The sequence below is a fragment of the Cygnus olor genome, chromosome 1, assembly GCF_009769625.2.
Source record: "Cygnus olor isolate bCygOlo1 chromosome 1, bCygOlo1.pri.v2, whole genome shotgun sequence".
NCBI lineage: Eukaryota > Metazoa > Chordata > Aves > Anseriformes > Anatidae > Cygnus > Cygnus olor.
This window is the reverse complement of record NC_049169.1, coordinates 181,450,555-181,700,749: the sequence shown is the minus strand read 5'-3', so window position 1 is coordinate 181,700,749 and position 250,195 is coordinate 181,450,555. Positions and strand designations below refer to the sequence as shown.

The window sequence follows — 250,195 nt, the reverse complement described above, 5'->3', positions numbered from 1 at the left end:
AATATAACATACTATGAGTCACTGTCTCTTGCATGCAAATAAAGCTAGAGTTTTTAGCAGGCCTCAGAACAGGAATACCCTTTACATTGTATCTCCACAATTATTTGAATATTCAATCCACCTAAATAGGAAGAGGAAAATCCTTTTTATTTTAGTCACTATCAATGACGTCAGGGTTATCTTTATACCTTTAGATTTAAGACTTCACACTGTTGTATCTCTATTCCTGAAGTACAAGATAGCTCCAAACCTGTACAGCTTAGTCCTCTAATGCACGTGTGAAATTTATAATGGAATTTGTATTTTAGGACAGAGGTAATAGTCTTTTTTTTTTTTTTTTGACATAACTGTTATTCAGGAATATAGAATAAAGAATGGCCACAAATTAATTTCTCTTCTCCTGCATTGCTTGAATGATATTGAAAAGTGCATCAAAATCTGCAAACAAGCAGGAAGCAGAAGAAAAAATGCTCTGGTCAGGTTCTTGCTGCTGGATGAGTGCCTGTCTTAGCAATTACAGCAGTTTTGTGATTCCCAGAAAAATAACCGTTATTCTTTCAGAGTACTTAATTCCTAGCTTAACACTTCTTAAAAAAAAAAAAAAGAAATAAAAAATAAAAAGGGGTGAGGGGGAGGTAAAAAAAAAAACACAAGCAAACAAAACCCAAAACACCATCTTACTGACATTTTAGACAATCTATATTTGTATTTTCTATTGTGCTCTGTAAGCTCATAGAGAACCCACCAATCACTTTTTTTTTTTTGGGGGGGGGGGGGAGGAAGGAGTTTACAAAGGAATTCGGTGCTATTTGAGCCGAACAGCAGAATCCTGACCATGCTTCCAGTGCGTACAAGCACCCAGGCACGCTCCACGCCATGCAAGAGCCGGTGGCCGAGGACACGGACCACAAGGCCGCTAGTGTCACGGGCTTGACCACCCTGTGGAGGCACACAACGCCTGAAGAACTACAGTGGAAGCTGAGTTTCTTTTGGAGGCGAGCAGCAGGAAGGAGCAGCGTGGGGACGATGCTCCGGCCGCTACAGCCTCCCCCTTGGGCACAGCGGGATGCACACACACCGCCTCCTGCTACCTGCTCTTCCCAAGGGACCCCAAAACCCCATCCCCAAGCGGTGCACGAGGCAGAACCGCAGGGAGGCGGCGGGGAAAGCCGCACGCCGCCTCCCCTCCGCCAGGGGCACCCCAGGCCGCCGCCGCCGCCGCCTCCCGAGCCCGGCCCGGCCCGGCCCGGCCCCGCAGCCCGCCCACCGCTTCCCCGGGGCCGCGGGGGCCCGCGCCGCCTTCCCCCGGCCGCCTTTATAGGGCCAGGGGCAGCGGGGGGCCGCCGGGGCGTGCTGCGGTGAGTGGCGGCCGCTGGGAGCTGGGTTCGCCTCGGAGCGGGGGGAGCACGGTGGTGGCGGCGGCGGCGGCGGCCTGGGAGGGAGAAGAAGGCACGGAGCGGGCCGCGGAGGGGTCCCCGGGTGGGAACCGGTTGGGTACCGGGTCGGCACCGGGTCTACACGGCTTTCGAAGGCCCCGGGCTTGGCCCGGTTCGGGCGCTGCGGCTCCGTCGGAAGGGGACGGGCGGCGGAGCGGCGGCGGGCGCGGGGCTCGCATCCCCCGGCGGGACCTGGCGGTGCGCCCCGCTGCAGGCGCGCCTGGCCTTTCCTCGTCAGAGCGAGCGGGAGCCGCGGGGAAACGGGGCTACCTCAATCGCCGCCTGATTCCTACGTGCCTAAAGCTGCAGGGCTGCTCCGCCTGCTTCGGAGCTGGCGGTCTGGCTACTGAAAAGTGCGTTTCTCTGTGGAGTAGCCAGTCTAGCTACTAAAAAGTGCGTTTCTGTGGTGGCGAGGAGCGCACACCACAGCCTGTCACGGCCCAGACCTGGTGTAACTCTGCCGCACGTGGTGCTGGCCTGCGGTGACCTTGAGGGAGTAGAATTACGGCCTGCCTTCACTGAAAGGAGCGGTGCTGCCTCGTGGTCTTATTTGCTTAGCGTGTGGAGAAGTCATCTGTGCGGAATGCATCCGGGGCTGTGGGTGGAAGACTCTGCAGGACCAGTTAAGCTTACTGATACTTCTGTGTTTCCAGGTTTGAGGTTTGGTTTTGCTTTAGAAGTAACAGAGCAGTTGTTACCTCACAATACCTACACACAATTTTGAATCCGATAGTGTTGTTACAAAGAGGACTTCCCTGGAGAGGAGGTATGTACATGTCTAATGACAGTAGTTTTGACTAAGTTGCAAGTCTTCCGAAAGTGCCAGTGTGCTCTTAAGGATCAGGAGAGTAAAATTACTTGACTCTTGAAACTTCTACACTTTTATATGCATCTTTGTTTTTCCTCTTGCTGAGAAGCTTTTGGTGGGTATCTGTGGGTGATTTGGCATGTGCTCACTTTGGGGGCTGGCACAAGCTGATAAGCACTCGGTATGATGCAAGCGGTATGCATGTTACTGAAGGCAGGCAATTGTTGCTCTCTGTGAAGTCCATTCATTCAGAGGCCGTCTTGAAGATTGTTCTTTCTTCTGTTCCTTCTAAATGAGAAGCAAAACTGCAGAGTGCTACATGAACACTAATGAGGTGTATAGGATAGTGAGGGGTAACATGGTCCAGGTGCCTCTTCTGATTCTGTAATAACATCAAGCTTACTGTGTTGTTAGCAGTGAAACGGTTCAAACCTGTAATGGCAATTCAGAAATAGCAAGCATTAGTGTAATTTATTAAAAGACTACTGTTGTTTTTTTAACCTATTTCATTGATTCATGCAACATACCTAAACAGGTCAGGCGTGAAATTGACTGACAGTATTTGGCCTACTGTTTTCTTGAAGCTCGTGAATAATAACCTTGTTCAGAGATGGGCTTTCTTAAAGCTTTGCTTGTATGCAGGCCTGTTCCTGCTTGTAAGCAAGTGCCTGTGCTTGTAACATAAAAGTTGTAAAAAGAATGTGGTTCATAGACTCTCTTCTTAGTATTCTTCCAATGTGACCTACTGGAAGTTATGTTTCCAGTTCATATTACTCAAAAATATGTTTTGGGAGGCAGCAGGCTTCAAAAGAAGGATTGCAGTGGGTATAAGAATAGAAAATACTGTTCCCTGATTTACTCTGCTTGAAAACGAGCTTCAGAGCCAAAGAGGCACTGATTCGTGTGTGAGGTTTTTTAAGACCCGTGCAGCTTTTTTGACAGCACTGCCAGCCAAGTGTCTAGCTCAGCAACATGGTTCTGAGACAGTGGGAGCTCTTTGGCTCAGTGTTCTTACTCCAAATTACTCCAAATGAGCAAGCTTGTCTTAACAGCTCACCCCATGAAATTACCTCGCTGCAAACTTGAAAACAGAATTCTTTTGAATGTTTTATTTGAAACCGTTGCCTTTGTATTTCTGCTTTCCTGCTGCCTTCCTAAAAGATGAGGTATATTTCTTATTTTACTTTATAATATGCTGCTGCATAGGGACTTGCACTAGGAACATGACAGCCAGACACAATTCTAAGTGTTCGTACTCATTTTTTTTCTATTCATATCTTCTCAGAGCCACATAGAAATACTTAACATGCCTGTATCCTGCGTGATGACGAATATAATTTTCTGGGCTTGTGTTCACCATGAGGAGACAGTTCTTTATTTTGTTTTATAGGTGGGAAGCTGAGACAGAGGGGGAAATATTCCTGCCAGCTAGCCTTGCACACCTGTTGGAGACGCTGTTTCTGTAATCAATAGGAAGGTAATATTCAACAGTGTTCCCTGGAGGTACTCTTTAGTCTTTCTGGATCTCTCACATGAAATCAGAGACTGGAAAGCTCAGATAAACTGAAGCTATGCAGTAATACTTCAGAGGGTTTGCCTAATGTGTCAGAACTAGTCAAAACACAGGTATGTTACATCTCAGTTTAGTTCTGGGGGCAAGTATTTTCTGTTACTAGCTGCTTTGAAACAAGTTGAATGGAAGTGAAAGCATACACGTGATGTTTTTGCCTGTCAGTTATTGTTGTAAATTGTGTATGCTTTGTCCTCTTTTTCCCTCAGGAGGAAAATACATTGACATCTTCCAGGAAACAAGAGACTTTTCATTCTGTAGTAACCAATAAACAAGTGTGAAGCATGAGGATCAACTCTGCTCTTCAGGCTGCTATTGACCTCACAGCAGGAGCTGCAGGTAATGCTTAATTGTACTAAACTTCCGAGGGACAATTTTAATACCTTGAATTGTTTAAAAGCAAATTCCCATGGCTTAGAGAACTGGGGAAAATATCACTTTCTGTATCTTAAGGATATGGGGGTGAAGCAGGTGACCGCAGCCAGTGGAAGTAGTTGCAATGTCTCACTGATACTGCCATACTGGTAATTTATACGGCCAAGGGATGAACGAGTTCGTAATTGCCAGGGCAAAGGGGTCTTCCTGAGATTCTAAGCTTCATTTCAGGGGGAAGGAGGAGGGTTGAAAAAGCTATGTGGAAGCACTAGCAAAGCTTTTGTCTTGAGGGCAGGCTTAGTTATGGAGGTACTACTTACAGTTTATTGTAGAAGCTTACGTGATGTCCAGAAGAGATTAAACGTTTGGGATGGAACAGTTAATTTGCCAACGTTTGTCCTGAAAAGGTTGCAGGAGGGGTTCATCTAATGTACTGTTGTAACAGGTTTAAACAAATTGATTTTTTTTTCTTGCCCTTAAAATAGCTGTTACAGTCAGTCCTTTTATGACAGCGTTCATGGTGTTAAGTGCATTCAAGGCTAGTTATCGGAGGTCATTTGTCAGAGTGGAATTAACCTTAGTGCAGTGAGAAAGCGAAGGGTGGCAGGCAATCCAAATCCAGTGTGGCACCTTCATAAAGCATTTGGTCTTCCAGCATATTTTGCCCAATGAATGCTTGCTTTGTTAGCTGTGGCGTAATGCCATTGACTAGACAACACCCTGCATCCCTGCGAGGAAAGAAGTGCTTCTGCTGTTATTTCTTCATTCCCTCAAGAAAATCTATTTCTGTTAATCTGTTCATCCCCATTTTTTGGGGGGTGAGGAAAGGTCTTTTTTAAAAAAAAAAAAATAAGTAGCTAATATCTGCTCTGTTTTGCAAAATAACAGCTTAACGCTTGAGCAGTTCCTGACCGTTTTGCTGGTGTTCCTTGGTTCTTAAATGGGAGATGTGATTACTTTCCCTCTCAGTACATCAGTTTAGGAATGCTGTTCTTAGCATCCAGGGCAGTGGAGAAGTCTGACTTTCTGAGTTGAAGCCTTAGTGTCCTTTCTTGGCTACTGCAAGAGCTGAAAACTAGCTTAGAAATCCATTGCTTGGTGATACTCATTCAGGTAAACTGCATGCAGATTTGCCTGTTTTTTTTTTTGGCAGTAGAGATCAGAGAATCTTAAAACTTACTGTGCCATTTTCTGTTCTGATATAGTTCCCCTTACTTCAAATAGGGTGGTGGAATTCAGACCTTTTTAGGTGTGACTTCATTGTTCCCAAACCATTGTTCTTGTTCTTTGGTTTTCTTTGCTACTTCTGTTGTAATCAGTGGTTTTACTGTTCCTGTAGTATTTATTTTCCATGTTCTCTCCACATACTTGTTCCGTATTGGTTATGTTTATTGGTAGTGCCTGGTGCTGTGTTATTCTTGTGTCTCCGTGCCCTTTAGGAAGTGTATACAACTACGCAAACAGCTTGTTCCTCAGCACATGCATAACCTGGTTTTACCTTCCTCTCCAGATACAGTCTCGATGAGCAGATAAGTAATGCCATATTGGGACAAGTAAATTCTGACCAAGAATAAATAAGTCATTTAACTGCCTGTGGGTCGTAGTCCTTTGCCTAGGATCTTAGCAACCTCTGATCGCTTCCTTAAACAGGACTCTTTCCCACCACGCTAGCGTTACTGTTAGAACTACACTTGTCCAAACTTTCAAGCAGGGTTGTTTTTGGCTTGTTTAGTGTCATAAAATTTCTACTTCTGTCTGGAAGAATTTTTCCCCTTAATGTTTGAGATACTAACCAGGACTTTTAGTTTTTACCTTGAGGCTTACAAAGTTGGTTGCTGTACTTTACTAAGCTTCCTGTGCCCCCTCTAGAGGTGCTGTAAGAAGAGCACTTGTTCTATTTAGAACAGTTCTTCAATCAACTCCCAATTTTCTTGAGCTTTGGATGCCCAAGGCCATTACTGCTTGTCTTGCACTTCTTCCAACAGCCATTATTTTACTACATGAGATATTTTAGGTCTGCCTTTACACAGGAACCTAACACTTGTTCTGAAGGTTCCTATCTACCTGACTTCCCTGGAAGTAGCATTTGCTGTGTCTTTACAGAGCTCTGCTCTGTTTTTCATCTGAGGCTTACGTGACCATTACTGCCCTGAGCCAGCTACATCTCTCCTCATTATTCCTTCCAGAGCAAGTAGCTCTTCATGCCTTCTTGTATGACTCGCTTTTAAACTTTTAATGATCCATCTCGTTGAGAATCAAGTTTTATGGGAGCTAGGTTCCTGAATTCTTTTTGAAGACCTGAAGTATCTCTTTGCAGAGTACCAACAAATGCGTTTGCTACAAGTAAAATCAAATAAGAATCACTGTGGTTAAACAAGCATTTGCTTAACTCTTCATCTTAGAAGAAAGTTAACTAATCCTAATTGGATACATACATTTCTTTGTATTTCTTTTTTTTTACATTATCTGGATTTACAGATGGTTATTTCTGTTACATAAATGAAAAAACAGCATCCTGTTATCTTGTCCTCTTCAAGGCATTTGCATGCCTACAGTGTGTTGTTGAAAGATCAGTTTTAGGATGGTTCTTCTCTTTTTAAAAACAAAACCATACAACACTCGCCTGTCGTATGCTTCTTCTTAGGTGTTAGTTCCCAACAGATTGCTGTCAGTGTACGCTGATATTTCTTACAGAAATAGTGTATCTAACTCTTTCTGCAAACCACTGAATTGAGTTAGATTTCATGGAAGAGTATTACACTGTGGGCAAAGAGGTTATTGACAACACCAATAGAAGTATCTCACAGGTTTTTAGGGTATTGACCTTGCAATTCAGTTTGGAAAAGATAACGGGTTACGAAATTGTCCTCTTGCCCTTTTAAACTTCTCCTATGCTGTTCCAGTATGTGGGAATAAGTGTAAATAAGAGTCATCCAGACTATTGAAGTGAAGGATTTGTATCTGTGGTTATCAATTTATAATGTGTTATCAGTTTTAGCACTCTCTCAGCGGTTTTCCTCTTGTCCTGGATGTGTCTCTCACCTGATTACAAATCATTCAGTTTTGTTATTGCTGGATCGTAGAATTGAAGGGTATCACCACTGCTTTAATGAGCAAGTGAAAACATGATTTAACTCATTGCAAATGACATGATTGCCAAGGAATACCTCTAATTGAGTACTCATATAAGTGAACTGATTAATTTGAATTCTCACTTTTATTAAGGTGAAGAAATGCTTAATGAAAATTTAGCTCTTACTGCTTTTAAGCACGATTTTTTTCCTTTGGGCAACCGAAGTCACCACTGACAATAGATGCTATTGTGCTGAATTTAGTGCAGTTGTCTCTTCCTGCAGAGAGTTGATTCGTCTTTGCTTTCCGCATGGCTTTCCTAATATTAATGTTTGTGTATAGACCCTTCAGTTGTGATAACTTTCAGTCATCCTCTTAACTCCCGCTGCCTGCACAGGTGGAACAGCATGTGTGGTGACTGGCCAGCCCTTCGACACAGCGAAGGTGAAGATGCAGACGTTCCCTGACATGTACAAAGGGATTGTCGACTGCTTTGTGAAAACCTACAAACAAGTGGGGTTTCGAGGCTTCTACAAGGGGACCTCGCCAGCACTGGTAGCCAACATCGCAGAGAACTCCGTCCTGTTCATGTGCTACGGGTTCTGCCAACAAATTGTGAGAAAAATTGTTGGAGTAGACAGGAAAACAAAGCTCAGGTTAGTAACCAAAATCTCTTTTGTGTTTAAAACAAATGGGGGTTGGGGGGGGGAAATTGTGCAACTGCTACTAGTAAATACTCCTCAGGTGCAGTCGGTGTCCCAGGCCCCTCTCCACCAATATGCAGTGTGGTATGTTTTGGAGTATGGATCTTCATGCTAGGATGTGGCCAGCTAGCTGTCACTGCGGTTGGCTAGTTTAAATGGTCACAACTTAATTGAAATGCTGAAGACCTGCAGCACTTTACCAGAGGGACTGAGTTGCCTAGGTTGTCCTGCCTTTGTAGGGTAGGGAATGGTCCCTCTTACAGGGATGTGTGCTAGGAGGAAAGGAGGCTGCTTTTTGTATTGTTTGTTTTCTTTGAGTTTCAAAGGCTCAAACATAATGATCTTTAGACCAGAGGATCCCTTCAGCACAGCGTGTTGTCCACAGCACTGGCAATAAGTGGTTACCTAAAGGCCGAGACAAGAGGGGAAGTATTAAATCCTGAGTCCTCTGCCAGCTCGTGTTCTTAGTTCAGAGGATTTCTTGATCTTGGTGTGATTTTCTTATTTTATTTTTTTTTATCAGTGACTTTGGATCTCTTGAAGCACTTGTCCACTCTCCCCTTGAATCCTTGTAAGGTCCTGCAGTTTGGCAGGGAGTTCTGCAGGTGATAGTTATTAATTCTGTAACTGGAAGAGACAGGGAATAGCTGGTCCTTAGCCACTGTCTCCGTATCACTTGGAATCTTGTAGATCTCTGTTCTGTGCCTCTCCTCCCCACCCAAGTCTTTTCCTAGGTGGAAGGATCCCAGCCCTCCTAGCGAGACAACAGCTCAGGGCTGTTCCTCTACTTGTCCTACCTGCCTTTCTCTGGAGCTCCTGTAATACTAACGCGTCTGGGTTTTGCACAGCTCAGGTCTCCTGAGCTCAGAGTGTTCAAGGTGTGACCAAGCCGTGGGTTTATGCACCGACATGATGATCCTAGTCTCCTTCTAGCTAGGATGGCTTTTCTCCAGGTGCTTCACTCTCACCTGGCAATGATCCAGCAGTTAGCGTGCCTTACTGCTGTGCATGTCTCAAGGTGTGTCTTTTGGGGCAGGCTGAACCTCATTCAGCTTTTTGTTAATGGCTTTGTTCTGTCTTTTGTTGCGTCCACCTTCAAATGGAAATGGCTGGGGAGGACGTGATTTCTGTTTAGATCTCTGATACGATATGGATAGCTACCTGAGTGTGAGGCAGGTATCTAAAAGTGGCATTGCACACAGTGTTCTCTGCTGTCATATGTTAAGATGTGCTGTATCTTAATATTGACACCTGGCATGAGAAAATAGGAGGTGATGAAGAAACATTAATTTCTAGTTGTATTCTCGTTCACTGTTTTCTGTCACTTGAAACCTCCCAGCTGAGACAGAATTGTTACTACATTTTTGATTGGTTTCTTAAGTTAGGGATTTTCTGCTTCCTTAGGTTACAGACCCATTATCTCTTCCTACCCACTGAGATGTAGGAGGTGGGCATACAGACAGCTGCTTTTCTTAACCATCCCTTGTGGGCCCTGTGGGAAGTAGCCCACAGACTTGGAATGCTCCTAGGATCTTCTCTTGAGACGCTCTAATGGAGAGACAGCATTAGGGTGGAAGTAGTGCAGAAAACCTTCAAGTAACATATTTCAGTGTGCTGTTCCACATCTTCAGAGTAGGTACAGAATTAAAGTGTAACTTGAAATTGTGGCAATTGCAGGTGTCTCTGACATTCTGACATACACCCCTTGTTACCTTGGCCAGGTGCTGGCGTTTGTCACATCCAGGGTGGCTGTGTGGTGTGTTGTTGACTGGAGAACAAATAGTATGATTGCAACTCTGCCTAGGGCTGTTTTAGGACAAAACACTAAAGGATTTAAGTTTGTTTGAAAGATGTTTCCCTTGGTGCTGCTGTCTTCATCTGGACTGTTTTGGGGGCACCTTATGAGGCACATCTATAAGAGAATTGAGTTGACATGGCTTGCAGTCATGACCTGAGTACGTGTGGTCTGTCCAAGACATCACCACCCGTTCTCATTTTGGAAGAGCCAAAAACACTTGTAGTATGCTGTAGAGAGGGGAAAAAAATGAGGTGGCTATCCTCCAGATGTGGCAAGAACTATCACTACCTTCATTGCCTCTGCTGTTTTAAAAACCATTGTGCTGTTTGACCCCAAAGCAGAAAGGTGTGAAGCCGCAAACTGAGGTGAACCTGACCATTTTCATTATCATTATCTAAGCAATTGCTACATTAGCCTGGTTTTGCTTTTGGTTACATTTCCAGTAATGTGTTCAAATGAATTTGGCTTGGAAATAGGTCTGTCTCCTTGTGTTTAGGGTCAGCGTGTGAAGCCTTACAAAACAGTTCCAAGGACAGTTGCAAAACAACAGTTTTTCCAGTTGAAGGAATAAATGCCACTGGTGCGCAAGTCAAAAAGAAAACAAATAGGAAGAAAAGTGCTAAATTCCACTTCTTTTGATGTCCATTTAATCCGATCAAACTGATTTCATTCCATGCCAAAGTCTAACCTGAGACCACCCAAAGGACAGGGAAGTGCTAAATTCCTTTTCTTTTAATGCCCATTTAGCCCAACCAAACTGATCTCATCCCATGCCAAAGTCTAAACTGAGCGGACTATTATCCTTGTTCACCTCAATTTGACTTCTTCAGTACGTGACTGGTCATCTTAAGCAGATTACTTTCTTTGAAAAACAGGATAAATGCCTTTATAGATGAAGCAGCGGTGCTAAGAGTGGACGATTCTTGCTCCCATGCTGCGTGGTCAAAACTTTCCCACCCAGAAAAATACTGAATTACTCACTCGAGTTGAGAGGGAACTTGAACAGGATTCAAGGCTCATCACTTGTGCAATGAGGTTTGATACATTAAAGACCAAAGCCTAAACGGCAGGCCTAGTTAAACTGTTGGATGTAGAATTAAATATCAAGACAGGCAAAAGTAGAAGAGATTTGTATTATGGTGAAGTCTAGTTCTAGGTCTCTACCTCTGTCAGAACTCTCTGTTAAGTCTGATAGCATCTGTTTTTTTTTTCTCCTTGAAGGAGAAAAGATTCTGTGTACCCTCCAGCACATAGCTGGAAGGCACCTTTCCCATACTTTGTTACCCCAATTCCTCAGTGTGTAACCTTATTACCTTGCTCGTCACTTAACGACTGCAGGTCTCAGCCATATACTGTATTTTTAACTCTGCCTTACTCTGTCTTGAGTTTTAGTGCATCTCAGATCCCGGTTACACCAAGCTGTGTGTGCTGCAGGAGGATTGTGTAATCGGTGTTGCCATTTCATATTTACTCAGTTGCTGCTCTACAGACGGTTATTGATTTTCTTCCAGCTTGACAGTTCTTTCACTGCAGTATCTGAACATGTCACAAGGCTTGTTTCATGTCACCACTTAAGTTTCATGGTGCTACTGCGAGGTGAAAAGTTGTAGGTTTAATCTCTGCTGTAGGTGTGTGTTTGCAATATGTGTAAGGTCACCACAGAAAGCCCCAGTTTGTAATGCTGAGGATTAACGCAGATCACACTGCTGTCTTGTTCAGGGATGTCATCTGTGTCTGCACTATCCCTAGTTCACGTGGGTTGCATTCATGGCACACGTCTAATAGTGGTGAATTACAGTGGTCCAGTGTGCCTTAGTCTCAGACTCCTACCACCTCCCACTGAAAACCTTTGTTATTACTCCTAAGGTGTGCTTGAGAAGAGCGTGAACTACATCAGGCAATTATTGCTCTTTGCAGTAGTAATCGGTCCCCCAAAGCAAAAGTGTATGGAAGCTTTTATAAAGCTACGAAGGGGAAGGTTTGTTTGTGTTTATTCTGCTGCAATCGGTAACACAGCAAAAAAAAAAAAAAAGGTAAAGGTTGCAATACATATATTTTCGGGTGTCAAAAGGATGCGTATGAGTTGAACGTGAAATGGGATGAGCTATGTCCTTCATCTCCCTGGTTCAAGAAGCTGCCCTTCCTCTTGAGAGCCTTTCCCCTAGGACTGTCCTTCGGTTTGATAATTCTTGTGGTACAGGTTCAAGAAGCTGATCGCTGGTGCAGCGGCCCTGCTGCGCCGAAGGCCAGTGCCCAAATACCCTCTGCAGTTTCTCTCTTGCAGTGATCTGCAGAACGCCGCTGCAGGCTCCTTCGCCTCCGCCTTCGCCACCCTGGTCCTCTGCCCCACGGAGCTGGTGAAGTGCCGGCTGCAGGCCATGCATGAAATGCAGCTGTCAGGAAAGATAGTGCAGGGGCACAAGTAAGTATAGTTCCTGTCCCTTACCTCTGAATCCCTTGCATGTGTTTCTATTATTTTTAATTCTGTGCTGGCTCAGCAGTGCCACACTTGTTGTTAGCCAGAGAAGAGCTGTGATGGGGCACATGCCTGGAGAGCCCTCAGGCACTAATAAAAGTGGATGCCAGTGACAGACAGGCTCAGGCAGGATCTTGTTCAGATTTTCGCTTGAGTCCTGCTCTCTACACACTGGTCTAACTGAATTGTAACCCAGTAGCTCGTTGTTCTGTAACCTTCCCTGTTGAGCATCACTAACTGGGTCAACCTCTCTACCAGCACAGTTTGGTCAGTAGTGAAGAGTGTTATCCAAAAGGATGGTCCCCTTGGATTTTACCGTGGCCTGTCAAGCACTTTGCTGCGGGAAGTCCCGGGATATTTCTTCTTCTTTGGAGGGTATGAACTGAGCCGGACGTTCTTTGCCTCTGGGAGATCAAAAGATGAATTAGGTACGGTGCCCTTCTTCCAGGTGGATTCTAGCGGACTGTAATGGTGTACATGAGGGAGGGGGGCACATTCCCTTGAAGCTATGCTGATGATGCACAGCAGATGTAAAACACATTTAAAACAAAAGGAACTGGGCGTACAGAATACAAAGATCTGCACTTTGTATATACACAGTAATTAATTAGAGGTCATCGCTTTCTAATGGAGCAGGATATATTGTAAACAGAAAACAAATACAGTGAGCTAGCAGTAGCATTACAAAACTCATTAAATATCTGACGTTGCAGTAACATCTCTGAACTATTTCAGCAGCTGTTTGGAGCGATATTTGAGTCTTTATCACCTTGAATGGTGTACGAATGCATGCTGACCGTTAGATGTCATTATAATGATAAGAGAACACTGAGGCTGAACATTAGACCTTTAAAAAGGAGGAGATGCCAGAATAAAGATCGCTTGTCCCCTTCTGAAAGACTGAACAATGCTACTTTGTCTTGCTGGGAGCTAGTATGTCAGCTGCATGTATTCTAAACTCTTGTTTTTGCAAAACATCTATAACAATCTGAACTGAAACACAAAATGAAAAACACATCATGAAAAATGAACGATTGCAAATTTCACTGTAACAAAAAAAATCACTCTGATCACTGTAGCATTGATCAGCATCACTGTAACATTACTCTAAACTGTTTCATAATTAGCACTGGGAAGTGGTTATAAGTGTGAAAGGGGTAAAGTTAATTTAGTTAACGCAGTCAAAATATAGCTCTGAGTTGTGCTTTCTTAGCATGGCCAATAAACTACAGGGCACTCCTTATAACCTTTGAGCTTTTGGCTAGACCTGCAACTTAGCAGTGGCTTAAAATTAACTTAAAGTTTGTGGGGAAGCAGAAATTGCTCTTTTGTCATAAGCAAGTCCCTCTGCCTTCTCTTTGACTTCTGCAGGAATAACTTGATATTTATGTTGGTGAATGGTTTGTGGTGTGCCTAAAATCTTGTTTCTTAATCTTAGGTCCCATTCCCTTGCTGCTAAGTGGAGGTTTTGGAGGCAGCTGTCTGTGGATCGCTGTGTATCCCGTGGACTGTGTTAAATCTAGAATTCAGGTTCTCTCCATGGCTGGGAAGCAGACGGGCTTTATGGGAACATTTGTAACTGTTGTGAGAACTGAAGGTGAGGATGCAGGATAGCAAGTGAATCTGATGGGCTCCAGTTCCAAACCCATTTCCTCTGGTACCAAGAACTCCTTAAGAAATCTTGTCCATTGATGGTGTGTTAGAGACTGACAGTTTCTAATAGAAATAGTGATGACGCTTGTAGTTTGGAAGTCTTGGAATCCAGAAACTGAGACATGCTGCATTGTGCCATATCTTTTGGTTCAGGAGACATCACTTAAGGCTAACAAAAGCTTAGTAAGCATTAAAAGCAGACAAACGAATGGATTCCATTACCTGTGACCAAACCTATACACAAACATTGAAGGAACCAGTAAAGTTTTCTAGAGAATTTCTCTTTACCTCTAGAAGCTGGTATATGGCTGACAGCAATGAGTCAAATTAGTAAATGAGTCTTACCTAGACTGGCAACTTGGAGCTTCTACCTAAGCATCTCCTCTGGAAAAGGCCTGTACCAGGCACTTCAGGAGATGGTGTAAGAACACAAATGGCAGCAGGTACAACTCCTGGCCCTGTTATGGGGGAAGCTAATTGTCAGAGAAGGAGTTCGACTTGGACACAACTATTTTGGAGCTCTGTCCCTTCGTTCTGCCAGTTGTAGTACAGCTGCTGTGAGCTGTATCCTCTGGTGAGCAAGGTAGCCTTCTGAAGACCCTGTCATGCCTGAGATAACTTCAGGTGCTTATTAGAAGCTTAAAAGACTAAACTCAGCTTGCAACTCTAGATACTCCTCTATCTATATCCAGTAGCACTCTGGTTAGCTGCTCCAGCAGAGGGTTCAGCTGTGTGCGTGCATCTGCCCCTCTCAGCAGCAGCACTGCCTCATCAATAGCCTTCAAAGATGAAAGAAGAGCGTTTGGTGCTGATGGGCATTTTAATAAATTGCTAACCAGGTCTGATTTAATTTCCAGGTGTGCTTGCCTTGTATTCTGGACTGAAGCCAACTATGATCCGTGCATTCCTGGCCAACGGGGCGCTGTTCCTGGCCTATGAGTACAGCCGGAAACTTATGATGAAACAAGTAGATTCCTACTGACACCTTTTAGCAAAGGGAGAACCACCTTTTAAATGATCAAAAACCTCTAGATCACATCGTGGTCTGAGCAGTGCCAGATCAGTGACCTAATTTTAAGAACTCATTTCCAGTTTAGGATTTGTAATCTTCTAAATTCAAGTGATTTTTATAGAGATGTGTACATGCTTCTTGAATTGGACCAGCAGGATCATCTCCAGCTTGCAGATTCTGCACTGGGTATGTTGCATGTCAGAAATGTCTTTTCCTGCCTGTAATGGTGCTAAAAAGACACCTTAACATGTTGGTTTTAATGGTACATGCAGAAGGGGCTGTGACTTGTTCAGGCTCCTTTTCTAGCTCCCTTTTGCCCTGTGACTGTCCAGGAGCAGTGCAGTTGGTGTCTGACTGCATACTCTGGCCTTGTGACTGGGCCTAAAGAAGTAGGAAGTGTTCACCTGCTTGACCTAGAGCTGAGATATGCCCCTATTTGAGATAAAGAAACGAAGTAACTGGTTTTAAGGAGTTCATTTGTAACAATTGTTCTCTAAATCCTTCCAAGAAGTGCTGGAGTACGTTAAACACTTAATGTAAGAGGAACTGCTGGAAATAGCTGCTGCTTCCAAGTATAAAGCTGTAACTTGCAGGCTCCTGCTCCAGGTCAAGTCTGTGCTTGAAGGACAGGAAGCTGAAGAAGAACAGAAAGCTACAGCTGAGTTCTTGAAGACAACTGACGCCACAGTCTCTGGGGTGCAGAACTGACTTGGGCTGGAGTCCTGCCACATGTGCCACGTGCTGGGTCTCTTCAGCTGAGTGGAAACTGCTTATGTGAATGGACTATTCATATTACCGTCAGGCCTGGAGGGCATGCCTGCTTCTTCGTGTTACTTGATTCAACATGCAGCATAAGGCCAGTTAGTATAAGCCAAAAATGATATCATAACACCTATTTTTCTAGCTGCTCCCTGCATTCTTGAAGTATAACTTTCATATAAGCATGCTCTGCCTTGTAAGCAGCAGCCTAGTCCCAGTCCTGGGAGAAGAAAAAGCAAGTCTCAAAAGAACATTCATAAATAAGACCTGGAATTGTACGGAGGGATGCTGTCTATGTGGTGTAGCATATCTGCCCTTGGGGAGGGCACAGACAAGCTACCCTCAGGGTTAGCAGAGCTCTTTAACCCACCAACATCAGAGCTACACCAAAATTAGCAACTTAAGTTACAGTTGCTGTGACACGTCACAGCTGAAACAGCTCAGTTTGGTGTGTTACAGCTTGTTTCATACCCCCAGGCAGAGGGAAAAGCTTTAGGTGGATGAAAATGTCTCAGTAGCTACTGCCTCTTGGAGGGGAGCCAGAGTGATCTTAAACTGGCTACTCCACTTCATGGCTACAGCCTGTTTCAAGGAAAGAAAAAGGTGGTTGCTGCAGTTCCCTAAACCCTTCTTGCTTTGTGAGTCTTCATGTGCAGCACACACTCCTCATGCACATGTGAAAGAGGCAGGTAAAAGCAGCACACAGCCGAAGAGTCTTCGGTGCCTGTTGTGCTGACTTACCTTGACTGCCTGGTACACTAAGGACAGTAGCACTGTGAATAACCCATTCTTTAAAAAGGAGTTTATGCCAAATGTTTAAATAATTCAGGTAGCAGAGTAGGACTTCAAAAGTCCTCAGCCTTCCCCTTCCTAAAGGGATCTACCCAAGAGAGATACTGCATTTCTGTGTGGTTACAATAGTTATGAGAAGTTAAGAACAGAAGTCATAGCCTGGGAATACTGAAATCTATTTCTTAGATTTCTTTGGTCTTTGCTTTCATTTTTTAAAGCTCAGTTGCAATTTTTAATACTGAAGTTAAGGCTTCAAGAGAAGCAGGATTTTTTAGACCCACCTACAGCAAGAAGCTGGTGGCAGAAGGAGGCATGCGTTTTGAGAGTTTACCTTTCAGAGTCAAACTAAGCAGTAATTTTTATAGTTAGTTACCTAAGCTGTACACGCGTATCAATTGTTCACCTAAGAACTTTGTAATGTTGGTACAGAAATTCACTGGAATAAAGTTTGATTCAGCTGACTACCTGACTGTTGTTCGTGCAATAACACCAAACTCACCTAACTGCAGAGCAGAGGGTGAAATTGGTGTCACCACCCCTCTGAAGAAAAAGGGGTTTCAGGAACCCTTACTGATTCTATAAGTCCCTCCCACTTGCAGTGAGAGCTACAACAAGGTGCTGTGAAGCAACTGTAGACTTAACATATTTTAACATACAAGTACTCTATTATAGAAGAGCCCTAGTTCAGCCCTTGGTCTGTTGCTTTGTTAGTATGAAAGTCAGTTCTAATATTAGGGTTTACCTCAAGGCCCTAGACTGTTGATTAATGTGCTGTGCTGTAAGAGTAAGGTTCCTGCCAGAAGAACGCTGAGAACAGACATGGGTGACCTCAGGTCCAGGGGTGAAGGATGAGCACCCAATACCCTGAGGCCAGAGGTTAGTTGCTGAATTTGCTGCAGCAGTACTGTTAGCAGTGGTTGAAAAGGGGGTGTTGGACTTCTGACACACAATGCAACAACTCTTGTACAGCTGTTTTGCTTATTTCTCCCCTCTCCCCCAGCTGAAATACGCAGTTAAGTAAAACACCCTGCTCTTTTTGCTATTACAGCCTTTACTCTTGCCACATAACCTGAGTAGCTTGCTTCACAGCAGGAAGGGGAACCTTAACTGCCCCGCAGCCGCTCAGAAAGGGCAGCCCAGGGCAGCACTATCCAGTTGCCAGAGCTAAGCTAAAAGGAACTTGGTCAGCAGACACTGCTAGCGGCAATGAAGTGGCATCATATTCCAGCTCCAAGTACCTTCGGTCTAGACAAAGGCCTTACCAGCATTCTTCTCAGTCGCCCTCTAGTGACTCAGCTTCGGTCTCGCTCCTATAACAAAGGGGCATCTCTTCCTTTTCCTCTAGCCAGTAGCAGCACTGCCGGGGTTGCCTTAATTTCACTGCCACCCCTGAGCCTCGAGAGGCAGTTCCAAGACCATGTTCCTAAGCTTAATGTGCAATGCCTTCTTTAATAGGGTTCTTACAATCTCTGAAAGAAGACTGCAACTCATGAGTCCCCCAAAGCACCACCCCCAAAAGTGCCCGAGAGCATTGTCCAGATGCTTCTTGAACTCCAGCAGCTCAGTGCCATGACCACTGCCCTAGGGAGCCTGTTCCAGTGCCTAACACCCAGCTTTTTTTTTTTTTAATTTATTAAAACTTCAAGCCAGATAGTACTTACTTTTTTAGACTGACAGTTCACTAAGCTTAATTTAGCACAGCTAGATAGATGGTTCAGCCACAGAGCATGTATACACCACCATAAGACATCCAACTGAGGCAAAGCTTCCCGTTTTCCTTAAGTTAGGTCGACCACCTTGTTCGGGACAGCCCTCCCTTAAGCAATTTGGCCTCTATCACTGCCTCGCAGCCTATTTTCTAGCCACTGGATGTTTATGGGTTACAGAAAGAACTGGTGGACAAGTGCACCTCATAGTCAGCCATGAGCCTCGGTTAAGCATGTGAAAGGTAAAGAATCTCTGCCTCCTTTGCTAATGGGGTATGAGCAATAGAAGTTTGGAATTTTGTTAGTCCCCTGCCTCTCGTGGTTCTTAACAATTAAGAGTTAATTAACACAACCAAGAAACTAACCTCAATGACTGCTTCACATCAAGGAAGGCTTGAACAGTATCCACAGAAGAGCTGCTGGAAAGAGAATAAGCATCCTGAAAGTTTTTAGGTATAGCTCAGGAGGGAGATCAGCAAGCAGCTGCGGTATTACTGCAAAGCTACAAAAGCACAGACCAAAACCATCTCATCCAGGTCTTGAGGCCTGGCTAACTGAGCCCAAGCAGCTGGCATGCTCCTGAGCTGATGAGACCCAGCTGTGTCACCTCAGCCCTTGGGAAGTCCAGGGGCAGAGCAGGAGCTGTGCAGTCCCATCTCCCACAGTCACTCCCAGGCCAGGTGTTGCTCAAAACCTGGCAGCACTGGATTTCTGATGAGGAGTTCAACATCAAGATTTCCACACAAGAATACTCACCTGCCCATGCCAGAATACTTTTCTTCCACCTCCAAGATCCCCTTAATTCTAGGGACCTGCACAGAAACCCTGATGCTAGGGGAAGGTGCCTTGGGTACTCCAGCAGCACCCCAGACTGCTGTTCTCCACCCACCAACCCGGGAACGCTCCTGCTTAGAGACAGTGGCCAGGTAGTAGAGAAGGGATTACCTGTATGTAAACACATCTACGCAGATCCAACAGCTCGCTAGCACAATGTGACAGCAACATTAAGTAATTCTCCAGAGGATTATTGCTCTGCACAACAGAACTTCAGGTCAGTTTATTTGAGAAAAGTTGTATCTACATAGAAATACATTAAGTACATCACAGCCAGACCACTTCGCTATACTGAAGCAGCAAAAAAGAGTCTTCAGGAAGAGAGACAAGTTTAAGTGTTTTCCTTCTTCTGCCTTTCCCTTATGGTTCAGTGAAGTTCACCTCTACAGCAAACTTCTCACTGTAGACTTTCCACGTTTTAGACTTGTGAGGATTATCCAGCTCATTCCTAGGAAGGTAGAGCCTGAAAGAAAGTGATTCAGTAGCAAGTCGTAGGCCATAAGATAGGCTTTTCCTTCAAGACAGCGAAGAAAACTTCAAGTTTAGCCCTGCAGTATTAAACATGCCCCAGATCTTAGATTCAGACAGACACGCACAGGGATTTGGATCTGAAGTAGTTTGAGAAACATAAAACCAACCTGACAGTTGGTGGTGGTTTTCCCCCTGCCTAGAGCCCCAAGACACAAGCTTGTTACAGCGGAATTAATGTTACCTCCAGCTCCAGGCCTTCTCACGGGATGCATGTGGTAGGTTTAACAACTGACTTTCTTAATGCCAGGCATTGGATTCAGTACTCAGTCAAGCTCAACCATGTTCTCCCCTTTCAATGCTTACTGAATTAATTTCTAGTGATTACCTGACAGCACCAGCACATCAGCTTTTGATACAGCCCAACTGCAGAGCCAAAACAGCAGGTTTACATTTCTCCTGCCACTGGTTGGGTCTAATTGGGTATCTGCACCTAGACTGCAGAGTGCATTGCTGGCTCTGGGTATTCTGTTTAAAGTTATAAATGCAGACTCATGGCTAACTCTCTTCTTCCTTTTGATAGGAAGAAGAGAATAACAATTGTTTGTCCTATATCAGTCATGGAAGGAACAGTAGTTATACCTGATACTTCAAGTTCACTGTTCCTTTAAGTCTATCAAGACAGAATAAAGAGATCCCAGAATAAAGAGATCCCATCTCTGCATTTCTACATCACTCCCCTAGCAAGAAGCACAAGCTTGGCTGTTGCTGGCAGAACCACCCCCAGGAATTCTAGCCTCAACTAGAAAAAGCTACTTTTTTTTTTAAGCTTTGACAAAAGCATGAGAAGCAGTAAGTTAAAGAACCTTTCCTTTGGGATCACAAGCATTAGTACCTAACTCGCCTGCTGAATTCAAGTTCCAGACTCTGTCAGTTGCGCTGTAGAGGTTTGAGCAGTTAGTAATACCTTTGGAGTTTCAGTTAATTAACAATACTTAGAGTACTGGGAAACAGCCCAGTAGATTAAGCTGATTAAGATAAATCCCACATTTAAACCACTTTGCACAGTACAAGCATGTGCCAGCTGCAGGTTCACAAGTTCGGACTGAGAATCAGAGACCCACACAGAAGTTACGACTGACTTCATTAGCCAGCTATTTCAGCTCTCAGCACCATGTTTAGGAACCATCAGCTCTGCTCAGACACAAGAAGTTAGGATCTGAAGGCAGTCACTGTGCCCTCTTACCTGTTATTTTCAATAAAGGAAGTGTTGAACCAGAAGAAAAACGGGCAGTCGTCATAGCCTTTTGGAAGATCCTAAAAGGAAAGTCTCTGTTTAAGGACTCCATTAGGCAATAGGACTTGTTTTTGCAGATGACCACCCACCTGTCTCCAGCAGACTGGTTTACAAAGCAACAGTGGCAAAATCAGTACACTCGAAGAGCCAAATATCACACCCAGAACATCATTTTCACTGAGTTTGTTTCAGGACTAGGCCACTCAAACTAAATACGAAAGAGTAAGAGCCCCACCTTAGAAGCAACAGGTACTCAACTAAGATGTCTGTTGCTACAGCTGCTACAATGGGGCCACCCCACACAGCAGGAGTCACGGGGGAAGAAACAAACTTGGCCCCACAGAGCTGAGGTAGCCAAGACCCAGCTGCAGTTTGCATTGCAGGCCCTCAAATTCAAGCGACAGTCTTCACACCATTGTACTTACAGAATGAGATTCAAATCTGACTTTCACATCCCCGCTTATCACAGGGCTGTCTTCCAAGCCAATGACTACAGAGTCACTATCAGAGTCAAAGAAGAGCTGGATACAAAACACACAAAACAAAATATTGCGTTTATGAAAAGCTACTGCTGAGACAGAGGGCCAACTGATGACAATACCAAGCTACTTATTTGCGGTACAGAAATACAACAGCAGTGCTAGAACAGCCAACAACAATTTCAGCTTTTCAGGTCAGAGTGATTATTAAATGTTTAAAACAACTTTTAGGAAGTCTACTACTACTTTATATAATTTTTCCTATTGTTCAACAAAGCTTAGCTATTTCATCTCACAATTTAAAGTACCCATTTATTAAGGTATTTTTATATCCAGTATCCAAATTCTACGGGACAACATTTTAAGTCAGCTGAGTCACAGAAGCTGACAGTTTCATAGTATGCTCACCTTGCAGTTTCCTTGTGTTGCGCACACGCATTCTAATACAACTTGCTTTCTCATTATTATCTGCACCTTCAAGTCAGTTCCATTGCCTTTCCCAATTCCTAGGAAGAGGAAGAAAGTGTTGCATTATACCAGAGCACATAACATCACCTGGAAACAAAGTGATAATCAAAGCCAAGCGTATCACTCTCACTGAAAACAGCCTTTTGAAGAAGGCCTTGCTACAGACTTTGTTACAGACCTTAGAGAACTCAAGACCTGAAAGCAGCTCAAGCTTGAGTGGCTGAAAGCTGTACTGAAGTAGCAGTGAATCCTACTGGTGGCTCAGGAACAACACATGTAGAATACAGCCCTACTAACTGAAGAACAGCAGTTTAGGTCCCCTAGAATGAGTAGTGCTGTACTTGTAGTACTCAGCCTTTCATCAAGGTTACCAGTACATATACACAAAGTTATAACAGGCTGAGAAACGTTATCGACTAATCCTACTGATATAATTGATTCCCTTCCCAAAACAAGGCAGGTTGCATGTGAGCCATCATTTTAGCAGACACACAGAAAGTGACAGAACACAAGACAGCTGTACTCCAGAATGTTGGAGAGTTGGTTTTTGGCTGTTTTTAACCTGTGTTATTTGAATTCTCATATCCCAGTAAGCCTACATTTTTATCATGGATTTAGTGAGAGAGACAGTACAGAGATCAGCTACCTGTACCACAAAACCATTACCAAATAGAGAAGTGCCCAAATTCAAAAGTTCTTACCATGTATAGAGTAGATTTTGAGGTTTTTTATTTTGAGTTGTCTCTCTGGTGGGAGTTTGAAGTTATACTTGTTTTTCAGGATCTCATAATACCCAACATACCTACTCTGTAATGCAAAAAACCCAAACACATTATGCAGTTAACCCCATACAACCTAATTCTAGGTAGAAGCAGGATTAAGTAGATCTGCTCCAAGTTCTTAGCTACCTCAAGTCCAAGGCTAACAAGAAATCAGTCTTGTTCTTTCCCCTTCACATTTCAAACAACTGGTTGTTAAAACTCTACACAAGTTCAACACCTGCATTTTTAAGTTATTTATATTTGGTGTTGTTAGAACAATTATGTACTTTTGAGTTCAGCAAGAAGCAGGGAGCTTTTTTTGTTGTAGGTTTAAACATTCTGCCTCTTAAAAAGCTCCAGGATGCTTTTATTTTGAAGAAGCACATGTTGAGAGGTGGCTACACTTCCATTCAGTTTTGTACTAGTAACTAAAGTACCTCTACCAACAGCTTCATCTCACAGTATGCAGTGAATCAAGATGAAGACGTGGTCTGAGACAATAGCACATTTGATGTTTCCCTGTGAACGCTATCTTCAGAGGATGCGTTCCTCCACCCAGCCACAGCAGTACCATAGCCCTCTCCCCAGGCCAGGCTCCACTGCATTGCTGATGAACAGCCCAGTTGTCTCCTAGGGTCATGCATTTGTGAGGGTGGTCAAACACTGCAAAAGGTTGCCTAGAGAGTTTGGGGAGATACTCTAACTGGACATGATCCTGGACAGCCTGCTCTAGCTCACCTTGCTTAAGCAGCAGGGTTGGACTAAATGTGCTCCTTCCAGCCTTAAGAGGATTGTGATCCCAGATACCAGTCAGATTTCACAATATTAAGGAATTAGCACAAGGAATTACTTCAACAAGGGAAGGGAGAAGAACGCAATGCAACCCAACTAGTTGACAATCTTCCAACCCCTAAAGAAAGGGTGCAGAAAGCCCAAGAGTTAAGCATATAGTAGAAACCTATGCCTCTAAAACAAGGCAGGAGAGGTGGGGCAGCTTCAGTGCTCACAAGGCGAGGTTTGGTTTGGCTGCTGTTACTGGACCTGCTCAGACTTACCTGGGACGGAGTTTCAACTCCTTGAAACTTGGTACTTGTACTTCTGTCAGTTCTTCTCTCCCCAAAGTAGTCCAAACTTTCCTACACAGAGATTTTTTCAAGTGTTAAGACATTTGTTGCACCACTATTCCCCTTCCTGAGCAGTGGATAGCAAACAGACCAGAATGATACCAGTCAATTCCAATAAATGAATACAAGTAAAGATGTGCCATAGTTGTTGTGGTATCTTCTAAAAGAAGGCTTTTAACTAGAATATAGAATTTTAACTAGAATATAGGATTACTAGTTCGGAAGTCAAATACATTATCTGTCATCCAGAACTGAGAGCTAATAAAGCTCTTTGAAGGAAGAGAACTATATGCTTATTAAGCAATTCCTACAGAACCATATACATTTCTCAGGTGGTCTGTGGCAGAAAGAAGCTGAGCATTAGTTTGCATCTCCACAAACCAAACTCAGAGAAAAGCAAGTTACCATGCTGATATATACACTGCTCAAGCTACCTAGAACCCAGGTTTCCAGGTCAAGATCCCACACCCAGTATATCAAAGCAGCACGTGCATCAGTCCTGACTGCAGACTTGCTGGTCTTTCTTCCCTTTCCCCAAAATATTTAGAAAAGCTTCTTGTAATCATGAACTGCCTGTAGTCTTGTCTTGACATCTCACACCACTTGGAAAGAGAGTAGGGAAGAGAATTACATAAGACCACTTAAACAGTGACACTAGCTTTAGTAGGGCATGTTCAGAAGGCGCCCATAGCTTAAGACAAGTTGCTCAAGACCCTAGGTCTATTATGCCTCTAAAAGAAGCACTTCAAAGTTGGCATCCCACATTACCAGTTCTTCCTGATTAAGAGTACTCTTCAGAGATGAGTTTCCACAGTAGCAAGAATTGCAAGATTTTTTAAAATACAGGTTGTTGACACTATGCTTTTTCAGCTATAGACTCCGACTAATTGCTGAAATGCACTAATACTCTGTACAAATTCTAAAGGGGGCATTTGGAACATGGAAAGAACCAAAATAAAAGTTAGTTTTTACCTTTGCACTCTCAAACTGGTCACTGTCTATTAGCCAAGTACAGACCATTGTTCCAGTTCTACCTGTAGTAAAAGTAGTAAAAGAGATTGAACTATAAGACTTGGGGGATTATGTGTGAAAAATGAAGTCGTATCTCTTTCAATAGTTAATGGGAGATTGGTGTCACTTGAATAGTGAAGCGTCTGTTTCTGGGAAGACTAAGAGAAGTTGCAGTTTGTCAACTTACTTCTTGGAAGCAGTCAGTCCCCACAATTCCTTACAGTATTACTTCAGATATTTTAACAAGTTGGCCAGTAACTACATCCTCCATTTAGCAGGGTATGGAGTCAAGTACATCCTAACAGATCAGGCTAAAGCACTGGCAATGCCAGTCTAAGTCTCAAGAGTTACTTCTCCACCCCAATTTTTGCCCAACCCTACTAAGTAGGGCATTAAGACTACTAGCACAGAGGTTCCAGTATTGTCTCAGTCTTGAATTCAAGTCTGAGGTCATCACCCCCTCCCTACACTTGTTCTCCAGGCTGACTTTGGCCTGCAGGTAGCTTCAGTGTTCAGTTTGGGAAAGAGAGCTTAGCTTAGGAGGCTTTACAACTGTGGGAAAAACCCTTCTGCAGCCATCTGGTTCAAGCCAAGTACTTGTAGCATTTGTAGCAGTAACATCAGGTGGCTGGAGATGTGGCGGATGTTTGCAGGGTCGTTTGGCTTATTTGCACAGTTATCTATGCACTTCAACAGCTCCTGAGCTACTATGGGTTGCAGATAGCACTCACGGATCAGTTCACGTGCAATTGCTTGCACAAGCCCGCCCCCACAACACTATATTACGCTTTCTCATGATACCTTATTCTTATTTGTCTGAAATCAGGATTGAGCAGCACCTAGGCCATTCCCCAGAAATTCAGAAGCCTGAGGTATATTACAGTGTAGGATATTCAGTGTGAGTGACTAGCTAGCAGAGCTAAAGCAGCTGCTTAACAATTACTAGCAACAGCTTCACTAGCTCCCTGTCCCTCCTGTCAGGGGTCAGAACAGCAGAAGTTGTCAAGTTGCTCTAAATCCATCTTATGCCATGGTTTAAGACTACACTTACACTAAAAATGTTAGGATAAGAATGTGTAATTTATGGCATACATGGATTATATATGACAAGTCTTACCCTTGCCTCCTTTACAGTGAATTGCTATGATGTTCTTTTCATCTTGACTCATCCATTCACGGACACTGGCAGTGAATTTGAGCATGTCCCTAAAAAAGAGGAAGATTACTGTGGTCAAAGTAAGCACCTACAAAGAGCCACCACAATGCAAGTATTTCTTGTCAAGACTCACTGTATTGCTGGGACATTGTGGTCATCAATAAAGATCCTTTCCACCCTGTAGTGGAAGTACTTGGGGTCATAGCCTTTTTCACCTGTAAAGAAAATTTGGGAGTTAGGCCAGGAAGGGGAATGGGCTTGGAACAGAGTTGCTTATGACACAAGACCACTGGTCTGAGCTTATACCAGTGTTTTAAGTACTTTTGATAGAAAGTTCTTGAAGATCTAGTATTGTCACCAACATACTCTAAAGAGACGTTCATCTGTTTTGCAGTTTTTCAGTACAGTCAGCAACTAACCATACTTACTGCAGAGATTGTAGACTTTATAATGGTCTGCATGCTTGGTGTCCAGAAATCTTGCAACCTCCTAGAGCAATAGTAAGATACATGTTCAGAGCAGCTAGTGTAACTCCTTATTTCCATCGCCACCTCATTCCTCATCCCCAAAGGGAAGTCAGCAAGTGCATTTATAAACAGCCCTTGGACAACAGGCCTTTTCAGCCCAGTAGTTCAGATTCCTATCTGGTGTAAGAGAACCATGACCAAATCCCTTGCCTTACATACTTAGGTTTCTAAGACATCAGGCAAAAGAGCTCTGAAAAGGGATTTAATGTCTAATTTAACATTTAGATATTAGAAGTGTTTAATGAAGACATTTTAAATGTTTTTCACCTATACGATGAGATCATTCATATGCCTCACACTATTACTGGCCTGGGACAGAATTGATTTGGGTCTGCTAAATTCCCCAAGAGCCAGACATCACATCACCAGTGTGTCCACAACAAGACACATCTTGCTTGGCTCAGCTGAGACGCTACAATACAAGCAGTGCAGCACAGTGGAGACCACCATTTAAACATCCAACCAGCAGGACTAGGACTGACTTGATAATCTAGTCCATGTGCAAACTAGTGGAAACCTTGAAGCGAAACAGTGTTCAGTAATACTGAACTTGATAATGAGAGATTTTTACCTTTATAGGGTTCCTGTAGAAAGACTGCTTCCCAGAAGATGGAAATGACATTGCAATAACACGATCTGTGGAGAAGACAGCAGTCAGATGTAATAACAGGGAGATAGACCCTCCCCAAATGTAGGAACTACATGATAGAGAGCATGTTATCATGAAGTGACTGACCCTCGCTAGGAAAGCCACCTACTCATTTCCAAGAGGTTTTGTTCCGCATTCTGCATAGCTAGAGCGGGGCACTAGAATTTCCTGAAGCATAAGCTACCATTAAGCAGTCACCATAGAACTGGAGGCAAACACATTAAGTCAATCAAAAGCTCTGGTTCCCTAGGCTTCAGGAGAATTTTTTTTATCATTGTATACAGCACATACGCCCTCTCTACCAGAAGGTTAACCCTTGAGAAGAACAGGGTTAGAAACACTGATTTCAAACTCCTAAAGAAAAGGAGTAGGCTTGATTTAAATTCACATTTAAGTTTCAGCAGTCTGCTGAAAAAGTTGTATTTCACATGAAGCACTCAGTGTTAGCAGAATGTAACATGCTGCAAAGTATTATTTGCTGCTACAGGATTTCTACAAACCAGTAATGTAAGTGAGATCCAGATCAAAGCCATCTTTCATATAACGCCTTTTGTTTTCAGAGACCTGTGAAAAAGGAGCAGAGTTAGTCTTCCTGAAGAACACCACAAGTCAACAAGTGCTACCTATTACTAGGGAAAAATAAATCTAGACTTCCTTAACTTGAAGGAAGGAAGTTAAGGGCAGTGTAACCACAACTATTTATTTCTGTGTAAGGGGTTGGGTTTGAAGCTCCAAGTTTCACTCAGTGCCCTGCTGAAAGTGACAGAGGCATTCACAATGGATAGGGCTTCAACATCAGACAGCTAAGCTACTTTGTTTTCACCTGAAATAAGTGCCAGAAGCATTAAAAATCTCCAACCTCCCCACATATGATGGAAAACAGTCTGTGTACCACACGAGCCAGTAATTATCAATCAAGACGCACCACGGTGTCACAACCCCTGACACACCGGTCTTCCAGGTCAAGGAGCTGCTTGCTCAGGCAGAGGCAAGCATTGCTAGCTATACTGAAACTGAAAGCATAACTCCAATACGCTGTCAGAGACACAAAACCAACATGTTGGTCCTGTAGCAGTATTAGTTTCAGACCAACACACTGTGGACAGTCTTGCTGCTCCCTGTTGACGGCTTCCTGAAGAACGAGATAATTAAAAATAACAATAGTTACTTAGATTTATTACTCGGCCAACTTACCATTCTCCTGGTCACCACTTCAAGCTGTTTCTTTTGTGAGGCCAGGCGAAATATTCTAATTAAGATGACAATTCTCAGAACTCGAAGGAGAGCGACCATTCTAGATGAGAGATTCACCATAAAAATACGTTATTAAGTTTAGATACAAAACTTAAAGCTATTTAAGAGTTACTTCAGAGAGAGTTTTGTTTCACATACTGAACTAGTACCTCTCACATTGATTTTGGTAAAAAGGGCAACGCAAGGCTTGAAGCATACCATAGTTTTATTGTTAAGGGTTTGGGGACACAAGTTCTGAACATGGAACAGAACTAGGAAGCACCCCTACTTGCTGGAATAGACTTTCACAGTATCTCTGCCCAGCAAGCACTAAGTACCCTTGACACTGTTAGTGTTATCATCACTGCATTGTTGTTCCTTCAAGCTTATTCTTAAGAGTACATTTAAGTGGAACCAGACATGAAAAACAGCTGAAAAGAGAAGCTGAAAAGAGAAGCTGAACAATCCAGACACATCATGCCTCAAATAAGAAACCTGAGAACAGAGCAGTTTATAAACCTTTTGTTTAATCATTCAGCAACTCAAACAAGTTTCGCTGAGAAACTTTGTACTGTCATTGAACTTTGAATCTGGCAAGATGCTTATGTGAGTAGCTCTACAGAAACAACCTGAGTAGGGGCAGCTGCCTAAAGATACCCTTAGTGACTAGTGTAAACCAATATTTGTTCCTTAAGGAGGTATATGAGCATATATTTTAAGGAGCACATACATGTGTTTTAGGCCCTGATATACTTAAGTAAGAATACGGGTGAATATCTACAGCGGGGGGGGGGGGGGGGGGGAAGTGTTACGGAAGCTTTATTCCACCACCTCTAGTTGAGAACAGAGTGCTCTCCATTGATGCAGAGCTTGTCAGAAGCCAAGACAACACATTTGTCCTGGACACCTGGAGGCAAGTTTCAGTTTCTCCCCAGCTCACTCCTAGCCCAAGATCACCCTGCTGTTGTTTCAGGAGAGTCGCCTTGAGCTAGCAGCCAGGCAAGGACAAACCAGCACTGGAGCGAAGACTCCACAGCCCCTCTCCTCAGCCTGAACCACTGCTGCAAGAAGTAGCTCTGCAGGATACCAGCGGCTTGCCTTCTGCCCTTCACAAAGCCGGTTAGTTAGGCACTAACTCCCAAACTGATACCCAGCCTTATTCCTCAAGTGTCCTTTTAGAAGTCAGCAGACAGCTCATCCCAACCCTCACCTAACTAGAGCAGGTTAGGAACAGACACCACATCACTCCATCAGGGGATGTCACCTCTACGGACTGCCACACAAGTTTGGCTTGTCACGCAAGCTCTCATCCACATAAAAGCTGCTCAGACTAGCTCTTCTGAGAAGAAGTGCTTTACAGCTACTGGTTGCATCTGAATCAAGGGCTATGAGGAAAGAAGAGTAAAAAAAAAACAGGCAAGCTACTATAAGTCAGATTTGTGGATGCAACTGGAGGATTAGGTGGGAAGGGTATCTTTTCCTCAAAGTCTGGTATTTGGCCAGTTCTGAAATACTGTCTAGTGCCAGGTGGTAATGCTTTGGTCTGTGCAGGGCTAAGAGCCTTTAACAAAAGCATTATGGAAGGCCTCAAGAGCTGCATGGATGAGACAGTGGGTCTCAGCTGAGTATCTTTTTAAAAAAAACAACCCCTTTGTGTGATGCTGGGCCTGTACAAAACCCTCTCCAAATTCAGCAGGTTAGAATACGAGGAACTTGCACACCAACATCCAGCAGGAAGAATCACTGCAGGATCAGGCTTACTACTAACAGCCCAGGACTCCATAAGGAGAAAAGATTCTTTGGAGAACTGTGGCCAGAGATACGCCATTCAACTCAGGTTGGTGTTTAAGGGTTAAAAGGGAAACAGCCTTTTATGATTCTGGGGCTGCAAATGCAGCTAAAGGAGTCAGAGGCAGAGAGCGCTTTCACAGCTCTGCTTCTTGAAACAGAAGTTTGGCTGGCATATTAAGAAGTGCTGGCATTCCCTTCAAGTTCATCCAACTTTGGGTTCAATAACTAGACTCAGTTGATTTCTTCTAGAGGAAGACTTCCCACCTTATACCCACTAAGTTTTGTGGGGTTTTTTGTTTGTTTGTTTTTAAACAGCTCTACTTCTTTCCCTGGTTGGTGCAAGAGTCTCACTGTAATCCAAACTTAGTGCAGATAACCTAGTTGAGAGGTGCATTCCTGCCTCCATCACAAATAGACATATCTCAAAGGACATCACCTGAGCAAGCCACAGAAATCAGATGGAGGCACAACTTGAATCAGCTTATGCACATAAGTAGCATGATTCCCTTCCCCAGGGGATGGCTGAGAAATCCAGCGTGTGTTACCATGGGGCTTTTAGGGGAACAAGGGGGAAGAAATAAGGTTTCTGTTTCAAGATCCACTGATAGAGGCCCTTCCTCAACTGTCTACTTTGTCAGTTCCATTTGCTATTATAATCCAACTCTTTCTGGCCTTCTACTTCAGACTCTTCATCAGGCTGCTGCTTATACCCTCATCCATAAATACTTGAGAAATGGTATTTGCAGGCCTCACTGTTCATTTTTAGTCACCCCAATAAATACATTTAGATCATAGCTGCCTTTGAGACAGGGACAGGCTCCAACAGAGCTGTAGGCAAAATTTAAATCTTCCTATCCTTTAGGAACCTGTACTGTGAAGTCCTATCATAGCTACATTTGTGATCTAGCATGCACTCATCTAGCTTAGGTACACCCAAGAAAATTCTTAAACTCCTGTCAAAAAGAGAGCTCACATCTAACAGTTGTCATACTGTTCTTACCTTGGCATCTGATCTGTCGCAGCAAGGTCTGAGAAGGAGTAGGTCAGGTTAATTAGCAGAGTGCCCACTACTATGAATGCATCCAAAATATTCAGTTTCGACCGGAAATAGTTCCTGAAGCTGAAACAAAGGAGAGTTTCAGACAAACACCCCTATGAATGGCAACAAAGATCGAAGCCCATGTTCACGAAAAAGAGAGCCTATATAAAGCTACTGCTGGAGACAAGCTCTTCTGAAGCACTTCAGAAAACTAAGCACTGAAGACCCACTAAGAAAATACCTGGTCTACAACACAAGTCATAGCAAGACTGACAGTTTAAGTGCTCACTTGGATCAGAAACATTTTACAGGTTAGTCTATAGAATGACAACAGCCATGAGAAGATAACCAAAAATTTAGCCTATGGACCAGCAACGCTCACAGTCCCAACCTCAAAGTACTGCTTCCTTACTAGCTTGAGGATGTGCCACACTGAATTCATCTTTGCCCAGGTCTTACCCTTCAACAAACACCCTAATGAGAACATCGACGAGGAAGAAGAGTGCTATAGCCAGGGAAATGCCTTCGAGAATCTCTCTAATGCCCCTTTTCTTCTCAGGGATAGCAAGATCCATAATCACAACTACAATGTCCACAATGATAAGCACAACTCCAAATACCCTGAAAAAAAATACAAGTCAACTTGAGAAGAAGGAAAGAAATAATGACATTTACAGACTGGAGAGCACAAACCCTGTTTTTATTTTAAGCTGGTCCAACTGTGGGTTCTCGTGTGTGCATATATATATATATATATGTATATATATATATAAATAAATATAAAAATAAAATCAAGGCCTGCTTGTATGAAGAGCCAAAGGATTCAAATCACACTTTCTGAAGTGATTTGCAGAGTACAAAATCCACATGGAACTGCGTGGATACTGCAGACTCAGCTGTAGTTATACACCAATAATTCCACAGCTATCCAGAAGTGGCACAAACCTGCACACTTTAAGGCATAGAAGCATCAGCTTGTCCTCCAGTATATTCACCTTGCCTCCCACTCACGAGGGAATGCAGTCCCTTAGAAGTAACTATATTTTATTTCCGTACGTCCTAGGAAGAACAGGCTGGAGTCCCTATTGCTTAAGGAACTCTTCAAGTTCTTACACTAAAAAGAAGGACTACTTCCACCCCTCCCATATCATTATGAGATGGATGTTTTACCTGAATCCAAATGACATCACAAACGGGGAAATTTTTCTCCTAATAGTACTGCAAGAGAAGAGAATCAGCATCAAGACAAGGGACATTTTTCTACAGGTTCAGCTACTGGTACTAACTGGTACTAACTTCATTCCTTTGGTTTCAGAGTTCTATACCCATGATTTAAGAGATCTTTTCCAGTTGCATTCATGAAATGTGTTAAGGCAGTACTTGAAGACAACACTTTTCTTACTTGAACAAGAGAATATTTATCAGCTACAACCCCTAGAAACTCAGCACTGTGTATTGACAACACTATTCAGTGTCACAGCTCCAATGACACTACAAGTCTGGCCAGTAACAAGTTTCAAGTAGATTCACATAGCAGCTATTGATCAAGAGGAAGATTAAAGCATAATCATCTCTTGAAATATCTTGACCAAGGTATTAGTTTATTGTATCAGAATGAGAGGATTTCTCTTCAGACCTGGGAAAAAAGTATCTGTTAACACTGTCATCTCTGTGCTCTTAGGTTATGAGGAAGACAAATCCCTCTTCTACCGTTAGAAGGAAATCAGTTTGGTCTTTCAGGTTGAAGACCAGTACCTCTTAAAAATAATGAGGTGCTGCAGCCAAATGCTTCCAGTTAAGAATTATCTCCAGCCCTAGCAGGGTTCCAGCTAAGGAAGACTACTTGTTCCCTACTCAGTAGCCTCTAAGCCTTCTGGTTTAAGGCTAGACCTTTGCAGAGCTATGTCTCATTAGCTGTACAAATCACTTGAGGCTATACAACAAGAATTAGCCTAAAAGCCACTATCTGCATACCCCAAGTTCTGATGGTTTAACAGATTAGTTACCAGCATACTGCCAGTCTGGTAACCTAGGGGTTACTTTACTACCATAAGCACTGAGTTTTCTTCGCCACTTAATGACATCTTTGGAGGAGGTATTTTATTTTAACAGTAGGACCTACTGAAAGGTCTGACACAAGAAGAATCTGCCAGTACTTTGTCAGTACTGTGACATTTGTCCTCCTTTTCTGCTATACAGTTACTGTACTTCCCTCCCCACCCACACCACCGGAGATACCACTGTTACAGGAAGTATTCATCGGTTCAATAATGCATATTGCACCCCAGTTATCCCATTGGAGTTACCTTTTTTCCTCTAGGGTAGTTTCAGCATTACATTTCACTTGGTACATACACTGAATTAGTGAGTTAAGGTTAAGAAAAGACTGAGCATCTTTGAAGCAAAGAGGAAACATCTTGCTGGGCTCACTGAGATAGCTCACATTTCTCATTAGCACGTTTGAAGTCCAAAAGCCAAGAACCAGCAGACATCCACATCTTTAAGCAGGTTGCAGTACCCACTTTCCGTATCTAAGTCAAGAATGTAATAGCAGGCCTTGTCTTCAAGGCAGCCTAACACGTAGAAGGTTCCCCTCCCATTTATGGGCACTTAGTATCCAAGGAAAGCACTGCAATAGTTACACTAACAGCTGGTGGTTTTATGTCTTCATACTGCAAATCCTGCAGTGTAAATATACCAGGTACACCAAGACTTCAACTTCCACAACCTAAGGACAAGCACCTTTATTAGACACACCGAAAATGCACACTGAAAATATATACCACTCCAATTTGGCCTGCTGACATCCCAGGTCAGTTAAAGAGAACATGGCCCAACATTTGCTTGTTTACTTAGCTTAAAGCCTTTATGAAATGCATTTCTAACCACCAAGGTCTGAATTCTCTAAAACCATGTTATCACACAAGGGAACAGGGATAACAGGCCTGATCTTACTGCTCGAGCTGCAGGAAGAGTGAAACATTATTTGCGTGTCACTGACCTGACTAAGATTGAAGTATGCTGTAAGATTTAGTAATCTAGTCTAGTAAGAAGAGAAGCAGTTACTTTCAAAAAAAAAGGAACTGCTTCAAGAACATAGTAAATCACCAGGATATTTAGACAGCTCAATCTTGAGGGCATAATGCTTGCCAGTTGCCCCAGATACTCATTCACCTCATTTTCTGAGCAGCATTGGTTCTTCTGTGTTCTCTCAAGTTCACTTCTTTGGGAAAGTTTATGCACTGCAGTTTAAACTTGCCATTTTCCATTATGTGATATATTTGTAGCTAACGCTTGGACTGAGATTTCATCTCCATAAGCATGAAGCAGCTTCCTGAAGTTGCTTGCTGTTATTATGTACTAGAACAAGTGTCAGTATCAAGTGATGTAGTGCTCTGAGCATCAAGGTAAGTATCAAGGCATCAGTAGCAAGATCAGTAAGGCTTATCTCTTACTCCAGCAAGCCATCTGCTTTCTCATTTTGGTTCAGGCATTTTCACTTTTGGGGGTAAACAAGGCATTTAGTATATCATTAGCTTACTTGGAACAGCTGTCCTGTTCATTATCCTCGTCACGACCATCATCAATCTTTATTGTGGGCTCTTCTGCTGTTGGAGAGCTGGCAAAGAAATAGCACAAGTCACATACCAATACAGATTTCAACTTTATACGTTGCCACCCTTCGTTATTGCAGAACCAGCAACATTAACTACTGTCAGCTGAGCAGTGAGGAACAGCAACCAGGGCCAGAGCACATGAACAGTACCGAGGGAAGAAAGGCTTCCCATATGTTGACACAGCAGAAGCCCTTGGCTTGTGCTGACCTAGTTCCACTTAGCAATCCATCTTTCAGAAGTTTTTCTTTAGGGGAAGGAAAGGAAGACATTTGTGTTCAGCAATAGGATAAAGGGCTTTGAAATAAGGCATCCGAGAGTCTACTGAGGCCTTTAGAGTCCAGTCCAGACTCTGGAATTGCTAGAAACATGGATATGCAAAATTACTTCGCAGAGTCCAGAAAATATTAATGCTATTACAGTAGACTACTTGTTCAGAGAATGAATGCTTGCTAGGAGAAGCCATAGCACAGAGATGTTTTTCTGCAGAGCAGGATACCAAACCGGAAACTGCAAGAGCAGGGCAGCAGCTGAGCTAGTGCTGGAGTAGCATTTTTTTCTTGGCAGGGGCTGCTTACCATAGCTTCCTTAACAGGGTCTCTTTGGATCAAGATTTTGCTTAGCCACCTGAAGAGCCTTGAAGGTCACAAGATGGTTTCAGACAAAGTAAAATGTAACATCCAAACCCAAGAATTTGGATTTTAACATTCTATATAGAAATACTATGCTGCATAATAGCACAGCCACTGTGTTTGCTGTGGCTCTGCCTCTGGCATCATTACTACTTGTGCAGGAGTGGCTGTCTACACGCTATTTTCCAGCTCCAGTATCTGCACTCTTTTCCTAGAAAGGGAGCAAAGCTCTGTAAATATATGGCTATGCAGTTTTCCTTCTCAGCTGTTCTTACAAGACACTCAGTATGGAGTTATCCACGTAGTATAGGGCAGACATGTTTCACTTATTAAAAGAAGTTTCTGCTGCTACAGCACTTTTGTAGCAGACCACTTGCTTGTCCTTGAAGACACATGAAGGGCACTGAAGGCCAGCTTGTTGTCCTCTACTATGAGGAAAAAGCCCAATAAGAATGAGAAGTAGTAGTGTTTTGGGTTAGGAGGCCAATCTTTAACACAAGAAGAAAACAGAAATCAAGGACAAGCACGCTGTTTTCACTGTGCTCTCACACAGTGATTCAGTTCTGGATAATGCTTTCCTAAGAAGGAGTTTGTTTTACTGAGCACTCTACACCCACCTGTTGCCCAAGCTATAACAAGCTCTCTGCCACAAGCTACTACATCTAGTCTTTAAATACTAGGGTAGAAGACAAGAAAATGAGGGCATACTAGAAGAACTTAATTTCTACCCACATACTATCCAAAGAGAACATAAGCTTCTCTAACTACTCACACAGCTGAAGGGAACGTGAGACTTGTAAGGATAGCAGAGCTAGACACTACCTTCAGGATACCTTGACAGTGGCTTCCAGAGGCTAGAAGAAAGCAAGACTTACTGCCCTGAGCTTAACTCTACCAGTGCCTATACTTCTTTAACAAAGTTTTTAATTTGTAAGTAAAGACTAGCAAAAAATTGACTTCTTGTAAGAAGTTAATCACAAGAGCATATTCCTCTCATACACAGCACCGCTCTCAAACAACAGTATTTTAAGGAAGGAGAAAAAAAAGTGGAAACCATGCAGTATATAAGCTTCAAGCCTCCTCTTTGTTATGATCAAAGCATTAAGAAACCAGGCAGAAGACCACACACAGCATGCATGAGTTCTGAACTCACATCCTGATGCAGTTTGTTTCACTCACCTTGGGGCTTCTTTGAGCTCTGACCCTTGTTCATACCTCACAGTCGTCATTTTGTTTCTTTTGTTGCTCTGCCGGTCTTAGGAGAAGCACATCTAATAACAGAGAGACCCGTACAAGCAACAGTGAGTACCAGCATCTGTGCCTACAGTAGCTTCACTCATATTACTGAAGGACAGGCTTCTGCTTCCTTCCCAACTCTTTTTCCTCACAGAGGAGGAAACACAGCCTTGAAGAAGTGCAGGAGGGATGCCCACAGCTCCCCCCGACCTACCTGCACCCCCTTAACCCCACCTCGGCGGCGGAGGAAGGGATGAAGCCACGGGCACGGCGGGCGAGGGTCGCCTCGCTGAGGAGAGCAGCTCCCCAGGCAGAATATGGCCCCACAGGGGGCGGGGAGGGAGAAAGGGAAGGAGCCCAGCAGTCCCCAGCCACCCTCGGGAGCCCCCCACCGCCCTCACCTCAGCGAAGCCGCCCGCCTTCCCAGCTCAAAGTCGAGCCCGGCCACCCGCCCGCGGACTCAGCGGAAAATTGCGTTAAACTTCCTGAGGCTCGGCCTTCCCGTCCCTCTCCTCCACCCCCTCCCCACTCACCCGCTAAGGCGAGGCCAGGCCCTGGGGGCACGCTCCAGCCCCCCGCCGGGCCGCGGCTAAAATGGGGTCGCACCTGGGCCGGGCCGGGCCGGGCCCGCCCGCTGCCATGGCGACGGCCCCGCCGCCGCCGCCGCCGCCGCCCGCCTCCCCTCAGCCCCTCCACGGCCGCGGCTCGCCGGGCCCGGCCGATGCCCCCCTCCGAGCCTCCCCGGAGACCCGGGGTCCCCCCGGCCCGGTCCTAGGAGGGGGCGCAGCCCGCGGGTGCTGGGGCGAGCTTGGTCCTGCCAGCCCGTCCCGTCAGCCGCTGGCACCCAGTGCCCGCTCTCACAACGTGTCACCCCACAACGTGTCACCCCACAACGTGTCACCCGACAACGTGTCACCTCACAACGTGTCACCCCACAACCACTCACCCCACACCGTGTCACCCACCCTTTCTTTCCGAAGCAGGTTTTCTGCAGCGCGCTCAGCAGCAGAGGGAGCTCAAAGAGAGCGATTCGGGCCGGCTCCCACAGCCTGCGCAGCTTGAGCGCTGGCAGATGTGGCAGGCAGCAGCCCCAGCCTTCATTGAATCGTTAGGGTTGGAACAGACCTCCAAGATGATCTGGTCCAACCATCCCCCTACCACCAATGTCACCCACTAAACCGTGTCTCTAAGCACCAGGTCCAACCTTTCCTTGAACACCCCCAGGGACGGTGACTCCACCACCTCCCTGGGCAACCCGTTCCAGTGCCTGACTGCACTTTCTGAGAAGAAATGTCTCCTCATTTCCAACCTGAACCTCCTCTGGCACAACTTGAGGCCATTCCCTCTAGTCCTATCACTAATTACCTGTGACAAGAGGCCCACCTCCAGCTCCCCACACCTTCCTTTCAGGTAGTTGTAGAGAGCAATGAGGTCTCCCTTGAGCCTCCTCTTCTCCAGACCAAACACCCCCAGTGCCCTCAGCCGCTCCTCACAGGACTTGTGCTCCAGGCCCTTCACCAGCTTCGTAGCCCTTCTCTGGACACGCTCCAGGGCCTCGATGTCCTTCTTGTGCTGGGGGCCCAAAGATGAACACAGCACTCGATTATTCTTAAAGTTGTTGCCTTCCTAGTACAGGCTTTATAGCTATAAAAATACCATCAAATACCCCCAAAGCAATAAAATTATTAGGACTTCAAGGTTCTTCTGAGCATTCTGAGAATATGGAGCAGTTCAGGACAGCAGACTAAATAGAAAGCTTCCCCTTCAAAATAAAAATAATTATTAAAAAAATAAAAAATAAACTTCTCATTTTTCTCATTTATTGCCCATGATAGCACCATAACTTTTGCTTTCAGTGCATCTAATCCTATAGCATTGGTGATGCTGTAGCAGATTTGCCAGCTCTGATGTGTCTCCATGAGTTTCCCAATGGTCGATCTATTTTCTTAAAACTATAACTTCTGAAGTCAGATGGCTAAAGTAGAAACACCATTTTCTGCTTTAATAAAAATGATGTTTGAGCTCTCAGCTGGTGGATAAAAATGTAGAAACATGACCCAAGTTTCATTTAAAAAAATGTTTTTTAAATTAATGACTTGTAGATCATTTTCATTATATTATGCTGTTTAACTCATGACACTGACATTTAAAAACCCTCAGAATCCAGTTCTGATCCCTGGACAATTATTCATGAGTGTAAAATAACAGTATTGTCAACAAAATACAGGAAAGACTGAAATGTTCAGTAAATAATACAGTTATACTGGGTAGGAGCAGATAAAGTATGCATATCTCAGAGAGGTGATGACATATTTTAAATTCCAAAAATAGCAGAGAATGGTGGTAAACAGAATCTCATAACTCGACAGACTTTAAAATAAGTATGGATCGTTTATATCTGATACTTCTAAGAGACCCAGACAAGAAAAATGATTCCATTTTTATTATGTTTTAGGATAACAGAAATATGGAGATAAGTGGGGGGGATCAATTCTCTGCCAATTAAAAGCAGGTATATCAGATGACCTTATGATGACAGTCTGTCAGCTTGGCTTTGCTCCCAAAGAAAAAGAGAGCAGATTAGATAGAGGCTTCAACTAATAAAATAATAAAGAAGCATGGTGATGATGATAATAATGCCAATCAACATGGGACTATGCAAAATAATTCCTGACAAACTAATTCATATTTTGAAAATGAGATTATAAGTTTTACTGATAAAATAAAGATATTTTGTTGCTTCTGTAAGCAATTGTCTAGCAAGAAAATCAGATTTGATTAAAGAGGTAGAAGGACACAAAATCAGTCTTCTTCACATAACTTTGGTGAAAACTCAGCACACCGGTCTTAAAATAACTGTAAAAGGAGAATGATGCTTAAGCAGTTCGTTCCCAGAGAGGTTCTGCAGGGATTGAGAACAGTCTTATGTTGTTTAATGTTGTGTAGTGTTGTTTTGAACCATGCCCCCAGATAAAAGCCTCAGTGATAAAGTCTGCTGCTGACACAGAGACTGGAAAAGCGGACAGAAGAACTGCTGCCTAGCACTGAGAAAACTAATATTTTGTAAGTGCAGATGAGTGAGCAAGCTGTATTTACATACATTCACTATCAGTCTCAGTACACGGGGCCTCAGGATGGTGTTTTTCAGCCCTTGATACCTGAAGGACCATGTAACATCTTTAAAAGAAATCCGTGGTTGACTTACAGACCCACTGACAGTCACCAAGGGACATCAGAATGAGGAATGTGTGCATGTGTCAAAAAGCTCACAAGCACTTCTTGATTAAATTTTCATGTATTGCAAATCACAGTCATCCTGACAGCAGTGACCAACACCACGGCAGATCAGACTTAGAGCACCAGTGGCTTTATTGTGAAAACAAGTGACTGAAAACACCTGGAGTAGCAGTAGGGAGTAGCCAGCTGCAGCTGATTGTTGCATGTGGCTCTGTGGCAAAATGCATAACAAGAGCCTTGGCTCTAGAAACAGAAAGATGTTGGGCTGGAAATGTTGCCTGTGCTTTTTACTTGGCTTTTGTGTCTTCTCAGCTCTCTACTTCTGGTAGCTACAACTCCAGCAAAAAGAGTGAAGAGCTATGCTGTGAGTAAGCAACTGAAGCAATCCTCATCACACCGGAATCAAGGAGCTCAAAGATGTCCATCTTTTCAAATAAAAGACAAGGGCTGACTTAATCACATTTGATCAGGGCTGGATCTAGAAAAAGGTCTAGGAACCCAGCAGGGGGTGTAGGCAGACTTCAAGCATCAAAGTTTTAATCTTAAAAAATAAAAATAAAAAATAATCCTTGTACATTACTTGCCTAACCCTGGAAGAAAATAAACTGTTTGGGCACTTTGCTGTTAGACTGCAGAGATCTTCAGAACCTGCTATTTTGTTTGTGTGTGTGCCCTGGACTGTCTTGGCTGTATGTCTCTGCTGCTTGCCCTTGCATGTAGCAGGTCGGACTCCCAAATCTAGGCAGAGGGGTACTACAATCCCTCAAGCCCCCCCAGTGAGCCCACTGAGACCACCTCCACTATGCACCACAATACACCAGCCAGAGCTCTTTGCAGCTCTATGTGTGTTCTGCATTAGGCTCCCCTGAATTAAATCATCCCAAGAATAGAACTTGCTTTTGCCTTTCCTCCCTCCCCATGCCAGCTTTACCCACCAGTGCTCTTCCCTGGGGATGTGCTCGTGTTGTGGTGACTAGTCTTGCCCAGGACATGCTGTATGCAGCCCCTCACTCCATGACTCCCCCGGCTTTCCCCCAGCACGCACATCTCCAGCCTAAGCAGCTAACCAGGATTTGGGATCCCAGCAAGAGGCAGGAGTATGCCTTGTATTTACTTGGACCTAGCCTTAAGCAGAGAAAAACAAAATTTGGCAGAAGAGAGCTTGCAGAGTAAGGCATCATGAGAATAAAAGGCTAGAGTATGTGACTTGGCAGATTCAGGGCAAAAAACAATAATAATTAACAATGTGAGTAATTAAGCAGTGAAAGACCATGCAAAGGTCTGTGGTTGGTTGTTCAACACTGAATATTTTACAACAAAACGTCTTTTTCTCAAAGAGATGCTCCAGTACAAATGGGAATGAATTAGGTCAGGGGAGTTCTCTGACCTGAGGTAGGTAGATCACAGATTATCCACATGTTCCCTCTGGCCTTGTGACTAATTCACTTTGGTAAAGCTATTCCTGATGTGAGCGAGATCGGCTTGGACCTGTGCTTGCCCTCAGGAACTTACGAACTAATTATGTTTGTTGTATCAACCCATTAGATACTCATAGGCTTCATACAGACTTGTTAGTTAGACTGAATTATGTCTTTGCTCTTTGAACGTTATCAAAACATTCAGATCTGGCATGTTTCATGGTCTGCCACCATTACTCCTTCTTTGTACGTAGATTTCTGTGGTTATTCCTTGCTAACAAGCCACAGACTTTTAATACATATATGCTGGTTTCGGTTATTTAATATATTGAAACTACGGTGGCTGATGTCATCCTAATGTTTTAAATTTAACATACTTTTGATGAAACCCTTTATCGTTAGATTAAAAAAAAAATGTTTCAGACCTCATAAATTAACATCGTCTTAAAAAACTTGGCAGCCCACATTCCTACAGAAGATGAATAGTGGCTTGCACATGGAGAGCCTGAAGGCTGCTGGTACCTCCACACCTGCAGTACCTGCAAAGAACAGAACAGGTCAGTTGGAAGGGACCTTCAAAGGTCATCTAGTCCAACTGCGTGGCCACTTCAGGGCTAATCAAAAGTTAAAGCATCTTATTATTAACAAATGCATCTTGAACGCTGACAGGCACGGGACATCAACCGCTTCACTAAGAAGCTTGTTCCAATGTGTGACCACCCATACAGTAAAGAATTTTTTCCTAAGGAAACTTGGTCTGTGGTCTCCCCCAGTGAGCAGGATGTTCAAGTGGAATGTGATGGAGAGGTACAAAAATAATGGCAAACGCACAAAGCACCTGAATTCAGTGTGAATGAGCTGTTTTGATTGGAGCTGGCTGTGGACTACTCCAGATTTTCCTAGGGCACAAGTAGGTAGTCAGATTCTTGTTATGAAAACCTCAAGTCTCTAACTCCTTTGGAGTCTGGGGCAGCTGGCTCATTTCTTCCTCACTGCTTTAAGAACAAACAAACACCTGGGAACTTGTTTGGGAGATAAACTTGTCTTGGAAGAGTTTCGAGATGCCACCAGTCTTCCAGCTGCGGAGTTCAATCAGTCCCTAGAGAGGAGGTGAATGTCCACTCAGTGTCATCTTCATGTCTTCATCCTGGGCAGCTCTGTCTGCCCAACACACCATGTCTGCAGGAATAGCAAGAGCTGTCCCAGAGCCCCTCTATTCATTCACTTTTATCCACCAGTTTGCATTCTTGCTGTGCTGGCTGTGCGTTTTATGTATGAATAATAGCTTTTTTATGACTGTTATTCAGCACGTACATACTTTTGCTGGAAGGAGGGAGGAGGAAAGCAGGGTGGGGAGGTTTTTGGTTAATGAAATGGTTATTGTTTGCTGACAAGATCACTGAGTGTCTTATGAAGAGGGAATTTGATCTCCTTCCAAATAACTAAACAGGAATTTGCACTGCAGTATATGTGTGAAGCATATGTATTCCAGAAAAAAAAAGAAAGAAAAAAAAAAAAACATTTACAGCCCCATTGCCTAGAGACTTTCAACATCTGTGAGGAAACGTTAGTGATCACACTGTCCACATTCTTTATGATGACTTGATTATTTTACCTCAGAGCCAGTGAAGCAGTACATGAGCACACCCTCCTGCTAGAGCCGCCTCACGTGAACTCAACCCCGTGGCAGCCCCTCTCTGGTGCTTCAGATGTTCCTAAAGCTTCTTTTAGCCTGTGAAAATAAGTTCACCATGAAACATGCAAGAAACATGTTCCAGCTGACTGGGTTTTTCACTTGCAGACATCAGTGAGGTTACCACCGGTGGAGGAGAGCACGAGAGCACTCCAGGCCTCTTGGCTCTAAGAGGCCTTTGGGGGTTCCTGATGGAGGGCTGAGTTTTGAGTCCTACTTCTGCAAATTTGCAGTCACATATATGCATGAGTTGTTCCCCTACTGGGTCAGCAGCTCCACCAAAACCTCCAGGGACCAGCAGGAGTTGGAGGCCTGGGGCCTGCTGCCCCCTGGCCCTGTGGACGCCCGTGGCTGCCCACACCATGCCCACACCACGACTCCAGTGCTGCCACCGCTGGCCTGGGCCCCTCACACATTGGGGACGTGCACATTGGCCACGTAGACAAGAGAATAAATTGGTGCACGGCATCTCAAGTACTGTCTGGCTTGCTCAAGCTGAGAAAGCAGGCATTGTGGATGGAAAGCACAAGAAGAGCTAAACGACACAGCCCCAGGAAACAGCGCACAGCTCCTGTGTGCTCGGGGGCTTCCAAAACAGCTTCCAAAACCCGCCTCAAAACAGGGGTAGAGAACAAGTGAGAAGAAAAGCACTGTTTACATAATCCTTTGGCAGTGAAATGGGTCAGCTGCTCTTGAGGGAGAAGAGGAATGCAGTTTTTAAGAAATAAACAGCATTGCTGTACTTTGTAATAGCTGTGCAGTCCTCCTTTACTCAGGAGTAAAACAGAAGTTTCTGATGGGCTTACACGCCTTGCTTTTTGGCCCCACAGTCTCTCCTCTGACCACAGCTCTGTAAAAAGGAGCATTGTCTTTAAAATAATCCATAATTCCTTATCCATAACACAAAGGGAGGCACCCATCTGTTGTTGTGTTTTGTTGGTTTTTTTTCCGCACTTTCACAAATGTCCTTGTTTATGTTAACTAGCAAATCTAATGATCCACCTCTGAGGAGAGTTACGCAACTGCAAACCTTCCGAGATTTCAGTCTAATAGCAAATCTTGCTTAATATTCCCATGTTCACTTCTTGGTTCAAATTTTCAGCTCTTTTGGCATTACAGCTGTACTGTGCTTTTACATATAAACCTGATTAAATGGCAAAAGAAACACTGAACACAAAAGTTGTGTTCATTCCACCTTGCAAGACTTATTGAAACGAGCCTGGCTGTATTAAATGTGAGATAAAACTCCCACAGGGAGCATTAGTCTGAGTGATTCATATAAACACTTAATCAAGTCAGTCTTGGTTGAGCTTCACAGTCAAATAAGGTGGGTGATGGTGCACAACCAGCAGAGTCCTCTATTTTGGAGAGCACCGCTGATAAAAACGTAACTGTTGCTTATTCTTACTGCAAAGCAGCAGGATGAGTATTGGGTAACAGCAGATAAATAAGGGTTTGGGTAAAACTGCGAGTGTATTTTGTGTGGAACTGCCTAGTGCACTGAAATGTCCCTCTGAGCCCTTGATGTGGGCCATCTGGAAAGGAAAAATCTATTCAACCTCTAGAAATACAGCCAGGTTTATTACCACTTTCTTTTGCAGTTGACTTTTAAGGGAGATAATCTTATCAGAAGGAGGTCTGAAGGAAAGGCGAGTTACAGGTATGTGGATTTAATATATGTTGATAAAGGCATAGACAAAGTTGCTTTTTTTCCCCTCCGGTCTTCACTATCTATTTTTCAGGAGCCGTTGCTCACATCCATCCTTCCTGTTAGCTTTTTGCCTCCACGCACATTCTCTGCATTGGGCCTGATTCTGACCACAGCACCAGCACCCCGCTGCAGGGCAGCGTAAATGAGAAGTACCAGTGGTCGTGGGCTGGGTGAACCATGCTATAATACTCTTTTCTCTACCATCTGAAAAAAAAAATGCCACGTGCTGGAGTGAAAACCTGTGCAATATCTTTTATCAGTGACTTCCACAGCGCATTTCTTCTCTGTGTTTGCTCTGGGCCCTGGCCTGCCTGGCTGTTCAGGCAGCTCCCCTGCCACGGCAGCTCTGCCAGCTCCATAAGCAGCTGCGGTGATGCTCCTAGAGTCGTAGCTGAAACTAAGCAAGCCACTGGGAACATAGATCTGGGTAGCCAAGTTTCTGCAGCACTTCCAGATGTGAAGTGGGGGAGTTGTTTTATCCTGTTTTTCAGGCTCTTTTATTCTTTCTGATATATTTTTTACAGCAATATACTGCGAACAATTTGTACTGTTCACTTGCATTCAGCTGCATCTTCCCAGTGGTGGCCGCTTAGCATTTTTCTAGCTGAGCCTCTCAGGCTGAAGCCCTGTCTGTGTGCTGGGGCAGGCCAGCAGCAAAGATTTTTTTTTTCAATTTTTCTACTGAAATCTGAGCAAAACTCCCACACCCGCTCTGTGCCCACTCTGCAGCTCCCGTACTGACAGAGCGCTCCGTGGACCACAGAGGGGCAATGCCTATGCTCACTAAACCAGGAGGCAAAATTCCTGTCAACTTTGGGGAGCTCAAATAAGAACGATGAGATTTTGGCCAACTGCTTTGGCAAGGAGTACTCCAAGGAGGCGTTTTTGCTAAGTAACTTCCCGTGTGCGTGGGCACTTGGGAGAGGGGGCAGAGGCTGCTGGAGAGCTGCACCAAGTGTTTATTCCTCCAGGGAAGGGGGAGCTTGGACCAAAGCCTAGGTCCCTGCGTCAGCACACCGCACTGGTGCTTCAGCCTCTTGCTAATATGCATTTTTCTCCCTATTTTTTCCTGCCTGTAGTTTCAAGCCACCCCCTTCATGAATCCTGGAGAATTAAATGTGATTGTGATGGGGGGGTAAGAAGCCGCCAGTGCAGTTTGTCAATGCTTCTTTTCAGGCAATAAGAAATGGGTCTGCTGACGCCCTGGTGGCTGCTGCTCCTTCTGGTCAGCTTTGGCTCACCTGCACACAGGTTTTCGGTGCGTATCTCTCAGCTAGAGTCTGTACAGCTTCTCTGCGGCGTGCCAGTGGGTTATCATTTCCAGTTATGTAGAGGTAGGTGCTCCCCTACAAAAGACGTGGGCCTGCAAGAGCAGAGCAAAGAGCTGCCTGTGGCTAAAGGAAGGTTACTCTTTTGGTCCTAATAACATAGGGTTTTCACAGCATTATGGGCTGGGCAACTCTCCACATGGCTGGACTGACAGTGCCAAGAATTAAAAACAACATCAAAAAAGCCTTTAAAAATATATTTGATTTTATGGCCAGTAAAAAAATACTCCACTCCATTTCTTCAGGGAAAACTGCCTTCTTTTTATTCACTGCAATTCAAAAAGCAGGGAAAGGGGAAAGAGGAGCTAGTCATAGTCTGAGGCAATCTGTTTTCATGTGATGAGCAAATTACTCGTGGGCCAACTCAAGGAGGTACAGAGCTTGGCAAAGAGAGCTAGGTGAGCTTGGGGCTGTCTGCAGCAGGTTCCCATGTGCTTCCAACCTGGAAATCCTCCTCTGTGTAGGAAAACAAACAGGCTGAGGAAAGGAGCAGGCAGCTCGGCAATTGTGTTTTAGCACGCTCAGCAGCCTGCTGTCCTGGGCAATTGCTTGTTTCTCTTATGCCTAGAACTGGTCTTGCTCTGGTATCGCTCAAGTCAGTTTGCTCAGAGCAAAAACAGCAAGTAATTCTTGTGCATGCCATTTCTTGGTTATCTTGGAGGAGATTTTGCTCTGTTTTGTTGATGTTACTTACGGAGTAATATCAGCCACAGACTAGGTTGTTGCTGAAAATGTTTATCCCAGCCAGCCTGAGCCAGACTCTGGTCTTGGTTATAGTAATGCAGCTCTGAAATTACTCCACTGATCCCAGTAGGCTCACTGCTTTTCAGCTCTTTTATCTTCCAGTTTTACAAGATGTTTCTGTAACCTCACTGGTTTGGCCTGGCTGCAGTGCAAGAACCAGGTTTTTCCCCTCTGATTTCCCTGAGCAGTTTCATAGTCTGCAAAACTCCCTTTGATTTCATTAAATGGTAATCACAGAATCGTCTAGGTTGGAAGAGACCTCCAAGATCATCTAGTCCAACCTCTGACCTAACACTGACAAGACCTCCACTAAACCATATCACTAAGCTCTACATCTAAATGTCTTTTAAAGACCTCCAGGGATGGCGACTCAACCACTTCCCTGGGCAGCCCATTCCAATGCCTAACAACCCTTTCAGTAAAGAAGTTCTTCCTAATATCCACCCTAAACCTCCTCTGGTGCAACTTTCGCCCATTCCCCCTCGTCCTGTCACCAGGCACGTGGGAGAATAGACCAACCCCCACCTCTCTACAGCCTCCTTTAAGGTACCTGTAGAGAGCGATGAGGTCTCCCCTGAGCCTCCTCTTTTCCAGGCTAAACAACCCCAGCTCCCTCAGCCGCTCCTCGTAAGACTTGTTCTCCAGACCCCTCACCAGCCTCGTTGCCCTTCTCTGGACTCTCTCGAGCACCTCCATGTCCTTCTTGTAGTGAGGGGCCCAAAACTGAACACAGTACTCGAGGTGCGGCCTCACCAGAGCCAAGTACAGGCGGACAATCACTTCCCTAGACCTGCTGACCACGCTGCTTCTTATACAAGCCAGGATGCTGTTGGCCTTCTTGGCCACCTGAGCACACTGCTGGCTCATATTCAGCTGCCTATCAACCAATACTCCCAGGTCCTTCTCTGCCAGGCAGCTTTCCAACCACTCATCTCCCAGCCTGTAGCGCTGCTTGGGGTTGTTGTGCCCCAGATGCAGGACCCGGCACTTGGCCTTGTTGAACCTCATATAGTTGACCTCAGCCCATCGGTCCAACCTATGCAGATCCTCCTGCAGAGCCTTCCTACCCTCAAGCAGATCGACACACGCACCTAACTTGGTGTCATCTGCAAACTTACTGAGGGTGCACTCGATCCCCTCATCCAGGTCATCAATAAAGATATTAAAGAGGACTGGCCCCAGTACTGAGCCCTGGGGGACTCCACTAGTGACCGGCCTCCAGCTGGATTTGGCTCCATTCACCACAGCTCTTCGGGCCCGGCCATCCAGCCAGTTTTTAACCCAACGAAGCGTACGCCAGTCCAAGCCGCGAGCAGCCAGTTTCTTGAGGAGAATGTTGTGGGAAACGGTGTCAAAAGCCTTACTGAAGTCAAGGTAGACCACATCCACAGCCTTCCCCTCATCCACCAAGCGCGTCACTTGGTCATAGAAGGAGATCAGGTTCGTCAAGCAGGACCTACCTTTCATAAACCCATGCTGACTGGGCCTGATCGCCTGGTTGCCCTTCAAGTGCCGCGTGATGACACTCTGATGATAATCTGCTCCATGAGCTTCCCTGGCACTGAGGTCAAACTAACAGGCCTATAGTTTCCCAGGTCTACCCTCTGACCCTTCTTGTAGATGGGCGTCACGTTTGCTAGCCGCCAGTCGACTGGGACCTCTCCTGATAGCCAGGACTGCCAATAAATGATGGAAAGCGGCTTGGCCAGCTCCTCCGCCAGTTCGCTCAGTACCCTCGGGTGGATCCCATCTGGCCTCATCGACTTGCATACATCCAAGTGCTGTAACAGGTTGCCAACCATTTCCTCGTGGACAGTGAGGGCCACATCCTGTTCCCCATCCCCTTCCACCAGCTCAGGGTACCGGGTATCCAGAGAACAACCGGTCTTGCCACTAAAGACTGAGGCAAAGAAGGCATTGAGTACCTCAGCCTTTTCCTTATCTTTTGTAATTAAGTTTCCCCCCGCATCCAGTAAAGGATGGAGATTCTCCTTAGTCCTCCTTTTTGTGTTGATGTATTTGTAAAAACTTTTTTTGTTATCTTTAACGGCAGTAGCCAGATTGAGCTCCAGATGAGATTTGGCCTTTCTAATTTTGTCCCTGCACAGCCTCGCAACATCCTTATAGTCCTCTTGAGTAGCCCGCCCTCTTTTCCAAAGATTATAAACCCTCCTTTTTCTCCTAAGCTCGAGCCACAACTCTCTGTTCAGCCAGGCCGGTCTAGTTCTGCGCCGGCTCGTTTTTGGGCACGTGGGGACAGACCGCTCCTGAGCCATTAAGATTTCCTTCTTGAAGAGTGCCCAGCCTTCCTGGACTCCTCTGCCCTTCAGAACCACCTCCCAAGGGACTCTGCCAACCAGTGTCCTGAACAGCTCAAAGTCAGCACTCCGGAAGTCCAAGACAGCGGTTTTACTGGTCCCCTTCCTGACTTCACCAAGAATAGAGAACTGAACCATTTTGTGGTCACTCTGCCCAAGACAGCTCTCGACCACCACATCTCCCACCAGTCCGTCACTGTTTGTGGACAGAAGGTCTAGCGGGGCACCTCCCCTGGTAGGCTCTCTAACCAGCTGCATCAGGAAGCTATCTTCCACGCTCTCCAGAAACCTCCTAGACTGCTTTCTCTGGGCTGTGTTGTGCTTCCAGGATATGTCTGGGAAGTTGAAGTCCCCCACGAGAACAAGCGCTGACGATTTCGCGGCTTCTGCCAGCTGCCTGTAGAACTCCTCATCTATCTCCTCATCCTGGTTCGGTGGTCTATAACAGACCCCCACCAGGATGCTTGCCTTGTTGGCCTTCCCGCTGATCCTAACCCATAGAGACTCAACCTTATCATTCCCAGCCTCAAGTTCCACAACATCAAAACACTCTCTAATATAGAGAGCCACACCACCACCCCTTCTGTGCTGCCTGTCCCTCCTGAAGAGCCTATAGTCAGGCATTGCAGCACTCCAGTCATGAGAGTGGTCCCACCACGTTTCAGTGATGGCAACCAAGTCATAGCCTTCCTGCTGCATGATGGCTTCCAGCTCCTCTTGTTTGTTACCCATGCTGCGTGCATTAGTATAGATGCACTTCAGTTGGGCCATTGCCTTCTTCCCCAGCTTTACCATTGTTCCCCCTGGTACAGCTCCAACAAGCCTTATTTCATCCCTGTCCCCCTTCTTTCCTAGTTTAAAGCCCTCTCAACGAGCCCTGCCAGCTCCTGGGCTAGGATCCGTTTTCCCCTTAGAGATAGGGACCCGTCTGTAGTCACCAGGCCGGGTGCCAAGTAAAGCGCCCCATGGTCAAAAAACCCAAAATTTCTGTGTTGGCACCAGCCTCTGAGCCACATGTTAATCAGGTGGGCTTTCCGTGTCCTCTCGGTACCCCTCCCTGCCACTGCAGGGATGGACGAAAACACCACCTGTACTCCCGCTCCATCCACTAACCGTCCCAGTCCCCTAAAGTCCCGTTTGATAGCCTTCAGGCTTCTCTCTTCAGTATCATCACTGCCAGCCAGGACTATCAAAAGAGGGTAGTAGTCAGAGGGGCGAACCAGGTTGGGAAGCTTTCTGGCAACATCCCTGACCCTGGCCCCAGGGAGGCAGCAGACTTCCCTATGGGTAGGGTCAGGTCGACAAATAGGGCCCTCTGTTCCCCTGAGAAGGGAGTCACCTACAACGATTACCCTTCTGTCTTTCTCGGTGGAGGCAGTCTTGAGGCGTGGAGTCAACCTCCTCACCCTAGGTATCCTCCTGGGTAGACTTTCTACATCATCTTCACCCACCGGTCTCTCAAGCTCCAGGGCCTCAAATCTGTTATGTAAGGGCACCTGGGAAAGAGGGGCCAGTGGGGGGGTGCGTTGCCTGCAAGGTCGAGCAGGGACCTGTCTCCATTCCTCCTCAACTCCAAGGTCGCCTCCCTCTGCCCAACAGTGACAGGGCAGGGGGTCCACCCCCATTTGGGGTGTCTCACCCCGGTACCTCTCCTTCAAGCCCTGCAGGGAGTCGCTCCACCAGTCTATCTCCCGCTCACACTCCCTGATAGCCCTCAACCTCTCCACCTCCTTCCTGAGCTCTGACACCAGGCGGACCAGGTCGTCCACCTGCTCGCACCTCACACACACGGTGCCTCTGCCTCCCTCAGACGGCAGCAACAGGCTCAGACACTCCCTGCATCCGGAGACCTGAACTGCCGCATTGTTGAGCAGGCGGTCAGTCTGGGTGGTTACAGACTTTCTAGAGAGAGCGCTCTGCCTGGTGTAGGCCATTGCAGCCTAGTTAGCGGTCGACAGCCGTTAAAGGTGTTGTTCTTATGGGCGGGGGGAACGTTCTGCGGTCTCTGCCCTCCCTGCGCGCACTGCCGCGCAAGCTGCCGCGCCCCGCCCTGGTCGCCGCGCTCCCTAGGGGCTGCTTTTGAACGGCCGGGGAGGGGGCGCTGCTGGCTCCGCCTACGCCTCGTCAGCCTCCCTCGCGAGGGCTGCCGGGTCCTGGCGGCTCCCTCGAGCGGCCTCGATGCCGGAAAAAAAAGCCCTGCCTGTCCCGATCCCCCGCTTCGCTGCAGAATGTGTCTGCCCCGGAGCCGATCGCCTCGGCAAGTTCAAGCTGAATGACTTTTGTCCCAAGTAATTTTCTGCGTATCTGACGATATTCTGCAATGCTCAGATCGGTGGCAAGACCATTGTAAAAAAAAAAAAAACAAAAAACTTTTCCACTGGGTTCAACTCAACAGCCCATGCTGCAAGATTCATGTACCGTAGGGAGGGGCTACAACTGAATCGTCTTGATCCTCGGTAGAGGAGACACTCATTCTCTCACTGCCCCTCTGTTCTTACCAGTGATTGAAGTGTGCTTTCTGTTCTTTCTTTCTTTTTTTTTTTTTCTTCTACATAGGATAAAGATATTTGCCTCCTAGACAACAATAAATTAAGACAAAGGTTAAAACAGCTTCAAGATTTGCTTTTCCTATATGAACTGCAGCTGAAGGACATTCTGGAGAACACTTACCATAAAACGAAAAGCAGTCTGTTCTCAAGCAACAGGAGCATGCAGCGTGAGACGCTTTTACCCACAACCAGTGGAAATTTGATAGTCTATGACCAAGGTACATTTTGCAGTAGCATATGTGGAAACTTCAGCTTGCAGAAATGTTCAGTTCTTCTTTCAGTGCCACGTGTCATATTTTATTTCTGCTGAAAAATTATTTAACCTTTAAAGCAGATAGTCTTAAAATGCAGTCAGATACATGGGAAGGGGAAGGGCAGACTGGTGGCCTTGGTACCAGCAGACTTCCCCTGGGGCTGCAGTCAGCTGGCCCAGATTTAGGCAGCTACCACCCAGGTACAACGCAGACATCTGCAGCTGGGCTTGTATCCCAAGACTCCGGTGCAGAGAGGAAAAGGCACCTCTCAGCTCTTTTCCGTCAGACCTGCCTTAGACGTCTGCTGTAGGAAAAGATGGGTCTTGCTCTTGAAGAGCTCATTTTCCCCCAGTGACTTTGGGAGCCCAAAGTGCACGGCTCAGCTGCAGGCACTGAAACCTGTTGGGAGGAATCCAGCTTCCCTGTTCTTCAGCTCTTCCATCACTTCTGCTGTGCAGCAGCACACGTGCATGCTCTGTTCCTTGCTGTCACTTCGATAATACTGTACGACTGGAGTCGTGGGCTGTGGCCAAGATTTTGTCCTTGATGAGCATTACATTGAAAGTATGAAGCCTCGCTAGAGCCAGTCACGGTACTTAGCCTCTGGTTTTAGAAACTTCAGGCCCCCCAGTCCAGTCCAAAGTACAGCTGAGGTAATCTTCCACATGGAAATTAGCTTCACTGCAAATGATATTAAGGTCTGCACCATTCCCTGAGTCTGAGACATTCAGAGCAGTTGGGCCTAGCTAACCCCCTTGCCATCCCTTGGTCTCTGCCTGGCACTTGCTGACAGAGCCAGCCCTGGTCCCACAGTGCTCACGTCTGAGCTGCATCTGTCCCGTCCCACTGATCATTTGGGAATGACCCTCTCAGGGGGCTGTAAAGGCTCTGAAGCCTTGCTGCTCAACGCCAGGCCCAGCTGCAATGCAAACACATCAGTTTATTAATATATTTCTGACCCATTTGCTCTGGCCCTGCTGGGCTTACTGAGCTTTACACAGACTGGCCAAGTGTCTGTGTACGGCCTCTGAACCATGTCTTCTCTTGTCTGCACATAGCCCTTTGCTTTCCCCCATCTAACGAGCTGATACCGTTCTGCCCAGACTGCTCTGCGGTGTATAATAGGAAGAAGACCAAAAACGGCTACTACCGGATCAGGCCCAGAGCAGATCGAGAGCCTTTCCTGGTGTACTGTGACATGTCTGATGGTGGTGGGTGGACCGTAATTCAGCGGCGGAGTAACGGCAAAGAGAATTTCAACAGGTGGGTGCCTCGTGGTTGCATCAACAGGGCCCTCAGTGAGGCCTCCAGCTCCCACACTCGGCCCTGCTGGTGGCAAAACCCGAAGTTCAAGAAGCAGGATATGCAAGACAAGACTTTAACTATGGTAACTGTTTGCATTAGGGCAAAGTGTGGGTACGCGTTGGTAGCAGGAGGCCATTTTCAGGATGGATTTATAATGCCTTCTGCATGGCTTGCCTGCATTTGAGTAGGTGTGTATGTGAGTGCATATTTGTTTGTACAGAACAGAATAGTTCAGTTGGAAGGGACCTAACAAGATCATTGAGTCCAACTTCCTGACTGCCTTGGGGCTAACCAAAATTAAAGTGTGTTATAAAGGACATTATCCAAATGCCTCTTGAATGGTGACACACATTGGGCATCAACTACCTCGCTAGGAAGCCTGTTGCAGTGTTTGACGAACCTCATGGTAAAGAATTTTTTCCTGGTATCTAGGCTATTTTGTCATGATAGGAGACAACTGTCTGCCAAAGCCTCTAAATTGGCAGATAACTGTGTCAGCAAATAGGCTGAGGCCCACTTAATGTTTTATCTGTTCTCATATCAGGAATCATGTTCAGCACGAAGTAAAATTTATTTTCATATTCAGATCATTCACAAAGATGCAAAACTACGGGTCCAAATCAACCTTTCTTTATGCAAAAGCCCAGAGAAATTATTTCCTCCTGGAAATCTCTAGGAGGTGAGATGCTCTACTGGCACTATGAAGAAGAAATGTCCCCCTGCAGATTAATTCACTGTTGCAGCACACACACTTGTAGGGTGTGTCCACCATCTCTTAAATAGAGTGCAATTCATTGCAAAGCTACCTCAACTGTCTGGCTCTAACCTAGCTTGCCCAGAGAGTGGTAGCTCTCTAGCCGTGGTAGTTCAGCTCTCAGCAAAGGTGAATTTATGCCAATGAAAATCATCCTGAAGAGTAGCATTGACTGGTAAGTAGGTCAGGCAGAATTAAAATCCCTACTAACAACCTGAGAGAGGGAATAAACACAGGGTTACTAAAACTGGAAATATCAATATGCAGGACATATAGGTTTATATCAAAGATAGCCCATAAATATCAGAGGAGATTTTAAGATAATGAAATGGTGAGGAGAAAGGAACAACATGAGATTTCTCTTAGAACTATGAAGCCAGAAAATTGTGATGAAAAGTAAGTATGCATCTTTAAAGGACAAGTTGGCACATGCAGACAGTGATACTGCAAAGAAGCAGAGGTGAGAGTGGTCAATGAATTAAAAATAGATTTAAGTGGAACAGGAACACAAAGCAGACCCAGATATTTTCCTTTCAGCTTCATCTGGAAGCTTTTGTTTGCAGGTTCTGTTCATTTTCTGATTCTTCACTACTTCACTTCATGCATCTAAGACTGTAGTATATTTTAGACTGCAACATTAATTTCCAGTCAGGAGTGAAGATGAATTATGACCTTCTGAAGAACGATATCAGATGCTTTGCTGAAGACAAATATGACAGCTACCGCTTTCCTCTTCCATCTAACTTACAACTTCACTCTGCAGACACTGTATCTGGCAGTGTGAAGGATTGATTCCAATATATGTGTGCACAGGGTTAGCAGGCGAGGGAGTAAGATGTGTCATACATATTCCTGAGGCAGAGTGACAAATCTCAGCTCAGCTTGTGCTGAATGAGATACTTTTCTAAAAGGACCTAAAGATGCAGCTGAAGATTTACTTGTTACCACAGTTAAGTGTCACAAACTGACATTTAATCCTGGCAATTCAGGAGGTTCCAGGAATGCATTGATGACAACTCCCTTCTCCAATTGATAGAGGAGCCAACGAGGAGAGGTGCTGTGCTGGACTTCATTCTCACCAACAAGGAGGGGCTGGTGGGGAATGTGAAACTCAAGGGCAGCGTTGGTTGTAGTGGTCATGAAACTGTGCCATTTTGCATTCAGAGAGCAGCATGGTGGGAGCACAGCAAGCTCGCTGCTCTGGACTTTGAGAGAGCAGACATTGCCCTCTTCAGGGATCTGCTTTGTAGTGTACCCTGGGACAAAGCCCTGGTGGGAAGAGATGCCCACAAAAGCTGGTTAATATTCAAGGATCACATCCTTCAAATTCAGGAGCGATGTATCCCAACAAAGAGGAAGTCAGGCAAGAACACCAGGACACCTGCATGGAACAAGGAGCTCCTGCCCAAACTTAAACAGAAAAAGGAGGCCTACAGAGAATGGAAGCAAGGACAGATAACCTGGGAGGGGTACACAAATATTGTCCAAACAGCCAGGGGTCAGGGTAGGAAAGCCAAAGCCCATTTAGAATTAATTTGATCAGGGACATCAAGGGTAATAAGAAAGGGTTCTGTAGGTGAATTGGTGATAAAAGGAAGACTAGGAAAATTGTGGGCCCTCTCTGGAAGGAAACAGAAGACCTGGTCACCTGGGATATGGAGAAGGTTGAGGTAATTAATGACTGTTTTGCCTCAGTCTTCCCTGACAAGCTCCAGCCACATGGCCCGGGCCCCAGAAGGCAAAGACAGGGACTGGAAGAATGATGAACCCCCCAGTGTAGGAGAAGATGAGGTTCAAGACCATCTGAGGAACCTGAAGGTGCACAAGTCCATGGGACCTGATGAGATACATCTGCGGGTCCTGAAGGAACTGGCAGATGAAGTTGCTCAGCCACTAAACATCCTATTTGAGAAGTTGTGGCAGTCTGGGGAAGGTCCTGCTGACTGGAATAGGGGGAACATAACTCCCATTTTAGAAAAGGGAAAAAAGGAGGACCCAGGGAACTACAGGGTGGTCAGTCTCACCTCTGTGCCTGGCAAGATCACAGAGCAGATCCTCCTGGAAACCATTCTAAGGCACATGGAAAATAAGGAGGTGATTGGTGACAGCCCACATGGCTTCAATAAGGGTAGATTGTGCCTGACAGATCTGGTGGCCTTTTGTGATGGGGTTATAGCATTGGTGGTTAGGGGAAGAGCAACTGAGATGACTCCAGTCATCTACCTAAACTTGTACAAAGCATTTGACAATGTCCACCTTGACATCCTTGTCGCTAAATTGGAGAGACATGGATTTGATGGATGGACCACTTAGTGAGTAAGGAATTGGCTGGACAGTCACACTCAAAGGGTTGTGGTCTATGGTTCAATGTCCAGGTGGAGAACAGTAAAAAATGGTGTTTCTCAGGGGTCAGTATTGGGACTGGCACTGGTAAACATCTTTGTTGGCAACCTGGACAGGGAAACTGAGTGCACCCTCAGCACATTTACCAGTGACACCAAGCTGTGTGGTGCAGTTGACATGTTGGGAAGGGATGCCATCCAGAGGGACCTTGACAGCCCTGAGAGGTGGGACTGCAAACCTCATGAGGTTCAATAAGGCCAAGTGCAAGGTCCTGCATCTGGGCCAGGGCAATCCCAAGCACAAATACAGGCTGGGTGGACTGAGAGCAGCTCTGAGGAGAAGGACCTGGGGGTGTTGGTTGATGAGAAGCTCAACATGAGCTGGCAATGTGCACCTGTAGCCCAGAAAGCCAACCGTATCCCGGGCTGCATCAAAGGAAGTGTGGCCAGCAGGGCAAGGGAGATGATTGTCCCCCTCTGCTCTGCTCTCGTGAGACACCACCTGGAGCCCTGTGTTCAGCTCTGGGGCTCCCAGCACAGTAAGGACATAGATATATTAGAATGAGTCCAGAGGAGGGCCACAAAGATGATCAGGGGGCTGGAGTGCCTCTCTTAAGAAGACAGGCTGAGGGAGTTGGGGTTGTTCAGCATGGAGAAGGGAAGGCACCAGGGAGACCTCATTGCGGCCTTCCAGTACCTAAAGGGGCCTACAGGAAAGGTGGGGAGGGACTCTTTGTCAGGGGATGGAGTGATAAGACAAGGGGAAAAAAAAGGGTAGGTTTAGGTTAGATATAAGGAAGAAATTCTTCACTGTGAGGCTGGTGAGGCACTGGCACAGGTTGCCCAGAGAAGCTGTGGATGCCCCATCCCTGGAGGTGTTCAAGGCCAGGCTGGATGGGGCCTTGGGCAACCTGGTCTGGTGGGAGGTGTCCCTGCCCATGGCAGGGGGTTGGAGCTAGGTGGTTTTTAAGGTCCCTTCCAACCCAAACCATTCTGTGATTCTATGACACTTGCTGTTACCTGTGCATGCCGAAATTGATATTTGTATCTGCTTCAGGAAATGGGATGATTACAAACTGGGATTTGGAAAATTCCAAGGCAAGAATGATGAATACTGGCTGGGCAACGACCACATCTATGACCTGCTCACTAGAGGTGCAAGTACTTTCCTTCCACATTTTTCCTTCCAATTTGCATGTGATAGTTGATCTAAAAGGGCACTACTCTATTTAGGAGAGAGCTCATTAAAGATTGACCTGATGGACTGGCATGGGGAAAGACGTTATGCAGTCTATGAAAATTTCCAGCTCAACAATGAGCAGGTAAGAAATGGAGAGAGTGGTGATTTGCTTGTTTTATCTCTGAGGGTGGGGCACCTGCATCTGCACAGCATCGGGCAGCTCTCTGCCACAGGGTGTGGGGAGATCCCATGTGCACTTACCTCTGGCCTCACAGTTAAAACAGCCTTCCATGAGGGAGGAGGTGCAGGTTAGAACCTCTGCAAGGAAACTGGGCGCTGCTCTGCTGCTTCCCAGGAGAGTGTCCCAGGCTATCACATAAAAAACAACACTAAAACAAAACCCATCTACTTTGCTTTAAAAGAAAACCGTGCACTCTAATCAAAGCTTTGAAAGAGCAGTTGTAAGTTCCTGTCCTGAAGAGAGGTAACTGCAGCACTAAGTGGTACACACAGAGAAAGTCCAGAGAAAGCCAGGCACATTCATGTATTTGCTTTCTAGCTTTAGACAGACGGCATCCTGCTCAGTGCAGGGGCAGTTCTTTGTAGGATTGCATCTCTGAACCCTATTTGTAAATAGCTCAAATTCCCTGCATGGATCAGTTCTAGTTCCAACTTCTTCACCACCCCAATGTGTTCAGTCTGCAATTAGAGTTTTCTTATGAAAAGGTTTGAAAATAGCCTTACTACTTTTTTATAAAAGTGGAATGTAATAACAGGAAAAGTCCTCACCACAGAAGTAATCATCCCTCTCTTACCAAATGTCTCTCAGATCTGCTAGTCGTGCACACTGGAACTAAGTATTCTCACCAGAACAGGACCATTTAGCTAAAAATCAGATGGCTTCCAGGCCTTGGAGGAGCAAAATTCCTACAGGAGTTGTCCTAGTTGAACCACGAGCAGTTTGTGAGAGCATCTACTTGGCACATTTTCCTGCAACGTGTTGTCTACAAGCCAGGGAAAGCCTTCCAGATTGTTGTGTAGAGTATCAAATGAGTATTAAAAGACAATAAAACCTGAAGCCCTCTTAAGCAGCAGTAGTAATTGGTAACCACTTTTGGAAGTTTAAATCCAGTGGTGATCTACACGAGTACCATTAAAGCATGGAGCTAAAAGTTAGCTGTGAGTTCAACAGTCATGTCTTTGACAGGGGATACAATGGACAGAGGAAATCTCAAAAATGAGAGCTGATACCAAAGGCGTGTTTCACATACTGTTGCAGGACAACTACAGGTTATGGTTTGGCACCTATTCCGGTAACGCCGGCGACGCTCTGTCTGGTGGGAGCAATTTTGAAGACCAGTGGTCAGCCTCTCACAAAGGCATGCAATTCACCACATCTGACAAGGATCACGATCGATTCCTGGCAGGCAACTGCGCGTTGGAGAACAAGGGTGGTTGGTGGTTTAACAGGTATGGAGAATGGTTGATCCTAACTCAGCCCTTGGGAAGAGGCATAGGGTGTGGGTGGCTGTACAGCCGAGACACCTTACACGCCTTACAGCAGTCGGAGGTTGCTGCGAGCACATCACCTCATATGGCTAAGTCTGCCATGTTCAGGCCATCAGGAAAGCAATCTGCTGCTTTCCTTATGAAGTCAAGCAGGTAAGTTGCATTCATTTTAAGAAAATGGGCCAGAATAAAAGTGAAGGAGAAGTGTCCCAGAAGGAAAAAAGCCTGATTGAAAGTTCCTTGGACGTGCTTTGGATTATATTCCAAGAAAGAAAAGTCATAGCCACTGGAAGATGAAGTGTGCACAAATGAATTTCTTTGTTATGGAACTTGTCTAGGGGATGAGCTACCCCTTACTGTTCCTGATTGTACATTTTCTGGTTGGGCATGACCCATACATCAACTAATAGGGTTGTGGGTTCACTAGACCTGGGAATGTAAACACCCCGTTATCAGGAGTTTTTCCTCTGCTTTAGGGCAGGATGAGCCTCTTCTTTGTTTAGGCCAGGTCCTGATCACAAACAAAGTGAAAATCAGTGGACCTACAAACATGTACATCAATGGTGAAATTCAACTTCATTAAAAAACATCTGCATTTTTAGGTGTTGATGTTGAGCTGCTTATACTTGAGCTGAAGGCTACCAAATGACATCACACACCTCTGTTTAGGTATCTGAATCACATCCCTGGTTGGTACACTCAAAGTAGCCAACAGGTTGAATTGTCTGACCAGAATAGGTGTCTACATTAGGATGACCCCCATACTCCTCTGGGCTCCAAGGATTGTATTAAACAGTTCTTCACAGTCTATAGTAGGACCATAACCAGTTCAGTACGGATGTATCTAGGTGTCTGGACCTGTCCATGAATCCCACCCCTAGTATTTCTAAACGTATGGTGTGTGAAAATTATACCTTGCTGTCATGACGTAACGTCTTTCCATGCTAAACAGTCTCCTTTTTACCTCCTCTGTGTTGTTACAAGGTGCCACGCCGTAAACCTCAACGGACGATACTACAAAACAGGGAGGTACAACGGATCCCACGACAATGGCATCATCTGGTCTACGTGGCACGGGACGTGGTACTCGCTCAAATACGTGGCCATGAAAATACGGGCTCCGTTCTTTGTTGACAGTGAGAGTGGAGATGGTGAGAACAGTCAGGGCGGCTGAAATCTGCTGCTTTGGGAAGTAAAGAATTGTGTACATTAATAGCCAGCCCTCTGCCGCTGCCAATTGCCAAAACTGCACTGTGGTAACTGTAGTTGCGTCTGTTTCTACTAGCCGAGGCAAAAGTTGCAAGTTGTTTGAGCAATGCCAGCCAACAGTCTAATGGAAAATATATGGATCTCAGTCCTGAAATAACCGTGGCTTTCTTTTTTAGCAGTTTTTGGGACTTCGTTGTAGAGTGCTTATGAAAACCTTGGACCCTGAATGCTCAAGAGTGTTCTTTTAGCTATCTGTACCCTTCAAGGGCTAAATCTTTCTCATCTTGATTGTAACAGCCAGTGCCTGAGTTACAAGAATGGAAAAACAAAGTGATAAGGAGTCAGACTTCACCTGTTGTGCCTTCACTAGTGTTCTGATTTGGGTTGGGAACACGTTTTTAGGTAACTCTCACTGAGGTCACCAATTGCCAATTGCAGAACTCTCCTAGAGTGTGTGAAACCACACCAGAAGATGGATACGCCCCAACAGCTAACAACCATCCGGACTACTTCGAAGTCAGGCTTCTTCCAAGGCTGCTTTGGAGCAAGTCCCCACAACGTGGACAACGTTCACACTGCATTTCATTGCCAACAGCTTCCCTCTGCAGATCCGTTTATATAGCACACTGCAACATGCTAATGCAATCAAAGGCAGTGCTGCCAACCAAATTTAAGTCCCAGATTTAAATTAGACAGATTTTACTAAATTTAAGATGAGCACAGATATTCTTAGGAGTTCAAAAAATGCAGTTGTGATTCATTTGTACGTTCTTGTGTCATTTACCAGACTACTTTGATTCAGTAAAGAGGAAACAAAGTGGAAAGTGATTGAAACACAAGGCACGCTTCTTTCGCTGTCTCTTCTGAGTGAAACTAAAGAGCAACATAAATAACTGAAAGAAATAGAATACTGAAAATTTATTTTCCACAAGTTAATAACTGCAGTTAAAAATGAACAGTAATATCAGCTTGATGCAAATAATGTAACTACCATGTTGTAGGATAAGTCTATTTTTTTCTGAATTACAATAAGTTTTAAACTGGTAGTTCATTTCCATTTATTTGCTTTTAGAATAATATATAATTTGTATTATATAGCCGTAATTGTGAAATAAAAGCATCTGAGTAGGACTTAATGCTTTGTATCTGTTTTTAAATAGTAGGAAGTTGATCAGAAGTTAGGATGAAAATCTTGAGGAGACTCGTAATGCAAGAATTTCATTGTTTTGTTGTTGTCTCTGGTGTTTTTGCACCTGCTGGGTAGTTTAGAAGGTCTGCAAGGTAAATTTGGTTTCCATGGCTCAAGCTGTCCTGAAGACAACGCAGATGTGAATAGTCAGTGTAAAATTTGATTTGGTCCCTCTGCTTTTTCAAGCAGTTAAACCCTGTTCTCACTTATTCCCAATGACTGTAAATGAACACCAGCGCGCAATGGGTCTGTGCTCCAGCGAGATGTGCTCCTAAAGCCCATGTCCTAGCAAGACCACACCGGTGAAGGGCTAGGGAAGCAGGGTAAAGATTACAGCCAGGAGAAACTCACCTCTGCGTGCTGGAAATCAGCTACTCCAAACGGCCAGCATTAGGGGTTCGATAGCTCCCTGAGCAGCCAAGGACCCAGCTGATAGTGGAGTATCGAGCAGCAGCTACAGGCAACAGGGCATACTCAGACAACAGCCACCCAGTCCAGTTCCCCCACAGCCATGAGTGATGTAAAGCCTCTTCAGTCCAGAGCCATTACAGTTGGACTGCCTTCAGTCAGCAGCAAGATTTGGTTTTTTTTCCTCTCTCAGACAGTAAATGGGGCTCTTGAGAAGAGGCTGCAGAAAGAAGAGAGCAGGGCATCCCCTCCTCTGCCCTACCTCCAGTGCTGGAGATGAAGGAGTCAAAGGGTTTTGGGCAGGACCCTACAGCTCCTACAGCAACCCCTAAGTGTTCCAGAACCTTTTTAATCTCAATAAATAGTGTAAAATCACACTAGCCAAGTACTAATTTGATCTGAAGGCTACCATCAGGCTCAGGTAACTCCCACTGAAAGTTATATTATGTACTCCTGAATGTTGTTGTGCTCTACGTTTGATCACCCATTTCTCCGGGGTCTCCTGCGCCGAGGCTCACCAAGGCTGTAAATCTATCTCGTAGTGCTGTAGCTCTGAAGCTGACAGATCACTGCTTCAGGGCAAACACGCTTCACACAGCCACGTTTACCTTAGCACAGGGGTGGTAAGTACGCTAAGCAGTAATTGCTTTAGAGGGCTGACTTCCAGCTCATTTAAGTCAATTTAAAGACTAGTTATGTTTGACTAGCTTTGGTCCTCAAGCATGGACGTGTTCTGAAAGGCTTTCAGAGGCACTTCTAGCTGGCAGTTAATGGGAAGACGCAGCTGGTACTGACCCTGCGCAGGGCTGCAGGTCGGCGGCGCGGCGTGCTGGAACAGCTCCTGGGGAGGAGGCGACTCTCAGCACCCCCGGAGCCAGATCCTGTGCTCCGGCAGCAGCTGGAAAACGTCACCCCCTGAGAAAACTGCTCCAACTGCTGAGTCTGACTCCGGCAGCCAAGCGCTGAGATGCTGGCTCCTCCGAGAGCACCCTCCCTTGGCCAGCCCTCCCATAAAAATCAGTCTCCTTCTGGGAGAGTTTTCTGAAGACTGACAGTTCTCTGCCTGAATCTACCTTCCCTCATTCCATCCTCCACTGCCAGCACCTTTTCTTTTAGTGACTGTGCCCAACAGCACTCCCCTTCTCCTTGCAAACTCTCTGAAGAGGCGGTTACTCCAACACATGGCAAGCAAATTCTCTGAGTCATTCTCGCTGGCCTGAGCTCTGTCTCTGTTGTCAACTGGGGTTTCAACCCAGCTCTGAATACTTGCAGCCGTGTGTAATCACCAATTTTTTAAGCTCTGATTTTAAAGCAGGAAAAAAACAACGTAACTTTTGTACTTCACCTTAAGATTCTCTGGGAATCGTCAGACATCAAGCCCTTATCCTTTTTGTTTGCAAAACGGGTATTCATGAAATAAACGTGCTGTTCGTTGGTTTTGTTCATAATTTATTTTGAGCTTGCTGCAGTAGTATTATTGTCAATTCGTTTACGCACACAAAATGAAATGCTTAATAAAGGCAAAGATGATTATAGAAAGGCTGTGGGATTAAACACTTCTCTTACTGCCTTTTACAGGTGCTTAAATGCTCGAGTAACATTTCTGAGGGCTAAAATTTGATCATCAGTTTTCTTTGCCCTTCCCGGTAGCATGCTCTTTTCTACTTGTTTCCTGGAAATATTTGAACATCACTGTATTTTCTTGGAATAAATACTGGCAGAAAGAAAACATCAGTCTTGAATAATGAAAAACACCCCCTCGATTTTAAGTTCTTCCCAAATGTTCAGCGTCAGTTGCTTGCACTTTCATCCGACCAGCTAAAAGAAACAGCACCATGTGACTTACCTGAACAATCACAGCCAATCGACACAGTTCAATAATGACCACAAAAATGACAAAAACTGCTCACAACTTGGGGTTTGTGTTTTCTAAATCGGAAACGATTCACTAAGTAGGAGAGACGTTTGAGGATACTAGACAACGGATCTTTTAGGATACCGTAATCTACTAGCACGAGGTTTTCACAAGGTGAAAAAGGCCAGATCAATGGGATTCGTTATGTAGGGTGCATGAAATGTGACTGATTTATGCAATAAACCCCCGTGGGTTATTCCTGTGTCATGCCTTCACTGACACAAGCTTTCCCAGGGTATTATGTGTGTATTGTTAGGTACACACATACAAAAAATAATTCTACGGAAGCACTTTCCAGTAATTAGGAAGGAATGCGTTCCCACAAGTCAGACTTTGGGAATTCCCTCCTTCTCCAAGCGGAGGAAACACAATTCCCACTGCTCCTTCCACCAGAAGCCGGCAGATTCTGCAGATCCTCTCCCGCACACGCCCCTCCTGTAGGGCTGCACCGAGTCCCTCAGATCACCAGCTTCTCGATGCTTAAAGTACTCGTTTCGTCCTCTTCGTTTGAGCCAAAATACCCAGGCAGGTCGATCATTTGTTGCTCTGCCTCAGTTAAACCGAAGGTGGTATTATCATAAAAGGCAAACTCAGGGTCCAAGGGGAAGCTCTGGCACTTGTCCTTTCGGTACTGGGCAGGACTGATCGTTAGGCCTCTCTGGTAATTATCTTTGCCAGCTGAGCCCGGTTCCTTCCGCCACTCCCCTTTGGGGTTGGGCGAAGGGCCCCGCTTGCTTCGGCTGGGCTCGGGCTTTTCAGCTGCCCTCTCCTGACCGGCAGGCTGGCGGTCAGCGACGGGATCCAGCTTCTTCCCTGGGGGACATGCCCTGTGGTGGCACTTCGCGCCACGGCCCTGCGGTTCGCACGGCGGCACGGTGCCGTGGGGTTGATCCAGCTTGTCGCAAGTCGGGTTGGCATTCCTCAGTTTCGGCCGTGCTCTGTCCTCCAAGCCCTGCTCCCACGTTCTGGTCCTGGAGTTGTAAAGAGGGGTCTGCCGGGGGGTGAGGGTGGACATGCTTCTCTCTCTGAAAGGCCTGGCCTTCTTCGTTTCGTGGAAACTGGCTGTTCTTCTGAACTGCGGGTTCCTGTGACAGCCCCTCTCCGACATCTCCCCTCTGTTATCCTGGTGTTTGAAATGAGCTCTCCTTACCAAGGTCTGCGTGGGGCTCATCGCAGGATTGGCCTGGGAGAACGGAAAATCCAGCCTAGGGTTACAGCCCTCTCCCGGGAATTTGGGCTGACCAGCTGGATGGTCCAGAAATGGAGATTTGATCCGAAATTTGTTCGCCACGGCCTCCTCTTGGTTTTCTGCACTCAGGGGAAGCATTGTGGTGGCACCAACAACCGTGTCCGTGAGGGGGTTCTGAGAGACGTGGTACACCTTGGTGGTCTCAGTCAGGCCCTTCTTCTTCATCTCTTTCAGCTGCTGCTGTGCGAGGCGGTAGCTGAAGATCGGAGGGATTATTTTTTGGGCATTTGGCTGAAAGCTCTCGCTTCCAGAGACATCATCTTCCTGGGCAAACTGGAGGCTTCGCCTGTAGGTCAGAGGAATGGTAACGGGGGCATCCCCTGCCTCAGTGAAGCTGTCCCGCTGCTTGTTGCCCTGGCAAATGTTCTCTTCGTCGGAGTTTTTCCGAAAGCCGGGGGAGTGGACGGAGTTCCGACGCACAGCGGCGCTGCACTTCTGAGCTTTGCAGAGCTTTCTCCACAGGGTGATGAGGACGGTGGCAAAGATGATGAACAAGCACAAGGAGATACCTGTGATGGTGACTATGTTATTTGCTTTCTGGTCCTCTCCTGGCTGGACAGAAGGTGGGATGGAAGGCTTGGCAACTGTAACAAAGAGCACACACGTCTGTCACCAGAGCTGCATTGTCATCAGCATTTTGGTATTTTAGGATGGATACTACAAAGCAAAAGCAATTAATTAATACAGTACAGTAAGATTTGCTCATTGTAGGTGACTTCCTACTGATCACTTTGAACTGGCGGACACAGATTACTCACTTTAAATCAAAGGACCCGAAGACCTTTCAGATGTAATCGTTACCTTTGCCTGTTCGTTCTGCCCTTTCCATAAGACACTCCCATATTTGTGTAAAATGGGATAGTAATACTTGCCCTCCTTTACAAAGTACATCAAGATCTCCTGGTGAGAAGTGCTGTAAAGGGGTAAAAATAACCCTAGTGATGCTAGTAGTTCAGGTATCACTCCAAAATTATTTTTAGGATGGCTTAAAGAAGTGTGAGAATTACTGACTTGTGAGCTCTGCAGTTTGAAGAGAGCACTGGCAGTGGAAGCGTAACTTTTCAGAGCAGCCATCTGGGGGCGCTTCTTCAGCTGTTGCCCAGTGTTGTCCCTGGAGAGAGCAAAAACCTTTCCCCTGTTCAGCAGGATCCTAACAGGTTCCATTGATGTGGTGCCATGGGCATTCTGGTATTAACACTCTGTTGTTGTGAACCGGAGATGGACCTTCAAACGGGGCAGAATACTCTGCTAACTGGTAATATCAACACCTCAAAGCTTTTCACAGCCCTATTTGAACCTCTCGCCTGTACATTACACCACATTACAAGACTGAACCAACGAGAGATTAATAATTCTTTCTTTGGACAAGGTCTCCAGCATTTCAGTGGCAGCCCCAACCAAAATACAGCATGATTGAAAGCGGATAAACTGTTCCAGCAGCTAATCTTAATACTAGACAGCACTCACTTCCCAGTTTCTTGCAGCTAAACATCAGCTTTGTAAGGCCATGAAAATGCTGTTGGAGGACAAGGTTGCTCAGATGTGATTGTCAAGAGCTGGTCATGAAGCTGTGAGCTCAAACTGAACCACTTCACAGCCTTGCCCTAGTCCCTAGTTTCATCCAGGACTCGGAGCCTCCCATCAGGGTTATGGACAGTCTGTTGTAAGCCTTGCTAGCTGCTCCTGCCTGCCCCACAGTGCCTGTCCACCACACAAAATGCCTGTGCAGAAAAAGGAGAAGTAGGCCCCAGTCTGAATGTACTGCCCATAATCCAGAAAAAAAATGCTCATTCGGCAGGGAGCTATTAAGTGTGCAGGATGTATTACACCGACAAACACAGGCCAGAAGGTCCCAGGCTGCTACAACAGTGGATGTGCAAGGCAGCGGATGGTGGGCTGGAGGCACATTTCTTTGAGTCAGGGCTGTGAGACAGCCCCAAGACCTTTGAAAAATCCTGCCACGAGACTAAGTTTGATCTTCATGTCGCTCTGAGAGCTCGACATCAGCATGAAGAACAACGGCGCTGCCTGTTGAATATTTTCTGAGGGTCCCTAAAACTGACATTGAGCCCAGCACCACCACGCCCAGAGAACAAGGAGCGCTGCTGTTCTGAGCTCAACAGAGAAGGTGGGAGCCACATTTGCCCTGTTCAGTAGCGCTGCTGCAGAGCAATCCATTCATTGCTCATCCTTCTCTCAGTCCCGTTTTCTCACAGTTATTTTCTAAGGACACAGTTTTCGATCTGTAATGCACATTGTGCTATATCACCTGGAGTACAAAGTTAGCAGCTAGCAAACAGCAAGGTTTGAAACAGGATCTAGTTACCCAGGTTTGCTCCTCTTGCCACCCAATCTACCTCTGCCCTTAGGCCGTGCGCTGGTTTCATTTCTTCAGCCATTTGCTCCATCTGCTGGACTAATGACTGCAGTGATAGCTGCACCACCACAGCCTGCTCTGGAAAGGGGTGGACAGCTGGGGGAGCGTGGGGGGTACACTGCCAGCCCGAGCTCAGACAGATGATGGACACTGTGTCAAGACACTGCTTGGGCGACGTGAGACTCAACGAGGCAGAACCAGATAGGTGGAGCTCTCTAAAAGAAGCAGCCTGGCTTGGGAGCAGGATGATTAAAAACCATCTGCAAGGCAGAAGCAAGTGATTTCTCCAGATGATTCTCTGGCAACGGGCGCTGATGCAGACCTCCTGTGCATGTGGGTTTTCTCTATACAAACCCTCTTTATTAAACCAGAGACCCCGCAGGAATGTGAGGGGGTTCCTCAGGTCCGCTCACTCTGCAGACCCTGCTCTGGGGTGCCTCAGACCGCAGCAGTTCTGTGCACCGTAACCACTCTCTGAGCTGCAGAAGAGTGTGAAACTGGCCAAAAAGGAGCCGAGTTCAATCAACAATCCAGTTCAGTATTTATTGACCCCTCCAGCAGGTAATACAAGGCACAAAACAGGAGAACTCAGTAGCAACTCTGGAAAAACACCACCTAACCCGTGGATTTTCTCTGGTGTCACCTTTGCCCTCAGCACTCTGATGGAGACTGGCACAGAAAAGACAAGCAGCCCTAGAGCAGGGTATGAGCTTTAAACCGTGCCCCTAAACATCTGAACTGTTCCTCTCTGCTTACACTTGCAGCTTCACAGTGTAAGCAAACCTGCACAGCCAGCATTTTCTAGTGATGAAAAACAGCAGAAACCTTAACAATAAGCTGTTAAAACATCTCAAGTGCTGCATGAAAACTGACAAAATGCAAAAACCTGCCTTGATGGAATAGCATTTTTAATATTCATCGTTATTTATTAATTTAACATTTTCCTTTCGACTGACCTCTCGCTCAATACCAACCCGCTTCTTACAGTGCTCCACAACACATTCCATTCCTGCCTATACGCTTTCATTCCGCAAACCTCTTGAAACCGGTTCAAGCCAACACTCCCATCGAAAAAGTAGTCCTGCTTTTTGCTGCTACATGTTCTACCCCTCTGCTGTCCTTCCATTTCAGTGGCGCAAACACTGCAATGGCCATGTGATAAGCAACTTCCCTAAATCCCCACACCGGCCATCTTTTAGCTGGATCCACTCCAGGTCTCCACACTGCACTTTTGCCAGCAGCGGCATGGAAGCAGCCAAAGCAAGAGGTAAGGCATTGCTCACTTTGGCACAGCTTACAGCTATCATCTGTTAAATTATAGCCCGAGAGCCTAGGAGCCTGCACAGCCCTGACTGTCTCCCCGTCCCCATCCCTGCCAGGCTGTGGCACCTGTGGGACACGAAGGCACTGGAGCTGGTACATCAGCCAGTTTCTGAGCTGGCGGACCTTTGGTCTCTCCCACCAAAGCAGAGAAAAATTGAAAGTTGATTACGAAGCAGCACAGGAAACAGAGAAGTGGCAGAGCAGGCTCAGCTGGAAAAAACATGAGGTCCTGTGCAGGTGACACTGGAGAACTTCTCAGGGTCAGCTGCTGTCATGAATCCCACCACACCATGCATTTTAGGAATTACACACATCTAAAGCTCTTTTACAGATACTCTCACTGCTGGCGAGACTTTTCCACACCTGTTCCAAACCACATCAAAAATACATGCCTCCTCTCGTTGCAAGCCAGAAAATTACATTTTTAACAGATTTCCACTGCCTGGAATCTTTAACCTGTGATTCAGATTACGTTCCCCTGGGCCTGAGATCTCTCCTCCGGCCCTTCCCCAAACCCTCAGCCATGCTGGAGATTTTCAACCACTTCCACGGCACCCACAGCATGCCTAAATCTCAGAGCCCTGCCTCCAGCTGTCCCACAAACACATGTATACTCCAGCCCTACTCCATCAACCACAGAGATGTGATGCCCCCGCCCTTCAAATAACACACCACCTGCTTTTGCCAGGGGAGACAAGGCAGAAGACAGCAGAGCTACGTACTCAAACAATCCTCCAGGGAACACGAGGAGGTCTCTTTCGGAGATCCAGCGCAGCCTGGTTTTGCCGGCGAGGAGGTGAGACACTCTCGGAAGCGCTCCCGGACGCCATCTCCGCAGGTGACGCTGCAGGGGCTCCAGGGCTGCCACAGGCTCCACGTTTCTGCAAACACACAAGCTCACGGCAATGAGGAACACGTCTGCCTCACCTCTAAAGACAAAGAAGGCATCGAACTGCCTTCTCTTATTCAAGAAAAGCAATAGATAACCAAACAAAGCAAACTGCAACACCAAAAGAGCAAGCGGATCCAGGGACCTGCTCCCATTCCCGTCAGAGGCTGGGGCACGGCTCCCACTTTTGCTTTCCTCTCTTCGCCCCACACTACACCACGCTCCGCTAACTGAGGCTGGCAGGAGCTGCCCGGAACAACAGCAAATGGAAATTAACCCACAAATCTTTTTAACAGCTTCCTAATTTATGTATTCATAAAGCCCAATTCCTACCTGACAAATACTGCCTTTACAGCAGAACAGCTTCACTGACTGAAGTGTAGTTACTCCTGATTTATGTGATTGTGAAAGGAGGAGAAGCCTACGAGGCCTAATGAAGAGGCAATACTGCTTTTCCTCTTTGTGATCTTCTTAGCACACAAATGTGTTATTGAGTCGTTCATCTGACAGCTTTACAGGTCCCTATTGTTTTATTGCTTATACAGAGGCAATTAACTCAAGATGAAATTTCACAGGTTTATTTATTTTATTTTACGTGAGGCAGGCTCAGGTTCTAATGCTAACTCAGATGTTGTCATTTTTTAAACGCAATCCCTTTTTTGCTTAGGTAACATACTCATCCAGTGCTCAGCACTCAAACTTCAGAGCAGTGAGGACCCAGAGACAGAAAGGGACCATACCTGCCCACACCTGAAAGCTGTGACACTCAGACAGGACTGTAACTTTAAATCCCAAAATAAGGGATGAGTCTAGGTGCAGTCTTTAAGGACAAGTACCCTGGGAACTGTCCTGTGGGTCAGTCGGCTCAACGGCCTGACTTTAAAATTTATCAGGAAGAAAAACAACAGACCAGTTGCTCCATTTCCCTGCTCAGAGATAAAACAGAAAATCAGATAAATCACAAAAAGCAAATCAGATTTTTCTTTTTAATAATTTATGGTTGCTACTGCCAACACGGGTCATGGTATTTAATTTTATTATCTAGTTGCTCTGCTGCTAGGATGCCACAGCGCTCCCGATCAGTGAGCAGTTTGTGATGTTACAGGACCAGACCGTGTTTGGTGACTGGAAGTGGCTTTGCGACTTCACCTTATAGTGTCTGCTCTATTCGTAGCACGCTATTATTTTTTAAAGTCCCTAACAAAAATAAATACAGACGTTATTTAATAAATGTCACATTTTAACTGCTTTGGGCCCTGTCCTACAAACCTTTGCGGGCACGCCAGCGCGAAGTAACATCCATGTGAGCAGCGTGAGAGAACCAGCGGGGCTCCTTGCCCACATGAAGCCACCCACGTGCCTCGCAGGATGGGGCCCGGAGATTTTCAGCTCCCGCTCGTGCTGGCAGCCAGGGCTGTAAAGCATGTGCAGGCACATCGGTGCGGATGCACGCTGGAGTACGTCTGCCTGGCCTCGCACGCAGCGCGGACTGGCATGGCAAGACGCCCTGGTGGCACTGCGGTCCGAGCCCACGCGACGCCGAGGGACCTCTCTGGGTATTTGAGGTCCTGCTCACACCAGCCGGTGAGCAGAGCGCTCACCGAAGGCAGATAAAAAGTGGCCATAATCAATAGCCAACCGATCCTTCTTCCAAAAGACTGCATGGTATACCAGCACCTGGGGTTCTCACGATGTCTTGATATCACGAGGGACTCCAGCGGTGCCCCCACCCCCGGCAGAGGGAGGCAGGCTGTTTGGAGAAGCATGTAACCCCCCACAAACTAATTAGTGTGAGCAGCTGAGAAATTAGTCCCATGACTTCCAATGCGCGAGCTAGCTCATTTCCCTGTCTCCACACTCCCTGCTCTTCTTAGCTTCTGTTAATGACAGAGAGAGGGCCAGATCCACAAGGGCTCTGGATGCCTCCACTACTAACACTGCTGAAAGCAGAGGGTGCCCAACAGCCTCTGCGTTCATGCCTGTGAGCTTTAACGTACACTTAGGATGGGTAATTTTCTAATTTTGATGTCAAACGTATGACGTGCCTGTTGCTCTGAGGCACTTTTCACTGACTTCAACTTCAGCAGAAGGCACAGAGCTCCTCAGCGCTTGGCATCCATAGCTTTGGGGCAACGATTGTGCGCCTTCAGCAGCAGGAGAGCAGGAAATGCTCCAGCTCCTGTGAAAGATGGAGATTTAAACCCTGCAACCCGCTCTGCAACCTCCTGCAATTACCAAAATGTGAAAGAAAATGAAGCAGTTTATTCTCCCCCAAGGAAATGAAATAATTAACCTCCATTTAAGAGAAACAGATCCAAAGTGCCGGGGAAAAAAACAGACGGTACGTACTGCAAACTAGCTCTAATAAGTGTGAACTTTTCTCATATGCAGTTGAGGAATCAATTATCGATGTGAAGATAGCTAACTGATGAGTTAGTCTGAAAGAGCTGACAGTTGGCAGATCTGCCAACATGAAAGATAAATGCAATTAACTTGCGTTAATTGTTGCTCTGCGTAAGCATCTCTCCCCAAACTTCTGTGTTTCGGCCTTAGTAGGGCCATGAGCCTGCAGTGCTGTCCTACAGCACAGGCGGTGCGGGATGCTCAGCGTCACCCGGACACACGAGGTAGGTCGAAGCACTCCAACAAGACCGGTAATATGGGATAAAACCACTACTTATTTACAGGCTCACGCAAAAACCTGCTAGCCTGGGGGACTGCAGGCTACTTGTGGAAGCTGAGATCAGTTTCTAGGTCCTGAGACCAGGCACGGTGGTGTTTGGCCAAGAGCTGGGAAACCATCCTTCTCAGCCATCCCGTGCTTCTCCACTTCCATGGAAATAAAGCCTGGGCGCATTGAAACGGTGGCATGCTCCAACAGGTTGCTCATTTGGACAATGAAAGGACGATCATCCTCTTGAAAGAAGAAAACCCAGACTCTGCCTGGGCTAATTATAGTCTTTTCCCCATAAACAGACATCTTTAAGAACTTCTGGGGCACTGTCTGAAATCTTTTCTCAGGAGCTATCCCGGCGAGTCCACAACACCCCATTTATTCTTCACATGCCAGGGATGTGGAGATTAAGGATTCACTGCCAGAAGCGAAGCAGGCTGGAGCACAAAGCCAGCCTCCCTGCATTAGGCTGTTTCTAAACAAATGCAGGGCAGAAATGGATTGAGGCAACAGAGCTAATTGGTTCCCAGATCCTCGTGCAGATAGCAGGCAGGGCTGATTCACACTGCCTTACGCAGGGAGCAAGAGTTTGATGCAAGTCTTGTATCCACGCCCGACCCCTGGATACTCCTTACTGCACACTTAGTGACTGCTTCTCTCTCCAGAAGAGCTTTTCCTACCTTCCTCCTTCCCTTTGCTGGCAACAGCTCTACTTGTGCCCTGCGGACCTTCCGATATTTTTTTGGGCAGGTAGCAAAAATCCGATGTGAGAGAAGGCAACAAAATTCATCCCTGCTGTCAGCAAGCGCAACAGACTTCATTAGGATTTACACCAGGGTTGAAACTGGTCTTGGGAGTGTAACTAAGAACTGTAAAAAAAAAAAGAAGTTAATTAACACTGGAAACATGAAGAAAATATGCCCGCTTATATGGCATAGCACTACTGAGTAATTTTATCAGAGCCATCCCGAATGACTCCAGCCAGACACCAGCTAGGATGTGGGACATCTTCCTACGGAGAGCTGAAGTCCCACTGCTGGGGACACTCAAATCCCAACCACGCAAAGCACGGGATAACGTGTTGAAATGAATGAGCCCGCAATGCTTCTGCTGCTGGCTAAAATGACCTGGCAGAGTTTTCTTTCTCAGACATTCAGATAATTCAGTCAGGCGTGGGGAAAATCTTAGCTGCATGGCTCTCTCTTAGTCATCTCCGTGAAGCCGTTAACGCTGCGCCGAGGTGAATGAAGTGACTCACGTCTCTGTTATTTTTTCACAGGTTCTCCAGCTGCAGTCTACAGAAAGCTCCACGGGCACAGGCTCGCATTTAATGAACTTATTCCCTATGTTTAATAGATAGATTCACAGCCTTGGAAAACACAGGGTTGGGGTTTTTTTTGTGACACTTGTTCTGAAGCTGATGCCCCCTGCTGGAAAAGCTGCTGTTCTGGCCTGCCCAGGGTGACCAGAAGCCTTCTCCTTCCTCCTCCAGACGCAAGACAGACAGATTCCTCTTCCACGGGCTGTCCGAAGCCCACCAGGGATGAGGAATAAAGAGCTGGATCGACAAAGGGTCAGGAAAATAACTGATGCCTGATCTATGGAAAGCAGGTGTTGCAAAATCAACTTTATCTCATCTTCTGTGGTTTGGATGAAGATAATTTTAATGATTTAGGAGCTTTCATCTTTTACAAGAGAGTATCTTTGTTTCATAATAACAGAGCATATGCTAAATAGAGGAAGAGCTGGCGGAGTGACAGATTTGATATGCAATCGTCAACAGAAAATCATCACCGAGTGGGAATGCATTTGGAGAGATTTCAAAGGGATAAGGATAATGTTTGGTGCTATACAACGCTTGCCTCGGTGACAGGAAAATAAATATAAAATTGTTATTGAGAAAATATGCCACTGCTGTGATGACACGAGGAGATACCACAATTGCACGCAGCAATGTAGGTTCCATGATAAGTTAGGACAACTCACAGAAAGTGGACTGTAAATCAGCCAAATGCAAAATGTAGGCAGAAGGAATACAAGCTGTACCCACAGAATAGACCACGGAACTAAAAGGTCATGTGTAAGAACAGCTCAAGGGTTTCCAGGGTGAAAGCTACGGCAAAAGTCAGCAAGGCAATCTGTGGAAGTAAAAGCAGAGGATCGGTAAGGAGGGAGCTCAAGCTACTGCTCGAACGGCATCAGGGAGGAGGACGTTAGAAGATGACACCCAAAGCCGGTACCCGTGTCGTCAAATAAAAAGGATTGCTAAAAGAAATGGAAATGGAGCCCCAAAGAGCCAGAACATTAATCAAATCCTGAAGAAAACGCCTTTCAGTTAAGGACTCGATCTGTTCAGTTTATCAAAAAGAACACTGAGGTTATCTGGAAGGACCCACACAATTTGGATGTGCCAACGCCTTGCAGGGGGAAGACAATGGGTAGCAAACAGCTGCCTCGTCTGGCAGAGAGCAGCAGAGCAAGAGCCCCTCACTGGAGGCTGGAGCTAGATGAGCTGAGTTATGAAATGCACCTACTTTCCTTTTCCCTGCCGCAGGGCCAGGGGCTCAGGAGAAGGCCTCCTTCAGCCCCCACAGACCACGGAGGTTCGCCCCGCTTCGGGCCGCCGCGCTCCTCCCCGAACACCCCGCTCCTCTCCGGCGCTGCCTGGGGGCTTTGAAGTCTCACGGATACCGCCACGAAGGCAGACGTGCTGCTGTCTAATTAATTTCGGGTTGACATTTTCTTTAAGGCGACGTGGTTTCGCTTTCATCGGCTTCGTCGACGTGACACTTCCAACTTGCCAGCTGTTGACTTGAAGGCGTTCTTCACGAGCAGCCTGATTTCTTTCCGCTGCACTTGTGGGGATGGTGCTAACGTGCAGCTCCGGGAAACAAAGCGACTTGCAGGCATTGCTTAAGGTGGATTTCAACAATTAAAACCAGTCAAATATTGGGCACAGAAACGCAGCTGTGTCATATCCTACATATTCATCTGTCAGGGCAATTAGCTAGATAGTATCTGCGTGCCATATAAATACCACCCAAGCACAGAGAAAGAATGAGAGTTCTCTCTTCCTTTTTCCTTGAGAATTATCTCGATGAAGGAAGTGTGCTTTCATTTTTAGGTGGACTTTCCCGTGCCAAAGACCGAGAGCGCCAACAGAGAATACAGATGGAAAGTTAAGCTCCAGAAAAGAACTACGTACCCGGCTTGGCATGTGGTGAAAAGAGAGGTCATTCTCAGTACAGAGTGTTAATTAAAGAGCTCACAATGTCAGAATTAATGAAGTAGTACAAACCACACGACACAAGAAACCTAGTTTAGGTAGGCTGTGTCTGGACCACGTCCTGTGCTCCTTGTCTCCTGATCATCCCACTCAGAGACCTGCCCAGGAGGTGCAAGGACCCTTTTTTGGCTCGAGCTCCTGCACTTCCTTTGCAGGAAACCAGGGTGGGGATGTGTCGAATACATCTCCAGCCTTTCAACCCAAGCTCTTTGAAGTGTGCCCATGGGAAAGACTAATTCATAACCTATGGGTGCAAGCCTGCTCCAAAACTTCAGAGCATTTACTTTTCTCTTCCAGGATGTGGGCAACACAACCTAACCCAACCCCAATCCCCTTGTACACATGCAGCCCATCCCTTGCTACAGTTTTCTACAAACCAGAGGACATTTGGCTCATCTGCTTCCTCTGCCGTGCTACTGTGGTGAGTAGACCCTGCCAAACCATGGACTACTACCCCCAAGAGCCTATGAGGCTACACCTATGTAAGTTGTAGAGAGAAAAAATAAAGAACGTATGGATATTCCTTAATCAGGACTGAGAAATGGGCTCAAGTTCCGTCTTGTGACCATCCTTAACTATGATCACTCCTTAACTGCGATCATTCACACTCCTGGATGCAGTGTTGGCCTCTGCCAACCAGCGCTCTCCCAGAGTATGCCTGGACACAGCCAAAGGACTCCACAGACCACACAGACTGTCCCCACATGGCAGGTTGTATGAATCTAATACTTTCTTGGAAGAAAAGAGTTTAGCTGTATGGATGTGACCCATGCTCTGGCAGGTGGCCTTATGGGTCAGGAAATGGACTGTGATCTGTTTTAAGCAGCAGCAGCAGAGATACGGCTTGAAAGGCTGCTGCAAAAACCCCTCCAGCTGCCCAACTGACGACACACGAGGGTCTTTTGCTATGGCCAACTCTTGATTCATGTCATCAAAATTTGTGTATCTAGCGTGTAGGATTTTAAACTTCCAGAGCAAACAAGGTAGAAAAAGACAGCCAGACAAGGATTCAGCCCCTGTATCTTCTCTACCCATCTTAGCATGGGATGAATCACCCTTGGGAGATGTCTGCCTCTCTCAACTAAACAGCGAGACAGCTACTTAATGTTGGACATTTGGCTTCTAGACACTTAAATGCAGTATAGATATCTCCAGTGGGTCAGATCTACTGTGGTCGCTTCTTAAACCACTGAGAAAGCCAAGTTTCAGCTTTACTGGAACTAGACGGATCCATCATTCAAAATGTCCCAAACTGTTTTGGTTGGTACTTAGCCTTCACTTTAGTTAAGTTTTAAGTCTAGTTTTAAGTTTAGTTTTAAGCTATCACTGTGGCCTTTGTTACCAAATGTCTTTGTGTACGCCTCTACACAAGCCTAATCCATTTTGCTCCCATCTGTATATGCCTTTACAACTATTTTTTGCTGGTGCAGAAGACCGAAAAGACAGCTATTCAATAAGAGACACTACAATCAAACCGATTTATCATTACCCATGTTGGCTGGGAAGAGTGCTGATTTCTGCTAAAAGAAAACAAACGTCGGTACAAACCCATATTCCTTTGGATCATCATACACTCCTTAACTCTCGTTGGGAAATGGCTTCGGTTTGAGAAATTATAGAGGTCAAAGCAGTATTTGTTCTTCCCCACATCAAACAAAGTGCAGTTAAATTCTGTCCTGTTGTCTCCTGGGTGAAGGGTGTTCTCATACAGCCAAGACGTTCTTAGAGTAGGATGCTTGAGAGCCTCTTTATAGACGACAATTTTGCCACCGATAGAAGTGCACGGGGGCGAGACTACGAAGACCTGAACCAAAGTTTTGCACACTGCTTCTGGTGCCACAACCAGTCTGTATCCAAATTTGTGGAGGAGATCTATGGGTCCCATGGAGGCAATAACAGAATGTGTTGCTAACGATTTCAGTAACACAGTGATATAAGTTTCTTGACCAACATGCGGGCAATCAAACTCTACCCACTGGGACTTAGACAGCAGGATTCCTTTGCTAGTTCTAACGCCCAGCATCTCATCAGAGCTTACTCTTCCTAGTTCATAAAGGGCGCTGGTGAATATCACATCCAGCGAAACCACTGTCTTGCTCGTGGCACACAAGTGCTCGTTTGTAAAAAGTCCAACCTGAAGGGAGCTTCCAGGCAGCTCCGAGGTCTTGTTCAAATCGATGTGAAATACAGGCCATTCCACGCGGAGGGTGGACGTTCTTCCCCTTGCAGCAGCACTGCTATTATCGCTGGGAGAGACCATTCTGAACAAAAAGTCCCCAGCACTCATGAAATAGAAACACTCAAACTCTACCATCCCCTGGGACTGATTCACGGGAAGCTGTTTTCTTGCAATGATCTCGTTGGTGCTGGCATCCAGCAAGAGGATGGACAGGTTCTCTGCCGTCACATTACCACTGCTGTAGTACCGATATTCCACAGACACCGTGTCGTTGCTGAAGGCTACATGACCTGGGCGCTCCAACAGGAGGTACTCAGCTTCACCCAGAACTGAAAGGAAAACAGTGTAACAACAGTGTTAAGAAACAGAGAGATAACCGATTGCTTATGCAACTTACAGAAGAAAATACATATTTATAAAGTGGACATTTAAGAAATCGTGCTCAAACTTTCAAAAGTGAATCAGATCACCAAAAAAAAAAGTTGTAACTAGAGCAATTAAAGCTCACCACCTCCCCTTTGTGCAGGGATGGGATATGGAACAGCTCAAAGCTCACTGTAGCAACACGCTCAGGAAGGTTAAAAAAAAAGGTTTCAAAAAAAAAAAGATTCACAGAAAACTTCATTTCTAGGGATAGACCGTGAAAATCTGCACTTCTTTCACTTGTAGATTCCTAAAGCCCACTTCACAATGGCCAGCTGTTCTACTTATTTTAGCAAAAAATAAATAAAAACAAAAAAAAGTAGTTTCTTAATACAGAAACATGAAAAATGTCCCTCAAATTAAATAAAATAGGAAGTCTGCATGATGCTTTTTGAAGCCTCTTCTCTTGCTCTGTCTTATGAATCTTTCATTTTGCTCATTTGCATCACAGAGACACTTGAGTGAAAGAGCTGAAAATAACAGTGATGGTGACTGCAGCACTTTTCTTGTCTCAGATGTGGTGCAACATGTCTAAATGACATCATTTCATTATAAATGGCACAGGCTTTTTAAACACACTTCTTGCATGACCATGTTTGTGCAAGTTGCCAAATTATCCTGAGACATGCTGTAACTAGTGGGGATAGATGATATCTAAAGCACTGGATTGAGAAGATCACATTTCTGTTCTCAGCTCAGCTAGCTTTTCTGCATTGCTTGAAACTTAAGGATTTCAGACGTAGAAAGGTTACCCGAAAAATGGGAACTGCATACATTTATTCTAGATAGAGAATGTGCTGTGAGACATCTTTATATAATAAATTGTCTGGAAAAAGGCTTCTGAGTCTTGGATGGAAGGTGCTATGCAACTGTAAGACTTCAGCTAAAGCAATCCTTCAGTAAGTAGTATCGACTAACAATACTCTGACTTGTTCAATCTGTTACATATGTCTTAAGATTACCTCAAAGAAAGCTGTGCTGGAAAAACACTGCAAGTGCCAAGGCAAGCACTCAGCATTCAGGAGTAGCAGGACTCATCTCACAGAATACTAGACAACTACCACTGCAAGCTTCAATTTGAGTTCGTCCCCTTGGATTCACTTTCCTGTCAGCAGAGAAAGTTTTCAGGAAGCAATTCATCTGACCAGTTATAGCCATTTACATCGGCATGCGCCAGAACAGCCTATTACTCTTCACCAGCTGTAACAGACGGTTAAAATAACCAGCTCCAACCACATCCCTAACGTCTGGATGAAGGTTGTACGCACAGCCTTACACATATAAATCATGTGTATGCTCTTACATACATGTGCTGTAAGTCGGCCTTTAATTTGCATGAGTCAATACCAATTTTTCCACAAGATCCTGCTTCATTTGGCAGATGGATGGTGCCTGTTACCAGAGGGCTCTTTTATTCTTGTCCTTCCATGGGTGGTCCCATGTATTATTGACTGCACAGCATCCCAAATCCATCCTGATAATACAGAATTATTCATTTCCCCCATGGACTTTTATTGGGCTCTTATCATAGTATATCAGTGTATTAGAAATATTCACGAGTTTATTCCTGCAATGGCCCTGAAAGATGAGGAAACGTCACCATTCTTGTTCAGTGTGTTAGGAACCAGGGCACAGACACAAAGGTGAAAACTCCTCCAATATCAACTGAACAACTATCTGGGCCTCTCAGAACTACCTGGCCTTTCTCACTTGTGTGCTGGGCGGGCGGCTGAGCACTGGCCCAGGCTGCCCAGAGAGGCTGTGGGGTCTCCTCCTGGGGGAGCGGCACAAGGCGCCTGGACGGGGTCCTGGGCACCCTGCGCTGGGTTGGACCAGATGGCCTCCAGAGGCTCCGTGCAACCTCAACAATTCAACTCCAGCAAGTTCCCACCTTTCTTGCTCACCTCCAGCATGCCAGCAAGGGGAGCAGAAAGCACTGAACAAGCACCTTCAGGGCCTGACATTACAAACATGGGGAAAGCTGCTGCCCTGGGCTGCACAGCATTGTGTGGGGCTGGCAAGAGGAGCAAAGGGAGTTGGAGCATGCTCAACCCCTCAGAGAGCTTTGTTGTTAACTCATCTGCAAGGACTTAGAAATGGACCAAGTCTGACCACATCCTCATACAGACAACAAAATGCATGTCCCAGAGCTTCATGAGCTCTCTAACATGAAGTTCCCACAGCTGCGTTAGAGTTTCCAAGCGAAATGGTTGCAAGTTGCTGGGTTTTTCTTTCTTTGAACGAGGGCAAAATGATGCATTTCTCTACAAAGGAATTGGCCAGATTCAACTTGGCTGAAATGTAATGAGGGAAAAAGAAATCAGGCCATGGCAAAAACCCAGCGTGAAAAATTTCAACTCCAGGCTTCAAATTTTCAACAAAAACTTTGATGTGATAGTAATGAAAAGCACTGATGTTTACACCTACTACTCTCCTCTCCTTACTCATTTGCACTATTTTTTATTTGGACTGGCCCACACCAGAAGAAATAACACTGCTGTGTATGCGTGTGGGAGGACTGGAGAGAGGCCAGGGGACTGCCGTGTAGCTCCCATCCACCCTAATATGGCTCACTTGGGAAGTGAGGAAAGCGAGCATTACTGCAGGATGCTGTTACAGCACTGCAGAGCTCTGCCTGGCACCCCTCAGGTCACAGCATCCCTTCTCCCCTCTTTGTTTAATAAAACAACTTCACGTTCGTAAGTAGCCCATGCAGCAGTTTTCCATAATGCTCCACAAGTCGCCAGTCAGAAGCAGCCAGCTTCCTCCGCGTGCTCCTTCAGCTGCCCTCCAGCCTCCTGTGCGTGCATGGCCCTGTCACAAGCCAAAACCTGGTCCCAATTGTTTGGACACCCAGTCAGGGGCAGCTTTCAATGCGTTTGTATATTTTTGGTTGTCATTACAATGGTCTCCCACTGAATGGAGTCTGGCCTTGGCGCCAACAACCTGCCAGAGGAGTCTTTGCAAGAGCTCCCTCTCAGAAAGATCAAAAGGAAAATCCTTGTTTTTCTTCTGAAGAGCGAGAATTATTATTTGAGGGTGCTGTTCTGATATTTATTTATTTTTAATTGTGTTCAAGCCAACTTGGGTTGTGATGTTGGCTTGTCAGCCATCAGCACAACAGAGCTACGAAGAACAAACACATCAGAAAAACTGATAAGAAATGAGAATACTGAATACTGTTTTGTTGTATGCTAGAACCTTTTTTTTTTTGTAGCATTACAGTAATTTTCCACAATATACTTGTTCATTTAAAACGCAGTATTGGTGTAAAATTGAGACGCATACGAGGGAAATATTTCTCTAAGAAGTATGTACACATGTGATACTCAAAGATATGTCCTGTTTGTAAGTTATTTTCAGAATTACGGACTACCCTTTCACTGGAAATAAGGGAAAAGATGATGCACCTGAGATTTAGCTCTTTAACTGCACCTTTTAATTACTCACTGTGCCACTCTCTATAAAGTTCCCAAACAATAGCTTTTACCTGTGAGTCAACTAGTAGTGAATGCCTGCAGGACTGGCTCACCAAGAACCACTGGATATTGCAATCATTCACCTCACTTTCTGGATTAAGTGAATTCAATACTTATCTTCACTGCGTTACCCACTCAGAGCACTGTTCTTAACTTAGCCAGCTAACTTTGTCTTATTAAAACAACACGTGGTACTAAAAGCCACAGACAAAAGTCACCACTTCTTTTAGACTTGAGCTCACCTAAGAGGCCAATTCTGGGTTCTTGGTAGTGTTTAGTGATCCCTTATTCTAGAGTGGAGATGGAGCAAGAACAGAGGTACAGGTAGCTGAGCGTATTTTCTCACGTACACAAGAAAAGCAAACTGCACACATTCTCGGTCCATTTCTCTCCTTAACACCTGCTTTTAAATTATGCACGTAATTTTTGAAAGCATGTATCATTTACAAATTAAGAGTCCCATTTTCAAAATTTCTAAATCACTGAAATCACTGTGTAGTACAGAGTTGATTATCTTTGCAAACCTACCTTCTATTTAGCACGTTCTTGGAAAAGACAGATGCCATGCATAGGATTCCCCTCAGACTTGTAGCTATCTTGTAGCTGTCTAAGCCAAACTAGGTGTTTAATCTCCGTTGACAGCTGAAGGAGAGGAGGTGCTTTCTCAACCCACACATCTCAGACTGCAGATGGGTTGGAGCTGCCCTCAAGATGTGCCATTTTGTGACTCAAACAACACTGATTGCATCAGACTAGCTGCCTAATTTTACATGACTACAATTGAACGGATACGAATCCCATCCTTTGGCTTCTTACGTGGTCAAAGGAGAGAACACCTCGTTGTTCTCAAACGTCCTCTGAGTTGACAGCTTAATTCCATCAGATGGGGTCTCACACAGTCATAGGAAGTTGCCCGTACCGTCTATGTTTCCATAGGTTCCTTTTATAGTTAAAAGAGAGGAATGGGCAGTTGTATGTTGTGGTTCCTCCCACCCTGGTACAGACACCTAAAACAGACCTGTCTTCCAAGATATGTATTAAATGTTACGGAATACAAGTCTCAAAAGAGAGCAGAGCTCCTGTTACTGCTTCTAACACAGCCAGCCCCTTGATGATGCCCACAGAAATGTGCTCATTTATCTTGTTTGCTTCTCTGAGCAAATTCACAGCAGGAAAGGTTCCTGCTGGATCCAAAGGGGCAGCTTATGCAAGTTGAGTTGTCTTTTCCACCTACATATTGCACAAGACCTCGACTATATTCTGTGCAACGGTGGCTTGTGTGACCTTTTATTTCATCAGATATCCTACAAACAACACTATCCAAAACCACCTTGTGAATATGCGTCTCACAGTTTTCCCTTGAAAGCTCTAGTACTCACCGTAGTCACAGAGCACCACTAACAATAGATTTGAAAAATCTTTCAACATCTGTTTCATTCTGACCAGTGCGATCCCAGGTCCTTTTACTCCTCATGTCCTTCTTCAGCTCCAAAGTGCAGGCACGGTTTTCAAGAACACCTGAAAGTTTAAAAAATTCAGCTGTGTTGACTTTGCTTCGTAAAATACAAGAGGAAAGACATCCCACTAGTAAGAAAAAAAAATAAAAAAGCCCACACCATCAATTAACACCTTTCTCTCGTTTACCTAACCATTATTAATATTGGATCGATGGATAAGCACAACTACAATTCATTGTACAGTACATTTTCCATCTTTAAATGTCAAGTCCTGAGACAGAACAATGGAGACCTGTCACAACAATTTACCTTTGCACTGCAGTAACTGCTTTTGTGCATATCTTACATTAAGATCAACACCCACAACTGCAAAATAAGAAGTATTTTATACAAAATGTAACTCTGACCTCAACATCTGTAGATACTGGAGGTTTACTGCTGCTATACAATTCAAACTGCCCTGTTTTCAGGTCTAGTAATATTATTTAGTTATCTCACTGGCTCTGTAAAAGATATATAACTGCTTTTTATGTCATTCAGACTGATCAGCTGGAGAAAGTGCTACCTTCCAACTTTTCCTCCATCATTTTTCAAGTTTACATTCTACGTAGCATTGGTTATGCCAACAAAAATAGAGAACCTTTTGAAAAGTTTCACAATTTTATTTCAATGTGCTTTAAACTAGTCGTTACGAGTCTCATAGCAATCATATAAAACAGGCTGGAAGCAGAATGACAGCAGCAAAACCTACAGTTCGCTCCAGAAACAGAAGCAAGAGAGAATCTAAAAAGAGAAGATCGAGCTCAAAGGAGTCCTTCTCAAAATACGAGAATTGCTCTCTTTCGTATTGTATAGGAGTGTTTGAAAGTCAGCCTTACTGTGCTTACCGTCACTCAAACATGCAAGAAAATTCTTGTTCAATACAATTTACAACCCGATTTTATGAGAGAAAACTGGCACCGGAGCACGCATAAGTTAGGAGAGAAAAAAATTGCAGAACATAAACATAAAACGCAAGAACTGGGCATGACAAAGATCAGGTATGTTTTCAGGAATCATAAAAATAATGAGATATTTCAACAATAACATTCAGTTATTGACCTAAGAGTTGTCGACCTAAGATTCAGCCCATGTGTTATTTGAAAGCTTTTTAAATTGTTTTAGCTTCTTCGCCTGTCCACTCCGTGCCAATTCTCTCTCCGGTTTCTCATATACGCTTAATTCAAGTGGCTGGAGAGAATAATTTCTAAGAAAAGATTAACGGGAGCATGCACAGCCTTGCTCAGCAAAGGCCCATTACAACAATAGCTGTACATATTTACTGGGGAATCATCACCACCTGGCCCATGAACTTGACAGGGCTCCAGAATGAATTAGGCAGTGACAGCGATACCCCAAACACCCGGTTTCATTCCCTGTGCTGTAAATTACAGGAATACAAACCTTGTGCATCCAGCCAGGGGCAGGCTGATGGCAGAGAGTGGTGGAGGGCCAGCCTGCTCCTAGGGGCTGCTGCTCCCTGCTTGCCTGCTGAAGGACTCCCGAGCTGGCTCTCCTCTGCGGCACACGGCACCGGCTACTGTCGAGAGACGTGGTGTCGTGTCGGAGGCTTGATGCGCTGGTGGTCCTGGGATTTAACCATTATTAACCATCATTAACCATTAATTGGGCATTTAAAGGAAAAAAAAAAAAAAGAAGCAAAGAGTGATCCAAGAAAGAAAAAGCAGGTTGTAAAAAAAAATATTTGCAAGAGATGCTTTGGCCAATGGCATAATCATTCAAGGAAAATAGTAAGTAGAACTTCTGTGGTACTGCTTGAAACTGCACTGAACTAAAGAGGGGAAATAAAAATGCTTTATGGGCAGTAATCACAATTGCGCTGGGTGCCTTAATGGGTCCTTTCCATCTCTAGCTTTCTTAGCCACGTATTTTTCAAATGTCTTTTACAAATATTGTTTTTAGACAATCACACAGCGTCAGGTAAAATTCAAACCACCTTAATCTGAGCCTAACGAGTGACACACTGCAGAAAGGAAACAAAGCTACGGAAGAAGGAATACATCCTAGGGAAGAAAGAAAGAAGACCGGGCAGGAGAATACTCCTGAGATAGTTGCCATACATTTTAATTTGCGCATGTCAAGCTGACAGATGGAAACGCAGCATGGTTCATTAGACGGGGCACCGCAGTGAGACACAGGAGACCTGACTTCTGTTCCTATTTCTGCCACTGTCAGATGTACGATGTTAGCAAACCGCATCATTAATCCGCACCCCCCTCCCCATCCCCTCTCTCCCGCTCCATGTTTGTAGCAGGAACTTTTCAGGAGAGGCTCTTTCTAAGCCAGTTTGTGGACACAGCCCAGCACCAGGGCCTTTGGGCATTTCATGAACCGGACCCCAACCCTTCTTCCCGTTTACCCTTTCATCTGTGTTATCTTGGTTGGCTTAGGGAAAGGCTCTGGCGGGCAGTGCAGGCAACACCCAAGCTGCAACTGGAGTATTTGAAACGGCACCAAAACTAACTTCCAAGCGCTTCCATCAGGTGCCTCGCCAAGTCCAGCCCGGGGCTACTTCTCCCTCTGCTGTCACTGGATGCAGCTGGAGCCCCCCGACTTACCAACCTAGTTGAGGCTCCCCTGAACAAATCCAAGGCTAACATGCATGCACAAAGTCTCTCTGAGCTTTAACACCTTTGCCAGCTGATTTCTAATAGCAGCTTTCAGCCTAAGAACTGCCCATCCATTTCTAACATAGCATTCCTCCTCTCCTTCCCCTCCTTCTTTCTCCACGTGTTTGTTCCTCTCCATTTTTCTCTCCCTCCACCCTGTTTGGTGCAAACACTACACTGACCTCTAAGCTTGGTTCACATTTCTTCCCCTTCAGCCACCTTCTTCCTACAATTCTTTTTTTCTTTCCTTCTCAAAAATTTCCCACTTCTTCACCTCCTGCCCCCAGCTCTATTGTTGTTCCCCTTCCAGCACCCGCAAAAAATCTTGCCTTTCAAGGCAGACAATGTATCTTAAATGGTTTCTATGCTATGCAGATCTTTTACCTCGAGTTCATTAACTTGATGAGATGAGCAGCGATTGAACAGAGGCGGCTATCAGACTTTGAATAATTGGCTTTTTTAATTTATTACTTTGGTGGACAAGCAGGGACTAAGGCTCTATTGTGTGAGATGCAGCAGACACACAGCAACAGAAAAAGATGCTTTCTGTTCCACGAGACGGTATAATGGGCTAACTGGAAATGGAAGACTTCCTCTCCAAAGTGAATTGGAAATGACAGATAAGGAGAGGATGAGCCATAAAGGGCCTTGGGAATGAAGACCAAGGGGCTTGTGTGTGATGTCAATGACACAGGAAAACTTCAAGTCCCTGCTCTGCAACAGATTTCCTGTATGGTCTTGGTCTCATCACTTAGCTTTCCTCTGGCTCTTCACTGGAAATAGCACTTCACTGCCTGGTACAGGTAATATGAGACGAAATCCACCACGAACTGTGAGGTGTGTTGGCACTGCAGTGTCAGGAGCCATGTAAGATCCGAAGATACAATTTCATTTACAACATTTTTTCTTCCCCAAATAAAGAATTAATAGGACAGGTTATATACCAACTTAGTGCCACATACATTCACCTATTCAAATAATACCCCTATTTCTCTAGGTCATTAAAATTAAGTATTTTGTAATCATTCTGGACAGTCCATGGGTTTTACAACAACAACAACACCGACTGGATTTATGACTTCCAGTAGGTTTTCCAGCAGTATCAAAGGCCACAGAACAGATCTGATGTTTTACAAACCAGTCAGCTCCTCAGAGTGCCACGACCCGCTGGTTTAGCACAGCTAACCAGTTCCTAGCTTCGTCAATACATCACTCAGCAACCATTCCCCCTTCAGAGAGCAGAGGAGAGGCTGCAGTTAATAAAGGACCATCAGGAATCAATCAGCTACCCCATGAAGGAGCACTGGGCTTTAAGAGAATACAAATGCATTGGAGCCTGTATCTCACCCTGACCCTGGGTACCCTCGGCCCTCCTCATTGCAAATCCCTTGCAATGGGTTTTACAAGGGGTTTACAATTTATAAACATTTTGCAGTCACATTTGCAACCTGGAATTTGTACAACTGGGGTTATGCATGAGAGAGGCAGGCAGTAAAACAGCAACTCCAATCCTGAAAGTCCCTAAATCCTTCCTACGTTTCACTTGAGGAAGTGGCCAAGCAGCACGAGCAGCAAGAAAGAAGTGTGTATCCGCAACATTTCTGTAAATTTAAGATATTTTATCTGTCCGTCAGCAAAGACATTAATTATTTTTGCTTATTGCGGTGCGAGATGAGGCGGCTATTGAAGCGCTACCACCTGCTGGGAATTTCAGAACTGCTCATCTAATCCTCCACCCCTGACGTGAAAGCGGGAGCCCCTCAGGTGTGTGTCACGTTTTATCCCAATCTAATCGCTGCTGACCACTCGGAGCGGTCACAGCCAAAAACGTGCCGCTGCTCCCGGGGAGGAATTGAGTTGAGGGAGAAAAGTACGCGTGTGATGTCTGCCACAGCGGGGGGGCTCGGGCTGCCATCCTCACAGGCATCTTCCCTTCTTATTTACACATCAGACAGTTTTACGTTGTTATCAGATAATGGCTTTATTAAAATCATGCATCTAAATTTGCCAGGCTGGAACTGACAGCGCTAGATCTCCCTGCGTGCAGGCAAACAAATAATTAGCTGGCAAAGCCCCTTTTCATCGATATTTTATGGCTGAGATGACAAAATCCCGGGGTTTCTCAGCCCCTATTGACAATGGCTCAGCAAGCCAAGAGCTGGCCAGCAATACCCAGCCCCTGAAACCGGAGGGCTACAGTGGAGCGAGTCCATGGACGAGGTTTACTTTGGAAAACATGCGGTGAAAATAAGTTTATTAAGCATAAGGTGGCTTGGGGGAAGATGTCCGAGCGGTAACAAATAACAAATGCAAATAAATTAAATACGTTAAGATACCTCATACATACCTCGTGGGGTAAGAGACGAGCGCAGCCGTTTGATCTTTTCGTTCTCCTGTATATATTAATTTTTACGTTTACGTTATTTTTTCTGGACCCCCCCCCCCCCCCCCCCCGAGAAGTTTACCTTAAGGACCGGAGCACCGGGGCACCGGGCACGGTCGCGACGCAGCCGAAATTCCGAGGAATTCGCTCGGGACTACCTGCACGAAGAGCAGAAAGCCGTCTCCGGGGCTTCCCAGCGATCCCATACGAAGGTTGTTTTTTTTTTTTTTTTTTTTTTTTTTTTTTTTGCCTGAGGTGGCGGCGGCGAAGGGCAGGAGGAACAGGGCAGGAGGAGCGGCCGAAGGGCTACGAGGCTCCCTCCCTCCCTCGGCCGGCGGGGCCGGGGTAAATGGCGCTGCGGCTGGCGGCGGCCGCCGTGCGGGGGCAGCCCGCGCCCCTGGCGGCGAGGCGAGGCGAGGCGCTGCCGGGGCCGCCCCGCACCGCCCCGGACCGGCCCTGCCCGGCCCTACCCGCCCGCTGCCGGGCTGTGGAGGCTCCCCTCGGCCGGAGCCGTCCCTCTGAGGGCCGCCCTCAGCCCGCCCCGGCACGGGTGTGGCGGCCCCGGGCCTCGCTGAGGGCCCGGCCCGGCCTCGTGGCAGCGTTTTTTGACGGGGCTGTGTGAGGCGAGGAGCCTCCCTGCCGGTAGCTGGGCGGCTGTCTCCATCTCTGGGGAGCCGCCTCTTCTTGTCAGCAGCCAGGCACCACCGTAAGATCTGTCCCCTTCTGCCCCATCCCTCTCTGCTCCAAAAGTTCTGGGTTTGAACTGAGGGCCCGTGGGTTTTGTTGCCTCACACCAAAGGGTACTGCTCAGCAGCAGTGAAACTAAGGCACCAAATGATCTCACCAACGGGGACGAGCGGCCCCAGCTGCTTCGAGTGTCCGTTTGCAGCCAAAGTTTGCGTATGGATGGGTGTTGTTCCTATCCAGAGTTCACAAGTAATGTTTAGGGACTGTTATGACAGGACACACTGATGCGGAATGAAATTATCCTCTTGTGGAGAGACTTCTAAAAGAAAATAATCCATTTATTTTTACACAAAGTTACGCATTTATCTCAAGCCACTATCATATTTATTTCCCGGATGTGTAGTCTGTGACTTAAATACATACCTATGGGTAGTATCCCCTCACACTTGCAAAACTACAAAAGGATTTGAAGAGGCACTTGCATTGACTGTTGTGTAAAAAAATCTTCCCCATTTCAGTAATTGAGCATGGACATAGCATAAAGACTCAAGAGGAAGTAATTTTCTACTTTTTGTGTCCAAAATTCGACCCAAGCCGTCATTCCTAGCTAACTTCTGTCATCTATATGACCAAGAAAATAAAACTTCCATAAAATACGAGTCTCCCTGCCTCACCTGAACGCTGAACCCCAGCAGCAGGTTACAGCCAGCAGCCCATGTTGGGCTCCATCGCCCCCTGCCTTCTCACTTTCACTCCGTTTTGATCAACGCACGGTAAATATCTTTTCCATATGCTAGCTGTGGTCTGCGGTGTTTAAAGCTTCAAAGGCAGACTGCCATCTGGAGTACTGTCAAAAACATTCAGAGCAGCACTTGCTGAGGAGCCTGGAATATATTCTGGAAGGGAAAGAGTAAATTCTTCATGTGCCATACAGAGTTTTCAGGATGTTTTTAAACATTTTGATTTGAATAATCCAAATTGTTAATATTCTTTCCTTTTTATTTTATTTTTTAACACGTGTGCAGTTTTTAAACTCAGTTTCTAATTCAGTCTTTCTGCTGTCTGTAAATTTTGTTTGATGTTTCAGATGAGAAGGAATATGCATGTGTGTGCGGCCAGTCTAATGAAGAAAGGTCACAGCATTTCACCATCAGAAGGACACCACACAGTATGGGACTGCTCAGTTTGTGCTGTGTCCCATGATGACATCGTTCAACCCTTTCTTTGAACACAGGGGAGCTCCCTGTGTCTGGTCCTGGTTTGTGCAGGTAGCCTGGCAGCAGGAATTCAGCTCCAGGCAGTACCACCGGGGAGGAATGGTCATGCCAGAAGCTCATTTCATATTGATCATTTAAGGTACCAACTGGTAGAAGTGGATGTGCCATGATTCTGGGTTTGCTTTGAATGAAATTGGTAATAAATCATGCTTGCTAATAAAGAAAATAATACTATAAAGAGATCACTGATGATAAGGAAGCTGAGAGGAGAGGAAGCATGCTGCTAATGACTCCCTGCTCTGAAAGTTCCTATGAATTTCCAGGACTGAAACTCAAGTCTCACTTGCTGCCTACGTTTAACATCTGAAAAAAATTTATATTGGTGAGCGTTTTGCCAGGCTTTTTTTCCTCTATGAACACGTTTTAAAAAAAATAAATCACTGAGAAAAATGTCATTCCTCCATTGTAATACAGAGGAGAAATAAATTCACAAAGCGGGAAAGAGCCTGAAACATGCAGCAATATGCTTTACTCATATTGCAGTACTTTGCACTTACTATGCTGCCTTTGATCCAAGGATTTTAAAGTATTTTACAAGTTATATGTGATCTTTATTTCCTACTCTTGATGAAAAAGGCTTCATTTGTCCTCATTTTTCTGCCAGAGTAAACTGAGATTAGTCTTAAAGTTTAAAGCCAGAAATAAGATCAAGACTGCAACTCGGGTCACAGTGTTGCCTCTTCATGCCTGCTTTAGACCCATCTCCCCTTTGTGTCAACATTTCCAAAAGGGGATACAGTCCAAAAATAGTGATTAAAAAACACAGATCATCTCTATGATTACATGATAGAAATTGTAAAGAACCCAGAGAACAGAAGGATGAGCGCGGGATAAATACACAGAGTACATTATTAAACCCTTTGAAGCATACTGGATTGTGTTTGCACATAACACACCTGCTGTGATGCTAGGGACTAAGATCTGTCTTTGTTAACACGCCGTCCAAATTTCATCAAGAACATATTTTTCATTAAAATACTTCGGCAGAGCTGATCTCTGAGGCATCTGGTTAGCAGCAGATAAAAATATCTGGTTCCTTGCCATTCAAGTTGGTTTCCCCGGAGAGCGAGAGACTAATAACAGAAGGGACAGGAGAAGGAGGGAGCAGATGAATACTCATTCAGCCCAGAACCATAAAGTTGAGAATAAAATGAATTTAGACACCAAAGGATGCAAAGAGAAAGTGACCTTTAATTGCTTATCTGTAGCACTAGCAGCAGGTGTGATAAGCAACGGGGAGAACACAAAGTGATGACGCTTGAGCATCCATCGGGCTGCCTGACTGAAACGTTCAAGGCAGTCGTCACAGGGAGGTCAGGCGAGGAAAACGATCCTGGCCTGTTAAAACAGGATCACTTGTCTTCCAGCTGCAGGTAAAATGTTTGCACGTGTAGCTACAGGCAGTGGCAGTGGGCAGCTATCCTGCCGGGTGCCAGGGAAAAATTCCACCCGTGAGCTGAACATTGCCACTCGTCATCATTGACCTCAGGGTTGGACAGAGTGGTACAGGGAGAATGGTTGGGCCAGATCCGTCACGTAGACTCCTACCACCAGCTGAAACACATCTACCTGGTTTTACCTGAACCAAATTAAGGGCGTTTAGGTGAGGAGCACCACTATCAGCTTGGCAGTGTTGGTTTTCAGCGGGCATGAGCTGCTGTGTTGGTTTTTGACTCTCTTCTTTTGTCAGCACAATTTGGTTGAGAAGAAAATGCCTTTTTTTTTTCTTTGGCATAAACCCAAGATCGTGTACTAGCACATTTTGACTGCACACCACCGGATCGGAAAGCAGCTGGCTACCAAAACACCTCTCCGCCATGTGTAGGGGGAAGAGATGCGACATGGTGTGTGTGTGTTTTCTATCTATCTGAGCAAAATATGCTGAAAGTTGGTTGTTGTGGATATTAAAGTGACCTCAAGCTTCCTAATAGGAGTTCTAATAATATCCCAGCTCAGGAAGTGAACCATGCAAACAAGACAAATCTCTATCTGCCCTCATCCACACTGACAAAGAAGAATTAATTGTAAAACCCCAAAGTGGTGCTGGCTCCGATACAAGCTAGTAATCTGTCATGAATGAAGAAGGTAAGGGCCGAAACAGTAATGTAAATATGTGATGTTTTAGGGGGAAACTTCAGAAGGCTGGAAGCAGTGAGAAACTGAAGTATGTCCATTTGGGAACGATAACTCTAAATTACTCAAGAAAATTTCTCAAGCTATCAAAAATAAAATAAAAAATAATAATAGATAAATAAAGGTTGCACTGGTTAAAAGAACTAGTCTTGACTAGAGAACTGACACAAATACTAATAATTTAGCTATAGAAAGCATTTCAATTACATAAAAATAATGAGAAGAAAGGCAAAATTTACATCAATTGGAAGAAATCAGATGCATAAATCTGGTTAAGAACTCAAACGAACACGAGACCTGCAGGCAACAGTGCTGAGTGATAAAGTTTTGCCTGATTTTAGTGTGCATTTTAAATGAAAGAATGGCAACTGTCCTACTGTGTGAAAGAACTGACTTGTCAATTGGAATGCAAAAGAAACACGGATGTTCAATAAATATTTCTGTTCTGTTTTGAGGGAAAAACAGATGATAGAGACATATTCCAAATACTTTTTGTTCCAATACAAATCTGAGAACGTAAAATAAGAGCAGCTCAAGCTACAGCAATTTAAAATCAGCGGGTCTGGATAAACTCGTCTCCAACAATTAGTAACATGGGTTTTCCAATCCATCAGCCTGGAAATGCTGCGGAAGTTTCAGACCACTGGAAGAATACTCACGTGCGGGGTTTTATTTTGGTTTGTTTGCAGTTAGACAGAGCAGCCTGGGCTGATACAAACCTGGTAGCCTTACAGCGAATACAGGCATAGTGATCGAAAAGCTGGTGATAAAAAAGGGGAGGACCACTGCCAATGCCAATTGATGAAGACTGGTGGAAAAGGTGTTTTAGTTAAAATTACGTTTGGTGAACAAAGGTAGTGATGTTTTGATGTAATAATGTTTGCATTTCCGTAGAACATTTGGCTTGACATTTCTACCAAGGAAATTTCTGCGAAATTTGCACAGCGCACATTAAAGGGATTAAATGTTGACTGACTGGTCTCAAAATGTCATTTTAATGTGTCATCTTCATACAAGACGTATTTACCTAAAGATCTAAGCGTGGATTTAGCAATTTAAAACTTTTGCTAGAGACCTAAAAGAGGACATAGCATCGTCCCTGCTCAAGTTTTCAGATAACAGACATATCGGGAGGACAAGTACCGATGACAGGTCACTACCACTGAGTGAGTACTCTGAGCTTTAGCAAGCAATACAGATTTTAAAGTATCTCCCTTAAAATTACGTATCCAGGAACACAGAACATGCTTTACAGGACGTGCAGCTCTGTCCTGGGCACTCATTACGTTAAAAGGATTTGGGGATCAGGTTCTTGTTAACTAACCATGAGCTCCCACTGTCACATCCAGTTAGTTTGTGTGGCTGCTCACAGGTTTTGAGCAGAGAAAGACGCTGGTTTATTTTTTTTGCCACTATCCCACTGAAAAATATTATGACCAAGTACAAAATATATGATCTAGGTCAAATCACTATGAGGAAACAGAACTTGCAGGAAAATCAGGGAGAGAGTAGTTTTCATTTTGATACCGGATCAATGATGAGGTTCTCAAGTGAAATACAGCAAGAGTTTTGCTAAGAGCAATAAGCATAACTTGAAGGACAACCAAGGAGGAAGCACGTTTTCAGGAAAGCTTCTGTGAACCACCAGTGATTCCGCAGGGCAGGCTTCAGCATGCTAAGCCCCGAGTCTTTCCACCTATGCTCTTTGTTAACAACCCCACTGTGGTTTGGGGCTCAGAGTTTTTATTCTCAGCTTAAGCAAAGGTCTAGCTTAGGACTTTCATTGGGAATGGGGGCTGCAGAGCACATAGCCTGGTGCAGCTCGTGCAGGGGACCACCCTCAAACCCCACATTCCCTCTTTTTTAAGATCCCCATGGGGGTGAGAGCCCACCAGAAGGCTGCAGCCTGACTCACGCTTGCATCTGAGCCGTGCGGGTGGGGAGCGAACTGAGCAGGGACGTGGGCTCAAACGCTTGTTCGATAGCATGGGCGTGCAGTCTGGGAGGCTGGGAGGAGAAAAAATTGGGGATATACGGCGAAAAATACAAATTGCCCCTGCAATTAGTACTTCAGCAATGGCGTTTCCTTTGTTCAGTTCTGATGTGCACAATTTATGTGGCTATTAGGTAGCTATAGAAGACCTTGGAAAAAGCAGAAAAAAAGAAAACGTAGAGGAGGAAGGACTCCAAATGGTTTATTTTTGTGGGGAACACACCTGTGATAGCAGATTCATTAAATATAACGTCCAGTGCCTGGGAGCTGAAGCTAAGCAAGCTCTGATTACGTGTACTGAGAGCATTTTTACAACAGGTAATAGTCACTGGAAAAATCTGCCAAGAGTTGTGGTGGGATTTCCCAGAAACCAAGGCCTCTTGTTTGTGAAAGAGGACCTCTAGCTCAAACACAAATTAACTAAGAGAAGTCCTACAGCTTCTGGTACCCGAGAGGTCAAGATAGACGGTCATAGTTTCTTCTGGCCTTATAACCTATAAATAGATCACTGTCCCAGCCGGAAAATAAACTAAAATAAAAAATCCTTATCTTGGGCTTTCCCAAAACACTGTGGAAAAAACAATAGGCAGAAAGATCAAAACCAGTCACTTTGCTTCACTTATGGCTCATTTAGTATTTCTGCTGAAAAGACCAAAACATTTTGGGATCTTATTCCTGACCACCTTTTAAGCTCTTCCTTGCCATCAGAGCCCAGCCCTACCTGAGGCACCTCTTTGCAGAGCTGTTAGCTGGTCAGCATCTGATTACAACGAAGGCTGGGTGTGAAGTCAGTGGGAGTTTTGCCCTTCCCTTTTAATGGGTGGATCAGACCATAATATCTTTGCAATTTAAGGACACACCTCAAATTCTCTGTCGGATTTTAAGTGAAACTCAGGGGAATTGTGCCACATGCGCAACTGCCAAGTCTGGCTGAAAGAGCAGCTGTTTCTCATAGACAGTGTCAAATGCTGTCACGTTTAGGCAACATTTGAAATGAATTCTACCTACTTAAAATGAATCATGAAATTACCACAATACAAATGCCAAAGCAGCAACAGACAAATTTATTCAGTGCAGCCATGCTGCCGTTATAGTTCCTCCCATAAGAGAGTGCTTTCACACAGCGTGTATCGTCCTGCAAACTTTTTGGTTAAAATAACAAGTCCTGCCTTTGAGTTTCTGGGAGTATTCTGCACATGTGAATCGAGGGGCACAGGAGCACTGATTTCTTTGTTTGACTGTTGACTTCAAAGTACAAAGAGTGAAACAGCATTTAGATTAGATTACATCAGTCTCCCCCTTAACTTACTCCCTTGAGATCATTCTGCCATCTAAGTGAAAACATCCAAGTATATAAAATATGTGAATTAAACAATGCAAAACGTCCGGATGCTCTGAACTCACGCCACAAGTAGAAGCAAAGGGCTAAATTCAGAAGGGGATCATGAATATTCTGGCAGTACCAGCCCCTTTTACCCTCAGTTCACTGTCAGTCACTGCTGCGAGCATGGCGGAGCAGGGATTAATGTTTTCCTCCTCTGGAAGAATCTGAAGTCACAGCACTTAAAATCCAGAGGGAAAGAGGAAACCCAAAATCATACTTAGCCTTTGGTTTGGAGCTGGGATGTGAAGCAAGCTGGCTTCTATCAGGTATACCTCTCATGAGTGTGTGCTAACTAGCAGGCTATGGGGTATTCTGAAACTGAGGACTCCCCACTCTCCCCCATTTTTTTTTATTTTTTATTTTAAATACTCGAATAATACTTTAATTCCAATCCACAAAGAAAAAAAAAAAATCGCTCTCAAGCCTGCTGGCCAGGACACCTACCTGGGAGGTATGCCACTTGGGCTCAGCTCCAAAAAGTCTTTAAGTATCTCCTTAAAGTAAAGGCAAACATCGCCAACAGGCATGCCCATTACATCCTTTTAGCATGTGTATTTGCAGCTTTATTGGGACAACAAAATGAGAGCTTAAATCTTAGTATCAGAGAATCATTCAGGTTGGAAGAGACCTTTAAGATCAGCTAGCCCAACCGTTATGCCAGTACTGAGAAGTCCACCACTAAACCATGCTCCTAAGTTCTACAGCTACAGGTTCCTCTTAAGACTTGTTCTCTAGAAGAGAGCAGAGGAAGACCTGACACTTGAATCCCTGAAGCACTGAGAATTAGGATGAAATGGGAACGGCTAAAATAGGAGAAACAACGTAATAGTCTGATTTGTGAACATAGCTCAGAAGTTGGGGAGGGCGTTCATACCCAAGAAAACCATTTCATATCAGGTCCACAAATAATTTTGCATCTGCCATTCCTGCCTGTTCAGCGTGTATGCTGAAAGAACTGTCTGGTTCCAAATGAAAGCACCCCAGCTTTTAGGAAGCAGAAAACTTCTCCTGGTGGCAACACGCTCCTGCTGGCTCCCACTACGGTCTTTACGAATTCGGTGACAATGCTTCCACTAATTTTACAACACACACAGAATCAGGTCCTTTGGACAAACTGTAAAAGCTTAGAAAAACTGAGCATTGATGAGTTTAGCTAATCACTATATGACCAGCAGCAGTTATTAAAGATACACTCCTAAGGACTTCCAAATATGCATACATAGACATGTATATAACACTTCAGAAAAAAGTTTGCACTTCAGAAATACAGCTCAGATCTGATCCACGCTTCCATAGGCTGAATATAAAGTAATTGTTCCTGAAAACAAAGGCAAAGGAGAAACGGAAGAGATGTACAGATTCCTGAGCAGCCTTCTCTTCCTGTCAGAGGCATAAAAAAGCCTGTGTTTTCAAATGATCATCATTTAAGACTGCTCCATAAAGGAACAAGGACTTTTTGAATGGAGCTCTGTTACCAGCCTCTGTTCAAAGGACTGCATAATTGGACATCCTGGCAAAGCGAGATAGTGTTCGGGTATCATAGTATGATACAAATGTCCTAGGAACGATCAAAACCTGTAAGAAAATGAGGTTCATACAAGCACCTTACATATTAAGCTGTAGTAATCTGTGGAAATGAGAGCTGCTGTACTCTCCTCTCTTCTATAATCCTGCATCAATGTAGTCAATAGTTTGTTTTGCTTTTGTTTTTGTTTTTTTTTTTTTTTTTTGCTAGTAGTACCAATGGAAACAGGACTGGGCACTGACAACTTCGGACAATCTGATGTGCTACCACGATATCACACCCATAAATAATGCCACTATACTTGTTCTACTAGCAGCTGGCTCACTGTAGGTATCAGATACATGATTTCTGTGGCCCCTCACCTGGGAAAACAAATTTAAACGTGTCCAAGGCCTTTCCAATGCCAGCACAGGGTGTATGTGTGGGTCTGACTCTGACTTCACGAGGGAGCCAGTCTGTGCTTCCATGGGCATCTACAGTTTTGTCATTGTAGCCTCTGATACATCACAGGCTACTAAGCAACAGAACCAGGGCATTTTAGCTGCATTTAATTCTACCTTTTAATTTTAAATTGAACCTGACCTCTACCCTTCTGGGTAGAAATCAGACAGCAAAAATCTCATAGAAACATCAAGGTTGGAGGGGAAAAAAAAAAAACCACACAAAACAACCACAAGATTTTGATGTGTAAAAACTTTAAAGCTGTCCCAAAACATTTAGGAAGAAAAAACTCACAGAACAGTCTATTTAAGAAAAATCTTTTAATTTTTATTACTTTCTGGCAGTCATTTTCTCTTGTTTGTGTTTAAATTTTAAACCAGCTGTACGATCTGGCTGCTAGATTTCTTCCCTACAGGGAGAAAAAAAAAAAAAAAAAATCGAGGAAAATCTCGGGAACAAAACGGTCAAGAAGGTACCATCATTCTAAATACATCGTATTGTTATTGCTTAATTAAGATACCGAAATGCTCTGGGTTGGAGCAACAGAGGCTGGAAGTTTACACTTTGCATTTCCTTTGTCTTTGTGTTTCCGGCAGAAGACATGCCCCCTTGTGGGGAGAGGTTCAGGCCCACAAACCACTGGTCTCCCCTTGGCAGGTTTGGGTATCACGCACGAGAAACAGCCTTCAGCCTTCACGAACCAGCTTTTTGCTTCGGCATTTCTCAACTTCCAGTCCTTTCTTAGACAGATGTTGCCTGAAGTACCTCGCATAGATCTCTTCTGTGGGTTGTGGGGAGGGTGAGGGAAAGCAGCAGGCCATACAGCTCCTGGACAGACGGTACTAGATGGTTAACACAGTAAGAATGGTGGGGAACAGTTCTTTCAGCTGCGCCAAATCCATTAGTTCTAGCCACTTTCGTGAAACACAGAGGAAAACCGCCCTAAAGAAAGCGCTCCATAAAAGTCTGCTAGTGACAAGGATAAGAGGATAGAGTTCTCTAGATTTAAATGAACATCTGACAAATCAAAAGCATCAGCACCGTAGGGATCTCCACACTGAACTCACTGTTCCCAGGTTCTTAACCCTGTTTGAGCTATGGTAACAAATAGCTCTGACAACATTTTCAGGCTGCAGAACAAACACACACACCTTTCTCACCTTTTCTGTGATGCTGATTTGGCTTTACAGCCATAATGCAGTTGCATATATGTTGTCCTTGCCCATAACTTGAATTATTTTTATTTACTAAAACTGGTCATTTCAAAAAGCTGAAAATTTAACTGATGTGGATCATAAACATCCACTGACCATTATTACCATGACAGATTTTCAAGTAATAGAACAACTCCACTGGAGTTATGAAAGCTGAGGGCATCAAATTGCATTCAGTCTGAACACAGGGTGAGGAATACCACACAGAAAGATAACTCGTGACTACTAAACATAGGGCGATAGTCTTCCTCCTCCCTTCAATATTGAAAGTACATTAATTTTGGCATACGAGGCACAAGCAAAATGAACCGTCTCTCCGAAACGGTAACAGGCTGACGAAGCCTGATCTTTCGTTAAAGTAAAAGACAAAAACCAAGCACTTTAGAGCACTGAGTCTGGTAAAGTGACAGGAGGCTACTACACCGCACGATGTAAAGAGAGGACAGAGAAAGTGCACCCAAAGTGCAACACAATGAGACAGGAAGGGAGATGGCAAAGAAAGAGAAGGGAGGAAGTCTGTACTAACAATGCTTCTGTCAGATATTAGTATAAGACATGACAAAATGAACAGTGCTTTCTAGATTCACGTAATATCTGTTAATCTCTCCTGCAGCAGGTTCTTTCTGTCTCAGAGCGTAAAGAATCCCAAGATCCTCTCAGAATACTTCATCACTTCAGGGAGAAGGGGTTACGCTACACCATCTTGTTCCTTATACCTCGGTACACACTGAAGTTACTGTTCTTATCGCTATGGATGCATCTGTCTGCTTTGTTGCTCTAGACATAAATAAACTGAAATTGGAGTATGCAATAACCTATGTTCTGGGCGCCGACGCTCATGGCAGGCTACGGGGGTATTCTCTCCACTTTCACTTGTGTGGAATCTTCATCTCATTTTTCTTGAAATGAGAAGTTACAGAGCACATCAAATAAGACCTGAAACATGAGCTAGCCAGCTTGAGACAATTACTATGTTTCTGACCTAGTGATTCCTATTTTCTTTTGGTTCTGCATAAGAAGATTCATTCAGCACTTGAAATACCTGAGAACTGTAAAGCATTGCAATGTTCGCCACTGTTGCATTTGACAAAAAGTAAAAATTTTTTGAAGTCAGTTGTGGCAAGGGTTTTGCCCTCTGCTCTCATGTTCAACTGTTACATAGCAGATGTACACAAACTACATTAGCTTTGCGTTAGAAATAAATTTGGGTAGAATCTCAAGCCTTCCACCGAATCATCTCTGCAAAGATGGCCCATCTTCTCAGCGAGAAGCAGCCTAAAGAAAGCAAAAGAAGATTTGTTGCATTAGTTGAGGACAACTTGATAACGAAGGCATTATTAAACACAACAATTATTACTTACCTTTCTTTGGCTAAGAGAACAGACATCCCCACCAGCTTTGCAAACTCATCAGCTGTGAGAGAACCTTTTTCAGATACCTATCAAAAACAAACACACAGATAAACAAACGAGGGCATTAAAATAGCAACTCAGTCAGGTCTAGCCTTGTGAAGTGATAAATTGGTAGCAAATCTCTTGTGAAGACAACTAGTTTGTTTGCATTTTAAAAAATAGCTCACAGACAGCAGTATTCTGTAACAATTAGTATTTACACAGCTCAACTGTACTAAGCGATTCTGCAGACTGTGAAGCTCAAGCGAGGAAATAAAAGCCAGCAGGGCAGAACATCTCGTCCATTTAGAAATTCACATCATCTTAAAGGGAGGTGGGGAATTTGAGTTGAATTAAGGTATCTCTACTGGCTATATTAAATCCCAAAACCTTCTTACTCCACCCTACATTATGGCCTACTAGTGGGATCAGTAAAAGCCACCATCACATTCGGATAACAGAAAAGACTGTTTCAGTCTTGGGACCCAAAACTTTGGTCCCATTGTCTCAATCACACTGGTTGATACATGCGAAAATGAAACCTCACACAGGTTGGCATGCGGACACTTAAAATACAAAATGTTAAGTCCAGGATTATTACTGCATTGAATTTCCTATATAAACATTTGATTTATTAGCTACGAATTATTTCTTCCATTTCTCCACTGATTAAAGCAAACTTTCACATCCACATGTAGTTGCCATTTCCTGCTTCCCACATAACCAGGTGGGGAGGGATTTACTCTGCGTCATTCTGAGCACTCCCTGAGCAGCAGTATTCCTTTTGCAGAAACTCAGATTGAATTAGTCCTAACTTCGAATTTCATGACCATAAACGATTGCATCTGAGTACTGGAAGTCAGCTATACAATCTAATATGGCATATGGGTCATTAACTATTTTTCCTTCCCAAACCACCACTCTCATCAAGAGTGACTTTGGCTCCCATTGACTTCCACGTCATTTCCTGTCTTCGCCAGCCATTCTAAACCACATCACTCTCCTCTCTGAAATCCTGCGATTTCCTTTCATTTTTTTTTCTCAGAAGTTTCAAGTTACTGCACATTATAATTTAAGCACAGGGAGCTTTTGGCCACTATTCTGATCTCATCTTCCCTTTCCCTTATGGGCTAGCCTTCCTCACTCAAAGCCTCTCCCTTCCATTCTTCTATGAAGTCAAAGCCCCATGTTACAAAAATAAAAGAAAAAAGGCACCTCATTAACAAATCCACCATCTGTTGCTTTTTGTGGTTGACCTCATTTATTAAGAAAAGGCCTTTCCTTTCCTTTCAGTGATAAGCCCTCTTACTGAAGGCAACAAATTAATTTGGAAAAATATATATATTAAAAGACTGAAATGGACTAGGTATTTTTCTGTAAATGTAACAAAAATTGAAAGGATTAACAACTGAAATATTTAAGTGTCTTAATTTTGATAATTGAAGAAGGTATTTTTTAGACAGCTATACACATTCCTCTTATCTAAAAGATCTCTTTGGTGAGAGAGTGCTCTAACAGTACCAATCACATAAAGCCACACTGAAGAGTCCACTTGATTTATCAAGTGAGAAGATGCCGGTGATAGCTCTACTTTTTCTGCTTTGACTGCCAAAGTCAAAGTCCTTTTTGACTTATGCCTAACTTTAAATACACCCAACCATCCTTCATTCAGCTTTGTGAAAAACAAATTCACATCCCACTGGAAAACATATAGGAAAATGCACCACATTAATGGGACAGCAGCACTTTAAAGAGTCAAGACATAGCAAGACCAGGAGTGTTTACCACCCTGAGCGATCTATGCTACTTTTTTTTCTCCTGATGAAGTCAGCTTAATTCTCTGTATTACTCTGCAACTGAGTGTTCTTTACAGCAAACTCAGTATAAGGTGTTACACACACGATGTGCTATTTTACAAAATAAACCCAAACCAAACAACTAGCCATATCAACATTTAAGAGTTACTTTCACTACCTTTAAGCACATTGTGTAGAGAGACCGAAGTCCGCTTTTGTTAAGTTACATGCTTAATATACACCATGAATTTTATCCTACAGCGCAAAAGATCTGGAGGAAGGTTAAAGGTTAATGAAGTTTGAAAAGAGATGGTAAAGTGTTTTATTCCTTAAGGAAAAAGCAATGACTAAGACTATTGCCTGCACAGCATTTTGAAGATGAGAAGTGCTATTTAAGTATTACTGTTAGAAGATTTTGGAAGTGCAATATTTTGTATTTTAAAACCTCAAAAGGAGGTCCTGTATTTTACTTTTTATACCTAATGTATTTAAGTATCCCCAGCACAGTCTGAACACTGAAGGAAGTGAAGTTCACTTACTGTCTCTAAAGCAGAAGCTACCATTTCCTCTTCGTTGTGAGACTGGAGCTCAAGCACCATCACACCACTGTCAAATATCCGAAGCCTAAAATCACGAGAGTCAAAGTTACTAAAAAATCCAGTCACACAGTTATAACCACATTCAAAAAGAAAAAAAAAGCTGTGTAAAATGAACTTAAAATTAAAAGCATCTTCAAAGCCTTAAGAGACAGGCAAGAGCTGGGCATACGCCTAGCATTAGTTAAACACTTTTCTCAGTCTCAAAAAAGTTACAGAATGGCTTGTGCCAGAAGGCACAATCTAATTCCTACCCCGCTGCCATGGGCAGGGACACCTTCCACTACACCAGGCTTCATCCAACCTGGCCTTGAACACTTCCAGGGATGGGGAACTATGTTGATAGGCAATATCAACAAAGCAGGACATAAATGGTTTGACATGGAGCAATCACTCAATCATCCTATTTCATTCATACAGCTACATATTCTACATATCCATAGCAGACAAAGTGAAAGACAGTTAAAAATTAATATTTTAATATAGAGTGGATGTTGGTGCATTAAGCAGCTCCTGGATGACTTTGTTAAAAAAAATAGCTACTGTAGGCAGGTAAAGTATTGAGCCTGACTTGCGAGTACTATGTTTTATAAGTACATCTGTAAATCTCTTACCTTAGTGGTAATTTCAGTGACTCCAGCATCTTACAAGCATTTACTAAATCTTCAGGTGAGAGCAACTAAAAATAGTAAAACGTTTATTCACAGTTTGCAATTCCAGTATCAGTAAAAGTTACAACAACTACTGCTATAATACACACCAGATTACATAATTTTGTTCTTTTTTTTTTCTTTTACACTGTTGTCTACTCTCTTGGCTTCTACACTCCTTCCTGATCCCTTGCTATGTTTTCTGTAATGCTCCTTCTTGCCCTGTTTGCAGAGAAAATTGATGTACTTTGGAAAAACAATCCCTATTCTTTAGTATTCTGTCCTTACAGTTTTCTTTCTAGATAAGGATGGATTATTTCTTTTATACAGTATTATAAAAGGCAGCATACATTATGACAAACTACAGAGAACACAACCATTACGTGGAAGGAGGAGAAAGGAAAATGGTGAACATTCCTCATTTTAATGAAGGGCTTATCACTTCTTGTTGTTAGTGAGCAATTGGTAGGGAATACTTTTGCACTTATTCTTCAATTACCTTATAAAGGAAGTACATTTTACAAAATATTTAAGACAAACCAACTTCTCACCTCTAGTCCTCGTGCACGATTTACCAGACAGTACACTTCTGTGAGCGACATGATTCCTCCTCTCTCCTGTGTAAGTACAAGACTGGTAAGAGAAATAGTATTAATCTAGTAAATGCAGTATCTTAACTTGCATTTGACTGATTAAACAACTAAAACTGAGGAGCTAAACGATGACCTTTAATAAAAAAGCTACCCAGGACAATACCACATTTCTAGCATTAATTTGTTAGATGGTATCTTTCTCTAATCATTTTAAAATGTAAAAAAATGATACTATATCCAGAAACTGAGAGTTACTTTGAGTTACCATAAAGAATAAGTCACGGGAACAAAGAATTTCAATATATTAAATCTATCGATCAACTTAGAGCTTTTACTTTTCAGACAGTTTGTCCTTCTGATCATAGCAGGTAGCACATTTATTTCACAAAACATGCTATATGTTTCTTAGGAGACATACAGACTTAGAAGTTTCGAAAGGAAATCAAGCTTTTTGGCAATAATCTTGAACTCTGAGAGCTTCAGATAAATTAAAATATGATGCATTACTAAGAGAGAATAAGTATAGAATTTTTAAACAGTCTGAAGAATGACTGCTTATCTTTTCAAAGTTACTGTTGTTTCTTTCTAAAAAAAATAATACTCTGTGGGAAGAAATAAAGGTGGTTCAAACAGAAAGGCTGCTAATGTGATTTACTAGATACCACCAACATTTCATGAATTAGAAACCAAGATGCCATTACTCCAAACAAAAATTCATACACTTAAATTTTCTCAATTGGAAAGAGGATATAGATTCCTTCCATAAACGCTCAATACAAGGCTGTGCTGCTAACTCTGAACCTTTAAAAATAGGCACTGTAATACACCCAAAACACATTTACATCCAAATTCAGCAACACACAGAAAACACTGGTGCAAAATTAGGTACTTTACCTCTAATGGTGTCTGCAGCATTCCTGCTAGTTGTTTTGCCAGTTGCATGTGGTAATGTGTACCAGATCCATGCGTTTCCCTAGTGACTGGATTAGCTATACCCATACTCAGCAGGTATGATTTGAACCTAATGGTCTAAACAAATAAATAAATTAAAAGTACATTAGCTAGTGCATGATTCTCATTTTTAAAACACTTTGATTTTATTATTACAAGACAGTTTCAGTGAGTAAACCCAACTGGTTTCCTGCCGATAAAGTCAATTACTAGCAAAGTGAAGGCAACACTAATACAACTTATTTTTCAGCAGCAAACCACCAATGAAAAGCAGAAAACCGTCATCATTCTCTACGCAAAGGCAGCAAAATCTTTGTTTAACAAAAAAGGGTCAAAATAAATACTAACATCAAACAGTGAAGTCTCTTTAACTAGCATTTAAAAGAAAAAGCATTCAATTATTCTTTATTAACATAGAATTTATTAAAAGGATAGCTTTTGCTTTGCATAGGAACATTTCTGTTGATTCTAGAAACAAGATTCATTTACCTCATCCTCGGTGATGTCACCTTGCTTTTCTTTAATCTTATTAGCTATTGACTTGGATAACTCCACCATTTCCTTAGCCTATCAAGGAAGACACATAGATAAATCAACTTTCAGCTCAACACAGAAAACATGTTTAAAACTGAGAAAACAAGCATAAGTCTACTGTGATGAGTCACACATGCCATACCTTCTCCATTAGTTTACTAAGGTCCTCAAAAGCCTGAAATGAAACGCAAGACATTCCCAGTCAGTATCATTACAGCATTCAGCTTCATAGATACAGTGAACTGCCTTTGTACACCTATTTGAGCTAATTGTAAGAGCTGCTACCACTATAGATTAGTATGTTGTATGTTATATATAGTTCCTTGATGTATGAAAAGTTTGTTTCATACAGGTCTACAAATCAAAGCGATACAATCCATAAACAACAAAGAATGAAGGAAAACAAAAATCAAACAATCGTACACTTTTCTAGTGTGTACATTAGCTCATTATGGTTTATAAAGCCCATACAATAGGGAGGACCAGTGAGATATTGAGGTTGGTTTTCTTCAACCAGTTAATCCTCAAAGAGATCTATTGTTTCTGGACAACAGCTAGCCAGATCTAAAGCTACAGAAAAAAAAAAATCCTCCTGATAAGACAATTTTAGTTTATTGAGTAGATGTTATTAAGTCAGTAAGAAAGTCTGTAGTTCCTTTAAAATAACCAAGGAAGAGGATACATTCTTTCACATGTATACAGTAGAGACACATGTATGCCAGAGACAAAATCTCTGAAAACGTGTCAACATCTTTTCACTTATGTACACAAAGGAATAGTGATGCTCCCATAATAAACAAAAACAGTTAAAATGAATGAAATAATGCCCATGAGACAACCAGAGTTATATAAATTAAATTTAAAAAAATATTTAAAAACATCTTCTGAAAGCTCTAGTTGTTGGACCTAGAAAGCAAAACACATGCTTAAGTAAAAACAGATCTGTACATTTTTTTTTGTAGTCTGAGAAATTTTATCGTTTCCACAAAGCTATGTAATAAACTGGACACTCATCATAAGACCATGATGGCTTCAAGTCTGTTAAGCTTAGCAAGCTGCGATGGTCTCAAATGCAACAGATCTACAACTATCTGCAAAGGGCATTTTCAGGCTGAAATAAAACATATAAAAGCAAGCTGAAAGTATAGTAAAAGTTAAAAACTTCAGTAATGATAACCAACTGGCATTAAAAAAAAAATATGGTGCATTTCAACCAAAAAAAGTTAACAAATACGTTTAAGCTATTTAAGAGCAACTCTCATTCTGCCAGCCTCAGCAACACTGAGCCTTCAGCTCATCTCTCTCAAGCACATGACAACCTGCCTGGGTGGTGAACCTTTCCAAACCACCTTTTTTGAATAACTGGTGTGGGAAAAGCTCTAGAGCCTTTTCAAGTAAAGCTTGCCTGACAGCAGCACCCCGTCTCTCCAGCCGCAAATAAAGAAGGTAGTTCAGTTACAGTACATCAAATGACAACAGATGCATCTTGCCAACAATGTCTAGCCAGTGCTTCTGTGCAATTTAGAATCTTCCTAGCTCATTCTGACTAATCCCCCACTAGAGAGACAAGTTTTAGCAGAACTTATGCAGTAACACTGTATTGTTCCCATTTACATTTAGGCACCTGAGTCAGAAGCTTGTTGGTTTGAGGCTCCACACAAGAGGAGAAAGATGTCTCTGGGAAGGGACAGAGATTTGGATTTCATCCAAATCCCTCCTAATGGTGCAAGTGACTGATTGCAGAAGTCTAGCCTCTTAACGCTTGGTACCTCAGTTACATATCCAAAATTAAGTGGAATATTTCTTCTTGCATCCCAATCTGCCAAATACAGTAATTTACAATAAATTTCCCAATCTTTAGTGTAATTTAGATCCTTCTACTGTACTTGTAAATGATAAAGTTTTCTAAAAAGGCTTTTCCCAGCTTATTTCTAATCTCTACAACGTGCATGAAAACACTGTTAATCAAAAGAACCCTTGATTTAGCTAAATAAACAGCATGCTGTGTCTAACTCCTCCCCCGGCTGACTCATGAGGGCAGGCCTGGAAACAAAGGGGAATGTGCACACACCTAACAGGAACTTCCTCAGATAAACAAAAGGCTAAAGAACCGGATTCTTATCAGCAGCGAACAGCAGATGCAGGAAGCCTTTTCCTGGAAGCCAGGGCACCATTTTTTAAAATTAAGTCATCTATAACATTTAAAGCTGGAGGAAGGCAGGATTTTACAAGTCATGACTTTCCTCCGTTCATACAACGCTTACAAATGGAGTTCTTTTACTCTCTGAAAAAGCTACGAACGGAAAAAATAACCAGACAATACCGTTTGAACTATACGGACTCGCATACAACCACAATGCCTTTTGAACCACACACAGAACTTCATTCACTATGTTGTTCTTAATAAACAGAAAAAAATCTAGCAGTATCTGAAACAACATTCTGCCTACAAAACTGCTATATATATTTTTTCTTATACATCAGAATAGCAAATGCCTTTTTTTAATCACAGCATGCTGAATCCCATAAAGCTTTACCATAAGAATCTGTCAGTTGTAGACAGTTTACGAGCACTTCTGCATCAATCTACGTACCAATCTCTGTTAACAAGACAGAATCAGACTATTTCTATATATATATTTCTATATATATATCAGACTATATCTCCCAGATACATTTGAGAGATCTTCAGTGACGAAATTAATGGATTCTGTTGTCCATTGGTATTGGCATCTGAAGTTCAACTACCGTCCTGTTTCTGGGAAACAGGACAGTCTCCATCCAGCCCACGTACTTTGCATAGATACTTGTAACATCTCGCTGGCGCCTCGACTGCTGAGCTATAATTATAAACCTAAGTCTAACATTTAAAAAAAATGAATATTTATATGATGAAAACATAACTGCACCACACTTACGTGCCCTTAGTTCAGCATGTTCTTCTTAATATGTATTAAATTTTCAACTGAAACCAACCTTAGCTGTACAAACAGAAAAAGACACTTGTAATGGTCTCTCTCTGTAGCTGCCTCTGTGTTCTGCTTCTCCTGATGAAAAACTCACTGAACACAGATTTCTAATTCTATCGAAACTAATTTCATGAATACACAGCAGTATTTCCAAACAACAATCTTCTGGAAAGGACTGTGTACATGAAATACCCCTCATATATTTTGAAAAACCCATTAAAAAAAAAAAGATGTTAAAATATATACTTAGTCAATTCAGATTTCTCAACAAAAACAATAGTCTCGGCTGCCCCTAAAAGAAAGTGTGAATAAATGTAAATAGCTCAGACAGGTGGCTGACCTTGAAACTACAGTAGTATTTACCTCGGAAATGTTTTTGTCAGTCTCTTTTCTTTTTTCTTCTAATTTCCTTTCAATCCCTACAATTCCTATAGCTCTTGTTCTTCCTGCCTGCAAAAGAGAATAACGTAAAGAATCAAAATAGGAAACGCTAAGTTTTCTCATCCGCCTCAGTGTGTAAAAGCTTGTATTAGAAGACAGAAATATTCCTCCAAGGAGCTGATACCGTACATACAATAATTCATTTATTTCTTGAGAGTACATTTTTAAATCAGAGTCAAAAATTAAACAATATGCATAAAGCAACTATGAACTTGCTGTAGTATAGACGATGGTTATTATATTAAAGCTATTAATTTCAATATGCTTAATAGCATGATCTTGACTGAGCATTCCAGTTCATCCCAATTAAAGCCTCTCAAGTCCATGTGAACATCTACACTACAGACCATGGAAATGCATGAGCACATCTAAACATGAGTACCACAGGAAATTGAATCTAAAGAAATGTAGCCACAGAAACACAATGCTAAATGTAGTCTAATTTTCCTTGCTGAGATGCATCAGCATGGAGGTGATGGTGAACTTTTTATTTGATACTAAATGTTTTAGAAAGTAGGGCACTTAAGTGGCACTAGTGTCAGCCCTCAAATCTGACTGCAAAGCTTAGCAGGGGCGTTAATGATTGCTGTTACCCAGTAAGAACAGGAAGCAAGGCATTTTCATTACGTGATTTGTGGCACAGGGTACAGGCTTCCCCATCAGTCTGTGAAATGTGACTATCACAGAATCACAGAACTGTTTGTGTTGGAAAGGACCTTAAAGCCCATCAAGTTCCAACCCCCTGCCATGGGCAGGGACACCTCCCACCAGACCAGGTTGCCCAAAGCCCCATCCAGCCTGGCCTTGAACACCTCCAGGGATGGAGAAACTGTGTCGATAGGTACTATATTTACAGAGGAGGACACACATGATTTGACATTGAGCAATCATTAAATCATCCTATTTCATCCATACTACTACATACACTATGTATTCATATATACAACACACTCATATATAGAAAAAACACCCACCTGTTTATCAGTTTTTAACCTAGAAGTATGCAGACAAAAAAAGGCAATCTAACATATGACAAAGAGATTCTCCATAATAACAACTGTCCAATTAGAATATAAATTTAAATCACATACACACAGGTTCCAAACAATTATATAATTATTTTTTTTAATGTTCTGTATTTGACAGATGCACTATATGGGGGTGGCATTAACTGGAAACAAGATTACATGCAGATAATGATTTCAAACTAAACAAAGTGACATGTGACATACAGAAGGATGTCAGAAGCTCTGCACATACCTGTGGATCTTTGGTAACCTGAAAGGTCTGACCAGCAGGCATGTTCTCCCACCTCCTTTGTGTGATTTCTTCTGAGAATCGTCTATAGAACTGCAAACATTGAAGGATGACAACAGATGTTTCACAAACTATGCAGAGTATGTCTGGGTATTTCAGCATCTTGATTCATCTCCCAGATGAATCAAATTTCACTGTAAGACGAAGTATAGTAACACCTACGCATCCACACTACAACATTACTGTGAATTTTTGACAATTGGAAAGGAAAGGTGTAGTTACTATTGCAGTTACAAACTTCCATGAGTACTTCCCTTGTAAAATACATTTTCAGATATTCAAAGTGTTCCAAAACATGCTAAAGCTAAAAGTGTCAGTGTTTGCTCAAAGGCCTGCTTTGAAAAGGAAGGAAAGTTGATCAATCCAATTTCTATTGATCTGTTAACTGAATAGCATAAGGTCAGGTGTAACTGACCTACCTAGTTATTTGTTTAATGTTAATACTACAAGGGGGCATTAGTTGATTAGGTAACTGTCAGTGCTGACCACTGAGCAAAATCTAGAGAAAAATCTAATCTTATAGTTGTTCAAAGTTCACATTGAGGTATTCTGAAGTCATAAAAAAAATGATCTGGAGTGTAACTAGTATAGCTAGGTCACCAGTAAGCACAGTATGTTTGATTTTCAAATAAGAACATTCACATTAAAATAAAGTTATGATTAGGCAAAACACCTATGCAATTATAATTAGGCATAAATCCACACTTGTCCTAAATTGGAGTCTGATCACAAAGAAATAAAAGCAAGTCTGATGAAGCAAATGCATTTATAAGACCTTTATAACTAATTCAACTTAAAAACTCATTTGCTGCAGGGAAACTGTATGTTTTTTTTCACCTTTCCAAGTCAAAATTCTCAGTCTCTTCGAGAGAGGATTTTGTACTGGGAATTTTTTTTAAAGAGGACAATTCCTTTTTTTTTTTTTTTTTTAAAAAGGAAAACACTTTTTAATGTCTATTACATTATTTTTAGAATGCTAAAAGTGTTTGAGATTAGCGGTAGGTAAAAAACAAAACAAAACAAAAAAAAAGCTATGAGGCACCTAAAATCACGCAGCAATAAAATAAGAGAGATGATTAAGTTGCTTGATTCCTATTCAGTAGAGGGTTAGGTACAAAGAAACATCTTTGACTCTGTTAAACATCTGATGATTGCAGAGTCATCATTTTGGAAAATATTGTGTTCAATTAAAAAAACAGTGTAGGAAGTATAAGACTATCAAAACTATTAAAATTAGGATGAAGCCTAACAGTACCTCCTGACATTTTTGGAATTCTGTTTATGTTATTTAACCAAAGCATAGAACCCTGAAGGCTCATAGTGTTTGTCTTCAAAAAGGATGTATTGAAAAAGCTCCACCTCAAAAGTCAACATGGAAAGATCATGGAAAATTATCACTAGCACAGCAAGAGGAGAAAGGCATGTCCAAAGATCTGATGTACTGGGCTTGCATGGTACAAAACTTACCTCAATCTGCCCATGTTCTTTGAAAGAAAGTTTGATGTAGGAATATTTGCTGCTTTGGAACGGACCAGGCTCTTTGTTTGAGGAAGCAGGATGAAGATGAACTACTATTTTGGCACTAAAAAATAAGTAAAACAAAAGAGAAGCAGATTTTTTCTATTATCTAAAAAACCTTTTTCTACAATCTAAGTTAACCATTTAATCAAAAAATGTACCAGCTTTATCTCATGTATGAACTGATGCACGTCAAGTTCTGCTTTACATTTGTGCATCAACATTTAAGTATTTTGACTTATTTAAATACCTTTCATAAAAACTACTATACCCTCTAAAACAACATTTCACAAGTTTTAAATTTAGACACCATCAATCCTCAGGAATTAAATGCAACAGATCTTCAGATTTCAAACAAGGATTTCTGATGATGTTATTTAAGGTAAAAGCTAATTGTCAAGCAGCGCATTTGATTTGGCTTTTGACTTGCAGTAATTACTGCCAAAATAAACTATCTTTGTCACAGGAAAATGGAAGGTCTCAATATTATGTTTAATCTGCCTAGCTTGTATATGCCACTTGCAAACACTGTATGTGAATTTGTCCAAAACCAACATTCAAAGCTAACGTGCATGGGAATAACAGTCTAAAATGACATCCATCACCAAAACAAACCTTGAGATAGCATTATTTTAGGAATACACTAGGCCACTGTCACAGCATGGCTGCAAGTCTGCCATTCCCATTTCATTTTACAGACAGTTTTTTTTCATAGGCCTTTATTTATTTGACTTCTCTGGCATAAGTAAATTACCTGATCTGTTCTGGGTACCCCCTGGATATTACAGTATTCTATTTATCTGACTGCATCTATTTACCTGGCTGCAAGCAGATGTCAACTACATAATTCCTCCTGTTAATCTTTTTCTTGCAAGACTTCTTCACACACACAACATATTGAATTAGTTACCCAGTTGAGGGGAAACACTAATTCCTTCTAACCATCGCTAGCAGTTCCAAGCTCAAAACCAGTCATATGGTCACGTAAAGTTATATAATACAGGATCTGGCAGGGTTTCTATCCCCAGCCAGTTCTGTGTATAAATGACTAAACTTAGCTTTCAAATTTAGATTCGGCAACATCACTGTGACGTTGATGACTACTCAAAACAGCAAGGTGGAATACATACTTCAGTGATTACAAGATGGTTATTTAACAACTTGCATCAAATACCACTTTGTCATCACTCTCTTACACATTTGACCTTAAGTGAGTGGCTGTCAGTCTGGAAACTTGGGTTAAAAATGGAACCCACCATGCATTACTACGTAACGTGTATGTGACTAAGTGTCCATCTGAGAAAAAACAGAATGTTTATCACCTTACCTTTTTCCTATCCCAGCTGCTTGCTCTTCAATAAAGACGACCTGAGACAGAGGTATAGCAATGCAGCATTCCTAGAATAATCAATGCAAACACAAGAGAAATCAAAGCCATATCCTGACTTTCATTCTCTTAAATGAAGAGTTTTCTTTTCCCATTTCACAAACAGTACTGATTTCTGCAGGTGCTTCCAGAGACACACCAGATGAAATATGTTGGTAAGAACAAAAACAACCTAGTAAAGAGAAATATAAATAGAAAAAAAAATAATAAAAGCTCAAAGCAGAGTTCTAGATGACCAAAATAAACTTAAACGTAAATGTGTTGATTTTAGACACTTCAGGCTAGATTTATAAAAACCTCAGGAAATTAGCAAAACTTCAGTATTTAAGTTCAAACTTTAAACACTAAAATTTCCACATGAATGTGGCTTATCCCTGTTGGTGCACAGTCCTCATAGGTTCTCAACACATTTGCATTGATGTTACTTTGGGAGCCAAAGGGCTACCCAAAAGCACCAGTCTTCTCAGTGCTGAATGTCTAAAAGCTAGATTACCCTTTGAGTGACGACAGACCAAGTAGGAATGTCTCCATCTATCCCATCCTCACAGACTTAATCTCAACACAGAGTTATCGAACTATGCTTTAGACATAACAAAGCAGAGCAAGAAACAAGACTGTATCCATCTGTGGGGGACTAACCCACCCAGGCTAAACTCTTCATACATGTATTTGAGACAGAAGTTGCTCAAGGGAGCAATTCAAAGCCTAATTATGTGCCTGGTCCTGTTTTGGTGAATATCCTTTGATGAATGCCTTCTTTCACAGGACAGCTTGGTGATTGACAGTCACCCAGAATGCCAGAAACATGGGTTGCGTTCCCTCTTTCAATCTCTCTTCCATCTACCACACGACTGTCCCTAACACTAGGTTACAATGAACATTGTTATGGGGTCCTCTCAATCCCTGCTACCATAATTGTTCCATGCAAAGAACAATTTAATGCACATTAAATCAGAGCTTAGAAAATTCTACATGCAGGAACTCCTACTGATGAGTAAATCTCTCACTGGGGAAAAAAAGCATGGGTTGTACTTCCTGTTCTAGAAAATCTTAATATTTAGATATTAGATAATATTTAGATTCTTCTGTGGCTCCAGAGTTAGCTGCTAGTATAGCAGCTTGTACAATGAACACGTAACTCCAGATATTTTAAATATAGGCAAAAAAACACTTCTGTAACAAAATAAGTTTCTGAAAAAGAGCCCAATTACATGTAATACCTACTTTTTAAAGTGATTTACTCATTTAGTTCACAGCCAAAATGTTATAAGCTTAGTGTAAGTACAAGGACTTAGAATCACCCCTTCCTTCCCACTGTTCCTCCTCCCAAGAAGTGATACTAAATGAGAGGCAAGCTAGAAAGGCTGTGGATAGATGAAATCAAAGAGTTTATCTGGATACATTTCTCTAACATCCTGTGTTGACATTATGTATGATTTTATGATTTGTAATGCTGTGCAAATCGGGCTATGTAACAAACTTAAAAGAATTACATAATTTTTCCTTTAGAAGTCACTTATTTTCTATACTTTTCAACTGTAGATGGTATGTAACAGCAGCTGTAAAACAGGTGTTTTTATAACAAGTTGTACTATGTCAACTTAACAAGAAGCAGCCCCATTTATTACTAACGATTGTTGACACAATAAAAAGGGACTTTCTACAAATTTATTCTTAGTAAGCTAGCTAAGGTTTCTAAGGCTGATGTATCACAACTGAGCTTAGCCAACTATACACCATGAAAATGAAAGGGCATTGTGCTACACATTTCACTCCTAAAAGCTTAAGAAAGAATCAGCTTCATTTACCACACTAACAAAGTCATTTGTGTACTATGGATTTAAAGTTAAAAACAAAAAAAAAATGCCTTTACTGAGAAAGAATTAACCTGTACTAGATCAGAACTGGGTAACTTCTTTCATATTATAACATTCTGCCATCTGTGTATTTCTGCCCCTTCTCTTAATCAGCCCTGGAGCTTGTCAGAGTCTTTGCTGAGTTAAATTTAATCCTCAAAACTATTTTCTTATTCTCCAAGTTTCTTAAGTAAATTTGATGATCTTTGAAGAGTACAAGGAGCCATGTGGCCTAGGTAGCAGCAAGAGAAGAGAAACGTCATATTTTTATTGAGAAGGAGAGAATGAAGATCTGGACAGTTGTTGAAGTTGTTGACTTGCTGAGGCCAAAATATGCAATGTTACTCCAGGCAAGTATAAAGTCTGACTGCGAAGATTAGAAGCAATGCACATTGCAGTACATACGCTTGTCACAAAAAGATGTGAATGAAGAAATAAGGGATGAATAGATAGCTTAAAAGAGGTAAATTAACTCACACTGACTGCTCAAAAAAAAAAAAAACATTCATTTATTTAGCTATTATTTACAGAATAGCTCATGACCCAGACAATCAACCTCTGACTTACTTAACAGTAATACCAACCTAGGGACAAGGTCTCAAAATAAAGCATTTTGAAAAATTTCAACTATGAATAGGTCTGCTTTTCCTGCAAACAATCCCTACAGGAAAAAAAAAGTGTTACTTTCCCAAAATTCAGAACATCCTTGGTGACTATATGTGTAGAAGGCTCTGGTAGCTCCCTGCTCTGGAGCAAGGATGTGGTAATTGGTAGGCAATAGCCCTACCCTTGAGTGCAGAGGCACTGCAGCGACTCTCACTAAAAGCTAGTTCACTGGAGTATAACACACATTTGTCAAGTTCTCTCTGTCTGAATTTTGGCGTTTGTGGCTGAAGTTTCTAAAAGACTGTGTCCGAGACAAACATAATTCAAGCTGGTTCTGAGATGGACTTCTTCAATTGCAGCTGTAAGGTGGTATACGTTGTTTCAGTCTATGCTGAGAGCTTCTTACTTGTCTGTGTTTCTTCATACCCATTTCTAGCCTAGAAACTCAGGCTGTGGCTTGAAGATACAAAGCATCTAACAGTGGTATTACACTGCAGTTCTAACACTGCTGCTTAACCTCTAAATCGATTCTCCATAGTAGTACAGACAGATGTTCTGGCTTATTGAAGGGATGGTTCAGCACAGCAAGAGGCAGTTGGAAATGTAAGACCTGTACAAAATAATACTGCCACCAAAGAACTCCTATCATCAATTCATGATTTGGGACTATCTGCTGGGACCAGAAGACAGGGAACCTTGGACTTGGAAATGCAGTGAGGAAAAAAGGGTCTTGCTAGACCAGGAGCATGGGAGAAGCATTCAGATCACAACCTGCATGACATTTTCACCTTCATTATCAAAACCAACAGTTTCTAGTACATAGCGCTAGACTCTTCTTCTCTATATGTGTGCCATTAAAGAAGAAAAAAATTATATGACTTGTTTTGACCCCTCCTCATCTCTGCATACAATGTAATTAAAGCAGCATTGGGTGAAAGAACATTCCTGGTACAAAATTGTCTTTCCACTGTGAACCAAAAAATGGACTATATGTGTGAGACAAAACATACACAGAAGGAACAAAAATCTGTGTGCAGTGTTTTTTCATTGCAAGCTACCAGTTGCTTATTATGAAATTTATGATTGATTGACATGGAAGAGACAAAAGTGGGACTTACATGGTTCTTCTGATCCCTCCAAAGTAGTCTGTGTGTACTAAGTAGTAACACTCCACTATCAAATTTCACCTAAACAAGAAAAATAAAACAGGTCAACAACAGATTTAACCACTACGTTGCATAAACACTGAACTTGGAAACATTACACATTAGGACAACATTGGAATCAGATACAATAAGCTATTATTTTGAGAACACTTTTTTTTTTTTTAGAAAACAAAATAAATTATGTTAATGGAAAAAAAAAAAGAAAAAAATAGTATAAAGGGATTATATGGATATACACAAGCTTCCTTTTTCAACTGCATAAACTTTCCCCCAGGAAATCCTGAAGGATCCTCCCTCCATATGCCGTGCAAGATATGCAAACATCCCTAATTATCATATTTTTAAAAGGGCTATTGGCTTTGGAACACTATTTGCTGACAGAGAAAGCAGAAATAGAAAGCAGAAGTTCCGCAAAAACAAAAGCAACCTAATAACAACAAGCTAGGGCTGGCCTGAAATCTTCTTGCTTATCATATAGGAGCGTTTTTTCTCCCTGTTTTATGGCTGAGAAACGATTGGATTTATCAGTAAGCAATCAGTATTTGTGAAAAACATAGGGACACCATGGCTCCTCACGGCACCAGCAGCTGCCCGTGGCCCCACAGCTCCATATCCCGTCCCTGAGGAGCTCCTGACAGGGCCGAGCCCCGCCGGTTCCCGCAGTCCCCCGGGCTCGTCCTCCCCTCGGCCGCGTCCCCTCCCGGCCCTGGGCCGGGTGCCTGCCGCCGGGCCGCCTCCATCACCTTCTCCTCCCCGTCATAGAGGCGCACGCCGCGCTGCTGCACCACCAGCGTCTCCCCCAGCTCCAGCAACCCGCTGGTCCAGGCGAAGCGGTCCATGGCGGCCAAAGCTCCCTTCCCCTCCCGCGAGGGACCGACTAAAATTCGGGCCGACTAAGATTCGGGCCGCCGCCGCTCAGCTCTCCTGCGGCCGAAAAGCGAGCAAGCAGGGCCGCTCTAACACAACACCCCCCAGCGGCGCCCTGAGGAGCGGCCGCCATTTTAGAAGGGCGGCGGCGCAGCGCCCCCTGACGGCGGCTTCGGCGGCGGCCGCCATCTTAGGGCGGCGACGGGAGGGGCGGGCGGCCATTGGCGCGTTCAAGCCCCGCGGCGGGCGGTTCAAACGGCGCGGCAGCCATGGCGGCACGGCTTCCCCCCAGCCGCAGGGCCGAGCCGGCTTTTCGAGGTAAGGTTGCGGGGAAGCGCAGCTCTGAGGGGTCGTTCCCCGCTCTGTGTGTCTGGGGCGCTGCGATTCTCTCTTTTGTTTCCTGTGGGGCCCGCGTTGGGGTTTGGGGTTTCTCTTTTCGCGGGGAGGTGGAGGTGTGAGGGTAGCTTAGCGGTGCCCAGATGGTGGTGGTCCCTCGCTGCAGCCCCTCACCCCGTCAGAAAAGTATACCTAAGGTTTAGGTGCAAGGTACTCCGCCCGTGGCCGATGGAGGAAGTAGGTAGTATTCTAGGATCAGTGCCTCTTTCAGAAGGAGGTGCATGTCACGGCCAGACGCAATTCACTTTGCAAAAGCACAGCTTGAGCTCCAGGAGGGGCACCTTGCACATCCCACGCTTCCATTAATTGCACATCCAACTGCACTAAGCACGTAAGCAGTCTTTTAAGTATTTTTTCACATCATTTGCTGCTTTCTATTTTTATTTTTTTAATGCAGGGTATTAACAGAAAAACACTTCTTGAAAAAGGCTTCAGGTTTTAATCCATCTTAAATATTCTTTTAAATGGTAAAAGCAATGGAAATAGCTTTAGGCTTATTATGAGCCAAACATAAGCTGAATCCTAATGCAAATGCTCGGTTACAAATACAACATTGTTCTCCATCTGAAATTAACCTGAAATTAAGTAGCGGAATGCTTGCTGTAGCAGCCTTCATGCATGTCTACAGGCATTCTTGACAGAGACATCTCTGCATGACTTGCCTCTGCAAGCTCCTTTCCTTCTTCCTAACTTAGACACCTAGGTCTCAGTCTGTTCTACTGGCTGTGTGTTTGAGGCTTTGGTGTGTCAGGGCATGAGAAAACTTGCCCTTTTCAGCTCTCCCATACTAGGAGGAGGCTCTGAGGACAATTACCACATTTTGTGGGATGACAATTTTTCATTGTTATTATTTTTAACCCCAGAGTGCTCAATTAAGTGCTTAATTCTTTTATTGCCATACAGGATTAACATTGGGGTCTCAAAGACAATATTTTAACAATTTCTGCTGTCTGAACTTCAGTACACAGAAATGTCTCAGTGTTGAGGGAACATGTTGATGGAGATTTCTGAAGTGTGAAACAAGAATGATGGGCAAGACAAAATATGAAAGATAAAGAATATGCACAAAGAGGTTTGGAAGGGAGATCATGCCTGCCTTAGAGGGGCAGAAGTTTTGTTTTATCTGGGAGTTCATTAAGTCTTGCACTGGTGAATGAGTCTCTCTCTGTTGGAGAAAGGTGCAGAACTATGAGTTCCTGAATGCCATAAACCGGCTTTTTCTCTAGAGTCAGTGGCTAATGCTTTACCTTATTGCTCTCCCATCCCATTGCATGTGAAACAGTTGCAAGACTTGAAGTCTTAACTGTCCAGACTGACTGTGTAGGTGCTTCCGTTCCGCTTTGGGCAGGACCATCCTATCCCAGCTGCTTCCAGCAAGCCAAGGTTGCATACGGAGACAGGGTGTCTAAAATTTAAAGATCAGCAATGTAGACCTGTGAAGGACTGACAGTCTGCTCCGTAATCAACCAGCAAGAACATGGGAAATAGCATCTTGTTCTGGAATGACTTTCTGTATTAAGACAGTGAGGACTGGCCTAAGACCTTTTCAAAATCGTTTTACACTGTAATTAACTCCCATTCTTGGTCTGAAAGAGAAGCAGGTGATTTTACAGCTGGTCAGATGGGTTCGTGTGTGCCTTTCACATCTGTTTACATATTACTGTGAAAAGTGGGCTTGCTGAACCAGCAGCAGATACGTGAATGGCATGGTATGGACAAGCATCCAGAAAAGATGAAAGAGCCTAATGTCTTCCCATCACAAAGTCAGATTTCTTTTAGCTTAGGAGCAAAACAGTCATTTTGTATAACGTCAAAATTAAATTCAGTTGCCCCTAGAAGATAGACTTTCTTAAGAAATGAATGTTTGAAACTTAACATGTGAATATCAACCCTAAGATTTCTTTAATCCACAGCGTCTGTTTTATAATATTTTGATGCTTTCCTAACTATACATTTTCCTAACTCTTCCATTTTTCTAAGAGGAGTTACCGGTGTAGATGAAAATGTAATAGAATGTAATATTTCTTTTTAAACCCACTAGAACAGAGAAGACAAAAAGTTGAAGAATATCTGTCAAGAAAAAAGACTTTTTCTGGCGTGCCCATTCAAGAAAACAAGGCACCGATCAGGTACTATTACTGTCTACTATAGCTTATGTTCCTTTAGGAGGTGGCATGTTTGGTGGGAAAGGTGTGAATGACAGTTCTTACAAAGAACCTCAATCAAAAGGTGAGACCATGTGACAAGACTGGTGAACACGTGGATTTCTGAAAGTCCTTTTACTGAGAGCAAGTACAGACAGGTTTTCTTAAACAAATGCATTGTCTTAATAGATGCAATTTGGGAAGTGTGTTACTTGTTTTACTGGAGACTAAGACAGAACAGGACACCTTCATGGCAGAAGTTTTATTTCAGATGCCAATTTACTATTTACCTCTACAGCCTTCCTTCTGCAAACACCTTTTTTCCCCTCTTTCTACTCAGGTTATGCTGTGTGTGTTCACAATCCAGTTGATCTAGTTTCACTATGTTTTGTAGCTACTACTTTAATATTTTCTGCGAAGTGCAAATATGTCATAATAAAGCCCAGGCTGTGTGATGGCCGGTAGATAGGTGTAACTTTCTGTACACAGAATGTGGACACCTATCATCCAGTATTAGTGCTTCTTAACTTCTTATTGACCTATATTTGGACATTCATTGTAAGACTTCCCAATAAGCAAGAAAAGCTTCTTTAGAGAAGACAGTGTTGTGAAGTACAGAGGATTCTAGCTCTAACATTAGTTTATGGTGTAGCTTTGTCACTTCAATGTTTTTGTAAGTGGTAAATTTAATTTTGAAGTTTGTTCCTATCGAAATGGAAAGTTGTTTACCATTTTGTGTACTTGAAGTGCTAAGGTCCCATAGTGTTCAACAGCACACAGAACTTGGTAGTACAAATCTAACTGAGCAGTGACCTTTGAATATAAAATACACATAAATGGCAAGGATAAATAATCTGTCAAATACCTGCTCCGTGTAGCTGGAAAAGGCAAGTGCTTTAATGTTGTAGAAAACTGTCTTGCTTTAGAAAACCAGTGCTGACTACTTTAATTGTGCCAATAATTTTGGTGTAGTTTGATCTACTTTACTACTTTTCCTTGCTTTCCGTTTCTTCTCTGGCTATGAAGCTCCAGGGTTTTTCATAGTCTTCAGTTAACTCATCGTTCAGAGCCATCATGCTTGTGAGTATGACTAATGCTTTTATTTTGCAGATATTTCCCTTTCTTGAGGCTGTTACTGTTCCACAGTGTAGACTAGTCATCTATGTTGACATATCTTTATTCAGACTCAACTCAAATGGCCTGGCCTCATAATTGCAGTAGTTGAGCTTCAGCTTCTTCTGCAGGAAGCTGTTCCTCCCTCCACTTCAACTGCAGCAGGAAATTTGACCTTTTGTAGCAGATGCATCATGCCATGCAGATCGGTGCTCATCCTTAAACGTGTGAATGACACCTGGAGTAAATATGGTCTGTTATCTTTTCTTCCCTGCCTCGGTTTGCCAGCTCTCTATGGTGCACAAAGGGATGTTTTGCAATCTGGGCCACAACCGGTGCTTGCTTAGCACTCGTCTTTTCTGAGGGAAGAGCCCATTCTGAACAGAAATGCTTCATTGTGCATTCAGCCTGTAGGCTGCCTTCTGGACCTTACGAACTTACTTTAAAAAATACATTCTTCTGTTACATTGCAGGATGGTCTAAGATTTATTTTTTTTATTTTTTAAGCAGTAGCGGAACTAGGCAAGCAGCTAGCAATAAACTGCAAGACAAAAACCTGTCAGCATCTCCAAAGCCAGAAATGGTAAGTCTTTGATATTCAAATACTGATGGCATTCTGTTTCTGTGGCTACAACATTCCTCTCACTTAAACCACAGTTAAGATACTGACTTCCAGAGCATGAGAACTTTGCATGTGCAGAGGTGCATTTAGTTAAAACTATTCAGTGACAGCTTAATATTTGCTTTTTAGAGAGCTGCCATGGGACTGTATGTAATGGATCATAATGGTATTCAGTTTGCACCTGACTGGAGAAGGAATTATTGGCAATAATTATTCAGTTTTGTCACCTTTTCTTGGGACTCTCAGAACTTTTTAGATATATTTAGATATATTTTCATCCTTCAGGGATGCTATATAAAATCTGAGCAAGATCTTCCATCAGCAGAGAATTCGTGCTTGGTTACTTAAAAAAAACAACTGTTAGATATGTGGTTTGTCAGTTGTAATGCTTGCAAACTTAATGCAATCAGAAGTAGATGCTGAATATCTTTTGTGAGTGCACAGGAATGTTTCTCCTATATCATTTTGTTTAAGTTTTCCAGAATTAAGGTGTATGTGGTTGTGCTGCTAGAAATAGCAGATTCCTCTCCAGACCTGTTCTCATGAAAAGGGTGAAGAAAAACTTGACACAAAACCAGTATTCATTTTAGATTGTTTTTAGTTTGGCATCTGAAAGATTTGAGAAACCTACCGTTGTTTGAAGAGAAAAGCAAAAAGCTTCAAATCTCAAAACTGAGTGTTGAAAAAATTTCAAATGTGAGCGCTTTCCAAAGTGTGAAGTTTTTTTTAGAAATTTCTTGAACAGAGGTATTTTGGTCCATTTTAATGTCTTGTGATTTTTAAACAAGAGTTAAATTACATGGATTCCACATAGTATTAAATAAATAAATAGTGGCACATGTATTTTGAGAACTAGTTACTAGTCTGGCCAAGCCTAAACTTCTAATTGTGAATGACAGATGGGAGAATGAGGTGCAGAACAGTCTTCTTACAGTCAAGGATATTTCATTAAAAAAGAATAACAGCTTCTGTAGACTTCTGTGTGCTGTTTACATTGTGGTGTTTTTTTTCTTGCTTTTGAATCTTTCACTATTCCATAAGCTTCCCTTTGGACAATGCTGTATTATTTGCTGTAGAGCAACTTCTTTGGAGGAAGAGACTAGATCCCACTTCTCATGACCTCTAGCATGGGAGAATGTGGTGTAAAACTCAAGCGTCCATTTTTATCTCCAGCATCCTACATCTCATTAGTAACAAATTCTCCCTCTTTTGGTAGCATATCCTAATGACCTAATTAAAGGTTTTACTCACTGCTTGGTGTCAGTCGGCTATCCATGCTAGGGGAGGAACGGTGCTGCCATTAAGTGATGGGTTATTCAAACTGAGATATTCATTTGTACCTTATGACTCTTCTTGGAAGGCAGTTTTGGCAGTTAAAAGCTGACAGTTGCTTTAAAGGAATTCTTCTTTCTGTAAGAAGAGTTTAGCCCTTGGGTTGGGCCCCCTTACTCCCAAACAGAATTCAAAAGAATCCTTATTTGAAATTTGGATGTGAATTCTGGAATACTTGTTGACAAATGTTCTACTTTGGTGTGTGTATATACACTACTTTTGTAGATACTGCCTCCTTTAAATTGGCATTTACTGTTAAATATTCTAGTCCTGTAAACAACTGAAAGTCTCTTAGAAACGTAAGTAACATGCAGCATGAACATACATCTAACATCTCTGTGGATGTGCTTTTCACTTCAGGAGGACAAAGAGAATGCTAATAAACTTTCGTGGGACCAATCAAGTACAACTTCAGAAGAAAACGTTATTTTAAAATCTTCTATGATAACACTGGCATCCGGGACAAGCTATAATGCTGAAGATCTTACTTCCAAGGATGAAGTCACTGAAATAAAATCTCAGCACGTAACACTTAGCAAGTCCTTCTTGTATATAAAAAGCATAAAAGAGAAGCAACTGATTGCAGAAAAACAGAATTCAAATGTCAGCCTAACAAAGAAACCAGTGCTTGGTACATATCGTGGCAAAGTTATCCAATCCAAGATAAATTCCTTCCGAAAAGCACCAAAAGGTGAAGGGGAAAAGAGTTCTTTGCCAGACAAGAAGATTGGTACTTCTGCCACCAAGCCAGCAGTGAAATCTTTGTCCACAAGCAGCTGCAATGTAGTTCTGAAGACCATCAAAGTCACAAATCATTCCAATTCTGTAAAATCTAACGGTGTCCTCCCATTACAGAGCAAACCATCTGATAAAACTGCTCTTAACTCACAGTCCAGCCTGAACAAAAGGCAGTCGACATCTGCTGTAGTACCAAAGAAAGGAACGATCCAAAAAAACACGATTGGCAGAAGGGGACCACAGCCACTGAAGGCTGCTTCTAACGGTTCTGACCGTGGAGTAGTAGGAGTGAAGAAACCTGTGGATTTCTGTGAAGATGCAAAAGCAGTTCCAGTTGTTCCTGGTGTGAAGAGGGGACAGGATTCTAAAACTAATGGCAACAGGAAATCTGTTTTGCTGAAAGAGTCAGCAGAAGAGAGAAGGTAACTGGATTAGTGACTATGTTATAGCTTGATCTCGTGAGGTGTTTACGCCTGCTTTCCAAGAACATCTAACTTGATCTATTTCTTGCTGTAGACGCACTGAAAAATAAGGACTGAGTGTTTGAACTTGATGCTGAAAGGCAGCAGACTAAAACCGTAGACTTAATAGTATGAAATTAGGATTCAGACTAATTGCAGCAGCTCTCTAGACTTACAGTTTGTATCTATGCAGTTAGAAAATTATATATTGTTTGCACTCTGGTTTTTAGGCAAACTGTTCTGACAGTCTTGAGCATGACAGATGCTTCTGTAAATTAATTGCCCATGCACAGCGGTGCTTTTAAAAAATATAAAAAATAATGCAAGATGTATGTAGAAGCGAGGATGTTTATGAACTTGAGGAGAGCACTTTCCAATGAAATATTTTTCAGCTTGGTGAATGCTGCCTAGATGATAGGGTAAAGATTCCATAATCTAGAAGTTGTTTGGCGTTCTTGGTAGAGCTCCTTGGAAGAAGTTGCATTTACCAAAAATCTCTGGTTGTAGGGTGATGGGGTTGAAATGAAATTTCTATTAACTGAATTACACTTATGCATGATTTTCAGGTTTTATAGGCTGTGTGACAGGGTCATCTTATGCCGTTCTCAATGCTTTGTGTCTTTAGAGAGAGTCTTGTCCTAGTTTTTTCTGCTCTGAACTGGGTGATGGAGATTACGGAAGAGAGATGACGGACCAATAAATCAGGGGTGGTTTTTACCCTCTAGAAAATCAGGGTCTGTAGCCTAAGACTCTCGCTGCTGCTGAAAAGGGAGAGATGAAAGAATTCTGACTTGTCAGATACCTAAAGTAGGTGGGGTGATGTGCATGGTTCTGAAATTTCTGTGCAGACCTAAATGGCAACAATATGCCTCTTAGGATGCCTCATAGGATTAAAGGGAGAGGATTAGAGGTCCATCTCTACAATCACAGAATCATCTAGGTTGGAAGAGACCTCCAAGATCATCTAGTCCAACCTCTGACCTAACACTGACAAGACCTCCACTAAACCATATCACTAAGCTCTACATCTAAATGTCTTTTGAAGGCCTCCAGGGATGGTGACTCAACCACTTCCCTGGGCAGCCCATTCCAATGCCTAACAACCCTTTCGGTAAAGAGGTTCTTCCTAATATCCAACCTAAACCTCCCCTGGCACAACTTTAGCCCATTCCCCCTCATCCTGTCACCGGGCACGTGGGAGAACAGACCAACCCCCACCTCACTACAGCCTCCTGGATACTCCCCACAAAGTATGTCTTTGTATGACTTACCCAATTAATGTCAGTTAATATAAAAAATATAATTTCTGTTTCACTACCGCTAATAATGTTCTTAAATGCAGAATTCGCCTGGCTGAATGGAGAGCATCTAGAGGAAAAGTGATGAAGAGGCCACCTACATCTGTGTTTCTGGAAACCCGCCTTAAGAGTGAAGAACAAGAATTTTCTTCTGCTGGCGGTTCCTTAGATCATGTTTTACACAGTGAAAAAGTCAACAAGACTCTTGCGGAATGTCTGCAGTTAACTGAGCAGGTGTTCAATCTCTTGCCTACAAATTCTATTTGCATAGACCCCTACAGCATGAAAATCCTATGGACGTGATGATGGACCTGTGAATCAGATGCAGGGGATTAACTGCTCCCCAAATTAAGCAATATCATAGTTTTTGCTGACAAATGGAAAAAACAGTTGTTGCTCAACTTCACTAACTCATTGAACTACCAATGAGATGAGGCAATAACGGTAAAACAATAAATTAGAAGAGATATAAAGTAATGAGAGTAGCTATGAAGTAATTCATCTGAAACGTGTTTGCGTCTGCAGGAACTTGTCTGGATTTCAGAAAGTCTTTTTAAAGTAGTTCTGAAGTTATCTATGGACTAGACAGCATGGGATGTAAAAGGGCTAGTATAAATAGTTCTCATCTGGGAGAACAGCTGAATGGCAATTGTGCTCAAGTTCATAGTTCAGTCTTGTAAATACTTGCTATCTTCAACTTTCAGGGTCGCTCTTGAAAAAAATAACAACTATTTAGGTCAAAACTAGATAAGATACAGTGCCTAGGGATGTTCACTCTATATGATTCTCTTCTGTCATGTCACTTCTAGGGATGCAAAGGTGATAAAGTACGTGCAGTGTTGCAAGATCTGATACAGAGCGCTCCTGGGGCTAAAAAGCTTGCAAAATATTGGATCTGCTGGATGCATCTTGAACGGACAGGCCCTCCTGAAAAGATTATTGCTGTCTATGAGGAGGCTATTTTGGCAGGAGCAATGGTGAGCAACTTGTCATGTAGACTGAGATTAACAAACAAAAAGGCATGAAAGTATAGAGCATGTAAAATACAGGTACTTCTGATTTTAATAAATGCTTGTGTGACAGGAAAGTCATCTGACCCATCTGAATGCACAGATTTGAATTTGGTTTGCTCTGTCACAACTGTAGATCCGTTGCTTGCAAGAAGAAAGGTTTAGGATCATTAAAATACGTTATGATGTTCTGCCTAAAGAAATAAAGGATTGAGACTTCTGGTATTACTAGAAACCCCAAACAGAACTTAATTTTACATTGTTGATCAGCTTAGTTCCTTTGCTTTATTACCAGCAAGATACTAGGGCATCAAATACAGCTTTAGGGCACCCAACACAGAAAGTACAGGATTCATGCTTGTTCTGAGTTATGTTTGAACAGCATTACAGGATTTTGAATACTGTGTAGTATGTACCACTTTCCCTGTAACTTATGCCAAATAAGTTGAAATAGTAAATAATTTTGGAACTGTTTTCTAAAATAAAACTTCTTTTTCCAGCCTAAAGATGAACTACGACGCATGCTAATAGATATTATGAAAAATACTGAAAGCCTGATTAAGTCTGAGGATGGTAAGTTTGAGTATTTTATCGTTGCCAGTCAAGCCAGACATTTAACTACACAAATTAACTGCTTACACTATTTATGCCTATATCAGATTCTTTTTATGGAAGCTTCTCTGTGATCATTCTGTACTTAATATGAAAACAACCTTGTCTAAACTAACCCTTTTGGCTGTGGGCATGTTAAGATGTGTAGTGGAGACGCTTTCATATTCAAACTTTCTGCTTAAGCTCTCTCAAATCAACACTGTGCAGCCTTTTTAGCCTGAGTATCAAACAGTAAATTTAAAAAAAAAAATCTCGTGAGCTAAAAGTTAGTTGCTTCATGTAAGCTGTTTCAATAGCAGATGCATAGTCTTGCTACAGCATAGCGTTGGTTACTTTCATTCTTATGTAAAGCTTTAAGAGTACAGAAATCTCCCTAAAAATATTAACTTCTCTTTAGTTGTAACTACTCACAGCTGTACTTTCTTCAATATTTTATTTTTAGGGAGTGCTGTGATAGAAGCTCATTTAGAATCAGAAGAGGTCAGCAAGATAGAAGCTCAGACAGAAGCAGAGGAGGTCAGCAAGGAACCCAATTCATCTCTCGAGCAGGTTCAGGAGACCTTCAAGAGTCTCAACTCTGAAGACCAGAAAGCAGAGAGTGATGATAAGAAGGCAGAGACTGGCAATGAAGTGACCAAAAAAGAAGAAATAGAAGAAGAAATAGACTTGAAACCAGAAGGAGAGATCTTGCCAAAAAAGAATAAGAAGCACAAAGCTAAAGAGCGTACAAAAAACAAAGGAAAACGTGAAACGGAAGAGCAGAATGAAGATGGGGTGAAAGAGCTAGCCCAAGCAGTTAATTCTCCTGAGAGGAATGACGACACAACTTACGTAACGAGATACAACCCCTCTACCACACCATACCTGGAAAGGTAAGATTACAGAAGGTAACTATGGAAAGTTTGCAGTACCTGGGGCAACAGTAAGTTTTGCCATTTTGAAACAGGGAGGCACCGCTTCTGTGAACATCTAGTTAAAAGCACTTGAGAACTTAAGTTTTTGGGGTTGCTTCTTGTTCCTTCAGAAAAGATAGTCTTTTAAAATACATTCACGGATTTCCTTGAATTCAAATGAAACAGTTGGCTTTGAAATTCCTCACTAGAGAGTAATCAGGTATCTTTGTTCTACACTGTGCTACGTAAAGAGAAATTTGGTGTCTCTATTCTATCCCTTCTCAAACATGAATGTGTTTATATGTCAAAAAATGCAGAGAAAGTAAACAAGATGCAACTGTCATGTAAAGATTATCTTAACTGTATCTTGATGCAAGAATCTAGGTGGTAATCCCAGGACAAAACAGATAACAGTTCAATTCTCCTTTTCCACAAAGTTCCATTTGAGATAACAGACTCCAGAAAGTTGTGCTCTGTTTTGGAATGTGTTGAAGCTGGGCTCCTGGCAGCTGTCTGCTGTCCCTGACAATGGGAAGAACAGTTTTCTGATGGAACTGTGTGTGTTGGGGGGGGAATCTTCCTTTAGAAACTTTTCAGGAGTTTTACCAGATTAAAACATCTTGCCAAGAAAAGAGTTGCACGTCTAGCTTTAACTGCATGGATAGGAAAGGGCCAGTTTGTTGTTTCCTTTGTCTATGGGAATATGGAAGTGTTGAACAGGAGTAATGACCTGTTTCTGCTAGATGCTACAGAGGTAGTTTGTATGATTGTGTGCCTATATTAAATAACATTTTAATTTTCTTAAGTGTGAAGATGCACCATGAGGCAAATGACTCCAATGCTAAAGACCTGAAAATCGTAACTCCTTTGCGATATTCCCTACGCATTCGGGAAAAGATGTTTAAGTCCTCAGATACTCCTAAAGATAAAGATTCGTGTGTCTCTTCATTTGAACAACTGGGAGAACTGGAATCAAAAGCCGCTGCACTTCTCCACAAACAGAACAATGAGCTGAAGGAAGCAACTGTTGAAGTGGAAGAGTAAAAATTAGTATCAACACTACATGGTGGGGAGAGATTGGATCCTTTTTAAGGAAGCTTGGGTGGGATTTTTATGTGTTTTTAGCAGCTTCAAGAGAGGTGGTATCTAAAACTTGTGAGGATGGCTTAGGATGAAATTTGACTGTATGAGTCACTAAACTTTTAAATGTGTATTCTTCTGTGTTTTCAAACTCTTGTGGTAAATATATTGGTCTGTTTTGGTACTTATAAACATCAGGGTCATCATGTTAAATATGACTGACATTATATACTGAATTAAGAATTAGATTTAACACCTTATATCACAGTTCAGTGATTGTAATATAATGTTGATATCAACTGTTTTCCTGTTACAATTCCTATAAATCTTTAGAATTGCATATTCTAACTTTTAGTTTAAGGAACAAAAGTAATTTAGGAATTCCAGTAGGGCAGTATTTACTACAGCAGCATTTAGTTTTGAAAACTGAAACCAGCTAGTAAGGTGTACAACTAGCTTAAACTGCAGTATCCATCTTTACGGGGTATTTCAACGAAACTGAGTATAATCCCATTAACTAAAGGGATTATTCGTGATCAGTTAATCTACTTTAGATGGGGTCTGATACACTAATTACTATGTGACTGTTATAATATTGGTTTGCATTAGTCTGTAATATGGTAGATTTATTAAACTAATCAATTGAGTTGTATTCTTTATTTTGGGGCTTTGGTTTAGAAACTAATTGTGGAACATGTCTACAGTCCTGAGACTGGATTTCTGAAAATTAGAATCATAGACTTAGAGAATGGTTTGGGATGGAAGTGCCGTTAGCAATCATCTAGCTCCAACCCCCCCCCCAGGGACGCTTCCCACTAGACCATGTTGCTCAAAGCCCCTTCAAACCTGGCCTTGAACAACCAAGGACATCCATATTGTCTCTAGGTAGCCTGTTCCAGTGCCTCATCAGCCTCACAGTGAAGAACTTTTTTCCTTGTCTCTAGTCTAAATCTCTCCTCTTATTTTAAAGCCATTCCTCCTTGTCCTATCACTACACTCCCTGACAAAGAGGCCCTCTCTGGCTTTTCTGTAGGCCTCCTTCAGGTACTGGAAGGCTGCTATAAGGTCTCCCCAGAGCCTTCTCTTCTTCAGGCTGAGGAACCCCAACTCCCCTCTTTGTAGGTGAGGTGCTTCAGCCCTCTGATCATCTTTGTGACCCTCCTCTGGTCCATGTTCTTATGTTGGGGACCCTAGAGCTGAACACAGTACTCCAGGTGGGGTCTCAGGAGAGCAGAGTAGAGGGGGACAATCACTTCCTTTGGCCTGATGGTCATGCTTCTTTCCATGCAGCCTAGGATACGGTTGGCTTTCTGGGCTTTCAAGTGCATGCTGCTGGCCCATTTCAAGCTTTTCATCCACCAGAATCCCTAGGTTCTTCTCCTCAGGGTTGCTCTCAATCCATTCTCTGCCCAGCCTGTGTTTGTACTTGGGATTGCCCAGGTGCAGGACCTTGCACTTGGCCTTGTTGAACCTCATTAGGTTCTTATAGGCCCACCTCTCTAGCCTGTCCAGGCCCTTCCAGATGGCATCCCTTCCCTCCAACGTGTCAGCTGCACCACTCAGCTTGGTGTCATCAGCAAACTTGCTGAGGGTGCACTCGATCCCACTGTCCATGTTGCCAACAAAGCACCAGTCCCAATACTGACCCCTGAGGAATGTCACTTGTCACTGGTCTCCACCTGGACGTCAAGCTGTTGATCACAACACTGAGTGAGACCATCCAGCCAACTCCTTACCCACCAAGTGGTCCATCTGTCAAATCCTTGTCTCTCCAAATTAGAGACAAGGATGTCATATGGGTCAGTGTCAAATGCTTTGCAAAAGTCCAGGTAGATTACTTGAGTAAATTATATAATTTTAGTAAACTTTTAGTTGACTTTTGAAAGTGAGCTGTCAAAGCAAAATATCATGAAATATTTTACATTTAGCCTTCAGTCCTAAAAAGACATGTTTTTTTACAGCCAGGTAGGGCCTTCTATTTGCAGAAAAGACAGGCTTCTGTTCATTCCAAGCCTGGGTTCTTGTTAGATGTGTACTGTTGTGCTACATTTTCTTCAGAGACCTCTCCTGATCACTGCCAGGGAAGTCCAAGCATCCACTGAGGGAACTTCATGACTACAGGGTGTGATGCTGAAGCAGACAGTTCCCAGTCAGGACACAGTATAAGCTGGTGTTGCTGGTTCTTGCCTCTGGAGCATTCAACGTTGCTGCCTCACAGGATCAGGTGCTGTGTCACATCTGCATCACATCAGTTCTGGTCTATTTAGTGCTCTGACTGGGAGTGCTCCAAGTGAGGCTTGGGGTGACGTATTTATTTTTTTTTTAACTGTTCTGGAGCACTCTAAAGAGGTAGTGTTTTACCCAGTGCTGGAAACAAAATCAGACTCCAGTGGACAGAATACCAGAAACTTCTATACTTTGTTAGGCTTTAGCTCCACTTTCATTAGTACTTTCCCAAACTCTACGTTTATTTATTGGATTATTTACTTATTTATTCCCTCCATTGTTACTCTTTTCTCTTGGCTTTTGTGCAACAAGACTCCGAAGAAACTCTGAAAGCACCAGCAGGGGGGCCTGGTGCTGTTTGGGGCAGCTCATGGTCAACCAACTTCAGGTCTCGGCCCCACTCCCTTGCTCCGAGGAGCGCCCCGTGCCCACCCCACAGCGCAGCCCCTAAGACCCCACGCCGCAACCCCCAACACCCCACACGCCGCCGTGGCCGGGCCCCGCCTTGCCCAGGCGGCTCCGCCTCAGAGGCTGGGATCGGGGCTGGGGCCTCTCCCAGAGCCCGCCTGCGGCCATTTCGCCGTTCGTACCCCTCACGGCCTGCCCGGCCCTGGCCCCAACCCTGGCGCCGGGGGGACCGGCCTCGGCCCCGCCTGGTCCCCTCGGGGTTCCCCCGGGGCTTCGGCTCCCCCTCACCCAAGCAACGAGGCCGTGACTGCAGGTACTGAAACCACCGGGAACCCCCAGTGTGCCCTGGGATGCTCCTCTTGAAAACAATTCATCAAGCCGTTTAAGCTGTGAGTGCTGCTATATATGCAAAGTAATATTTGAAACATAGCTAGAAAGCTAAAAATACCTACATTTTAAGGAGATCGCACACTCTGTGCATCTGCCAGTCGTAGGGGTCTTTGCATGTGTGCACCATCAGCCTTTTCCAGCAGTGCACAATCCAGTTTCTTGCAGGTTTGGGTGAGAATCATCTCTGAAAGCCTGAAGTTTATCGTGTACATTATTGTGCCTCTATGTTTTGTTTGGCATTATCTGTGGAAGCACAGGGAACAAAAAGATTGCTTTGAATTGAATTTCCTGAAGTGTTCATCAGTCGTGGTAACAGTGATGAGAACTGTATTATGATAATGCTGAACAGTTGTAGGTACCAATATACCGCATTTATCATCTGCCCTTATTTTTTTTTTCTCATGCAGGGTGTATTAATGACAAAAGTCCAAAAGTGAATCAAGTTCATGACAAAGTTTAGAAGATAATCCTGTGAAATAGAATGTTTGAAAAGAAGCATTGAACCTAAGTTTATAAAAATGGAAGGATACAAAGTACTGAAGGTATTAGGAGAGGGATCCTTTGGGAGAGCTCTCCTAGTTCATCACAAAATTACTGACCAGAAGTATGCAATGAAGGAAATAAGACTTCCTATGGTAAGTGTTACAAATGCATCACCTCCCTATCCACGTTAAAAACAAACAAACAAACATAACTCTCCGTACAGTTTGGAAACTGAACACCTTTGCTGAGAGTTCTGTTTATTAGGCATCTGCATGGGGTATAGCTAGGCTGCACCTGTGTCTGATTTGATATGCAGAATAATAGTAAAACCTGTTCTGTTCCAGAAAACGTGTGGTGATAGGATTAAATGCTTGTTCCCCTGATATATTTGACTGGATTCCCATCAACTTCACTAGAATCTAGATTTCATCTGTAATACCTAAGGAAGAAACTAGCCTTATGTTATTGTTGAAAAGCAGTTATTCAGGTTACCTGCTCTGCATTTGGGTAACCAAAAAAATCACAAAATGGGGGACACTGGATTTAGTGAGGCTGAAAGTAAGTTAGTACCTGGGCACTTGGTGTTATGCTGAGTTCACACTATACAGCTGTCAGATGTTCCAAAGTCAGTGCTGATTTGTTGTTACATAGTTCTATGCTGTTAAAATAGTAAATCATTAACTGAACTAGGAAGACACCCAGGAAGAAGTCTTTAATTAATAATACCCCTTATATTAAAAATGATGGAGTTTTCAAGTTTCTAAAGGACTTGTTAAAATAACTGAAAAAAGTAAATTGAAGAACAATTCTTAAAAGAAATGAGGTCCATCATGTGTATATATGAAAATCTACAAGAGTAACCTTTATATAAATGTACTTAAATTTGCAGTCTTCATCTGATGTAGAGAACTCTAGGAAGGAAGCTATTCTGTTGGCTAAAATGAAGCACCCAAATATTGTTGCCTATAAGGAATCATTTGAAGGTAAATATAACAATTTAAAATATCTGTATTTGTTTAAAGTTGCGTACTCCTCGGGGATCAATGTTACTTTTTTTGTTGTTTATCATAAATGTTGTAAACAAAGCATGTGTTTATAATACATATTTATTAGAGTAGATAATATATAGCATGTAGTTGGAGCTTTATAGTAACAATAATATATTTATCCTGTTCATTAAATTACTAATTATTCTTAAATTACCTAAAATTTAGCTGATGGACATCTGTATATAGTGATGGAATATTGTGATGATGGAGATCTAATGCAAAAGATTAAGCACCAAAGAGGAAAGTTGTTCCCTGAAGACATGGTAAGAAAAGACATAGGTTTGAAACGAGGACCTAGCAATCCTTCTTCATGTAAACTGAAGCATACTATGTCACATAAAACAAGCCATAGATATACAAACACCTTAAATGAAACAAGATACTTACAGATAGAAGAAAAACACTACTTTGATAATTTCCAGCAGAACAAGATAAGTACTGGACTGTAAAAGGAGTAAGAAAAAAATTGCTGTCTGTATCTGCGGAATGCACAGACTGTTAAAAATACAGACAGGTTTGAATGCATAAATTTATGCAATCAAGGAAAAATTTAACACAAAGTTCAGTCAGAATTTAGAGCCCATTAAGAGGTACTGCAAATTGGAAGCAAATAAGGCCCTCTGATGAGATAAATGAAAATAACCAGGAGACTAAATAAAATATGTAGCAGTTAAACGTTTGAAGCATTCAGCGTGCATTAACTCCTTTTATCAGAGAAGCTATAAAGTTACTTCAGAGAAGGTTCAAAGTTACACCGTAGTGATTGAAAATGACTTCCTGTCGTTTAGAAGCATCATCTCAGTTCAAATGAAAAGAGCAGAATCCTCACCTAATGTAATACTTAGATTGTCCAAGTATCTCTAGGAACTTTATTTTGTACATTTAAATATAATACATTTCATTTTAGAAACAATATATTATCTCAGTGCAAGGCTTTTTAATCTGCTTATTTGCTATGGAATTGTAATTGGCATGCTTATAATTATACATATTAGAACAAGTTCAGAGGAAGGCCACGAGGTTGATCAAAGGGCTGGAGAGCCTCTGCTTTGAAGACAGGCTGAGAGGGTTGGGGTTGTTCAGCCTGGAGAAGAGAAGGCTCCGGGAGACCTTATAGCGGCCTTCTAGTGCCTAAAGGGGGCCAACAGGAAAGCTGGGGAGGGACTCTTTGTCAGGGAGTGTAGTGATAGGACAAGGGGGAATGGTTTCAAACTAAAGAGGGTAGGTTTAGATTAGATAAAAGTAAGAAATTCTTTACTCAGAGGGTAGTGAGGCACTGGCAGAGGTTGCCCAGAGAAGCTGTGGATGCCCCATCCCTGGAGGTGTTCAAGGCCAGGCTGGATGGGGCTTTGGGCAACCTGGTCTGGTGGGAGGTGTCCCTGCCCATGGCAGGGGGGTGGAATGGGATGGTCTTTAAGGTCCCTTCCCACCCAAACCATTCTGTGATAATGACCATCAGAGAGTGCCCTGTACTGACTCCCTAGCTTTGTTGTCGTTATATACTATTAGATTTTTCAAGATGCAGTAAGCATTCCTTCTGCCATGTTTCAATTATGCTTTTCCTTAAAGAATTCAGTCTTTTCGTGGGAACTGGAGGACACTGTGCTGGAGTTACTTCTAACTGCTGGGTATTCTGAACGTGTTTTTTTTTTTTTTTTTTTTTTTTAATCTATAGGTGAAGTAATCATTACATACAGTATTGAACCATTATAACTCTCCATTACTCTTTTCAGATCCTTCACTGGTTTGTGCAGATGTGCCTGGGTGTGAAACACATTCATGATAAACGTGTGTTGCACAGGGATATCAAATCCAAGGTGAAGCGTGCAAGTTTTTTTGCCATTTACAAGCTCTTCTGCATGCAAATGTTCAAATCCCTCTTCCATAAATTCCTGTTGCTGCTACATGCTATATTCTTCATTTGAACTAAAGAATATTACGTAGATGAAATTGCTGGGTGTATGGAATGATGTAACATTGTGGCCTTAAACATCATCTAAGTATAGCTATACCCTTCATATCCACACTGCTGATAGCACCAATTGCTTGTGGCAGGCTGCAGGTAATTTAAAACAGTAACAGAACCATGAAAAATGTGTATGGAGTAAACAGTTTGTAAATGTCTTGGCTTTTTATTTTTTTCTTACAATTTCCTAGCAGAAAGATAGAAATTCAGAAGAAACTGTGACCTTAGGGTTTTGAGTACAGCATTGAGATTAAGGCATTTCTAAGGTCTGATTCTTTCTCTGCTACTGATGCTGTGGCTTTGGGCCTATATAACTGTTCCATTTGCCTTTAAACAAAATGTAGTTCTTAACTTTTTTGTCTAGAAGTACTAGGTAAAGCGAGTAAAAGGAAATATAAAATATCAGAAATTACCATCTTCTTCTTTTCTTTGTATGCAAACTGCAGAAACATTTCCTAGAAAAATAGATACATTCTAAAAAAATCTAAGTATGTAAAACTGTTCTTCTGTTGAAATGCAGAACGTCTTTCTCACTCAAAACGGAAAAGTAAAACTGGGAGATTTCGGATCTGCGTGTCTTCTTGCACAGTATGTGGATATCTCCACTGATCTCAGTGGTGTAAAGTTTGTTTTTTTTTTTATCGTATGTAAGTAGTACAAAATGTTTTAAAGCATTACATTTCATGTGACTTCTCTTTGTCATTTCAATAGTCCTGCGGCATATGCTTGCACGTACGTGGGAACTCCTTATTACGTACCTCCAGAAATATGGGAGAGCATGCCATACAACAACAAAAGGTATTCATGTTTTCGGTGGTCACAGATAATGCCTGACTGATACATGTCTTTTTATTGTTATTTAAATCTGGCTGTGTAGCTGATCTGTATTTGGTTTGGAGAAAGTATTGAACTGAGCAAGGGGTAACTTCAGGGTTTTTTTTTGGGTGGAAAGGCCTTAGTTCCTCTTTACTTAGGTAACTGAAAGTACAGTAACTTAAGCCTTAGAAGTTCAAAACGAGGTGTCTAGACGTCCCTGTGCTTTTGTGAGAGTAAATACACGCATTCAAACACACAAACATACACGTATGTACGTGCACATATACATATGTGTATGTTTCTTTTGGCTTGTCTTATTTTTAAGCTCTTCTTGCCTGTCCTGGTAATTCAGGGATAATGGATACAGAACCAATGACTCCTAGATTTATAGAGCCCAGTTATTCCAGTTCTTATGTGAGAACTTCTGTGAGCAAACTAGTAGTAGCGTGTTCACAGCTTCCACACAGACTCCAAATTACTGTGTCCTTTTATATCCCCTCCCCTGGGTGTGTTCTGTGACCCTAGTTGTACCTGAATCTGATTTCCAAAATGACTCATTTTCACAGGGGAGAAGAGAGCCTTCTTAAGATTGATCTGATTCTCTCACAGGAATAGCATCAAGTTCCTTCTTTTGCAGGTGGCAGTACTTGCTTGCTGTGGAAGAACATGATTGTTTCCCAGTAGGAGAATGTTTATTGGCAGGGGCTAGAATTCCAGCTCTCGGAATTAGGATCCCGTGGCTGCCATCTGTTGTTTAGGGCCAGGTAGCACAAAGGCTCTGCAGTACAGAAAGAGATAAATATCATCAAAGCAAATTGCTTAGGAGACGTTCTGGGAATAAAAAGCCAACTACAATTGTATGACAGTCATCCTTATTTACTGTAGGATGGGTTAAAATAAGCAAGATTCTTTCCACTGGAGAGGCTAAACACATTATTGTATTGACTTTTATGATTACTTACATTTATTTTAGTTTACGTAATTCCATTATGTACACATAGTGAGTTTGACTTTCGCTGGGCTATTTTATTTGCTATTAAATTTTAATTTTTGGCTCCAATTTTCTCTCATCTTTCTCTATGCCTACAGCGATATATGGTCTCTGGGATGCATTCTGTACGAGCTGTGCACTCTTACACATCCAGTAAGTATGGCTTTATTGCTATTAGAGCACTTTGGAATTCCTTAAAATTTAAATAGCAGTTAATTGCACTTTGATGGATTCACAGCCAATTACATATTTGACCGATGTATTTGCTGCTGCTGCTGCTTCTGAAAGAGGGAAGTACTGCTCTGCCCTTCCCAACCCTTCTCCGTTACGTGCCTTCTGTGTTTCAGCAGCTCATGGACCTGTTGAACCCTTCGGTGAAACAATCATTCTTCTAAATTTTTAGAAAACAATTTATTTTCCTTTCTTGCTTGCTTGGTTACCTTCAATATCAGCGAGGTGATCTGGGGCTTACTAAGTCCAGCGGGTGCCAGACTGGTTCAAGATAGCTGTAGGGACGTTAGAACAAGCATTGCATTTTATGGGATCAAGGTGATCCCAGAAGATGGAGGCAAAAATATAATAAGTCAATATAATAAGGCAAATATAATAAGTAATAAACAGCTTGGTGCTTCACATCAGTGATTGATTGATAAACCTATTGCTTATCCAGTCAAATCAAACAAGTCACTGTTGTACTGGGACAGAGGGAAGCTGGATATATGGCTCTACAGGTCCGTCATTTCTGGGACACTGTGTTTACATCACTGATGCCATGCTTCCTATGTGGTAATTTCCTCTGGCTTCTATATACAGACAGGTGGCTAACATGAGAGGCCTTATCAGGATACGTTGTTTCGTCAAGAAAAAGGGGCTGTCCTAATTTAAGGTCGTTTTGCCTTACTTTTTTTGTTAGCATCAGTTTCATTTCATTGTTACTACTATACCTTGAAATCCTGTGTGCTAGCCAAGGATTCTCTACAGCTGCAACTGCTAGCAGGACAGGAGTTTAGAAGTTCATACTGCCTGTGACTGAGTAATAAGGACATGTGCACGGATGTGTGTTACCCTGAGTAGGTCTGTGGCAGTGTCACAGCTATTTAGGCAGTGCTTAGAGCTGGGATGTCAAGGAGTGGAGCATCTTTTCCTTTTTGGCAGCAGTGAAATGTTATGCATCTGTTTTTACGCGATGGTCATATCTGTTCTTGCATAGCCTGTCAGAGGTGATGTAAAAGGCTGCTGCACACCGTGGATGCTTGGCTGCAGAGCCAATGGAGTCTACCGTAAGAACGCTCTTTCTGCATGGAGATAAAAGTTCTCAGCCATTTTAGCTCAGGTTGTTGCCATCTGTAGTTTTAGCTGTCCCTACTGATACTGCAGTTGTCCAGTGACTTGTGCCTGGTAGCAGTAATTCCTGACTGAAGACTGATAACAGCTGGGAAAAGTAATAGCCTAAGCTATCTCATACAGATTGGCAAGAGAATGTTTGTGCCTTTACAAGATAATGTTGATTTTTTTTAAATCAAAATCTGCATCTTCACTGACTTACAGTTTCACTCTTGCAGTTTTTTTCTGATTTCAAGCGCACAAAGTAGAGGACAGTAGATGATCCAATTTTAATCTCTTTTTTCATACTACAAAAATAAAATTTGAACAATGCTAACTTTATAGTAGTAAACCCTACCTTCTTACCAGTTACACAGCTTATTACTTGCAAGAAGTATTGTGATCACAGTTTGCATATAAAGTTTTAACTAAAAGCAGATTTTTTCATACAAAAACATGAAGGAGTTACTGATGTGTTCACACAGGGTCATTATTCCACACCTCTGAATTACAGGCCTGAAATTCTCGAATTGGGATCTAAATCAGCGTGGTTATAGAGAGCCTACATAGATGCATACCACACGTTTTTGCATAGTAAATATTAAAGGTGCTCTTAAATTACATCAGTTTCTTCTCACCTTATTCTTAAACTGTGTGCTCTAATGTTCATTTATTTGTAACGCAGTTTCAAGCAAAAAGCTGGAAACACCTCATCCTAAAGATCTGCAGAGGATCCTACAATCCACTACCATGTCACTATTCCTATGAACTTCAATATCTAATAAAACAGATGTTTAAGAGAAATCCCAAGGATCGTCCATCAGCCAGTACAATTCTTGCAAGAAGTTGCTTGACCAAATTTATCAAAAACTGTTTGCCTCCTGAGGTACGGTATAATCTTTGTCTCTGGACTTGAACAATAGTATCTACGTTTTAGATACTAAATCGATTTATTTTGTAATTCAGTAGTGTATATATAACAAATGAAATGCACTGTTGTGTAGGTCCTATGCTAAAAGCCGTAAACATATTTGTAGGAAGGGTTTATTTTAAAAAGAAAAGTTGAGTATTGACATGATGCTGCTAAAATTAGACATTGTTAGCTGTCACAATTCTTTTGTATAGTAAGTCCATTTTTAACAAGTAACATATACAATAACTTGAGAAAGATTAGAATGGTACTGTACTAGTGTCTTTACATACACATTCCAGGTGGCAGACGAATTCAAGCAGACATTAAAGGAAACCAGGAAACATGAAGGCACGACACTGAGACCGCAAGGTAAGTCAGCAACCTTTTTCTTGATACAGGAATGCTAAAGCGCCTAGGAATTGTAAGATCTTCATTACAACTATAAAACATTAATATTATTATGCTGCAATCAAGTTTTAATTATTTCAAAATGTAACATTCTTGAACTTGTATGGAAAATGCTTGAAGGGTGTATGTTACATTCCAACATGAGGCTTCATATTAGAAGGTTTTTAATTGGGCATAGCTGAGTGCTGTACATCATTAGCTTCCCTCCATCAGAAATACAGTGCAGAGCTGGAATACATAAATTTTTAAGTTTTAGAGTTCTGCTAGAATTAAACTTCCCAATTTTAAAACAAGAAAAACTTTTAGTTGTTGCATCTGTTTTAAATATGGCAGGGCTTTCTTTCCCAGAATACGGTGAAGCAAGTTATTTTTCTTATTTAATTTTTATAGAGGATTTGTTATTTTTTTCTTCTGCATAAATTTAACTGCACCTGGAACTGTACATACTTGCAGTACTATTTTACTGCAGAAAGGTTCAGAGGAACTGAATAGTAGAGAGACTCCCTGTTGAGATTGAGATATGTTGACATATGAGTAATTTTCATCACCTGGTTCAGTGGTAATGATGTCATACCTCTCAATCATCACCTTACCACAGATGTTTGCCAAATGTACTAACTCTTGTATCTGTCCCTTAATGTCAGGTAGTGTTGCGGCTGGTGGAAGCTCAAATAAGAAAGAAAGTAAGGTGAGTATTCAGATATAAATATAAAATTTACATTTTAGCAATTTAAAATGTTCTGTATTATAGAAAAAAAAAAGGCATTTTGAAAACTTAGTAGGCTAAACCAAACCATAGACCAGTATGTCAGCTGTCATCTGCACTCAAATTGCAAAGTTCAGTTGCAGTTTCAATTTCACACCTTTGTAACATTTTGATGTTTTCCACGTTTAGCTGAGTTCCAAAGTGGATTTCATTATACCCCTGTCAAAAAAAAAAAAAAAAAACACCTCTCTTGTTTTTCTAAATTTTGGGATACTGCATAAAATAGTGCATTTTCTTTGCTTTTGGGACACATTTTGAACAGGCTGCTATAGAAACAGTCCAGTCTGGACATAATTCTCACTAGTTTTTAGTGCCCATGTGAGATTTCAGGTGAAGGGAAGTAAGTCACAGATGACCAAGAAATCACTTCTGGATAGATTATAGCAGAGCCTGTCCCAGCCAAATTGAGTATATTTTTCAAAATATGTTGCCAGGAGGGCAATTTTTTTTCTTTTAATGGGCTTGTCAATCTGAGAAGCTTAATAATTGGGTGCATCTTGTTTTCTTTTGGAATATGACTCATTTATCTCGATTCTCCTACTATTTTCACATGTTTAAAAAAAATCACTACATTTGTGCTTAGCTTGAAAAACTAAGATTGTCTGTCAAGAAAGGGACACATCAAGAAATGTAGTGTAATAATAGATGTAGCACAGTAGCACTTGCCATTGCCTTCATGGCGTCAGCAGTTTAGTTTTCAGATCCTTAGGCCAGCTCTCTTGTAGCAAAACTAAAATAATCAATGCCATGCTAATATTACTGCTTTGTTTTTCTGGACAACAAAGATAAAGATTAATGTGGTCCTTATTCTTTTAAAGCAAAGTAAAGATGAAAGTAGCAAGCATAGCAACTTGAAAAGTGAAAATATTTCTAAGGATTTGAATAAATGCACAAAGGAGCAAAGGAAAACTGATGCAGAGGGTAAGTCTTACAGTTTTAAGGCTTATGAATGTCATTCTATGCAGTGACATTTAAATGTCATTGATCCAGCCACTTAAACAGGTAAAGCATACAAGCCTGCATCTATATAAAACCATGCCACTGCCTGCTACTTCTGGAATTAATGTATTGACTCCTACTGCTCATCTGAGATTTAAAAATAATATAAATCTTGGCCAAACTGTTAAAATATTGTTTGAAAACATTTCGTACGGAGTAAATGCGTGGGGTTATTCTACACCCTTTTACTGAACTTATTAAAAGGGGTACTGACTTATTCCCATAGAATCAAATATGAAGTGCTGTACTCTTAGTACTAGTTTGAACAGACAATGAAAAACAGGTTAGATGCTGGTTATCATCTTCTTGTTGTTGCAATTACAGCAGAAACTTCTGAAGTCCTCCCAGGTATTACTGATTTGTCACATCCCCATAGGAGAAAATGGGAAAAGAGGTCATTCAATACCATAGTGGATGTCCTGGAAAATGCTTCCTTGCTTTCTGCCAGTTTTACATCTGAAGAGGTTAAAAGTAAGATTTAATTAAATGTGTTTTTATGCATCTTTAATTTAAGTAATATCAGTGCTTCTTCACAAATTTAAAAAGCCAAAGCTTTACAGGTAATAATTAAAATGATGTAAAAATAATTTTAAAGTATTCTATTAACCAACATTCCAGAAGTGTTTGTGATGAAAAAATACATTTGAGACAAACAATTTCTTAGTGGTCTTGGGTGACGGGAGGGTTGCAAAGCCAGAGATAACATTAGCAACCCTAAAACTGTAATCATCACTAAAAAGTTATGCTACCAATCGTCCTCTTAACATGCCATTTGTGGGGGTAACGCTGAAGATACTGTGCAAAATTAATTTGATGCAGAATGCAGCTGCTGGTCTTTCAAGTGCAGCATTCTGTTGGGAGCATATAACATCTCTGCCTCTACTTCTGTAGTCATTTAATATACAGATAATGCCAATGACAAGAACTACTGATGATGTACCTCAGATGTGAGGCAGAGATTCTTCCTTCTTCTGTATTAACAGCTTTTAACAAGAACGTTTAATATGAGATTTCCTCTGACAAATGTCTCAGTTTTAAACTGACCCCTACCATATTAGATTGTTACAATTATTTCATTTGATTTTGGAGATGTATTCTAAGTAAATGTGTATACATAAATGCTAGCGAAATAAGTAATACAGATTTGAGTAATCAGATGAGATTTGAGATGCAAATGTTACATGATGGGCAGTGAAAGAAGACAGAAAAATGCATGTATTTAGGTGTTCTGCTATTAAAAGGCACAAAAATGGCCACAGGCTCCTTTTTGTGAGCTTTATAGAGACACCAAATAAGCTTGCAGAGACTCTGGCTCCTCACCTGAGGTCTTAGTTTCCGCTGGCTCCCTCATAACAGAAAGTTGTAATGTTACAATCTCTAATTTTCTTTCCTCTTGATGTTGCTGACTGAAGTATGTTAGGAGAGGCCAGTGGTGCTACAGACTGCAACTTTTCTCCCTTTTTTTCTTTTTCTTAAATGTGTTCTTTGCAATTTGTGCTGCTAATGCCTTTTCATCTAAGAAGTATTTATTAATGATTTTATACCTAGATGGCTCTGTTATAAACTACAGTGAAAATAAGCCACGTAAGCAGTGGAACAAGGAAACACCTCGGACCCTGCTGAACTTTCTCAGTAACACAGACGTCAGCTTAGCATTTAAAACATACACAATTTATAAAACAGGTAAATCCCCAAACATTTTTGCAAATATGTTTATCAGTAGAGACTTTACGATACATAGGTCCTATGTATGGAGATAGTCTTTTGTGAAATAAACATGAATGCACATTTTGTTTTGTTGTTGTTGTTTTGTTTACCGAATGAAAAGTGGACTTTAAAAAAAAAAAAAAATCTAAACCAAGAATTCCTGAGTGATTGTACATCTCCAGTCTTTGTACATCTCTTTATGGAGGACTTTCACTTGCAGCTCGAAGGCGGAATGAGTTTGTGACATAAATGCAGAGACTGCAGAGTCATACAGTCTCCATCCGGCACAGTGTATGTGTTAGGGAGGTGCAGTAATAGGGCTGTAACCCCATAAGGTAATCCACCATCACTGAGTCGGTACTGCCCTATTTTGAAGACAGGATAGTAAGATGGCATGGCAAAAGGTAATAGTAGTCTGTAGATATGCATCAATGTAGTCATGAATACTTGGTGTCCACTTCAGTTTTATTAGTTATCTCCCCAGTTAGGTAATAGCTTGTACTGGGATTTGCAAAAAAACTGGAGACAAATTTGAAAGACGTGTTTATAAGTCTAATTTTATTTTTCTAAAATTAAGGATTTTGGTGACGCTCCTTTTTATCATTTCAAAGCTTCTGTAAATACATTAAGAGGTCCACTTTCTGATGAAACTGAAGCATCTGATGAAGTAGATGGGGAACACGAAGCTATTGTCATAGATTCTGAAAGACTTGAGCCTAGATCTGATGAAGATGACACGTATGTCCAAATAACATCCTTGTATTTTCGCTTTCTTTAGTTCCTTAAAGTGACTTTTCAAAAAGAAAATCCCCTTAAACAACAGCAGTATTTTTTTCAATTAATCTCTCTCTTACATAATGATATCAAATGTTACTACATTTTAATATCTTAAATACTTTCTTTGCTACGTTTATAGTTATTGATGATGTTGAGATTAAACAGGTTGCTTGTTATTAGCAGATTATTTTTGCTGGTGACTTTGCAAAAATGAAAGTAGGAGATGAAGTTATATCCACAGTAATGTGCAAACCCTTCTTGCATAAAACATCTTTCTACTCTGACCTTGAAATCAGATAAACAACAGCAACACCACTCACTAGTGGTATGTTTGCTGTATTTGTGTATTAATCTTCCTACTCTTTCATGCATAGTGCAATAAAATCACTTTCGAACCTACTTATTGAAGACATATTTTTACAAACTTTTCAATTTTTATGTTCTTTTTCTGTTCATGACCAGTTTTTCCTGTTTTTGAAAAAGCAGAGTATGTCAACATGTTCTGAACAGAAATGCTGTATTTTACAGATGTATGTAGCTTTGGGGGGGTGGGTATTAGGATCTCAAAACCTTAGTCTATGTCATTGTTTATTTTGGTGGCACTGGGACATGAACTACTTAAGTACGTATTACTGCAGTTCAACTGCAAGCCATTAATATCAATGCATATAGTTTCTTGGTGTACATTTCTTTGCTTCTGATAAAAACTTACTTGGGTAAATTCAAAAGGGAACCCCTACTGGTTTCTTAACTGCAGTAGTGCAGGAAGTAAGTCTCTTGCACTGAGATTTTCAACAGTATTTCTCCTAGTTATAGTGTAATTTAAATATATATATATTTATGAAGTTGGATTATTTTGCAAAATAACATTTTGAAATCTGTTTTTAGGGACTTTGAGGAAGATGACCCAGATTGGGTGTCGGAACTGGAAATGGTACTCAAACACAATGACTGAAAACTTACGTTTGGAATTTTTTCTGCAATAATGAAAGTTAGGCTAACCAATATGTGTAATCCAAATTGTATTTGTTGATAATAGTTGTAGTTACTAGTAAAATGGTCTTGCTCAAAAAAACCTGTGTGCAAGTTTTCTGTAGGGCAAACTAAGGGGAGGGATGCATAATAAATAACCTTTCTAGGTAGAACACTTGCAAATAACAAAAAAAGTAGATATTAAATATATTTAGAGTTGGTAATAGCTTTGTAGAAATGTTCAGCCAAAGGCATTAGTGCTAACAGCATTGTTTAAATTGCCTTCTTTGTCTTATTTCAGAGAAGTGACAGTTGTGCATGAAGTTTTTCTTCCTGACTATGTCTTGAAGTACTGCACAGTAGGAATAACTGATTTTGTCTGAAGGGCATTTTATGGAGAACATTTAGCTATGCTAATTATTTGAGGCTTAGTTCACGCAGCTGTTAATCCTCTGACAATACCTGAGAGTGAACTTTTGCCTTCCATGACAAGATTTTTATATATGCCATTTGCATGTGTAGAAGAAACCTACTTTGTTCATTAAAAAGGACAATTTTCCCCATTTTGATAAGGAGATAAACTTCTGCAGGAAGCATTACGTGTAATTTAAGTTTAATGGTGCTATTTGGGCTGGCTGTTGGGTACTAAATAGTCATTAGCGGTGAGAAGCCTGACAGGGAAGTGTAGACATGACCCCAGTACAGTTCTCCCTGGGAGGTGCTTCTGGACTGTGTTAAAATAAATAATACTGGAGAAAAATAAATATGAAAAGCTTTAGAAAATGTCAAGGTGTGGAACGGGGCTGTTTCCCACTTCTCTGTTGCCCACACCCAAAGTCCCTCACCGCGGGCAGAAGGCGCCGGCTGCCTGAAGCAATCCAGCCTCCTTCTCCTCCCGGAGGGGTGCGAGGGCAGTGCCACAGACGCCACACCCCGCCGAGGGCAGGGCAGACAGGGTAAGGCTGCTCATCTTCCTCCTCCTCCTCCGTCTGGCCGCGGGGGGCTCCGGAGGCGGCGGCCGCACGCAGGTACCGCGTCCCCCCGCCCGGACCTCGCCTGAGGGTGGCCCCGGCCAGGGCCGCCCGCTCGGTGCGCGCCGTCGCCATGGCGACGACACCACAGCAGGGCGGGAAGGGCCCCGGCCCGCGGAGATGGCTTCACGCAGGCCGAGGTGGTCTGCTACCGAGCCTGGCTTTCCTTCCTGACAGGAAAAGTGCAGTGTCTTACCAAATCTTCCTGGCTAAAACTTAGTCCAACTAATAAGAACAGTTTTAGAGTGTGCATGTGTATTAGCCCTCTAAGCTTGCTTGCGGATAGGTTGCAAATACCCAGTGGTAATGACCCAGGCTACTTGGTCATTTCCACCATAGAAAGTTCAACAAGAAACGCACTATAATTTTATGTTTTCCATTAAAAGAACAAGTGTGCAGTATTGTTAACTTCAATAAATAACGTCAAACTTCCCAGAATCATAGAATTATTAAGGTTGGAAAAGACCTCTAAGAATAATACCATACCATAATACCATAATAATACCATACCATAATACTTTCTGCTGCCTTCTCATTTTTTAATTTTAGGGTTTGCTAGGACCATGTTTCATGCTTTCCTTTACGAGACACTCATAAACTTGCTGCTTAAGGAAAGTTCAGATCCACAATAATTTGCAGTCTTCCAGGAGATGACATTTTGAGGATGAATCTGCATCATTAATAAAAATGTGACAAAATGTGACAAAAATGTGAGGAAAAAATACAGTAATGAAAGGCAGTTTCTACTTCAGTAGACAAACTCAGATGTTATAGCACCGACTACATGCAATACTAATTTGGGGACTCTTGTTTTAGCCACTGCTTTAAGATAAAGACATCATGGATAAATATGAAATCCTTAAGAAAATTGGAGAAGGATCTTATGGCAAAATATTCTTGGCAAAAGGAAAAGTGGATAATGAGCAATGTGTCATCAAAGAGATTGATTTAACTAAGGTAAAACAACAAAACCTGGATGATAACAGTAGTTATTTACAGAATTACGACAACTGCATTTAGCTAACGTATGAGCTTGGGTGTCACATTTGTGGTTGCATCTTGATGACAAACTTTCCAAAGACTGTACACTTTGACTGCCTGTTTAGTGATTTTAAAAACATAACTATGTTTTTATATTAACAGGTTTTTTCTTTTTTTTCTTTTTTTTTTTTTCAACGCTTTACCTACCATATGCGACGCTACCTGATTTAAGCTTTATAGCAGATGATTCAACTACAACAAAACTATTGCTACTGAAATAACAAGCCATGATTTTGTGATACATTTCTCTAAACTTTTTCTTTTTCTTTTTTTTTTTTTTCCAACATGCATGTTTTCAGGCATGAGAGTAATACACAACAATCTTTCTGATTCTCATTTATGCATAAGGCATTTTGATTCATCTAATTTGAAATGTCCATTCTGTAGCTGTCATTATCTCACCTACCTGGCTTGACTCCCTTTCTTCGAGAACAAGGGATACTGTTTACTGCGTGTGTTTTAGACTTCTGTTTCAGAATGAAGTGAATTGGGCCATAAACGCCATGTTTCTTTCTGTGGGCTGTAAAGGCAGGTTAGGGTGGCTAGCTCAGGTGTCAGAGTAATGCCACTCCTAGGTCCAGTTCCAAAAAGACACACAATTAAACTCCATGTGATTTCAGTACAGGGAATTCAGAGGTCAATTTCAGTGAGCGTCTACTTGCATGTGACAGCCCTTACATTCTGGGCCATGCTAGTGAACTTCTAATGTTTTAGAGAATCATAACAGAAGAATGAATTTTTATGTGTCAGTTCTAGGAAAAGCTACATAACCTTCAGGTTCAAACCCAGAAAAATTGATATACTAGTAATGACAACTAAATAAAAAATAGTTTTTCTGTGTTCATGACCAGTAATATGGTTATTTCTAATCTCATATTTTGATGTATGCAAAATAGAAAAACGTAAGTTAATAAAGTGTTATTGCTTATCACAGTTGTTTAAAAATCAAGAGGTGGTTACAGAAAATTCTGACTTCAAAGTAGTAAGATTTTTCTTACGTGGTAGAGTGTCTTTCTAGTATGTGGTATGTCTCTGTGTCATTTATATGGCTGATTGTGTGTCTTTATTTTCACCTTTTGATTTTTGAATCTTTAAGGGTTACATTTCAAAATTATTTCTTAAGAATGAGAGTAAGAAACTTACTTTTGTAAATGAAAGAGGACATTTTAATAGAATCAGTATGGAATCACTGAAACATGAGTTTATAAGAAATAATACTGATGAAAGTGTGGTTACAATGAACCAAATATAAGTTTTCCATTTACTATAACGGGGTAAAGATTTTGCTTGAAATGTTGCAAGAACTCATAACAACTGTAAAACAGAAGATCTTTGTTTTTAACTTCATTCTTTTGAAATCACCCTTATTAAGAACACAGACTCACCTAGACCTTTATTATTCTAATACGTAAGGGAAGTTTAACTTTTGAGTTTACCTCTATTCACCAACTCAACTCTCAACCAACAATTGGTAATAACATTTGTGTAGAAAGTTTAAAGGTAGACATTTGCCTGTTTGTAAAACATCATAATTTGGTTTTACTTTGATAATGTTCCAGTATATTTACAAACATATGCTGCGAATGTGTGTACATCATATGTTCTAGTATTTCTGCATCAACTTAGCACAATCTTTACGTACTTGCGGGAATGATTTGACAGCAATGTAACTATTATTGAAGAGACTTAAATACATCATCGCTAGCATATAGTTCCTTAATTCTTTGTAGATGCCTGTGAAAGAAAAAGAAGCCTCGCGGAAAGAAGTCATTCTTCTGGCCAAGATGAAGCATGCAAATATAGTCACCTTCTTTGCTTCTTTGCAAGGTTTACTTTTAACATTTTTATTTTATTTGTGACTATAAAGGCACAAAGGTTTATTTGTGACTATAAAGGCAGCAAAACCTAGTTTGTTCGTATTGCCCAACCATAGGCCTATCCCCAGCACCTTACTTATCGGTGGGGTTAGGTGCCAACTCCTAAAAATGAACACAAGGTACCAGGTTCAGTCATCACTTTCTTTCTCCTTGTGGGTGGGTGGGTGGGACCAAAAGTACTCTGAAGCAAACACTAGATCCTGAGGTGTGTGCATTGCCTCCCTTGAACTTTAATCTTGACCTTCAACAGAGGTCCAGAGTTTTGTGAGACTTTCTCAGGAGCTTCAATAGAAAAAGAGAGTTTTTGAGCACAGCAGGAAATAGGAAATAAAATGAATTAGAAAATAGGAAAAATAGGAAAATAGGAAAAAAATATATTTTGGGGTATCAGTAAGGTTGCAGAAAAGATTTGGCTTGGACTTTGGGACTGAGGGAAGGGGTGGAGCGGCTTTCCAGCTGAGGCTCATGCTGGATTTTGGAGGGCCTGTGAAGCAAAGGTGAAGGCTAGTGTCCATAGAAAGCATACAATTAATGTATGTTTCAAGTGGAATTTAATAATTTATTGCTGTATTAATGAGTAATAAAGGAATAAAGGCAAGAAATACTTTTCCTTTCAGAAAACAACAAGCTATATATCATGATGGAATACTGTGATGGTGGAGATTTAATGAAGCGGATAAATATGCAGCATGGAGTACTGTTTGACGAGGACCAGGTGAAATAAATTACCTTTAGAGGAAAGGACGTATTATGTAAAACACATTGTTTGAATTATGCACTGCTAGCTACTGTTTCTTTTCTGACCTCTTATAAAAAAACTGAACATTTTAAAGAAACTTTGATAGTTTTAGTGGGAATTTAGTTTTCTTTTAGACTTGTTTAAGATCTTAAATTAATTTATTAACAGTATATTGATGCCAATTATATTCTTTCCATTGCTCCTTGTATTCTGGAGGCACTTTATCTTAATAGTACACCTGCTCAGCCAGAAAGGCTTTATTTTTACAAGGTGTTTTAGAGGTGTAGGGGGATGTATTATATACGAAATTTTCATTCTTTTATGCTATTTGCATCATGACATATCGTGCTTTATACTAGTCAGTGGTAAATCTCTCATTCATTTTATTTGGGTCAAGAGTTCTCTGATGCCATTTAAATTGTTAAACTGACACAGAGGAACAACGCCAGAATTCTGACTGCTTTTGGAGCATGTTCACAGGTATTTCAGTTTGTAAATAGGCGCGTATGAGAGGTATTGCAATTCACAGAAACAGAATTTCCTACTACTCCTTAACTTATTCCTTCATCTTTTAACTAACTTTAGCTTGCTGAAGGAAATCTTTTATATGTTGGACTTCATATTTGGAACTCTAAGGATATTTATTATGCGTAGTCTTTCACTTTTGCAGTTGCAATGAAAACTTACCTAGATACTAGACAGAGAGTATCTAACGTGTTAGTGAAAATCTACTCTAAAGTATAGAAGTGAAAAAAAAAGGAAAAAAAAGAAATTTTGTGACATTTCTTTTTCCTTTAGTAGGAAAAGAGAAACTCCTTAGCGTAGAAGTCAGTTGGAAGTGAATTATTGGTTCAGCAATGGTGAATTTTATGATCCAGTTGGGAGTCATAATAGAGGCAGAGAGAAAGAATGAGAAAAATGAGAGAAAATAAAAAGAGGACAAAGTCACAGATCATGAAAAGACAAAACAGGGAACCAACACACACAAAACTCTTGCCAAGACAAAATGATGCATATCCACAGAATCACAGATCCAAAGAAAGACAAAGGAAATACAGTCAGAAGGGATTATAGAAACTAAAGATGCATCTGATAATCAAGAACAGAGAGCAAATTGCCCAATTTAACGTAACATCGTTAAAAAAATCTTTATATTTTCAAGTATATGCCTAAGAAAGTCTCATTTATGACATCAGCCATATTCAGGAAATCATCTGTGAAATGTTAAGCATTACTAGATGAAAGATTATTGCTTGAATTAAAGTCTTCCATGACCATCAATTGTCCTTAAGATAGGAGCATGTAAGCACATCTTTTGTTTCTGAATTAAGTCCAGCAGCCCTTATTCAATAAATCACGTATATCTGAAGTTAAATACACGCTTAAGAGCTGTCCTGGGGCAAGGATAAACTGTTGTGATTACTTATTATCACAAGTTTCTTCATACCTCTGTTGTTTAACCACATTGCAGACCTTCATCCTCTATTTCTTCTTTCCTGGATCACATTTGGTATGATTACAAATACTATAAATGCATGGTATGACTTCCACTGCTGAGGGTTAAGAAGATGCCACCCATTTCTGTCGTGTTTTTGAACTCATTTCTAAATAAATGTCTAGTATTCTTAACTCTTTTTTGACATGATTATTCAGTCCTTGCTCAAGTAATGGTCTTGTCATAGTCAATGAAAACTTGACTGGGATACAGGAAGTGGGAGTTGGTATTTATTTCCATTTAGTTTCCTGATAGCACTGAGAAAGGAAAGCAAAACTATGGCATTAATTTTACTAATTCAAAAATATTTTTTCTTACTATTCTATATTGCGTGTGCTCAACATTTTAGATTTTGTTGTTGTCTTTATTGTACATATTTTCAGTAAGATGTCCCATTGGAAATTAGAGCCATGCAAATTTATCTATATATCAAATTTATCAGATATCTATTCCTTTTGTCTTTCACCACAGATTTTGAGTTGGTTTGTGCAGATCTCCTTGGGCCTGAAGCATATTCATGACAGAAAGATTTTACACAGAGATGTAAAAGCACAGGTAGTAAAACTAGAACTGGAAGGGGGGTGATTTTTTCATGTCAAAATTTGCTTTAGAAGCTGTGCCATGTTTCATTTTTTGCATACCAGTTTCTTCTTTGTTTGCAGAACATTTTTCTTAGCAATAATGGAAAGATAGCAAAGCTTGGGGACTTTGGCATAGCAAGACAGTTGACCAAGTAAGCACCTCTTTCATTAGTCTATGATCTACACCAAATGTGACTATTTCTGAATGTTCAGAATGCAACCTGAATGTGCAAATTGTTTGTGGACTATGCTTGGTCTAGGATATCATGGGTCTGTCACTATATTATTTTTTTCTGGTATCCTAAAATGTGCCGTCCTGAACATAACCACAGATCCTTGTAACTGGACTCTTGTTAGGGCGTCTTTCCCTCAATCTTTCCCTGTTCCTTATGGAACTGACATAGAGAAACTCTGGAGGTACAACTCTTTTTTTGCAGTCCTTGATGATCACTTCTGGTGCTTCATGGAAAGAAAAAGCAGTGAACAGCATTAAGCATTTGGAAGTAGTGTAAGAAAAGAGTTTGTTCAGGTCATACTATTTCTTTTCTTAGTATGTTCTTCAAAACTGTGCCTATATTAAAAAAAAAAAAAAAAAAAAAAAAAAAAAAAAAAAGCCAGAACCCATTCTTCTCTGGCCCTTAGAGTAAATGTTTTGTCATGGCTTGCATCCCTCTGGCTAAACCTCTGCCGAAGAGGGTGTTCTTATCTTTATTGACTCTGGGGACAAGGTTGGCCTAACCTACATAGTGGCCAGACATTGTCTAGGAGAGTGCTTTTTGACGTGGTCAAAACATGCCAGGGGGCTTGCTAACAGAAGGACAAGGCTTGAATTTGATCTCTTTTCTGAGCCTCTTGATATCTTTGACCTTGGCAGGATCTTGTGGCAATGAAGTTCCACAGTTTGTGGAAAGATGATTTCCTCTGATGATCATTTTGCAGATAGTCCTTCTATTGTCAGTCCTTCTCAGTTGCTTTGTACTCCCCCTCCTGCAATTCACTTGTTGCAACTTTTCCTATCCCTAAATTAAATCAATCCAAGCTGAATCACATTTCTGTCTACACAATAAAAACTTTAACCAGCATAGACAGTTTGTGCACTCTCTTCAGACTTACTTAACTGTGTACCTGTATAAAATACTTTAATGCATTCTTCAGGTGAATGTACAGCATAGGTAATTTCTGTCAAGGCCCCATCAGATTGCTTTGAAATTAGGCCTAAATAACTTTGAAAGTTTGGTGGTGCATCAGAGCTGGGAAGTCTTGCTGAAAGTAAACCTCAGAATGTGAATGCGCAAGTATGGGCATTTTGAGGAGTATTTAATAGGTATCTGGGACTATAGAGACAAAAATATTTGGAGCTTGAATGTACTTTTTCTCACGTGATGAGTGAACTAATTTTCCTGGTCCCTCTTCTTCCCTTCCCCTGTGATACACAAAGGCATTTCATCTCCATTCTCCACTTCCAAATGCCATATAGTGCCCAATAGTTTTACTTTGTTAGGTATCCTTGACACCTCTGGCAGTCAGACTTCATATTCTCTATAAAGAGGGTAACTTTAAACTTATACTATAGAGTGAGAGGAATCACACTCTGTGATTCTGTTTCTCTCCGCTGACTTCCCAGTGGCTCTTGCTGACATCCACAGGGTAGATAACTAAAAGCAAGTGGAATGAATCCAACCGGTGGTATTCGGCTATACCTACATAGCAAGTCAGCAGCAAAGATGGAAATAGAATTCATTTACTCTTGCTTTAGTTTCTGGACAGTTGTTCCACCTTCTGCAGTTTCTAGCTTGCATGACTGACTGGCACCTACGATCTTATTTCAATGAGTATGTTGGAGACTTCGAATATTTTGAGGTGTGGTTGACAGCTTTCAGAATTATGTGTTAATGATCATCGTTCCTTGCAAATGTTGATTACGATGCTGGTAAAAAGTGGGGAAAAGAGAATTCTTGTGATTTCTGTTGAAATGCAAACACTGCATTAAAATAGTTGGTCATTTTTACACAGAAATGGGAAGTGCTTTTGTGTTTCTTGGGTTGTTCCATCAAGCTATTATTCAACTATTTTGAGAGCAGAAATAATAACCCCCACAGGCTCTAACTCAATTGCTTGCAGACTTATACAATGTGTAAGCCTTTTTATTCATTGTGTTTCATTAGCACCATGGAGTTTGCCTATACCTGCATAGGGACGCCTTATTATCTGTCACCCGAGATCTGTCAAAATCGACCATATAACAATAAAACGTGAGTCTCTCTGTTTTCTTCATATGCTTGTTCATGAGGGTGTGCAGGCACAAGAAAACTTACCATGATGTCATGGTTTAAATCTGTATTTCTGCAGGGCACCAGGAATTTCACATGCATCAGCTAGAGATAGCTTTACTCTTCAGTCCTGCTAAGAATATTAAGCAGGCATCATTTATATCATGTGCCTTTTCCAATAATAATAATAGAACCTAGTTAGGTACTGTAGAAACATTGGTGCCAGAGCTAAAAAATAAATTTAAGTTTTTTTCTTTTCAATGCATCCTCAGAAATATCAAAAGTTGCACCAATATTAATCTCCGATGGAATGATGCTAGTAAATTTGAGAGCTGAAAAAAAAAAAAAATGATTACATCTATGAAAATATTATAGGCTTTTCCTGAAACTTGAATTCCTTTTATTTACAGAGATATTTGGTCTCTTGGCTGCGTGCTCTATGAGCTGTGTGCACTAAAGCATCCTGTAAGTATCTTAGAATCAGATCAATATCATATTACTAAAAATAGACTGAACAGCCTGGGATATATGTAGTTATAACAATATTCATAGACAGCTACTAGAATTATTTTCAATTTACTTCTTGATATTAAAGGATGACTGCCAGTGTTTAATATTTTGTATTGAATTTTTTGAGCATACTAAAATACAATATATTATATTGTATTTCTAGAATTTTTATGTATATGTATATATGTATGTCAAACATATATTTACTCTTTAATAAGTGCTATACTTTCTCAAAAGGCAGATGGAAAGAATTAAAGCTATACTTCAAGGTTAGGCTTTAGGCACATAATTTTATTCATTTCTACTTGAAAATACTAATCTGTACTTGCTAAAGAGTTTGAAACCTATGTTTCCCCGGAGAGCATTTCAAGTCTCAAGAAACATTTTCCTAAAAGTTGTATTTTGTTTGGAAGCACATTCATGTCAAAAGATAACTGAGATAGCATCTTCAGGAAACTGTGCTGTCCTCTGCATGATCTGAGCCTCAAGTAATCCTCAGCCTGTGAATGTGGACAAGGGAACAAAGCAGAAACTAATCTCAACAACAGAAAAAGGGTCGGATTCCTGGGCCCAGCAGAAGTTGACCTGGGCTTTATTATGGTCAAAGTCAGCAGAGCAGCACTGGAAGGGAGAGCAATTGTGCTGAGCTGAGAACAAGGGAGGAAAATTCCAGATTTCACGAAGTGAGAAAACATCATTATTTCTTCTTATGAATATTAGCTATTCTGTTTCACAGAATCACGGGATCATTTAGGTTGGAAGAGACCTCCAAGATCACCTGATCCAACCTCATTTCATATTGCTGCCCATGTTTTTAATTTGAAGGCAGGAACTAGATGCTGATGTAGAAAGGAAATGCAAGAGCAAATTTTGGTTACAACACCTTCAAATTATCCAAATAAATAAAATAGTAATTTAAGAAAGTTGTTGCTTTCAAAATTAGTTTTGCCTGCCTGAGGCCCTAAAAAGCAGACTGATGCTGACATATTAAGAGATCTTCTGAACAGAGAGGACAGAGTCAGCTGAGTGGCATCAGCTGTTAAAAATCAGATTGTACCCTGGTTCCTGAGAGAACACAGACCACAGAGGCTAAGTTGTGGGAACTGAGGCTTTGAAGGGGAACGCTGTGAAAGCAGTATGTGTGCAGGTCTCTGCTGAACAGCTTTTGGCAAAACTATTGATGTTTAATCCTGGAAAAATTGTGTCTGTGTTATTGTATGACACTGTATGACATATGACACTCCGAAAAACCTCTTCCGAGTACCAAAGCTATCAGACCTGCTGAGTCACGTAGCTTAAATAGGAGAACATAACCAGCAAGTAGTTAGAGAATAGTTCTGTTAATTTCTCACAGCAAACTATGGATAGGGGGAAATTATTTGTGAAGAGATTGCATAGCACAGGGCTTCTGTCCGCAAGTACCCTTTTCAAATTTGGATGTTTAGTCCATCATTTCCAACCAGCAGTACTTACTGTCCTCTTTCTATTGCTTTTAATGATTAAGTTTGAAGGCAATAGCTTGCACCAGCTGGTGCTGAAGATTTGCAGAGGATATTTTCAGCCCGTGTCTCCCAAATATTCGTATGATCTGAGGATGTTAATTTCCCAGTTGTTTAAAGTATCTCCAAGAGATCGGCCATCTATGAATTCTATTTTGAGGAAGCCCTTCTTGCAGAAGCTTGTTCTCAGATATTTGCCCCCTGAGGTGAGTGCCTTGTACTGCTGCTTGCCAAGAGAAAAATACATATTGTAGTATAAACAATTCTATCTGATACTTTTTTGTTTATAGTTAACACAGGAAGAACTCAGTCTCACTGTGATACACAGAAGAAAGCCTTCAGCATCACAGCCTGGAGCCAAGCTGATACAAGGTAAAGATAATATTTAATGATTTTAACATTGGTTCTACACTAACATTTGTTAGTTGTGACATACTTGATGGTGATAACTTGCTCCAACAGTCTTTGCTGCAGTCTTGGATACAAGAGTTCCAGACAAATTTGGAAATTAAAAAAAAAAAAAAAAAGGAGAGAACTGAAACAGCAGAAGCATTTACCCTAGACATTGAATCACTGTCCTCCCTGTTCAGGAAAAGCCAGCTCTGAGACCACATCACTTGCAGCATTCAGCTAGAAAAGCTGCAATACATTTCTGGTTTATAGAGGTCTCCCTTCTATTCAGTGTACTTCTTTGCAAAACTAGGTACTAAAATCCACTCTACATGAGTGTAACAAGTCATAATGTTTTCAAAAACATGTCATTCTAAGAATGAAAGGCAGAATTCCTGGGAACTGTGAGGTGTGGTGAAGTATGATGAAAGGATGTAAGGAGCGTTTATTGGCTCAGCCTGTCAGTGTTAGGTGTATGCACCCTACTATGGTTTGCAACTGCGTGATCAATAATCATGTAGGAAGCACAGAAGGTAACTTGTTAATCTTTTATTTTTAAAAAGAATGTAAGCTTCAGAAAGGGAGAGTCATGGACGAAGTTCCTCCAGAATCTGGAATGGTGACGCCTGTCAAGACGCAGGAATTCTTTCAAAGAAGTGAATGGGAACCTTCAGGATGGCAGCAGCCTCAGGTATGGTGCATCCACATCGCTGATAACATTTAATTATCTTAGAAGGCAAATTCCTCCTGTTAGAAAAGGTCCTTTAAAAGGCTTCTTTAAGATAAATTAAATTCAACCTAATGCCTACAGCAAGTCAGTGGAGACAGTTAAGGACTGCAGAAGTCTCAGAAGAGGTGTTTTAGAAAGCCTAAGTGGGAAACACGGAGTTCAGGCTGCTTCAGCCTGGTCCTTTGTAACAAAAGCAGTCAGGCACACTTTGCATTTATGTTTGCACAAAGGCAAATGAACTTTGGGTTTGCATTTCTGCCATAAAAGCAAATGTACCGATTCTTTTATGTCACACCTCCTGAGGGCCCATTCGTGGGCAAGATTAGTGGTGCCCTCTGCCCTCATTTCAGATACTATTAAAACAAACTGGGATAAAACCTTACAGCAGGAAGCCCCAGTTCCTCACAGTGATCTGTGTCTGATCTGTGTCCCTCTCTCATTTTCTACCTCATTGTTTCCTCAAGCTATGTGCTATCTCTAGCCTCTTACTTGGCATCATCTCACACCCTCACATTTATCTTCAAGAGCATGTAGTGCTCTCTTGGGTGCTGACGAACCAGAGCAAAGCACAGTTAGGATCCGGGAGCTCCCAGCAGTAATTGCACATTGCAGTTACGGTAGATTAGCTGATGTAGAGATTTGTGGAATTCCCAGAACTGCAGCCCTCAAGCAGTCACTTAGATACCTGGGGATAGTGCTGGCCCAATGCAGAACACAGGACTTAGTTTTCCTCATAGTTACATTTGTGCATATCCAGGCAAGTGCAGAGATGCTGGCTGAGTTTCCTTTCATCATGCTCTGCTGTAATCAGAGGCAGAATTTTGTCCACAGTGTTTGGATCTGCCAAACATGCTCTAATGTTATCACTGGGTAAGTTCCCACAGTCTTTCATCATCTAAATGAAGAAAACATATTTTTTTTCAGGGTTGTGGGGATATTTGCATAGCGTCATGCTTTGAATAAGTTGCTTCAGGGTTCACAGAATCACAGAATATTTGAGACTGGAAGGGACCCTTACAGGTCATCTTGTCCACGCAGGGACACCTAGAGCCACTTGCCCAGGACCACATCCGTATGACTTTTGAAGATCTCCAACAACTGAGATTTCACAACCTCTCTCTTCCAGTGTTTGGTCACCCTCACAGTAAAAAATGTTTTGCTTATATTCAGCTGGAACTTGCTGTGTTTCAGTCTGTGCCCATTGTCTCTTGTCCTGAACACCGCTGAATAGAGCCTGGCCCCATTTTCTTTGTACCCTTCCTTGAGGTATTTGCACACACTGATGAGATTCCCCCTGAGCCTTCTCTAGGCTAAACAATCCCAGGTCTTTCAGCATTTCCTCATGAGAGGTGCTCCAGTCCCTGAATTATCACCGTGGCCTTTCACTGGCCTCTCTCCAGTAGCTCCAGTCTCTCTTGTACTGGGGGGGAGACAGAACTGGCCACAGCCCTCCAGGTGTGCCCTCACTAATGCAGAGGAGAGGGGGAGGAACACTCCCCTTGACCTGCTGCAGTACTTTGCCTAATACGAGACAGGATACCGTTAGCCTTTTTTTGCCACAAGGGCACTGTTTTCATGTTCAGCTTATCCACCAGGACCCGCAGGTCCTCTTCCTTGCGGGGTCCCCCAGCATGTACTGATGCCTGGGGTTGTTCCTCCCCAGGTGCAGGACTTTGCACGTCCCCTTGCTGAACTCCATGAGGTTCCTGTCAGCCCATTTCTCCGGCCTGCTGAGGTCCTTCTGGATGACAGCGTGACCCCTGGCATGTCAGCCGCTCTCCTCAGGTTTGCATCAGCAGCAGACTTACTGAAAGCACACTGCCCCATCATCCAGATCGTTATCAAAGATGTGAAGCAGGATTGGGCCCAGTATTGACCCCTGGGGTAAGCTGCTAGTTACTGGCCTCCAGCTAGGCTTTGTAACATGATCACCTCTGGTGCCAGCCAGTTTTCAGCCTACCTCTCTGCTCATCCAGCCCATACTTCATCAGCTTCTCTATGAGGATCTTTAGGGAGACAGCACCAAAAACTGTACTGAAGTGAGGCAGGCAATATCCACTGCTCTCCCTTTCTCTTCCAAGCCACTCATTTCATTGTAGAAGGCTATCAGGTCGGTCAAGCATGACCTTCCCTTTGTGAATCCATGCTGACTATGCCTGATCACCTTCTTGTCTTTTCTGTGTCTGGAAATGGTTTCCAGGATAATTTGTTCCATTACCCTGCCTGCTGCCAGTGGGGCAGACTGGCCTGTAGTGCTGTGAGTCCTCCTTCCTGCCCTTTTTGAAGATAAGATTGACATCTGCTTTCCTCTCACAAGTACCATAGTCAATCAAAGATAATAAACAGTGGCTTCACAATGACGTTTGCCAGCTCCCTCAGCACTCGTGGGTACATCCCATCAGGGCCAGTGGACTTACTTCTGTCCAGTTTGCTCTAGTATTCTCTACCCTGAACCTCTTCCACCAGGGGTATGTCTTCTTTGCTGCAGACTTTCTCGGAGGGGAGAAAGAGTGCAAGCTTCACTGCTCGTAGTTCTCAACCCTCTTATTTAGATGGTCTGATTTGTTTTTCCGATTGCTTGAGATTGCCATACTTCTGGATACCATACTCTAAAACTTCATCCAGGGAGAGACAACACGTACACTTTCTGAAATTACCTCGTCCCTGGGATCATTACTGGCAGTGGAAAATTTTCTTCTATAGATATGAATCTATATTGTGCTGGACTATATAATCTTTATAATCTGGACTATGCTGTAGGTAGATGACTCTATTTTCAGTGTTTCTAAGGAGCAATAATTAACATATTTACCATCTAATGAAGGGATACCGAGATGCTTTATAATTTATGCAAGAAAAATAAGCAATATTCAGCATTTTGCTCATACACCATGTAGTGATTTTTAGCCTCCCACCATGGAAATGTTTGTGGATGTCTTACTGCAGTTCTTTTTTATCATGCAGCAGCAGCTAGACGATCACCTTTCTCTTCATTGTTCTTACGAGATGGAAAAGACAGTCTTGTCACAAAGTAGAAATACAGGAATGTTTCATCACAGTGAGGACTTGGAGAAATCAAAGGCAAGCTCCCACAGGCACATAATCAACGAGATTATGCACGAGCACAGTGCTCCCCTGAAGGCAGCAGTCTGCATGTTTACTGCCCACAACTACATCCCAGGTTCCCCTTGCTGTCACATGTCAAAGTAAAACTCTCCTGGAATTAACTCAGTGCTTTGGGCTTCAGAATGATGGCGTGGCTCAAGGGCAACCAAGGTACAGGGTGCAAAGCCCCATGTGGACTGACTCGCACAGCGTGGGCTGCTGCTTAATCACAGGAGCTGATGGAGCAGGGGAAAAGGGAAAGACCACAGTAAGATTAAATACACCCTGTATGTAGCAAGTTAGGAAGTTTCTGGATTATTTAAGAAAGGGCTTGGAGAACTTAACACTAACTCTACTGTGGACAGCCTGCATTACCATGCAGCTCATAATGGGGAGGACAGGAAATAGTTCAAACTGGTATTGATACAAATGAAAACAGGGCAATTAACATTCTTCATTGTATTTTCAGCCACAGAGCTCCAGATTTAAGATGGCAGAAAGGCCAGAGAATACCAGAGCGCATGGCCATTATGGTCATTACTATGATAAACTTGACAGCTTGCAGAGGAAAGGTAATGCACATTATGACCTTTCTCACATCAGCCAAAGAGTTGAGGAATACTATAAACAAAAAGGACAAGTTGCACCTCCGCCTCCCCCACCTGACGGGTAAACCTTTCTCACTATTTATTAGTAGTGAATTGTCCTGCAGTTATCAGCCTTCGTGATTAACTAGCACTGTAAACATGGCGTATTCAGTATAGTTCCTTCTCTCCTTGTTCTTTGATTTTTATTTTTTTTTACTTAAGTTTATTGTACAATGTAACTCCTGTTTCTGTCTATGCAGAAGTTCTTTCTGATTGTATTGTCCTGATGTTTGAAATCTTATTATCAAAATGTCTCCCAAATCTCAGTGTTTCACTGAATGTGGAGTAAAACACAGGATAAGCACTGTCTTTGCTTCCCACCAGAATCAGAATCAGATCTAAAGAGCAAAAGCTGTTCTGTACTTGAGGGAACAGAGTAGGAGGCAGACCATGCAAATGTCGTCTTCCTGCAGAGCTTACATTTTGTTTTCAGATATAAAGGCACGTTCTCCAGCAGTCTGTGTACTTTAAAGCCTTTCTTTTACAAAGCAGAAGCAGAACCTTTGTCTTACTTTTGAGATTGTCCGTCCATTCCATGACTGACCACTCATTTAGAGGATCAGGAAAAATAACTTTATTTTCACTAACAGTTTCACATACCATTTATCAAATAGAAGGTGAAGAAGAGCTTTGCTCTTCAGAAGATTAATGTAACCAAAATAATAGCAAGGGGAACGCCCAAAATCAGTATGTTTTCTGTTTGTTATTTTACTGTTCCATATTTATACATATTTTATCCCTACACATATGTTCACGTAGTACAAACACAGCTGGTAGAGAATTATTTGTGCAGAAGATAGAAGCTGTGAAATAAAATATAGTATGTGAACATCGCTTTCTTCTCTCAGGCCTGCAGAATATCTTCAAAGGCGTTTTGAAGCCCAGCAGTACAAGATTAAAGTGGAAAAACAGCTGGTAAGTAAGTACTGAACCACAGAATAAAATCTGTAAAAGAAACTGAATGAAAATCCCAGAGATGAATTGATGTCTTTCCAATAGACTGTAGCACTGACAGATAGAAAGCTCTGCTCTAGCGGGTCTGTTGATCTGCTCTACAATGGTCATCTTGAGGTTTTATTTTCTAATATCAAACTATAGCAATGTAAAATTCTACTATGACTCTTACCTGCAAAACTACACACTTGTCTTACATCAATCTTCAGTGGAAGAGGGAAAGTGAACTGAATAGGCCCTGAAGAAAAGGATTCTAAATGAAAATTCCTTTGCTCAGGGATTTATTTGTACACCCACAGGGACTGCGGCCATCCTCTGCTGACCCATATCATGACCAAATACAGCAGCAGAAAATAACGGAAGAGTATCTCAAATTGCATCATCAGGACGTGTCTAGAAAGAATGAAATGAAAGAACAGGTAAATAAAATATTTTCCTGAGTTGCTTAAAGCTGTTTTCTTACACTCCTTGACAATAGTGTTCTTTATGTGAGATTTTTTTTTTTCCATTGGACCACTAGGAAAATATAAGCTCTGTGCTCATCTGGTTCCATCTTGGAGAAACCAGTGAAGACTTGCGCAAAAGCTGACCTCCATAATCTTTTTGAAAACTAGGACCTTGATTTTGATTTCAGTTCTGCTGAGATTAGAGGAATTCCTTCACTGAACAAACTAACGGTGGAGGACAACAGATCCTCACATTTACAAATCACAGAAAACAGTCTTACCTGACTATTCATGTATGTATAGTCATTGCTCATAAATCATATGGTGACATTTAGAATATGATATAATAGTATGTTATGCCTGTTGCTTCCATACTTTAACTTTAGGAAATTATTTTATACAGAAACAATAAACTTCTGTTTTATTTTGGGAAGGAGGTTGCAATACAATAAATGGTTTATAATTTTTTTTGTCCTCCTAATTTTCAGTCCTCTGTGTTAAGATTGTGAATTTTTTGAGTCATTACTCAGACAATTCTTAGTTTATTCTTGGAATTAACTATTTTAGGTGTAACTGGACAGAAAATCCAGCATAAAACATTCAGAAAAGCTTCAAAAGGGTTAAAGTCTGGAACAGTTATAACTCCTAAACGTCCTCTAATAGGAAGTATTAAGCAATCTTTAAAATTGGCAGTAGTGGACACAGATCCCTTTTTCTCACATATACGCAGTTTGATAGCCATAGAATATTTTGTTGAGCTAGTGCTATTTCTGTATGTCTTTCTAATAAATACGTATTCTACCTTAATGTTGTTTAATAGGAGTACCTGAAACAGTTACAGAAAATTCGGGAAGAATACCACAGCAATATAAAAGAATTCAGATTCAGAGCAGGAGTACTCCAGGTAGCAAAGCTCAAACTTGCATGCAGTCATTTTTTCTTCTCCTTTTTTAAGGTAGTACACTTAATCAGTAATTGAAATGAAAATTTTATAAACCTGTTCCCTAGGACAATCAAAAAATACAAGATAAAACCTATCTGGTGAGGCAAGGGAAAGCTGAGAACCAGTCTGAAAGCACAGATACGGCTGGAACAAAAGAAGAATCACTTGAGGTATCTCGTAGTCTAAACAAAACTTTTTATGTGTGGCCTTTGATTCACTCTGCGAGAGTCCTGAAAAATGCTAAAGCTTAAATCTTACCTGATGTTTGCACCGCATCTGAAAATCTTCCTAGGTTCCTTTCTTGAATAGCCTGGAAACTTTATTGGGATGAGTTCTGATTTGTTTTGGTAATTGTTTTTCCCCTATAATTATTGGGAGGTACTTTTGTTTCTTTTCTTTTTGTGGTGTGTTTCTTTTCCTTGCTTTCTGAGTGAAGTAAAGAAGCCACTCACAGCGCAGACCTTCATGAGAATCCTGTGCAGGAGACACGGTAAATACGAGCTCAGAGTAGAACATAATTACTTTTCCTGTAAGGATCCAATGTAGGGTGTATGTTACATTCCAGTTTTCTGTGGATTCCTTACTCAAACAGAAGATTGGGAGAAGTGGGAGGAAGAAGCAGAGCCAAAGATTTCAGCTACAGGAATCCATCACTTCTGTGTCATCAAATACTACCAACACAGGCAGTGGAATGGAGTTTCAGAATTGTTCCACTTCTACTTTAAAATACTGGTGTGATGAAAACCAGATGTGGTGTCCAGACCACATGGAGTTCTGCGGCAACAAGTCTGCTTCTCCTCAAGTGAATGGAATGAAAGCCTCAACTTATTAAAATTTATCTCAGCGTGCAAATTGCCAGCTTATTCTGAAAGGGAAACAATGCTGATCTAGTTAATAGGATTCTTCAGTCAGAATTTCCTTCATGTAGTGCAGGATTTCCTGCGCTGTTCAGCAGCAAGGGGCAGACCTCCACATAAACTGGTGACAGACGTTGCTACCCTACTGCAGCTGGAACGGGGGCCAAAGCTGACATTTTAAGTAGGACACTCTTCAGTGATATTCATGGATCCTGGAGCTGGCTTTTACTAAAATGATGCCACACACCATTTGGTGGGATATGCCATATGCCACCGAAGCCACAACAGGACAGAAATGTTATTCCCATGGGAAATGCATAATTGAAAAAAAAAAAAAAAAAAAGGTTTTACACCTGTTTGTCACCTTAATTCATGGGCACTCCATCTACTGGAGAAACTGCGTAGGTATTTCTAAAAAGTACAATCTGTGAATTGTGGCTTCACCTGAGGTTGAGGACACGTCCTCATAGCAGGAGGTCACTGAAGGAGCTGTATGTAATTATTTACTTTGCTTTTATGTGGCATGTTCTAACACAGGGCATAGGAATATGCAGAGGAGTAATTAAATAGCTTTTAGGTGTTAACCAGCAAACAGGATAATATGAAGCATGGCTAGACTTTGTACAGGTATAGGTTTCAATTATAATCTTGATTTTCATCACTTCCAAAGTCTGCCGGAATGAAATCAGCGTGAGTCATCTTGCATATCATGATAGAAGAGAAAAGATGTGTTGTTTCTGGACGCAGTACTGTATCCTCTAAACATGTTTTTGAAAAATCCTGTTTTTCTGCTAGATAAGCCAGAATTATGTCTTTTGGCATTAGAATCTAAATAAGGCAATGAATGAACTATTCTTATTGGTGTATATAAAAGGAAATCAATGGCAACATTTATTACTAAAAAGAGTCTTTTTATATAGGGTATATACATATACTGGTTCCAAAGAGTGCATTTTAAAGTTGTTTTTTTTTTTCTCTCCCTCCAGAACATGGAGGAAAACTTTGAACAAGTCACACTCCAAGATAGGCAAGATCAAAACATTTTGGAGAAGGAATATAGCACAAAGGTATCCATACTTACTGTTTTTATTTGTTTTTGTGCCTTTTTTTTTTTTCCCCATTTTCTTCTTAAATCTGTACATTTCAAGTGATTCTGTTATGCCACAGTAGCTCTGGAAATCAAGTTATTTGAGAATCAGTTAAGAGTATTGGTCTAATGCTGTTTGCTAAAAGTTTCTGTGACAGGATAGAATCCCTAAGAAAAGAAACATACAGCAGAGCTTTTCTGGTCATTCGAGGGAGGCTCCCTTTAAATCTTCTCAGGCAGTAATCAATCCTCACTTACCTTTATATCAAACCGCTTGTTTACTCTAAGTGAAGCTATGTCAGGCTGCTAATTTCTTAACATATTGTTGTAAAACTTTCTTCTCTATAGTGCTTTTAAATTGTAAAAGCGGCTGGGAGTTGAATAGAAATGCACATAAGATATTAGGAACATTTCTGATAAGATAATAAGATCATAAGATAACATAATTCTGAAGTGGTCTAAAGGTGTTTTGTGAAATTCTGCACCGAAGCAGCGCAGTGTTCAAATATTAATAATGGCTGAGAACCAACTGTACGAACCAACTCCGTGTATTGCAAGGATTTGAATTAAATGATTATCAAAGACATCTTTTCTTAAAATGTTCCAGCCTTCTCTAGTGGATGCAGTCATTTGAAAATATCCATAAAGTGTACCTCAGAGCAATCTATTTTTGTCCTATTTGTTCAACTTATCTTGTTAAACAGAAGAAAATTGAAGTTATTTTAATAGAAAAATAACTTTCAAGTTCCATTTAAATTCCATGTCATCTGTGTACATTTAATTAAATGTTTTTATTTAATAACATATTTTAACGAAGTGTCTGAATTTTCTTCAGGGAGGAATAAAGTTTGAAATTAATTTAGATGAATGTGTTCCTGAGGAAGACAACATTCAAGAAGCAGAGGTAGGCTTCGCTTATATTCAAAGCATTTTCTTTAGTAATCTGAAACCATGACAGTAGCTCTGTGAGGTAAGGTTTAACTGTTTATATTACTGTCATCCTCTACCTGTGTTATAATGAAGCTTCGTGTTGAGGCTTTGTTGACATCTTGCATATATCAGACTTTCTTCAAGGAGATGATTGCTTGAGAAATTGGATGGTATCTGGGTCAATCTTTCACATGAGAAGTGGTGAACGGGTGCAGATATTTTCATTTTGTAAATTGGGCTGAGGGGAAAAACACAGCTCAAAAGTGAATTAGTCTGCAAATGCCGAATTTGATTTGTGAATTTAGTACATTTCTTTGAGTATTTTCTGAAATGATAATGGCCACTTCTGCAATTATTAGCTATACTGCTTTTGAAAATGTGGTTATTACTTCTTGAAAATGAGAACTTAGTACAGTTTTATAGAAAACGTAACTCTGCAAAATCCTTATCAGTTTATATACGCTAGAAAACTACAGCTATGACTCAGCCCATACTGGTGAACGCTACAAAACCAGAAATTCCTGCGAGGGCTCTATTGTGCTTGAAGCTTATGCATGTAACAGACCAAAAAGAGCAAGCAAGACCAGTAGTAGCATCAGGTAGAGTATAAATTACACAAGTCCAAGGTCAGAAACTGAGTCTTCTCAGGCTATTTCTTCTGGTGCTGCTTCATTTTCAAGATAGGTTAAAACAGAGGGGATGACCACGGCCAAGACACATGCAGGATTTATACTATCAGTAGGAACAGCGTTAGTAGAGCTGTGCAAGAAGAAAGTCAGTATCATTACAGAGAAATGGGATCATAAGTTAACTTTCTGCCTATTACAGTTTCTGGGAAGAACCTGACAATCTAGTCATGCTATCCATGGCTCAAAAAGGGTATCTTTCAGCTCAGAGGAGGGTTTCTCTAGCATGAAATACACAACTGTTATTCTAAATTATTCTCTAAGGCAACATCCTATTACATTTTTTTTTGTTTTGTTTTCATTCATGTGTCATTCTCTTTGGCTCGCATAAGGCTTTTTCCATCCTTTCTGGGGAAAGGTTGGTTGTCTTACAGTGATACAACAAAGTTCCTGTCCATTTTTTGATTGAAATATCCTCCTCCCCAATAATACTAAAAGCTTAGCTTGATAATTGTGTTATTTCAATAGTACATTCACACAGCTGTTTCTTTTTACTATGATTACATCACAAAGCAAAATGATTGTGATGAACCAGGCGTTATTTGGAAATAACAGAAGTGAGACTACACACATGATGTGATTTCATTTATTAAAATGACATTTTTAGCTGATTGGATGTAATAGCTACCTATCAATATTTTTATATTAGAATGTTTAAAGTATTTGTAACAGCAACAGAGAAAACAGACTTTCTTTCCAGTATATGTACACTTATTAAGCACTGTTCTGTCATTGTTGTTTCTTGTCATTTTGTTGTATCACAGGGCCACACAGCCCACAGTGAGACTTTCAAGTCCAGCTGCTTTGTGTTTGGTTACACAACTTGCCTGTGCATACACGAGAATGGCTGGCAAACACAGAAGAAATTAGTTATTGTCAAATATATGTTTTCTCTTTCTATTGTTTTTTCAGGTACAAGATAAAGCCGATGAGATGTTAACTTTTGTGGATATGGAGAATCTTAAGGAGAAACTGGTGGAAGTTTATGAAGATCCCGTGGACGGGGCTTTGGAAGAACTTTCCGGATACCAAACAGGTATTTCTTAAGGAAATGGGATACTTAGGATTAATTCTGAAAATTAGTTAAAAGGAAGGTAAATTCAGTAACTGTAGGCTATAGCAAATTTGTCTGATGTTTCTCTCTCATTATATCTTATAATCAACATTATAATTCCACTGAAATCTATTTTTAAAAAATGAAGTAACTTTGCCTCCTCTTTTCTTCCCCTTAGGGTCCAGTGATGCAGGTGATACTGAAGAAAACAGGAAGCAGTGGCAAACTGGAACCCCCCAGACACTACTGATTTTTTTAGCCAATGCTGATGTCACATCTGTACATCCTATGGCTGAAAATGAATTTTGTAAGAAGGTTTTTATGTTTTCCAGCAAGTTAAATTAGGGAGCTACTAAAATTCAGCCAGACTACTTACATACTTTTCCTAACAATTCCATACCAGTATGTTCACATGATCTGACAGGCATTTAGTTAGAAGGACTTTTATCTGAAGCACTCTGTGGTCTCGGTGATGGGCTGAAAATGCCAGTCTATGCAAGTGACCACTACCGCTTCCTTGGGCCTTGAGTTATGATACACAAGACCTAGGCAGTCTGTGGCCAGCCAGCCAAGAGCGTGGTGGAGTTCTGGTTTCCCACACCACACTAGTATTGCTGCACCCTCACGCAGGTATGTTTGTGGTGATGCTCCTTTTCTGCAGAGGTGAATTGCTCGTTTTCTGACAGTGCCAGGCAGCTCCAGTCACTGGGTGCTGTGAACAAGGGGCTCCAGTATTCCCCCGTTCTCCCACTACCCCAGACACACAGAAACAACCTGAATTTTTTGCGTGGATAGTCAAGACAAAGGAGAGCATTGTTAGTATGTCACTTCTTGTTCATTTCGCCTTAGATGACGAACAAGAAAAACAGGAACTTCTGAAGCTTTTCAGCCCTAAGAAGCCACTAAATTTGAGAACAAGGACAGCTCAATGAAGCTGCACCTGTATATTCTTAATATGCTTATTACTTAGCATTAAAACCGGTGTTAAGAAGTTTTTAGTGATAAATTGTCTATTTTTTTAGACTAAATAAATAGACTATTTTTTTCCTCTACAGTATCAATCAGATCAAATAATTATTAAAAAAAAAAAAAAGAGAGAAAATATTCCACAAGGGAAAAAAAATCAGGTTCCAGCATTACATGAAAGGAAAAACTCAGTGTCAAAATTAGAAAGTCTAATTCTAGCAAAAGTGCCAAGCCACAGTGATGATTTAGTGACCTGAGAACCTTCCTGTTCTTCAGCTGACCGTGTCATTCTGCCTGAAGACATCACAGAACACAGGAAGCAATGGAAACAAACAGCACCTGGGACACTCCTGAGCATCTTAGCAAAAGCAGAGCTGTCTAATGCCTCCTTCATCCAGCTTGAAGAAGAAATAGGTAGGACGTCCATTACTGCCAATTTTACATGGTTTTCTTTAGCGTGTTACTGTACCATTGGCAGAGGATCTGCGACAAGAACCAACATTTTGAAGCAGCTGACAAACAAGAAAAGCGTGGGCAGCCTCTGCCAGCAACCACTGCTGTCTGTCCTGTAGCAGTGAAGGAACATCCTTTTTCAGGACTTTGCTGTTTTCAATAGCTGGGGAAAGGGCAAGCCCTGCTTACCAATTATTACTTCATATATGCTTTTTTTATTTGCTTGGGTAGACAGAGGTACTGCCAACAAGATGGGAGATACCACAAACCCGGATCTAGCCCATGAAACTGTTGAGGTTGAAGAACCCTGTAAAAAACAATGCAAATATAGGTATTTCTGAAGAACAGCTGTAAACTGTAGTACGTAATGGCTTAAACTACCGTGGTGACTGACTTTACAGCATAGTGCATGCTGATACAGCTGACACTGAAAAAAAAGGAAAAGCAAAAAGTAATTCAAACCACTTTTCACTACTGTCAGCAGTTCATAGGACTAAAGCAAGAATAAGGTCATGCAGGTATTCTTAAGTTCTTTTTTATTTATCTGTTACATGTATTAAAATACCACACTCCCTCAACACCCAGTTCTGCCCTGCTACTCAAGCTGACATTGTTACCAAACTGAGAGGTTGCTAGTGGATTACCCACAGAATTTAGCCATTAGGTACTAAAACAATAACTCTTGTCATTGTTCTCCCTCCTTTCATGTTGAGGTTGCCTTTCAGTCTTTGAAAACGAGTATTTCTAAGGAATAACAGCTACTGCGTTCAAGCAGTAATTTTCAGTCTTTCCCAAGCAGCAGTCCCCTAAGTTTTCTTCTGAAAGTGCAGGCCCTCATGTTAGGAACTTGAATCCACCAACATCAGATTTACCTTCTTTCTTACCCTTTATAGTTTTGTGGTTAAAGTCTACAAACATGCGAGGTGCCACTGAGCAGAGGTTATAAACCACTGACTAAAACATGCGTGATCAAGTCAGTTAAGCACGGTACTTACATTGTTGGTCACTGGGGAAAAAAAATCAAATGTTTACTTGTTTTCTATTACTTTACATATACCTGTATAATTAGCTAATATACATACAAATAAAGGAATGTTCTCTCCCTTTCCAGAAGGGAAATTAACCCTGTCGCCAAAAGAAAGCAAGGAAGATGACTCAGAAAGGTGCTCCAGTGTTGCTGTTGATGATGGTAGACTTGAGCCAAGATCAGATGATGAGGACACGTAAGTCAAGCACTTCAATAGAAAAATCCATTCACCTGAAGTTTTCATGAGATGACAGGATGCATTGCCTAAAGCTTTTCTTCTCAGTTCTTTTAAATTTATAAATGAAGAAAATTTGTTTTACAGTCTGCTAATCTGATTTTCAATTCTATAATATGTCAAATGTCAATGCTGACATTAAAAATGTTATGCAGAATTGTTAACATGGCTTTGCAACTGTTTTTTTTCACCTTATAAATATAGGTAAACAATCTTCCAGAGAAGGGTAAAGAAGCAGTTTGTGTGTAGTTTGCATATTCTTTAAAAAACATTTTAAACAATCTCAAAGGCTTGGAAACTAGAAACACTCGTAACAGACACATAGAATTAATAAAACTTTCTTTCAAATTTTCAGAAATTTTGAAGATTCTGAAGATGAACTGAGACATGAGCTGGAAGAATCTCTGGAAAAAGTGGGAACTCCTCTGGCAGAGAGAACCACAGAGTCTTCCATGCTTTCAATAAATAAAGGTCAAACACATGAAGAAAAGATGAGCTTAACTAGCAAACTGTTTGGAAAAGCTAATGATGATCTAGAAAATAACTGTGAGTCCCTTAGTGTTGACACAGATAATTAAAAAGTCAAGCAAGAAGCAACAGCTACGTAGAGCACCAGCATGATTACTGTTTCGGACCATTACTATCCTTGAAATTTTAACCGCATCAATGACAAATTTAAAAAAAACAGGTAGCTGACATTAAATGCCAAGTAAATCAGCTACTCTTCAACAGAGTTAAGCATTCAATTAAAATTGAAAGGGTTTTTGCCATTTTTTTAGAAGGAAAAAAAAAATCAGGCTAATTTTAGATGTCTACAATTTGAAAAATTGCGATCCAGATTAAAATGCACTTTTCTCTCTTGTTCTAAGCTACGTGGGACATCTCTGACAACACTCGTTCGGGCAAATTTCTGACTGCATACTCTTTAACCATTTTTGTATCACTTCAGAAAGGCTCCTACTCAGTGGATTTTATTTCTGTAGATCAATCAACATCCTGTTTTAAGAAACTTTTCCAGCTTCTCATAATCTGAGTACCACTACTGAAGCTTTATAATTCCAATAGTTTAATTTGCATAGCACTGACTGCACACAGTACTTCCAGCTATTGAGCAGTTGTATACAGTAGGAGTAGAAGGTTTTACTAGCACCATGAGAATCGCGTGTTCCCCAGTTCCTAGCATAGGACAGGGTTCCAGTGGTTGAACAATGACTTCTTCCAACCATATTTTCACAGTGTCATTAATTCAGATGAAGTTTAAATAAAGGAAAAACAAACAAAAAAAACACATTCTGAAGTGATTTTAGTAGCTTTCTGCACTTCTCAGTTTGCTATGCAACATAAAATAGTGCCGTGATGGCTCAAAATCTCCACTTTTGATATGAAAGCAGATGCTTTTTTTTAATATGTTGCTCACTCTGTTCTCTTTTATAACAAGCAGTAGCTTAGAGCTTTAAAGTTCTTATTTGAATACCATCTAATTATGTTCTCTAATCTAGACCCTTCTATTCCCAAGGAACAGAAAACTTTTCAGTAGAATAGGGCTAGAAAAGTACCATTTATTATACTGTAAAAGGACATGAGGTAATAGCTAATGTAAGGAGGATAGACAAGTGCAATTATTACACTTATCAAAAAGCAAGCTAGCAAATACCATGGGATTAATCTAGAGGAATCGCTGTAGGTAACAAAATCTCATTCAAGCCCATTTGAGAAACAGCTAGTTAACAGCTAGAAAAAAAACTTCTGGGTACAAGAGCAATCAAACAAAAACGTTGATTTAAAAAAGTGTGGCTGTAGGTAAAGTGTCATGAAATGTGTAGAGACTGACTGAAAACAAAATATTAAAACAAACGATCTTACAGATGTAGTTCTGTTACCCAGGAAAGCACTGTGAATTCAGAAGGTTTTGCAGTTCACTGTGTACTGTACACATGACAGCGTACTGTCACATAGTCAACACAACATTTTCAGAAGCATTTATTTCCCAGTAAAGTATTTCCCAGCAAAATATTTCTGTTACATAAAGCAGATATCCTGACAGAAAGAAAAAAAAAGTCTCTTTATTGAACGGGACCCAGAGATCATAAATTACATATATTTACATTTACAGGTCGTACCTGGTCAAATATAAAAAGATAATTTTACTCATATGCATTTTTATTCACATACATTTATTTAAATAATGGCTCCACAGATAATAGGAATGTCTCTTCAAAATGCTGGTCAGAAAACCTGTACACAGACCGGCGAGCATTTTCTCTGATCTCTAACCTTTTTTCAGGAGACAAAGAAAGGATATAAGCCATTTTCTCAGCATAATTGTCCTCGTTTTCTGCTAGGAAGCCTGTAATATGTCCTTCGTAGGGTACCACAATATCCAGTTTGGGGCCTCCAGAATTGTGAGCCAGGATAACTGTGCCAGCTGCCATACATTCAACCACTCCTGTGAAAGATACAAAACGTGCTGATATGAATGGGTACATCACAGACTTTAGCTTTTGACTGTGCACTGCAAATTTAAAACTGCAATAAAATTCTCCTAGAAGTTACTACAGACTGGAGTTCTACATCAGTTTGTAAAATACACAGTAAATGGTCTTATGGGAAAAACAAATCCTAAGGACTGAAATCATAGGTTCCCTTAAACGTAAAATTGAAATTCGAAATCAGATGTAACTGGTTAAGTTGGGGTTCTTGTAGCACACGTGATTTATAGGAGATACATTATAAGGCAATAAAGAGCTAGATATTGAAATGAATGTAAAGATAAGGACAGAAAGTAGTTCTGTGGCAGAACACTGCAAAGCTGGACTGAAAACAAAAACCTGCTTTTATGGTTTAGTGGCAGCCGGAAAAAAAAATAATTACAAAACAGAGCTGCATGTAGCTGCATTCATTTTCTCAGTCCGACTGAACGTTTTTGAGATTTAGAACGATAATCTGAGAGAAAGGCTGATTGGACTCATATCAATTGGATGATATTCAAGCAGAAGTTCAGTATTTTGCAGATAAACACATCTTTACAGCTTCTGACAAGATCTACGTTTGTCCTGCCAAATTACCACTGCTTCTGTATTCTTAATGTTAGAAGTTTTAATGAAACGAGTATTTGATAGAAAGCTTTGCTCAGTCAAAAGCAGCAAGACAGGAACAGCACACAATATATACATCAACTTCATCTTTCCTCTATGGTTCCAAATAAGAGCTCAGATCACTTTAATTACTGATTGTTCTCAGTTCTGATTTGATTTTTATTAAGTTCCACTAGCTCAAAGATTGCCAACTATAAATAATGCCCTGAAGTTTTAGAACATGTTTTTTAAAGGTACAAATCCATTGGAGATTATTGTCAAATCGTGCTGAAATTCAAAAGCACAGTGCAACTGTATCACTTTTTTTTTGGGGGGGGGGGGGGAGAATAAACTTTTATGGGGGCTTAAATATGAGAAGCCATTATTTGTATTTTGTAGCAGTTGCTTCCGGGAGACACTCCAGAGTAAGATTTTTTTTATATACCAAATTCCTACAAACTATATATAAGCTAACATTCCTGCTACTTGCTTGTATGCTAATAAAGTCTGATGACATTGCCTGCAGCTTGGTGACATTACAGCCAAGCACAGCACCCCTCTGCTTGACTGCTCACCCTGATGTAGATGCATGGCACAGGCAATCCTACATTGCCTTTCAAAGTCAGGGAGGCTCAACTAATCCCAATAAACCGTGCCCAACCCCTTAGGTCTGTGCGACAGCACAGTGCAAACCAGGCCCCAACTCCTCTTTGGGATCCAGCTCCATGCTGCGCTGACTAATTTAAGGACTTCATTGCCTCAGCGCAGGCGCCTTGTGCAACGAGGTGGCCTAGGGTGCCTGGTGGCATCCACAGGGGGCTTGCTAGTACGACGCAGATTCTGAGAGTGTGAATTGTGCCCCTGTTCTATGATTAAACGAAGAACCTACAGCCTTCTGAGGCTCCACAGGGTACAGACAGCATCCGTGCAAGGGTGACAAGTGTTAATGCAGGACCTTAGGGTGACGTGTCCTCAGAGCAATAGCTGGAGGTCAGACAGGGCATCTCAGATGGGATTTGTCTGTTTAGGTGCCTGAAGGATGCCCGTGATCAATACAGTCTGTGACGCCTACAGTGACCCAGCCTGTACCACAGCCTCACCTGGCAGTCAGTCATCTCAGTTGGCCTTGCAGGCTCTATCTCAGCAATATCACCACTGACAGGAAAGGGCCTTGGGCACCTGCTCGGTGTGCACACCTCTGTGCTCAGACACTACCCCAAAGAGTCTTAACCACGCAGAGAAATCCTCCCCAGCTGCGTTCTAACCGCTGAGACAAACGGCTGAAAAATGAGCAAAGATACTGACCGATCCCAAAGTGCTCGTTCCACATCGTGTGCAGGCCGATGGTGGCCTCGGCCAGGTGTTTCTTTAACTCCTCGAAGGGAATGTTTATTCTGAACACCACGCTGTCACTAACTCCCAGCTCTTCACAAAGGCGTTTCAGGTTATTTACACGCTCTTCATCTTGCTGGTTACGGCAGCCTCCAATTAAAATAAGCTTCAGTGATGGCTGCTGCCCCAGTCTCTTCTCTTTCAGCAGCTTAGCAAAGGCTCTGATTTGCAAAGGATGATCTTTCTCAGGCCTGAACTGGCTGACGGAAACAATCGAACATTCAGCGGTGCTCTTTTCCTCTTCCAGTGGAATATCCAGGAAAGTTTGAACGTCACACGGCGGATACACCACGCTAGTGCAAGCCCCAGTTCTCCAGATGGAAAGGATGTGGTTGAGCGTCCACGAAGAATTAACCATAACCACGTCGCTGCAAGAACCAACCAATCCATACAAGAACGCAAACAAGTAGTAGTAGACGAGTTTGAATTTGCTGAAGAGCGGATTGTTTGTAATGAAGGCTGTGTTGTTAAACCTGGTGTCCTGATTCCTGACCACAGACAGCATATCGGTGCTGATGGTGGGATAGTGGACGTAACATCCAACGCGACAACCTCCTAAATATTTAAAGAGGGGGAGCGTGAAGGCGTAACCCATCGAGTCAATATAAATGTCAGGAACACACTTCAGAAGAGCTTCCCAGCCAAGGAACACAGAGCCTAAGCTTTGTCCCAGCAAAGTGAAGTGAGGATAAAGAGAAGCTTCCACGAGATAGCGTTTTTCTAGAAACACAAACTTCACAGGATGAGTTAATTTAATATTGAACCTTCTGAAAGCACCTTCTACTATTTCTTCTCCAGTGGCATCCCTGTCACCAGTGTAAACAACACACGTTACATTTTTGTACCTGTAAGAGTAAGGAAAAAGAATTTCACACGTTCTCATAAAATTTTATAACATGAAACTAAAATATTATCCCTTCAAAATTAATCCAAAAGAATGTTCAAAGCAAACGTCTCTGTAATGATTTTGATTTAACTAAACTGATTCTATGAATTCTTTCCCTTATACTTCTATTTTATCTTTTCTGACCCACAGTAAAGCATGATGGCTGAAGACTGTTTTGTTTTTTTTTAGAGGAAAAGATAAATGAGCTCCGTATTAATCAGTATCAGACTTAAGAGTGCCTTGCACTACATTAGATGTCCATCTAGCATACAGCATGAACAAAATCCAGAAGGCTGCGCAAAGCCAGGGGTTGTGCCAATGCTGAGTCCACTTCAGATATTAACTTCGTCTCCTGCAACAAGAGGCGAGTATCAAAACTAGAATTTGTGTGCAGGTAACTGATGTGTCCCTAAAAGTCCACTACTGGTACCAAAAAAAAAAAAACGATGAGAGAGGAGGGGTTCGGCTTAGGAGGAAAGAAGTGACAGGTGCCACAGCTGTGCAGAAGACAGAGGACGGAATAAAATCCAGGCAGAGTGCTGAAGCCAGAAGGCACAACCAGGTGAAACACAAATCTAAAAAGAAAACCTTTAGGGCCTGTACATTAACGATACCCATTTACATATGCAAAAATAACACAATTTGCATAAAGAATACCATAAGAAGCTGAGCGTGAAATGTGGTATTTGATAAATGCGTGCTTACTTTTTCTGGAGTGTCCTTATGGCACACCACAAGACCCTCTCCCCTCCGCCCCCTGCGTTGCAATATGGGTGAAAAAAACGCCACCAGCACGGGCCGCTGCCCGTCCCTCCCTGCCGGGCTGAGCCGCTGCTTCCTCGCCTGCAGCCAGAGCCGCGCTGCCCACAGCAGCACCGCCACGCAGAGGCACAGAGCTCCGCTGAGAAACAACGCCGGGACCAGCAGCGAGCACAGCAACCTGAAACGAGTGGGAAATCATTAAGTAGAGGACTTAAATAATTAATTGTTACATAGAAGAGACAGTGCGGTGACAGGATGAAGGGGAATGGGCTAAAGTTGCGCCAGGGGAGGTTTAGGGTGGATATTAGGAAGAACTTCTTCATGGAAAGGGTTGTTAGGCATTGGAATGATGGGCTGCCCAGGGAAGTGGTTGAGTCACCATCCCTGGAGGTCTTTAAAAGACGTTTAGGTGTTGAGCTTAGTGATATGGTTTAGTGGAGGACTTGTTAGTGTTAGGTCAGAGGTTGGACTGGGTGATCTTGGAGGCCTCTTCCAACCCAGATGACTCCGTGATTCTGTGATAGAGAGATGGGCTTATGGGTAGAGAGCTATGGGGCGATACCTGGAGTTAGATCACTGATATTGGTGGTTCATTTCAACGATTATCATAAAAGCGTGTTGTTTGGGGAAAATTTTTTTCCAATGATCAATTCTGGAGTATTAATACTAGATATTTGTGCATTTATATATATACGGCATATATAGTATCAGGGTAACATGCTGACATACACAGACGTTATATTACACACTATACACCCATATACACACCACATAAAGGCATATAAAGACATATAAAGGCTACACGCCATATAAAGGCTGCAAAGCCACAGCAAACAACCCTTAAACAGACTTTTTCGAGCTTTCCCTCAGCCGAGCCAGCCCCGTTAGGCCCTGCATTACCGCAGAGCCGCTCAGCCTGCCCTCAGAGCACAGCCCAGCACCACGTTCCCCTCCCCGTGCTCCCTTCCCCTCCCCGGGCTCCCCTCCCTGAGGCGGCTGAGGGTGGCCCCAGCCCGGGGCCCCCTCCTCCCATACCTGCCCGTCCCGCCCGCCACCATCTTGTGGCGTCCTGACGGAAGAGGAGGCAGCCCGGGGGGCGGGGCCAAGCGGGCGTTGCGTCTCTCTCTCATTGGCTCCCCGCGGGAGATGGACAGGCAGGGGGCGGGGCATAGAATGGGAGCCTGAGGGGAGGGAAAAAGGCAGCAGGGGGGTGGTGGGGGCAAAGGCAGGGGGCGCTGTTTGTGGGGTCTGCGGGGGGTGCTGCTGGATCTTGGGTTTTTACCTCCTCTTTTACCTCCCCTTCCGTTTTGTCTCCACTAGGGGGATACTCACAGACCGGAGGAGTGGTGTAGGGTGAAACTGAGCTGTGCTGCTTTTCCAAACGCTGCTGCTGTGGCGTGCAGGGAGCCTTCGTGTACCTAAAATGGCCGCCTGGGGAGCGGGGTGAGAAACCCGGTGTGTGCCCCCTCACCGTGTGAGGCTGCCGAGAGCTAGATGAGGGGGAGCGTTTACACATTGTGGCCCTGTCTGCCAAAACCTGAAAGGAAGGTGTGGGGAGCTGGGGGTCGGCCTCTGCTCACAGGTAACTAGTGGTAGGACTAGAGGGAATGGCCTCAAGTTGTGCCAGGGGAGGTTCAGGTTGGAAACGAGGAGACATTTCTTCTCAGAAAGAGCAGTCAGGCACTGGGATGGGTTGCCCAGGGAGGTGGTGGAGCCACCATCTGTGGGGGTGTTCAAGGAAAGGCTGGACGTGGCGCTTAGGGACATGGTTTAGTGGGTGATAGTGGTGCAGGCAGATCTGTTGCAGATAAGTCTGTCTCCAGTTTCTTGCAGAGCTGATCTGTCCAAAATTGGAAGGTATTTTGAAGATGCTTTGCCTCTACCAAACCCTGATCTTTCAACCTCGTTGAGGCTGAAGTGCTCTGTTCCATGTCATAGCTCTTGGTGTGTTTTGAGGTCTTGGGGCTGTTTGGGATGCTTGTGAAGGTCCTCCTGTGGCTTCCTGATCAGCAGATGTTGTAGGGCCGGGAGTTTATTTGGCCATTGCTACAGCCTGAAGCCAAGAGACAAAGCCTCTGCTGTGGTGGAAGTGGAAAGAGCTGAGTGTAAGTAATGATTAGTTGGTGCTGACCCACCTGGGTTGAGTGCTGCTTACAGGGAGCCTCATGTGGGGGTGAAAGTTGGAAACGTGTCAAGCCTTGAAAGTTAGAGTTGTAGTAGTTGTTACTGATGTTATTTAAATGCCTTTACTGCCCTAATTACAACTGCCTGTACTTTTTTCGAGGGCATCTCTGCCTTTATGTGAGCAGTTACATTGGAACAGTTGTCTTGGGAAGCCTGGCAAGAGTGACTTAACATTTCTAACAGTTCATTCCTGATCCAACACTTCTCATACGTTGGGAGCAACAGGCACTAGTTACTCTCCCTTAATCTTCTTCTCTTCCCCAACAGACCAGCTGCCTGAGAGCATGTCAGATGCTTGCAGAAGAGATCTGTGCTGGATTCACACCTCTCAACTCGAGACACATTTCTTGCAATGTCAACATTTGAAGCTAACTGCCCAGGTTCAGAGAAGAGGCATAGTTCTTCTAGGGGACAAGCAGTCTGGTCTGTTTTAGATGATGAAAGTTGTGTGTCTCTCCACTGACTTGAAAAGGAGCTTATGGCCACTCCCTTGGAAGGTATGAGTCTTAGATTGAGTTTATTTATGAAGCTGATGGATCACAAGTTAGCCATGGCTTAATTAAGATGAGACTAAATGAGTTCTGAGAAGCAAGTAAAAAAAAAAAAGGTAGACATCTACATACCATTTTGTTGCCAGAGCCATACATGACAGATGCTGTGTTTTGAATTTAACTCTCTGTTCAGTCATCAGACACCTTTGACTTCATATGGCTAGAAAAGTGAAACTTGTTTCTTTCCAGTCAAGGCTCATGCAAGCTTAGTGGTAGTGGGAATGAGAAATGAGGATTTAGCTTACAGAGCTTCCAGCGCAAGGCGTATCATTTCTTCAGGGATTCCTAAGTGCCGGGAGTATGTTTTAGCTTGAGCCCAACAAAATATTTTGCTTTTCCTGAAATGGTATAACCACTTTTTTGTGAGTTCCTAAAATCTCCTCTTAAGGAATGTATATGTTTGTGCATTTTGGCAAATGGAAGAAAAAGACTGATCTCCACAGGCACAACAGAAACAGCTGCCTTGTGGCAGCAAACTGGATTTGCAGTGCGTGAACTTTCCAGCAGGGAGAGCCTCAGAGTTTGTTCAGGGAGCCGGACAGCCAGGCATGCTTTGTGCACAGCATTGCCACTGTGGGACATAGGTCTGGCACTTCCCAGAAAAATTTTTGCACGGATGCAGATCGACTGGCCAGCTTTAGTGCTACAAAGCCTCTACAGTCACATAATTTTCCTGGTGACAGTTCAAGAGCAAAGTATTCGTAGAACTGTTCTTGTCTTGCTTTTGCTCCCAAGGCAAACAACAGATAGGCCAGAGGAATTGTTTTGGCAGGAGAAGCTATCTCTGATGTATTTTTTTTGGTGGTTATTTTTTTTTTGAGGCTTCATGGCTCTTTCCTTATAATGTACACTTATTTCTTGATGGGTACTTCCATGTGGAATAATGCAGGAAACACGATGTCTTTTAAGGCTGCATATAACCTATACATAGGCTGCATATGACCTATAGCTCAGCCACATTGAAATAAAGCATCTGCATAAACAAATGCATAGTCTGGTGCAACTTTTCCAGATCTTTACCAGCGCTAAGCAGGAGAAGAGTGCAGTACAGTGGGGCCCCTGTTTCTTTTGCAGATCTTCGGGCATATTTTATAGTGACCTCAGACTGCCTGGGATGCTCTCTTTATTTTGGAAGCAATGTAAACTTGCTTGTTGTAGGGAGAAATCTGCATGGTGGTGGGAGTACCAAATAGTGTTCTCAGTTCTAATAATTTATAGTTCACAGAACCACAGCACGGCTGAGGCTGTCAGGGAGCTCTGGAGGCCCCCGGCCCCAAGCCCCGCTCCAGCAGGGCCCCCCAGCGCAGGGTGCCCAGGACCCCGTCCAGGCACCTTGTGCCACTCTCCCAGGAGGAGACCCCACAGCCTCTCTGGGCAGCCTGGGCCAGTGCTCAGCCGCCCGCCCAGCACACAAGTGCTGCCTGGTGCTCAGAGGGAGCCTCCTGCCTGCCCCTTGGTGCCCACTGCCCCTGGCCTGGCGCTGGGCACCCCTGACAAGAGCCTGGCTGCGGCCTCTTTGCCCCCTGCCTGCGGGGATTCACAGCCCTGGGTGAGATCCCCCTGAGCCTCCTCTTCTCCAGGCTGAGCAGTCCCAGCTCTCCCGGCCTCTGCTCACAGGAGAGGTGCTCTGGTCTGCTGATCTGTTTTATTTTTTCTGTAGTCCATCTAGGGGTAATTAAAGACAAGCTGTATTAATACTTTCAAAGGTTTTTTTTTTGTTAGCTTTTTTTTAATCACAGGGTATTCAGCTTTTGATGTGACCAATGTGAAAACTGTGTTGCTGACAGCCTTACAGACTGCAAAGGATACCTTTAATGTGTGAATATCCAACGCAGACTAACTGGGTTGTCATCACTTCACAACTTCCCCACCTTAATGCATACGTAGCAGAAGATACTGGATGAATGCATTTAAGGTACTGCCAGTAACATCAGCAAGAGCAGCGCTGGGCTGTCTGTAGCGTTCCTACTCCAGCAGGGGGAATGCTATTAAACATCTTGTCTGTAGAAATTCCACGTGGCTGACATGCCAAAGAAATGAAACGAGCCTTGTCATGAAGTTGGCTTTGTTCTCACCTGCTCAGAGATGTACCGAGTTTTTCATCTTTTGCTGCCTCTGTAAGCACTTTTGTCCTGTTTTAATTGCTTTCCTTATTAAGGTCCTCACTCTGAAGGAAGATCCATGCAAACAAGTAAGCAGGATTCAAAACAAATAGCAGAATCCACTCACAATGCGTTCTCCTCAAGCCTGTGAGGCATTGGAGGTAGCTTTTAAGTACATTTTTGTAACTCTCATTCTTGCTGAGTGCTCCACGTACAAGAAAGCTGGTAAAAATAAGACCACTGGCAAGTGATAAACACAAAGAAACTGGATTAATATTGTGTAAGGGTATTCATATGACAGTCATGTGGTCTTTATACTTTCTTGTACTGTTGGTTACTTTCTTTCTGGAATACACCCTGTGTGGTACTGAGTTTCTCATACAAGTTTCTCTCTCTTAGCTGCCAAAATGCCGGGGACTGTTTTTAGCAGGAAGAATCTTATATCGTTCATATACACAGTAAGTTTCTCCTTTTTTGCACGTTTCTTGTGTTAGGTTGTTGAATGTTACAGTACATTTGTTCTTCGTTGCGTAGTAACAGAAGGCAGAAATAAAGTTGTACTAAACATTCATGAAGCAAAAAACAAGTATTGGAAATAAATTGTGGCATATATATATTAAGGACAAAACACCATGGGGTTGTTTTTACTTATATAATATTAAAGTTTCTAACTAAGTTGCAATTCTAGGATTTTGTTTTTCTAACTGTCAGCTTTACTTTTTAGCTAGGTGTTCCAGGGCACGGATGCCTGCACTGTGTGTTTGTGAGCAAAAACTGTCCTATTTTTTTGACAGAATCAATGGAGAATTGCAGAAACATTAAGTATTAAGCAGCTTGGATCTACACAGAATTTTTGCAAGAGTTCCTATAAAATACCTTTATTTGCATCACCAGGCAACTTCCAGCTGCTGGAACCCACCGGTTTTGATTGACAGAAAATTATTTTCACGCAAGTTGTCCCAGCTGGACAAGGACTACATAGGAAAACAAATAAATTCCACTGTTGGAGTTTAGTTCTGTGGACCGGGCCAGTGTTTTAACTTCCCATGGCCTCTTGTCAGTTCTCCTGAGCAGTCAGCAGCAGGAAAAATGTCTGACATTTTCAGGGCAGGTGAAGGAAACATTCAAGCAACTCAGAGCACAGGCAGAAATGAGATGGTAACTGTTGTAGCCCTACCAGTTACATCCCTGAGCTTGCAAAGGAACACGTAGACTCGCTTTAAGTCCCAGCCTTTTCAGCTGGAAGTTTTGGGTTCCTGAGGGGCCGTGGAGCATTTCTGAGTGTCTGTGATAGCAGACCTACACCCCCATTTCTTTTCCTCCTCCCTTATGCAGATACTAATGTCTCTGTGGCCATATACACCTAGTCAGGACATGAAGGAGATCATGAAGGATCATCTCTCTCACAGCAGTACCTTAAATTATATCTGTTAAAAATCAACTACGAAACTTACCAACTGAAAAGAAAATCAACTTATATCTGTTTAAATCAACTATGAAGCCGCTCAGGAAGATGCACAACTTCACTGAGTTGCTATTTATTTATTTTTTCAGCCCTATCATCAGACTTTAAAGGGTTCACAGGCTGAAAAGGAAAAATCCTGCCCTGACTTGTTCAGGATGCGTTTGTGCACATGCATTTGTGTGTGCGTCCCTCTGCCTGTTTCAGGAGGCAGGGGGGAGTACTGTTTGGTTGCAAACCCAAACTGTTTCATGCGGATCCAGGACGAGTCAGGATTTGCATTCTGTGCTCATGTCTGGCTCGTTGGCACGGATCAGGGAAGAGAAAATAGCCAGAAACTGGCTGCAGAGCAGGACAGAAGAGAATTACATGAGAGATGCAGGCACTGTGCCTTGCCACCTCCTCTGACCTTTTATTATTCTGGGGATAAAGAAAGTTTGAAGGGGTGGCAATTTTCCCATGGTGCAGATTCAGAGATTCTCTTCTGGGGAGGGAACTAGAGCTGCTTAAAAGTCGTTCCCTGACGCAGTACCTTTTCTTTCAACAAGCAGAGGTAACAGGAGAGAATAATAAATAAATTGACCCTGAATTTCCATGGATTGGCATCTCTGCTTCCTAGGAATTGAGGGCAGTGAATAAATCTCAGCAGGTTGCTTGGCAACTCTCAGGATGGTTACCTTCTTTTATACCGAGCTGCAGAATGCATCAGTTTTGACTAAACGTGTCCTTGGAGGAGACATCCTTTTTCTGTAGAACAGGCTGAGGTGAAATCTGGAAATGACAAGATGCCTGAGAGATGGAAATACCATCCATCTCGCTGCCCGAAAGTGTTTTGTCTCACAGTTGTAAGCTCCCAGGAGCTCTTTTTTAAGGAGTCAAATGTCTTCAGTTTCCTCTGGGTGCTCATGCAATAAATAAGGACTGCTTTTACAGTCAGTTTTGATGAGCCAAGTGCATATACCACAGAAAACAACCTGAGAAACGCTGTACACATTTCAAAGCAGGGTTTTAACTGCGTCTTTCAGTCCAGGTGCTACATGTTTCAGATAATTTTTTTCTGTAAACAGAAAGAGGTTTGCTCTGTTGCCGTTTCCTTCAGGTGTTTTTTGAAGCATATGTTTGAGTTGAAGAGAGAGCTTAAAATTAGTAGCAGTTGCCTTGCTGTTGCCGTCCATCCCTCAGTGTCACTGTAGCTATGACATTTCTACCTTCATTCTTCCTCACCATGTCTCATAGGCTGCCACTTGTTACTTGACGGAATTACCATCAGATAATTACGGAATTATCATCAGATATTCCAGCAGAAAAAAATAACAACAAGTGTCTTTTCATCTTTATATTTTCTTTCTCCTCTCAGTTTCTATAAGTCTCTGCAGTGGATCAGTGTTGCTCTATCGAGGCAAAGTCTACGTGTTTTCATGGTCACCCGTAGAGAAGTACATGTTGTCCACTGATCGAAGCTGTGACCTCCCTGCCTGGGGCTCTTGACCGAGAGCTGGCAGCACGCTCACGCCGGGTATTAGACCTGGACAGCACGATGTTGTTCCTGGCCCTGAAGAGCAAACAGGAATTTTGCAGGAAAACACCGTAAATAGGTTAGCTAAACAGCAACTCACATGTTACAGTTTGGACCTCCGAATGTTCCTGTGTGCCTGTAGTGTCCTCATCAGAAGTTTCCCTCTTTGCTTCTTGCCTGCCGGGGCACAGGGAGCCAGCTGGGGGCCTGGCAGCTCTCTGATCTCCAGGTTGGGAAGAAAAAGCTGCCCAAGGGCAGAGCTGCAGTTCAGGAGGCTCCAAAATGAGCAGGGCCCCTGTGCTGGCCTGGCTGGGCTGTGGCAGAGCCCCGGCCTCACAGGCAGGCTGTCGGGGTCACGCTGCAGCCGTGTCCCCATGAGCCCCTGCTGGCAGGGTCGCCTAGGGTCTGCCCTCCGCAGGGGTAAGGCCACAGAGAGGTCCCCAAACCCTCTTGTGTTTTTCTACCCAGTAACAGCAACCAGACCACGGGGAGAGGGCAAGAAAAAGAGTAAAAGAACCAAATGGATGATCTTGAAAGGGGTAGCCCTGCTTCCCAGGCAGTTTTGTCTGGAACACCAGGAGGGCAATGGGGGTTTGGGTCAGGACTGGATGTCAGAGGACCCCAGGTGCTGAGGTGAGGAGCGATGGTATCAAGCTTTCTTAGGGATTTGGGAATTGCTGGAGAGGCCTCTCTTTCTGCAAAGAAGTTGTTTTAGACAGCTGTCAATGTAAGATAGGCAGAAACAACAGTAAAGAGAAGCTGAATTTGAGCTTGCCTTACATATCTAGGCTGTCCTAAAAAAGGCAGTACGTTTGTATTTTAGATGTGGCATTTGTAGTGCCAACACAAACCCCTGCTTTGTCTTTTTCTTGAAGTGAAGGTGATGAAACAAGCTCCTATTCAAAGGCTGAGCAGTTGGACTTGGGATTAAACAGTAGCTGCAGAACCAGAAATACAGGCTTAAATCCAAGTTGGTTTCTTCTCTCCTCTCTACCTCTCCTCTCCTTTTCTTTTTTTTTCATGCTTTACAGATATGATGGGCTTTGTGTTCTTTACGCAGTGTCAGGCGACTCATCAAACTGAAATCTCAGCCTGTCAAACGTGACCACCAGAATGACTAGAAATAAGTGCTGGGAAGGAACTAATAGTAAATCTAAATTGTGGGCTCTACAATCAGGGACAGATTTAGAGGATATGTAATATAGATAATATAATAAGTAATATAAGTAATAAGTAATATAAAATAATAAGATAATATAATAAGTGCTGGGAAGGAACTAATAGTAAATCTAAATTGTGGGCTCTACAGTGAGGGACAGATTTAGAGGATATGTAATATAGACGAATGACACTGAAGGTGTAGGCTTACATTCCTGATCTGTACAGGGGAAAAATTAATTGAAGTTTTGAGAGGGCCTGCTATTAGTTTGCCTGCAACAAGGTCAACAGTAGCTTACTTAAAAAAAAAATATATAAAAAAACAAAAACAAAACAAAACAACCCTCAGGCTTCCCAGTTACCTAAATCACAGTTCAGAGACTCAGTATTTATTCAAAACAAATATAAAACATATTTTTAAAAACCCACAAAAAATACTAGGAAATTTACGAAACAAAACTAGACTTAAGAACTTGAGTCTTATTTCTAAATGTAGATAGCCAAGCTAGCTGACAAAAGTTACGATCTTTAGCAGTGACTGATATAGTTCACAGGTAATAAACAGGTCTTTTTGTTGTCTCAAATTAGCCTTCTAAAATTGTTACTTTTGTAATGTTACTCATTCCCAAGCCGTATTTAAAATAGTGCAGTCAAGGTGGAAAAAATGCGGGTTCTTTTTCTCTGCGTGGAGTTCAGAAAGGCTTTTGCTCGAATTCTATAACCAAACCCCAGCTCTGAGCTGGGTGCAGCAAAGCACAGACAGCATCAGAGAGTTAAGGGCAGTGGGAACACAGCACTGCAAATAGTGGGTTTGTGGTGGCACTGCCCGACAAGTTCTGCCACACTCGTGCCACCACCACCCGACGAGGTGCCACACGCCTGCTACACGGCCGAATGTTGCTGGGGAGCTGGACTTGAATTAATTCAGCCCGATTGCAATTGTTCTTTGCACTTAAACTCTGACCCAAAAGGTGTGCCTTTTCCGGGGGTAATATGATCAGCGTGGTAGTTTCCAGGCACTTGAAAACAAATTCCTGCACTATAAATACAGATAACAGAAATTATCATGCTGAAATCTATGCTGCTAAAAGCAGACAAAGTACCAAGTCCACGCAATTTGCAGTCATGAAGAAGCCGTGGAGTGAAAAAATGAGTCTGCGTTTTTGGGCCCTGTTACAAAAGAGATTCTCCGCCGAGTCCTGCTGGTTTAGAGCAAACAACCGTTTTTAAATATTTAGAGAAGATTGAGTCTGCTTCCTGAAAAGCTGGAGCCAAAGTCTGAGCTGATTTGATTTGAAATGAGGTCATCAACTCTTAAGCAATTTTATTCATGGCAGGTAGGAATTTGATTCCTTGTATTTCAGAGTTTTGAAAGGTTTCTTTTTTTTTTCTTACAGCGTAAGAAATACTATTACGTGTGATCACACTTCCTTATCTATTGAGAGGAATCTGAATATCGTTCACCTTATAGAAACACTTGGGTATCTGATGGCTGCCAGCCTTCTCAGGACATTGTAGCCAAGGAGGTATCCTTCTGATTTCATGGCTCAAAACTGAGAGCAAATGCCACTGAAGAGGGAAAGTTGTCTAGTTTGTTCCCTCTTAAGTTATAAAAAGGTCTCTTTTTTTTTTTTTCTGTAATAAGTGTGCCAGTTAGTTCAGAAAAGTCAAGGATGTGGCTCTGTACCGTGAATGTGACCAAGCTTCCGTTGAACTTTCAGCTGCAGCTGTCGCTTTGTCCGGCTGAAAGCAGCTGCAGGGCAAGAGCAGGGGCTTGCTTGAAGAAGTGGTGCACGCATTTAATCACTACTCCTCTTTTGGCTTAAAGAGGGCGCTGAGGGAGGAGAAATTCTGTTTCACGCTCTGGCTAGGTGTTTGTAGCAGCCTGTTGATAACTGAGAGTTACCAGCATTGTTTGTAATGTTTCTAGGAGCTTTGCAGTTCTCTGTTCTTCTTAAAGCTCCAGTTTCTGCAGTCACACACACACAAAAAACAAAACCAGTCTGCCTCTATCTTAATGGGGGAGAATTTCCAAAATTTTAGCGGAGTGCATCCTGAAGACAGTCTAAAAGAACCCAAAACACAGTCAAATGTGAAATTATTTTTTTTTTTTTTAGCCTGATGTCACTGTTTGCATGCCTTGGAATGGATTGTATATCAGATATCTGATATCCGATGAGGAGAGTAGAAAAATGTTATTTTTATATTCAAAGGCAGACTGGCTTTCTAGTTTAGTGTAAATACTGAAGTCTGTCTTTACACTGACGTGATGTTCAGGTATCTGAACCGGTTCCTTTTGTTTGCCTGTCAGGTGAAGGCAATATGACCCCCTTACCTCCAGGCTACTGATTTTTAACTTGCTCCCAAGCTTCTCATCTTTCGAGGCATTGTTAAGAATATTTTAACATGCTTGCTTTGGACAAGAAGGACAAGAGGGATTAGGCACAGGACAAGTCATCCTATAAAGCCAGGGATGAATGCACCCAGGAAGCATAATTTACACAAAGACGTACTTTTTGTGGGCTTAATACATTCTCTGGTGGTAGCAAGTAGCATAAAGGGGAAAACATGTTTTATGAGCTGCTGAGGCTTTAAGTCAAAGTCAATTTTCTTGGTATGTTTTGTATTTTCTTGAATGACGATGAAAATATTTCCTCCAGCATTAGCAGAGTGCTGCAAAAGCAGCAGCCAGATTTTGTATTTGCCCTCTAAATCCCATGCTACCACCCCTGAGTGATTCTTCCTGGTAAAGCTTCTCAGCTGTGCAACATCTAGCCTCCAACCAGGGCATGTTGTTGTTACCAGGTGAGACAGGCAGCGGCTCCTTCCTTCAGCCCTCAGTAAAATGCTCACCTGCTGTTAGCAGCTGACACAGTTAGCATCAGCTCCAAAGGGGCAATTAATTGAGCAGGAATGGGGAAAACAATTTGGGTGGGTAACTCCAAGCAGCTGCCTTGCTCCTCCAGCAGACATTGCTGCCCTTGGGGTGCCACATCGCGTCCCTCAGACCTGGCTCCTGGGCCACGAGAGAGTTGTGGAGGGGGGAGGGAGAGGGCAGGGCCTCTGAGCTTTCAGACTGCTTTTTTAAGGTACATTGAAATTGGGTTTTGTTTTACAAGATGCTTGGGGTGTTTCCGCTTTGTGAATGGCAGCGCTTGTCCAAGAGCTGGTGCTGGTAACTCAGCTGCACGGGCTTCATTCGCCATTGCCACAGATCTCTGCTGGAGCCCACAGTTTCACATCAGTTAGCTGTGTTGAAATACATCTTATACTCCTTTCGTCTGAAGAGCTGTAGAAAACTGTCCTCTCCTCCCAGCAAAATAATTCTTTTTAATGTAGGTAAATACCTTGTAAAAGTACATATATATTTATGTCTATAAATACCTTGTAAAATACCTTGTAGAGGTGTTCAAAACACAGCCTCGTGTGCTTCTCCTCCACCTCCAAGTCAGCGTTCAGCACTGCTGAAGGAGGAGGACCATGAGGGCATTAAGTAAGAACTTGTTTCCACTACTTCTAGGAACAAGCAAATAGATTTTTACCTTAGAATTGCTCAGAAGTTGGGGGTTAGAAGAGAGGAGGTGGGGAGAAGACTTACTAAATATTTCTTTATTCCTTCAGCCGAAGTTGAACCTCAGCCTGGGGTGAACCTCAAATTTGTTTTACAGCAAGCTTCATCACATGATATCTCATGAATATTAGTCACTTGTAGCAGCATGCCAGGTAGGGTTTGGGATGTTTTGAATAATAAAGATACTATCTGAGGTGAGTGGACTGAGTATATACCTTAGAGCTGGCCAGAAACTGCAGTTTCTGTTCCCTAAGATATTCTAGAATTTGAATTTTCCATTATTTGGAATAGAAATTAGTACGCAGAGCTGAGTTTCTCAGTATCTTCGATTTGGGGTCAGAGAATTGGCTTGCCTTAGAAAGACAAAAAATAGATTATTAACTTGGATGTCTATCTTTAATGAGTAGATGTAGCCCTAGTATTTAAAGACACTGTAATTAAATGTTTTCACATAAATCAAACTGTAGGATTTTCGGTTGTTTCAAAGCCAGGTAAAGTCAGAAAGATGAAATATTTTGAAGAATTAAAGACAGCTTTTAAGAGAAGTGTTCCATCTGAAGTCAGGTGCCTTTTTAACCAGTTTTATCGATAAATACAGAACAGATGCTTTACGCCTTGTAGCGTGGTGGTAAAACTATTAGTACTTAAGATCTGAGCAGTCTGGAAAAGGAAAAGTTCCTTTTGAGTAAAAGCCAGCAGCCTGGGATCGTTTCCAGCTCCCGGTTCTGAGCTACGGTAATACTGTATGTGACCCTGCTAGAGGCTCCACCGAGATCCACCTCTCCGCGCTGCCAGCTGGGCACCTGACAAACTGCTTGGGGAGCCCATCTCCCAGGCACGGTCCCAAGGATGGTCACCTGGCTTTGTTGACGTGGGAGTGTTTTTTTTCCTTACCTCTTTCCTTTTTTTTTTTTTGGGAAACATTATGTAGGTTGGGTCTCTGCAGTCACTTGGGAGAGAATGGGGAGCAGAGAGAGAGCTTCTGCTGGGATGTTCCCTTTCTCACCTCGTAGCTAACAAAGCTTCTGGTGGACCTGTCCTAAATTGTACTGGTGTCATTACGTGCTTGTTATGCTCTTTAGAAGTGCCATTTCTCAAAACGTTTTCAAATTCACTTTTCTTTTTCCAGTTATCCCTGTTCTTGTGCATTAAGACAGTGACGCAAAATGGTGCTATAATGGCGTTTTGATTTTCACTTCGTTCGCAGAAGACCTTCCTTTTCTAAAGAGGGTTATCGCATTCGTTGCGTGGTGCGAGCAGGGGTGCGAGAGATGTCAAGGGAAAAAAGTAAAAGGATTCTGACTTTGTCCTGCCAGACAGCTGGAGTGCCATGCGTGTCCTCAGGTTTCTTTGCCGTGACTGAGCTGTGCCGAGACTTTGATCCTGTGTGCTGATCTCTGCGTGGGAGTGCATTTGGTGATTTTTTTTTTTTTTTTTCCAAATCCAAGAGCTTCTGATTAAATGTAAAGCGATCATTTTAAGGCTTGCCTATGCAGTGAGGTCAGTGCATAGTTGGGGGGGTGTGAATTGCTGACACACTGACTATATGGTGTAATTTTCCTTCATGGGCAGTCTTTAGGTACCCGTTTAGGGGTGCCTTTAGAAGTGGACTGCACTGCTGGATGCTCAGGGAATTCGAGGTCCCGCTCGCCAGGTTAGAACAGCACTGTGAATTTGGGGCAGGCAGCCCCAGGGAAATACATCCAGCTTGGCTCTAGACACTTGTAGTGATGGTGCCTATCTCGTATGGCTGTCTAATTAGACATTCCTGGAGCTGATGAGAGGATCTAAGGGGAACTGGGTTTGCCAGAGGGAATACTTTTTCTTTTATTTTCTTTTTTCTTTTTTTTTCTCCTCTCCTTCATGGCACTAATTGCTGGTTTAGCTTTCTGTTTGTTTGTTTATTTTTAGTTAAGCTTGGGGATGGTAAAGAGCTGCACTTTAAAAAGCACAAATATGGTACTCGGTCTTTTTCTTTTCCCTTTTGAAACCAGGAACGACTGTCCTTGTGCCCTAAATAAATGAAAGACATTCAGCCTAGGAATCTTAGCTATCATAATCATGTTTAAAGTGTTAGAGGGGACCATTTCCTGGATAAAAATCCAAGAAATCCCTGGTTACTTCACGGAAAAGGGAAGCGGCATACCAGCGTTGCCCTTTGCAGGAGCCGTGGTCGTGCCCGTGGCCACAAGGAGCTAATGCCTGGGTGTCTGAGTTAATTATGCACCGGCTGGCTGCACACAGGTCATGTTTGAGCAGCTTGTGAAAGGCAGCCTTGGCTGAGCCGCCCGCGACGCCGTGCGCAAAGCCGAGCGGCGCTGACTGCGGTTTGGTAAGCACGAGGGCTGCCAATTGGTGGGAAGCATTTGAACTGGCAGTCAGAGGAGGTAGCTGAGTGCAGCGGGCAGCGTACACAAAGATCACAGGTTACATCTGGGATTTCATTAGGAATGCCTAATGAGCACGCTGATGAGGCGGGCAGAGCTCCCCAAGTGTTGTAAACGTAGCTGAAAGAAGAGTTGCTGATAAGGCACACTGCCTAACTGCTCTCCTAAAGCTTTCGTTTGGCGTTGCAATATTTAAAGCCTGCAAAGATAATGGAGAGGAAAGTGGACAGTAAAATAAGAAGGGAACTGCCCTGCTTAGCTACTTTAAACAACAAAAACATAACCCTGGTGTCTATTCGTAAGCGGCGGGCAGCTCATGATGTGCCTGAACTACTGATTATCGGTGAAAAACCCAAAGCAGGATCTCCAATAGAAGCAAGCAGTAACTTGCAGAAAGAAGAGAAAGTTTTGCAAAATAACTCCATGGGACTGCCAGAAGTCAATACAATTGAAAGACAGGTCAGTGAGCTGTTGCTTGTGTTGGGAGGGAAGAGATGTTGCTGAACTGGAGAATTTTAAACCAAGCATGTTGGACTTGGGTTGTATATTAATGTGCTAAACCTTCTTTATCTAAATTATTTCCATCCCCAGCATGCATCTGTGCCCTGCAACAAGTAGTACACAAATGCCAAGTCCTCTCGAGAGCCTCTGAAATTAATCTTTGAAAGCAAATATTAATAATGAGGTATGCTATATTCGCTAATGAGCGTTTTTCCAGCTCCACCTCTAATAATAGAGTGGTGATTCTTAGTGAGGAAATATTTCTCCTCTAGAGCTGTGATTGCTTGAGTAGTTTGACATCAGCTAGTACTGGGTTATTCTCTGGAATTCTAGAAACGCTAAAAGGTCATAATTGTAGGTAAGTAGTTTATTTATAACTAGTAAGTGAATACTAACAAAAATTCTTGATAAATAAAATGTTGCCACAGGTATATTAGTTTGTAATTCAGAGTTGTAGTTTTGGAGGTTGGCTGTTATGGAGAAGAGGTTTGGAAAGATCAATGCTGCTGAAAACATTACGAGGTTTATTACTTAAAAAAGAGGTTTTGCTGTTTAAAAGTTTATGTTACAAATTATAATAATGTAATTTGGATCAGTGTATATTTAAGGAAAACAACCTCTCAGAATAAACAGTGTGTTCTTTGAAACTGTGTATACTAGAATGGCTTAAATAAATAATCAGACTGGGATGAAACAGCGAGGGCAGACCAACTATATGTGAAAGCTTTGCCTGTCTCTACTTCTCACACTATAAATGTTTGCTATAAAACAGTCATGACATAAATTACTTTGTTCTGCTAAAAGATCTCTTCTGTATTCAGTTTGCTGGAATATATGGGGCTGCTCATATCGGAGCAGTGAAGAACATCACAAGGCGTTTTGCTTGATTCTAATTTGAAGTTAGAAACCATCCATTTATGACAAGGCTTTTCCCTTTCCCACTGAGCCTAGTATGGTTTATATAGCTCTCTTTAATTTAAAAACACTTGTTTAGGTCTCTAAGGCTTATTAAGTATGGTGTATATGGGTATCATTTCAGTAACACTGAATGCAACTGCATAAACATTTCCCCATCCTCTGTCCTGTTGGAAAATCCTGTTCCTAAAAGGGGATAAGCAAACCCAGGCCAGAAGCATCAGGGCAGCTTAGCGTTTTGAAAACAAAACCACCATAAAGTTACATGGCTTTAAAGTAGTATTTTTGTTGAATCACAATTTCCAGGTGGAGATTGTGTTTTTTTTTTTTTTCCCCCCTTGTTTAAGACTCAGGAACCATTTGGAAAACAAAAAGCTGTGTTAGAAGTAGATACTAACACTAGTGGGTACTCACGTGTTGATCTTTCTGAGGCGTGGAGAGGGAAGAGGGAAGGAAGAACAACCATTTATGACCTGATGCAGCTAAACAGAATGTGCTGACAAGATGGATGGACAGGCTGCGCTGAGATTTGCTCAGGAGGATGAGAGCTGAATTTCTGCCTCCGGCCCACTCAGAAATGACGCTGTTAGAGGCGTGAAATTGAAGACTCTGGACCTTTGACGTTCCCAAGGCTGTTTTGTCCTCATTTTGTTGTTCGCTGGCAGCCTATAACAAACTGGGAAAACATCTGAAGTATTTAATTACTAGTATGTGGCTTTTCGGTTGTGCATTACTGCCTGCCTGAATCCAAAGCCGTGAATCAGCAGCTTGTGAAAGAGCAAAGCAGGGAGGGTAAAGCAGTGACAGATAAGGTAATTCTTCGGCAGTTGTGTGCTTCGAGGGAAGAGGGCAATAGCTGGTTTCAGCCTGTGGATGTCTGGGGGAAAGAGCAGCTCAAAACCTTCAGAGACACCAGGTGAGAGGCTGAGATCTGGCGTTTGTGGGCAAGCAGACGGGGAGAATCTCGGGAATTTGCTCAACGGGCCGAGCCCCGTTTCCCTGCCAGCTGACTGCCTGGCATCGTGATGAGGCATCCAGCTCTTGAACTTCAGGATATGAAATTTGGTGTCCCAGCCAAAGGAGGGACAACTGCGGCAAGGATTCTTGAGGCACAAAGTGGTGTGGCCTGGCTATGAAAGATGAGGAGCAGGAGCAGCGTGGCAGCAGCAGGCGGTGGATGTCTGAGGGCAGCCCAGCTCCCCTTGTGGGGATGTCAGTGTGGGTGATGCCTGGGGAGCTGTGGGGTGCAGCCAGCATGGCCTCAGCATCATATCTGGGAGACTGAGGGCTTTACACCGGTGTTTGGGAGGTGGCTGCACCTCCCTGGCAGGGGAAGTGAGGGGGAAAGGGATGACAAGGTGATACATGCTGGTCACCATGTGTGAGGGAGGGCCTTGCCCAGTGCTGTGTGTTTTTTTTGTTGTCTTTTTTTCTTCCGGCTCAGTTGTTTTCCTCAGGTTTGCTCTGTAGCCCTTCAGTGCTGTGTTGAACCGTTGGCCTTTGTACTTCTGAATGGGAGTACTCAAAAGAAGCAGCTCGTTTTCGGGGACGTTGGCCTGGGTCTCTGAGGGCCGTTTTGCCCCACCAGCTGCACAGGCCACAGGCAGCAGACACCTCTCCTCCTGGACCTGCCACCGAGCTCTGGACACCACAGGGCAAATTGCTGTGCATCAAGCTGTGACTTGAGACTTGGGCACTCCCAGTCCAGCAGTGTCACCCTGCTCTGCTCCACCTCCACGCTCTCCCAAGAAGTTATTCCAGCCCCGCGGCGTATTCTTGTTCAACGATCTCCTTCCTGCCAGGGGAACGGGAGCCTCTGGCCTCTTCCTGCTGCCCCCAGGCCCAGATTTTCTCCAGGGCAGGCACAGAGGCTCAACTCCTGCCTGAGACAGCAAGGAGGGCAACTCTTGACACCAATGGGTTTTTTCTGAAATCCTTGTCCTGGGAGCTGGGATCAGACCCATTCATGTCAATGGTTTCAGATGGTTCTTGGGCGGAGCTGCCTGCTGTAAATGGGAATAGTTTCACCTCTGGCATTTCCTTTAAAGCCATCTCCAGCTATTGCTGCTTCTCTTCCAATGGGTCCCTACTTAACTGTCTTCCCTTTTTTTAAAATCATTTTTCTATTTAAGGGCTGTTGTTTAATAGGTTTTCTCAGTTTTCAGACCAGATCCTCCCTCTGTTTTGTATTTTTGAGTGGCAACTTTTATGTGCAAAACAGGGGAGGGAAGTAATTGTCCTAATTTCATGTTTTCATTATTTACATAATTTTTATGTAGTCATTGTAAAAATATGCCGGAGTGTTGTAGAGCAAACAGACTTTGTGTACACGTCCCCTTTAAAGTAAGCAGGCCTCCTTTGGCACGTTAGGCAAAAAGAGTTGGTCACTGCAGCCAGTTTGCTCAGATTGAGATGTTCAGACAGATGACTTCTTTGATTCATTCAGGTTTCTGGGCAGAAGCAAGCAGGAGGGGTGATGCCTGGAAGCGTCAGGCTGGGCAGCACCAGGATTAACCAGCTGCCATTCTCTTAGCGTTGGTGTTTGCGTGGTGACCTTGGTCTCGGTAATGTTACCTGGGTGTCCCAGATTGGGCTTTTTTTGCAGGTGTATCTTTGTTAGAGTCTCCTGGATGCCATTTAACGTGCAGCTGTTAGCTGCTCTCAAGAAACCCTCTTTTGAGACCTAGAGTGTGCCTGAGGAAGACTACATGCTGGAATGTAGAGATTACATGTAGGAATGTGCACATTTCTGCATGCCTGATGGTCAGCTCCTTACGTGAACCTGCTGTTGTCCTCTCATCTAGTGTAGAAACACCCCTTTGCACAGATATGCCCGTAGATGTGGCTATGCTCCTTATCCTGGGAGCATTTTTTGAAGCTGTTAAAAAATACTGAAGACTTTCTAGATAGTGTGTTTGAATATGTGCACATTTCTGTGTGTGTGTGTGTGTTTGTTTGTTTTGGAGGGGGGAGAGATTCTCAAATTATTTTGATTTTTTTTAAGGGAGATTTTTTTCTCTTTTTTTATACCCACTTCTCTATTTTTTTCCTTGTTAATAATAAAAAAAAATGTATAAGGATGTTTCTCATACAGAGCACAAATGCCAGTTTTTGTCAAATAATGAACAAAATATTGCCTATTCTTCTAAATGCTGGTACATCTTTTTATCCAAAACATCAATTGATGGCCAAGTTTTGATGTTTCTGTGACAAAAAAATGCATTGAAATAGTAAAATCAGTCCTTGCTTTTATGTTTTTTTCAGCAGACTGGGTGCCAGTAAATACCCTTTAATCACTTTATTTAATTTGAATCACTTTTATTTCAGTAGGCGCATAGGAAGATGGAGGTGCTTAGTGAGTGTGGGGTGGAGGAGACGCAGCAAAGGACCCAAGAGCTGTGATGCTGCCTGTTTTCCATCTGCTGCAGGTTGCTGCCAGGAACATGTTGGATAGGAGCAGGCGAGGAGGCTGCGTGTCTCACCCCGCTCTTCCTCAGTTTCATCAAAGAATGAGGAACACAAATGCCTTTATACAAGGAAAAGTAAATGCACACAGTGAGCTCCTGTAGCACACATGAATCTTTTTGCTGTGCTGGGTGTTCATGAAGATGAGAGCTTCTTGCTATGACCCAAATCTCGTGGGAGCTGGAGACAGGGAAGAGGGGACAAAGGACAATACTGAAATAAGCGTCTCGAAGTAGACATGAACATAAATGAATGTTTAAGGTTATGCAGCATTTGAAATAAAGTGTGTGAGAGACACTTTTCAAACAGGCTTTTTTTCCCCATATATGATGCCGTATTATTTTTAAACTGTGAGGGCACAAATAGGAGGAAATAAGCATGGAATTGTCTTTTCTGCACTTAAATAAGGACCATTAATCAATTGTATTTTATTTTGAGGGGAGGGGCTGGCTGCATATTTCTATTTATGTTGAGGATTTCAGTAACTTCTGGGGAGGAAAGTGCAAGGAGAGAGGGACTGCCATGTGTGCAGGAGTAAAAGGGACACAGGAGCAAAAATATTTATACAACTCTACCGCAGCATCTCTGGAGTGTAGCCTTGAGGCCACAAGCAGAGAGGGAAGGGGGCACAGAGGGTGGGCTCATGCCAGGATAGCAAGGGGCTGCCTCGTAATGCTGCAGAGCTGAAGGTGCACACTGAAGCTCCAGGCTGGTCAAAGCATCCATGGCTTCCATGGTGGTGGCTGTCGCTCCTAGTTATCTCGGGGTCACGTTTGACCTGGTGGCCTTAAAGCAGGAGTCCTGGTGGACACCAAGCTGAACGTGACCCTTGCTGCTAAGAAGGCTGATGGCTCTGGGCTGAATTAGGCGGAGTGTTGCCAGCAGGTTGAGGGAGGTGATCCTTCCCTTCTGCTCAGTGCTGGTGAGGCCACACCTGGGGCGCTGGGTCTGGTTCTCAGCCCCCCACTGCCAGAGAGGCCTGGACACACTGGAGAGAGCCCAGGAGAGGGCCACCCAGGTGAAGAAGGGCCTGGAGCACCTCTCCTGTGAGCAGAGGCCGGGAGAGCTGGGACTGCTCAGCCTGGAGAAGAGGAGGCTCAGGGGGATCTCACCCAGGGCTGTGAATCCCCGCAGGCAGGGGGCAAAGAGGCCGCAGCCAGGCTCTTGTCAGGGGAGCCCAGCGCCAGGCCAGGGGCAGTGGGCACCAAGGGGCAGGCAGGAGGCTCCCTCTGAGCACCAGGCAGCACTTGTGTGCTGGGCGGGCGGCTGAGCACTGGCCCGGGCTGCCCAGAGAGGCTGTGGGGTCTCCTCCTGGGAGAGCGGCACAAGGCGCCTGGACGGGGTCCTGGGCACCCTGCGCTGGGGGGCCCTGCTGGAGCTGGGCTTGGGGCCAGGGTCCTTCAGAGCTCCCTGACAGCCTCTTCTGTGCTGTGGTTCTGTGAACTGAGTCTGCACCGCTAATGGGAGTCAAGCCTTGAAGACTCAATTGCTTTCGATTTTTATTTAGGGGCCTCCATAAACATCCATGGCAAAAGCTCAGGGAACTGTTCTGTAGAGCAGGAGGTGATGGGCTCATCAGGAAACCCATTTCCGCCTTCACCTGAAGGTGAGATTCAGAGGAGTGCTGCACGCACACAACTGAAGCAGTGGCCTCTGTCTGTTTACCAGCACTTCTGTTTTCCCAGGGAGTATTCTCCTTCTGTTCTAATAAGTGCAGTACAGAGAAGACTGAAAGCAAATTTCTTAGTTTTAATTTTTGCCATTTTGGTCGTGACCCTAGACATCATTATTCCCGAGCTCTCTAAGCATGAAACAAAATCAAGTTAATGAATTTTGAATGCTGCATGAAATGAACTGGGAGCAGTCTAGTGTTAATAAGCAGCCTAAATGCTTCTCGTTTGTGCTGCAGTACTGAGGAGAGAGTTTGTTTTTTTCTCTTTAGCAGAAAGAAGACGCGTATTGCTTTATTAAGCGGTGGAGAGCCCTTCACAAGCAAGTTAATAGGTTTGTCATAGTAGCTTCCATCTAGATCTTTAGGAGATAAATTTGCCTCAAGTCCCAGACATGAATTTTGAAGTTCTTTCCATGAAACTTGGAGATCTTGGGCTTGTCCCTCCCCTTCTAAGTCCTCCCCATTGCGAAGTCCTTTGATGGAGAGTTGTGCGCTCATTACCTCTTCCGTGAGAAGCATCGCCTTTATAATTTTTATTAATATTGCATTTTTCAATTGAATTGAGTGCACTGAACTGTAGAATTGCAGTATTGTGGGCCATGATTTGACTGATGGTTAATCCACTTCAGGCTAATCTACTTCAGTGATGGCTGTGACATTTGGAAAATTGGTGTTGGATCAAACCAGCGAGCTCTTGGAGCTCAATATCTGATCTTTGTTAGGTACCTCACAACGAGGTAGATTAAACTATAGTGGAAGCATCTGCATACATATGTCTTTTAAAATCTTTGAGAGTAGATTTTAAATTCAAAGATCTGTATATTTGCAGACTATCCAGACCCTTGTGTGTACACGTATGGTGCTGCAGGTATCATGCAACTGGTCCTGCCTGGTTTCGGGCTCTGGCATTTCCTAAATCTGTTTTCTGTGGGCGTATTATTTTGTTTTGGTAGTGGCTTGGCCAAACTGTTGGCTCCTGATGTTTGTGGAGAGATGTTCAGTGTGCGCTCTCCTGTGACCCTTTGTGCCAGTGACAGTCTGCTGTGAAGAGCAGAGCTCGGGCTGCACGGCAGGAGCGCACAAGTTATAAAGGATTGGATTGGGAATGTGGATATTTCTAAAATTGCTGCTCAAGAGAAGTGTCAGAGGCCTGATTCATACTGCATAGCTAACTGATAGTGTAGTCCAAGTGTAAGTTAACACTGTGAAATATTTTGATGGAAGTAGGCTGCTTTGAGAGCTTATGAAGAATATTGCTGCTTTTACAGTGATAAAGGTACATGCATTTTATTTTTATTTTTCTCTTTAGGCTTTGTCCAACACCGATTCCCCTCCCAGCTGTGCGCTGGAACCTACAATGAAACAGAATTTTGCTTTTGACAACATGGGCTATGAGGAGGGCTTTGAAACCCTGCCTTCACCATCTTCCCAAGAGCGCACTGTTGCAGTCACTGTTGTGGGGATGACTTGCCAGTCTTGTGTGCAGTCAGTAGAAGGACGAATTTCCAAGGTGAAGGGCATCGTGAGTATTAAAGTCTCCCTTGAACAGAATAGTGCCCTAGTAAAGTACCTGCAGTCAGAAATAAGCCCTGCACAGATTTGCCAGGAAATTCAGGACATGGGCTTTGACGCTAACATCGCAGAAGAGAGGTTGACACCAGCGTCTGTAAGTTTACCGTGCTCGAGAGAAGCGGTAATAAAGCTTCGGATAGAAGGCATGACGTGCCAGTCCTGCGTCACCAGCATTGAAGGAAAGATGAAGAAGCTGCATGGTGTGGCAAAAATCAAGGTGTCGCTCACTAACCAGGAGGCAATCATCGCTTACCAGCCTTACATCATTCAGCCTGAGGAACTCAAGAGCCATATCAGTAGCCTGGGGTACGACTGCACTGTTAAGAGTAAATCGACGCCTTTGAAGCTCGGTGTGCTTGATCTCGGGCGCCTGCAGAGCGCAGACCCCAAGGAGACACCGGCAAGTCTTGAGAGCAGCGGGTTGGGTCCACAGGCTGCCAAGATGTGTAGCACAGCTACCGTGGCTGTACAGATAGAAGGCATGCACTGCAAGTCCTGTGTCAGAAACATTGAAGGAAACATATCCTCTCTTCCAGGCGTGCAAAGTATTAACGTGTCTTTGGAGCATAAATGTGCCGTTGTACAGTACAGCCCAAATTTAATTACCCTGTCAGCTTTGCAGCAAGCTATTGAGTCCCTTCCACCCGGAAACTTTAAAGTGTGCCTCCTTAATGATTCAGAAGCAAATAACCAGGCATCTCCATCGCCTGCTTTGCTATGCGGTCTTGCCGGAGAGCCACTGGACGACACGATGTGCACGGCTGTTACTAGGATTGATGGTATGACCTGCAATTCCTGTGTACAGTCCATAGAAGGGACAATATCGCAGAGACAAGGTGTGCAGCACATAGCAGTTTCTTTAGCTGGCAAGACTGGGACCATACGTTATGATCCAGCTGTCACAAATGGAGAGGAGTTGAGAGCTGCCATAGAAGATATGGGGTTTGATGTGTCCGTGCTGACAGGTAACAGTGTTTTTCTCTTCTGGGGTAGAGTGCCAAGCTAGGCCATGAGATATCTGAGTTGAGGCTCTCTTCTGGAGATAACTCTTAAAATGTTGTGTTGATGTTACCTTTCTTAAGGGACTGGTCTGATCTGATCTCACTTAGTAAGGGAGAGACCTTTCAGCTGTGAAGCACCTCATTTCAGCTCTTAAAAGCTGCACTAGGAGGTGGAAGAGTTAGTTTGCATTATGAAACCTAAAGGCTTGGAAGTTGGCACAAAGTCTTCAGAGTGGCAGATGCCCCTACCCTCTGCAGTAGGTTTCCTCCTGTGGACTACTCCAGCCTCCTACAGGCTGCTGTAAGTAGATCTATCGAACTGAATGCTTTAATTTACATTCCAAAATACAGAGAAAGTACAAACCTAAAGAAATACATTTCATTTAAAACCACTTTTTACTTAGTTAAAATCTCTTCTTAGTGTCCTAATCCTTTATTTCTTCAGTATTTTTATCCAAGACCTAAGCATTGCTTTCAGCAAAGTAAGTGCTTCATGTACCCTTTGGTGGGAAGCAGGCAATGCTTTTACATGTCAGCTGCATCACAGTTTGTACACTTTGTACACGTGCTCAATGTTTGAGAAGTTGCTATGGTGTGTAATCTCTCTGAATTTCAAAAGTGGCAATATTTACTTGCTTCAGCTCTGAACAGATTTCCTCTCAGATACAGATGTAGTTTGCCTGGAATGAATTGGTTTAATCCCGATATACCCAATCCTGTGAGCTTTTCTTATGGGTCCAATCCCTCTGAACCTATGGAACAGCTACAAATGAGGAGGAGTTCATATGTGACATTTAATTCTGATTTGTTTGTTTTGTAATTTGTTGGTAGGAGAGCTCCTGATCTATCTGTGGAAAAGGAGGGAAGCCCCTGTGTTTAACACATTCAGAGGCAACTCTTGCTCCTTTATACAAATATTCCGCCTGAGATCTGGTTTGCGAGTGCAGCTGGGAGAGTTAGTTGTTGGGTGGTTGTAACCTGGCAAAGAACAAAGATGATCACAGTGGGCCTGTGTGTGTGGAGGTCTGAGGCTGCAAATCCTCCCACTACTCATTTTGCAATACTTGCATTATAAACATTGTTCCAGAAAGAGAAATCTGTTGAGAAACTCGTCCTTTTCCCTGGTAGAGATGAAATGCTATGAGCTCTGTGTAGAAGGCAGCAAGGACAAAATGACCGTCAGGTTGGGCTGTGTTCTCTGTGCTGGATAAGGCCCCCCTAGATCCCAATAGATCTTTATTGAGCAGAGGTAGCTGTCAGGTCTAGGCATTGAAATTGGAGGGAGCCATTTGCCATCTGAAAGTGGAAAAGAGGCTGTGCAGGGTTACATGGTCACGTAAGGAGCGCAGGTGAGTGTATGTTGTTACACACACAGTAGCAATCTATATCATTTCCATGAAGAAACCAAGATTGCCATATCACCTTTCAAACAACTGAGACTTTGCATGACTGATAAATATGGCCTGCTTGTAGTTTTGTGTCATCGTATCGCGCCTCAAATAGTGTTTGTTCACTTTATTGTGCGTTTATTCAAGATACTGGCACAGGAGAACACAAGCATCGGCCTGACGCCAGCGATGCCGCGGTGCAGCCTCGAGCTCCGGAGTCTCCTCGCCAGGATCGTGCCTCAGATGCTCTTCTGGAGAGTCCTCACCTCGATGGGCCAAACCAGCCCAGTGAAGCCAAGAAGTGTTTTTTGCAAGTCACTGGCATGACCTGTGCATCGTGCGTGTCTACCATCGAAAGAAAATTGCAGAAAGAAGAAGGTAATAAATGTGACATTCCTGTAATGAGTCTGAATGGGTCTAGTGGTTGGAGGAGGTATTCTGTGCAGTCTGTGGTAGAACATCTTGAGGTTGCATAGACTTCATGTTCTTTGTTAGTGCTAATGTAACCATGTCACTGTTTAACTATCCTGCTGCACTGGTGGACCTACCCGATGCACGTAACTGTTTTGCAACAGGAAGTTGTTGTAATATGATGGACATTTCAAATAAGGCTCAAGATAAGAACAGAGACATTGTTCTCATTGTGCTCGCAGGGCCTTACAGAGCAATCCATCTCTTCCAGAGCTGTCGAGAGCTCTGACACATTTGCGATGTGAAACTTATTCTTCAGCATATGTTTGCACAAGCAAGTGCAAATAAATGTGTGGCTCCAGTGCCTGAGTAATTACTTGAGGCACAGCAAGGCTTATTAGGTTCAAACTCTGCATTCTGGAGCTACCTCTGCCCTGACTATATGGAACATGAACAGATGAGCCGTAGTATTGTTTGCTCCAATGCTTTAGGAAGGTTTTTCGTACGGATTCCTGTGTCCCCAGTCTCATGTTGGCATGCCTTAGAGGAAGGTTTTGCTTACGGATTCCCGTGCCCCCAGTCTCCCAGTGATGCTCACTGCATCAATATACAAATCAAAAAACATCTAGCACTTCAGATCACTTTTGTTGCCTTTGATTTTTATGCTTTGTTTTTTGATTCTAAGACTAGATTTGTTTAAAAATAAAATAAAAGGTCTAACATTGCGCAGTGGAATTTGTTTAGGGCTTTCCAAACTTAGAGGGTCCAGGGTAGAGCTTGTAGCAAACAGTGTAGAAATTGCTTATGATTTTTCTTTTTGTCTCATTACACCATAGCAAGACTCATCTTTTTTCCAGAGTACCTGTTGCAACTCCTGTCATTGCTAAAGGGAACTGGGTTATGGTCGCATCTCAGTAAAATCTTTGCTGCAGTGACCAGGGAACAACGCTAGAAGGAGGCAGAGAGAGATCACTAGGCATAAAAAGACTCTAAGCTGTTACAGCCCACATCAGAAATCACCTGTAATATTTTATTTTTCTTCCTCTCAAAGGAACTATGTTATCTAACCTTTTTTATTATTGCCACTACAGGAATTGTTTCAGTGTTGGTAGCCCTGATGGCAGGTAAAGCAGAGATAAAATACAAGCCAGAGTTCATACAGCCTCTTGAAATAGCACAGCTGATCCAGAATTTGGGTTTTGAGGCAACTGTCATAGAAGATCATGCAGAAACAGAAGGAAATGTGGAGCTTCTTGTAAGTAATGTATACTTGAAAATGTATGTCAGTTTAGAAATGTCAGGTTTGGAAGAAGCAGTTCCTTATAAGTTCTTTTTTTTTAAGGAGTTGTTGCCTCAGCAGGTCAGTTGTCAGGTGACACTGATTTTTCTTAATTGCTGAAAAAAGAAAATCAAGTTACCTTAGAATGACCTGTCCAAAGGCGCTGAAACAAAAAAGTAATAGTTGTATGTATAAAATAGGCTTTTGTTAGCAAGAGGAAATGAAACGGATGGAACAGAAAATACATATCATCAAACACGTGATGGGAATGTTAGGGGGTTTGTAGTAGAGGCCTGAGAATTTTGGGTAAGATTAGTAAATTGTTCATATTGAGGACAGGTTCTTCAAAAGTCTTTTAATTCTCTGACATACACCTATTGTAAGAAAGGTAACAACAGTCTGCAGTTACACTAATAGATCAGAAAGTGGGAGCATTTCTTACTGAAGCCACCAGGAAATTTCAGTAAGCTAGCTGGTTGCAGAATTTTATAATAAAAGTGGATAGTTATATTCTCAGCTTTGTTTCCTTTAAGACAGCTTTATAAAGTCTTCATGCTGAGGGCTTTGGTCACTACCAGCAGAGTTTGAACAGTCATTAGTGTTTTCTTAAAAAGAAAAATAATTATCTTCCTTGAACCTGCATCAACAATGCTAAAGCTAATTAACTGGTCATTAACACTGACAGTGAGAAGAGGCTGCTTTTCATTTCAAACGCTGCTAAATGTACCTAAAATTGTATTTTCTTCAGATTACAGGGATGACTTGTGCTTCTTGTGTTCACAACATTGAATCCAAACTTATGAGAACAAATGGCATATTCTACGCCTCAGTTGCACTTGCTACTTGCAAAGCTCACATCCAGTTTGATCCTGAAATTACAGGACCTCGAGACATTATAAAAATAATTGAGGTAGGTAGGCTTTAGAGAAAAAAAAAAAGAACAATTATATGGTGAAATTAAAAAGAAAATAAAACAGCTGGTATTTGGGAAGTGTCACAGACTTTTGCAGATAATGTATGGTGTTTGCCATATGTGTATGGTCTCGCCTATGTGGTGAAGCTGCTGTGCTTCACAGAATTACATAGCATCCCAGGCTGTTGCTCTAAAAACACCCCCCAAAAATTACAAAAACCCCAAACTTTTAAAACCTCTGTCTGGTAAAAGTGCCTATATATCCATTCTGGCTGTTCTGTGTGTGGAATCAACAATTTCCAGTTGTTTCAGTGAAGTGTTACTTCAGAAGAAACTACTACTTTCTCTTGTCACTGGAAGAGACTGTAAAAGGAGTTTCGTAACAGCAGGGAGATAAACCCTGTTCATACCATGAGTATTAAACATCTCTGTATATGCTGGCATTTATTCCCATATTAATTTAGAGAGAAACTGTTTAAATCAAAACAGGATGTGATACAGCCTCTAAAGGAGAAAAATCCTGGCTTATCAGTAACCGCAGAGATCATAAAATCTGCCATTATCATGGCCCAGGTGCCGACAAAGCTTTTTCTTTTTCTTTGGCAGAAGGGAAGAGAACTTGTATGAGCCACACACAGAAAGTAGTCAGGAGAACAGCAGAGACTGTCTTCCTCTCATATACTTAAGAGTACTTATTCAGAAAAAGCACTTTGTCTGTATAGCTGATGTGGCAGCAGTGGTTAACGTGTAAGTAGTAGACTGTTCAGGCTGGTAGAGTAGTTCTGTGAAGTACATTTTGCCACAGGAGCATCTGATAATGCAGCTATTAAGTTTACTTTTTTTTTTTTGAGGGTTGTGGGGGAATGGTTGCAATGCAGTAGCTCACTGAAGCATCAGGCAGAACTGGCTTTTTGCACCTTTGCTTTGTTCTGCAGTTAGCTTTGCAGGTTTAAACTGAATCTGGTAATCCTGATTTTCAGCTTCAGATGTATCTATGAACTGTACTGTTAACAAAATGAATCACAGAATGATTTGTGTTGGAAGGGACCTTAAAGATCACCCAGTCCCAACCCCCTGCCATGGGCAGGGACACCTCCCACCAGGCCAGGTTGCCCGAAGCCCCATCCAGCCTGGCCTTGAACACCTCCAGGGATGGGGCATCCACAGCTGCTCTGGGAAACCTCTGCCAGTGCCTCACTGCCCTCTGAGTGAAGAATTTCTTCCTAATGTCTAATCTAAATCTGCGCTTTTTTAGTTCAGAGCCATTCCCCCTCATCGTCTCGCTACACTCCCTGACAGAGTCCTTCCTATCTCTCCTGTAGGCCCCCTTCAGGCACTGGAAGGCTGCAATGAGGTCTCCCTGGAGCCTTCCCTTCTCCAGGCTGAACAACCCCAACTCCCTCAGTCTGTCTTCATAGGAGAGGTGCTCCAGCCCTCTCTGATCATATCATGGCCCTCCTCTGGACTCGTTCTAATGCATCCATGCTAGCAACGTTTACTAGCCCAGAGACTTGTATACATTTTTCCCTTCCTTTGTGGTGTTTTCTCTCTCTCATACTGATGCCAGTGGGGAGGAAAGTGTATAAAATACCTTTGAAGAGGAGGGCAGCAGAATTCCAGCTGTGGGAGATGCCTGTGCTTAAGAAACCAGGATACTTACTGTATTATGATTTTTTCTGTGTATAGATAACAAAAGTCCTTTATAGTCCATGTCTTGAGTACTGGCTGATATATGATTTCACATTGGCAGGATCTGAAAATAAATAAGAAAATGACATTTATTAAATATGGAACAGTGTCCTTTTCTGACATTTCTTCTAAAAGCAGTGTCATTTAAGTATGTTACGAGTAATATAGCTAGTTTAATCAAAGCTAACTCATCTTCCCTCCCCTTTTAATAAAAAGGAAATTGGCTTTCACGCTTCTGTGTCTAGAAGAGTTCCAAATGCACATAACTTGGATCATAAAAAAGAAATACAGCAGTAAGTATTTCTCTTCCTCTCTCAGTAATGAGTGCATGTAGATCATCTCTTGTAATTCACCATCCTTACTTTCCCCAGTTAATTTAGCTTATCCTTGTATAAAGCATATTTAATTTTATGATTTGCTATTCGGTTTAGATACTTTCATTACTTTGATTAGCCTCAGTTCTTAACTGATAAAGCTCTGTACATTTAAATGTGTAGGAGACACTGAAATTGTCCTGAAGTGTTGGATCCCAAATATCCCAAAGCTGTGTGTTTGTACAGCACTAATACCCTCGCTCTGCACTGTCATCATGGTGTTTGGCCTGGGTACTGTGGGGTGTGCCATGACCGGGGATTTACAGCTTCTACTTTTCAGGTGGAGGAAGTCTTTCTTGTGCAGCCTAGTGTTTGGTATCCCTGTCTTAATCCTAATGATTTATATGCTAATACCTGACGGCGGACGCCATGGGTCTATGGTGCTGGAACAGAATCTCATTCCTGGATTATCTATATTAAATCTCCTCTTCTTTGTCCTGTGCACTTTTGTTCAGGTATGTCCAGAGTATTTCCTCAGGGTTTGCTTTTTATTCATCTGCCATTTACATAATCTGATCTGATAAAGACAGGAGACTGGAAGGGTTTAATGGATTATACCTTCACTCTTCTCTGTACCGCCTACATAGAATTAAGCGGGACTTTTCTGCAAAATGTCAATTCTGTAATTGCTCACAGCGCTTACTCCTGCCACGGTTTTGCCAGTTGCATTTCTAAGAGGGGAAAGTAATGTTAAACCAAATAAATACCTGATTGGTTGCAAACTGGTTGGGGAACTGCGGGTAAATCCCTTCAACTTCTGTGCTTTGTTTATTTTGCATTTCTAGCAAAAGGGTGGTATTTAGCTGGCAGAGTTGTTTAGAGAGCAAGGAAGGGTGAGTGAGAGGATGACAAGGGAATCAACCTCCAAGTAGACAACTCTACTGAAGTTGCATCAATATAAAGCTCACGTGGGACAGCAATCCCTTCCCTTATCTACTGCATGTTCATAATTCTGTTATAGGGGGTATTATGTGCTCCTTGCTTTCACTGCTGTGATCTTAATATGAGTTTGTCCACGCTTATGCCAACAGTTTCTTGGTGGATGGTATTTTTACTTACAAGCTTACAAATCACTGAAGCACAAGACGGCCAATATGGATGTGCTCATCGTACTGGCCACAACGATTGCTTATGTGTATTCCTGTGTGATCCTCATGGTGGCCATCATTGAAAAGGCAGAGAAAAGTCCTGTCACTTTCTTTGACACTCCTCCAATGCTGTTTGTATTCATTGCCCTTGGGAGATGGCTTGAACACATAGCAAAGGTAACTCATCTTCACACAAAATACTGTGCATTTATAATGAGAGTAGAATAAAACTATTCGGATTAATTTGGAGTCAGATGTTTCTGATATTTGTGGTACTATGGTCATTTAGAGTTTGTGTATCATCATATTCAGTAGGCATCAACATTTATATATCTCAGTATGTCTTAACCATATATCTTTGTTTCTTAGAGTAAGACCTCAGAAGCTCTTGCTAAACTTATATCTCTTCAAGCCACGGAAGCCACTGTGGTGACTCTTGGACCTGACCACTCTATCATCAGGTATTCATGACCAAAAACCTCAGCCTAGGCTTGATGAGTTAATGTGAAAGCATTATTCTTTTGAAGCTGTTGGCCTAAATGATCTGTCTGTTCTACTTGTATCTTTTGCAGGGAGGAGCAAGTAGCTGTTGAACTGGTTCAAAGGGGTGATATTGTAAAAGTTGTTCCTGGTGGAAAGTTCCCTGTGGATGGAAAGGTCATTGAAGGCAGTTCTATGGCAGATGAGTCTCTCATTACTGGTAATTTCCCTTAAACTTTTGCAGGGATGTGAAATCTTCTGTAACATTTTCTTACAAGAAAAGGAAACAGCCCCAAACCAAAAGGTGTTGTCTTAATAGCTTCCCAGCTTAATGAACTCTGTGCCTGGGCTTTGTGAGCTTGAATCCAAATCCTGTGTCTGCATGCACCCTGAAAAAAAACAACAAAACAAAAAAAAAACCAAAAGCATCTCAGCTCAGTTTGGTGACTTTTACTGATGTGTTGATGGTATGGATGGAGGCTAAACACTATTGTCATTATTACAGAGATATGTTGGCAGTTTCCCCAGGAATATATTGTAGAGATGGTACCTTTTCAGAACTTCTAAAGGGCAGTGGAGACATACAGCTGAAATACTGGGGTGTATATGCATGGATGTCAGACAGGGCTTCCAACAGGGACTGCCAAGTGAGCAAGGAGAGAGAAAGCAAACCTCATGATGTGAGGCTCATTAAGGGTCATAGGACTTATTCACAGTTTCTGAAATTTTCATTTCATTTTGTTAATATAATAAGGATTTGTTTGATTGTGTAATTCTTATAAATAACTTAAAGGATCTGTAACTTTTACATTGTCATTGGCTTGCTTGATATAGTTACGTATTTCCTTTGTCTGGGGAGGAGGGACGCCCTTAATTTTAGGAGAACCAGTCCTTATCACTTACCTTAAGAACAGAAAATAAAGGTTTTGTAGAGATTCTTGGAGAGACAATGTGAGAATAGGAGCTTTGCCACAGAGATATCTTTTCTAGTCTTTGAAAATCGAGGGTGGAAGAAATGGAGACAGAATGTCTAAACTCCCATGGCTGTACAAAATATCAGTTGGAGAAATTTGTAGCAGTTCCTTTTAAGATCAATTTGTTCCTGGCCCTTTTGAGGGATGGCATACTGGAGGGTTAGGACTAAGAAACCTTACACTTCTTCCTCCATTATTGGTCTGACAAAAGGTCAGGTCAAGTTGTAGCTCAGAGGTTCAGAGCAAAATGGCAAAGAGGGATTCTCATAATCCAGGTGTTCGGGCTCTTTTGTTCTGGGGAAAGGTGTAGGATTTCCATCCACCCCCAGCTTCTACAGTTGCTGGTGATTACCGGACCAAGCAGTGTAGTGTTTTTCAGGCAGCAGGCTGGATTTGTTAGAGGACTGATCAACTTTGTTGTGCTTTTGAAGATTAAACTGATTGTTGTCCAATTAATCAAATAAAACCTTGCCCAAATTCCTTCAGTAATGAAGTGATTTATTAAAAAGCTGGGAAAAGAATGAGATGGCTGATGCTAACTTTACCTGCTGGGATAATAGTGCTAATTTTTTTTTTTTGGTTGAGGAAAGGAAAGAATGAAGCATAAGATCTAGTTTCTGACCCATTTGCTAAGCAGAATAACAGAAAACAGAGGTGGCTGAGCCATCTGTTTATTGTACACTACTTCCACATTCTGTGGTTTGAGGAGCTGTGCTGTGTCTTCCTGTTCACAGTCCACAATTTGTGATTTTTTTTTTTAACCTCTGCTGGTGCCAAATGACAGTTTTTCATAAACATAATATACAGAGAAAATTTATCCTAAATCTTTTCTGTTACCTTAATAACCTGCGTTTTGGGTGCCCCAAAATTAACTATCTTCTCTCACAGTGGCCCTGTCCCTTTGGCTGTTTATTTTGTGATGCATTTCTTAGCCAAGATCCTCAGAAAGATTACTTCTCCTCCCACCTGTCTCAAAGTTCCAGTGAAGGCATGAGAAACCATGGCCTATTTTAGGAAAATCTGGGAGTAGAGACTGTAGATTTATACCAGGGCCCAGTCAAATATCAGGATGCAGGCATCTGTACTGTGTGTGATGGAAAGGCACAACACTGGTGTTTGTAGGCTGGGGATTATGTTTCTGGAGGTAGGAGAATGAGAGCCCTGGATCTTAGGCAGGCTGAAAAGGAAGAGCCAGAGACGTCTGCTAAGGCATTTGCTGCAAAAATAAACCCAGAAAAAGGTTTATAGAAGTATGACACCACTTATACATATCTTCAGAAGACAGAGAAAGACAAGATGTGATTTCATGTCATTATTCAGCGTGCTGATTTTGCTAGCATGCAATGTGCTGTGTGCTAATGGATAAGTTCACTGTCATTAGAGGTGTTTGCACTGGTCTGGCACATTTATTCTTACTGTTTCTTTCCAGGGGAAGCCATGCCAGTCACTAAAAAGCCTGGGAGCACAGTGATCGCTGGTTCAATAAATGCGCATGGCTCAGTTCTTGTTAACGCAACCCATGTTGGTAACGATACCACTCTAGCACAGATTGTGAAACTGGTGGAAGAAGCTCAAATGTCAAAGGTAAAAGTAATAGAAAGTAAGCCTTATTCACAGACTTTGATTAAATAAGAAAAAAGATTCTTTATTTTGACATATTTACACATTCAGCAAACTGTGTTTTTCCAGACTTCAAAAAAAGAATCAGATAAAGACTATTATTTTTATGAATTCTGCATATTTGTGTTTTGATCATAAACATGCAAATATCTCTTTTTCTTTTTGTAGGCACCTATCCAGCAACTGGCAGATAGGTTTAGTGGATATTTTGTTCCATTTATCATCATTATTTCTACAGTGACTTTGATAGTATGGATCACAATTGGTTTTATAAAATTTGATATCATTCAGAAATATTTTCCTGTAAGTAATTTCGTTAAGAGTTGGATTTTGTTGTTAGTGAAATCTCCCAATGAAATTAATATACCTTCTGTGTGTGTAGGGTTTGATGTTGTAACATGGCAAATGTTTTTGTACAGTGTGGTGTTTTCTACATGGAGTAGATAATTAAACTCATTAAAATATATTTGCGGGTATAAATATACCTGTGCTTTTAGCCCTTATTTCTGTGTTGGGTTCTTACAAACTGAAATTATTTAATCCTTCTGGATTAAACATTAAGCATTATCTATAACTGTATTGAAAGGCGCTGAGTCATTCCTGTTATGCTTGATATTTTGTTGGACATCCTGTTCCATGGCAGATAGTGGGTGTGGCTTTAGAAGGAAGGAGAGTTTCTCTTATCTTTAGGATGTGTATTGCTATGCTCAGCAACTGTGGCGATCCATGCACCTGGAAGTAGGGTTCTCCTTTGGTAGATTATGAAGGGAATGCAAGGAAGTTACAGTTGTCCAGGAGCCTGAGAGCAGGGTCACTCTGTCAAACCCCTTAACGTGAGGGGTAATTCTGCTGTATTGCTTAAATAGGTGGTGTCCAACAGAAAGTCCTGAAGCATATGTGTGCTTGAGCAGCAGGAAAGCCACAAAATAATGCCATAAACAATTCATAATATTGATGTTGCTCTACCATTACAGTAACAATAATAGATTGCTTTCCTCTGCTGGAGGTTTCTGGGTAAATGTGTGGGTTTTTTTGAACTGGATATGGTTGACTGCACTTGTGTTAACTTCTATCAGCAAACATGCATCTCTTTTTTTTCCCCTCTCTCTTGTAGAATCAGAACAAACACGCTACAAAAGCTGAACTGATACTGCGGTTTGCGTTTCAAACCTCAATCACTGTGCTGAGCATTGCATGCCCCTGTTCTTTAGGCTTGGCTACCCCAACAGCTGTGATGGTGGGCACAGGAGTTGCTGCGCAGAACGGTATTCTCATCAAAGGTGGAAAACCCCTGGAAATGGCACACAAGGTTAATAGTTCATTTGTACTTTCTGTAGCTTACCCAGCTGTTGCAACATAAAATACAATTTTGCAGGAAATCCCGTTGATCCAGGGAAAGACTACAGCATTTTCACTTCTTTTTTTTTTTTCCCATTGGCAGCTGATCGTGAGGGTAAAATGATGACCTTGACCTCCTTTCTCCACAATTCAAAGTAGTCACAGCAATGTGTTGAGAGCCAACAGTTTTTGCAGTCTAATGCCTATGAGGCTGCTAATGTTCTGCATGGCCTTGAGAGGTCTCTGATTTTTGCATTCTCATCCATGAAAGCCTGATATCCCAGCACTTCTCTTATTTTCTCAGAGGGCTGCTGTGAAATGTGTATCTTGTTCATGATCGTGGTTTAAAATGTAAGATGTAAGAGAAAAGTGGAATGATCTGAAGTTGTTTTAGTTTAAAATGAAAAAAAAAGATGGAGGGGAGGCAGAAAAATCCTTTCAAAGGCAGAAAACTGATGAAAAGAGGAGGAGGAGAAAGAAGGATTTGACATGTCCAATGCCAGTAAAAAGAAGATTAGTTTAAACTATGCTATGGGAGACTAGATTGGACATAAACAGAATATTTTAAGTGAAAAGGATAGTAAGAATAAGTTAATCAGACTGATAATAATTTTTTTTTTTACTGGACGTGGTAGGAAAAGGCTAGAAGGCTCTTTATGAGGCTCTGCAAAATAAAACAAAAAAGCAACAAATAAAAAGCAACAACAAAATGAAACAACAACTACAAAAAAAAACAGGAAAAATACTTCTAATTAGTGTTAGCTTGTTTTGTTTTGTTTTTAACTTTTGGATTACAGAGAAAAGTTGGGTCAGGGCTTGGAAAATTAGGTGACCTGTTGTATTCTGCAGGGTTGATGGGCTGGAATAGCTGAGAATGGAAATAGTGCTGACTTTAAGGGTTTTGGTTTGTGTGTTTCTCTGTCCCGTGTTTATTTTTCAAGATTAGAATTGACTTTAGCTTTGGGTTTCAGTGTATGTGGGACTGTGTTTCTTGGTTCTTTGCGGATTCCTCAAGACCCACAGGTCTGGCTAATAAGTGATTGTTGAATTTGGTGAGGTTGGCTTTGGTTAGATCATTGTTTCTTGAATTTGTTGCAGTTTCTTGAATTCTCTCCCACCTGCTTTATCTCCAAACAACTTTGAATCCTCTTTCCTAAATGCTATTGTTAATCATTTGGAACAGCAGTTGTAAAAGCCCTCCTTGTATTGCATACCTCGTGGTAAAAGTGAGTAAGGTGCCATTACATGAATCCTGCAGGGGAATACGTACACACACACACAGACAAGTCCTGCAGTGACTGTGTTGTCTGAGATCCTGATACAGGTACAGCACGATACAGCAGCTATATGGGCAATGAATAAGAAGGCATAAGGAGTCCTATTGCACAGACAGTTCACAGTACAGGAATTCCTGGCTTTTGTAGGTTTATTCATCTTGGTTTGGTTACAGTAAACTGATTATTGATCTCTGTCCTGCATTTATGTGCCTAAAGCATGCAAGCATCCCTATGATCACACAGCTTAGGTGGTAACTGTGGTTTCTTTCTTGCAGATCAAGACTGTGATGTTTGATAAAACTGGGACCATCACTTGTGGAGTTCCTAAAGTGATGAGGGTACTTCTGCTGGGAGACACAGCTGTGCTCTCTCTGAAGAAGGTCCTGGCGGTGGTTGGCACTGCAGAAGCCAGCAGCGAGCATCCTTTAGGAGTGGCAGTCACTAAATACTGCAAAGAGGTACTTAGCCTTTCTGTTTCACCTCAGGCTTGAAGGGATCTACGTGAATGCAGCGATGTTGTGTGAAATGAGCAAGTTCCAGAGGGACCGGCCTCCCTGAAAAGTAACAGGCTGAAAAGCTGGCGCACTTTATGATTGTGCATCTTACACTGGATGATACCTAGAAGGCATATTCTAAGCTTTGGTTTTCTGGTAATTCTATGGAGTCCTCAAGCAAGATCTTATGACGTTTTCCCAGAAATAACAGGAAAAAAAAGGATTGCAGAATATACGCAGGAAGAATGCTTATGTTTAAAATAGCATCATGAAGCAAATATATGTGGTGACATTTCACATATTACCTGATGGTAGTAGTCACTTCTATTAGTCACTTGCTTATCTGAATAGATTAAGCAAAAAGCTTTAAAACAAACGTGAATACTATCCTGCGATACGTGTGAATTTCACAAATGAATTAATAGATTACTCACTTTTTCACACGTGATCCTTAGAGGTCACTTACATATCGCATGTGTTGATCAAGTATTTCAGGAAGAATGAAGGCACAAATAGAAACCAACATAGGAAACCTGCTTTAAAAATAACCAACTTCTTGCTGCTAAGAAAAGTCATTGGGCTTCTTGTCATTAGTTGATGAATCTGAAACTTACTAATGATAGATCTTTCAGTGGTGAAATTTAGAAGTTAACATGTAAATTTAGAAGGAAAAAAAGAGTGTAGGTAGTGATTCAGTTGCCTCTTTTATATAAAACATTTTCTGTTTCCAAATTAGTCTTAGTTTCCCTGATACTTCTGTCATTGTCACATGCACCAATTATTACTGGCTTATGGTTATATGAATTCAAATGCTATACTGCTTGAAGGTATTCTTACCATGTGCCTTATCATCTTGACATTGTAATGAGGTCACTGAAAGGTACACATAGTTCTGACTTCAAGTGATAAGCCAGAATAACTTGGTTATAAATGAATGAATTGCAAAGAGAATGGGAAAAAAAAAAACGATAGAGTCCTGGTAATCTATTTTCTCATCTTGAAGGTACTCACTGGCTTCTCCTTCACTCCACAAAAAAAAAAAACAAAAAACAGTTTCCCTAGTAGAATCATCCACCAGATCAGCAGATCACAGGAATTAGATGCAGTTTTTCACTGTCCTTATATGTGTGTGTGTATATGCATAAGGGCTGATGCCACACAGCCACTTGTCTGTGAAGCTAACTAGAAGTTGCCTCTTTTCAGAGGCCGTATGGCTTGCTGTAGTATTTCTTTTTAGTTCCTAGTCTTGGCTGAGGTCATGAACTAAACTGTAACTTCTTTGCCTTTGAAAACCCCAGCACATCTAGAACATCCTTGTTTTAATTTCTGCACTATTGATGCTCTATGCTGCTTTAAGTCTTTGTCAAGAGGAAGAATAAAGTCTCTTTTTGGTGGGAGTTGTCTAATATTTGTACCACACGTTGACTGATGGTGAACTCTGCTTACATCTGCAGGAGCTTGGCACTCAGAGCCTGGGATACTGCACCAACTTCCAGGCAGTCCCAGGCTGTGGCATCAGCTGTAAAGTTGGCGGTGTTGAGGCCGTCCTGGGCATGGCCGAGGAGGGTCTGGGTGAGCGGGTCGCTAACAGGAGTGGGGACAGCAGTGTTCCTCTGGAAGATAACACACTGATCGTGCTCTCTGAATCAGAAGGTACGTCTGCCCCCAAAGGGACTGCTGGTTGCAATGCAAGGGCTAATGAATCCTGCCAGACTAGGAACAGCAGAAAGATGGAGAGAGAGACAAAGAACACGAGGGACAAAAATACACCTTAATGAAAATTCAAACTCTCTTCTCCCCTACTCTCAATTGCTCTGGAGTTCAGAAACCTAATTAAGGATCTAGATGCTACAGTGCTGAGTACTCCAAAAGTCTGTACAATACATAGGCAATAAGCCATAGTCAGCAAGGTCCCTTTTGGACAGAAGAATGGTCCAGCAGAGAATAAAATTTGACAATTAGCATGATCTTCTCACTTGAAGCAGTTACCTTTAACATACATTATCTTACTGCTACATTTATGTCCTACCTTTTAGTTCCGTAATAACTTGGACCTTTTGTTTTCTGTTTCAATATCTCTCAAGGCACTTAATTAAAAAACAAAAAAACAAAACCATTCAGCAGATGCACAATAAAAGTTGCAGTGCCTAATGTTTTTGATTTAGCCAATACATTTATTTTTGTTTCAGGCTCTGTGAAAGGCACTTTGATCTTTGTTATTGTACAAGAGAAAGAATACATATTGAAAGCCTTCCTTAAGAAGCTCGTCAGTTCTCTGAAGACTGTGTATCTTCTGACGTTTTTGAGAAAGCTATTAGAAGAATTAAATAAAATAAGAACTTTAATCATCAGAACTGTGCCATTTGTGAATGATGTTGATGTAATATCTTCTCTCTTGCTTCAGATGGCTTTTGTGAAGTTGGATTGACTTCTTAATGAAGTGCTCTCCATACTGTTTCATTGTTTGTTCGAACAAAACTACTTTTTTTGTTACCAAAAATAGCCTTTATATTTGAAAGAAGTTGTTAGTTGTGAGAACAATGTGGCATGACATTTAGGAAATGTGCACACTGCACTTATCCAGAAAAACAATGCGAACTCACAAAGGCAAATATGTGCAAATACTTCCATTAAGTTCATGACGCAGTTCTGAGTATAAAAGGGCTCAGAAGTGAGTCTTGAAGGAGAAGAGTTTTATGAGGCTGTCATTAGGTAGTGGCTATGCATTTGGGTTTGGCCCTGACAGCAGCACTTCAAATAAGCCTCATTTCATTTGGTAAGCCCCGAGATGAAGTGTCTTGGATGTGGCCATTCCCAGTCAAAGACGCACACAAAAGAAAACCTCTGCAGAGTGTTTCAATAGCTAATGCAGCCTGAAACTGTCATTCTCAAACATAATGTCTCTGGCATGTCTCCTTTTTGTAAATTTCTCATTTTTCTTTTCTCTCCCCACAAAGGTCCATCAGCTTCCCATGTGTACTCGGTACTGATTGGAAATCGTGAGTGGATGCGACGCAATGGCTTGCATATTGCAAATGATGTAAATGATGCAATGACAGACCACGAAACGAAAGGACAGACTGCCATATTAGTGGCTATAGATGGTAACTGCTGTTCTTTGAAGAGACTTAATAAATGTCAAATGGTTCTACTGTGGAAGGGATAAAAACAAAGGGAACCAATTCATTGGTAACTTAGTGTCAAGAAACTACTACTACTTATTATTTTCAGTATTTATATAATAATACAATATATATACTATATATATAATAATACAATTGTGATATTATAATATTACAATAACTTATAATGTTATAAATAATAATTATTACTTTCAGTGTTTAAAGATCTTGTTGGGTAATTTTTAATTTAAATATTCATTTCTGAACCTCCTGCTTCCAAAAAGCAGTGCTGGTGCAGGGTATGCAACCACAAACTGATGTCCCACCCTGACTTTACATCACTTAAGGATTTCAGGTTGACCCGTTGTGTTACTGATTTCAAAATACTTCATGAATAAACGTGGCAGTTCATTAGATTGTTCAAGCATAAAAGAAACACTAGATTAGACTAAATGAGATTTTCCAGAGGGCTTCTGTTCTGTGCTACACAGAAAGGGATCCTAGACAGTATCTTAACACGAGAAGCTGCTGTAATGGTGATAGATTGCCAGTGCACCTGTGGTCTTGATTTGGGGCCTCTGATTTGATTAGTGAATATATAATCTTGATGTGCCCACAGAATATTTTTCAGAGGCCTTTGCATGTCTCCGCTGAGGCTCCATCAGGGTCCATCAAAATCAAATGCTGCAAATCAGGACCCTGATGTACACTTGGAGTTCCTATTATTGGTAGTGATAGTGACCAGAGGAACTGGGGACTAAAACCTTCTTAAGGCCTTGCTTTTGAAAAGGTAACACGCAGTGATAAAACAGCATGGGATTTTTGTAAGTCATGTGCAGAAAACACGGATATACCTTTCAGTCGATGTGTTGGAAGATAGTCACAACATTCCTGTAGAGAAGTAATTAATTGTAATAGAGGTCCAACCCTGGAAGATTAGGGGATATAAAAACACATACTCTGCATCCTGGAAGAATAGCTTCAGCATGTGACCTGGGCACAAAACTTTCTCTGGCCCACAATCATATTTGTCCATACCATAAAACCAATGAGTCAGGCATATTTAAAAGCTACCCGCTTCTTTTCCCCTTCTTCCTGGTCCAAGAGTTTTATCAAAGGAATTTATTGTTAGGTTTGGAACAGATAAATTAGAGGGGTGTGTATATAAGCGTGTGTAAGAAAGGGGCCATAGCTTAGGAAACTTCAGATGGGGGAGTTCAGGCTTGTGAAAGCCGATATTGCTCGGAAAATGTTGCTTTATGAGCCACCGTGGTGTGATGGAGGGAAAGTCCTATTCTTTTGTTGCCCCTTTGCTTCCCACAGCTGTTTTTAACACAGGATGTTTCTTTGTGAAGGTACCCTGTGTGGAATGATTGCGATAGCAGACACTGTCAAGCAGGAGGCAGCCCTTGCTGTGCACACGCTGAAAAACATGGGAATAGACGTGGTGCTGATAACAGGAGACAACAGAAAAACTGCAAAAGCCATTGCTACTCAGGTACCTTTTTGCGTTTAAAAAAATGTGTGATGGGCTTCCAAGGATCTGCTTATTCCAGTGGATTGGGAGTAAGCAATCAGAGTTTCCATGGATGTGTTAAAGAAAGATTAACTTCTGTTGAGCTGGACTGAAAATCAGGGGAACTCGTATGGCATAGTAAAGCCCAGTGACTGCATTAGAATCTCAGTGAAGAGAAGCATTCAGTACTTCTCCAGGGGCACAGAGTTCCTTGCAGGAACTAGTCCATTGCTGAACTGAAGCCTCCTGCTTCCCTCCACTGAAGGGCAGTCATGTTTCGTTAGTGATGAAGGAAAGTGCCTTTAAGGTCCAGTGCTGTCCCCAGTATAAGGGAAGTTGGGATTTGGAAGTTGGGATCATATTTTAATTCACTCTTTCACCTTTTGCGTTCAGTTGTTTTAAAGTGCTTTCCCACCCCACCTTTCTTTGTTAAGGGAAGAAGTTTTTCAGAAACAGACTTTGATTTATGGCTCCGGGCACTCAGGTGAAGTTTTCAAATGAGCTTAGTCTGTGCCAACTTAACATTTTCACTGAAATTTTGTCACTTACTTCCTTTCCAATGGAAAAATGGGGGAGCCACTTTTAAAATGTTACATTTTGAAAGGTAAAAAGCTGACTTCTACCTCTTGTAGTGAAAAGCTGATCTCTACCTCATGAGGCAGCCCGACCAGGGGTATTATCACGGCCCTCTTTAGTACACCCACCTCTGTTCTTCAACTGCAGCACTAAGCTATTGGTTAAGCACCTCCAGGTTAGTGGAGGTGTGGACGGGTAAACTCACCCAGCCATCTGCTTTATTTTCAGTTTCCCTGAGACCTGCGTATTTATGTTAACATTTGTTTTCCCTAGTGTAAGTGCCTGATTGTATACGACTTTTATGCGCGTTTCCCTAAAACTTTTAGTGGTGCATATCCATCAAGCAGCATGATTAGCTGAAAACTGTCTGTTTTAGCCATCAAACCCTTACTTGCCAGGGCAGTAGAGCTTCAGGAGCCCTATGAGGCACGATGCCAAGGGCAGTGCATGGTTTGCCAGCCTCTCTGCAGTGATGATGAAGAGGACTGTAATCAATCCCTTTCTTACACCAAAGGCATGTTGCTCGTCAGCTTTCTATGCCGCTTGCAAGTGTTGCCTTGGACCAGAATTAGTTTGGGTGATCTTCCTTTGATTGCTTTTCCTTTTGGCATGAAGAATATCACCAACAAGCATGTGTTTCTTTCTTTGTACGTAGGTTGGGATCAAAAAAGTATTCGCTGAAGTTCTTCCTTCTCACAAGGTTGCAAAGGTCCAGGAGCTCCAAAATGAGAGGAGGAAGGTTGCAATGGTTGGTGATGGAGTCAATGATTCCCCTGCACTAGCCAGGGCTGACATTGGAATTGCGATCGGAACAGGCACTGATGTTGCCATTGAAGCAGCAGATGTTGTTCTTATCCGAGTGAGCACTACAGTTTTGACCTGTCTTCTTTCATCACTTTGTTGCTCTTCTTTTTAGCTCGGTATTCTGAAGAAAGCATGTGGAAACCTTTCAATGCTTTTCTGTCTTGCAGAACAACTTGCTAGATGTTGTTGCCAGTATTCACTTATCAAAGAGAACAGTACGAAGGATACGGATAAATCTGATTCTTGCCTTAATTTATAATCTGCTTGGAATACCAATAGCAGCAGGTGGGTGACTGCTGGAGCTCAGCCTGAGGAAGACAGCAGCACGGTTGAGCTCTGTGGTACCTCTTGCAGGATTTCCTGCTCTAGCAGCTGAAGAGAGGTTCCTGAAGCATCTAAACGTTGGCAGAGGGAGGACAAAATATCTATGTACATTTATATTAATGCTGGTAGAAGTCATCTATATGCTCCAAATTTTAAGTTCTTATTAATGAATTCTTGTATGTTAAAATAAAAAAAAAAAATTAAAAAGCTCTTATTTTACATAGCAGTACTCGGGGATCAGTTTTAGTAAATTCTAAACCAGCTCTAATGAGAGAGATCATCCCATTTCTTGGTGCTTCCTCTTCTATTCAGCCTGGATTGCACGTTTTTTCTCGTACTGTTTAGATTCTCTCTGCTTCTGTCAGACATCTTCTCATGCTCCAAATTCCTACTTAAAACTTACTTTCAGCAGTTCTCTTTTTCTTTGTCAGTAAGTTCTCCCTCATTTGCCTGGCCTGTTGCTTTGTCTTTCTATTGCTTTTGCTTTTTTTCATACGTGCAGAAGGGACAAGTAGTCTTACCTTGTGGCTGCAGTCTTGTAGCTGAATTTGTGCAAAGACCATCCCTTGCAACTGAAGGGACGTATTTAAAACTAAGTAAGCAAATACATGTTTATCTATTTGTGTTTCTAGAGGTCTCAGTAAGTCACGTTGCTCTGTTCTGTGATATGCAGGGACAGAAATGTTTGCACTGGGACAAGCTGTCCTGGCTGACGTCCATATGCTCTTTTCCTAGGTGTGTTCATGCCCGTTGGCCTCGTGCTTCAGCCTTGGATGGGATCAGCTGCAATGGCAGCTTCCTCTGTGTCCGTCGTGCTGTCCTCCCTGCAGCTGAAATGGCAAGTTGGCTTACACTGAGCAACTGGGGAGCTGTCGGCAGCGCTGCTGCTGGCACTCAAACGAGAGAGTAGTTTGGGCTTTGTATACCTAAAAACACCTGACAGCCCTTTAGCATGGGGATGTTCTGTCTAATTCTTGGCTCCAGAAGAGATGGATGTCACTATCGTGAACACACCTGGACTAAGACTATATTGAGTGTTCTTTAATTATCAGCTAAAATAGTGAGTGGATGCCACAAGGGCGGCTGTGCTGGAGATTGTGAACCAAGTTCAGTACCAAGGGAGGTAATGATCGGTGCTGTTCTTGTTGTGAATATCAACTGAACAAATAATTCAAATGGGAGTTCTCCATAAAGTAGCAGTAAATGGTTTTTTGAAAGACTTGCACCTGTTTTTATTATTTAGTCTTTTTAATTTAGCCAAGGAGAAAAAGAGAAGCAAAGTACATTTACTCTTTTGACCTTTGCAACTGGTGAAAGCATCCTACTTTTATTTTATTGGAAGTGAATGACTTTTTGAAATATAACAAGATTTTTCAAATTCTATTAACTTTATATTCTACATTTTTGGGTGCAGTTGCAATGGACCTACTTTTAAGAGCTTTGTGAACAAGCATCTTTTTAAAATCAGAATTTTTGGAGTTTCTAAAATTAGTCCAAACCTTCAAATATTTCTACTGTAGCTTGGGTCTTCTGTAGTGTACAGTGTAGTGTCAACTAATGTAGGAAGTCTGTTACTGCATCATGATTCTGATCCTGTGAATGCTCAATGAGATCACGGTCTTGAAGAAAAACCTCATTTTGAGAGACCTTCTCGTTTACTGTTTGAACTGTTGTAATGCCTTGTGACCACTGCTCTTAGCCATTAATATTTTATCTAAAGTGCAGGTAGCAATCAGGTTATCAGAAGTTTCTGATTTATTGTAATGCCAAAGTCACTTCCACACATTGACCTCTTGATACTAAATGTCTTTTCTCTCTCTCTTCTTAGTTATAAGAAGCCAGACACAGAAAGTTATGAGGCACAAGCTCAAGGCCGCATGAAGCCACTTACTCCTTCCCAAATCAGTGTTCACATTGGAATGGATGATAGGAGGAGGGATTCATCCAGACCAGCTCCCTGGGATCAGATTAGTCAAGTGTCACTCTCTTCCTTGACTTCAGACAAGCTGCCCAGACATAATGGCTTTTTTGAGGAGGAAGGGGACAAGTGGTCGCTGCTCATGAACGGAAGAGATGAAGAACAGTACATCTGAAGCACTGTGTTCTTAGTGCAGCAGGAAACATTCCAGTGACGAGAGGAACTGAGTTATGGCATCAAGATCTTCAAGGTTATAAGTGAAGCTATTCCTTCAGCTCACAAAATGATTGCAACTCAGTCTGGTGTTGGGTTGTATGGACTGTGGATTCCTTCAGGTCACCAGTTATGTCCAGTCGCTGAAAGAATCTGGGGCTCTGTAGTGAACTGGCTCCTTTGCACACAGCAAACAGTGAAATAATGTAAAATTGTAATTTCAGAGTTGAATGGAGTTTTTCTCTTCTGGACTGTTCGCTGGGCACCATATTTCATACTTTTCACTCTTTCTAACTTTATTCTTTAAAGAGTATATGAAGCAAAAATATTTTCAGAGCTTCCAAATACTAGTTTCAGTGTCCAAGTGAAAATATCCGTGGCATAAGGAGCTCTGTGGTTGGAAGCTGTATTTTTAAGCAGAATCCTAACTAGTCACATCACTGTGAGAGCACTTTATACTTAGGATTCGTGTGCATCTTATTGGACCAAAAATGCTTCAGTGTTTCACTGACTATAACTCTCTGAAATGTCCATGTTAGACTTTCACTTGCTTTCAAATATCCACATCCTTTTGGTGCACATTTCCACTGCTAAACTTGTTCAGTGATTCCCACTGCTCTCCTAGGTTTTCTCTTTTGCTCCACATCAGCTTTTTTTTCCCCTTTCTTCACACAAGATATCTTCTCTGACTTCTTACTATGTTTACAGATATTCCTGTTTGGGACAAACTCTTCATAGTCACTAGGAATATTCCATTCTTAATGCAATTCCTGGTCCAAGTTAGCGCAGTATTTTCCTGTGGATACCTTGCAGGATCCTTTGAAGTCCCAGACAATTGGACAGTTGGCTGGCTCTTCCCTCTGAGTGAAGAATTTATATCAGCGTGAGTGAAGGAGGTATTTACCATGGAGTGACTGAAAGCAGGACTAGGTCTAATGTTGGTTCATTGCATGTTAACTCCAGTTTGCGTGTTGATTAAAGTGGAGTCTAAAGGTTAAATGGGACGTGGTGGAAAAGCGGCCCTAAAATGTTGGACTTCTAGTTGCCATTTATAATTTACTGTTTCTGATGACAGAAGGGCTTGAACTAAAACGATCTGTAATAGCTTGAATTTTAATGTAAATGGGTTTTCATGTTTTGAATTGGTTTTAATTTTCATCTTTTCTCTAGTTTAGTAAGAAATGAAGGTGCTGAACAAACGTTTTTCACTTTAACGTCTTTACCAAAGCTGGCAGTAACTTTGTCACTCTGAATGTCAAATTCATCCCTTAACACCTTTTGGAGTCAGTCAGGGCAATCGACTGCTTCAGTGCACTGAATCTGGTCCCATGGTGCTGTACTGCTGGACTGTGGGACTCTGAAGTAAGCAGACCAGAGTTTTATGATCTTATCTAAAAGGTGAAAGGACAGATATTACCATGCCGAGCAATGTGAAATAAGCATTTAATTTCACTGACCTATATATAGGACTGTTTCCAATGGGGGTTCATATCCCGCTCCTCCTAATTTCTTTTTGTTTTTACAAATCAGGAAAGAGACTGTTCCTAAAGCATCAGGCAGGTCTTCCTATTCTCTCTTCCTCTTAATATTATTTTTGAGCTGTCCTTAGAAAACATCAACAGCATTGTCTTAAATACAAATACAAATCAGTTTTAAAACTGTAAAATCTCTTTATATGTGCAGAGATTACTTTCACAGCGTGCACTTTTCAAACATGCCACAGGTGCCTACAGACGGCCCTGCGGGGAAGGTGGTCTACTGTTTCACTATGTTGTGTTTCCTTACCAGTGCTTACAGTAAAAATTTGGTGTTTTTTTTAAACAAACATCTGTGTCTTGGTTGTTGTTGTTGTTTTTTGTAGGGGTGCACCAAAAAAAAAAAAGTGTAAGCAGTAACTGTTGGACTGCAGGATGCATATGCAAGATGTCTCTGCCAATGAGCATTTGGTTTGTGACATGTCGTGCAGAAGTGCTTCAGTGTGACTCAGCGTGCTTCCCATGGACGAAAGGAAACCCAAGAAATTCAGCCAATCAGTCTGTTGGGTCACATCTTTGTGCTGTTTGAAGTTGCAAGAAGTTCTCTGATACACTGCAGCAGAACTACGGCTAACTTGATTATATGGTTGACTTGATCACCACTTTTTGGAACTTCAGACCAGTCTGCTGGTTAGATTAGTCTACTGCTTGTTAAAGCAACACATCTGAAAAACAGTTTAAGCCAAAGATCATATTCTACACACATTCAAAATTACCATGTACTTGGGTAAGAGAGATTTTGTGGCTGATTAGAGTGACTGCTTTGAGATCTAGTTCAGGCAGAGTAAGCAGGGAAAAAGACAATTATACTGTGCATTGAGGCAGGTTAGGTTGTAAGCAGGCTGAAGGGTGGAATTAGAATTCCAAATTGTCCTGAGAAATTGGACAGGACTGACAAATGTTGCAGAGAGGACAGAGAGGAATTAAAGGTCAGCTTGGCAGGAAAAGGTCAAGTAGTTGACTCGCATTTGTTTTGTGACCCATTCTAGCAGCGCTGCCGTGCTGCAGTGTGGACACATACACAGAGGTGTGTAACAGTTGTCATCTACGTGACATAAAACAACTCTGGTGAGGTATCAGCTGAAGCAGCAGGTCTGGTTTTGTATGCCATGCTTGTTAGGAAATGTAGACAGTTCAGAAAAGAGCAATGAGATTTACAAGGAGTCTAGAAAACATGGGAACATAAGTACCTGAGAATAAGAAATGTAAGCAGATTGAAAGAGTTTGAGTAGGTTTGCCAACAGCATTCCTAAAGGAACTACACGTCTTCAAATACAAGAAGAACAATTTGGTCCTTTCATCATTTCAGGCTTGTGCTCAAGGTAGATAGACGAAGAAATAATAGGCTTATTGAATCAAGGAGGATTTAGATCAGTGGCTAAGGAGGAACTGTCTAGCAGGGAAGAGATTGCCAAGAGGGGCTCTTTGGCCATGTGTGGCAGTCAGGCTCATACCTGTCGAAAATGCTTTAGCCAGAGGTGAATCCTGAATCCTGCTTTGGGGCCAGGTGACTGCTTGGACAACCTCTTGACGTGGTCTCCAGCTGTGCTTTCTTTCATTTCTGTGGGAGGAAAATGAGCTGGCACATCATCAGAAGAGAGGACTCTGAACAGAACACACTATCCTGCTCTCAAGAGGTGCCAAAGGACTGGAAGAAAGACTAGCTTTGACTTTATTTAATGTATTCTGACATTTATTTAATGACATTTATTTGATGCATTCATAAACTGGGCAATAGGTACAGATTTTGTAACTGTATTTGCATAGTGTCTTAAACTGTAAACTGCTGTGAGACTTGCCTGTTAGACTGTAAGGAAGTTAGACTCGTTACATGTAGGCAAGAAAAACAAATTTAAGTGCAAGTCCTGACACTCCTGATCCTATGCTCTTGTTAAATCTGAGCTGACTCGCTAGAGGGGTGTACAAGGCATAGGACAGTATCTGCATTTCTGCATTACACACTTACAAGCTTTCCCTGTCCTCAGCAGAGCGATCTGCCTGCAGAGCCCTGGCACAGCTCGGTGCTGGCCCCAAACTGGTGCTCTGCTGGACTGGGAGCCAGGCGCAGGAAAAGGGCTGGAGGGAGGTTCCTGAAAGGAAGGGCTCTTCAGGTAAGCCCTAAGCTCAGTGCCCTGGCTGCTCACCGGTACACTACACATCTCCCTTTTCCCAGGGTTAAACATTTTGATGGATTGGAGAGCACGGTGGGGCTTTTCAAATCCCAGTTGTGGTCTTAGTTATCTAAATTCTGCAAGTTCCCCTGGCATGACTCAAATGCTACAGATCTGAGCCTAAAAGTTGATTTATCTGATGATACACATAGGAATGTCGCAGCCATACTGGAGGGGTGACATTGTTTTCTTTAAATCTTGACTGCTGTTTAGTTATTTTGCCCTGGAAAAAGTAGTGAGTCTTTGTCTGTATGTGTATTTATATATATATTTATGAACACAGAAGACATCTAAAGGATAAGATCTTTTGCTTTGGTTTCCACGTGATTCTTAGTGCAGCAGATCAGGAGTAGTGTTTCAGTGATGCTTTCCAACCATTTTCATTCTCATGCTATTGTTTCGCATAAGAATGTTGGTGCCCTAAGTTCACCGAAAAGAAACGATTCCCTTTGTTTGATTTCCTCCTCCCTCCCTGTGTTCCAAGCAAACGAACCGCCTGATTTCTATGCAGGCTGATTGCATCCTCTCCGTGACTAAACAGTCTTAGAGAGATTGTATTTTCTCTGAATAGGTTTGTGCGTGAAGAAAACAAATGAGTAGGTGGTGAAATAATACGGTGGAGTGCAGGATGGTAAATGAGATAACACTGAAATGTCCGGTTTAATTTCCTTTACTAAGATGCCACCAACAAGCATGCTGGTTTTCAGTGGAAACCATTTGAGAGCCACAACAAAAGAAGAAGTGGTGAAGGGCAAAGCATCCCGCTCACATGTGACTCCCAGACAGGTACAAAGGCAGGAGGAGGGAGATGATTCCTCTCCTTGTCTCGAGTTAAAAGCACCGGGGTTTTGCAGGCAAGCACAGCCCAGCTGCAGGCTCTCTGTGCAATGATCTGATTTTCACAAGCTGTTTATGCACAAAAGGATGATTTCTGAAGTTTCCCCCGGTGCTGCAGGTAAAGGGGAGGGGATTTTTGCATGAGGAGGTGAGATTTTGTTTCCTCACTTGGGCATTCAGCTGCCCCAGGCTAAGGCAACTCCCCTGGGAGATGTGTGCTGGTTAGTGCTGGTTATTATCAGTTAGTGCTGGTGAGTGCAGCAGCCCAGGTGGCTGTGTGGCCCTGGCTGGGGCTGTGCCACCTGGCAGCCAGCACCCCACCTCGCAGGGGACCACGAGATGTCACTGCAGGCTTGGCCCAAGCCAGAGAATCCCGTTAATCTGCAAAGCATCTGAAAATCCAGTACAGTCAGTGCTCATTGACTCATTAGCCACGAGGGGAAGGAAAATGCAAAGGGGGCAGTTTAAGTCAAAGAATACAGCGTGCCTAAAATTTTGGGTTGGCTTGACATTATCTAGCTGGGGAACAGAAGATTTCAGGCAGGCATTTATTTGCACTGAGCTCTGAATTGCTACCTTGTTTGTATTATTTGACAGCTAAGTGATTCCTGAGCTCCACATGTGCTGTCTGCTAAAATTATTGTTAGCTTTCTTTTCTTTTTTCCCTTTGACAGGCTGAAATGTAAGGAGACGAGCAGTGCTGCAGGAAGGCTGAGCGTCCTGTCCCTGGCTGCATGCTCAGCACCAACCCACGCCTTTAGGCAGAAGTTTAAGCTCCCCAGGTACCCGAGGGTGCAAGACTTCTTGTTTGGTTGGCTTTTGTTTTCAGCAGAATCATAATCTGGGCGAAGTCACATTGTAGGAGAGCACCAAAGCCCAAATGTAAATCCTTTTGAAATCAATCAGTGATTGACTGTCAATCCTTCTGTCAATCCTTTTGAATAAGAGGCATGTGCTCAACGCTCCTCCGAACCATAGCTGCACATCTCATGACAGTTATCACACAAATGCAGGCATAAATTGGAATATTTGAGGCCTCCAAACACTTACAGAACTATCCAAAATCCAAATGACTTTTCTAAAAAGCAAATACATGATCTGGGTTTGAAAGAAGTTCACCGACTTACTTGTCCTTCACTGTCACCTCTTTTTACCACGAACACAGTGTGGGACACGTCTGGCCACTGGCAAGTGCCAACTGTTGTGAAAAGCCACTGTCACGAAGTGCTGTAGCTCTTTGCTGTTATTTCAGCCCTCTTAACCCAGCTCTCCTCCATCCCTTGACACTGCCTGCTGAAGAGGAAGAGGAGCGGTCCCCAGGCAATGCAGCACCACGGGGCAACCATCAGAGAGAAGCTCACTAAGGGTGCTTTGGGGACGGATACACACGGTTGATAGCATCACCCAAGCCTCCATTGCTACAGGATGGTTGGTGTTAGCTTTTCTTAAAGCAAGTTGCTTTAAAATTCACATTTTTCTCTCTGCTTCTATTATATTTTTAGACATTTCTGCTCTTTGGGGCAATGCGTTGCCATGCCCTGTCCCCATCGGGCTATCAGCAGGCAGGAGGCTTCCTTCTGCTCTCCTGTTGAGACCTCCTCCGGCACAGTTCCCTTATTATGTTAATAAGAAAGCAGATTTTAATTGCATCTGATGAGGAGTCTGCTCTTCCCTATACCTTCACCATGCTCAAGCCTGTGGATTTAATTAGGTCCCTTGGGGGACACGGCGTGACCCTCTTAAATTCCCGGTGTGTCAATGGGGTGGTTTTTAGGGCTAAGCATCTCCAGCAGGAAGGGCAGGGGACTTTGGGTTTGCAGGGAAGGTTGGGTGCTTTAGTACAGGGTGTTGTGGAGGCTTTCCTGGCAGGAAGAGAGACCCGGCTGTGCACGGGTCACATCCCCAGCATGGTCTCGTCCCTTGCAAGGGTTAATGTTATTCTGAGACACCTCTGCATTGCAGTTGCAAACCCGAGAGGCTGGGAGCAACCTGCCGAACAGGAAGCGGCTCATTAAGCCCATACTGTCACTGATTCATAAGGGAGCGCGGAGACAATATAATTACTGTAATTATGTCAGGTACTTGCTGCAGAGTTGCCATTTGTGTCGGGAATTTTATCCTCTCTGTATGGCAGGAGGATGAAAAAAAAGCAACTTATACAGCTGCCAATATATTCGTGCCACAAGTAACTTACTCAGACGCTGTCGTTTGATTGTTCTGCTTGCAGAAAATGAAGGTTGAGCCTTCTCCATCTTAGGGATGAAGCAGTGGTAGGGAAGGAAGGCTTCTGGGTAGTGTGTTGCTTTCCTCATGCCAAGGAGGGAGGCAGATTTTGGCTGCAAAGGTGACCTGGCCTATGCCACCCTGGCCAAGGTCAAGTTGCAGTAAGAAAGTCTACACCAGCAGCATTTGTGCTAAACAATTTGGGCAAATATAAGGCGGTAGAAATACGGGCTTGCTCTTGAGCAATCGTCAAAGTAATGAGAGAAAGCCCTGAGATAAAGGGGCTTCACAGCAATAAGATATCAAACCTTTTCCACGAGGAAAGCATTGATTGTATTTTGCAGGAGGCTGAACCACGGCAGGGGTTGAGTGACCTGAGCAGTGCCTGCCCCAGCAGGGAGCAGACGTTTTGTGCTACAGCCCTGCCTTGTTCTCACAATTGCTTGGCTGGTTTGTAAAAATAAAAATAAATAATAATTAAAAAAGGGGAATTTAAAAGAGCTCACTTAGCTTCATAAAAGCACATGAACAAACCAAACAGCTCACCAGCAGACAAATTATTAGTGTCTGATTCAGGCATGGATGATTGTTTCTCCAACAGCTTCTTCCCCTCGCCATCCTCACCGGCTCTTCAAGCATTTTTGGCGTCATTCTTGTATGAATAAGTCAGAAAAGAGACACGCCGGAAAAGCCTCTAATAAGAAACCTGAAGAGTAATGAAAGGAGCAGATGAAAAGTTCTGCCAAAGCATGTGCAATACCCGAGTGTTACATTTACCCTAATGCCACACATGCCTAACTACCACAGTGCTAATGACAGCGCTGTGAGTGCTGTCCTTCCACTTACTTCTTTAGGAATTAAAACACACTCGTTAGAGATGGCAGCAGGTGTAATCAGAATGACTGCACCTATCACCAACACTGTCCTCGTTCGATCTCCTGTGCTGTATATGTGCGCGTTTGGTGCTGCAAATGGCCACAGCGTTTTTGCAATGGATACCCCAGCTTCGGCAAAAAGAAACGACAGAACAACAGACCAACCAAAAAAACAAACACACAAAGAAAACCCCACACCTTTAACACCCCAGATCTAACAAAGCACAGCTGTGATGCTCTGAGTGATTCCAGCTCTTGACACCACAGCTCGCACACCAGGCACGTCCAGAGAAGTACCTGGGAAGTGCTGGCACGTGTACCCCGAGGGCTGCTTCACCTGCAGCAGCTGTTAGCACATTTTATACTCTCTTATTTTGAGATTTTTGCATGCAGGTGAGTTAACCTTACCGCCTGTGACAATATTTAACTTCTCTGTTTCTCATCCTCCCCTCTGGGTTTGTTGGTGTCCCATACGTAGCACACCAATTGCAAATGCAGCAGGGGTGGCACACGCACAGCAGCTTAAGGGCTGAGTCTGAAGAAACCAAGCCTAAGTCACCAGTGTCTCATATCCCCTCTCCTGCCTTACTGACGGAGAGAAAAAAACCTCCTTGCAGTCTCTGAAGGAGGCTTCCACCTTCGGGATGTGCCTGCTGGGTGTTACACAGTTTTGGCAGATCCCAGCATCGTCCCGCTCTCTATTTTCCAGGCCCATGTGGAGCACAGGCTGGAGCAAAGCTGACACAGTTGGCTGGGGTTTTTGCCCTCATCATGCACTGCCTTCAGGTCCATCTCCCCTTTCTTGCCCCTGCTAAAGCTGGTCAAGTATATCTTGGTCAGATGAGCAGGACTCAGGTGTATTACCCGAGGTGTGACTGGGACTGACGTTAAGTCAGATTTGGTAGGTTTTTTTCTTCCTAGAAACTGGAAGAAATGGCCATGGTCCCTCTGCAGGTAAACTTTAGACAGTACGTGCAGTAAATCCCATGCACTCTTACTGTACCAAACCCTGAACATATTTGCAGGGTCTCTTACGAATTTCAGACCTGTAAATCCTCGACACAGGGATAGGTGGGGCAGTGGAGCAGGAGCATGGGAAGGAATCTTAAACTGCCTGGTTTGAATAATTTTAATTATTTCATTTGGCTAATAGCAGCCGACAATCAAGGGGAATGAAGGCAACTGCTTATTTCCCAGTAACTCAGTAGTGACTGTGAGAGTGCTTTTTATTGGGGTGATTATACATTTCCCTTTTCTGATGTTTACGGCTCTCATCTATTTGCCCACAGCAATCTTGCCTGCCTTACCCTCTCCTGTGCTCTGAAAGCAATTCCACACAAGTGGTTTCTTAAAAGAAGGTGTTTCTAATGAGGCTGGATGTTTTGGAAAAGAGGAGGCTGGCTGAGCTTTCTTGAAATACAAAGGAAACCTAGGCAAGATCTCTGGGCTGTTTATTTAAATAGTCAATACCATTGTGCTGGATGAGCCATTCTCTTTGGCTGTTAACTTTTCCACCTTCTGCTAGTCTTTCATCTTAGGTAAGTTGCTCTTTTAAAATATTGGCACAGGATGCCAGTGACACCACTTGGAGAAGGAATGGCTAGCTCTGGTGTGACAAGTGCCTGCACAGAACTGCAGGAAGATGTATCCACCTGGTTTTGTGAAGAGAACGATACAGCTCTTAGAGTGCTGGTGAAGCTCTTTCGTTGCTTCGTGCGTGGTGCAGCTCCCATTTCCCTCTGACATCATTGGCATTTGGCTGAATCCCAATTCCTTCGGAAGATGATTAATTGCAGAACAGCTATCCTTGTTAGTGGTATTCAGCCCCCACTGAATTTACCACAAAAGCAATTAGCAAGGACTTGTTAGATGGCTTTCCTACAGAAAAAGCTTGGCTTGACTACAGGAACCAGCATTTCCCATGGCCTCAGAAAGCTGGGGAAGGCATTTCAGCCACAAAACCCCACATGGGCATCCAGTCTCTGTGTCCACATCAGATGTCCTGTTCCTACCATCGCTGGCCCTGTGCTGAGGACCACATGGCACTGTGTTGGGATCACACATCCCCCAGGGCTACACCTTTCACCACACGGGAACATGCTGCTTGTCCCTGCCCCTACATGAGGTCGTGAACATCCACCAACACCTACCAGCTTCTCTCCAAGTCACTTCATTGCTTCACTGCCACGATGAGCAGGTCTTCTTCAACACTCGTGGGCACACTAAAGAAATATGTTTATGGATGACCACATGCTTTACTTCAGAAAGCGTTTACATGGCTGTGCCCTTTTTGAATGATTTGCTCCCCTGGTCTTTCCAGGGCAGCATCATCTCCCGATGGCATGGCCAGGCCTGGAGGATGCCTGCCTGAGAGCTTCCGGACATCCACCTGTGCATTCACGGGAAACACTCAATGTTCCTGAAATACTTTTAAAGTTCTCTTTAAGGATGAAAATAATAATGAGAAAAAAAAATAGTGCTGTTCTTAGGCCATGCCTAAGCCCTGCTAGAATCTCTCTTTATCTGTGCCCAAAGTTACTCTTAGGTATTTGAGAAAATCCATAAAATGTAGCAAGATCCGAGCTATGCTATATTTTGAACTATGTCATGAGACAGCTATGTCACAAGAGGACTACTGGTGCAGCCTTATTGCTGATGTAGTATTTTGCCATCTGGACCTTCCCCCTCAATAAGTACTTGTAAGTAGTTGTCTTCTCACAGTGCTTTGGGCAGAATAGCTACGAGCTCTTTTAACAACTACAACAGCTACTCACAGTAGCCAGGATACATAGCCAGCTTCCAGCCTGGCTCCTTGCAAGCCTGGTGGGGTACGGCTTCCACCTCTGCAGCTCTTCCTTTTTGTAGACTGGTTGGACATGCTTTTCAAATCCTCAAGAGCTTGGCTGGTAACATTCAGAAGCCAACTCCTTTATTAAAATTAAAAAAAAAAAAGGCCTATGCTGAGCCAATGTAGTAAAATGTAAATAGTCCAACAGAATCCTGCACCAACAATTTACAGTTCAATACAAGAGGTCTGTTTTTCTAGCTCCCCAAAGGCTGTGACCGGTATATGTAAAAGCAAGAGGGTTATTTTGTCTCTCACTGCTGTTTCCTTCTGGCCAGCTCTGGGGAATGAGAGAAAAATCATATCACGGATCATCTCTCACTTTGATTGCAATTTCAGCGCTGGATATTTGGATGCCATGATGATGAATATAGTGAGGTTGCCTAGTGTGGTAAACTGGCAAAGTGGATTTTCATTATGAACAATAACTAATCAGTGAGGGGGGACAGAATTACTGATGGCATCCAACACAGAAACACAGACACTGATGGGGTTGGTTAGGACATAATCATCCAAACGATGAGAGTTTATTGTCACCAGGGTCATGCTGCTACCTTTTCTTTTTGTGGACATACCATGGAGCTGGTTGTGACGTTGGATGTCCCCCTCGGTTCAGATGTTACCCTTTGGCATGGGAGGATTTTCACAGTGCAATCACAAAACACAGTGCAACAAATCTGCAGGACTTCTCTGATGGCTTTTTAAGTGCTAGAAAGCTTCTAGCACCTTGGAAATGGCTGGTTGGCTGGTGCTCAGCACAAAACTGCTGCCGGCTGCAGAACTTGGTTGAAGGAGAATTAAGGTTGCTCTTACTTTTAAGGTCACATACTTCAAACCTCTGAAGACTTGGAAAAGCCTAGTGATTAAAACTAAACTTCTGAAAAACAGGAAACACCTAACACCTGGAGCAGTGAATGCTGTCCATGCCAACACGGGTTCTTTTGGTGCCTCCTGAATTTGTTTCTAGTGAAGACCAGCAGCTTCCTCTGTGCCACTCAGGACTTTATAGACCTTTATAGACCTATAGCTGCGCCAGAGCCATCCCACATTTCCCACTTCTCAGGTTCTCACCACTGCATCCTTTCCACTTCTGGAGATGGAGAGCCCAGAACCACATACACTGTCCAAAAGATGATACACATATTGACTTTGACAGTGCCATACTTAGGTTTTCTGCTCTACTCCCTGTTTCTTCCCAATTAATTCCCAATATCTGTTTTTGTTTCTTTGGTCCCTCTTGATCTCCATGTTGATGTCTGAATTGCTCCAGGCCTTTGGTAGGTCTGGGTGTCATTGTGGGTATGATTATACACCCAGAAATGCCTGTTTGCACATATACACACACACAAATGCACATATTTTTATTGGTATTAAAAACCATCAACATGTGATAATTATGTTGGCCCATTTAGTGTTTAATTTGGAGACAAGGCAGAGAGTGGATTTTCTGTGGAAGCTGCTAAAAAGCTTCTGCATGATGGCAAATGCCTCTTGTGTATTGGAGTCTTCTCTTGCCCTCACTGCCTCTGCTCTCCCAACAAATCCAGATTTCATCAAAACTGACCGACAGCCCAAGTCTCTTCCACGTGTCCTTGGCCCCAAGAAAGTTGTTGGATGCGAGCATCTGTGAGTGAAGTGAGGATGCTTAAGTAAATGGTAAAGTGGGCAGAGTCACAAAAAAATGCTGTCTGACATCTCAAAGCCCTTCAGAGAAACAAGCAGAAAGCATGGCTGTGTAGCCTCAGCATTGCAGTAGGCCCCAAAGGCCTGCCCTGACCTGAGGGGAAAACAGAGTCCTTTGATTATTGTTTTGCACACTGTTGATTATATGACCCCTCAGGAAGCAATCTTAATTCCTGCTGGAAAAAAAAAATGTCTGCAAAATTATCAAGGCACTTCAAAATGGCTGCAAACGCCTACAACAGTCTAAAAATACGCACCAATGGCAATGTGTGCTGCACCAGCTATTGTCTCTGTACTTGAGGTTGTGAACTGATAATTTCACATGCCAGCACTCAACAGAGTGGTCCAGCACCACTACATAAAATGCAAATCATTTTAGCTGCCAAACATTGCATATATTTCTTGCTGTTTGCTGTTCGGCAGAAAATAGGCACATTATGAGGAGAGCTGTTCAGACGGGAGCTACTGTCTCTTTGGGTTTTCCTGGCCACAGCCTCTCTTTCCAACCAGCACTTCTGCCTGGTTTATTTTGATGTTTTTGCCTGCATTTCCCTGCATATCATACATGGTATGATAACCGAGAGACAGAGCACAGCAGAGGGTGATGGAGGGTGACATTTGTTGCTGCTGCTGCCAGCGTGGGTCTTGGAGGAGTGACGGTGCCAACACCGACCACCTGGAGTGGAGCTGTCTGTGGGATGACTTAGCTGTTCCTTAGAAAATCTAACCCACAGGTTTCCCATAATGTCTGCCGTGTACTATCATAGTAACTGGGTAAAAACCGTGTTCCTCTTGTTGCAGGAGAGGGGTTGGCCCGCTGCTATATCTGGGACCTCAGCAGTGGTTGCAGGCAAGGAGAGGAGAAGGTGGCTCTGGTCACTGCCGTGTGTAGTGCCCCCAAAGCCCAGGGTTAGCCCTACTGAGAGACGTGTTCCTGCTGTCAGACAGGTCACCCCAGCCCAGGCCCTTGAAGGTATGCAGGCCTTTCATGCATTAGTCACATTTTGTGCCTGAATATCAACCTTTAAATCTTTGGACTACCTAGACTTGTCTACCTGGACTTTAGTAAGGCCTTTCAAAGATCTGCCACAAGATCTTTGCAGACAAGCTGTTGATGTACAGGCTGGATGGATACCAGACCAGGGGCAGTGGGCACCAAGGGGCAGGCAGGAGGCTCCCTCTGAGCACCAGGCAGCACTTGTGTGCTGGGCGGGCGGCTGAGCACTGGCCCAGGCTGCCCAGAGAGGCTGTGGGGTCTCCTCCTGGGAGAGCGGCACAAGGCGCCTGGACGGGGTCCTGGGCACCCTGCGCTGGGGGGCCCTGCTGGAGCGGGGCTTGGGGCCGGGGGCCTCCAGAGCTCCCTGACAGCCTCTTCTGTGCTGTCACTCTGTGACTCTGTGGATCCTAAGTCCAGAGCTTAGGTTTATAGTGTGGTCATTGTCCTACCCTGACATCCAGACCTATCTGTGTCTCTCATGTCTGCCTGTTTCCTTCCCAAGTAAACTGCAGCACTCTGGGCAAGGACACTGGTGTGCCCCTGGGCTTCCAGTATGGCAGTGGTATGCACCCAGGCCATGCACGCTGGTAGCACAGACTGCTTGTTTTCCAGCCTGTTACGCTGATACAACATTAGTCCTTAGCACACAGAAAAGCTGCAGGATAAGACTGCTGGAGAGTGTCAGATGCTCAGCTGGTAGAAAGTGCTTGTGATGGGAGCTGAATCACAGATGCCCGTGAGAGAGGAGTAGCAAAAAGAGCAACCTGTGGGAATACTTATGCAGAAATGTTGTAGATATCTCCTCACCTGCTGTTCCCCAGTCAGATCTGTTTGGAGTTGACTCTGGTTGGAGTAGGTTATAAATGCTGTTCTGTGAGATTCTTGGATTGGATGCTAAAAATACCAGGTGATTGTAAAGACATGTTTCTGGCATTAAAATCTGGGATTGGTCCGTTCCTTCCATGTATATCAAGCCATGACCGTGACCTGACTCCTGGCTCAGTTTGTGTCTGCCTGCGCCAGTCCTCCACCATTCCTGATGAAGTGTACCACGTCCGTGGGCCTGTGCCTGGAAAGAACCCAGGAGGTGGGTGGAGCACTCCTTAGACATTCTGTGGGGACAGTTGGGTGGGGGGACATGAGACCAAGCACCAAGGAGCTTCTGCCCTCCAGCCATGAACCCACCCAGCCAAAGATGCACACGAAAGCCCACTACCCTCTCCAGAGCTGGTGCTGTGGGAAGAAAGTGGCTGTAGGGTTGAGGAAGCTGTGCCCTGGGAAGCACTGGTCCCCTGGGGACTCCTGGCAGTGGTCACCCTTGGATTTGCAAGGCAGAGACCCCTGAACGGGCAGCATGATGTGTGTTGGGTGTAAAGCACACTGCTGCTTTTGGTGCAGGGCTGTTGCTTCCCCATGGAGGGATCCTTGCAGGCCTTGTTATTTATGCCTTCAATAGAAGGAACATCAGTTTACACAAAGTCCTTCTCCCCATTCTGCTCCCTACCAGGGCTAGGTGTGCCTGGGAGGGAGGGAGAGGTATTTCAAGCTGTATCCACACTATTAATTGGGTCTGTCTCCATCCACCCTTGATTACATCTGCTCTTGGGGAGATCTCATTCCTTGGCTGATCCGTGTGAAGGGTCAGGTGATGCAATTGTTTCTTCCTCTCTTAATTATTTCACAGTATTAATGACTTTCCCTCGGGCTGCTGTTTGGGCCACCTTTTTAAATTAAACCTAGCTGCAGGCTGCACAGATGCAAGTCTGAGTGGCGCTGAGAAGAAAATGCCACGTATCTTGGTATGATGCAAGTCCAGTAACGATCACTTGAAAAATGAAGTGTGTATATGGCAGGTGTGAAACGGCTTGGGAACTTACAGCTTTCTCTGCGGTGTGACTTTGTGTCTGGGCTGCAGCTTGACACCGCTATGGAGCCTATGGGAAAAGTGGCTTTTTTGTGCGTGCTCACAAAAGAGGCGCCTGCTTTATTTTTGGTCTTACTCATTTCCTTCAGCCTGTAGTAAGGCAGTCAGAATGCGAGTGTGTGGGTCCACCTGTAAGGACAAGGGAAAAAAAAAAAACATGCATGAATTGGAAATCTACTGGCAGGATGAGCAGCTAAATAACAGCTTTTCAACCCAACTTTTATTTCAGTGTTCTCAGTCTACCTGAGCAGAGCCCTGGAAATGTGTTCACATGAATAATAATAATAACAGTAATTCTACTGGAAGAGCTCCCACACGAAAATGCTCAGAAAGCTGTGCCGCAGGATAAGAAAATCGTGATGCTATAACTCATGTTAAAGACTCGGACAATGGATAGCTGTGTGAGATACTACCCTTAATTAATTTTTGGCATGCTGTCCTTGAGCAGCATGGTGAAGAATGGGGTGCTAATGAAGGTGATGCAGTAACAGCCCCATGCTGAGGTCCCCAGCATTAGTGCTGCGATTTGGCCCATCAGTAGGTGCACAGCTCCTGCTGGGAGTAACCAAAGCACCACTTCCAAGAGCAGAGGTAGTACAGCTCAATGAGTAGAGCAGGGGGCAAAAAAATCACAAAGAAGAGGATAGTTTGCAGCCAAGGAAAGTTGGTTGTTTGCTTGGTGGCTTTGTGTCACTGATAGTGTAGTGCAAAGCTGAAGATCCAAAATCCAAGCTGTGTTTATCTTTAAAACTGCCACCATGGTTTCTGAAGATCCTGAAGATACAGAAGAATCACAGCTTTTTAAATACAGATTTAGATTTTTTTTTTTTTGTATTTTTATATACAGATTTAGATGAGACCTTGGGATATTTTGAGTACTCTGAGGGATTGCGTAGACTGAGAAAACTTCTGGACCAGGACCAAAATCTTCCCCCAAAGTCCCCAGATTTCAAGAATCTGCAATTCTCTCCCTCTCTGCCAGTCATTCTCCTGCTTCAATCAATAAGTAATGGAAAATTAAGAAAAAGAAAAAAGAGAGGAGAAATTCTCAACATTACAGAGTTATTTAAAAAATACATCTTCTCAGTGGTTCCTCTCTTCTTCAACTCAAAGTAGATGTTGAATTCTAAAGGTCAAAAGCATGGTTATTTTTTATTATTATTTGATTCTAATTTGCTTCTTCTCTAATTGCTCCTTCTCTTTCTCTTACACCCTCTGCATCGACTCCTCAACTATTCAGTCTTGCTTCTTGGCAGAGTGGCAGGATTTGTATTTCTGACTGGATGCTCTCCATACCTCCAATTTTGCATGAGTCACAGCTCTTTTACACTCCTCCTATGCAATGACTGTCATGAAGAGTTGGAAATTATAGATGTACGCACACACACAGAGATATATATACATACATATACTGAATAGATTTAATTTTATTCTGTGTCTCTTACCGTTCCAGCTTATGACACCTGCAGACATGTCAGCTGCCTTAAATAACTCCTCACCATTTTTTCCTGTTTTGCATCTCCCACAGGCTAGCTCCACAGATGCGTCAGGAATGCTTTCTGATGACTGCATTTTTACAAATGTGCAGGTGAGCTCAGGAGCTATTTATTTCTCCTATTCAAATATTTATGCTGATTTGGCACTAATGATTCGATCTCTTTACTGCTCTGTGAGGAAGTTGCTGCCATCCCTCTGTAAGACACATTGGGCTTTGGGTTGTTCCGTGTTTCTAGAGGTACAAAGTTGCAGTCCATCACTTCCACCATTGTGGCCCTGAACACAAAATAGCCTTCTGTGAAATTTTAAAAGCAAAAACTATTGAATATCAGTTAGAAAGATGATGTTTAGGTTTATCAGCATCAGTTGGCTTGTGACTGAGGTCAGGACTGGCATTCAGTGTGGATAAAGCCCAGACATATTTTTTTTGTAATATTTTCCAAAATGCTTCCATATTTTTCTCCAATTTACAGAGGATTTCCAGGGAAGGATAACAAGAAGTGCGTGGACCACACCAGAGGGCAGGTGAGCTCCAGCACAATCCAGGCCTTCCCACAGCACCAAAGGGAGAGTAGGAGGGTTATTGGCTTTAAATGATTGGCACTGCCAACATATAAGGTGTGTTTGGGTTCACCGTGTTTCCCTGTATTTAGGTTTTATCCCTCTGAAATTACACAAATTATACTTTTTTTTTTCTTTTTTCCTGCCAAATACCTTCTGCAATACAGTATCTTCTGCTGCGACCTAGACTTTTGGCATCTTTGGGATTGCATCTGGATGCCGCAATTTATCTCATTTTTTTCAGTCCTTTGGGGGGAGGGCCAGAAGCAGGGACAGAAGCCTTCCAGATATCTAAAGCACGTGGTCAGTGAAGGAGGACAGAAGGAGATGGGACAGGTTAGTCTAGGGAGAGTTGGATAGAGAAGACAGTAACAGGTGTCAGACAAATAAATACAAGGTAAAGAGAAAGACTTCTCCATGTCTGCTGTGGACAGGACTACAGGTAAGAAATCAAAAGTGCAATTAGGGAGACTCACTTCAGACACCATAAAAATATTAAAATGAGTGAAGCCTTAGAGGGTAGGTGGTGGCTGTACCACACCAGTGTTAGGGATGAAGCAAGCAAAAACTGTTTAGGCAAGCATTTGGACAGAGCATTATAGGTATAGCAGCTTTTGAGACACAGGTGGATCTGGCAGCTTCTTTAGGCCCTTCCACCCTCCTTTAGGTGAGCCCGTGCTTTAAACTTCTTCAGTTCTTCAGGCATGTCCTCTTCTTTCTTGCCCCAAACAGCCAACCTATGCCATATTAGCAAACAACTCTACCAAGAGAGGTGTATTCATGTATTTTTTTACTCTGAATTTCACAGCTCTACAGCACCCATCTGCATGTTTTAAAGGTGGCAAACTTCAACCACAACAATGGTTGTTTTATTTGCTCCTCTCATTTTCATCATTCCAGAAAGTCAGTAGAGACTGGCTTCATGCCTGAAATTTGTCCTCAGTCCAGAGCTGAGCAGGTGTCCCCTAATTTCCCACTGAGAAATACCAACCCTTGTAAACCCTTGGTACATGGCTCATTTCTCTCTCCAGCAATATCACCCCAGCAAGTGCCACCGAATGGCACTGATGCCAGATGCCATCTGAATGCCAGATGGGTGCAGTATTTTTGGGGGAGCTACCAGCAGTTTAAAACTGTATGAGTACACCCTTTTTTCCTGGCTAAACTTTGGTTTCTTCTCTGCTGGAATGTGTAATGTCTCAAGTTTCGCAACCATTGTATTATACTGACAGCATTCTCACCAGAGAAACGCTGTTCTGCTCTCCTGTGCAGGGGGAAGTGAATAGGAGCTCTCATAAGAGCATTTCATGTGCTTTGAGTTCTTCGTGAGAGAAAACATACCTAATTTTAGTTTAAATGGATGTTAATTTGACGTGTGGATTTGAATAACTGAGATAAATTCTTGGCTTTTTGACATTAAAATATATTAAGTGACAAGTGCTTTTTGCATACTGTTATTTTCTGAAAGGTTCTTTCTCTCTATACCACCTAATGATAAAGCTCGAATGCGTAAGTCCCCTGAATTTGCAGGAAGTTGCACAGAACAGTCTAATAGGTCATTTTCATCTCCGGCTTACATAATAGAATAATAATAACAAAGGTTGCAAAGCATTCCTACCATGGCTGAATCAGCTGGCTTTTTTATGGGCTGGTTATTCAGTGAGCAATAAATATTCATGGGTTTTTCAGGATAGACATAGTGCATAATTTGTCCTGAGTGCAATTAATCAGGACACCCAGCCTTATCCCACAGCAGATCACAAAGGACTGAACTTGAGTGCCAGCCCAGGTATGCCTGACAGTTGCAGAAGTCACTTGATTCTTCAGCAGCAATTGTAAAGGTTTCTACACCATGTCCTTGAGTCTTTTCAATGTAAAATCCCATATATATGGGATTATATCCCATAAGGGGAGTGAGCTGCTAATGCTAGCATACAAGAGAAAAATCATAGTCTGGTTTGACTGAGAGGAGGAGAAATTATCACTGTTGCCCTTGTTCCCCACTCTCCTGGATGTGCAGAGGGTCACAGGGAGATTTGCCTCTAGATCAGCCTCTCCAGCTCTGCCTTCAGAAGAGCAAAGCATCTGAGTTTAGTTCATCCTTGAAAAAAAACAACATATCAGAAAGGCAGGGCAAGAACAACAGCAATTTCTGTGCCACAGCTGCTTTTATCAGCAGAAGGCACCAGGTCTGTGCTCACACCACATAAAATATTGCTCGACATCCACTATGTGTTTCACTGCAGCTATTGAGGATTTTCTACAAGAAGCTCCTGCACGCTGTGGAAGAAGGTGGTGCACTGGCAGTAGTTGCTCAGCAGGTGAATAATAACCCAAATCCCTGCGTGTATCTTCTCCTGATCTTACACACACACATGCATACTCACACAGCTAAATTTATTTCCCCCTTGCTGAGGGACTTGCTGCCAACTTTCCCTCTAGCTTGCATCTGTTCCCACACGCTGCTGACTCCTGTAATCTCTCCCACTTCTCTCCCCACCCTCTGCCCCTGTCAGCTAGGCAGAGGTTGTGTGGGGTTAAACCGAGCAGGTGATGTTCCTGTCATGCTCCTGAGAAGTTATGTGGGGAGTCAGAGTCCAAACCTGGTGGAACAGCAAGAGTTTCATCATTAAGACTCATAGGAGTCTTCACTGTGACTCTTAAATGTGGAGGATTGGAAGGTCATTATTTATCAGTTGATATTCCCTCGCACTCAGCTCTGGTGAGGCTGCACCTTGACTACTGTGTTCAGTTTTGGGCTCCTCACTACAAGAAGGACATTGAGGCCCTGGAGCGTGTCCAGAGAAGGGCTACAAAGCTGGTGAAGGGCCTGGGACACAAGTCCCGTGAGGAGCGGCTGAGGGAGCTGGGGGTGTTTAGTTTGGAGAAGAGGAGGCTCAAGGGAGACCTCATTGCTCTCTACAACTACCTGAAAGGAAGGTGTGGGGAGCTGGGGCTCGGCCTCTGCTCACAGATAACCAGTGATAGGACTAGAGGGAATGGCCTCAAGTTGTACCAGAGGAGGTTTGGGTTGGAAATGAGGAGACATTTCTTCTCAGAAAGAGCAGTCAGGCATTGGGACGGGTTGCCCAGGGAGGTGGTGGAGTCACCGTCCCTGGGGGTGTTCAAGGAAAGGTTGGACCTGGCGCTTAGGGACACGGTTTAGTGAGTGACATTGGTGGTAGGGGGATGGTTGGACCAGATCATCTTGGAGGTCTTTTCCAACCTTAATGATTCTATGGTTCTATGATTCTATATAAACTGCTGACTCAGTTGGTAGAAACTTCAAAAAGTTAGGTGAGTGGTTGTGAGCTCCAGAACATGATCTCAGCCATGAAACCCTCACCTCATGGCTTTACCCACCCATTGCTCAGACTGCAAGACCTCAAAAGAACAAATAATGCTTAGGTGGCCAAGAAGGCCAACAGCATCCTGGCTTGTATAAGAAACAGTGTGGCCAGCAGGGCTAGGGAAGTGATTGTCCCCCTGTACTCGGCTCTGGTGAGGCTGCACCTCGAGTACTGTGTTCAGTTTTGGGCCCCTCGCTACAAGAAGGACATTGAGGTGCTCGGGAGAGTCCAGAGAAGGGCAACGAAGCTGACGTCTCCCTCACGGTCTGGAGAACAAGTCTTACGAGGAGCGGCTGAGGGAGCTGGGATTGTTCAGCCTGGAGAAGAGGAGGCTCAGGGGCGACCTTATCGCACTCCACAGGTACCTTAAAGGAGGCTGTAGCGAGGTGGGGATTGGTCTATTCTCCCACGTGCCTGGTGACAGGATGAGGGGGAGTGGGCTAAAGTTGCGCCAGGGGAGGTTTAGGTTGGATATTAGGAAGAACTTCTTCATGGAAAGGGTTGTTAGGTATTGGAATGGGCTGCCCAGGGAAGTGGTTGAGTCACCATCCCTGGAGGTCTTTAAAAGAGGTTTAGACGTTGAGCTTAGTGATATGGTTTAGTGGAGGTCTTGTTAGTGTTAGGTCAGAGATTGGACTAGGTGATCTTGGAGGTCTCTTCCAACCTAGATGATTCTGTAATTCTGTGTGATTCTGTGATTCTGTGAAAAGGTGTGCAATGGCTTTAAAGCAAATAGCAGCAACAAACAAGCAAACAAACTACTCTGATTTACATATATATCTAGAGATGTTATTTCAGAGAAGTGGTTGAACTGCAGCACTGTTAAATAAATGCCCGTATATGTGGCTTTCATGTTTCCAAGCCTAGGAGAACAATTTACGCTCTTCCTCTGCAGGCAGCAACACCCCAAGAACCAACCCCAGCGACAGCCAGGAGCAGCCCATCCTCTCTCTCGGGACCAAAGGCCTCCTGCCAGATCAATATCTTATCCTCCTCAAGGGTTTTTTCGTCTTCATGGAGTGCTTCCTCATCTTTCCAGACTGCTCTCTCCTCTTCCAGGAGAGCTTTTTCATCTGCCCACAGGGCTTTTTCTTCTTCCCATAGGACTCTGTCCTCATCCAGAAGGAGTTTGTCTTCCTCCCAGAGGAGCTGATCTTCTTTCCAGAAATCTGCATCCTTCTTCCAGAATGCATTAGAGTGCTTCCAGAAGTCACAATATTCCCTCCAGAAGGTTTCTGCTTCCTCCTAAAAAGCATTTTCTTCCTCCAAAAAGGCAGCTTCCTCCTCCCAGATGGGCTTTTCCTCCTCCCAGACGGCTTGGATGGCCATCTTGAAAGCTCCAATTTTTTCCCGAAATGCCTTGATCTTTTCCCAAAAGTTCTTCATTGTCTTCTGAAAGCCCTGAACCTCCTCCCGAAAGGCTTTCTCAACCTGCAGCTTCTTGAGGAGCTTCTCTTGGCGGGAGAAGAAATAGGGAGAGCAGGACATCACCTGTTAGGGTGATGGCATTTCAGCTCCAGCCATCCCTGTAACCCCGATAAGGGGCTCCTGGCCTATTAACAACCACAAATATACCATCCTTTCTTTAAAATTAAGGTGTTGTCGCTTCCACTTAGACAATTCTGCTGCACTCATTAGCATAGATTGTGATACTACAGATATTTTAGGTGAGGTCCTCTGTAGCCTGTACAAGCTGTGGACCTCTTCAGTCCCATCACATGGACTCAGTGCAGCCCTGCCCAGCTTGGTGCTTGCACTGCTGATGCTGGTGGCAAGCCCTGCAGGCTTTCACGCTGTCTGGTTTTGCTCGTAGCAACACGAGGATGAGATTTTACACTAGGATCTCTTCCCCACGCCAACCAGAGGGCCATGTGGAGGATGTAGGCCCTTAAAAGTGCTGGTGCTGCAGGGGAGTTACAGCGCCGGAGCTAAAGCGCTGCTCTAGCGTTCACAGATTTGGCTGCCAGCACCCCCCAGGGTAATATCAGAAACCTGTGTGCAGAAATGGGTCTCCTAGAGCTAACCACAGGTGGCCATGCCCTGTCCTGCCCCGTGGAGTCAGGGCCTAAGCCTCTCCTGGGGGCACACTGCCCTGCGCAACGTTTTTGGCCTGGTTTCTTTGCAAAAGCAGAGCAGATTCACTCTTGAAAGCACTGCAGAACCAAAGAAACAAGGACAAGGAGAGCCAAGGAGACATTTCCTTTTCCCTCTTGCCCTTTCAGGGTTCAGGTGAACAACTCCTTAGGATAACAACTTTGACTCTGGCATGGAGGAAGCAAACCAGGAGCCTACACACAAGCATCCAGTGCCATTTTAGGCACTCAGGCATATCTAACCTATCTGCAGGTGGTCTGGGAAATGGTAGCATGTTGGAGACCTATGTCCTTCAGGAGCTGCAGGTGGAAGCTGAGGGAGATACCCTGAGGCATACTAGGGCACAGGGCACCCACATGTTATGTGTGAGTCTGTCCTTTAAGTCCGTCTCTGATTTCTGTGCTTAAAGCTGCCTTCAGATCCTGCCCCAAGAGGCTGCCAAATCAAATTAGGAAAACATTTTAATTTTATGAGGCTTCCGTCTCCAGAACATTCATGACATAATACAAGTAAAACTTTGAGGACTTTTTCTCACATGGTACAGTAAAAATATTCCCATTTGTTCTTTTATTGTGCTCCTGAGGCAGGCTTATAAAGATGTGGGGTAATTACATCAGAGTACATTTTTCAATTAGAGCATCAATAGTATCTCACAGAAAATGACTAAACTACATCATTTTGTTCCACAAGTCTGCAAACGCTCTTTCCATTGTCATCAAAATAGTAATAATTGGGTTTCTGCAGACAACTCTAAGAGTGCAGAACTAATGGCTATCAAATCTGATCCAAGCTCAGATCCATTCTTTTACCGGAGTGAAGTCTTACGGATAGATGCAAAATGAAATGGATAAAACGACCCCTTTACTTCCTAGGACTCCTGTTCTCATTCTTACCATCTCCTACCATCAAAAATATAAGACCCCAAAGATATCAAGTGATTGTGGTCCTGCTTTTGGAAAACTTAGCATTTGTAAAACTCTCTAACAGGGACATGCAATACTTACAGAAGTGCAGTCCTTTACGGCACCTGGGTATCTGACACCCACTGGTGGCAGTGACCTGCTGGGCACCTACAGTGATGTAATTTCACAAAGCTTCAAATCACCCATTCAAAGCCAAGTGATGCAGGGTTGAGCTGAAAGGAGTCCCCGGGCTCCAGGCACAGCCTGAGCCAAGGCTGGTGCTTTGCTTCATTTTCATCCTGGTTGTTTCTGAAGAGCACCCACCTGTGGGTTGTATTGCTCTCGTCACCTCTCCTGCTGTAGGGATACCTGCTGGAAGACATGACCAGCACTTACACTAAATGTTAGACACGTGCTCAGATCATGTTTTTCAGTTGTACACCTGAATTTGGCAGCTAGGGTAGGTGCTATTGTATCTTGTGTTATTTGAACAAAATCAAGTGATGGAGCTCAAAAGCTAAGCATACATACAGACAAGACCAGACACTTTCCTGAAGTTCACCTGTGATCCTAAATCTACCTGGAGGCTTGCTTTAAATGTGTAGGCAGAGTTTTAAGTTGGTTGTTCCTACAAAGCCATTGGGAAGAAGCGATGGATGAATGGATTTGAAGATCAGGACTGTATTTATAAAAGGTATTTCAACCTGGATTTGTGTTCCTGTTGCAGCTCAACTCCTGATACTGCAGGATGTGGAAGAGGCACTTTAGTGACAGAAGGTATTGTCCCCACTTTTCTGCTGAAATTGTATTAAACTCTAGAGGAGGCTGTTTAGTTTCTGTTTGGTTGCAGACTGCTTCTGTGAGCCACAGGAATCCCTCTGTTCGTGAGACCTTGAGCCAAATTAATCTCAGTAATTGAGCCTGGTTGGTGATAAAAACAACGATTCAGCTGGCAACTCAGGACAGGTAGAAAGAATGAGATGCTTCAAAAGGAGTGTATGAGAAACCAGGATTAAAAACCATCACGATTAGTAGGAGACAACTCTGGGAAGCTGTTTCAGATCTTCAATTTTTTATCATTTTTTTTCAGACCTTCAAAGGTCATAATAGTTAGAAGAAGCTTCTACCAAAATACTTCTTTCTAGTGGAATGGCTCTGATATTCCTTGTCTGAAGTTCAGAAAGTATGTGTGTTTTTTTGTTGTTTGTTTTCTTTTGTTTGGTTTGGTTTGTTTGTTTGTTTTATATGGAATAGTTCAAATACAATCCTGTTTACCAAGAAAGTCTTGCTGTCCTAGCAAGCCTCTTGTTACCCCAACCCCTTTTCTTCTTCCCAGATGAGATATTTCCATCTTTGCAAGTGGGTTTGCCTTTGATTGTGTAAAGGTTTTTTCTCTTCGTTTAGGTTTGCTTCATCCCTGCCTCCAGGGACTGTTTCTTCCCAGAATGTTTTTATGTACTGTATGTTCCTGGTATGGCTCCCTGTTCAACACCATAGCTGGAAAACACTAATGATGGAAGGAATACTAAGGAAAACTGAGGAAGCCTCAGCTTTGAGGATCAGCCACGCTTTGCCAACACGAGCCCTACAACTCTACAACTACCTGAAAGGAAGGTGTGGGGAGCTGGGGGTTGGCCTCTTCTCACAGGTAACTAGTGATAGGACTAGAGGGGATGGCCTCAAGTTGCTCCAGGGAAGGTTCAGGTTGGAAATGAGGAGACATTTCTTCTCAGAAAGAGCAGTCAGGCACTGGGACGGGTTGCCCAAGGAGGCGGTGGAGTCACCGTCCCTGGGGGTGTTCAAGGAAAGGTTGGACATGGTGCTCAGGGACATGATTTAGTGGGTGATAGTGGTGGTAGGGGGATGGTTGGACCAGATCATCTTGGAGGTCTTTTCCAACCCTAATTATTCTATGATTTCTGTGATTCCTATTCTATGACTTCTGTGTGTGTGTGTGTGTTTGTCACTGTCCCAGTGATGGCTCGGTGCAGGGAGGGCAGGCTTGCCCTTTGGTGACATTTCTACCACATACCAGTGGGCAGCACAGTGGGCCTCAGGGTGGGTGAGTGGCTGCTTTGCCTTGATGGCCCTTCATCCATCATTAAAATGGCATTGGTCATTTTCTGACCAATGTTTATAGATGTCTCACCAGATTTTCTCACCTGTCAGGAGTCTTTAATTTCTCTCCACATGGAGGTAAGTCATTAAAGGGAGCATCTGTGTTCCTTGAAATGTTACCGTGTGTGAGGGATCAACTGCTGTTGCTGCAAGTGCTCAGGTATCTTTGGGCTTTGGAAGCAGATATTTTTAGAGAGAAAATGGGATGGCGAGAGATGGGGAATCACAAAAATATCTTAACTGACCTTACTGAGAGCCCCATATATGCCATAGGAAATCAGACCAATGTTTGGTGGAAGGAACTTTAAGCACCTTCCAGTGGCGCATCAAAGCCCAGTTTTGGTTACAATCCCATTTTGTAAGTATCAGCTTTAGAAACAAACAATCAAACAAACAAACAAAAACAAACAAACAAAAAAACACTTTCCAGAGTTCCCAGAGTCAGTGTCCCTCACTCACAGATGTTCCATCACATCATCGTCTTACAAAAGCAGTAATATGAGGGGGAGACGTCTTTCCATTGCAGCCATGCACCTCCACAAATAACTGAGAAACCATCTTAACAAACCTATTCCAAACAAACACATCAACCCTGTAGGTTCATCTAAACAAGCCACATACCCCACACCTCTGTCTTTTCAGAAGACATTTCTCATTTTCTTTATTTCTTCTCCTCTGCTGTTTCTATATGTTGTGAGGCCTCACACTACATTTAGGTCAATCTCTTATAATTTCTGGCAAATATTAATTTTGCTATTTTCCTAATACCGAATAAAGTCAGCAATGTTGATCAAAAAAAAAGACTCACCATGTGTTTTTATTACCATTACTCATTACAGTAACCCACAGGGCATCCATTAGCCATGGCACTTAGGCTGTGTACTGCACATACAATACAGGACAGTGCCTGGCGAAGTGAGGCCGAACAGATTAAACAGGAGAACTGTCTTGTCCTGTTCAGCACAGGACTGCCATGCCCTCTCTGCAGCTGCAGTAGGTGGCACCTTGAATGGCTTAATGAACTGGGCATACGTGAAAGGACAGCACCAGCAATCACCATCTCCTGGGGAGGAAACTAATGGCCAAGAGCTCAGGGAAAGCAAGGACGAAGTTTTCTGCAAATGAAATGTCACATGTTAGGGTGTGAGTAACCTGAGGTAATCAGTGCACCAAGGGAAGAGAGCACAAAAATGACCTCAGGCTTCAGTGGAGGACCAGTCCTCGTGAACATCTTCCAAAGAGGTTTCTGCAGTGTAACACCTCCAAGGTGAACACAGAGGGCGACACACCGAATGGTTAGGTTAAACAAAGAAAACCAAAACAGCCTCACGCCATCATTTTTCTACATTTTAGCTTGGAGTCAGACAGGTACCTGTTACACACAGGCAGGGCGTGAGCTGAGCAGGCTCCAAAAGGAACATAGACCTTTTCTTTCAGTTACCGCTCAGATCTCCCTAATACTCAGGGCAAAGTGTGGTCAACAAAAGTGTCACACTCTGGTTTCTGTGCCCCTTTCCTACCCCCTGAAGATATTAAGTAGGCCTTGCAACATGCTTTCTTTACTAATTTGGCTGCAGGTGAGGTAAGCTCTAGTCCTAAATCATTCTTAGTTAGTTCTTGCTGCTTCTTAAGTCCACTTGTGCTGGACTTACAGACAGATCTGAGGATCTTGTGACCCCAGCTGTAACTCAGAGATAAGGCAGGAGGCACCCAATTTAGGCAAATCAACGCTTTGGGTCTCATATGCACACTGTTTTTGAAGACTGGTGGAAAATGCTCAATAACCTATTCTGCCTCAGAGCAAAAGACCACTGAGATCTTCCTTCTGTGCTAGGTTTCTCTTGGGGACCCTACTCGAGGCCTGTATTGAATCTGGCATCCCTTGAAACTAGCTTTGGCTGTGCTACTTGCAATCATCAGCACGTATGTCAAGTGTCTTCTTTGC

At 42.8% G+C, this 250,195-nt stretch overlaps 11 protein-coding genes and 1 long non-coding RNA gene across 31 annotated transcripts; 7 read left to right on the top strand and 5 right to left on the bottom strand.

Moving 5' to 3' along the window:
* The first annotated feature begins 1,234 nt into the window (after nucleotides 1-1,234).
* SLC25A15 (solute carrier family 25 member 15) lies at nucleotides 1,235-16,916 on the top strand. Of its 4 annotated transcripts, none has more exons than XM_040543133.1 (9): nucleotides 1,235-1,358; nucleotides 2,090-2,202; nucleotides 3,635-3,721; nucleotides 4,024-4,153; nucleotides 7,659-7,917; nucleotides 12,048-12,185; nucleotides 12,498-12,667; nucleotides 13,678-13,836; nucleotides 14,750-16,916. In XM_040543133.1, exons 4-9 carry the CDS (start codon nucleotides 4,099-4,101, stop codon nucleotides 14,872-14,874), a joined length of 906 nt encoding a protein of 301 aa, XP_040399067.1. In that variant the 5' UTR covers nucleotides 1,235-1,358; nucleotides 2,090-2,202; nucleotides 3,635-3,721; nucleotides 4,024-4,098; the 3' UTR covers nucleotides 14,875-16,916. The 4 variants fall into 4 exon arrangements, with proteins under 4 accessions (XP_040399067.1, XP_040399073.1, XP_040399088.1 ...); XM_040543146.1 differs by lacking the exon at nucleotides 1,235-1,358 and adding an exon at nucleotides 1,462-1,479; XM_040543139.1 differs by lacking the exon at nucleotides 3,635-3,721 and having other exon boundaries at nucleotides 1,244-1,358.
* A 2,272-nt stretch (nucleotides 16,917-19,188) lies between these two features.
* Nucleotides 19,189-37,500, bottom strand: LOC121062821 (phosphatidylinositol 3,4,5-trisphosphate 3-phosphatase TPTE2-like). Of its 5 annotated transcripts, none has more exons than XM_040543096.1 (19): nucleotides 37,446-37,500; nucleotides 36,424-36,515; nucleotides 34,540-34,617; nucleotides 32,169-32,216; nucleotides 31,458-31,619; nucleotides 30,960-31,079; nucleotides 28,130-28,229; nucleotides 27,436-27,499; nucleotides 26,858-26,922; nucleotides 26,188-26,248; nucleotides 25,893-25,974; nucleotides 25,721-25,809; nucleotides 24,565-24,626; nucleotides 23,524-23,604; nucleotides 22,409-22,514; nucleotides 21,648-21,745; nucleotides 21,186-21,281; nucleotides 20,710-20,780; nucleotides 19,189-19,458 (listed from the first exon to the last, which is right to left on the bottom strand). In XM_040543096.1, the coding sequence occupies exons 2-19, from the start codon at nucleotides 36,471-36,473 to the stop codon at nucleotides 19,356-19,358; spliced, it is 1,536 nt and encodes a 511-aa protein (XP_040399030.1). In that variant the 5' UTR covers nucleotides 36,474-36,515; nucleotides 37,446-37,500; the 3' UTR covers nucleotides 19,189-19,355. The 5 variants fall into 5 exon arrangements, with proteins under 5 accessions (XP_040399030.1, XP_040399036.1, XP_040399023.1 ...); XM_040543102.1 differs by lacking the exon at nucleotides 37,446-37,500 and adding an exon at nucleotides 37,014-37,114; XM_040543089.1 differs by lacking the exon at nucleotides 37,446-37,500 and adding an exon at nucleotides 36,882-37,016.
* Nucleotides 37,501-43,999: 6,499 nt separating this feature from the next.
* Nucleotides 44,000-61,668, top strand: LOC121062812 (fibrinogen-like protein 1). The gene is made up of 9 exons (XM_040543079.1): nucleotides 44,000-44,155; nucleotides 44,430-44,488; nucleotides 45,716-45,797; nucleotides 51,486-51,696; nucleotides 52,836-52,995; nucleotides 57,191-57,288; nucleotides 57,367-57,455; nucleotides 58,593-58,783; nucleotides 59,807-61,668. Exons 3-9 carry the CDS (start codon nucleotides 45,726-45,728, stop codon nucleotides 59,994-59,996), a joined length of 1,011 nt encoding a protein of 336 aa, XP_040399013.1. The 5' UTR covers nucleotides 44,000-44,155; nucleotides 44,430-44,488; nucleotides 45,716-45,725; the 3' UTR covers nucleotides 59,997-61,668.
* Nucleotides 61,669-63,060: 1,392 nt separating this feature from the next.
* THSD1 (thrombospondin type 1 domain containing 1) lies at nucleotides 63,061-88,333 on the bottom strand. Its single transcript, XM_040543067.1, has 6 exons — nucleotides 88,014-88,333; nucleotides 84,323-84,506; nucleotides 82,802-82,940; nucleotides 76,890-77,849; nucleotides 69,212-69,373; nucleotides 63,061-65,373 (listed from the first exon to the last, which is right to left on the bottom strand). The coding sequence occupies exons 3-6, from the start codon at nucleotides 82,857-82,859 to the stop codon at nucleotides 64,001-64,003; spliced, it is 2,553 nt and encodes an 850-aa protein (XP_040399001.1). The 5' UTR covers nucleotides 82,860-82,940; nucleotides 84,323-84,506; nucleotides 88,014-88,333; the 3' UTR covers nucleotides 63,061-64,000.
* A 6,731-nt stretch (nucleotides 88,334-95,064) lies between these two features.
* On the bottom strand, nucleotides 95,065-117,317 carry VPS36 (vacuolar protein sorting 36 homolog). Its single transcript, XM_040543057.1, has 14 exons — nucleotides 117,100-117,317; nucleotides 116,309-116,377; nucleotides 112,669-112,739; nucleotides 111,291-111,405; nucleotides 109,767-109,856; nucleotides 108,429-108,515; nucleotides 105,239-105,271; nucleotides 105,052-105,129; nucleotides 104,506-104,640; nucleotides 103,570-103,635; nucleotides 102,983-103,047; nucleotides 102,312-102,396; nucleotides 99,947-100,023; nucleotides 95,065-99,860 (listed from the first exon to the last, which is right to left on the bottom strand). Exons 1-14 carry the CDS (start codon nucleotides 117,193-117,195, stop codon nucleotides 99,767-99,769), a joined length of 1,161 nt encoding a protein of 386 aa, XP_040398991.1. The 5' UTR covers nucleotides 117,196-117,317; the 3' UTR covers nucleotides 95,065-99,766.
* A 90-nt stretch (nucleotides 117,318-117,407) lies between these two features.
* On the top strand, nucleotides 117,408-129,560 carry CKAP2 (cytoskeleton associated protein 2). 2 transcript variants are annotated; one of them, XM_040543045.1, is made up of 9 exons: nucleotides 117,408-117,541; nucleotides 119,661-119,748; nucleotides 121,387-121,459; nucleotides 123,191-123,990; nucleotides 125,372-125,561; nucleotides 126,137-126,304; nucleotides 126,838-126,910; nucleotides 127,392-127,821; nucleotides 128,649-129,560. In XM_040543045.1, the coding sequence occupies exons 1-9, from the start codon at nucleotides 117,493-117,495 to the stop codon at nucleotides 128,884-128,886; spliced, it is 2,109 nt and encodes a 702-aa protein (XP_040398979.1). In that variant the 5' UTR covers nucleotides 117,408-117,492; the 3' UTR covers nucleotides 128,887-129,560. The 2 variants fall into 2 exon arrangements, with proteins under 2 accessions (XP_040398979.1, XP_040398969.1); XM_040543035.1 differs by having other exon boundaries at nucleotides 121,384-121,459.
* A 2,128-nt stretch (nucleotides 129,561-131,688) lies between these two features.
* On the top strand, nucleotides 131,689-145,209 carry NEK3 (NIMA related kinase 3). Of its 3 annotated transcripts, none has more exons than XM_040543021.1 (16): nucleotides 131,689-131,945; nucleotides 132,354-132,581; nucleotides 133,319-133,412; nucleotides 133,644-133,741; nucleotides 135,212-135,295; nucleotides 135,965-136,032; nucleotides 136,156-136,242; nucleotides 137,350-137,404; nucleotides 139,260-139,460; nucleotides 139,787-139,856; nucleotides 140,540-140,583; nucleotides 141,480-141,582; nucleotides 141,985-142,131; nucleotides 143,209-143,343; nucleotides 143,979-144,105; nucleotides 145,033-145,209. In XM_040543021.1, the coding sequence occupies exons 2-16, from the start codon at nucleotides 132,465-132,467 to the stop codon at nucleotides 145,097-145,099; spliced, it is 1,497 nt and encodes a 498-aa protein (XP_040398955.1). In that variant the 5' UTR covers nucleotides 131,689-131,945; nucleotides 132,354-132,464; the 3' UTR covers nucleotides 145,100-145,209. The 3 variants fall into 3 exon arrangements, with proteins under 3 accessions (XP_040398955.1, XP_040398946.1, XP_040398936.1); XM_040543012.1 differs by having other exon boundaries at nucleotides 131,695-131,945; nucleotides 141,988-142,131; XM_040543002.1 differs by having other exon boundaries at nucleotides 131,697-131,869.
* Nucleotides 145,210-145,428: 219 nt separating this feature from the next.
* Nucleotides 145,429-171,945, top strand: NEK5 (NIMA related kinase 5). Of its 3 annotated transcripts, none has more exons than XM_040542976.1 (23): nucleotides 145,429-146,384; nucleotides 146,964-147,104; nucleotides 148,919-149,015; nucleotides 149,683-149,780; nucleotides 151,771-151,854; nucleotides 151,962-152,032; nucleotides 154,046-154,132; nucleotides 154,561-154,615; nucleotides 156,165-156,365; nucleotides 156,450-156,531; nucleotides 157,113-157,240; nucleotides 160,854-161,053; nucleotides 161,880-161,946; nucleotides 162,285-162,404; nucleotides 163,252-163,335; nucleotides 163,440-163,544; nucleotides 165,218-165,298; nucleotides 166,154-166,222; nucleotides 167,847-167,970; nucleotides 168,167-168,295; nucleotides 169,231-169,368; nucleotides 170,519-170,630; nucleotides 171,025-171,945. In XM_040542976.1, the coding sequence occupies exons 2-23, from the start codon at nucleotides 146,988-146,990 to the stop codon at nucleotides 171,245-171,247; spliced, it is 2,472 nt and encodes an 823-aa protein (XP_040398910.1). In that variant the 5' UTR covers nucleotides 145,429-146,384; nucleotides 146,964-146,987; the 3' UTR covers nucleotides 171,248-171,945. The 3 variants fall into 3 exon arrangements, with proteins under 3 accessions (XP_040398910.1, XP_040398921.1, XP_040398901.1); XM_040542987.1 differs by having other exon boundaries at nucleotides 145,429-146,394; nucleotides 169,255-169,368; XM_040542967.1 differs by having other exon boundaries at nucleotides 145,429-146,394.
* Nucleotides 171,946-172,706: 761 nt separating this feature from the next.
* ALG11 (ALG11 alpha-1,2-mannosyltransferase) lies at nucleotides 172,707-177,913 on the bottom strand. Its single transcript, XM_040569333.1, has 3 exons — nucleotides 177,819-177,913; nucleotides 175,049-175,980; nucleotides 172,707-173,115 (listed from the first exon to the last, which is right to left on the bottom strand). Exons 1-3 carry the CDS (start codon nucleotides 177,911-177,913, stop codon nucleotides 172,844-172,846), a joined length of 1,299 nt encoding a protein of 432 aa, XP_040425267.1. The 3' UTR covers nucleotides 172,707-172,843.
* An 84-nt stretch (nucleotides 177,914-177,997) lies between these two features.
* On the top strand, nucleotides 177,998-224,456 carry ATP7B (ATPase copper transporting beta). 8 transcript variants are annotated; one of them, XM_040542924.1, is made up of 23 exons: nucleotides 177,998-178,365; nucleotides 179,235-179,464; nucleotides 182,020-182,078; nucleotides 199,577-200,804; nucleotides 202,376-202,606; nucleotides 203,731-203,894; nucleotides 204,667-204,828; nucleotides 206,737-206,813; nucleotides 207,175-207,349; nucleotides 207,926-208,159; nucleotides 208,352-208,443; nucleotides 208,555-208,682; nucleotides 210,866-211,020; nucleotides 211,225-211,359; nucleotides 212,171-212,365; nucleotides 213,947-214,129; nucleotides 215,620-215,818; nucleotides 217,123-217,269; nucleotides 218,643-218,785; nucleotides 220,035-220,238; nucleotides 220,351-220,468; nucleotides 221,243-221,345; nucleotides 222,336-224,450. In XM_040542924.1, the coding sequence occupies exons 2-23, from the start codon at nucleotides 179,446-179,448 to the stop codon at nucleotides 222,598-222,600; spliced, it is 4,416 nt and encodes a 1,471-aa protein (XP_040398858.1). In that variant the 5' UTR covers nucleotides 177,998-178,365; nucleotides 179,235-179,445; the 3' UTR covers nucleotides 222,601-224,450. The 8 variants fall into 8 exon arrangements, with proteins under 8 accessions (XP_040398858.1, XP_040398851.1, XP_040398867.1 ...); XM_040542917.1 differs by lacking the exon at nucleotides 177,998-178,365 and adding an exon at nucleotides 178,530-178,888; XM_040542933.1 differs by lacking the exons at nucleotides 177,998-178,365; nucleotides 179,235-179,464 and adding an exon at nucleotides 181,256-181,781.
* A 19,453-nt stretch (nucleotides 224,457-243,909) lies between these two features.
* Nucleotides 243,910-244,638, bottom strand: CCDC70 (coiled-coil domain containing 70). The gene is given in 1 exon segment (XM_040542885.1): nucleotides 243,910-244,638. A coding segment is annotated over 1 exon segment (612 nt). The 5' UTR covers nucleotides 244,625-244,638; the 3' UTR covers nucleotides 243,910-244,012.
* Nucleotides 244,639-246,161: 1,523 nt separating this feature from the next.
* LOC121062720 lies at nucleotides 246,162-247,235 on the top strand. The gene is made up of 3 exons (XR_005815657.1): nucleotides 246,162-246,592; nucleotides 246,860-246,909; nucleotides 246,983-247,235. It is a non-coding gene; the product is annotated as an uncharacterized LOC121062720 (long non-coding RNA).
* Nucleotides 247,236-250,195: the final 2,960 nt, after the last annotated feature.

Coding starts and splice junctions, on each gene's coding strand:
- SLC25A15 (XM_040543133.1), top strand. CDS start 4,099: ATGAGGATCAACTCTGCTCTTCAGGCTGCTATTGACCTCACAGCAGGA. Junction 7,918..12,047: donor GACAGGAAAACAAAGCTCAG/GTTAGTAACCAA, acceptor TCTCTCTTGCAG/TGATCTGCAGAACGCCGCTG. Junction 12,668..13,677: donor GAGATCAAAAGATGAATTAG/GTACGGTGCCCT, acceptor TCTTAATCTTAG/GTCCCATTCCCTTGCTGCTA.
- LOC121062821 (XM_040543096.1), bottom strand. CDS start 36,473: ATGACGACTGTGAGGTATGAACAAGGGTCAGAGCTCAAAGAAGCCCCA. Junction 27,500..28,129: donor AAGTGGTGACCAGGAGAATG/GTAAGTTGGCCG, acceptor CCTTTTTCACAG/GTCTCTGAAAACAAAAGGCG. Junction 21,282..21,647: donor CAACACAAGGAAACTGCAAG/GTGAGCATACTA, acceptor TTTTGTATCCAG/CTCTTCTTTGACTCTGATAG.
- LOC121062812 (XM_040543079.1), top strand. CDS start 45,726: ATGGGTCTGCTGACGCCCTGGTGGCTGCTGCTCCTTCTGGTCAGCTTT. Junction 51,697..52,835: donor TTTGATAGTCTATGACCAAG/GTACATTTTGCA, acceptor CGTTCTGCCCAG/ACTGCTCTGCGGTGTATAAT. Junction 57,289..57,366: donor CTATGACCTGCTCACTAGAG/GTGCAAGTACTT, acceptor TACTCTATTTAG/GAGAGAGCTCATTAAAGATT.
- THSD1 (XM_040543067.1), bottom strand. CDS start 82,859: ATGAAACAGATGTTGAAAGATTTTTCAAATCTATTGTTAGTGGTGCTC. Junction 77,850..82,801: donor AGTGGTGCTCTGTGACTACG/GTGAGTACTAGA, acceptor TTTTCCTTTCAG/TTCTGGGTGAAGCTGAGTAC. Junction 69,374..76,889: donor GATGATCCAAAGGAATATGG/GTTTGTACCGAC, acceptor GTGTGTTTGCAG/AAACGTGGAGCCTGTGGCAG.
- VPS36 (XM_040543057.1), bottom strand. CDS start 117,195: ATGGACCGCTTCGCCTGGACCAGCGGGTTGCTGGAGCTGGGGGAGACG. Junction 111,406..112,668: donor GCAGCTGGGATAGGAAAAAG/GTAAGGTGATAA, acceptor CTTATTTTTTAG/TGCCAAAATAGTAGTTCATC. Junction 104,641..105,051: donor GTGACATCACCGAGGATGAG/GTAAATGAATCT, acceptor TTATTTGTTTAG/ACCATTAGGTTCAAATCATA.
- CKAP2 (XM_040543035.1), top strand. CDS start 117,493: ATGGCGGCACGGCTTCCCCCCAGCCGCAGGGCCGAGCCGGCTTTTCGA. Junction 125,562..126,136: donor GTCTGCAGTTAACTGAGCAG/GTGTTCAATCTC, acceptor TGTCACTTCTAG/GGATGCAAAGGTGATAAAGT. Junction 126,305..126,837: donor CTATTTTGGCAGGAGCAATG/GTGAGCAACTTG, acceptor TTCTTTTTCCAG/CCTAAAGATGAACTACGACG.
- NEK3 (XM_040543021.1), top strand. CDS start 132,465: ATGGAAGGATACAAAGTACTGAAGGTATTAGGAGAGGGATCCTTTGGG. Junction 133,413..133,643: donor CTATAAGGAATCATTTGAAG/GTAAATATAACA, acceptor CCTAAAATTTAG/CTGATGGACATCTGTATATA. Junction 136,243..137,349: donor ATGCCATACAACAACAAAAG/GTATTCATGTTT, acceptor CTATGCCTACAG/CGATATATGGTCTCTGGGAT.
- NEK5 (XM_040542976.1), top strand. CDS start 146,988: ATGGATAAATATGAAATCCTTAAGAAAATTGGAGAAGGATCTTATGGC. Junction 152,033..154,045: donor ATAGCAAGACAGTTGACCAA/GTAAGCACCTCT, acceptor GTGTTTCATTAG/CACCATGGAGTTTGCCTATA. Junction 162,405..163,251: donor AGAATGAAATGAAAGAACAG/GTAAATAAAATA, acceptor GTTGTTTAATAG/GAGTACCTGAAACAGTTACA.
- ALG11 (XM_040569333.1), bottom strand. CDS start 177,913: ATGAGAGAGAGACGCAACGCCCGCTTGGCCCCGCCCCCCGGGCTGCCT. Junction 175,981..177,818: donor GTGGCGGGCGGGACGGGCAG/GTATGGGAGGAG, acceptor TTACTCTTACAG/GTACAAAAATGTAACGTGTG. Junction 173,116..175,048: donor GAACGAGCACTTTGGGATCG/GTCAGTATCTTT, acceptor TATCTTTCACAG/GAGTGGTTGAATGTATGGCA.
- ATP7B (XM_040542910.1), top strand. CDS start 191,925: ATGGAGAGGAAAGTGGACAGTAAAATAAGAAGGGAACTGCCCTGCTTA. Junction 202,607..203,730: donor AAAATTGCAGAAAGAAGAAG/GTAATAAATGTG, acceptor TTGCCACTACAG/GAATTGTTTCAGTGTTGGTA. Junction 212,366..213,946: donor CCCTGGAAATGGCACACAAG/GTTAATAGTTCA, acceptor TCTTTCTTGCAG/ATCAAGACTGTGATGTTTGA.